The sequence below is a fragment of the Vipera berus genome (genome assembly GCF_964194415.1).
Source record: "Vipera berus genome assembly, chromosome: 3".
Classification (NCBI taxonomy): domain Eukaryota; kingdom Metazoa; phylum Chordata; class Lepidosauria; order Squamata; family Viperidae; genus Vipera; species Vipera berus.
The window spans coordinates 75392765-75643453 of record NC_138204.1 but is presented as its reverse complement, the minus strand read 5'-3'; the positions used below and the strand labels follow the sequence as shown (position 1 = coordinate 75643453).

The following is a 250689-nucleotide window of genomic DNA, read 5'->3' as shown; positions in this document are numbered from 1 at the left end:
GGCACAACCTAAAATATGTAGGCTAAATCCAAATAGCCTCTTGTATTAGCCTTGAAGTGGCACACTTTTTTCCCCTTTTTACATGGAACCATTGGAAGCAAACATTTTTTTAAAAGTCCAGAATGAAAATAATAGGAATATATAAGTTCCGTATATGTATGTTTGTGTGTGCATGCAAGTACGTATGTCAGCCTTCAAGGTAGTCCAAAGAGAAAACCAAAAACATGAGTACTAATGCTGAAGTTACGGTAACAGAATCACGCAAATCTGAAATCACTACTTCCCTCCCTTACTTTTGCTTTTCAGAAAACTAGGGAGGGTTCCTTCTAAAATGTTTTATTCCCGCCCTCCCAATCTTTGGATTCAGATTTCTCTTATCAGACCATTGTCTAGGCTGCAGCTCTTACTTTTCCTTTGTCTCCCAAGGTTATTCTCATAGCTAATAATAATACTGTATGTACCAGGCATAGGCAACTATAATCCATATGTTACTTTCAACAGTTTCTGGCAGAGTGAGTGATGGATGCTGGAGTTTTGCCATAACAGCATCTGAAAGGTCCCAAAGTTCCCAAAATTATTATTTTTGGAATTACTTTTGAGTAGATGCACAGAGCATATGCTTTAAAGCTAATTCTGCGAACAATCATTTCAAATTTCAAACCAACCAAGGAAAGTATAACTATTTATTTATCCGCATACTTGAAAGCAACATTATTCATAATACTAAATAGAAGTGCTGTCTGTATATGGCTCATGTTCTATTTTGGCTACATTAGTTCCAAGTAAAATAAAATAATAATAAAAATACAGAAAGCTTTTATTGCCACTTATGGTTTTCTAGCTCCCTAATTGCTCTATTTTAAAATAAATACTTTCTGTGTTTGTTTAATGGAAGATGAGAAAGAACAAACGTAATTGTTAGCTCGAAAGCTTTCAATAAAATGCAAGGAACCAGGAAAGAGGATCAGGATATACATATGGGACAAAATAATAAGATTCTGGTAATGTTTTTTAAATTAGATTAAAAAAATAAAGTCAAAGGAAGTCTCTTAGAATAAAATAGCTTTTAGAAAGCTTTGAAGGTCCCAAAATTCTATCTAGCAAATGTTATGCTATTTACAGTCTTTCAATACATAAAATTCACCAAAGTAATTTAGCTATATGAAAGCAGAATTGCCTTTTAGTAACCATATATTTAAAATACATTTCTTCCTAAGAAAGAAAACACTATCCAAAAGCATACAACTTTATTCAAGTTAGAGGGTTCAGAAAGTAAAAGCCAAAGCCTAGATTATTTTCAGAAAAATAATACATTTTCGTTCATATACTTTAGGACTGCTAGCTGAATTGATTTTGTTTTTAATTTCACCTTGAATTTAATCTTATATACTTAGGTATTATAATTAATAGATACCTTGCCACAAGTCACTGAAAGCTATACAGATGGAAAGGCTGGGTGAATCTTTAACACAATTTAATTTACCTAAAATTAAAATGTTTTAATTAATATGGATAATAGATTTGCATCCCCCCATTTTATTACCATACCTTATTACTTTACTTGCTGCAAAGTTTGGATGGGCATACAAAAATTGTGTGTTCCCTTGAGCAAACAGCACATCAACTAATCTTGCAGAAAGTTATTGTGCATTTCCTATGTCCAAAGATTATACTTTGGGAAATAAGGCCCATGCTCTCTTCTTTGTGCCATAAGAAGTTCCCAAAATGTTGCTATAAAGTTTATTTGCCTTGGTTACAAATCAAGTCAGAAGGTCACAAAAGATCTCATGTGACCCTGGGATATTGCAACCGTCATAAATATGAACCAATTGTTAAGCATTCAAACACAAATCACATGACTATGGGAATGCTGCAATGATCATAAGTGTGAAAAATGATCATGTCATTTTTTTCAGTGCTGTTGTAACTTTGAACAGTCACTAAACAAGCTGTCATATGTTGAGGGCTACCTGTACTATCCATCCTTCTCTTAAGATATAGTTTCAATTCATATATTAAGTACAAAAAAATTGGAGTTCTTGGGTATGGTTGGGAGGTAACTGACTTTTCGAGCCTGCCCTATCTATGTTCCTTGATAAAATACATGGGAAAATCCCATTGGAGGAAAATTCCACTTAGGGTTAGGGTTAGGTCACCATAAACTCATAGAGCAAAATGGACATTGCCAACAAATTTGGAGTGCTTGGTTATGGTTAGGTGGGCACTGACTTTTCTAGGCTGCCCTATCTATTTTTCTGGGTAAAATACATGGGAAAATCCTATTGGAGGAAAATTCCACTTAGGGTTAGGGTTAGGTCACCATGAACTCATAGAGCAAAATGGAGATTGCCAAAAACCTCGGAGTGCTTGGGTATGGTTAGGAGGGCACTTACTTTTCTAGCCTGCCCTATCTATGTTTCCTGGTAAAATACGTGGGAAAAGTGGAGGAATAGTCCACTTAAGGCAGTGATAGCGAACCTTTTAGAGACTGAATGCCCAAACTGCAACCCAAAACCCAGTTATGTATCCTCGGGTTCTGGGTGGTCGTGGCCCATTGGGTGGGTGTGGCCAATTAGGTTGGCATGGTCCATTGGTGGGCATGGCTGCAGTGGTAATGGCAGACTGGGTGGGACTAAAAAGTTCAATCAATCAATTCCAACTTTGTGAGATCTTTTTTTTTCACGAGAAGTTTAAATTGATTGAAACTTTTTTTTTGCACATGGTGGCAGATGCCTAAAGCAAACAGGTTTTATAAAAACGAGCCTAGGACTGGGGTGACCTGTGGCATACGTTTCATAGTTTTGGCACCATGGCTCTATACATTTCTCCCTTGTATCGGTACCTAAAAGCAAATCTACATACTGTACAACTGAATACTCCTTGACCCATCATGGTTTATACAGGTCCTTGTCCAAGCATTGGCCAAAGATTATGGGACTATTTTAAATAATCTAGTCCATGTATATTTTACAGGAATGTCTAATGAGGGTTCTTGCTATTCAAGGGCAAAGATTGGTTGGCTCTATTCTGTCAATGGATAAAAAAAAGCATCCTTTAATATTATATTGCTTAATATTAGCGACTTGTCCCCCTGGGGCTAAAGCCGCCATGATTGGTGTAACGAATACTGCCTTCCCTAGCTGTCCTGCTGCCCAAACCCCTGGTTTCATAGCATTTTCTATTTCGGGTGGGATTGGGGAGACTTCTTCTTTTACTACTAAGGCAGTTGCTCTCCATATTTCCTCTTGGGGTATCTTCATCTTTATGTTTCCCCCTTTGCATGTTATGGTTGCTTGTAATTTACTAAGGATGTCCCGTCCCAAGAGTGGGACTGGAGATTCCAGGAAATACAGAAGTTGGTGAGTTAACACAGTGCGCCCTACTTTACATTCTATAGCAGACATGTCAAACACAAGGCCCGGGGGCCGGATTCGGCCCGCGAAGTGGTTTCATGTGGCCCGCGAAGCCATCCTGGAAACAGTGAGGGAACGGCCCCCACTGCCTTGGCCCTGGCCCAGAGACCCTCAGATCTGTCCCACTCCTGCCCAGGCCCCCATAGGCACCCTTGACGCGAATGATGTAGAGCTGGCCATGCCCACCCAGTAGGCCATACACACTCTAGCCACACCCACCCAGTAGGCCACACCCACCCAGGCCACACCCACCCGGTCCCTTGAGGGCAACTGCAATGCTGATGCGGCCCTCAATGAAATTGAGTTTGACACCCCTGTATATAGGTTGTAAAAAAAATGGGGCTGGAATAGTTTTTCCTGAAGCTCCAACAAGAGATATCTCATCAGCAGTCTGAGGAGCTATAGGTCTGTAAGGACAGATTTGCTTGCTCCTGTATCTATTAACATCCTATGTTTAGACCCCCTAATTTGGACTTCCACCAGGGGTTGGGGGGCAATAACTCCTTGCCCCTGGCCTCTTCATTCTCTTTCTTCTGCTCGCATCGCTGTAGCCATCGGGCATTCTTCCAATGTCCTTCCTTTCTGCATATAGCACATTGGTTGGGTCCCAAGGGGACCCTCCCTCTTCCACACCCTCTGCTGCTTGGGACTCCCTGAACTCCCCCTCCTCACCGTGCCCTTCTGGATTGTAGTCCCCTTCCTCCCCCCTTTTCCTGCCTAAGTATATATGCTAGGAAGATAGCGTTTCAGTGAGCCTTCTGGATTTCTTTCTTATTCTCTTCTTGCCCTCTGTTAGTAAAAACTTTATAAGCCGTCTCAGCCAATTCTGAAACACCTTTCCATGGACCTCCTCCTTCTTTCTGTAACTTTCTCCTAATATCTTCTGCTGACTGCCCTATAAAAATCATGTTGATCATTTTCTGATTGTCTGGACCTTCAGGATCTAAATTAGTGTATTGCCTGAAAGCCTGGTACATTCTTTCAAGAAAATCCCCAGGACTTTCTTCCTTTTATCTCTCTTTCTCTCCCTCTTTCACGAGCATTTTTCCATGAATTTCTCTCCCACATCCTCCATGGGACCTTTCTCATTTCTTTGTCTCATTGCCTTGTAAACACTTGCTATTGCCCACTCACAATAAAAAATAAAGGTAAAAATAAAAATCTGCAACTCACTGTTCCTTTCACAACCCGGAAAGGTTGTCAACACACACACACACACACACACACACACACACACACACACACACAAACACACACACACTTACACATCAGCATATTCACATATTTATTCTCCCTTCAAACTGTGAGCATAAACAATTTCACATACAGATATTTCATTTCATGCTTTCTCTAGGCAAACCAATCATTATTATTATAATTTAGACAGACACACATACACACTATCTCCACACTCTAACAAAAATGGACTATTAATAAGTTTCACAAATAAACTCAAATATGGTATCTGTCTGTCTCTTTTGTTTCTCCAAAATTGCCTTTAATTGCTCAATAAGCTCCATATTATGAGGTCCCTGAGGCGACCAAAAGTCACCTGGATTGCCCAAGGGAATTTGAGGCCAGACAGACATACAATAATGAGAAAAGGCTGTCTTTAATCCCTATATCTATTCCCCTAATATCTCAAAATTAGCCAAAATACAACCCACCGGCATGTCTTTGGGCAGCTTCCCTTTTGGCAACTCTATCGCCCCTCGACTGGATGCCTTTTTGCTGCCAGTTTCCCATTTCAAAGCTGGATCTCAGGCGGATGCCCCCCATTCCCTGGGATGTCTCCTGTCCAATCCTTACCTGTCTTCCTAAGTCCTGTCCCTTTCTTTTCTTCTGCTGGTGGTTGTTCCTGCTCCTCGGTTTCTTTGGGGCTTCAGCCTTTGAGTTCAATTAAGAAGTCACCAAGGATTTCACTAGGGCCAGATGGCTCATTGCATTCACTCAATCCACTCTATGCATCGGTGAGACATGTGGATCTCTGCATGCCCCTTGCTTTTCAAAACACCCACTCATAGTCCAAAGACTCATGGATCCTGAGTGTGGCTGACAATGCAGAAACACACAGTCTTGGTCACCGATCGGGAAAGTTTATTGCAGAGCAATCACACACCTTTCAGCCACTGATCTTACCCATCTGGGGGCCCTCCTCCAGTGATCGTTGGTGTCTTCCAATTGAATCCAGGTGTGGAATCCCAGCACGAGCCCCCAGATTGTTGCCCCCAATTTGGGTCTGAGCCTGGTGCTGAGTCCAATGACGAACACCAGACGTGAGGTGCAGGTTTTGTTGTCTTTTATTGAAGCGCTCCAAGAAAAGGGATCCTGGCCAAAATGCCAAGGAACCAAGAACCACAGAATTAATAAAGTTTTATACATTTTATCTGAAGTAGAAGGCAGGATAAGGTGGGATATATAAGAAATATCATCTAATAAACATTTCATTAATAATCTAACTATTATTGGTCTCTAGCAGTCCCTATTCCTAAGCCTTGGCTAATGAATGCTTCAGGAGTTATCTAATACACATACTATTTGCTCCAGGCCATCTCAATTCCTAGCTTCTAGCTGAGCTTGCAAGATGGCTAAGTCTTTTGTTACTTTTATCAGCTTTTTGACCACACAGAATTGTTACAAACTTTACACGCCCATATTCCCTGTAAATAAACATTCTTTGTTCTTCCCAAACTCCCCAATTACAGGCTTCCTGCTCTCCTTGCAAGTGTATGCCATAATCTTGCTTTGTTTTGACAGCCGTCACTTGCAATCTGGATCTGTAAGCCTGTCTAAAAATAAAGCAGAAATCCATATTCTAAATGCCAGTTTTAAATTTATTAACTAGCTTCATTTAATGAAAACAATAGAAAAATAAGAAAACAATAGAGAACTTGGGCATAACCCGTTTACTAACAGATTTCAATAATGACAACCATGATTACATCATGATTGTCCATATAGTACATTATCTACATTGGGGGAAGGAACGCATAAGTTGCAAGTATAGCAACATTAAGATTCAACTGCTGAGTAAGTAGAATATTAATGACTTAATATTCAATTACTTCGTTGCTAAATACCATGATGTAAAAATGGGAAAGTTCCGCTCTTCTTTTATTGAGATTTTAAAACGGGAAAGTTGTGCTTTTCTTTTATTGAGAGTTTAAAGACTTTAGACTTGCCTCCAGAAGTTGTGAATGCTCCAATACTGCAAGTTTTTAAGAATAGACTGGACAATAATTTGTCCGAAACGCTGTAGGGTTTCCTGCCTGAGCAGGGGGGGGGGTTGGACTAAAAGACCTCCAAAGTCCCTTCTAACTCTGTTATTCTGCTCCATCCTGGCAGTAAAACTGCAGCGAATCTCCCTACAAAGATTTTTTTAACTGATTGCGTGCTTTCTACAAGCACTTCAATCAATGGCCTTCGTCATCACGAGGCTTGGGATCTTTTTTTCCCCAGTTAAGATTTACGTTCAGAACCAGGAGATCGGCGCCGACGCCTTAGAAAAGCCCGCATCCCTACGTACTGGAGCAGGGGTCTTCAAACTTGGCCCTTTTATGACTTGTGGACTTCAACTCCCAGAATTCCTCAGCCAGCTTTGCTGGCTGAGGAATTCTGGGAGTTGAAGTCCACAAGTCATAAAAGGGCCAAGTTTGAAGACCCCTGTAGAGCATCTCAACGCCGGCAACAGAGAGTCGCAAACTTTAGGAAAAAAGGAAAAAGAGGCGGAGTTACAAAGCCTCGGTGGCCAATGGTCGACCGCTCTTCCTCCTTCCTGGGTCCTGCGGAGAGGCAAGATGGCTGCCTCCAGACCGAGCCGGTGTCTTTTTCTTGCAGCAACAGCGCTGCTTCTTTTTTTCAGCCGCTGCAGTTCGGCGGTGGGTCGCGGAGTGCAGGTACGCTGCGAAAGGCAGGGGGACGGCTAGCTGGCTGCCCGCCTTTATTTCTCCCGCGTGTCCCTTGCTTTTTTCCCCCCAATACCGTGAGTGGATTTGGAAATCCAGGACTTGAATTTCTGTTTCCGTGAGCCGGTTTCGGTTGTATTTTGCAAATGCGTATGGGGGGGGGGCTCAAGGGCCACCGCCTAAAAATAAAACGGGCTGGAGACTTTTAAAATTTAGTTGTCTATTGCTTTGCAATTTAATGCGGTGTTGGAAAAAATAATAATCTGTCCGGAGTGCTCGGCTGCGGCGCTGGACTCTGCCTTCTCTCCCCCACCATCTCCAGCAGTCATTGCAATCCTGGAGGGCGAGAGAGGAGGAGTGGGCAGGTGTGGCTTCTCATGGGGTCGCTCAGGTTGGATGCTCCACCGCCCCCTGATGGCCTTTGGCGGGGACCGTCCTTGCTCCTCTTCACCCAGGAAATTTCAAGGCACCCGGGATGATCTCAGCCACACCAGAAGCAGTTAGATCAGGGGTAGGCAACCTCGGCTCTTTGATGACTCATGGACTTCAACTCCCAGAATTCCTCAGTCAGCTATGCTGACTCAGGAATTCTGGGAGTTGAAGTCCATGAGTCATCAAAGAGCCGAGGTTGCCTACCCCTGAGTTAGATGGTTAGCTTCCTTAAATATCGAATTATAATATGTATCCCATTGCAATTCTATAGCTCCCTATTGTTGTTATGCGCTCCTGGCTACTTTCCTTTGTGACCAGAGGCAAGCTCGCCTGACCAATAACCAGCCAAGGCACAGTGAAGGCCTTTTGTTTTGTTTATTGCAACAAGCGGGGAGAGAAGCTATCAAAACTTGGTTCTCTCCAAAGTTTCAACCCAAAATATTTCCATTTTTATAGATCCCTGGCCCCGGCTGCACATCCCTCCTCTTTCCCCGTTGGATGAGGTACTATAAGGTTACACACTCTTTCCAACTGCCTCCTACATATTTCCTGCTACATACTAAATCGTACATCCCATGTACATTAAAATTAAGAGATAATTTATGCAAGGTGTGTCAGTTAATATTAATCAACTAATTGCACATGCGCAGTTGCTTGAGTTCTAGCCCCCTTTTTGTGACTTTTTAGAAAAAATAGGTCCTTTCCTGTTTTGCTAGTTATCTTCTCTTACAGATGTATTGATAGCTTCTCTTCTTCCTTTCCCAATCTTAAGCCCTAGCTAATTTTTGCCTACGTGTTTCACTTACATCCTTTCTTTGTGCTCTCCTTTCCTGGTTCTCCATTCATCTAGTAAATTTCCACTGGAGCATATTCAGTTTTAAATTTCTCTTTCAATATTAAAATTTGGAGACCTTTCATTTACTTCTATCATTATGGTCATTTTATTATAGTTTTATCTTAATTATACATCATCTCCCTATATTGTATCGCCAACATATGTACATGCGTATATGTATACATATGCACCTACACATACATATATACATACATATAGATATATATGCATATAGTCCTCAATTTACGACCACAATTGAGCCCAGAATTTCTCTTGCTAAGTGAAACATTAGTTAAGTGAATTTTGCCCCAATTTATGCCCTTTCTTGCCACAGCTGTTTAAGTGAATCACTGTAGCTGTTGGCAACACAGTTGTTAAGTGAATCTGATTTTGCCATTGACTTTGCTTGTCAGAAGGTCGCAAACGGTGATCACATAACCCTGGGACACTTCAAATGTCATAAATATGAGTCAGTTGCAAGCGTCCAATATTTGATCACATGATTATGGAGATGCTGCAGTGGTCATAAGTGAAAGATGGTCATAAGTTACTTTTTCAGTGCTGTTGTAACTTTGAACGTTCATTAAGTAAACTGTTGTGAGTCAAGGACTACCCGTATATACATATTTTATGATGCTTTATTTAAACTAAATTTGTATATCATTTATTGATTGCATGATCTCTGTAGATACCATTTGTTAAACAAAATAAATTTACCCAGTTGATGCCTTTTGTGGAGCTTAGCCAGCGGTCCATCTTGTGGGCTGAGGGAAGTGCATGAAAAATGGCAGCTTGCTGGAGCATAACCCCTATACCCTGTGTTCTTTTCATGAGGAAAGAAAATGAAATGTTCAGAGAGAAAAAGTTTTGTTGTTGTTAGCTGCGAAGTCGTGTCCGACCCATCGCGACCCTATGGACAACATTCCTCCAGGCCTTCCTGTCCTCTACCATCTTCTGGAGTCCATTTAAGCTCACGCCTACTGCTTCAGTGACTCCATCCAGCCACCTCATTCTCTGTCGTCCCCTTCTTCTATTGCCCTCGATCTTTCCCAGCATTAGGCTCTTCTCCAGTGAGTCCTTCCTTCTCATTAGGTGGCCAAAGTATTTGAGTTTTAGCTTCAGGATCTGGCCTTCTAAAGAGCAGTCAGGATTGATCTCCTCTAGGACTGACCGGTTTGATCGCCTTGCAGTCCAAGGGACTCGCAGGAGTCTTCTCCAGCACCATAGTTCAAAGGCCTCAATTCTTTGGCGCTCAGCCTTTCTTATGGTCCAGCTTTCACAGCCATACATTGCAACTGGGAAGACCATAGCCTTGACTATACGCACTTTTGTTGACAGGGTGATGTCTCTGCTTTTTAGTGTGCTGTCTAGATTTGCCATGGCTTTCCTCCCTAGGAGCAAGCGTCTTTTAATTTCTTGGCTACAGTCCCCATCTGCAGTGATCTTGGAGCCCAGGAAAATAAAATCTGTCACTACCTCCATTTCTTCCCCATCTATTTGCCAGGAATTGAGAGGGCCAGATGCCATGATCTTGGTTTTCTTAAAAAGTTTAAAAAACAGTAATTGGGCTTTGTAAAGGAACCATGTATTTACTTTTTTATTTATTCATTTATTTGCATCCAGCCTGAGAGAGAGTGACTGGCCCAAAGTCACTCAGCTGGCTTTTTTTTAATTATCAAACTAAAAGTGTATTATATGTTTTCATGTTCATCAACACATCACTATTTTGACTTACAATAATTCATTTAGGGGCTATTCAAAATTACAACAGTCACTGAAAAAAGTGACTCATGATTGTTCTTCACACTTATGACTGTTGCAGCATCCCCATGGTCATGTGCTCAAAACTCAGATGCTTGACAACTGACTGATTTATGATGGTTGTAGTGTCCTGGCATCATGTGATCACCTTTTGCGACTTTCTGACAACTAAAGTCAATAGGGGGGACAGATTGACTTAACAATCATGTTTCTAACTCAACAACTGCAGTGATTCACTTAGCAACTGTGGCAAGAAAGATCGTAAAATGGGGCAATACTCACTTAGTAACTGTCTTGCTTAACAACAGAAATTTTGGGCTCAATTGTGGTCATAAGTCGAAGACTATCAGTATACTGGTTTTTGCATTCCAGGGAACTGAATTATCTAGGGCTTTTCTACTTTGTAGAAGTATATATCAGTTATAATCAGTTTTCACTCATATACATTATTGGCAATAATACAGGAAAAAGGCCTCAGTGTGAATGGAGAGAAAGAGATAAACCCCCTCCCTACATGTCTTCTCAAGAATATCCTAGGAGGCAGGAGCTCCATCATTTATATTCCATTTTTCATTCAAATGCTCAAGGTGGCACAAACAGTGCTGTCCTCCTGTTTGGCTTTGTTTTTTTTAATAACAAGAAACCTTGAGGTGGGTTGCATTGAGAGAGACCTGACTGTCTCCAGTGAGCTTCCAAAGCTGAAACTACTATGTAGTAGAAGCTCCATCTCACATTACTGATCCAACATCTTTTAATCACTTCTCACTGACTCTTTGAGCCTTCTCACTCCAGGAATCTGTCTACAATTCCAGAGGTAATGCTGCAAAACACTCTTTGAAATGTTTTCTCTGTGGGAGTAGCTGAATAGGAATCAGATTATGCAGCACTTTCTATTCTAATGCAGAAAGATACTTTGGAATAGTGGGGGTATAAATGTATGCAATGAACCAAATGTGTTTTCTCTGGGAATCATAGGGGTACCCATGCAATCCTGAGGAAAGCTTAAGCTGCTTTAAGAAGTTGCAAACAAGAACTGTTTTTAAACTCCAAATCACTACTTTGCTTTCAGACCCAAAGTGCTGCAAAGCTTTAATCAGTAGGAGATTTGGTGGTGATGGTGGCAGTTCTTGGGCCCCCCAAAATGGCCCATGTAACACCACTATTCCATGAGTTGCATTAGCTGCTGGTTTGCTTCCGGGTGCAGTTCAAGATGTTGATAATTACCTTTAAATCCCTTCATGGTATGTGTCCAGGCCTCTTGCATGACTGTCTCATCCCACTGGGATTGGCCTTCTCCACCCATGTTGACAAAGGAGGCACGCTGCAGTCCCATCAGCCCAATTATTCCAGCTGGCAGGATCCAGGAAGACGGCCTTCTCTGCCATTCCTCTTCCCTGTGGAACATCTTGCCCCGCCTCTGGTGTGAGGTTCGCCCCGACCCTCCTGATCTTTTGCAAGAGCCTAAAGACCTGGCTCTGCCAGTTAGCTTAGAGCAGGCGTGTCAAACTCAACTTCATTGAGGGCCGCATCAGCATTGCGGTTGCCCTCACGGGGCCGGGTGGGTATGGCCAGGGTGGGCGTGGCCTACTGGGCGGGCATGGCCAGCTCTACATCGTTCGCATCAAGGGTATCTATGGGGGCCTGGGCAGGAATGGGACAGATCTGAGGGTCTCTGGCAGGAGGAGGGTCTCTGGGCCAGGGCCAAGGCAGTGGGGGCCGTTCCCTCACTGTTTCCAGGATGGCTTCGCGGGCCACATGAAACCACTTCACGGGCTGCATCCGGCCCCCGGGCCTTGTGTTTGACATGTCTGGCTTAGAGCTTCAATGGGGGAGTATCACGGTGGAGATGGTTGATCGATTAACAACAGATCCCACTTCTCCCCCCATCCTGTTCTCTTTTAATTGGGCCATAAAGTTCTGGATTTTATACTAACCTATGCTCTTAGTTTATATAGTTTTTACTTTTATGATTTTTATGAGGTAAGATGAGGCAGCCTATACATTTTATAAATAAATAAAATAAATCCTTTGGAGTAGAAATTAATTAGGCAACTATTTCAAGCAAAACCCTGGGGTTAGGGCAGGGGTATTTATTTATTTATTTATTTAATTAAATTTTTATACCGCCCTTCTCCCGAAGGACTCAGGGCGGTGAACAGGGCATATCTTAAAACTACAAAAGTACAAAAGTTAAAAAAGAATTAAATTATTGCCCACAATAAAAACAATAAAAAATATATATAAATATTAAAACCCTAAGTAATTCCCCATCAGGCCAGGCCAGCTTGTTCAAATAAATGGGTCTTGGTCTATTTCAGGGGTAGGCAACCTTGGCTCTTTTATGACTCGTGGACTTCAACTCCCAGAATTCCTGAGTCAGCAATGCTGACTGGGTTAGTAGGGGAATGCAGTTCCAGTTTCAGTTTTGTATATGTCTTGTGCATGATTTCCATTTTTTTTCATAGATTTCGCCACCCACCCTGCCCCCCTACCCCCCAATTTCATTTTGCTCCTGGAGAGTTGTGCCAACTCTCAGAACTTTTGTTTCCCATTTTTTGTGTGTACGTGACAATGTAAGAAGAACGTTGATTTTGGATTTTTAAAGGCAACCAACTTGTTCTGGATCTGATTCAAAAGTCATACAATCATGCATTTTGTTTCCAATAGGAGCTGGCTGTATTTCTCTAGAAAACCAACTGGGGGGGGGGACTTGGGATAATAGAGCGCTGATGTATTTGTTGGTCTTTTCAGTTGGAAGAGGGAGGTTTTGCTTGGCTTTCATGGTAGCAGCCTTTAGCAGATTTATTTATTTATATTTGTTAAGGCTGTTTAATTGATTTATGTATTCTTTCAATAATGATTTTAAAAAGAATGACTAAGCCTGCACTTGATTTGCTTTATGTCACATCAATCAGTTTGTTTCAACAATTCCATTAACAAGGACGGGAAGGGATTAAATACATAGATTACAGAACAAACTAGATAATTACACAAAATAGTATTCATTAGACCAGTAGTTCCAATTTATTTGTCACACTGCTGTGATAATCCATTGCCCAAGCTCTGGAGATTGAGAAAACAAAACCTGGCATTTTTTTCAGGTCAACTAAATTTATGTTTTCCACAAGAGTTGTATTTAGACATTTAAATTGGATGTCACAAAAAAAACAGACCATAAAGCAAATTATGACTACACGGCCAGAGTTAGGAATTATGTGGTATTTTCCCCAAATGACCTAGAATTGACATTGAACATCTGTTAAACAGAGAATTTTTAAGACTGCAATTAAATACAAGCTTTAAATAATCTAAACTAGCTTTTTCCCCACTACATAGCAGGGAACAGTCTTATTATTTTTAGTGGTGCTCAATCAGATTGAACAAAGACTAATGTTTCAACCCAATCTTTAAACATTTATGTGGCTGAAAAAACCCTCAAGAATGAAAATTCAAACCCATAATGCTATGATAAATACTATAAAATTTGAAAACAGAATGGATTTGTTGTTGATTTAGTTCTTACTTGTTCTAAAAGGAAAAGATTGACTAATCTTGAATCAAACAGGGACAAAAAATTGAACTAATAATTCAATAAACTAATTGTGATAGTAAATCTATTTGAGATATTATGAGTTCCTGGACATAAAATTGTTAATCTGGATTTTGGTATCTTAAGTGTAAATATTTTTTTACTATCCAGATTCTGTCACCATGGGGAAAATATGCATTAAGTGTTTTATTTAACCATTGGCCAACTTTCAATTTCAGTGATTGATAATGGCTAGTTTAAGTAAATATTTCACATTTAGCTAATAATTTTTTTAAAAAAATACTTAGCTAAGACTAACACATAATTGAAGGCTAATCAGATAAAGAAATAAGGATCAAGTTATTAGCATAAAGGGAAATAATGTATTTCTCTCACATAATTGAGCTCAAAATAATCTCACAAAAATGTTGTGTTGTTGACAAAGAGGTTAAAAAAGTAAAGCCTGCTTTTGTTTTATTCTTTTTTCCATTTTTAATCGAAGTTTCCAGATAATGGAAAGAATTCCTTGTTGTTCTTTGATATGATCCATGAAAGGCTTTTTATACATGCAAACTAGCAGACTAAAGATTTCTTTAAAACAAAGCAAACTTATAAATGACTTAGATGAGGGAATAGAAGGGGAACTCATCAAATTTGCAGATGACACTAAGGTGGCAGGAATAGCCAATGCCCTAGACCAGGGGTAGGCAACCTTGGCTCTTTTATGACTCGTGGACTTCAATTCCCAGAATTCCTGAGCCAGCCAGGAGTTGAAGTCCACGAGTCATAAAAGAGCCAAGGTTGCCTACCCCTGGTCTTACAGTTAGACAAGAAAAACCAAATGTACACATATAAATTGGGTGAAACCTGGCTTAATAGCAGTAACTGTGAGAGGGATCTTGACGTTTTAGTAGACAGTCAATTAAATATGATTTAGTAGTGTGCAGCCAGCAGTCATAAAAAAAGCCAATGCAATCCTAAATTGCATTAACAGAGGGATTCAACAAAAATCATGTGAGGTACTGATAACACTCTATAAAGCCTTAGTAAGACCAGACCTAGCATACTGCATCCAGTTTTAATCACCCAGCTACAAAAAAGATGCTGAGACTCCAGAAAGAGTGCAGAGAAGAGCAACAAAGATGATTAGGGGACTGGAGGCTAAAACGTATGAAGAAGGGTTGTAGGAATTGGGCATGGCTAGTCTAGTGAAGAGAAGGACCAGGGGTGACATGATAGTAATGTTTGAGGGGCTGTCACAGAGAGGAGGGGGTCAGTCTATTTTCTATCTAAAGCACGTGAAGGCCAGACAAGGAACAACGGATGGAAACTGATCAAGGAGAGATTCAACCTAGAAATAAGGAGAAATCTGACAGTGAGAACCGTCAACCTAATGGAACAGTTTTCCTTCAGATATTGTGAGTGTTTGATCACTGGAAGCTTTCAAGAAGAGACTGGACTGCCATCTATCAGAAATGGTATAGGCTATAGAGTCTCCTGCTTGAGCTGAGGGTTGGACTAGAAGACCTCCAACTCTGCTATTCTGTTATGTGGAGAAAACGTTCTAAAAAGGGAACCATATTTTAGAGTAAACATGCACAGGATTGCTCTGTATAATTTCATAAATATGTCAACTGGTGTTTTGTTTATGCTAATTAACTTTTCCAGTAAAGTAAAAAATAACTTGATTTGATATAAACATTATATTTAAAATATTTGTGGAATTTATATTTGTGTGTGATTGTGTGTGTGTGTGTGAGAGGGAGATCCTATTTTATTTATTTGTATAGCTTATATATTTTCTCTTCAGGATCAAGCAGAACAATTTTTTAGAAGTGGACATACAAATAACTGGGCTGTTTTGGTAAGATAACCCATTCTAATTGAACCTAACCTAACCTAAACAAATCTATTGGAATATATCAGATGGTACCATTGAAAAGAAAAGATTGCTTGCCTCCACAATGATAAAATTGCTTTTCATGCAAAGATAGTGGATTGGATCTGATTCTATCCCATATTCTATATCCATTAGAAAAAGAATAAAAGGTAAATAATTCTGTTTACATACCTGTAAAGCATTAGTCATCACCAATGTTCTTTTTTAAAAAATAAAACTTTTTCAGAAGTTTTTCAGAAAAGGTTAGCCTTCATGCTCACCTTGATCTTGATTTATTAATTTACTAATGCTGTAGTAGGAAGTATATGCATGTGTGGGAGAAGAAATAATATAGAGCAGGGCTTTTCAACCTTTTCACCCATTGTACCACTTTTAGGATATGGCAACATCAGAGTACCACCAGTCGACTAGCAAAGTGTCAAAAACGTGATGACCACCCCCCCACAAAAAGGAAAAAAGTGGTGAAGTACAGGTAGTCCTCGACTTATAACAGTTCACTTGGTGACTGTTCGAAGTTACAGTGGCACTGAAAAAAGTGCCCCCCAAGCCACAGCCGAGCAAGACACCTGCCTGCCTGCCCGGTGGCGCTCTTCCTCCTGTCTGAGGTTTTCATTGTTGTGAGCATTTCTGTGGAGGATTGGCAGTGGGGGTGGGGTGGGGTGTGTGTGTGTGGTTTTTATTCCCCCCCATCTCTGCTGGGTGGTTGCAGCAGGCTTTGGTCACTTCACATGACCCTGGGACACTGTGACCATCATAAATATGAATCAGTTGCCAAACATCTGAATGTAAATCACAAGACCCTAGAGATGCTGCAACATTCCAGCTGATCGGCACTTCTGGGCTCAGCAGAAGTGCCGGAATCTACCAAGCTCCAGCTGGAGCCTGGCACTAATCTTGGCGCTTCCACTGAGCCCTGACAGCCCTGAAGAAGCACTGATTCTGGCGCTTCCGCTGAGCCCTGACAGCCCTGCAGCTCCAGCCGTCTCTTGCTCAGGCTTGTGCAGTGCTGCCACCGGTTCAGCTCATTCCCCTCCCCCGCTTCCACTTTTCTAGGATGGTCGCGTACCACCTGCCAGGTGCCAATGTACCACAGGTGGTACCTGTACCACTGGTTGAAAAGCCCTGATATAGAGTAGGGAGGTATTTGAAATTATACTGCAGGCATTAGTCTTCAATTGAGAGAGAACAGTTCTTTAGTTTGAATGATGAATTTGTCTTTAGTGAAATTTCCAAATAAGCTGTAGCTCAGTGGCCCATTTATTCCTGCACGGTTATGTTGTTGCATTATAGTTGCAGAATTTATTCTTATCTACCCCTCCCTCTCTCTCTGTGTATATGTTAACCATGCAGGCTTGCATATGTATTTGTCTGTTAATCTGTTTAGGTGTGCACATCTCGATTCTGGTTTAACTATCGCCATGTGGCCAATACTCTCTCAGTTTACAGAAGTGTCAAGAGACTTGGAATTCCTGATAGGTAAGAAGAGCCTTTTAAAATGGTATCAAGTACAAATAGGGTAATTAATCTGCTAATGTGATCCTATACTTGTCTAATCTTCCATTATTTTTTTATATCTATGTATTTTCATTAGCAGAGAAATATGTTCATAGACATAGGCATATATTTAACTATGGCTTTGAATGAAAGAGGGAGTACATATTTTTTAAAAATGGAAATACACAATTTCTAACACAAAATATATGCAGAAGACTTATTATCTGATTAATACTCTAAACTGGAAAATTCATCACAATATGTCATTGCTTTTCATAGCTTGAAAATAGGTGACTTTGTTTATGATGAAGAATTACGAATTCAAATCACTCAAAAATGTAAATGTGACCATGTGGCATTGACATTTTTGCAAACTGAGAAGATGGGATGTAAATACAGTGACCACAGTTTCTTGGAAGAAACGTAAAGGACAAACCTGGAAAAGAAACAAAACTGAAATAGTACATTACAGTGTTAAGTATGGTACATAAAGGATAAAAACCTGTTTATAATTTTGCTGTACAGTATATAACATGGTTGGTTTACAAAGGAAAATTCAAGAGCAAAGCCAAGAAAGCAATTAATGTAAAGGACAGCTTTCTGAAATAAAGGATTATGTATTATAATAAAGGATGTATGTTCACTCTAGATATAAATGACCATGGGGATTCTCAGTCAGTCCATCTGCATATGAAAGACGAAGATCATTCTTTTGTAGACAGTAAAGTCCACATTCTAGACAGGACCGCTGGTTTGAAAGAGGGGTAAAAGAGACCATCTACATTAAAATTGAATAGCCCTCTCTCAACAAAGGGGGAGGGATATGACACCATCTATTTCCTGTTTACAACACAGTCCTTTCAGCAGTTCCAAAAAGGCTCCATGCCCATTTGTACTACTCAAACCTCCAAATGGCCCCAACGACTCCCAGAAAACATGCCAATGACCAGATGACTCCAAGGAACATAAATCCTTCCATTCCTCACCATTCAGTCAGAACTGAAGAAGCTTGTTGGATGAGAAGCGAAACATCTTCAAGGAAAAACAAAGAAAGTCCAGTTGCTTCTTGAAAAAAACACCCTATTCAAATAAATAAATGCTCAGTGTAGCCCAGAAGATCTTCCAGGTTTGATAGCATGCCTCAAAATTTGTCTGAGAACAGCAGATTTTTCCCCCCCAGGGGCATAAATATGAGATGGATTCCCAAGTTTAATTAAATTGCCAAACTTACTGTAAGTGACAATACTCAGTATTGCTTCTTAATTAGGAATGCCAGACACTGAACCCTGTACTTTCTGCATCAGTTACATCTGCCAGATGGCTGTGGTTTGCTCCCTACATTAGCATCTATGTTAATGATAAAACAGCGAGGAAAAAAACCGATGAGTGCAATGAGAGGGGGAAAAAAACAACCAACAGATTAATTTCAAAGGTGACCCAACCACCTATTCTTGTTTTGAAGGATTATTGAGTTTCGTAAATTGCATAGAATTGAATACATGTGCAAATACAGTAAAGTTAGCCTTATTAACTTTTAAAAGCTATTTCTTCATTGTGTGTGAATTTGGGCTTAGTCACAGAATGCCTTACATAATAGAAAAGAGGATTAAAGCTATTAAACAGCCTTTCAAAGTTAGCAGACCAAGTATGTTTCTTGAGGCTTTGAGTTGCTACTGCACTCAAATTGTTCATTCAAATTCATTTATTTTCTTTCCAATTAGTCATATAGTCTTAATGCTGGCAGATGATATGGCCTGCAATCCAAGAAATCCGGCTCCAGCTACTGTGTTTAGTCACAAAAACATGGAACTGAATGTCTACGGAGATGATGTGGAAGTGGATTACAGAAATTATGAGGTTCATTCTTAAATACACTCCGTATTAAAATGTAGAAAGGTGATGTGGAAGGGGATAATATTTAAGTCAATTGATTTGATGAGAGCCTGCAACTTCTTGGGCCTCAGAGATGTTCTTCAGCAGAATTAGAAACCCAGAACACATTCAAAATGATGTATGAGTTTTAGGACTTTGCATGCTCTGGTATCAAAGTCTTTAGCCTACCAAATTCTAGTCAATTCATTGTTTAATCAGTGGGATATATCAATACCTGAAAATTGATATATTTTTTCTCATGGTTAATAATTGAACACAGTAATGTCCCCACCTAAACCTGTTATAGCAGGTATGGAAGACCCATGGATCCAAACCACAAAACTCAGGATTTTAGTAATGTGAGAAAAGACTAAAGATGTGAAACCAATTATTCTTGTCAGCTTGGAGCTGGAAAGTATAATTGTGGTCACATGATATCCCACTCAGCAACCATTTTGCTTAAAGACAAACCTGCCAGACCCAATTCCTACTAAATGAGGACTACCATACCTATACAGGAGTTGACATATTCAGCATTGTTAGTTATTGTCACTAGCAAGATTTTCTGAGTACTTTTGGAACCTTAGAAAATTATTTTCAGAGCTGGTAGGTATGAGGTTTGAGATTTCATAGGACAACTTTTTTTTGCTGGGCAGATGGATGATTTATGATCAAATATTTTTAATCACTGGAATGTAGTTTCCCATAAGTCATGCAGAATTTTAAGTTTTAAGATATGTCTATGAGCATTTTTCCATGGCAACATGTAGTTGTTCTTGATGGTAAGAAAATGTTGAAATTGTTCCCAGTTATAAAATAATAAGACAGGTGTTCAAAGCACCGATATATATATATATTATGAAGGCTGAAATATGACATTTAACCTGAGTTAATAATACATAATGATCTATAATATGCAGTAGTATTATTTTATTGGACAGTTGATTTGAAAATAATGCCTGTAAGATTAAATGCAAACTCTAAACCGATGCTGTTTCATTGTTTAGGTTACCGTGGAAAATTTTTTGAGAGTGTTAACAGGACGAATCCCAGCAAGTGCACCTCGTTCCAAACGTTTGCTTTCCGATGACAGAAGCAATATTCTCATATATATGACAGGTAATTGTATTTTCTTTGGCATTTCCTATAATAATAATAATAAACACTCAAACGCTTCATAATCATCTGAAATGGCCATTTGCATCAATTTGGAAAAGGCTGATATAATTACCTTGCTGATTAATATGTCACCCAGTGGCCAGGTCCACACACTGTCCTAATTCCAGATCTCTAGTTTAGCAATGTTAGGGTTAGGGTTGTCACATCATACTAGTTAAAAGTACAACTAATCATTTTATGGTTACTATGATATGTAATTCCTCCAACTCTAAGCAGCTTACAAAATATTACAATATCCAACAGAAATATAGAATTATAAAAGGAGAAAGTCTGAAATTTTTTTTATCAAAAGACAAGTATATCCCTCAAAGGATCCATCATCACTCTGACCCAAGGAGATTGGCAGGTTTTGATGGCTTTCAATCAATCAGAATAGAACTGGAAGGGACCTTGGAGGTCTTCTAGTCCAGCCCCTTGCAAAAGCATTTCAGACAAGTGGCTGTCCAGTCTCTTCCTAAAAACCTTGAAGCAAGCTGAAGGCAAGCTGTTCCACTGAAGGCAAGCTGTTCCACTGGTTAATTGTCCTCACTGTTGGGAAGTTTCTCCTTAATTCCAGGTTGCTTCTCTCCTTGATTAGTTTCCAACCATTGTTTCTTGTCTTGCCTTCTGGTGCTTTGGAAAATAAATTGACCGCCTCTTCCTTGTGGCAGCCTCTCAAATACTGGAATACTGCTATCATGCCCCCCCTTCTTTTCTCTAGACTGGCCATTTCCAAATCCTGCAGCAGTTCTTTATATGTTTTTGTCTCCAGACCTTTAATCATCTTAGTAGTTGTTCTTTGCACTTTTTCGAAGTCTCAACATCTTTTTTGTAATGTGGTGGCCAGGGCTTTTTTCCTCATAGAATGCTCAGAACGGCGTTCCGGCACCTTTTTTTTTTTTTTTGCAAAAAAAAATGTTCCCTCTATTGGCTTTAGGAGTAAGCAATCTTGACTCTTTTTTATGACTCGTGGACTTCAACTCCTGCAGCATGTGGCTCCGAGCCGCAGGGGCGGGGGTGCAAAGGACGGGCGGTGACGCCGTAGCAAGACACTGGCATCGCTCCCAGTGACAGCACCTCTGAGTTCCGGCACTAGGACTCCAAGGTCCCTCTCACAATTACTGTTTTTGAGTCTAATCTGTACTTGTACCTTTGGTTTTTTTCTGCCCAGGTGTAAAACCTTGCTTTTCTCCACATTAAATATCATTTTGTTAGATAGGGCCCATTGTTGAAGCCTGTCAAGATCTTTTTGGATTCTGAGCTTGTCTTCTAGGGTGTTGGCTATTCCTGCCAGTTTAGTGTCATCTGAAAATTTGATGAGATTCCCTTCTGCTCCCTCATCTAAGTCATTTATGAAGATATTGAAGAGTACTGGGCCTAAGACAGAACCTTGTGGCACACCACTGCTTACTTCCCTCCATGTAGATGTAGTACCATTAAGGACAACTTGTTGAATATGGTTTGTCAGCCAATTACAAATCCATCAGGTGGTAATGCTGTCTATCCCACATTTTTGTACCTTACCAAGAAGTAGGTTGTGGTCTACTTTGTCGAATGCCTTGCTGAAGTCTTACAGTCATGGCCGAAATTGTTGGCCCCCCAGAAATTTTTCCAGAAAATCAAGTATTTCTCACAGAAAAGTATTGCAGGAACACATGTTTTTCTATACACAGGTTTATTCCCTTTGTGTGTATTGGAACAGAACAAAAAAGGGAGGAAAAAAAGCAAATTGGACATAATGTCAAACAAAACTCTAAAAATGGGCTGGACAAAATTATTGGCATCCTTTCAAAATTGTGGACAAATAAGATTGTTTCAACCATGTGATGCTCCTTTAAACTCACCTGGGGCAAGTAAAAGGTGTGGGCAATATAAAAATCACACCTGAAAGCAGATAAAAAGAGAAGTTCACTTAGTCTTTGCATTGTTTGTCTGTGTGTGCCACACGAAGCATGGACAACAGAAAGAGGAGAAGAGAACTGTCTGAGGATTTTGAGAACCAAAATTGTGGACAAATATCAACAATCTCAAGGTTACAAGTCCATCTCCAGAGATCTAGATTTGCCTTTGTCCACAGTGCACAACATTATCAAGAAGTTTGCAACCCATGGCACTGTAGCTAATTTCCCTGGTCATGGACGGAAGAGAAAAATTGATGAAAGGTTGCAACGCAGGATAGTCCGGATGGTGGATAAGCAGCCCCAAACAAGTTCCAAAGGAATGCAAGCTGTCCTGCAGGCTCAGGGAGCATCAATGTCAGCGCAAACTATCCGTTGACATTTAAATGAAATGAAACACTATGGTAGGAGACCCAGGAGGACCCCACTGCTGACACAGAGACATAAAAAAGCAAGATTACAGTTTGCCAAAATGTACTTGAGTAAGCCAAAATCCTTCTGGGAAAACGTCTTGTGGACAGATGAGACCAAGATAGAGCTTTTTGGTAAAGCACATCATTCTACTGTTTACCGAAAACAAAATGAGGCCTACAAAGAAAAGAACACAGTACCTACAGTGAAATGTGGTGGAGGTTCAATGATGTTTTGGGGTTGTTTTGCTGCCTCTGGCACTGGGTGCCTTGAATGTGTGCAAGGCATCATGAAATCTGAGGATTACCAAAGGATTTTGGGTCGCACTGTAGAGCCCAGTGTCATAAAGCTGGGTTTGCGTCCGAGATCTTGGGTCTTCCAGCAGGACAATGACCCCAAACATATGTCAAAAAGCACCCAGAAATGGATGGCAAGAAAGCGCTGGAGAGTTCTGAAGTGGCCAGCAATGAGTCCAGATCTGAATCCCATTGAACACCTGTGGAGAGATCTTAAAATTGCTGTTGGGAAAAGGTGCCCTTCCAATAAGAGAGACCTGGAGCAGTTTGCAAAGGAAGAGTGGTCCAAAATTCCTGGTGAGAGGTGTAAGAAGCTTATTGATGGTTATAGGAAGCGACTGATTTCAGTTATTTTTTCCAAAGGGTGTGCAACCAAATATTAAGTTAAGGGTGCCAATAATTTTGTCCAGCCCATTTTTAGAGTTTTGTTTGACATTATGTCCAATTTGCTTTTTTTCCTCCCTTTTTTGTTGTGTTCCAATACACACAAAGGGAATAAACCTGTGTATAGCAAAACGTGTTCCTGCAATACTTTCCTGTGAGAAATACTTGATTTTCTGGAAAAATTTCTGGGGTGCCAACAATTTCGGCCATGACTGTAAGTGTAGTATGTCCACAGTATTTCGCTGGTCTACTTATTTAGTCACTTTGTCAAACAATTAAATAAGATTGGTTTGACATAATCTGTTTTTAACAAACCCATGCTGGCTACCAGTTATAACTTTATTTGTTTCTAGATCTGATTATTTTTTTCCATTATCTTCCCAGGTATTGATGTCAGGCTGATTGGTCTGTAGTTTCCTGAGTCTGTTTCCCCCCCTCACACACACACACACACACACACACTTTTTTTTAAATAGGGGCTGGTGAGAACTGTAGAAATCTCAGAGAGACTTGTGTTTATCTCACACTTGTCTTCTATAGAAAAGCCTAATACATGCCCTGTCCTTTACATTAGTAATCATTATAGGCCAAGATTAATGAATAATCAGAAGCATAGCCTTCGTAACTGTTTCCATGATTCTTTGTTCCTACATTAAAATACTTATATTGCAATCTGTCATCGATCTGTATATAGGTAAAACTAGGATTTTAAAATACAGTCAGTGCAAGAATTGGTCTTCAATGGCATACTACATAGCTACACAGGCAAAAAAATAAGGCTGATTCATTACAGTTGCTGTCTTGAAATTTCCACATCAGTTCCCCCCCCCCCTGCCTTCCTTGTTTAAAAACTTATTCCTATTCAGTCCTGGGATCTGCACTGTGAGATGGGCCAAAGAAACACAGATCCTTGGATTTTGTACACTTTGCAAGTCAGTGGTTTATTCAGTAAATCATAATTTTTAAAAAATGTAGCCCAGCACATGTTTGAATACGGTTCATGTTTAAACACTCTGTTCAAGTGGTATAGGAATTGTTCTAACTTAGCTTGGAAGTATATATTATTATTATTATTATTGCTCTGGAAATCGAGATCTAAAAGAGAATCCAAGATGTGTGGCTGCATATATATTAGTAGTTGCAGTTACTCAGGGGAGGCTTGGAGGGATGTGGGTAATACAGACTTCTTAAATGTTAAAGCTGAATTGATTGGGCTGCTCAGCTTGCTAAGGCTGAGTTCTAATAGACAAAGCAATTGCTTACCTTTTGCTCGCCTTGCTTCTTTCATCTGCCTTTTAATATAAACTCCCTTGGTGTGTGAGAGCATATTTATACATTGTAATAGTTTGATGCCAACTGTTTTGTTTGAAGATGTTCAGAAAATATTTTTGAAAAGATCCTGACTTTACATTTTTTAAAATATTTTTTTTTCTTGCCCAGGTCATGGTGGGAATGGTTTCTTGAAATTTCAAGATTCTGAAGAAATTACAAATGTGGAACTTGCTGATGCCTTTGAACAAATGTGGCAGAAAAGGAGGTAATTTCTAACCCTTCCTTTCTAGTCTGCCTGCCTTTTTCTGCCTCTTCTGATTTACCTAGAACGTGTTTAAAATTTTCATTTCATTTAGTACATTTATTTGCAACCATACGTTTTAGCAAAATTTCATATACTGTTTCAGTAAGACTTAACTAGTCAGTTATTCCCCCCCTTACAATTAACAGCACTTCCAACATCTGCACTAACATTGTTCACATTTTTACCTTTTATAATATTATGGACTATGTACCTCTAGCAGATTGTACAACTAAGTATTAAGGCCTTCTGTACAAAGGAAGTCATGAAGCCACTGGGCCTTTGCAATGTCCTCTGTCAAAAAATGTCTGTCAAAGCTGATGCTTCTTTTGATTGGTTGGTTTGAAAATACAAGCTGATCTATTGGGTCATTTGCATCACCAATCTTTAAAATACCACCTGGCATTCAGGGTATAAGGGTTAGCTCATAGACATTAAGGTTATCCAAATATATTGAAAGAGGTACTTTGCTATGCAACTCAACTTACAAGTATGAGAAACTTTTACAAACCTGTCCAGTGGAGGAAGAATATGTTCATATTGGGGTTACATGAACCCAGCTCTAGCAAGATAAAAACGGAGTGTTTTTCTTTTCAAATTGTCCCAGATTCCCCCATCAGGAAAAACTGTTGACTGGAAGTGGACAGTCCTAAATGTTGACATAGATCTGGACTTGAAGATCTAGCAAAATATGTATACAGATCTGTATAAATCAAAAAGTATATGTAATATTGCATAACAGTTAATCAAAGGAAGTAGTAATCAAAAACCTTTGTTCTGAATGAGCAGATAGATCCATTGCAAAAGGAAGACTACACAAGACTTCAGGAAGTTTATATTGACATGGAGCTGCCTTAGTGAAAGATTTCAGGATTTTACTTTTGAATAAACACACATTGGATTGTGCATTTAATCACCAATACTTTTTTTCTATGCAATGGTGATAAAACTGGATAGTTTATAAAGGTATGTTATTGTCTGTTAATGGCAAAAACCCTGGAGGCAAAGTCTCCCAGAAGACTTTATTTTAAAGTAGCATTTTGTTTATGGGGCTGGTTGAAGTCACCACAGCTGATGGGCAATATGGAAGATATGGCTTATCTCCTATATTCTAGAAAGGGCTTTACTTTGTATCTGGACATTTTGTTATGCTTGATTATTGTAGAAGGCTTAGGGCCAGCTGGTATAAACAGACATAAAGGATGCTTTTTCCCCCTTCCAGGTACAATGAATTGCTGTTTATCATTGATACATGCCAAGGGGCATCCATGTACGAACGGTTTTATTCTCCCAATATAATGGCTTTGGCTAGCAGCCAAGTTGGAGAAGATTCACTTTCTGTAAGTGTATCATTCCATATGTTAATATAGATACGGTTACCAAATGAAAATCTCTTCCTAGTTTGGTGGGTCTCTATAAGATTTAATAGGAATATTGCTTCTGCTGGAAAGTATTGCATTTATAATGGAATGAGAATTTGTTTTAAATAAGTAGCAATACAAATTAATAATAGTGCTATAAAGAAAAGCTAGGTTTTTTTTAAAAAAATAAAAATGAAATTATGATCCCCACATTAGGTTGCTCATGATCTTCCAGGAGGTCATAACCTTCACAGTACTATTTTGAAAACCTTGGTATATTTTATTGCATATTTTGGAGGGTTAAAAACAGTTCTATAGAACTGTGACCCTTTCAAAGAAGGGTGAATTTTGAAAAGTAAGAGAAGCAGGTAACGAATTGCTGTTTCCTTTGGTCAGGATAGGTTTGGCAGATTGAAATATAGAGCTAGTGCTACAGAACCAAATTTTTTTCCAGCAATTTTATGTATTTTGCTTGGCCTTATTTATTTGCTCCTATCTCTGCCACATAAGTAGCTATTCATAGTTTGGGAGGTTAATCAGCTGTTGATAGAACATGTAGATGTTAGGTTGTGTTGTTCAGGTTTTATTGCTAAACATTTATATATGATAAATGCGGTATTTATAACAATATTCTCTTTTTGAAGCATCAACCAGATCTTGGCATCGGTGTCCATTTGATGGATAGATACACATTTTACGTCTTGGAATTTTTAGAAGAAATTAATCCAGCTAGCCAGACCAATATGAATGACTTGGTAAATACTTATTTAACTTGCTATTCATGAAACCACTACTGGAAAGCTGTGTGATTTGCATAATTTTACACAACCCTTTTCACATCCTTTCCTATTTTTCCCATTGTCATTGTATTGCCTCTAGTTGGGAAGAAACCTTTTTTTTATGTTTTAAACACCAAAAATGAGATTTAATTAAATCTAGGGCTTAAATCTACCTTACCTTATTAAAAAGAATCGCCTTATAGCATGGGATCTTATTAGCAAAGCTGTGTTTTTCATTATAACCATTCAGCGTTGATGTTTGAATTGTTTCTAGACCGTTGCATACAATGCTGTCTTTCAGCTCAATTATATTTAAAAAGTTATATTATGCAAGATTCAGAACATTGCTTGCTTCCCGACTCGAGCTGAATAACGTATTAGCCATAACTGAAGTTAAACGTAAGACTTAATCACAGAGTGTTAAAAGAAGCATAAGCGATTGGTGGAGCATAAATCTCAGTGAGCAAACGATGCGACTGCCATCTCTAATTAAAGAATCAAGGTTGTAATTGCTAGGAGGATTTTTGGTTGTGGCACTGGTAAGGTCCTGTGTAATAGAGCAAATAATCAGATGGTATGAGATAGCTCCATGGATTTGACTAGTAAAAGGGAGCCAATAGATCTGCCAGTAGAAGGGATCTGGGCATTTCATGGCCTCTGGGCAGTTCCAATCTGGCTTGCAGCAGTGGGGATGGTAGTGTTTGGGATGGGGCTTGGGTGTGTGACATAAGCAGGGTGTCAACAGCAGAGAGCAGGGCGGGGCATCTGTGGCAAGGGGCGTCAGCGGCCTTCTACAGCAATCCCAGTATCTCATTTCCTTTTTATAGAAATAAAGATGTGAATGGGCCATACGATCAAACAATAAATCTATCTCATGGGTCCTCTTGGGAAAATTAATTGCCCATCCCAGCAGTAGAAGCAAATCTCCTGATTGTGTGTGGTAAATAACTAGCAACATTCAGTATCCAATCCTAAGTATGTTTCCCCCCCCCTCAGAAGTAAGTCTCTTTGAACTGAGAAGGATTCCTTCTCTGCTAGGCATGCTTAGGATGTTTTTTTCATTTATTCAGAATGTTAACAGGGTCCTACAATTTAGGACCATACCTCTTCTGGAAGCCTTCTTGAAATTGGAATTGTGCAGGGGAGTGGTGTGGTTTGAATATGTTCAGAAGATGCTATATGGCAAATCAGTCTGCATATGTTGAAAATTTTCCACTGAATGCCTAAGGAGAAGACAGACTCCTGGCCATTCTTCCATAAATGATCTTTTATAACAGTTTTTCTAATGAAATTCTGCACAGATGTATAGCCAGGTGATATGAAGCAGCAATATTGAATATATCTATATATCTATATATTAATAGATAAGGATTAGCTTGTCTCTCAAAATCTTTCATATTATGTTAAGTAAAAGGTAGTGGTGCACATGCTGTCCACTCATATCCCGTTTTGCAGATTTAAACGATATCCTGTTTAAATTCAATGTTGCTTAACATGCTGTGCCAAAAGACATGAGTTGTGAATCTAAATCTCAGAAGTCTTTTTTCACATGAGAGAGCAGCTGTGTAAAATCATTTACAAGTATTTAGGTTTACGGACACAGCTGTACGTTACCTTATCACTAGAAAAGATGTCATCAGTTTTGTAGTAAGCAGCTCACATTGCCAAGCTGGATAGTGACAAAGAACTGAATAAGCAACCAGTGTTCAGTTGAGAAAGAAGTTTCATTATTAAATCTGACAAAATTTATTTTTAAAAGATACATAGGGTATAATTTTGAGAATGAGGGATATATAGGTAATCATTGATTTACAAGCATAATGGAGTTATCTTCGTAAGTCATGGTGGTTAAGTGTAACCATGCCTGATTTTATGACTCTTTTTGTGGCAGTCATTAGGGAATCTGGCAATCATTAAGCGAATCCATTTTCCCCAAAGCACATTTTTTTGCCAGAAACTGGGACACTGGTTTCTGGCAAAAAACGCCAAAAATCATGGTTATGTGACAGTAGGATGCTGCAAACAGCTATAAATATGGGCCTGTTGCCAAGCGCCCAAATGACTATGGGGGGGGGCAGCCATTAGAACCTCAAAATGGGTCATACGTAACTCTGAGGAGGTTCGTTGCAACTTTGAATGGTCACTAAGTGACCAGTCATATATCTAGGACTACCTGTATTATAATGATAAACTGTCATACCATTTTGAACAGGTTTGTCTGGTACACTTTGTGTTTTCTGGAATCCATTAACTTACTAGAAACTACGTACTTAACAGATAAATAAAATGCCATCTTGAATATTGTGAAAAATGGGCCAGTGAGTTAGAAATTGCATTGCAGAAATTGCTGATCTTATACCGTAGCAGATTTACATGATCTTCAGTATTAACATTTTTAAATTTTACTTTATTTTTGATATCTAGGAAAATGTAGAATTATAACCCTGTCCACATTTCCAGATATGTGGCCTCATTAAATATTGTTGGATTCACTTCTGAATAGCACATGTAGGAGAAATAAATGGTTTTAGGATGATCTATAGAGTTTGGCTATTGGGATTTCGAGTAAGGTGGGTGGTTTCTAAATTAGATAGTGTGTGTGTGTGTGTATACACACACATACATATATCTATGTATATCTGTATATGTATATATGTGTGTGTATGTGTATATATGTGTGTGTACGGGTATGTGTGTGTATATATATATATATATATATATATATATATATATAGATAGAGAGAGAGAGAGAGAGAGAGAGAGAGAGAGAGAGAGAGGCAGACAGACAGATAGATAGATAGATAGATGATAGATAATAAAATTATGTCCTGTCCTTGAACATTCCATTCTGTGCTTGATTGGGGGCAAACAGTCATTTTTAGAAATATCTGTGTTAATTTCCAACTAGGATTTGATTGGTTTAGAGGTAAATTGATTTTAATATGACACCAAATTATGGATTTCTAGAAAATTATTCAAGTAACTGAGTAGTTTGAAGATGAAATATTATGTAACCCTGTAGCAAGGTACCAGTGATAGAAATATGGTTTGTCAGTTCTGTTGCATTAAACCTTTCACTCTAAAAATGAATAAAACTATTTAAATTCCAATATTATTCCTATTGGGGAATTGAAAAACCATGTCACAAGGTGTATATTGGTATTGGATGATCACACTTAGTTGGGAAAGAATGCAGCAAAGGTTTTTATGAAGATTTGAAACAAAATATCTTCTTTATAGTTTCAGGTATGCCCTAAAAGTTTATGTGTGTCAACACCGGGACACCGAACAGATCTGTTTCAGAGAAATCCTGACAATGTCTTGATAACTGATTTTTTTGGGAGTGTACGAAAAGTGGAAATTACAACTGAAACAGTTTCTCTTGATCCTAATTGGACACCTGCAGAGACAAGGTATTTTGGTTTATTTTTTTGAAGCTCAGATATTTATAAACGAATAAATAATTACAAATATACATCAAGATACAAATAGGATTGATCCATACAGATAAATGCCAGAATGTGTGTACAAACTGGAATGACCTTACTGCAAAAAGATTCTAGGTGATGTTCAGGATGACACTGTGTGAGGGTTTCTTTTTGTGTGTATACTTTGAGCTTTGTACTTTGTTTCTTGGGAACTACAGGAATAGAGGAAGCAATGGAAGCATGCATGATTTGATAGTATATTGATTTAAAAATCCCCAAGAAAGTAAGATCAAGTATTTGAGAAGCCTCAGGACTCATGTTTGATAATAATTTACTCATGAATATTGGAAATCTAAAATTTATCTCCTCCATCTCTAAAGATAAAGAAGAGGATGCTAGATGCTTATCTATCTGGAATAAGGCATTCATAAAAAAATAGTATTTGAAACACTAATACTCAGAAAGCTACATTACAATCAGAATATATGAAGAGAGAATATAAAATACAGAATACAGGTAGTCCTTGACTTGCAAGCATAATTGGGGCCAAAATTTCCATTGCTATGCAATGCAATTGTTAAATGAGTCGCAACTGATTTTACAAGTTTTTTTTGCCACGGTTGTGAAATGAATCTGGTTTCTCCCATTGACTTTGGCAGAAACTAGCTGGGAAGGTCACATGACTTTGGGATGTTGCAACTGTCATAAATACATCCCAAATACCAAGTTTCTCACATGATTGTGAAGATGCTATGACAGTTGTATCTTTGAGGATCAGTTGTAAGTCACTTTTTTCAGTGCTGTGGTAACTTTGAACAGCCATTAAATGAATGGTTGTAAATCAAGGATTACCTGTATGCAGGTAATGCCTTTTTTGTGTGTGCTTCGCTTTATTGTGCTTTGTGGATTTGTGTTTTTTTTAACAAATTGAAGATTTGTGGCAATCCTGTGTCAAACACACCTGTTTTGGTGCCAATTTTCCAACACCATTTGCTCACTTTCTGTTTGTGTCGCATTTTGATAATTCTTGCAATTTTTCAGCCTTTTTCATTATTAATCAGATGATGATTTAACATTTTTATCAATTATTTTTTTAATTAAGGTACGTACATTTTTTAGAGATAAAGCTATTGCAACATAACTTTTATATGCATAGGGAAACCAAAAAATTTGTGTGACTTGCTTAATTGCAATATTCATTTATTGTGATAGACTGGAATCAACCTCACAATATGTCTGAGGTATGACTGTATCTGGACGCCAGAGTATCCAATACCTACTGAGTGTAGGTATGGAGAACTGGAAAAGTCATTGTGGCAATCCTATATAATATGTGTATTTTTTTTTACAGTTAGAAACAGTAAATAATTTGAGTTCCAGTTCATAAGCAGAGTTTGTGAATTCAGAATCAGAACCAGTACCTTTAGTGGAATACAATGAACAGATGCAAAGAGTGATGATGACAATATGCTTTTATATATAACCAGTTTCAATTCTTGGAGACTTGGATTCATCTTATATAAATTGGGAAAACCTGCAAGTTCACAGCAGAATTTGTAAGCAGAGCAATCTAGCACAATTGAAATATTCCTTCCGTATCTTTGATTGGTGGGATTGGGAGAGAAATAAAAGGTAGAGAAAGGATTTGTCTGAAGTATGTAACGTTTATGGAATGTGCATTTTCAGGCAACAAGCTGAATTTATATGCGGTCTTATGTTGCCATCTGTTGGGAGCTCTTGGGATAAAAAAACACTTTTGTCTCATTTTATCTATGAGTTGCCATAGACTTCCAAAAAATGTGTTGCACATATGTTGGATCAATAAGGTTTCATACTTCATTTCTGAAGTAATTTATCTTTTTCAAAGTAATAATTGCATCTTTTTCTAGATCAGGCCTTTAATATTTACGGTATAATGTATTACGTTAATCTTGTTTATAGAACAAAGATATTTATTCTATTTAATTCCATCATGCTTTCAAGCTTTTTTGTTTTCCTGAAGTGACTCTGTATTAGGAGAATAATCAGTGTAAGCATGTATTTGAATGGGAATTTCCATCCAGATCTCCTTGGTTTGAGTGTGACTCAAGGTAATGGCCACTATAACGTTGCCTCTCCTTATTTTATATGTGTGTGAGAGAGATAAAGGAGGAGAAAAGAACACGTTTACCCAGAGAAGTATAAATAAAAAGACAGCACAATGAGACAGAAATAAAATATGAAACATGTGATGTGATGTTTGCTTGCAAAGCCCTATTTTGCATAAATTGTATGAATATGCTTAGGGTAAAACTAGGCTGTGTCTATGCTTTGGGGTCATAATTGACTGAGATTGTTTTTATTGTTACTGGACAATGTGGCATGTGTATGACTAAGGCTCATAACCTAGTCTACCATCTTCTCTGTCTTACTAAGAAGTCCAATATGAAAAACCCATTTGACCAAAGCTATGATGGGCAGCAGAGATCAATATCCATGTGCCCATCAGGTAAAGAACCTGGCTTATTGAAAATTGAGAATGTAAGAGGAGAATTTGGTAAATGACATACATGAAATGAAAGAACAAAAAATGGACATGTTGTGTACCTTGAAAGCCAAGAGAAAGGATATAATAGTTCTAATCTTGATCATGAATATATATAAACTAGTTGTAGATTTAATTATGGATGAAAAGGCTAAAATGAACATTAGAACATATCAAAAGATATTTTGCATGATTTTAAGAATATAATTTTATTAATCATTAATGCTTTGGATTGCCTTATTATAAAATAATTTACATATCTCACTGGTGTATGTAGTCATTTATTTAAATAGCCCAAGAACTTCTTCTTTTTTATAGATATTTTATTGGTTTTTAACTATAACAATCTCCAACGCCTGGTGTACAGCATGTTGTCTTGGTTTATATTTTAACAAGAAAAAAGGACAGTAATAATTAACAGTCAATGATGATTAAATTTGATAATTCCATAATCAATATATTAATTAATAATACATTTATTTGTTCTTCCCTTCTCCCATTTGTATTTTCCTTCTTCAACCTTAGCCAAAATATAATTCTTAATATTTTCAATATATAAATGATTAGGTATAGGCAATTTTTATTTTTATACAAATAATAATAACCTCTAACATTTTTTTCAGCTTATATTATTCTCATAACCATCATCTCATTAGTTCAGCATACATCCTATTTTTATAATTTTTGTTCGCTTAGATTCTCTTATATTCAATCCAATTCTTATCAATCATAATTTCTTCATATTAGTCATCTCACTGTCTAAATTTTCCCATTTAGGTACATCATTCCAAAATTTTATGTCATGCATTATAAAAATACTATATTTTTATCTGTCTTATAGTATCTAGATATAACATCCTTTTTAATCAGTTTATATTTTACTTATATATTAATAAAAGTTACATCAACCTACTATTTTAACATTTAATATATTATAAAACATACTATATTACTTAAATCTCATTATCCTTCTTGTTATAAGGCCCCTTTATGTTCGAACGTCTCAGTTCTTTTAGCTATGTTTATTCACGTAATAGTCCATCTGGTGGGGCGAGTCAAATCTCTTGTATCTGTCTCTGATCTTCTTTTGCCAAGTAATTTTCCAAGTTGATGTAATCCGCTTACCCAACAGTTCCTGTATTTTTACAAATAATGTTGGGAATACAAAAGATGAAGTAAGTAAGATAATTTTTTCTGTTCCTCAAACTTTAATAGTTCTCCTAATAATTCCATTTTTCTTGTTGTATCAGAACCCTGTAGATTTTTTCCTGTTTGTGTCAAATTGTAATTCTTTTCCTTTGTTATTTCATCAATTTGATCATACTCTTCTAGTTTGTAATCTGCTGTCTGATTTGTTTGTTCCTTTGTTGTTATTTCCTGGGTATTTTTTAATTGTAGATTAAAATATTGAATGTAGCATCCTGTCATTTTTTGATACGTATGTGATATCCATGTTGTCTCCCCCTTCAGATACAGTAATCTTTCATCAGTGTTTTAATTCAAAAGTCAATTTATCAGTCAGTCAAAATAAATCCTGCAAATTCTCCTCTAAAAGATTAGCCAAAAAGCCAAAACTTTTTCCCCATAAATAGTTCTTAGGTTTAAGCAACAGTCCAGGTGTTGGTGTTTTTTTCCCCTTTCAAACACTTTTTAATCTTATAGCTGGTTCTTCCTTTGTTCCTAGCTGTCTTCAAAGTTATTTACAATTCAAAGGAACAATTTTTTTCTTTGTTTCTGGGTATTCTGCCAATTTCTGAGTCCTTATTGCTAGTGTTCTATTCTTTGATTCTCCACTAGGTGTCAGCAGTTATTTCTTTTTTCAGTTTTTCTTTCCATGAAAAAGTTATTTTTGTTATATATTTTTATAATTCCATCAGAAATTTTTTTAGGGTATAATCTTGACAGTTTTTTAGTTCCTAGATTTGTCCAGACTGAAATATTTTAAATCAAATTTTAGTATATATCTTTCAACCTTTTCTGTTAATTCGCCGCTTCCATCTGTAAGGGAATGGGGATATAATCCCCTCCCTTCAATTCTGGAGGTTTTCTTGCTTTGGGGATCTTTTCAAAGACTTAAATAGTTGATAGAAGAAAGAAGATCAGTACTCTCACCAATTCCAAGCACGCTGTTCACCGATGTTTAAGTTCATGCTCTGGGACTTCGTCTGCAAGCAGCTTGGGCTAGACCCTGATCTCACACTAGCCTTTCTCCTGTCGGGTTCGGAGAGCTTTCCCCCGGATTAAACAAAGCGATTGCTGTCGCTTCGTGATCTATGGGGTGCCCTTCCTTCACAGTCACCTCTCCAGGGAAACTTCGGACCCATCTAGGGTTCCCCAAGCAGGAAGAAACTAGCCCTGGGGAGCGGAGGTCCGCTCTCGTGCAGCCATGCGCTGCAGATGCAAAAACCGGAAGCCCCCAAGAACTTCTTTATAATCATTCAGATAATCCTAGAAGATGTTTAAATTCAAACTCTCAGAATAGAAAGCCTTCTGCTCGTTTCAATATAACTACTGCATACAGTTTTCAGGAGTTTGCTTCTTTTCAGACATGATTTATTGTGAAGTTTATTGAAAATGAATGCTATTACTTTTGTGAAATCCGATACAAGCAGTATGTTCGAATTTGTTCCCAATTCACAACTGATTATTTTTTCCACTTCCAATCTGAAGGTATACTTTCTTTGTTCAGAAGCTCTTGAGAGATTGTCACAGTGAAGGACTCCAATTTCTAATACTAAAATAGAGAAAAAAGATTGCATTTTTATATTCTAATTAGTTCTTGCAAAGTTTAGAATGAATCAAATTGCATACTTAGTATATTTTTATACAAATATACACCAGATTGGACTGTCATTAAGCATTGTGTATTGATTTTGATCAATGATAGACAGAAATCCTGTGTAAAATACAAACACGCAAACTGAATATTCTTGCGATTGCCACATTTTAAAGTTTAGAATTAATTTTTGCCACATTTCATTTCATATCCAAAATTAATTCTTTTCTCTGAATCTGTTGAAAAATATATATGGGTTTGTGTGGTTCTGTATATAACCACACTTCATTTAGCAACTAATTTATTTAGCAAACACAGTGCTAATAAAATAATCTTTTGACCAATGCACGCAGTTACAATCAAATTTCATCACCTCTGTCAACAATGCACATTGGGTTGTTAATAATGCAGGCAATGCTGCACAAGAGAAATTTATCCGAAAGAGATGACAGCAACTAATGATCTTTTCAGTGACTCTTTCTCTCCCTTTCTCTGTCATGTGTTCATTTAGCAACCATTTTGCTTAATGACCTAGTTCTTTGAAATGTGAACGAAATCATTAAATGAGTAGGTATACATAGATGTACTGTATGTGTGTATTTTTCCTCCTATTTGGTGGAGTGACTAGTAGTACCTAGTATTTTCACCAATATTTTGCGTTGGAAAGCTTGTCAATATCACTAAACAGAGAGAGACTTCATAGTTTTTCCTGATTTTTCAGAATAGTTTTCTCTTGAAAATCAAACCTCATCAAAATATTATTTAAATAAACTTCAACGGACAAAGCAATTGGGAGTGTATTTTTTAAAATGTATGTTTTTCTCACGTTGCATTTTGCTGTGGAGATTGAATCACATATGAGATGTTTGAGGGTATATTAGTGTAATTCTAGTGATGTGTTTTTTCCCCAGTTTCATTGAGTTTAATAGGGCTTCATGTGGGGTGCTGTTGGGGGAGTCCAGGAAATCTGTCTTAGGCACAATTCGGGGATTGTTTACAACAAACATAAACAACTCACGAAGATGCCACAATTCTATCTTGGGACTTTAGCAGCCTTTTAATTTTACCTTTTTTACTTTTGATGCTTATCCATAAGTTGCCTAATCTCCGGAGAAGCATTACATTACTTGCATCATGCCACACAATATTATATTGGAGGAAAGGAGGTATTCTTCATTAACATGGACTGTTTGGTATCAATATTTTATCATCTGAGTGTATTCATGTGGAAGAATCACTTGCGGATGTGTGCATGTCCTTGGTGGCGTGCAGTATATTAAACAGATTTAGAAGGATGATGAATGGGATAATAAGCTAACAAAATTCTCATGAGGGAATGTTAGCATAATATTCTGGGTGAGTATTTGTAAATATATACAGGTAGTCCTCGACTTACAACAGCTCATTTAGTGATCATTCGAGGCTACAAAATGTGACTTATGACCATTTTTCACATGACCATTGCAGCATCCCCATGGTCAAAATTCAGACACACATTTATGACGGTTGTAGTGTTCCAGGATCTTTTGCAACCTTCTGACCAGCAAAATCAATGAAGCCAGATTCACTTAAGAACTATGTTACTAACTTAATAACTACAATGATTCACGTAACAACTGTGGCAAGAAAGGTTATAAAATGGGGCAAAACTCACTTAACAATGTCTCGCTTAGTAACAGAAATTTCAGGGTCAATTCTAGTTGTAAGTCAAAGACAACCTGTAATTTGCTCACTTTGAGCATTGTGGAAATCAAATTCTTATTGTGATGTCTCTGTTTGTGCAGTCCTTAGTGCTCTCTGAGCTTGATTGGTTTTTTTTGGTTGTTTTTTTTTTGCAGATGTTTCATTATCCAACTAGGTAACATCATCAGTGCTAGTAAGGAATGCAGTTGGCTGTCAGTTTATATGTCAGTGTTCTTGGTGGTTCCTTGATTAGGTTGTTTATTTACTGTTAGCTTGGGTGTCTAGTATTAATCTTGGTGTTAATCTCTTCTTATCTGGGTATTGATTGCTGGTCGGAGGTATTTTAGTTTTTTTATTGTCTCTATTGAATGTCTGTGTTCTGAGATCTTGTTATCTTACTTGGTTTTTACTGTGATCTGACCAAATGTTTCCAAATTACGGTAATCAGGAGTTATGTGCTCCTTTAACATTCATAATATATATTGTGACTCAGAGTTAGTGTTAAGTCCGGCAACAGCAAAGAGCCTTGGTGGAGCAGTGGGCTAATGCCTCCTTAAGTAACACCAGCTGCCTGCAATTAGTGCAGGTTCGCATCCCACCAGGCTCAAGGTTGACTCAGCCTTCCATCCTTCCAAGGTAGGTAAAATGAGGACCCAGATTGTTGGGGGCAATAAGCTGACTTTGTAATAATGCCGCTTGGGGTGTGTGTGAAAGCCCTAATAAGCAGGCATATACATAGAATGAAGGCTACTGCTAAGCTTGTAAGCCGCCCTGAGTCTTCGGAGAAGGGCGGGATATAAATGGAATTAAAATAAATAAAAATAAAAAAACCAGCGTGGGTAGGTCCCTGTAGGCTTTCAGAAGTACGTAGTTTGCCATTACTCCTTCCTAGAGCGGAGAGAAAGTGACTGGCCCAAGGTCACCCATCTGATTTTATACCTAAGGTGGGACTAGAAATCACCGTCTCCCAGTTTCTAACATGATTTTTTTTTTACTAAACTAAAACCAAAAGGGAAAAAAACCCAGAGATCAGACTAAATATACCATAAAAATTGGAACAGCAGCATAAAACGTTTTTTAGCTACATCCTGGAAATGTTTCAGAAGTAATTGCAAAACTAATGTCTTACTGGCCAAGGCAAATGAGATACACTCTGAATAGTTTCTCTGCTTGCTTCACTGTACAAAGGTAGGTCAAATTCTTCTCCCTGGAGCAAGTAGTTAGCAAAACATTCTGTTCTATCCTTAAGTTCTTCCTACTGGGATGGAGGGAAAGGAAACAATATTCTTTTGTTGTGGTGCTTTGCTTCTGATTGCTATTCTTCAAAGGAGACCCTTTACCAGTGTCAACTCTGCTTCATAATCAGGAAGAACGATAGAGAGAAGTACGACCTATTGGCTGTTGCTTGTCATATCATTTCCTTTTCTTCCCTTTGCTCCTTATACCTCCTTCATGTCCCACGATACCTAGCCTGCAATTCCAGGTGTATTGAGCTTTCTTTTACTCTAGCATAGCAACAAATGCTGTGTTCAGTTGTTATACGCAACCCAGAGTCGTGTTTTGTGAGATGGGTGACTGTACAAATTTGACAAAGAAATAAATAAGTCAGAAGAATACTCCCTCAGAACATTCACGATTTAAGGACCTCCACAAAAGCAAGCATATATTGAACAACCTTCTGGATTTATACCAGTGTGCCCAGGAAATGTGCCCAGGAAATGTATAACCCAAAACAACTTATCTGGGGGGGGGAGTGGGGGAGAAGAATTTTCTGGGCTTCTGGAGATGCTGGATTTAGTCAGCGTGATTCACAGTATCTGTTACAAGGCCATTGCTGCGATTCTTGGCAAAGTTTTAAGCACAGGTCACTTGACTGCTGCTTGACTAAGTCATAGCTTCCATTTTCTTGGAGCAGTTTTTCAACAATATTTTTTAAAAAGAATTTTGATTAAAAATTTCTTTAAAAAAATAGTCTGCAGCAGACTTGGAATAACAGGAAGAGGCAGTCCATAGTTATGCCATTAGAGCAGCGTTTCCTAACTGTGAGGTGCACTTACATTGGATAGAGGCAGACAGAGTCCAGGGGAGGTGAGAAAATTTTGTATTTTTTAAAATTTCTTAAAGAATAAAATCTCATTGTATTGTTTTCATCGTTTGTGTTCACTTTGGTGTTTGGATTTTTAGGAGGAGTAGGCTACAGTTACATTAAAGGAAGGCGAGTTGGCAAAAAGTTTAGGTACCCCTGCGTTAGGGGGAAGAATGCTATACAGGTGGTCCTCGACTTACAACCATTCATTTAGTGATTGTTCAAAGGTAAAACGGCACTGGAAAAAGTGGCTTATGACTGGTTTTCATGCTTATGATCTTTGCAGCATTCCCATTGGTCACAATTCGGGGGACTTGGCAACTGTGCATGTATTTATGACAGTTGTACTGTCTCGGGGTCATGTGATCATCATTTGTAACTTGGTTGGCTTCTGACAAGCAAACTCAAATGGGGGAAGCCAGACTCGCTTAACGACCACACAGTTCTTTTAATCATTGCAGAGATTCACTTAACTGTGACAAAAAAAGGTAAAAATGGGGTATGACTCACATAACCCCTGTCTTGCTTAGCAACAGAAATTTGAGGCTGTATTATGGTCGTAAGTCGAGGATTACCTGTTGCTAAATACAGAAGTGCAAGAGACTTAAGTCAGACAATCCTGAGTTGACAAGAAGGGGGAGGAGTCAATAAGCAGAACTATGGCTGAAGGCCTACGAAGGTTTCAAGCAGTTATCCAAATAGCTGAAGTGACTTGAAGGAGCCACGTAGGTCAGGCCAGTTAGCACATTGTTTCATATTTGAATTAGCCTAGAAAAACATCTCTACTAGAAACTCCTGATTTCTGCACAAACATAGCCGGAATATTGAATTGCAGTTGCTGGGTTTCTTGTGGGATTGCTCTGTATTCAAGCATCTGTTCCCAGCAATATGGTATTTCTTGTTTCCTTGCTATGATTGACTTGGATGCAATAGTGCTAGCTGGCTTCAGCCCTTTAATATCTGAAGGGTTTAATATTATTTTTACATTATTCAATAAATATTCTATTAATGCATCAACTGTAATTTTTGATTTGGCACACACACACACACACATTCATACGCATACCATAGCAACAAAAAGCTCTTTTGGAGTCCTCTATAATTTTTAAAAGTGGGAAGCAATCTTGAGAACAAAAAGGTTAAATAACGCAGGGATAAGCCAGTTTCAAATTGAGGCTACAGGCAAGAAAATACAGTTTTGTGACCGTATATCCCAGATTGCTACTATTAATTTAGGGAAAGCATATTCCTTACAACTACTTGTTTTAGGTCTAAATCAGATGCCTTTATTTTACCAGAAGATGGCAGCTATGCCAAGCAGAATATTTCAGTTGATTTTTATTTTAAGCTAGAGGATTCTGGCAAGCTTGAAGGTACTGTGGAATTAGATTGAAGTATTAAAAACAGAAATTAAGGCATTTTATTATAGAAATGTAAAAAAAAATGATTGCATTATCCAGTCACACTGTTTTATGCCAATAGAACAATGGCTTGGTGAAAAATTGGAGAAGTGAAAATTGAAGATTGTTTTTACAAGAAAATATAAAAAAGTCATTATTTGATGAAGTTATTCCAATTCAATTGATCAACGTTAACTATGGCAATAAAATTGCAGTACAGCAGTATGGTGTTATGTTAGAGATACAGGATAGAATTGGTTGCTTTTTCTATTAACCTTCAGATCTCTCATTTCACTTTTTAAAATTACAGGCAGCATAGCACTGAGTCCCACTTGGGTTCACAGATCAGACTAACAGTGTGATATCTAAATTACCAAAGTTAGAATCTTTCTGTATTTTGACAAAAAAGATTTACCTCTGCAATGGCTAGGAAGTACAGAGTACTTATGATGTACATAAATAGTACAAAAATCTTTATTTGGCTCTTGAGCAGCAGCATGGGATTCTTCTTTTATGGCGAGGAATGTTTTTTGTAGCACATAAGCTGATCAATGGTATTTTGCATATTTATTTAAGAGATTTATAGGTCACCCCAATCAGTTACAATTCTGGGTGTTTGACAACCCCCCCCCCAATATATATATATATATATATATATATATATATATATATATATATATATATATATATATATATATATATATATATATATATATATATATATATATATATATACACACACATATACACATATACATATACATATATATACACATATATACACATATATATATATATATATATATATATATATATATATATATATATATATATATATATATAAAGGTAAAGGTAAAGGTTCCCCCGCACATGCGTGCTAGTCGTTTCCGACTCTAGGGGCCGGTGCTCATCTCCGTTTCAAAGCCGAAGAGCCAGCGCTTGTCCGAGGACGTCTCCGTGGTCATGTGGCCGGCACGACTAGACGCCAAAGGCGCACGGAACGCTGTTACCTTCCCACCGTAGTGGTCCCTATTTTTCTACTCGCATTTTTACGTGCTTTCGAACTGCTAGGTTGGCAGAAGCTGGGACAAGTAACAGGTGCTCACTCTGCTACGTGGCACTCGGGATTCGACCCGCCAAACTGCCGACCTTCTGATCGACAGGCTCAGCGTCCTAACCCACAGAGCCACCGCGTCCCATATATATATATATATATATATATATATATATATATATATATATATATATATATATATACATACACACACACACACACATATACATGTATATACGTATATACATATATACATATACATATATATATATATATATATATATATATATATATATATATATATATATATATATATATATATATATATATATATATATATATATATATATATATATAAACCAAAACATTATACAATACTGAAATCCTTGGTGTTCTCTGAGCTTGGCTATTTGCTTGCAGCCATTTTGTTACCCAACTAGGTAACATGCACTGATATTTTTAGTCAGGTAATGAAACATCTGGAACCAAACAACCAAGTTCAGAGAGTACCGAGGACTTCACAATACATTTTTTTTAAAAATTGCCAGTTTGTTTAGAAGTGGTAAGGCAAACAAGTATAACTTTTCCTAATCAGAATGCCTCCTCAAATAACTGCTCATTCTGTTGCAGATTTCCTTTCCCCAGAACTCTGACTTTTAAAGAGGAGATTTTAAAAAGGAGGCCTTTAAAGAGGAAAATGAGACTCTCTAGGGCAGACATGTCAAACACAAGGCCCGGGGGCCGGATCCGGCCCGCGAAGTGGTTTCATGTGGCCCGTGAAGCTATCCTGGAAACAGTGAGGGAACGGCCCCCACTGCCTTGGCCCTGGCCCAGAGACCCTCCTTCTGCCAGAGACCCTCAGATCTGTCCCACTCCTGCCCAGGCCCCCATAGGCACCCTTGATGCGAACAATGTAGAGCTGGCCATGCCCACCCAGTAGGCCATATGCACTCTAGCCACACCCACCCAGTAGGCCATGCCCACCCTGGCCATACCTACCCGGCCCCCTGAGGGCAACCGCAATGCTGATGCGGCCCTCAATGAAATTGAGTTTGACACCCCTGCTCTAGGGGATATAAGATAAGGATACAAGGTAGCAAAAAGAATACCTAATTATTTTATTATGTTTTATTTTATTTTGAGAATAGTGTGTATATCACCATTGCAAATCAATAAGGTGCAGTGTGCTTTATTCAGCAATCATTGAAAGATGTATTTGGAGAACTGTGCTCAGACATGTCAGGAATAATTGATATAGTTTTTGTACTGGACAGCAATCATCTTATTTTAATCTGAAAAATAGAGGAGACAGGGGAAAAGCTAGATGATTACATAAGATTGCACTTAAGATTTAATAAACCCCATTCACCAGAGAACTACTCAATTAATTATTTTAGGATATAGAATCTCATTAGCCTGACTGATGAAGTAGTATTAATATAAACTCAATATGCGTACTTTGGGGGGAGCCATAAATGGAATCTCTTTCTAGTTATTTTTCCCATGAAGAATTCTTCTTTGGCATACAAGAAAATAGATAATTGCATTGGAAATTTATATAATAAAGGCAGAATCAAAATAATTTGGTTTTTTTCTCATATTATGTTTTCTTAGCATTTTTTTCCTTTTTAAATTTAAAAAGCTAAGTGACTTCTTTGGCTAACTTGCCGTTTGGCATTCTTTCTGTAATGTACCAGTTTATTCAATTAAGCTGATAATTGAGATTTCTACAATGCAATTTGATGCATATATTTAAGATATAATTCTATGGTTAAGTTTCTGTGTCTGTTTCCAAAGCAGTCAAGAAAAGAAATTATAAAATAGTCTGGTTTCTACCTAATACTGAGCTGGATTTTGTAGGAGCTTCTGCATAGCTGGGCAGACCCATAAACTTCTATTTATTTGCTGCTGATAGGAGGCAAATGGTTCCTTAGTTTAATCTGTGCTTTCTTCTGAAATTTGGTTTGTTAGTTATAATGTTATATTCATGAGGACATTGTCACACACAACATGGGTTACATGCAATATCATGAGGACTTTATAGCAGTCTTTGGATTACAATCATTTCTTCAGCAACCATTCAAAGGTATGATGGAACTGGACAATGGAGATTTATAGTGGATCCTTGGAATTTTGACCTTTGAAATATTTCTGTAGTCGTGTGATTGTGATCTGGGCACTTGGTACCTGATTCACAACATTGCAGCAAACTGCAGTCACATGCTCATGATTTCTAATATTCCCTGCAGTCTTCCCACAAGCAGACAGTGGAGAAGCTGGCAGGAAATCAGAAATGATCAAATGAGCTCCTCAATTAATGAACCGTGTGGGTCCTATTTAACGATGGCAACCGGGGCTCCTGCCATTGAGCTTTATGACCACTTCACTTAGTGATGGAATTCCAGATCCCAATTTCCATTATAACCTGAGGACTACCTCTACACGATCACATCACTTATGTAATCACATCATCATGGATGTTGTGCCTCCGGCATATAGTTTGTGTAATTTTATTGCTATTCTTTAACGTGTATTGAACTCCATCTGGTGGCCAAGCACAAATCTTTCACTGTTTGGAAATTGATTTGATAGTGTTTGACCGTACAGAGCACCCATAGTCCCATCATCCATCACTCTGGAAAAAAGGTGCATCCTGAGAAGTCAGACTCCATTTTGTAACTTCTGAGATAACAGAAACATGTAGAAGAATCCAGCTTAGTCTATGACATATGTTCTTCTGAAGACAAAATCTATATCCCATACATAGCATCGCTGTTTCACCTTATCCTATTCTTTAATAAAGTATCAAGATTTACATTTACAGTCTGGCTTATTAAAGGATAGGAGGGTTTAGCTTCATGTTGAACTACAGACAGGGTAAAGTGTAATGTGGACAGAACAATGAATACAGTATATTGGCATTTTCACATTATCATGGAGATTCGAAAATAACAATATTTTACAGATGTAACTGATCAATAACCTTTCCAGGTATTGGCATTATTGTATAATTTCATATGCAGTGTCACAGGAATAAAAGAAGTAACATTGAAAAGAAATAATCTGATTAGAAAAACAAAACCTTCCAAAATATGTTAAATTTACTTTTCAAAGAACATTATCTAGTGTGAAGTAAATGTGTGTAGATATTAATGTCCCTGTAGGTCTGTGTTCTTGATCCTTTTGTATGATGTTTTAATTGTTAAATGGAAATGCACTCAATGGAATGCAAATGCCCTTGGATATGCAGACAACCGAATTTGAAGTTGAAGTTCTCTGTATCAAGTTAAAAAATTGAAGCTCCTCAGTGTTGTGTTAGATTTTCTTGGGAGGTACAGTTGTTCCCAAGTTTTAATCATTAATTAAAACAGTGGTTAAGACTATTTTCTTTCACTTCTTTCTTGCATTAAATTTGTCTTCCAAAATTAAGAATTTAGCAACACATTTAAAGCTGAGACATTTATTTTAAACATATATTATGCATTTGAGGGAGGGAGTTCTCTTCCAAATGTTTTTCTGTCAATGTTTATTAATCCTTTACATTTGCACAGCATTCTTGTTAGTTTTGACATTTCCAACCTGTAATTCAGTTTAATCTGCAGTGATAAAGCCTTAAGGACCCAGCTATATACTTCTAATCTAGGCGTTTACAAAATCCTGTTAGTTAAGAAAAAAGTGCTCACATTCATAGACCAATATTTGGTTAGGCATATGAACTACCATGTTATTCAGACTGTTTCACTATTTGCCATTGTAATTTTGAAATAGGAACCTCTTCCCACATTTTCTGTCTTTTTTCATTTTAGCAAATTCCAAAGTATTTTACTTCATGTTTAAATCCTGGCTCAGGTCTTTCCTATATTTCCTGGCATGCTCTCTTAAATGGAAAACCTTCGGATGTTTTGAAATGTGGATAACAGACTTCTCTGCAAAATCAAACTCTTTTTAATTTCGAGCCCATCACCTACAAATTATATTCAATGTTTACATATGAAATATGAAGAGTGTGCATTATTGTGTCACATGGAGTGTATCCCTGATAGCATTTGATGTATACTGAGCTGGCCATGTCATTCTATAAGTAAATAGGCAAATATATCTTTAATTTCTTCCTTCTCCGTTTGAGCAAAGACTTTTCTTTCATTACGTACTTAAGCTGCTCATTTCCTTCCAGAAATCTAAGAAAGCAGACAAGGTTCCTTGTAAATGAGGTTTTTTTGGGGGGTGGGGGGCTCAGATAACACTGGAGAGCAAATTAAGGCCCTGGGGTACCAGTTGCCCATTACCTGTTCTACAGCCATAGAACAGGTAATGTTCTACGGCTTGTAGCTGGAGCTGTTGGTGCATGCCTTAATTTAAAAAAAAAAAGGCTACTGAAGGTTGATCTCTTAATTCTATCATTTTCTGGCTTTTTGGCAATCAGTATGTGTTACACTCTTCCTTTCTGCCTGAAGAAAATGGAACTAAGCACGTACATATAAATCCCAGGAAGCTGCAGGGTGCAAGCAATCTTAATATTTTTTCTCTTTGGCATTAAAACATACGCAAGTCCTCTCAAGTCTCTGCCTTTCTCCATTTTGTGAGAAAGCTTTATGCTATTTTTTTTAATCCCTTAAGGATTACCTGCCAGATGGTCAAAATTCCACCAAAGATTTCTGTTTCATTCTGATTTGTTGAAAGGAGGCAGAGAATCAGTTTGCAGTGAAACATGACCCCGTATACTGTAATCATTCATACAGTGATGATTAAAGTATTAATATTTAAAATGGTTAAATACATTGGTAGTTTCTTGGGGCCTGGCAGTTATTTTCACGTGTAACAACTGCACTGTTCCTTTCTGTTTCTTTTCTTTTTAAAGAAGGTAGCAGTTCATAGGCTTTTTTGCGGAAAGAGCATTATAGGAATAGTGACTACTACTACTGCTTCTTTCTTAAAAGTAATTAAAAGTTGCTATTTGCAAAAAAGCAAATGATAGCTAGCTGGATAATGATAGTTAGATAATTAGTTTGGGGCTAAGAATATTTCCTGATTTTTTAATTTTTTTTGACAGTAATAATATCTACTTTAATATAAGGTTTCTCTGCTTTTGGAATTACAAGTCAGTATCATCATTTAACTTCAAATTGGACTCTGTATTTTAAAAGGTATATCTTAGTGGGACATGATTCCTCCTCCCTGCCTGAGGTATGTTTGGCCCACACCTTGTGGGTTTTCCGAAAGGTCCTGAAGACGTGATTTTGGCCGCAGGGCTGGGGACCAGAAGTGGTGGATTTGATTGTATTGCTGCTGCCATGGGAGGGAAATGGGAGGTGGGATTTTGGATGTGGATTTTGGAAGTGGATGATGGATTTTTATGTTGTGATTTTTAATGTTGCAAGCCATTCGGAGTCACCTGTGTGTGAATTGGACAGCCATATCATCATCACCATCATCATCTTCACAGAGTTGGAAGGGACCTTGGAGGTCATCTAGTCCAACCTCCTGCTCAAGCAGGAGATCTATACCATTTCTGACAAGTGGCTGTTCAGTCTCTTCTTGAAAGCCTCCAGTGATGAAGCATTCACAACATCTGAAAGCAAACTGTTCCCTTCTTTCTTTCTGCCTGAAGAAAACGGAACTATGCATGTACATATAAATCCTAGGAAGCTGCTAAGTGCAAGCAAATTTAATAATTTTTCTCTTTGTCATTAAAACATATGCAAGTCCTCTCGGTCTCTGCCTTTCTCCATTGTGTGAGAAAGCTTTATGCTTTTTTTTAATCCCTTAAGGGTTACCTGCCAACTACAGGACAAATATAATAAAAATAAATTCAAACTGCATGAATGCCAAGGACTAAGATACAAATTTCCCCATCATGTAAAATCTTAGTACCACCTTTGTTATAGTATACAGGTCTGTGATTAAATTAACAGAGAAATGTACAGATTTCATTCACAAAATTGCTAAATTACCAATATTATGCTATCAACAGAACAATCTTCCTGAAAATGGCTTCTGATTTATATCTGCTGCTGTATATGTTTTCTATTCATTTTGGCTACATAAAATATGATTTTATAAAGGGATTATTTTTCTAGCCTCAGATATTCCAGTAGAATACTCAAAGAGAACCCCAGATACAAGGATGCTTATATGTTTATTTGACCTGTAGTTGGAAGAAATATTTACGGTGGTTTTCACATAGTAGCTTCAAGGATAACATGGAAAGAACCAAATGTAAAAGTTGACTTTAGTTTGGTTATATAATTATTAGAAAAATCCGACCAATTAAATGTTCCATATTCTGCTGCACTCAGACATGTCTTTTAAATGTCAGAAGAAAATTTATAGTTCTCAGCACTGATACCAATTATAACTGTCTCAGCTTCCTCAAAGTCTGTTTTGCTGAATATCTTTATGGTAAATTTTTAAGAAGTACCACATACTATCTAATCCAAACCTAATCAGATCAAATAATAGTATGCTGCCAAGTGGCCATGGATGTTTGTTTTGTGATGTGGGCTATTAAGTGAAACACCCAAAATCAAATATTTAAGAATAAAAAAATGTTTTCCCAATGATAATTGTGACTTGGGTAGAACGTGATCACAAAAACCTGAAGAGAAGGATTGTTATTCAGTCCAGTTTAATCTTCAAATTCTATAGCCTGAGGAGCTCATAAAGTTATTTATAAGGGATATGGTGACTATATTGTAAGCAAGGACTTTTAAGCGTACCTGGACAAACTGAACTGAATTTCATTATAATTTTTTGCTAAAAAGAGGATTATTCCATCTTTAAAAAAGGTAAAGGTTCCTCCGCACATGCGTGTTGTGATTCAGGGTCAGCCTGTGGGTTCGGCAGTTGGGTCGGATGACTCGGATGACTCAGATGAGGGGGAGGAGGGGGGTGTTGAAGAAGAACTTGCTGATGATGGCTTGGAGGCTCCGCAGAGCCCCCAGCCAGGCCCCTCTTACTTGGTGGAGACCCAGCTGCGTGAGCTCGACAGTGTGGATGAAGATGACCCACAGCTGGCCCTGTTCAAGGACGCCCGACGCAGGAGGCAGTCAAGTAGGAGCAAGCAGAGAAAGGCTGTGGGACTTCTCGGAAGGAGGCAAAGAGAGGCCACGCCCTGAACTCTTATAAAGGGAGTGTTTGGGGGAGGGCTGGTTTGCTGAAAGCAACCGCTCCGTTAGAGGATCAAAGCTCCGGTATCTTGTTTCATGTTTTGTTGTTTGTTTGTGTAATAAATTTGGCAGCCGTATTCCAGCCTCTGCCGTTTGTACAGGGGTTGCCTTTCTGCAAGGCCGGTAGCAGGCTGGTACAGAACAATGCGTGCTAGTCGTTTCCAACTCTAGGGGCCGGTGCTCATCTCCATTTCAAAGCCGAAGAGCCAGCGTTTGTCCGAGGACGTCTCCGTGGTCATGTGGCCGGCATGACTAGACGCCAAAGGCGCACGGAACGCTGTTACCTTCCCACCGGAGTGGTCCCTATTTTTCTACTTGCATTTTTACGTACTTTCAAACTGCTAGGTTGGCAGAAGCTGGGACGAGTAACAGGCGCTCACTCTGCTACACAGCACTCGGGATTCGACCCGCCAAACTGCCGACCTTCTGATCGACAAGCTCAGCGTCCTAACCCACTGAGCCACCGCGTCCATCTTTGGGGACTAATAATTAATAACACCTTTAAAGAACCTAGGTAAATTTGGCCAGCAGTTCTCTGAATATCTGACTTGGCTGCATTAATAATCAAATAAATTTCAACCCAGATATTTCTAGACTGGAAAACTGCATAACCATACATACATTAAATTTCAAAAACTATGAATGAGTAATCACAGTTGTTCACGCTTCAGCCAAACTCTATGATGCACAGGGATTTTAACATACTTAAATGTGCACAAAGAACAAGATGCTTATTCTCTAATTACAGTCCCATGCTGACGTTTTGCTAAGTATCTCTGTGTGACCTAAGTTTAGAAAATTTTAAAGTTCCTATATCATCGTCCTTTTTTCATTCAACAGTATTTACTTATCTTACACAATATCATGTGTAAGATAATAGCAGATATGAAGTATATATTGGGTTTCATTTACACCTAAAATATATAGCTTCAGGTAGTCCTTGATTTATGACTGCAATTAAGTACAAAATTTCTGGTGTTAAGGGAGTTTTGCCCATTTTGCAAACTTGGTTGCCACCGTTGTTAGGTGTATCACTGCAGTTGTTAAATTAGTAACATTGTTAAATGAATCTGGTTCCCCCATTGCTTTTGCTTGTCAGAAAAGGTGATCACGTGACCCCGGGACACAACAACCATCATAAATAAGAGCCAGTTGCCAAGCATCTGGATTTTGCTCATGTGACCATGAGGATACTGCAATAGTCATAAGTATGTAAAATGATAATAAGTCACTTTTTTAAAGTGCTGTTGTAACTTCAGTCACTAAATGAATGGTTATAAGTTGAGGGCTACCTGTACAGCATTATTGTATAGATAGTGGGTCTAGCACAGGGGTCTGCAACCTTGACAACTTTAAGATTTGTGGACTTCAGCTCCCAGAATTCCTGTCAGCATAGCTAGCACATGGTCTAGCTGCACATACTCGGTTTAAAAAAAATGTACATCTTGGTTAGGTTAAAAGGCTTGATTTTGTAAAACGGTATGAAGTTCTCAATAAATCTTACCATTTTTGAGTAGCAAGTTGAAGAAGGCTACCAAATTAATGTATTTCGATCCAAGATGTTTTTCTTGCTGAAGGTTGACTGTAGTTCCATTGTTCTCCTTGGAATAGCAGATTCCACAAGACCTTTTCTCAAGCTTTTTTTAAAAATCTTTTTGGCAGCTAGTATAGGTAGTCTTCATAGTCTTACGACTATTCATTTAATGACCATTCAAAGTTACAACAGCACTGAAAAAAGTGATGCATGACTGGTCCTCACACTTGCAGCATCCTTGTGGTCAGGTGATCATACTTCAGGTGCTTGCAATCAGCATGTATTATGATGGGCGTGGCATCCTGAGGTCACATGACTTTCCCAGGGGACTGCTAATAAGAAATCAATGGGGAAAGCCAGATTTGCTTAACTACCATGTATTTCATTTAACAATGGCTGTGGTAAAAGGCACATGCCATGCCATGTCATTTATTGATTTCCATGTGAAAGAGTTTGTGACATAATATTGCTAGCTTTCCATTTGTGAACCTTATGACCTCCCCCCCCTTACCATAATTGCCAACACTGCAATAGCAAGCTTCTCCTCTCAGATAAACACAAACATTGCGTTTTGTACCTTGTGGGAAGCCACACAGTAGATTCTTGTAGACATTGTCAGGTGTTTAGTAAAGAAATTTACTGCAATTGGACATCCCATTTGCAAGCATGTTACTGAGATTAAGCTCTTAGAACATCTGGTTTTGAAACTACTGTAGTATCTTTCATTTTTATCATTCCCTAAGGTTCCTACAAAAGTTGCTAGAGATTGCCTCACTTATCTATGGTAGTGTATTTTGAGTTTGTTGGTTTAGCATATTTATAAGCAGGATGTTCATTGCAAAGCTAGTCCAATGCATTAGCACTGTAAAAATTGTCTGATAAATAGCCAAAGATTTTTAAAGAGGAAGGAAGGAAGGAAGGAAGGAAGGAAGGAAGGAAGGAAGGAAGGAAGGAAGGAAGGAAGGAAGGAAGGAAGGAAGGAAGGGTTTTCTTATCTGTGATCTTTTCAGTGCCAGACCCTGTAACTACAGATGTTCTGTTCTCATCGTCTATGAGACCTCAGTGACTAGGCCTACTGATCCAAACCGACTGCTCTCTTTCAAAGTCCTTCTCTTATTTTAGACTTGATTTGCAAGTTAAAAATTGTAAGTTTTTTGATGAGACCTTATTCTCAGGACTGTCGTCCATCCTCTGAAGTGGTGGAGCTGAGGCCTCCCCCATTCTCTGTGTCAAGATTTGATGACATCAGAACTCAAAATTGCTTTCCCATTTTGATTCTGAAGGGGTTGGTGCATAACCTTGTGTGTAATTCACAGTCTTTTTCACCATTTAGTTTTTGGTTAAATAACAATGATTTTTACTTTCTAAGTAGCCCTAATGTGGTATTTGTACTTTACTGTATATTCTGCTGTATAACAGAAAAATGACACAGTGGAATATGTTGGTATTTGCTTTGGTTTACTAATTACAACATTTAAGTGTTCTGGATATTGACCATTAGCTTACATGTGTTTCTTTTGATTAAGGAAATGGCTAGCTGCATCTTACAGTCAAACACATGCAAGAGGTATATACAGACCGTATGATTTCTGTCTAGCTGACAATGAGGGAAAATAGAAATTTGTGGTTTTATTTCCATTCGGAAAGGGAATTATAACTGCATGATCCTACTTTAAGTGCCGCATGCTGCAGAGGACTATGTGTTGAGTGTTGTGTTTTCTAAGTTATTCCTTTATAAAAACAAGTGAGAACTAAAATGCACTTTGAACACTCAAAATTTCAAGAGGAATGAGCATCCTTTCAGTGTGTTCATTGTGATTTAACCAACTTGAACTGAAAAGTTGGTGCAATAGTGAACCGCAGATATAAACCTCATTGAGTTCAGTGGTGCTTGTTTTCAAGTAAGCATGCACTGAATGTATTGAAATCTACTTCTATGAGGTTTACTGGAGGTCCAATTCAAAGTGAATTTTATTTATGTTGGTTTTCACTTGTAGTTGCCTCACAGTGAGTTCTCTGTGCTGTTTACTGGTTGGTAAAGGTCTTCCAGACAGAGGAACTTGTGTGAAAAAATGTAATAATAATAATAATAATAATAATAATAATAATAATAATAATAATAATAATAATAATAATAATAATAATAATAATAATAATTTTATTTATATACCGCCCTTCTCCCGAGGGACTCAGGGCGGTGAACAGGGCAAATATAAAAAATACAAAAATACAAAAGTTAAAAGAAAATTAAACATATGCCCGACTAAAAACAGTAAATACAAATATTAAAAATGACCGTAAAACCCAACCCATCCCCCATCAGGCCAGGCCGGCTTGTTCAAATAAGAATGTCTTCAGATCGCGGCGGAAGGAGCGAAGGTCGGGCGCCATCCGGAGCTCAACCGGCAGCCGATTCCATAGCTCCGGGGCGCCCACAGAGAACGCCCTCCCCCTGGGGGCCACCAATCGACATTCTCTGATCGGAGGCACCCTGAGGAGGCCCTCTCTGTGGGAGCGCACTGGACGGAGGGAAGTTGATGCCGGCAGCAGGTGCTGCCGTAGGTAATCCGGACCCATGCCATGTAGGGCTTTATAGGTCATTACCAGCACCTTGAATCTCACCCGGAGGGCAACTGGCAGCCAATGCAGCTCGCGGAGCAGAGGTGTAACATGGGAGTATTGGGAGACTCCCAACACAACTCTCGCGGCTGCATTCTGTACCAGTTGGAGCCTCCGAGTGGTCCTCAAGGGCAGCCCCATATAGAGAGCGTTGCAGTAGTCCAGACGAGAGGTCATGAGCGCGTGGGTGACCGTACATAAAGCATCCCGGTCTAGATAGGGCCGCAACTGGCGCACCAGGCGCACCTGGGCGAAGGCCCCCCTAGTCACAGCTACTATATGGTCTTCTAAAGTGAGCCGTGAATCTAGAAGGACTCCCAAGTTGCGAGCCCTATCTACGGGGGGTAATAGTTCACCCCCCATGGAAAGAGATGGAATGTTCTGAATATCCCGGTATGCCGGTATGCACAGCCACTCAGTCTTGTCGGGGTTTTGTTGAAGTCTGTTCCTCCCCATCCAGACCCGAACTGCCTCCAGGCAACGGGACATCACGTCGAGGGCATCACTGGGGTGGTTTGGGGTCGAAATGAAAAGCTGGGTATCATCAGCGTATCAATAGCAAATGATTAGGCCACCGTGTCCAATTATGCATCTCAGGTTCAAAGCTAAACTACTGATATGTTTTCATTAAACAATCACTTTGATTGTATCATTCTCAAATGTGCACACTCTGTAATTTTTTTAATATTGTTTTGTGTCAATAAGTTCATCTGACAGTATGAGTTTATGTCAACGGAGAAAATTTATATATGAATTGCATGAGGATAGAAGGAAGGAAAAGCCTACAAAACAGGATTGTGGAATGACGCACATTAATTTAATAACTATAATTACGTACAAACATCTCAAGCAAGCATAAAAATACAAGGTATATCTGACCATATTTTGCTTCTCTCTTGCGTATAGAATTATCATTGCAGCTTTATTTCGGGAAGTCTTTGAAGTCTAACTAACACTTATTCTGTCTGAATTGGAGACCATTTTCTCTGTGTGTATCTAGCAATTTATGGATTATCTTTAGTTTCTCTGAGTAGTGCAGTAATAACATCTATATAATGCAGGGTTTATCTTAACCTAGGAGTAGTATAGTAGTCAAGGCTTTACAGCTACCAGCTGAACCTTTTCTATTGGTTATTTATGAATCTATCCTCTCACTAGGACAGAATAGCAATGAAGACCACTGCCTGGAGGTCTAAATTTTATCTGGGGAATTGGAGCAGAACAGTCACCCACTGAGACATCTCAGTTATAGAAAATATCACCTGTTTTATTCCTTTGCTGTCAAAAAGACACCCAGTTTTCAAAAAGGTGGTATGCCAGGCTGTCAGATGTACCATTTCAAATCTGCAGGCTGTGTGGGTGCATGATGGAAAGTGTCTTTGTGAAAAACATGTAGATAAAGCAAGCCTCTGTTAGTATAGTGGGCGTCTTGCATGATTCATCATATGTTGCTGCTTGTCAAGGAACGGAACACAAAACTTAAAGCTGAGAGAAGAAAATCCTACTTTTAGCAGGAAACTGTCTTGAAGTAAAGCCAAAACCCATGCAAATTTCCCTTTGAAGGTCCATTACTGGCAACAGAAAATCCTTCTAATTTAGGGCTAGGATGCTAGAGTTAGCAAAGAGTTTGCTGGTTGACAGTCTTCAGGCTGTAGCCTTCTAAATGAAATGGCTCATGTCAAAGAATATGAATGTTCGTATGGCCATTAGAATTGCAAAGAAGAATTCTGGCCTAAAATTAAGTTAGAAGATACAGGGTAATCTAATGCCGGTTTCCAGCTTCCTAAACTAGTTTACCCTGAATTACCCAAATCAGAATTTATTTTTAGGCATAAAGTTGCTAAATTGTAGAGGAGGAGATTTTGACAAATGTTGTCTGTTATGATAGACTGTTGGTTTATTCAGACATTAAAAATGGACATGCAGACTCACAAGATCAGAGAAGTCTTTTGAACTCAATAGAGATAAGTCATTGTCTAGATTTGTCACAGTTGTTGGCGTAAAACAACTGTGTATAGTTTTGCTTTGGAATTAAGATTGCCGGAAGAAATATCAACAACCTAAGATACGCAGATGATACCACTCTAATGGCAGAAAGTGAAGAAGAACTAAAGAGCCTCTTGTTGCGGGTGAAGAAGGAGAGTGCAAAACTTGGGTTGAAACTTAACATTAAGAAAACCAAGATCATGGCATCTGGCCCTCTCAATTCCTGGCAAATAGATGGGGAAGAAATGGAGGTAGTGACAGATTTTATTTTCCTGGGCTCCAAGATCACTGCAGATGGGGACTGTAGCCAAGAAATTAAAAGACGCTTGCTCCTGGGGAGGAAAGCCATGGCAAATCTAGACAGCACACTAAAAAGCAGAGACATCACCCTGTCAACAAAAGTGCGTATAGTCAAGGCTATGGTCTTCCCAGTTGCAATGTATGGCAGTGAAAGTTGGACCATAAGAAAGGCTGAGCGCCAAAGAATTGAGGCCTTTGAACTATGGTGCTGGAGAAGACTCCTGCGAGTCCCTTGGACTGCAAGGCGATCAAACCGGTCAGTCCTAGAGGAGATCAACCCTGACTGCTCTTTAGAAGGCCAGATCCTGAAGCTAAAACTCAAATACTTTGGCCACCTAATGAGAAGGAAGGACTCATTGGAGAACAGCCTAATGCTGGGAAAGATTGAAGGCAATAGAAGAAGGGGACGACAGAGAATGAGGTGGCTGGATGGAGTCACTGAAGCAGTAGGCGTGAGCTTAAATGGACTCCAGAAGATGGTAGAGGACAGGAAGGCCTGGAGGAATGTTGTCCATAGGGTCGCGATGGGTCGGACACGACTTCGCAGCTAACAACAACAAATAGTTTTGCTCCTCTTTCCTGCAGTTGGTCTAGTTCTTAAATAGAATTTATTGTTGATTGCTGTTTGAAATGTTTGCTTTGTATCCCTATAAAACAATGTTTGTTCAAGCCTCAGTAGCTGCAGAAAAGCTGCTTCCATTCTTAGCTGCATGTATGGGATAATCTAAATTATGTATAAAGTAATTATTCATGCAGTGTTGAAGATAAAAAGTTATTGCTCTTTTTGTTACACATATTATGAGAAATGGGGATTTTAAAATTGTGTTGTTCAAAATGATTATGCTTACTCTTGTCTTGAATCTTGTATAGACATGTTTTACTACATGGCTTAATAAATTCAGGGATACCTTAACCATTTTGATTAGTACTGGGGAAATCACAGTACTGAATTTGTTATTTTGGGTCTATAATTTTTTTAATGTAATGATAATCTTTAGCATTTATGTAACATTTTGGTGTATTCCAAACATTTTACCAGTATCCTTTTGTTTCACATGCAGTGATGTTTTTTCAAGATGAAAAGGAGAAGCTTTGGTTATCTTTTATTTTGAAAAAAGCTTCATTTAATCAGTTTCTTTCAAAAGATTAATTAACTTAAAACAGGAAATATCAACAAATCTCACAAGCTGTTATGTTATGAATAAATCTGTGGGTTTATTTTTAAAGAGCCCATGGAGCAGATGATGGGTGATGTTTGATGATGACAGAGATAGCAAGTGAGTAGCTTATATTTGGCATGCAAAGAAAAATCAAGCACTATGACAGATTACATTTTTGTATTTGGCTGGTATGATTCATCAGCTGTCACATCATTTGCATGTTGGTTATTATGATGGGCTTTTTGATCCAGAGAGAAAAAAAAACTTGATTCAGCTTGGATGACTTTGCATTGGTCTGGATCTATCAGATTTTTTCATATTGGTAAAAAGATCTTCATGAATACTTAATAATTGACTTCCAGATTCCTTAGGAATTTGTTGTCTTTTGTTATACATTCTTATTTTCACGTGCCTTCCACAGGCTACTTCGTGTTCTTCTTGGTGATATGGAACTACTTTTGCATGTGTAAATAACATGATCATATGGTTGCGTTTTATTGCATGTGCTTTGGAATAGCATTGGGGGGAGAAGTTGCCAGTTTAGTTGAAAAGGGATCAGTCCCAACTTTGCAATAACATTGCGGTTGGAGGTAGCTCTTATGCTATTGAAAACATAGAGTTGGCAACTGTTTCCATTTAGGTCCATTTCTCATTTTTTAATTGTGTTTGTTTTGATTCACCTTTGCATTTTTTGTGAATCTGGAAAAAAGACTCTGTGAAAATATTATGTACTTTAAGACAACTTTCTTCTAACACAAGTATTTGATACTCAGTTTTCTGTCAAAAACAGGAAATCAGGAGCCAAGGTGGTTCCAATGAACACCGGCTTATTGCTCGCCTACAGTCTCTACAAGGAATCTGAACTACTAATGGTCAAGGCAAATTGGCATTTAAAGCATTTAAATGCCTTTAGTTAATTTATTCTGTATTGAACAGATTGTAAATCAACATTAATCACTTGTGTTCGCTTTTTCCTTTATCTTTTTTGCCTTGGATATTCATTCAATGCAGTATATCCTGCGATCTTGTTTGAACAAACTCAGGTTTGGTTTTTTGTTTTTTAAAAAAGACTGTGATGGGATATTTACAGGGGTAAGTTAAAGATTAAACATTTTCTGTTGATGTTTATTGAGGTTGAATCCTAATCCTTTCTTCGTTGTTCCTCATCTTTTTGGCAACTTCATAATTCACAAAATTGCATAGTTCATTCCATCTGTAAAAATTACTATTTAGTAATATAGATCCCATATTTGCAACTGAGCAAAGTCATTCTGTGTATTAAATGGTGATGACTTTCTCATATGAGTGTGATGAACATAATTCCTTCTGGGTAAACACTGTCTGAATCATACAGTAACTTTGCTGAACTGAACTCAGCCTACGTCTACGTGGCTTACCATTTACTTACTCACCGCTTTCATATTTTATCATTTGCCCAAATCTTATGAGATCAAACTTTATCCTTTTGGGAGATAGGGTGGCACGCCCAATACCTGAGAAGGCTACCAAGCCTATACCTCTTTCTACACAAAAAATGCAGAGCATTCTATGTGCATAGTCATTAAACAGATACTATAGTCATTAAGTGAATTCATTTCATCCAATGGCTTTTTTTGCTGGAAACCAGAAATGCTGGAAAGTGGCAAAAAAACTTTGAAAATTGCAGTCATGTGGTTGTAGGATGCAGCAAATGCTTGTAAGCAGTTGCCAATCACTCGAAATGCAGCCGTGTGAATGCAGGGTATGTGTGCAGTTATTGTAACTTTGAAATTGGGTCAGAAGTATTGTTTGGGAGTCACTAACAATAGTCATAAGCCAAGAACTACCTGTATTAGCATAGCAGATATTAGATGTTGTACACATGCTAGCCATGCCCTCCATTTGATAAGTGCTGGTATACTGTAGATCTGGGCTGAGTATATATATGTGTGCTGGTCAAGTTTTACATCCAGATAGCCAAGGTGTATGTTAATGTCTAAAACAAAGGTTGATAGATTATAAATTGCACTAATCTCATAGGTCCTGATGAACACATCCTTTGGAATTCAGCAGCAAATTAGCTAATGGTAGCACAATTTTTGACTGTAACCACAAGCATAATTAGTCCTTGATGGACTTAACACTTCAATTTTACCCTTTAAAAAATATATTCCTCTTCCATTAATTTAACATAGTTTCAAACAGTCCTTCTCCTTCAGAGATATTCATGTGACACAATCACACTTGTTTGATCTGGGGTTGCTGAAAGTCTTAGGAGGAAAAATGAGTGATTAACCCCAAGACAGGACAAAGTTGTGTGTCCTTGTGCAGAGCAATTCTTTTTCTATATTATTAGATGGATATTAATATGCTCATTACATCTTGAGTATCAAGAGTTTACATCAGAGGTGAACAGCATTCCTTACTCTTGGCTTACTGGCTAACTCTTATTGGAGAAGCTGTATATGGCCATCCCTGAGTTGCATCCTGGTTGAATGGGACATGTTTCTTTTCCAAACAGTGCTGCAATTCATTTGAAGGTACAATAACCTTTGAATAGGATTATATGATAAAATTAAGCAATGAGAATTTTCTTTCTTTCTTTCTTTGGCTAAATAGTGTTGCTAATTCTTAGTAAATAGCAATTCATACTTCTGCTTTCATTAGAATGAATACATGAGTTCTTGATAGATAACCATACTTTCATCAGCAAACAATTGCTCTGGACTAGCTGTGATTTTGCAAAAATAATAGTTATTGAAGTTGATGGCACCTGGATGAACTTGGAAAGAGGAGAAAATCTACTGTTACCATAGCAACTACTAGTGCTTAAGGAGGGGGAAGAACAATTTAAAAGAGGGAAAATATGACTACATAGCACATATGAGCACTAATTTATGTATTTAACAGAACGAAATGAACCTGTATTACCAACATGTTTTTTAATTACGGTATATTCTTTTTCTCAAGCAATTTTTAGGACATAGACTATGATATAAAAGAATAAAGACTATATTGCAAATTACTACATGGTTTTGAAATAAACATCAAATAAGAGTGAAGGAATAATGAAATCTATTTGAAACAAAACAGAGCTGAACTGAACTCCATGAGTTCTAATGTAATGTTGTAATTTATGACATCAAAATAAGTCTTTCTTTAAATAACTTCCCAAACTGCACAGAATTAAAAAATGATATCTAGCAACCAAATCAGAGATATTAACCAGGGTGCAGAAAAGGGGTTTAAACTAAATAAATATCTTGTCTGTGTAAACCAGATGAGTACTTTAATAGAAATGAGGAAGAATCATTTAATCTTCTACATCTTTGACTGATGTAGAAATGATCGATTTAGTTTCCTTGGACTTTAGAAAGCAATTCGCTTACAGGTAGTCCTCAGCTTATGACCATATTTGAGCCTGGAATTAGCATCATAAGTTGTATTAAGTTGTGTCAGTCATTAAGCAGGTCACCACATAACTGTATCCAACTTAATAACCTTTTTTGCTGTGGTGGTTAAATGAATCATTGTGGTCATTAAGTGAACATGGTGGTAGTGAATTGAATCCATTGTCTACAATGGATGTAGAAACCATAAGTAAACACCTGTTTCCAACAAAAACAGTTATAAACCATGATCACATTACTGCTGGATGCTGCAAACAGGCATAAATACGAGCTAATTGCCAAGTGCCTAAAATATGATCACGTGATCACAAGGGGGGCCAGCATCAGAACAGGGGGGCAGGCATCCAAATAATAGGTAGCCCTTGGAAAGTCCATTGCAACTTTGAACAGTCACTAAGCAATCAGTTGTAAGTTGAGGACTGCCTGTAATTTTCCAAGGCAACTGAATGAAAGATAGACTGTCTCCTTTTCAGTATTTCCTTAATCCAACTTTCCTTTTAATTCTTGTTTTTATTAACTCTTGTAGAACAACAGTGGTAATGATGAAGGAATTACTTTTTTTTAATGACCCTGTAATCCTTTTCATTGGGGTGAAGTTGGGACGACTGAAGGGAGATGAGCGTTTACTGGTTGAATGCCCTTCCTGATGCCTACACAGAGCTCACAGCAGATATTTTTCTCTTTGCGCCCAGAGAGAAATATCTGCTGCTACCTAGGATTGAACTCACAGACTCCTGATTGTGAGGAAAGAGCTCCTCTTCTAAGCCAGCACACTGCTCAAAGGAGAGCATTACTTTTCTTCTAGATACTTGTACAGGTATACCTTGGGACATTTGATTTAGATATTGCATTAAAACTTAATACAATTTGCTTGTTTTGGTTCATTTAAAATTAGGCATTGTGGTTTGCAAATCCATCTTCACCTTTCAAAACTCAGTGACACTGTATATGAAAGTAGTGAACTGTGGTTTATTTAGAAAATCATGGTTAAATGGGACATTTAATGATGTGTGAAATCAAAGTGTCTTCCTGAGGCCTGAAGGGATATGAGGTATAAAGCAGAGAACCAGTTTAGTAGTGGTTAAGGTACCAGACTAAAAATTCAGGAGTCCTGTTTTAGGCATGAAAGATTGATGGGTGACTTTGGGCTAGTCCCTTTTTTTACATCCCATGAAGTCAGGCCTGAGAACCAAGCTGGCCAGTCACAACCAATCTGTTTTTATAAAAGCAACAAGAAGAATAATTAGTAATCCTCTTAATAAATACAATATTTTTCCTTTAGATGTTTAGAACCAGTCTTCCATCATTTACACCGATCTTTGTAGTGGAGCTGGAATCAGTTCTCTTCATTCATCTCATTTCCCTGGTTATTTTATATTGCTAAGCATTTCTGAATGACCTCTATTTAATAGCTGGTTAAATAAATACTACACTTGGTTTAGGGAAGTGGTTAAGGCCTCAGGCTAGAAATTGGCAAACCCTGAGTTCTAGTACTGCCTTGGGCCCAAAGCCAGCTAGGTGACCTTTCTTTCAGCCCTAGGAAGGAGGCAATGGTAAACCATCTCTGAAAAATCTAGCCAAGAAAATTGCAGAGATTTGCCTGGGCGGTCTTTGAGAATTGGACACAGTGGAGTGGAGGAAAAGAAAACCATATTTGGTGGGAGGGAGTACAAGAGTATATTTTTTTACTTAAAACTTTGAGAAGGTGAATCAGATTTTGGTACTGAGAAAGAATTGCCTTATTCCTCTAGAAAAGCATCCTCTAAATCAGGGGTCTGCAACCTTGACAACTTTAAGACTTGTGGACTTCAGCTCCCAGAATTCCTCAGCCAGCTCAACACAGCCAACTAAGTTTTTCACTGGGACCTCAACTAGGTTTTTGAAAAATCCTTTTTTCCCCTACGTCCCATGTCCACACTGTCCCTATGTTTGTTCAGTTTATCCATCCTTCCGAGGTAGGTAAAATGAGGACCCAGATTGTTGGGGGCAATAAGCTGACTTTGTAATAATGCCGCTTAGGGTGTGTGTGAAAGCCCTAATAAGCAGGCATATACATAGAATGAAGGCTACTGCTAAGCTTGTAAGCCGCCCTGAGTCTTCGGAGAAGGGCGGGATATAAATGGAATTAAAATAAAAATAAAATAAATATTATGGAAGTTCAGCTATTTTAGTGGCCTGTGATAGCATGAAGGCAGACAGCTAAAGGAAAGTCTGGCTAATGAGTCTGCTTGGAAGCTGCCTCTGTTTGTCTAGAGCAGGGCTCTTCAAACTTGGCCCTTTTATGACTTGTGGACTTCAACTCCCAGAATTCCTCAGCCAGCGTGCCTGGCTGAGGAATTCTGGGAGTTGAAGTCCACAAGTCATAAAAGGGCCAAGTTTGAAGAGCCCTGGTCTAGAGCAGGTGTGTCAAACTGCTGGCCTGTGGGCCGGACGTGTCACCAGGAAACCGCGCCACCCCATTGCCGGCAAGGGAGAAAAAGCTCCGATACGTCACGCAACGTCACGTGACATTGTGAGTTTGACATGTCTGGTCTAGAGTGTCACTTCTAAACAGACCAGATTTGCCTTTCAGACCAGGGGTTTTCACCAATTTTTCATCAAATCAGACTAAGCCACAGAGAAATCTTTGTGTAGTTTTTAAGTGACAGTACTAATCCTTTGTGTATTCATGCATACTATTCATGTGCTGATTCTTCTGAGCTCTTAAGAAACTTCATTTTGGCATTTTTGCCTGCAGGTCTGTGCAAGCATTCCTTTGGAACATGAGCATACATCAGCTGAAATAGAGATACAGTCACATTTTCAAATCCCAGCCTACCAATCGTGTATACCAAGCTTCACATATTCATTTAAGTAAAAAAGCTATTAAAATAGCTGTTTCTCTGAGGACATTAGGCATCTTGGGATTTTTCCCCAGGTACAGGGTATTTCTCCCACCCGTGTAGAGGATATTTCTGTAAGTGGATTCTGTGACCTGATGGATTCGTGTGAATATGTGACAAAATTCTGTTCTTGCTCTGGCAGCATCTCCTTTCCCAGAGGGTTCAGAATGCATGCAAAAGATCTATACAACTATCTCGGAAGACATACTCATCTCTTTCAACTTATTTATTTTCAGTGTGGTACTGAATTATGTGGGATTACATCCCATCTAGTGTAGAACTGCGATGAACTGTTTCTTCTTGTAAGTCAACATGCGTGGAATAAAACATTAAGGTGAATCTGTTTGATTTCAGTTTGTGCTTGAAAATTGTAGCTTCTGTTCCTTTCCCCGTGCTATAACAGTAAAAAACATAATCAATTTTGACAAGAGTCAGTTGAAGAATAGGAACGTAGAATGAATGCTGTAAATTTTTTATTGAGCCATGGTATTTATTTTCATAGATTTGCTGTCCCTCTGTATTTTTTATGACCATTGATAGAACTGTATCTCTTTTGTACTTGTAAGATGACCGTTGTTAGTTGAATCCCTTAGCTGAGATTAGGGTTGTAATTTTTTTTAAAAGGTTTATGGAAATCAGCAGACTGTTCATATACATATATAGAAATACTCTCAAAAAGTAATTTTTCTGCATAGGGAATGCGTTAGAACCTGGACTTCCCATTTTAGAGAATTTCCAGGGGAAAAAATGGTAAATTGAAAATGGCTCTGGAAAAAGTGAATCTGATGACCATGATGGAATGAACAATTGACCCTTTGGACAAGGATAGGACTCCTTTAGTGCCTTAGACAGTAACTCCTTATGAGGAGACCACAAGGCAGTATCCCTGGGAATTTACAACTCTGGGAGATAAGGGCATAGACATTTTGCTCAAGCCATAATTAGTGTCTTTAAAAGGACACTGCCTTTGCATATGTCATTTGTTAATCACTTTCAGAAATTGCTTGTTAACTGCTTTTCATCTATTAGAAATATTTGATTTTACAGCACCTGATGAGTTTCCTTCAATTATTAGCAATAAAAGTTTAAATATAAGTTTAAGGACTTCAAAAAAAACTTTAGGGAGGGAGTAAACAGCAAGGGGATTAAAAGGTTGATTTTAGAACGTTACAAATGGACTAAGGGTCCACATACATTTTAAATAAGATTTTGAAATTAATTATAAGAATCCTTCCCAGCGGAAAATGCTTTGGTTTTTGAATTCTTCTTTAAAAAACATATTAAGATAAAAATTTAAATATTGGATACTATAAAGAACTAAAGATTACAATTAAAGGAATAGAACGCTTAAGTTCGACTTACAAATGCAGAATTAAGCGAATTATTTTAACGCTCAACATATTGAAGGATATTTTTAAACAATGGATTCAGGAGTTAATTTTAGGAATGTTTGCCTCTAGGTACACTGTGTTTAAACGATGTCATGGAAGAGAAGTTTTACTTGACAAGATTGAGATTGATTTGAAAGTAGATTTAAAAATTAGAGACTACAAGAATGATGTGAAAAGGAATGTTTCATTGGACATAGGAAAGAAACTGGATAATGTCTTAATAAATAAAAGGGATGTACAAATTTTTAACTGCTATGCAGAATAATGGAAGCCGCTTAAGATTTTTTTCTATTTTTCCCCAACTTTTTCTTGCACATTTCTTTTTTTTCTTTCCTTTCTTTTTCCCCTTTCTATATGATTTTAATTTAACAAAAATTATATATAGGAAAAAGAGATGATGCAAACTTGACAGCACATAATTGATCACAAGAAAACAAAATATTTAGACAGTTTTCTCATTGTGTTTGCTCATTTTGGATTCTTTCCCTGAACATATGTGTGGTTTATCTTCAATTGTTCCATTTTTTGTTTAATCTGTGAGTTACACTGTAAGTATTAATGTCATTTCATATTTTTACACAAAAAGGAGCAGCAAAGAAATGTTAGTATATTGACATTTACAAAACCACATAAATCTGTAATATGTATGTGCAACAAACAAAGGAATAACATACTAAATAAAGTGCAATCTGGATTGTGTGTGTATTTTGTGCCTGAAATGGAATTCCAGTCTTTCTTAAAACATTTTTTTTTGCCGTTCATATGCTATCTTATAATTCAGCCTTACCAACATATTACTTAGTGGGTTGTAACTGTTTAAGAGAGCATAACTTAAATGAAATAAATGGGTAAATGTTAGGTTTAATATTAATTGTACAAGAGGCAGAAGCAGCTAATGTTAACGGCTTATGTCAATGCATATATTTTCAAAACCATTTTTAAAATTAAATGTACTTTACCGCTAGAAATTTATCCAAACAATAGAAGAGGCTGAGCTATAGAATTTTCTTTTTTTAAAAAAACCCTCAAGCTGTTTTCTGAAGGAGAAATAGAGAAAATGATTTCCTTTTTCTCTCAAAGAAATGCCCTTTTCTTTGAAAAGTCTTCTACCTAAAAAGTGTGAAGTATGAATGTATATAATTTTGTAATGCAAAGTATGTGGCCTTGTTCTAAGGGCAGTTAGTTGTGATCTGCTGTGTTTGATTATTTGGAAATTGCATACCATAACTTTATGGGTAGTCATTTTGCAAATTGCTAAATCCCATTTTTGGTTTTTAACAAGTAATTTCTCTGCCTTTGCAGTCAAGAAGTTATTCTGGGAAGGAAGCATTTAAATATAAAGGTCACACATACATTTTGCAAACCTTTTATTCATCTACTGAATTGTACATTACTGTAATAGTTATTGTTTTAATTCTCCCTTTATTTCTTGACTTACGGTATCACTTAATACTCGTTGGCTACATATACTGGGAATGTTACCATGCAGTCAGTTTGGACAGTCCAGAAGAGCATTCCTAATTTTTTTTATTAGCATTCTTTACTAATCTCTTTATTTAGAAATGGGTATAATTACATGACGATGGTCATAGCAAACACTCTTTTCCAACAACCCAAGAGACAGCTCTACACACGGACATCACCAGACGGTCAACACAGAAATCAGATTGATTTCTGCAGCCAAAGATGGAGATGCTCTATATAGTCAGTAAAAACAAGACCAGGAGATGACTGTGGCTCAGACCATGACCTCCTCGTTGCAAAATTTAGGCTTAAACTGAAGAAAGTAGGGAAAAGCACTAGGCCACTCAGGTATGAACTAAATCATATCCCTGACGAATATACAGTTGAGGTGACAAATAGATTTAAGGAATTAGATCTGATAGACAGAGTGCCTGAAGAACTATGGATAGAAGTTTGCAACATTGTACAAGAAGTAGCAACTAAAACCATCCCAAAGAAAAAGAAATGCAAGAAAGTAAAATGTCTGTCTGAGGAAGCTTTGCAAATAGCTGAGGACAGGAGGGAAGCGAAAGGCAAGGGAGAAAAAGAAAGATACAGAATGCAGAATTCCAGAGAATAGCTAGAAGAGATAAGAATGCCTTCTTAAATGAACAGTGCAAAGAAATAGAAGAAAACAATAGAATAGGGAGGACCAGAGATCTGTTCAAGAAAATTGGAGAGATGAAGGGAATGTTTCATGCAAAAATGGACATGATAAAGGACCAAAATGGCAGGGACCTAACAGAGGCAGAAGAGATTAAGAAGAGGTGGCAAAATTACACAGAAGAACTATACAAGAACGAGCTTAACGTCCCTGATAACCACAATGAGGTGGTCACTGACCTCGAGCCAGACATCCTAGAATGTGAAGTGAAGTGGGCCTTAAGAAAGGTGAGCAACAACAAAGCTAGTGGAGATGACAGTATTCCAGCTGAGCTATTCAAAATCTTAAAAGACGATGCAGTAAAAGTGCTACACTCAATATGCCAGCAAATTTGGAAAACTCAACAGTGGCCACAGGATTTGGAAAAGATCAGTTTACATTCCAATTCCAAAGAAAGGCAGTGCCAAAGAATGTTCAAACTATCGCACCATTGCACTCATTTCTCATGCTAGTAAAGTTATGCTTAAAATCCTACAAGCTAGACTCCAGCAGTATGTGGATCGAGAACTACCAGAAGTACAGGGAGGATTTCGAAGAGGCAGAGGAACTAGAGATCAAATTGCCAACATACGCTGGATCATGGAGAAAGCTAGGGAGTTCCAGAAAAAATCTACTTCTGCTTCATTGACTATGCTAAAGCCTTTGATTGTGTGGATCATAACAAACTGTGGCAAGTTAGATGGGAGTACCAGACCATCTTATTTGTCTCTTGAGAAACCTATATGCGGGCCAAGAAGCAACAGTGAGAACTGGACACGGAACCACTGATTGGTTCAAAATTGGGAAAGGAGTCCGGCAAGGCTGTATACTGTCGCCTTGCCTATTTAACTTATATGCAGAGCACATCATGAGAAAGGCAGGGCTAGATGAATCAAAAGTTGGAATTAAGATTGCCGGGAGAAATATCAACAACCTAAGATATGCAGATAATACCACTCTAATTGAAGAGGAACTAAAGAGCCTCTTGTTGCGAGTGAAGGAGAATGCAAAAGTTGGGTTGAAACTAAACATTAAGAAAACCAAGATCATGGCATCTGGCCCTCTCAATTCCTGGCAAATAGATGGGGAAGAAATGGAGGTAGTGACAGATTTTATTTTCCTGGGCTCCAAAATCACTGCAGATGGGGACTGTAGCCAAGAAATTAAAAGACGCTTGCTCCTTGGGAGGAAAGCCATGGCAAATCTAGACAGCACACTAAAAAGCAGAGACATCACCCTGCCAACAAAAGTGCGTATAGTCAAGGCTATGGTCTTCCCAGTTGCAATGTATGGCTGTGAAAGTTGGACCATAAGAAAGGCTGAGCGCCAAAAAATTGAAGCCTTTGAACTCTGGTACTGGAGGAGACTCCTGCGAGTCCCTTGGACTGCAAGGTGATCAAACCGGTCAGTCCTAGAGGAGATCAACCCTGACTGCTCTTTAGAAGGCCAGATCCTGAAGTTGAAACTCAAATACTTTGGCCACCTAATGAGAAGGAAGGACTCACTGGAGAAGAGCCTAATGCTGGGAAAGGTTGTGGGCAATAGAAGAATGGGATGACAGAGAATGAGGTGGCTGGATGGAGTCACTGAAGCAGTAGGCGTGAGCCTAAATGGACTCCAGAAGATGGTAGAGGACAGGAAGGCCTGGAGGAACGTTGTCCATGGGGTTGCGATGGGTCGGATATGACTTCGCAACTAACAACAACAACAGTATTTACATGGAATTAAAAGTACTGTTTTTCAAGCATATGAGGTGATATGATGTTTTCTATAGATTAACTTCTTTGACATTGTCAGGGTGAACTTGATTTGGACTGTTGTAGAATATTCTAACATCCATTTTGCCACCAGAAAGTGTTCTTAAGGCGATTACGGTTTACTGCATTACATATTTTAGAAAATTGATGCCAGGACCTTTCAGGTCAGGTTAAGGCTGAGCAGGTTTTCTCTTAACCAGTTTGCTAATTTCACAATAAGTTTTAAACTTCAATTAAAGGAAAGTCTTAAGTGACCATAATTATAGAGACAAATGTAAAGCTCAATTGCAATAAATACTGAGAGAGTCTGAAAAAAACTGTGTCCAGAAGAAAGGAAGTCCAGTGATAGAACAAGCGTTTGGCACTTAATTGGTTCCATTGTCCCATGAAAAATGAGGATCTGTCTTGGTTAGTTGCCAGTGATTCCAGGTAGGTATAGAAAAAGCCCTTTCTGAAATGCTCCCAAAATAAGAATTTTGGGCTAGATCTGATTCAGCATAAGGTAGTTTTCAACATTGCTAAGGATTGGATGAAAGATCCTCTTGCGTTAAGGTAAAGGTTCCCCCGCACATGCGTGCTAGTCGTTTCCGACTCTAGGGGCCGGTGCTCATCTCCGTTTCAAAGCCGAAGAACCAGCGCTTGTCCGAGGACGTCTCCGTGGTCATGCGGCCGGCATGACTAGACGCCAAAGGCACACAGAACGTTGTTACCTTCCCACCGTACTGGTCTCTTTTTTTTACTTGCATTTTTACGTGCTTTCGAACTGCTAGGTTGGCAGAAGCTGGGACAAGTAACAGGCGCTCACTCTTTTACGCAGCACTCGGGATTCAACCCGCCAAACTGCCGACCATCTGATCGACAAGCTCAGCGTCCTAACCGACTGAGCCACCGCGTCCCTCTTGCATTAGTGTTGTCCAAAATATGTCCTTATAGCATCATCTGTAATGTGTCAGGTTTTTTAAAATGCCAGTTCTGGATTTGGATTTTTTTTTAATGCTGCTCTTGAGAACCAAAAAAAATATGAGTGAGAATCTATTGATTTGTTGGCGATAGGAACATGATATATTGCTATAGGGATTGCTTTTGCTTCAATAAAGCGTGTTTTGAGAACTTGAGGGAATTGTTTACAAAACCACATGGAGCCAAATACTTGTTCTCCAGGTACAATGAGCATTTAGATACCAGTCAAAAGCAAAATTGCATTAGGTCCAATTGCTTAGAATTGCCATGGAATATATAATGTGTACGTATACTGAGAATGTTCAAAACAGCACTATTCTGTTAGTATAATACTACGTTTCACATAATGCATAGCATTCACTTAATGGAACTGGTTATGAATGCAAAAGAGGCAATATTTTCCTTTTTGTTATGCCTGCACATTAGCTTGCTCTTTTAAGAAGTATGTCTCTAAAATACATTTGCAAGATTTATTTTCTCACAGCTATCAAATTTCATCTGATTTCTTTCCTTCTTTTCAATTGGCTCTTCCTCAGGACCTAGTTTTTCAACATCCCCTGGGACAGGATGATGGGTGTGTTGTGTATATGTTTGTGGTAAAGTCCCTTGTCGCCAGAGAAGCAGGGGACTGACTCATGAATAGCGACAACAAACGCAGGAGTCCCAAAATACAGAAAACCTGCTGCAATTTATTCCTCCCAGATAGTTAAGCATTTGGGATCAAGGGTTGCAAACAAAACAGCCTCTTGGGGTGCCAGAGGTTCAAACCAAGCACATAAAAAGGAAAAATTCTCAATATCATACCAACGGAAGAAAATGGGACAGATGGTGTCTTCTTGTGAAGACTCTGGCTCCTTTTTCTTTCATAAGGAAATCTGGTAGATGAACCAGCTCTGTTTAGTGCATGACCAATGGGTCTGGGCCCAACTGGGCAGCATACATGGGCGAGAGAGTCTGTATAGGCTTTGGGAAGAAAATTTCCAGCACTTCCTCTTCATCATCATCCTCTAGTATCTGTCATCTTTCTCTGCCTTCTCCGACTTCCACACCCGCCATTTTGGTAGTGCAGCCTTTAAGCTCACCGCCCTGAGTCTACAAGCCCCAGGAACTATGGCTTACTTACAAGGAGGCTGGTGTTTTTCCCTTCCCCTTTCTATTGTTGCTTCTCTGTCATAAATATTTTTTAAATAGTTATTGGCTATATTTATGCCTGTTTTAAATATATGTACTCCCCATTAAACCATCCTTTGAAATTACAAATGGTGGACACAAACAGCCCTCATAGTTCCAGTTGTCCCAGCAATCCCATGATCATGTGATCATCTTGCACTTGGCCATTGGTTGACATTTCATTGGTTGTCATCTGCCAGCTTCTTGCAAGCAAAGTCAGTGTGGAAGGTTGTAAGTTGCTTGAGTAAATTTCTCTCACTTGCACACCTCCCCAGATTCCAGTGCCTGTGTTGTTTCTTCACTGGCTACCTACACTCCCATCTCCAAGCCTTGTGCTCCCACCACATCTTTCTGGCTACTCATGCACTCTTCCCTACCCAGCAGCAGTTACCAGATCTCCTTGGCTACTTGTGCACCTCCTGATTCATTCTTTCTCATCCAGTGGCAGCCATCCCAACCCATGTGTGCTTGTGCCATGCCTCCTTGACTCCCTCTCCCACTTGGCAGCAGCCACTTACTTTCCTGTTGATATGCTTGCAAGCCATCTGGAACTTGCAATTTCCTGCCAGCTTCCCCACTGACTTTGGTTGTTGGAAGCTGGCAGGAACTTGTGAGGAATTGTACAAGATGTAGATGCACTACATCTAAAGCATGCTAGGCTATGGAAAAACATATTAATATTTAAACTAGTTCCAGAAATTAAATAGTTGTGCAAATATGTGTTTGTGCTTTTGAATTCTTGGGGCTAGACACCGTTGGAAAAATCCCAAATAACTCTTCTAAAGTTATAGTGCAGTGATGGCGAACCTTTTAGAGACCGAGTGCGCAAACTGCAACCCAAAACCCACTTATTTATCGCCGGGTGCCAGGTGGGCATGGCCCACTGGGTGGGCGTGGCTGTGGTGGTCATGGCAGATTGGGTGGGTGTAGCCAAGGTGGGTGGGTGTAGCCAAGTTCTTAAAGAGATGGGAGTACCAGACCATCTTATTTGTCTCTTGAGAAACCTATATGCGGGTCAAGAAGCAACAGTGAGAACTGGACACGGAACCACTGATTGGTTCAAAATTGGGAAAGGAGCCCGGCAAGGCTGTATACTGTCACCCTGCCTATTTAACTTATATGCAGAGCACATCATGAGAAAGGCAGGGCTAGATGAATCAAAAGTTGGAATTAAGATTGCCGGAAGAAATATCAACAACCTAAGATACGCAGATGATACCACTCTAATGGCAGAAAGTGAAGAAGAACTAAAGAGCCTCTTGTTGCGGGTGAAGAAGGAGAGTGCAAAACTTGGGTTGAAACTTAACATTAAGAAAACCAAGATCATGGCATCTGGCCCTCTCAATTCCTGGCAAATAGATGGGGAAGAAATGGAGGTAGTGACAGATTTTATTTTCCTGGGCTCCAAGATCACTGCAGATGGGGACTGTAGCCAAGAAATTAAAAGACGCTTGCTCCTGGGGAGGAAAGCCATGGCAAATCTAGACAGCACACTAAAAAGCAGAGACATCACCCTGTCAACAAAAGTGCGTATAGTCAAGGCTATGGTCTTCCCAGTTGCAATGTATGGCAGTGAAAGTTGGACCATAAGAAAGGCTGAGCGCCAAAGAATTGAGGCCTTTGAACTATGGTGCTGGAGAAGACTCCTGCGAGTCCCTTGGACTGCAAGGCGATCAAACCGGTCAGTCCTAGAGGAGATAAACCCTGACTGCTCTTTAGAAGGCCAGATCCTGAAGCTAAAACTCAAATACTTTGGCCACCTAATGAGAAGGAAGGACTCACTAGAGAAGAGCCTAATGCTGGGAAAGATCGAGGGCAATAGAAGAAGGGGACGACAGAGAATGAGGTGGCTGGATGGAGTCACTGAAGCTGTAGGCGTGAGCTTAAATGGACTCCAGAAGATGGTAGAGGACAGGAAGGCCTGGAGGAACATTGTCCATAGGGTCGCGATGGGTCGGACACGACTTCGCAGCTAACAACAACAACAACAAAGCCAAGGTGGGTATGGTCACCTCAATGTTGCTTGTGGGGAGGGATGCCTGTGGGGGCTGGGCAGGGTTGGGGGAGATCCAGGAGGTCTCTGGCAGGTGGGGCAGTAGACAGGAGGCTCATTATGCAGGGTGAAGCAAGGCAGGGCAGGGGTACCATTGCCATGGGGCAAGGCAAAGGCTGGGGCGGCTGCTGCCTGACACCATCGGCCCCTACACCCAGGCCAGCGAGCGCATGGGGGCTGACAGTGTCTGTCAGCAGCCACAGCCTGCTAGCCCCTCAACCTGGGGTTCCGCAGCCCGCCAGCAGTTCAAAGAAGCAACCTCTGAGCTGGATGGCCAGCCAACAGCTGAGGAGGCGGTGCAGTGGGTCGTGCCTGGGAAAAGGAGAGCATGCAATGCCAGGAGGGACGGGACGAGGGGAAGAGAAACCAGCCGTGCTAGGATGCATCTGGCCACGTGGGACCTTGGCGAATTAGCAGGCGGTTGGTTGAAGAGGGACAGTTGCCATCTCCGGGGCATGGTGCACGTGCCCACAGAGAGGGCTCTGAGTGCCACCTCTGGCACGTGTCCCATAGGTTCGCCACCACTGGTATAGTGCCTGATGCCTGAAAGTGAAATATGATTATATTGTGGCCCATGTAAACTCTTTCTCATATTCAAAAGTATGAAGGTATTTCTTGGTCTTCTAAAGATGTTTGTGATTTTTTAAAACTCTTGTTTTTATTTACATAGTGAGCAGCTGCCACCAGGGACTAACATTAGGGAATTTGTTTTCACATTCCTTCTATGTTCTCTTCTATCTCTAAATGGGAGGTACAACCTTTCTTAGTGTGCCCTGAGACTTTAAAATCAGAAGTTTTCATCTATTTATAATTTCATCTGCCTTTTGCTGGTGTTTTTGAACATATTGTTATAAAATCAAAAACTTGAAATGTACACATTTACACAGGCCTCAGTGCAAATGCAAATGCAAATGTTTTGGACTATGGTCCAGTTAGACTATTCTGTCTTTTTTCTTTGTATAACTTTTTGTTCTTCTTTCTATTTCTTTCATTTCCTAATCAAATTTCTACAGTTATCATTCTTTCTGATCATTTAATTCTAAGTTGAAAGGCCCAAGTAATCTTCTTGTTTTTTAATAGATATTCTGATCTGATAACTACCATGCAGTTTGATCGTACAGCTTGGCAAACATCTATCTGAAGCTATTCCTTGCCTGAAACTCATGTTTAGACTAAGACTTTGTTGAGATTTAACTATGCTTGATTGCAAAGTCACAGTGCAGATGTAATATTTCAAAGACGTGCTTTCTTTCTTGCAGCACTGCAGTTTTATAGCTATATCTGATTATTTATGAACCAGTACATTTTTCTACTAAATAGAAAAGAGTGAGGAAGGAGGTTTGCAAAAGGGAGAAGGGTTGCTAACATTATGATTAAGTTGTGTTGCTTTCTGTTCTCCAGATCAAATGAACTTTGGAAATATGATATTGTGTGTGGGTTTTTTTTAAAAAAAAATGGTAGCGGAAGAGTATTTCTTCCACTTCATCCCGAGCACCTGATTTTGTTGAGATTCATTAAGAAAATCACGTTTTTCTGTTCTCAAGCGAGAGGATATTTCTGGGTTTTTAAATTAACATATAAACAGTAGCAGAGATATATAACATACATATATAAATTACTACAAATGAAAAAAAGGAAGCAAGTAGTACCATCTACATTTTTCTTCTAGATTGCAAGTACCCACATAGGATGAGAATATGGAAATCTTTTTAAAGGGAATATAATCGGAATAAAAATTTTGGGGCTTGGGTGTCAACCAAATATGGAAATGTATTTGTATGTTTTGTATTTTCTAATTTCTATTGTTAGCAAATCAAGTGACACTAGGGCTACTATGTCAAAGGGAGATAGTTTGTTTTCATGTTAAATTTGACATAAGAATATCTCCCTTAAGTGATTGGTTTAGAACACTGTAAGTTCCTTAGAAAATAGGACACTTATGGGACAATTTTACATTAAATTACTCCATAATTAATAGGAGAATGAATGAATGAATAGTGTGACCAAAGATTGCAGAAAACTGTTTATAGTGCTAGTGTATAAAATCATGCTAATTATAATCTTACCTTGTAGACGACTTAACTGGTAAGGAAACAAGTTAATTGTGTGATATATTGCAGGTTTTCATTGAAATAAATCTCACTGCTTTTCTATTTTTTCTTGAGATCTCTTTCACTACCAAACTAAATTTAACATTATAAATAGGCAGAGATCCATTAAGTATGTTAAGTTTATTTATTGCTATGTGATTTAATTATTTAGTTTAAATCAAGATTATTGATCAGTTGAAAAACCTTTAATTGAATAATAGGCTTTATGTGTAGGATGTGCTGAATGTGCTGGACTGTGGCTATTATATTTCTAAAAAGTGCTTAGCATTTTGTCCCTAAGAGACCAATCAAAAGAAAATGCATTTTCTGTATTATATTGTAGGATTTAAGATTGTTCTATCTTTTCAATTTAACATTTAGTCACAAACTATATTGAGTAGTGTCTACTGCAAATACACACAAGTAAACACATTGTGTGAAATCTGGAGGCAAAGTGTATAAGTAGGGTATACATTGACCTGAAAAAAATGTGTCACCAGAATAATTGAAATGATAAGCTGCAAAGTAAAAAGCTTCAGAAAAAATAATAATCTCGCAGCATCAAACAGTGATAAAAAGATGCTGCAAATACTTCATTAAATCTCTGCATTGTTTTGCAGAGCAAATATGATTAATTTTATAAAAATAATACACAGATTATTTACTGAGATACGAGCGACTGTAGGTTTTGAATTATTAAAAATCAGCTACAATCTCCCGAGTGAGGCATGCTGCATTCTAAGGAATTGTGGTTCTCTCATCTCAGATAGCTCTCAAATTTCCTAAACCTTTTGTAAATCTTGGGGTTCTTAGAGAGCACTTGCTATATTAAAATGCACCTCTAGAGGGTTTTCAAACAGCAGCATAAACACTTGGTTGTGCAATTTTTTTCCAAGATAAGCAGACCTTTCCTTCTTATAGCATTTTCAACAAGAGATGCTCATCTGATTGAAAACGCTTATCAGCTGTAAAGTAGAACTACATTTGACTCTCACTAAAGTAAAGTTGCATAAGGTTGTGTTTTAAGCCAGCATGCTGTCTAAAATAATTTTTTAAAAAAACCTTTAAATTGAGAGTACATTAGATCACTTGTTTTCCACAGCAATTATCCTTGAAGTAAATTGAGCAGTTTACTTTCAGTAATGTTGGACAAAGTTATAAATAGAACTTCATTAGTTACTACTAATGGATGTGCAAAGTGCTATTTTCATGCTGTTTGAAGACTTTAAATTGACATCTTCATTTTTGATAGGGCTCTTCGTATAATATGGCACTCTCAAAACAGTAGCTTTAATTTTAATAAATATTTTTTCCTCATCTTGTTAATAAAGACCGTATTAACAGCAGGAGCAGGGAGAAAGTAAATAACAGTGCACATAGAGAATGGAATTGATTATATTCCAAATGCAAGCAAATTGAAAAAAAGAGAAATTTTTCCACTATTCTTCAGTAGATGGCAATTTGACATGTTGTAAGCAACTGTAGCCAACTGCAATTTTCAGAATGAGATATGATTCCCCCCCCCTTTTTTTTTTGGTTTGTTGACAGAACCTTCTAAACTCACCAGGAATGTTACTTGAGAGAGCTTAGAGTTGTTGTTTTTTCCCCCCATCTTGTAATTGCAGTCTGTAAAAAAACCGAATTTAAAAGAGGTGAAGGATAATTTTTTTTCTGTCTTATTACACCAGGAGAATAGCTGCCAGTCTTCTTTGCTGGGGATGCTTATTCCTTTTTTGAGGACAGATCAGTAGGTCTTATCTGGCTGTTGTGACCAGTTTATATCAGATTTTGCAGTTTAGGTTGCTATTTGCCATAGTCTTGATTCTCCAAAGATGTAGGGGCTGTAAGAGTCTGATGTAGTGAGTCTGTATGAGAAGAGCAGGTAGAGCTGGGGTGGAGATAAACATGTTATCAATTTAGAGTCATTGCGTTCCCACAAGCTTTCCACGTCCACTCCCTCCTGAATTCCGTAGCCCTTTATCTGGCACCAATCTAGTGTTGAGCTTTAATTCACCAGACTCTTGTATATAGGCTTGAATAAATCATCTATGCTGCAGCCTTACAAATGGTACTGATTCTTTGCATCTGGCAGTCACTGTGCAATGTCTGATCATGTTATTTGGGACTTCTTTTGACTTAGACTTTGATGCAGATACAGTAATAAGAGTGTTCTTTAGAATTACCTCTGTTACCTTGGGCTGGACCTACCGGTAGGCCTGAAGGAAACTTAACCACATGGAACCAGAAGACTACAGTATCATGGCCTCACTTCGGGAGAGGATGATGTTGATAGCTATGAAAGAAGTATTCAGTATCATTGAGTTTAGTATCCTTCAAGACTGTCTGCAAGAGCTGGAGATTAGAGGAAATATTTTACTGTAGTCTTGGAATATTTTACAGTAGAGCCTTCCTGGAGCAAGATTCTGAGGGAGGAGAGGCTGATCTGGAGACCATTCCTTGTGGGTTTCCTTTGAATCTGATTCTCTATCCCCACTTTTTTAACTTTACATGAAGCCATTGCAATTCATGGGACAGAAATGGCATTGGTTACTCTGTTAATGACCTTTACCAGGACTTAAATGGGAGGCGTGCACCCTCTTGGTTCTATTCAATACCATCAGCTATGGTATCCTGCTCAAGACTCAACAGTAGTATCTATGGGTGGGAAGAGAGAAAACTGTTTTACAGTGATTCTCTTACTAGATGAATGGATAGTTTCAGTCAGTAGTGATGATAACCTCCCCTTTGGACTAATCCATTGCACTGAGGCTACTTTTAGAGAGGACCCGCAAGTTTGTAATTGGTGCAGGACACAGTGATGGTGTGCTGGCGGTGCAACTCTGCTATTGCAGGATGAACATTGATTTTAAGACCAGGATGAAGCAAATTGCTTCTGTCCATCCGTCTACCCCTCCATCCATTTTTATAGCCCTGTAGATAATTGCAATAAATTCACTTTTCAGGTTATCAAAACAAGTGTATCGGTGGCTCTCTGATTCAGAGTCAGACTGTACTAATCCACGTTGCCTGAGGCAATTATAGTTTTAGTTCGGTGTATCAGGAGGTAGGAAAGTTGGTGAAGTCTCTTTTGGCTCAGGTGGAATTATTTCAGTGGGGGAGACAGTGCATGCCATTTCCCACTGGGAAAATAACTTAGCAGTTACCTAGCAACCTCATTGGGGAAAAAAAGACCAGCAAGGTCTAGCTCTAATACTATATAGTTAAAACATATCAAAAGGCTTTAATTTTAGGCTACATGCTGGACCTTAAGTCTTCCATTCTCTCTCTCCATTGTAGGAAAAAAAAATCCTGGGTTCTCAGCTGATTTACATAAACACTATACTGTTGTTTCCTAATAAAGATGAAGAATGCAGATCTTGACCTAGTAGGCAGGGTAATCACAGTTGGCATTCAATGAGAATGCAGATTGGCCTATAATAATTTAAGATATTGTGCAGAAATCTTACAGTGGTTAGTAATATTACTCAGGCTATTTCCAACTCTTACATTCTGATTGGCTTTTACATTTAAAGTTCATAACTGACCATTAAAAGAAAATTGCGGTATCTCTTTTTTTGCAGAAAGCACTCACACTGAGCAGGAGGAAAGAAGCTTTGAAATAATGCTTCACGTTTGAAATGGTTCAGTGACTTCTTTTCGTTGCCTTTTTTTTCACTTGGGATATTTTTTTTATTACACAGGAGGTTGAAATTTTTACAAATGTAGAATTCTTTTCATCTCAATGGAAGAAAAGAATTGCAATATTAATTTTCTTAATTCATATAGGATTTTAAAGCTATTTATATCTTACCATACTGCTTAATGTAGCTGACAGCATAATAAAAATGTAGAACTGTGTACATAGTATGTTTGTTTCAAATAAAATACAACATCAATAGAAGTTTTTTTCTCTCTTCCTGCAGTGTACATAAGTGGGCTTTTTGTGGAAAGCCACAAAAAGTGGCTTAACTCTCTAAGTAATTTCAACTGGGCAAATAATTCAACAACGGGCTTTGTAACACACTGGAAGGCATAAAAAGCAACTGTCTTCATGCTGCAGAAACTGCTTTTTCAGCTGTTTCTGCATGTGTCCTTTCACATAGCCATTTGACATGAGTGTATGCACACAGCCATTTGGTTTCATGTTTATTATAATATCCCAGTGTCTAGGAAACGATGCAGCTGCTTTAATGATTCAAGGAGAAGTGCTTTTTATGAAATACAATTTGCAAAGAATCTCTTGTAAAGAATTACACAGCTTTGCTAATAATTCATTTTAACGACAAATATTTTATTTGGAGAAAAGTAACCGCAAGCATTCATCAGAAATATGATCTGCGCTTTTTGGGACCTTCATCTATCTCTCCCTCCTTTCTACTGTTCTACTTCTCTTCTTTTAAAAAACACCCTTGAAAATATTGTTTTGTTAATCTTTCTGAGCAAGTAGCAGCTATTGATTTTCAATGGAAAACTGGTGATGCCACCCATCTATCTAGAGATGATAAAATTTCTCTCTGCTGTTCCAAGAATTTTCTGAAGTGGGAAGGATTTAGACTGATATATGTATGTGTATATGTGTGTGTGTGCGCGCGCACAAACACACACACACACACACACACACAGAAGCATAGAAAGAGAAAGGGGACTTAGAAACATGGCTTGAGTATGTTTTTCAATGGCTGATTATTTGAGTTTGATTTGGGATAGGTATGTTATTTAATGATAGTTTCTGTTGTCTGATTTTGTTCTTTACGTTATTCTAATATCTGATTTGATTTTTTTAGGACTGTTATGGATGAAATAGCAACGGAACCTTTAAAATATGCAGAACAGCTTCCAGTAGCACAAATAATTCACCAGGTATCACTTTGTTTATTGATATTTGTATAAGACTTCAATCTTTTAAATGAAATGCTTGTATTCATAAATTGTATGGAAGCAGAGATCTCCATTTAGGAAGTGCCGTTATTTAGAATACTGAAAAAAAAAATCCCTGCTAAATATCCTTACTAAAATTTCCCTTCTGAAGTATCAAGCTAATTGATTGTAAACATTTAATTAATAAATATTTATGCTACAAAGTAGAAGTAGCGACAGTTTACGGCTGTGAAAGAATACAGATCTGACTTCAATAAAGGTAAAGAAGACAGTGAAACATTAAGGGAGGAAAAACGGTAACTCAACTACTAAGAAAGCAGAAAGCATGAGAAACTAAAAATAACTCCACTTTGATTTTGTTTGAAATAAAGGGGACAGAGAGAAAGTTTGACAGATTTCAAGATTCTGTTGTTATACCCTAGAAAAATGAAGAACATTCATGGAATCTGTACTGCTTCTGTTTCTTGACCTTGCCTATCTCAAAAGCAGTGGCATACCTCATCAGGCATGAGAAGCACAACACATGCTTTTAATAGGCGCATACTCCTGATTTCTCTCTTTAGTAGTGCTGTATTCTCTGCTTCTTTAGATTAACAACAGAGTCATATGAAGGATGGTCTTAGCAACATCTTTATTTGAGTCAAACACCAGCATGAAAAACAGAAATGATCAAACAATAGCATCATTAAGAAAACATTTTTATATAATAATTTTATGAAGTGTTTTACAAAATGTACAAATAAAAATTAACAATCAGAAAGAAAGAGAGAGAGAGAGAGAGAGAGAGAGAGAGAGAGAGAGAGAGAGAGAGAGAGAGAGAGAGAGAGAGAGAGAGAGAGAGAGAAAGAGAGAGAGAGAGAGAGAGAGAGAGAAATGGAGGTCCAGAAAAATATAAAGAAAAAAGAAAGGGAAATAAAAATATATACAAAAAATGACTTCCCACTTCAAATATATTCAACTCTTAGTTTAACACTATAAAATAGTGTTCATTTTCCCCCAAATGAAAAAAAAGATTGTCTAATCCATATGTCATCATTTTTCCCCCAATTCCTACAAAAAGGACTTCCAATTGTAGATAAATTTCTTGAGTGACTTTTCTCTCACAAGAGTTGTTAACCATTGTTAAGAAAACCTCAATGTTGATGACTTTCTATGCATGGGTATATAGTATTATAGCATACTATTATTAATATTGAGTTTAAAAGATCTAAAACCTCAGCTAAGAATAACTTGAAAACTGCCCATGAAGACAGAATTAGCCACACTTGTTTCATGCTTATTTGGCCTGCCTGTTTTGCTAATATACAATTTGTTTCTTCAGTTTTAATTTTAAGTTAAGGAGAAAGATTTCCATCTTATACTATAAGCCAAATCTCAGCAAATACTATTGAAAAATGGATGTACCTATGCTTAAAATATTTATTGCCCTGTGTCAGAATGGAACTCTGAGCAACAAACATTATTTAGAGCCTATATAGCACAATAGAACAGTGATCAGGAATGTCGGGGCAGGGGAGGGGGAGGCTAAAAAGCCTAGATGGCAAGGACAATGTGTGATTAAAACCCTTCCTTTATTAAACATGTTTAGTGCAACACATCAATTGTGTGGTCATCAGCTTAATATTTTTTACTATCTTCTGCAGCTGTTCCTAGCATTGACCCCACTGTAGATAGGGTTGGATATTGGTTTTAACTTTGTTTTTATTGTTGTTTAATTATGTAAACTCTCATCACTTGGGTTGGCCAGAAGTTCACAAAAGTAAGTTAATTAATATTAATTATTATTTTATATTTTTGTAATGCTTTTCTTTGAAATAGTTGCATTCCAGGTTTTGAGTCCAAAGCTCTGCCTCTGGATTGCCTTCCTTAAATATTCTTATACCATGTGATCAGATTATGGTTCTGTTTAAGCAATCATTGTAATTTGTATATTTCATCATTCTACCTCATAACTTGTATATGCTATATTTTATAGCCATACTCTGATACATCTGATCACAAGGTATAAGAATATTTAAGGAAGGCAATCCAGAGGCAGAGCTTTGGACTCAAAACCTGGAATGCAACTATTTCAAAGAAAAGCATTACAAAAATATAAAATAATAATATTAATTAACTTACTTTTGTGAACTTCTGGCCAACCCAAGTGATGAGAGTTTACATAATTAAACAACAATAAAAACAAAGTTAAAACCAATATCCAACCCTATCTACAGTGGGGTCAATGCTAGGAACAGCTGCAGAAGATAGTAAAAAATATTAAGCTGATGACCACACAATTGATGTGTTGCACTAAACATGTTTAATAAAGGAAGGGTTTTAATCACACATTGTCCTTGCCATCTAGGCTTTTTAGCCTCCCCCTCCCCTGCCCCGACATTCCTGATCACTGTTTAGGCAATGTGTGTATCTGTCTTGGCCACATCTAATAAAAAATGGAATATCTTTAAAATAGCACTTCCTGGCTCCTTTCAGCACAATTGTTGCCAGACATTTTTGTGTAACTTTCCTATTCCAACTTTAACCATATTTAATTGATGACAAGCTAGCCAGATGCTGTCAACTAAATGATCCATTACCTACAACTGCTGTGGCTTTCAACAAGGGCAGATAAGAGGACAAATGGAAGGTTGCTAAGTGGCAAAATTGCGGGCAATATCCCCTGGATATTAATTATTCTTAAGTCTTTTCAGTCAGAGTTGCTAGAATTTTCTTGCTGGAGGCAATGGTAGCTTTACCTGAAAAGAAACACAAGGTTTATTTTAAACCTTTGAAGTATACGGGTCTTCTTTGCAAGATTTCAAACCCAAAAGAAATTTAAAACTTTAGGCTCAATTGGGCTCCTCTGGGAAGAATATCTGATGTGTTTTGAACATGGAAGATTAGAAATCAGGACCAGTTTATATGCCAGGATTTCCCTTGGTGCTGTCAGAGCCTCAAATGACCCTGCAACCTGCAGATGTCACACTGCAAATTCTCTTTCCATGCCTGACTCTAAGCATAAATGAATTAAACAGCAGAGTAGGCAGTAAGTCAATATGTTCTTAACAGTGAGACTGAGCAATGAAACAGTTGACAATTGTTTGGAATAGGTAAATAGAAACTGCACCAAATGGTTTACCTACAGGAATAGCTATGATAGGAAACAGAATTAACCTTTAAGATGGTTGTCCAGATGAAATGTCACAGTAATATTTTTGCAGCACATGAAAGTAATATAACACCGGTGGGTTCATTTTGGCAGCCTTGTGCCATTTTGCAGAGGATTGCATTGCTGAATGAAATGAGAAATGGGTTTTTTCATGCATTTCAGATATTTCAAACAGCAAACATTCATACTATGTAATTCTTTGGCAAAACATCCTACCAGAGCAATTACTTGACTCTTCTGGCCCTTTCTAAGTGTTGCATTGTGGCCTTTTTGAGTGACCCACTTTCACATCACATTTTGGACATCAACTCAGAATAAGAAACAGGTTTTCACTTGAGGTCATACAATGTAATTTAGTCACAACATTTTAACATTCGTTTTGTGGCACAAATTTAAATAAAATGTAAATATAAAATCCATTTTCATTAAAAGGTTTAATATGTACTTAGATGCCTGGATTATCTTCTACGGGGTAAGATTTGTACAGATATTTAATGAATTGGCAGCCAGATATATGTTGAAACCATTATTAATGTCATTATATTAAGAGTAGTTCTCACATAGATAAGTTATTGTTTTGAAATGTAGTATATATAAATAAGGGAGCAGAACACAAACTAAAGTTATAGCAAAAAAATTTTAAGGAAAAATAAGCCCCTTAATGTTAGCATTTCTGTGATATTTCAACTATCAAACTACTGTACAGTTGCAAGAAAAAGTATGTGAACCCTTTGGGATTACGTGGAGTTTTGCATGAATTGGCCATAAAATGCGCTCTAAACATCATGTAAGTCACAACAATAGAATGAAACATCACCAAGTGTATTGCTCTAACTTTGCTAGTTTTAGAAAAAGAGCTAATAATTTAGTTTTCATTTTGAACATAATTTGCACAATTTTAAATTTCAAACTTTTTCAGTTAAAACTGACACAGAAGCAAATTAAAGGAATTTCCAAATTTTGCATACTTTTTAATGGACTTACTGTATTGCTTTCAAATTTGGTGATAACTACAAATGTGCTTTGTTTAGGAAAAGATGTTCTGATTAAGTGGTTCACAGATGGTTTTTCTGCTCCATTATTGCAATATGAATTTCTGGCAAACTTCAATGGAGCATGCTCAGCTTAACCTGGAAGCTAGAATAATGGTAGTCTTTGTAGAGGCTGCCCTCTAGTGGATTCTAGAGATAGTGCCTCTTGATTAAATTTGGGATTGCATCCTTCAAAGAAATGGTGGAATCAAATGGCCTTTATGGGTGTAATAAGACATTAGAAGTCTTGGTCTATGTTCTTCCATACTGTCAGGTGGTAAAAGAATGTGTAGAGATTGGAGTCCAATTAAAATTTGCCTTTGGACACAGGAAACTGATTGTCAAATGCCGAGTAAATCAGAAGATTCAGGCAGTTCAAATGAGTATAAAGATTCATTGCAAGCTTAAGCTCTCTATAAGAATCTGAACTACTAATATTCAACAGAAATGGACAGTAGATAAGGGTAGAAGGAATTCAAAATGGGCTGGACTTAGATCTCTTGTGAGTGCGAAGGGACTCATGATTAATGACGCATTTGACCCCTCCCTTGGGCTTAGTCTGATCATCTCTTATACTCAGGAGCCCATGAAAGCGGGTATGTTGGACAACAAGGAAGGTAACTGTGCAATTGCCCTTAAACCTGGTATTTTCCATATATGCCTAATGACAATCTGACAATCACTAATTGTTTAAAATAATAGGAATGGAAAAGAGTTAATTGATTAAATTGAATAAAACAGAGAAATACAGAGAACTAGAAGTATCTTCTGTACTGATCTTCTGTACAGATCTTTACATAATTGGGAAGATGCAGATATAATTGATCAGTAGTAGATATAATTGAATATGCAGCACAAAGACGTATTATTTGTACTGGGGCACTTGTGGATGGGTATTTGTTTTTTGATGAAATTTAACCCTTTCTAAGCTGTTTTTCTTCCAGAGACATGTGGTATCTTAGAAAGATTACGCCCAGGTCTTTCAGGTTCTGTTTTGACTTGCATATCCAAATCCCATATCTCCTGTCGACTTTAATAGCATTTTTTTCATATTTGAAATTATTTTCTTATTGGTATTTTTTCCCCTGCAGCTTATAAATCATATATTTGATGCTAAAAATTATTTGGTTGATTTTTCACTGCAGTTTTAGGTGTCATATTCTTTGCTGTGCTAACTATTGTTGCCTATATAGTGTGCTTTAGGTTGTGATAGTATTCTTGGTGTTCTCTTTTGCTTAGTGGTAAAATATGAAAATTGTGGTAGTGGTAGAATAGAAAAGAATGGAATGGAATAAAATAGAAGCTGGAAGGGACCTTGGAATCCAGCCCTCTGCTCAAGCAAGAGAACCTATACCATTTCAGACAAGTGACTGTCAAGTCTCTTCTTAAAAATCTCCAGTGATGGAGCACCCACAATTTCTGAAGGCAAGCTGTTCCACTGGTTAATTGTCCTCACTGTTAGGAACTTTCTCCTTAATTCCAGGTTGCTTCTCTCTTTGGTCAGTTTCCAGCCATTGTTTCTTGTCCTGTCCTCTGGTGCTTTGGAGAATAGTTTGATGCCCTCTTCTTTGTGGCAGCCCCTCAAATATTGGAAGATTTTTATGTCTCCCCTATTTCTTCTTTTCTTTAGACTAGCTAAACCCAAGTCCTGCAGCTGTTCTTCATATGTTTTAGTCTCCAGGCCTTTGATCATTTTAGTTGCTCTTCTCTGAACTCTTTCCAAGGTCTCAACATCTTTTTTGTAGTATGGTGACCAAAATTGGTTGCAGTATTCCAGGTGTGGTCTTACTAGGGTTTTATAAAGCGGTGCTAATACTTCCCATGATCTTGGTTCTATGCCTCTGTTTATACAACCCAGGATTATATTAGCTTTTTTGGCTGCTGCTGCACACTGCTGGCTCATGGTCAAGTGATCATCCACTAGGACTCCAAATCCCTCCCACAGTTGCTTTTTTTAAGCCAGGTCTCACCTAATCTGTACTTATACCTTTGGTTTTCCCTGCCTAAATGTAAAACTTTGCTTTTCTCCACATTAAAATTAATTTTGTTGGATAGGACCCATTGTTCAAGTTTGTCAAGATCTTTTTGAATCCCGAGCTTGTCTTCTGGGGTGTTGGCTATTTCTGCCAGTTTAGTGTCATCTGTAAATTTGATTCCCTCATTTAAGTCATTTATGAAGATATTAAAGTAGTACCCCATTGCTTACTTCTCTCCATGTGGATGTAGTACTATTGAGGACTACTTGCTGAGTACGGTTTGTCAGCCAGCTACAGATCCATCTGGTGGCGATGTTGTCTATTCCACCTTTTTCTAGCTTACTAAGCAGCAGGTTGTGGATCTACTTTGTCAAATGCCTTACTGAAATCTAAGTATAATATGTCCACAGCTGGTCTACTAATTTAGTCACTTTATCAAAAAATGAAATAAGATTGGTTTGGCATGATCTGTTTTTAACAAACCTTTCCTGGCTATTAGTTATAACTTTGTTTGCTTCTAGCTGTTCACAGATCTGTTTTTTGATTATCTTTACCAGAATCTTCCCAGGTATTGATGTTAGACTGATCGGTCTGTAGTTTTTTTGGTCTGTTTTTTCCTTAATAATCATCATCATTATTAACACTGTTGTTTTTCTTTGTATTATTGCTTTGGTTAATAAAAATTATAGATGTTATGGTGTAGGGATTAGGATTATCAATGCACCCCAAGTTTCTCTTCTCATGGGAAAAACGTATCAAGAATGAAGACAAAGACTTAGATATTACACATATAATATTGCAGACAAAGTAGTATATACTTCTTTCTACTTCTCTGGCATTAGCACATCTATGTTTAGACTACCATAATCATTTAAATAAATATATTTATTTTGACTACCAAAATTTTCTATGCTATTTATTCAGCATAGAATGAAGTCGTTTTACTACAAAACAAGCTGATTATTAATGCATGGTACGTGAGTTGTTTAAAAGTAAGGCGACATTTAATCTAATTCAGAAATATTTTAATGAGCTTCTTCTTGCAATGTTCAAATAACAAGCCTCTTCACCAGACTTGGATAAGCTATTTGAACATAAGGATTGAAGACTGACAGAATTCTGCTTGACAAATGTTGTTATATTTATTTTGAACATTGCCCAAGTACATTGAGCAACTTTCATTTTTTTTTCTTCTAAACTTAATTTCCAAGATCCATGTCAGATTTTAATATAACTGACATGAATATATAGCAAAGCATATTTATTTCCACAGTTTATATTCCATGCCCTTTATTTTTGTAGTTGCTATTCTATCTCTTTGGTATTGATTGGCTTTTGTAGAAAATAGGATAACCTTTTCTATATCAATTGAGATCTGTCCCTGCCTATCTGATATGTATTCTGTTCTTTTTTCAATCAAAATAACATGGTTCTAGATTCCTTAACAGAAAAGCTAGCTTTATGAAAATGAACTCAAGCAATGAACACTTTACTTCTTCCTATAAACCTAGAAATCTGCCATTCCAGGTTGGACTTCCCCTTCAAATATGCCATAATTTCCGTATTTATAGTGCAATTTTTGGTTTAAAGAAAGAAACATATCAAAATTATAGTATGGGGTCCAACGCTTTAGAAGAAGAAAAGCATAAGTTAAGTTTTCTGACTTAATAGAAACATATATCCAGTGCTTTTTCCTAAAACAAAAAGGTGCCAGAACTCTCATCTTGGCAGGCGCAGGAGGCGGGGGGGCAGTGCTGCTGCAGTCATGGGTGCGAGGGGTGTTGGCGGTGGGCTGTCCCCCGGGGCTGGAGCCAGCACGGCTGGTGCTGTGGGAGCAGTGGGGCCCGCTCTATATGACGGGGCTGCGTGGGGTGGGCGGCGGAGGCAGTGTGGGCCAGGCGATGCAGGGTGGTCACTTAGACGCGCAGGGCGAGGCAATGGTGGCGCAGGTCCAGCACCAGGTGGGCCACCAGCTTGGCTGACACAGGTGAGCACAAGGAAGGAGTGCACATGGACTCCGCAGAACCCACCTCCCACTCCTTGTCCTCTCTTACTTACCTAGTTGAGATGGTGTAGTTAGGCAACAGGGAGGGATACAAAGTTCCTGCCAACTCGCCTTTGCTGCAGACAACTTGCTGGTGCAACGTTTGCCGGCCAGGTCTTTTGGCAAGCTCAGCAGCAATTCCTATTGGCTTTCGAAAGCCAATAGGCTTTTGAAAGCCAATAGAGGGAGTAGCATAGCTTATACAAAAGCAAAAAAGGGTGCCGGAACGCCATTCTGAGCGTTCTATGAGAAAAAAAGCTCTGCGTTTATGTTTTAATCTTATGATTTTAAAAATATTGTAAGTTGCCCCAAATCTCGCCATGTGGATTGTATACAAATATTATATAATCGGTAAATAAAGATGGAACATATGTTAAATATACATCAAATGATAATATGCTTCCCTACAAAGTCAATTCTTGCTCAATGACAGACCAAGGAGTTAACTCGGAAAGGCAAGAGTAAAATCTAGAAGAGGTCTGTGCAACTTGTAGAAGGGAAAGGCTCACACTGATAAATTAAAAATCTTTGTGGTCTGCAAAGGAATGCTGGTGGGCTAATCAATGATTTGGTGACTAGAGGAGCATCTACAGTGCTGGAGCTCACGGTCATGGTAAGCCATGGAGGGATTAGGCAACATGACTTTCAGGGCAGTGGTGGTGATTTTATTACTTTTTTTTAAAGTCTGCTCTGTCCAAGGGTGCTTGGTAGGCTGCATGTACAGGCCTGGTCTAGAATTTATTTTGGAGCATTCAACTATCTAGAGCAGGCATGTCAAACTCATTTGGTTTGAGGCAACTTCTTATAAAAGAATTGCCATTAATTTGTTTTAATAAAATAATTTAAATCAATTTTTCACTTGATTTCAAATTAAATGAATTATATTGGTCGACAATGAGATTTTTTTAGTACGATTGCCAAATGCAATAAACTGGTTTTAGGTATATGTATGCACTAATTATTTCACCACCAATACATTTTAACAACATATTCTATTTGTAAATGAATGCAAATGCAAATTATACAATTATTTGTGCAAAAATAAAACAAAATAACAGATTTAAGAGCTGTTATCATTAGTTATACTTAGATAAAAAATAATTCCATCATCCAAAACTTTGTTACACTGTATTTAATGAACAGATGCTTTGGGATTAAAAAAAAGACTGACTACATTTGATTGTGTATCACCATGGCATTAAAACAAAATTTGAACAGTGTATGAAAAATAAAGGTTCCCTAAACGTCTGCTGGCTATATCTATACATTTTCCTTGATAGCACTCTGTTTCCTTCTTTTTAGCCTTTTTTTCAACTCCCCAGCTTAAAAAAGGCAAGGCACCAGGAGCTGAAAGTTACAGAGACTGTTTAAGCAGGTTGCTAAGCAACTTGTTCACACTCGGCCCTTCTTACCCTCCCACTTTTAAATTAGCCTGTATGGATCTCATTTCCTTCGATTTGAGCCATCTGAAGGCCCATCGCTGCGATGCATTCTGCTGCTCTGCAACCTGGCTGCCTGAGGAGAATTTGGCTCTTCAGAACAGTTTCCTGTTCTGCTTTTTTTTGTGTGTGCAAAAAAAGGTGCCGGAACGCCGTTCTGAGCGTTCTATGGGGGAAAAAGCCCTGGATATATCACATATAATTGAAGATTGTAATTAGTTGCGTGTGCACGTTTAGCAAGTGATGTATTTGTGCTGGCATTTCTAGGCCTCTTTCCAACCACATCCAGAAAAATTTGTAACAAACATTGGAATTCTTAAGGCCATGTTTGGTATTTCCCAGCAATCTGTTACTGGAAGGAAAAAGCAATCCCTGCTGCGTTACTGATCCCAGAGAAGCATTTGCATGTATGTAGGTATCCTTAGGGTGCCATAGTTATGGATGAGAAATATTGTTTGCAAAGTTCGCATTTCTGGATGTAATACAGATATTTTGGACTAAAGTCTAAAATGAATCTGGCTTGCTTATGAAATATTCTTATTTCATTCTTAAGAATTGTTTAATTTAAAGTGGTTTAGTTGTAATAGATGGTTAGATTCAAAATAGTTTTCAAGAGTATGTACAAAAGATACTATTTTTTTCTAGCATCAACTAAATTAAACATATTACATTGAGAAAAATGTTTCTCATTTCTTTCCTGTTACCTTTATTAATTTCATTGCAGAGATGTTAACATAGGAAATAGTTTATTTTGTTATCTAATTTTACCTTCCAAAAGACAGAAGCAGATGAAAAATGTGAGGTTCTTTCCTGTTGGCTTTTTTGAATTAGCAGTTTTAGATTCTAAAAGTTTAGTTCCTAGGGTAGGCAACCTTGGCTCTTTTATGACTCAAGGACTTCAACTCCCAGAATTCCTGAGCCAGCATGGCTCAGCTTGGAAACCTCTCCCTTTCCCCTCAGCATGGCTGGCTCAGGATTTCTGGGAGTTGAAGTCCACGAGTCATAAAAAAGGGCCAAGATTGCCTAGCCCTGCAGTAGGCTTTCAGAGGGACCTTTTTTTTTTTTTTTTTTTGCAAAAAAAGGTGCCGGAACGACGTTCTGAGCATTCTATCAGGAAAAAAGCCCTGCCTATATCCAGAGGTGACCTTTTTTATCCTTGATTCAAAACAATATATTTCTGAAAGGCAATTTCTGGGATGCATACTAGCATTGAAAGTCAAAATGTATCCCAAAAGAAGGCAGTGACAAACCTGGTTGCCAAGGAAACTACAAACATTGCCAACATAGCCACCAAAAGTTGAGTTTGATTTGAGGGACTAATTACAACAATGTTTCTCAACCTCAGTAACTTTAAAATAGGTGGATTTCAATTCCCAGAGTTGAAGTCCACGTATCTTAAAAATTGCTGAGGTTGAGAAACATTGGATTACAATACACGTAGTCCTCAAATTACAATCATTCATTTACTGAATATTCGAAGTTACAACGGCACTGGAAGAAAAAAGACTTATGACATTTTTTTCACTCTTATGACTGTTGCAGCATCCCCATGGTCACATAATGAAAATTCAGGCGCTTGGCAACTGGCTCACCTTTATGATGGTTGTTGTGTTCCAGGGTCACGTGATCACCTTTTGTGATCTTTTGACAAGCAATGTCAATAAGCAAGCCAGATTCATTGTACAGCCATGTTACTAACTTAACAACTGCAGTGATTTACTTAATTGTGGCAAGAAAGGTTGTAAAATGGGACAAAACTCACTTAACAACTGTCTTAGCAATGGAAATTTTGGGCTCAATTTTGGTCATAAGTTGAGGACCACCTGTATATTTTCTGCCATTCAAAGGGAGTTCATTATCTGTGCTGAAAAGCAGCCCCATTAGTATCCACACTGTAGACGTTATATTTGACTTTTTATATATTTATATTTATATTTATTTGATTTATATCAAATATTTATATGGCTGTTTCAATGGACTGTAGAGGTTACTATTATTATTTTCATATATCTTTCTTGCTAAAATACAGAAAAGGCTATTTCTTTGCGGAATACCTGACTGGTAAGAATGAAGCATATGAATGGGAAATGATGCCCATCAGCTTTGCCTGAATGCATTAGTGCTTGCCATTTTAACCTTGTCAGCATTTGCTGGTGTTATCTACTGAGAGGCTATGTCAGCAGTGCAATCCAATGCATGAATTTATTGAGAGAAGGAAAGGGAGAGAGAGGGAGGGAGGGAGGGAGAGAGAGATGTTTTTCAAGAAGTTACCTCTTGCAGTTTTTAAATGGAAATCTACATTAAAAATAATCCAGCCTCTCTGAAGTCAGAATCAGCCTACAGATGGGTCAAAAATACATTCAGTTACACCCTGACTGATCTATTTCCCTTTGATTTGTTAAAAATAAAAAGGAAATTAGCACACAATAGATTTTTTATTAGTCTTTTATAAAAATGGTTAAAGGGATTTAAAATGTTAATCAGCTGTGGAAAGTATATGATAAATGAACAATAGCAGTACAGGTTTTTTGTAGAAGGAAGCACTAACATGCTTTGATTAGCAGGTGAAATTGATTTAGAAAGACTGATAAAATGCAAAGAATCCAAAAGTTGATCACCTGGGTGATTATATTGGAAAGGCAATTACGATAAATGAAAATTACTGTCGTAGTAATTCCACCTAGTTACTAATATCTGCCCATACAATAAATCTAAGTGCCACAAAACAGAGCAAGTTTTCTATTCTGCAATTCTCCGCCAAAAAAAATTGCAAATAGAAATAAAACCATTACAATATATTGTCCCCAAGTGTAATCCACAAAGGAAATCTAAGAACATGGATCTCTAAATCCACAAAAAGGTAGATGAATCAATAAGGTTACCATCTTAGGTCTTCTTCCTTTTCTAGCACCTTGACAGAACTTGTATTATAGCTTCCAGGTTCAGGTTTTGAGACATTTTATGTCCAATGGAACAAAAATCCATGTATAAATCCTGGGATGGACATTGCAAGTTAAGAGTTGACAACAACTAACTAAATGGACTGTGTTTATGCATTGTGCATATTGTTTTTAAAAATAATGTGTTAAACAAACTATATTGATCTGCTTGGCATAATTATTAGCTGCAAACTATGCTTTGCAGGCAATAAGGTTTGGATTCATGCATTATGCTAAGTATGGCCTAAACCATAATGTCATTTATCACAGGTTTTAAACCCTGTAATCTTATGGCACATTCCTACGATAAAACCTCTCCAACAGAATATACAAGGCTCTTTTAGGGGTAAACCAAATCTGTAGTAAGATTAAAATTAGCTTATTGACTTTCTACTTGTTAAAGCACCTTGCCAAAAATGAGTTATACTTTTTAAGTGAGTTATACTTTATTATCTTCGACATGTCTGCAGTTACCTTTTTTCAAAGGCAGTTATGTTACTGTTCATTTCTGGATGGTTAAGAAGCATTGAGTGTTGCCCGTGAAATGGATTGTACATAATTGGAGATATGCTTTGTACTGAGAATGTTGCTATTTTGCCTTAACGTGGAAATATTCCAACATTTTGAAGTATTTTTCTAAATCATTGGGCCTCTTGATATGAAGGACCATAGAATGTAAGTGAAGATGAAGCAACACTGGAAGAATAATGTGTAAGGTGTTGTCTCATAAATATATGTCCGCTCTGTAACAGATCCCTGAATACTGGATCTTTATAATTGTCATACTCTGGACAAATCACCATGGGTAAAAGTAGGAAGAACTGTTTAGCAAGATAGGGAAGGCAAAAGAGAACAAGATAATTCAGAGGGGTGCTGAAAATATAGACATTGATAGCTCTAGCGTTCAGTTGATTCTTCTTCTTGTTAAAATAATAAATTGCACAAGGCACAAATTTATTGGTAGTTTATTAAATCAATCACATTTTATCATCACAGCTTATAAACCACACTGACTCTCTCCCTACATGTGTACTAAGCTTTTCCAAACAAGTCACCTTAGCACAGGGGTAGGCAACCTTGGCTCTTTTATGACTCGTGGACTTCAACTCCCAGAATTCCTGAGCCAGCATAGCTGGCTCAGGAATTCTGGGAGTTGAAGTCCACGAGTCATAAAAGAGCCAAGGTTGCCTACCCCTGCCTTAGCACAAAGTGTGAGCCCTTTAGAAATCTGAGGGGAAAAAGTGTGGGCTGATAAGAAAGGCTTTATCCTTTGGTTTGATTTTAGTACCCTCACCTGATGCAGAGCTTGAGATGCAATGGGGTTTGGGATTTGAATGCAGGTAACAAATAGGTGTTCATCTTCTTCATTTGAATTGTCTAAATATTTCACTTTACCACCTCTGTTTTTCAAATGAGGTCCCCGATCTATTTTTGTCCCTGATGTTCTTATCGCTTCTGTTTACGAAGAGGAGAGGCTGTTTCCAGAGGTCCCTCTTCATGCATAAGAGTTGGAATCCTCTCCCTTGAGGTCTTTCCTGAGATCTAAATAATATCCAGAGGCAGGGATAGTACAATTTTCCCACTTTCCAGGTGGAGTCTTTTCTTTGAAGAGTTATCCCTAAAGTCTTCCATCTGTTTATAAAACTAGTTAATTCACTCACAGGGGTTTTTCATTGCTTGAGGCCGAATCATAACCTAATTGGCTAGAGTCCATTTTATTGCAGGACTAAGTTATAGCCTAGACTGTTCTTTGTGGCTAAAATGCCCTTTATACTTCTGTGGTACCTTCTGCATTTGTATTAGTCTGGCTCTTTCTTTCCTGCCCTCGAGATGTAATTACCTTTTTTCTTTTTTGGCTGTTTCCCGAGCAGTTTCCTGTATACACGACACTTGCATTCTGCTTTGACTTTCTGATATCAAGACACACAGTGCTGGTTAAGGGCATCCCTTTGATATGATCCATTACTTTTTGATAGCCATTATTGTCCTGTCTTCGATGGAGTTCCTTTGAAGGTCCTCTTCCATCTTTCAAAACAAAAAAAAGGGCATCCCACCATAGATGACCTGTTTTACCTTTTTTTTTTCATTGATTGCATTTTGCATGATGATAACACGTGTATCAGAAAGAAAAAGTGTAACTAAAATGTTTGCTTGCTTATCCAGCAAATGCTTACTAATGGGTCTTCAGAAAAAGCAAACATATATGGCTGATGCATTTTGAGAGGTGTCCCTTTGTAAAATCATACATGAGAAGTATTTTATCTTTTCCCTATAATATTTGGAGCCTGGTGGCAGTTAGGAGCCCAACAGCAACAAAACAAACTGTCTAAAGCAGGGGTCTTCAAACTTGGCCCTTTTATGACTCGTGGACTTCAACTCCCAGAATTCCTCAGCCAGTGTGCCTGGCTGAGGAATTCTGGGAGTTGAAGTCCATGAGTCATAAAACGGCCGAGTTTGAAGACCCCTGGTCTAAAGCAATAAGTATCACTATTCAGATGTTTGCCTTTTCCAGACACTTTTGCAGAGTGGAAAGGATCTACAGCACAGTATTCTTTGCAGTATCAGCCAAAGGCACTTTACCATTTTGTAGTTTGTGTGTTTTGAAGCATTAAATCAGGAAAATGCAAAATATATTCCTTGTCAATTTGGGGGTGTGGAGTGAGGTGTGAGGCATGTATCCCAGAGATTACATCTATATCCCACAGATACAGAAAGACTAAACTTTCTGAAATCTGAACCAATTTAACTCCTCAACAGATTTTTAATGAAGGAGGCTGGTTAATGTGAAGGGATTGGGTTTGATTTGCAATGAAGTATTATCGCAGAAAACTGAAAAGCAAAACCTATTTTCCACCTCTAGAGAGTCGTTGGAATACACCAACTCTTGTCACACCAACTTCAGGGGTTTCTCCCCAAATTGCATTTCAATATGTCAATGAAAACTCAATCATCCAAGCAAAAGGAAGATTATTTGATGATTACTTGTAAAAGCATTCCTTTTATTAGGATTTATATTCTACATTGGGACTAGAAAACTTTTTAACTCCAGTCCCTCGAATGGGCATGATTAATTGGATGCCACAAGGATGGTCATTTTGTTTGTTTATTATTTATAACATTCATAGCCTTCCTGTGAAGCCAAATTCTTTTGAAATTTCAACTGCTGCTTATCTCCTTTGTAAGATTCCAACTTTTTCAGCGATACAAACCCTTTGCAGGAGATAGCATCACAGTATCCCATTAAATGAGTGTTTTGTTGAATTTTGTTCTAGGACATAGAAGAAAAAGCCTAAATGCTTTGCTTATGGCTTTAATCAGTACTTGAATTACATTGGAATAGTTTTGGAGTGTTCAGAGTATGAAATTGGGGTATACGTGGTGTGACTGTACTGTACCTTGATTTAATCCCACTTTCTAAGATTTAGAAGAGCCAGAAATGTTGAAAGCACTTCTCATCCATCATTCCCAGGTCACAGCCTTCCAAGTAAATTTCTTCTGGTCCTGCTATCTTTGTTGAGGCTGAAGAAACACATGTATGCATTGAAGATGATAGCTATCTCTCTGAGATAGCATGTTGGAGATGCATTGAGCAGTGTCAGTCATTGGTTGTTATTCTCTGTCTGAAAGGGTAACTGAAACTCTGCTAATGAAAATGGAAAGCTTGCCTTTCTAATCTTCAGCATATACTGTAATGATTTAGCCATATAAACTCTGCCCTTTAGAGTGCATTTTTGTAAATCCCTTTAAGCAGTTTTGATTCTTAATTCAAGATCTTACCCTAGGAAAGGACACACTTTTTTTGTTTGATCATTTTATTCTGTGAGAATAAATCTAAGTGCAATACCAGAATGTATGCATGCAGTCAAGATATCTATTTATGCCAGTGGTTCTTTCAAATTGCTGAGACAACTAAAGACACGTAATCTGGGTATTTTTTTTTGCTTTGACTGCATTTATTTGAAAAATAAAATAAAGACTGTACAAGTAATTGTATGATTTTGCCTTTATTGGCAATGAAATGATGTTCCTTAATTTAAAGGGAGATAGTGTAATGGTCTCTCTCTCTCTCTCTCTCTCTCTCTCTCTCTCTCTCTCTCTCTCTCTCTCTCTCTCTCTCTCTCTCTCTCTCTCTCTCTGTGTGTGTGTGTGTGTGTGTGTTTATCTTAATTTATCTTTTTAGTATATATTATAGGTGTGAATATATAAACTGTATTAATATAGATAAATAATAGAAATAATGACTAAGCATGGTTTTCTACCCAGAAATGGGTAACGATCTTGTTTTCTAATGCTAAATAACAGGTCTGCACAATATCATACCTGGGTCATTCTCCAAACCCTTTGATGCAGCTTTTACAGATCTCCTTCAACACTGTCACCAAATGATAATTTTTAAGGGATGAAAGGAAAAAGAGATATCAATCACATGGAACACAATCACATTCTCTGTTTAATTCACTGAATTAAATTTCGGTTACTCAAGGCCCCATCTGGGTTTAAGAGTGCAGCCTTGGTGAAGAGAAGCCGATGGCCAAAAAGAGGGTTCCAGATTGTGTCATTCTCTATATTCAAAATTAGGGTTGGAATTTCTATAGATTTAGGTTAACGTTCCAATTAGATATATGCTCTCCTTTCACCCAGCTCTTTATCAGTCAAGACTATCTCCATCTGCTTTTCTGCTTCCTGAAGAACAGTTATGGAGTCCAGGACCTTTCCTTGGTCAGTGTTGAGGGAAATCTTGATTCACTTCTAGAAAAAAGGTTAAACTTCCCCCTTGAGGCTGTCTTTAATAAAAAGAAAAGAGCAAACTAGTCCATTTAACATCTAGTTTTTCCCTTATGTATATCTCCTTAGATTCTTTATTGACCTCCATTGGCTTGCACTGTATAAATTCTTTATATTCCTTTCAGTGAGTTTATGGGCTTATTTTGAATTTACAGTTAATGAAATCAACTGTAAGCTGGCAGTTGCCGTTATTATGATTGGTTGCACAGTCAGCCAGGTGTTTAGACTGGATTTGGCATTTTTATCCTACTTCCCAAGGACCTGGGATATTGTTGCTTGATAGTGTTAAAGGTATCATCACAGACTATAAGCTGTTCCAAATAAAGCTGCCGATTGACAGGTGGTGATTTTGTCAGTGTAAAAGGTGCTCAAGCAGTGCTCCAGATATTTGGGGATTGAACTCAAGGCACCCATTTCTGTTGATGCTATCTTTGCTTTCTTTTTTCACAGTTTTTCTATTTTTATTTGCAGATCTTTGTACTTGGTGATTTTTCTTCATTATTGTTTTTGTTATTATTTTGACTTTTCTGATAATTGTGTAGCTGTTCTAAATAAATATTCTTCTCTATTATATAATTTATGTAGTGTTAACCAGCACCCCATACTCTACGGGAAGGCATCTCTTCATTTGGTCTGCCCAAAGTGCCCAATGGATCTTCTTGGTTTCCAAAGTGGATCATCTTGGGGTATTTCCAGATGTCTAGTGGGCAGTTCTGTTGAGCTATTCTTTGTAGTAATAGATGAGTAGTACTTCTTGAAATAAGATGTGGGATGTGGGAGATCAGATATGGGAGTCAGGATTTGCTAAGGGTCCCACCACCAAGGGAGCGCCATCTTGAACCTAGTGACCCCCCCTTCTTTGGGATGCTTGCCCCCAGATATGAGGTCTATTTTCTCTGAAGACTGTTGAAAGAGTGCCAAAAAGAGCAACAAAAATGATTAGGGGACTGGAGGCGCTAAAACATATGAAGAACAGTTGCAGGAATTGGGTATGGCTAGTCTAGTGAAAAGAAGGACTAGAAGTAGCATGATAGCAACGTTCCAATGTTTGAGGGGCTGCCACCAAGGAGAGGGGTTAGGGTTAGGGTTAGGGTTAACTTAATTCCTTTTTTAAAGTGTTTTTTAAATGGTTGAGCTGGTATATTACCCAACAGAGTTATGTCAGCATTGTGAAACTTTGCATATTTAAATTCTTTCTTTTGGGTTGCTTTAGGAGTTAATCTTACCAGATAAATTGCAAAAATAATTTAGCACTACTGGTTAGTTGTGGGAATGTGTATTAAAAATCCTGGAAAGTTTCTGTTGAATAAATGTAAGTAAACTTTCTTACAATTAATCCTAAAATAGGTCTACAGTGCATTAATTATTAATCTGTTTATGTGTTTAATTATTTCAACAAATTTAATTTTAATGTAAGACTAGTTTGTCATCATTTTAACACAGAAAAAACTCCCAGTCTGATGAAAAAAGCATAAGTAGAATATGTATAATTAGAATTAAAACTTGTGCTCTGTGTAGTGTAGTATAGACAAATGTACAAGATTGCAGCTTAAGTCACCAATATATTAGTCTCACATTTATTTAGAGATAATTCACAAGAACACTTTGTAATTCTGCACAATGGGGAATCTGGTTATAACACATTTAAAGCATGGTGTAACATTGAATTATTTAGAATTATTTTGCCAACTCCTTTTTGAAGATATTTTGGAGTAATGTGGCTTGGAAATACTACTAAGAAAAATAAATGTAAACCTTAACTGCATTGAAAATGTCTAACAGGGATGTATTAACAGATGATGTATCATAATTCAGTTCAAAAAACATATTAGGCTAATGTTAGATTTTCAAATTTTAGAATTTGCACTTGGAATAAAAGACTTTTAAAGTATTCTGAATTTGTGCAAAATGCTTATCCTTTACTACTGAATAATGTCATCTACTCGATACATTTAGGGTTATAAATCTTATATTATGTTACAGGGTTAATTTTCTGGGCAGATTTGGGCACTGGAGTCAAAAATAAAACAATGGGCACTGCTTTAAAATGATAATCCATAGCATAGCCTCAAGTTACATTGTTAAAGTTCATCTAAACTTTGGAGATCAGCTTTTTAAGGACCTACAGTAATTCTACTTGTCAGAGATATAAGCTGGTGATATATAATTTGTCTATTTGAGCGTTTTGGTCAGTTTCAGGGTGTGATAACACTTGCCGGTAAGCGCTTGTCATCTTCGTTTGTTCTCTGCTATAACAGAATTTTCCTATTAAGCCTTTCACTTCCTACCATCCCCATTTATTCTTTGCTCCTCAGAGACTCATTATGCTATATTTGTCATTTATTATCCCAAGTTCTTGCTTGACTTAACTCGTAGTCTCTGCATTTGTTAAAATGCTTCTCATTTGCTTGGGCTTATTCTTTTTTCCCCTTCCATTTTTGGCAGGGTGGGGTAGTAATCAAAGCCATCAATATTACATAGGTCTCTCTGGTGACTTATTTCTTGCCAGTATAAGGAGAATATGCAAATGTCTTCCTAAATTGTGTAGACGTAGAGTCAAAATATGTGCATATAAGCATTAATGACCTCAATAGTTCTGCCAGTATTCCAGTGTAGCTTAGCATTGCAGAGATATATGTCTACTGTAGCTGAGAGCAGAGGAATCTATTTCAAAATATTGGCTTAACAGTAAGAATTTGGTAAGTCAGCAGCTTACAGTTTTCAGTACCAAAGTGTTAAAACCAAGCTATAGGTCTGATTTTCCTCATAAGCATGACCTAAAAGATTAACGTTGTTGTTGTTAGTTGCGAACTCGTGTCCGACCCATCGCGACCCCATGGACAATGTTCCTCCAGGCCTTCCTGTCCTCTACCATCTTCTGGAGGCCATTTAAGGTCATGCCTACTGCTTCAGTGACTCCATCCAGCCACCTCATTCTCTGTCATTCCATTCTTCTCTTGCCCTCAACCTTTCCCAGCATTAGGCTCTTTTCCAGTGAGTCCTTCCTTCTCATTAGGTGGCTAAAGTATTTGAATTTCAACTTCATGATCTGGCCTTCTAAAGAGCAGTCAGGGTTGATCTCCTCTAGGACTGACTGGTTTGATCGCCTTGCAGTCCAAGGGACTCGCAGGAGTCTTCCCCAGCACCATAGTTCAAAGGCCTCAATTCTTTGGTGCTCAGCCATTCTTATGGTCCAACTTTCACGGCTATACATTGCAACTGGGAAGACCATAGCCTTGACTATACAGACTTTTGTAGGCAGGGTGATGTCCCTGCTTTTTAGTGTGCTGTCTAGGCCCCAGTAATAATGCTGACAATGCCTGTTCTATTGGCTTACAGTACATGGTGGTACATATATGGCAGTTATTCTCTCTCTCATGCACACATCTGCATATACCACCCACTCTTTGATAAACTCAATTTTTGGATTATGCTGGTACTTTTTCCAATCTTCAACGAATGATGGCTTCCTTAGAAAATAATTTTAGTGTGTTTTCTCTTCCATAAACAAAAGAAATGAAAAGCCCACAGTTTTCTCTCTGCAGAATTTCACTTTAGATAGCCTTTTCCCCAGGGTTCATTTTCTTAAGATGTGACTTCTATTTTGCTATACAAAGGTTATATTCAATGCACATGAATAGTCATAAACACAATAGAACCCCAAAGAGTGCTTTAAAAAAACCTCTTCTGTTGTCAGTAGAAGACAGAAAGAAAGATAACTTATTCTCTTGCAACATGGGTTTCCACTTGAGGTAATATTAATGAGATGCCTCTTGAGCTTTGCCATCAGCCGTGGCTTAAAATGTAATGTGCAGTTCAGAAGAACTGCACTTGGTCCCAATTCACAAGCTTTCTTCCAAACAAGAATGATTTTTTTTCTTAATATGAGAACGTCACTCATAATAATTGTTTCAGGGCTTCTATTAATTATTTTAAAGTCTCCCATAGCAAACTTAATTGCTAGTGTTTATCCCCTGCAGTCCAACACTAAAATGTTAGTGTGAATTCAGGAGGAGATTTCAGGCTAAGGAGGTGTGCTAATTAAATAGCTGACATTTTTCATATCATAGTGAGAAAATTTACTTAATGACTGAATAATACAAAACCAATTCATCCTATTATTAATCACCTCTATTTATTGATATCCACGTGAGGTAGACAAAAATTAAACGCAAATTTGAAAAAAAAATCTGATCTGAAGGTTATGTATACATTATTTACCTCTTGCATTTTTGTTGACTGTGCAGCCATCATGAATAACTAGAATATACCTTTACTTTTCTGTAAGGTAGAAGCATCTCAAACATTATCTAAAGGTCTTTGCTTAACCTAAACAGCATAGACCTGAGGAGAGAAAAGAATTCAAGATTGAGCCACTGAGTCTACCAGGATCTGAATGTGCACAGGAAATAATGAATATCTTTGAATATCTTTGAAGATTTATACATATTGGTTGCTTTTTTGCAAGTTTTGGGGTAGAAAACATTAGGTAAGGCCTACTCTTTGGTGGTGTGGTTTGGGTCAATGTATAAATTATAATGCATAATAAGTGATGAATATTTTATATATATTTTACAAGGAAAACACAGTAAGGCAACAATGCATATTTGATCTGTTTCAAGTGAACGGTTTTTACATGTCCACTACAGTGAGAACATATAAGTTGAAGTAGGAATTATCTTGAAATGGGGTGAATGTATAAATTTGCCATTGGGGTGCGAAAAGAGTAAATAACATGGGAAGTTAGGAAATGGAGAAATAAAAATCAAACAGGACCTAATTTGTTGTGAGCTAAATCATGAAAGACAAGGAGGTGAAATACTTGAGGATTTACAGTGCTTTTAATTTGGCTTTAACAGGATTTATTTCTCCTAAGAATACAGAAGCAGGAGAAGCAGAATTTTCAGAATACAGTGGAACCCTCTGTGTTGTTTTCTCATGGCCAGTAGCTTCTGACTAATCGCTGTGAAAGGATGAGAGAGGCCTGGGAATAACATAATTTTGGCTGAGAAAATGTGGCTGAGTAGATCGTGCTTTCTTTTCTGCTTCTGTATTTGTTAGTGGAAGTAGGGATACCCAATTCAAGCAATTGTCAGCTGCCATTTTATGCTTATGCTTTGCTACAATAGGGTGACAGACTGCCATGAACTGGAGGGAGGGAGTAGGGAGAAAGCAAGGGGAAAACGAAAGTAGATTCTGCATCTCTTCGAGATGCTGCTTCAAGGTCACCTGGCATACCAGCTGCATATCTTCCTGCACATGGTCTGACCGTTACAAAAATATCGTGCCTGAACTTGACTGGTTGCACAGGGTAGGCGATGAGAAGTAGCTAAGGGAGGGAAAAGTTTAACATGGGGCCTTTGGCATGCAGTTCTCAGTTCTGGCTATGCATTCCTGAAATACTTTTGACTTCTAATAAAATCATACCTTTCCCAACAAATGGAGCCAAGGATCATTTCTATTTAAAGGTTTAAGTGGCAGCAGATCTGAGAGCAATTTTTAAACTTTTTTATTTTCTTCTATATTTTGGAAAAAAAATCAGCTTCTTTGTTTGGGAGTAGTATATTCTTGGCATAGCAGAAAGGAATTATTCATAGGAAGTTCTTGCCTAATTTCTTAGAGGCAGTTCTTACTCAATGTGGGTAACTGGTTATTTACCAGATTGTCAAAATGTTGTGGTATAGCTACCTCTTCTATCCTTCCTTAAGAACAATAGCCTGCTATCTGATTTGAACATGAGATGTAAAATTGTGAATAATACTATAGGTCTGACTCATTGGATAAAAAAGAAGTAGCTCCACCAGAGGTACTTTACAGTCCTACATATGGCATCTTAAATCATGCTCATGAAAATTTAAATCTGTCTTGAATGCCAGCTGTTGGAATTAAATTCATTATTTCATTTTGCTTGGCAAATGATTTGCCTTTGTTTGAGGCATACCACATTTAGTATCATCCTATAGACAGGGCTTTTTTTCTCATAGAACGCTCAGAACGGAGTTCCGGCACCTTTTTTTGGATGGAACCTTGTAGGGTAGGCAAGGCGGGTTGTATGATGTGTGAGTTCTGGCACCTTTTTCTTCTACAAAATAAGCGCTGCCTATAGATGATGAAATATTGTCATGACAAATAGGTTGCAAATACTGAAATGCTGGCAAATAGGTTTAGAAAGCATGGGAAAATTCTCCCGATGAGAAGTTTAATGTAAGTCAAGATTCTCTTTCAAGTCACGTTCCAACAGAATTTGAAATGTTATTCACAAGTGTGGAATGTGACGAATGATTCCTTGAAGATGGATGCTTTTGTACTGTTTAATACAGAAATTGCAGCAAGAGAAAAATCTTTTAAGAAATCTTGAGTTTTACTAACTTTCTTTTCTTGAACAGTTTCATTTCTTTTAAAGACAAGCCAAACAGTATAACTGATAGTTACAAACCTATATTGACTGAGAATGCTGCTGCTAATACTTGTAATGTGTTGTTTTGTATGTATGTTTGATTTATACTTTTTTTTTAATCCCATTTATATCCCGCCCTTCTCCGAAGACTCAGGGCGGCTTACAATCTAAGAAGCACAAATCAATGTGTTTAGCAATAGCCTTCATTCTATGTATATGCCTGCTTATTAGGGCTTTCCCCCCCAAGCGGCATTTTTACAAAGTCAGCTTATTGCCCCCAACAATCTGGGTCCTCATTTTACCTACCTCGGAAGGATGGAAGGCTGAGTCAACCTTGAGCCTGGTGGGACTCGAACCTGCACTAATTGCAGGCAACTGGTGTTACTTAAGGAGGCATTAGCCCACTGCTCCACCAAGGCGCGTGATCAATGTAATGGCTGGGATGGCTTCTCAAATAGCTTTTGCCACTCTAGGTGCTGCACTTTTGAGAGCAGGCAACAGAATTTCCTTTTTAATGTGTGCTAGTGTGCCCACAGTAAAAAAAAAATGACAATAAAGGTTACCTTATCTTAAGTGAAATAAAAATAACCCTCCTACCAATGCATATATTAATCACATTTGATCCAACATGTAATCTCAAACAGATGTTATGTTGGTGATTTCTTACTTATCCTTTTATTGTATAACATGATGCTATGCCCATGTAACAGCCAGGTCTATCCGGACAGAACTGATGAGTAAAAAAGAAGGAAGATATCAAAACAATGGTCATCAGTGCCATTTCATCTAACACTGTTCTCTTAAATTATTTAGAAAGCGGATATTTCATAGAATTATTTCATTTTCCAGAATGAAACCAAAACAAGAAAAGAAATAGACTCAGTAGTGGTTGGTGGTGTTAAATAGGTAGACCAATGTAGCCTTGTTCATTGTACAAAGGTTCCCAAGTTTATGGCACATTAACTTTTGAGGGCGGAGGGTTGTTAGGTTTGTTATGTTAAGCAAGGGAATTATACTTGCTTAAGTAGAAGGTTAATTCATACTCCATCAAGTAAATAATTCTTAGGCATTCCTTCTGGTGCTCTTGAGATGCAGTCTTATTTTCAGGCATGAAAAGAGGTGAGCGCAAGTGATTTTTCATGTTTTATTGGCAAAATAAGTTGCAACTCTGAGGGCACACATGTTTTTAGAAAATAGGATCAAGAAATACAGGGCTGAAAATATCCTCGCAATAAGTATCTCAATTTTCTTCTGCAAAAGATGGCTCTGTCTTCTCTCTTATTTTTTTTAATACAAATTTTATTAATTAAAATATTTAAAAACTTTGGACATGGTGTAATCGGTCTAACATACCTTCTTGTCTTACATCATTTTTTGTATGTTATATACATATCATTTATAAACAATTATACAATATTCGATCTTATCATCCACCTTATTCTAATATTATTTAAGTTCAACATCTTGTATATCTCTATTAAGTCCTTCCTTTCTGTTCCCACCATAGGTTAAACTTGTTCCAAATTTTATAATACTCTGACTGATCTTTATTTTTTATTTCCAAAGTTAACTTGTCTTATTCTTGAGGTATGGGAAAATGTCTTTCAAATTACTAGTGATTGTGTCACATACATAGTCAAGGATGGGACAGTTTATATCATAACTTCTGCAGCATATCTTGTTGAAACTCAGATCTGATAGAGCTTGATGGGGGTGTCCTTGTGCTGTGGACTCCAAAGTTGGGGCACGCCATAGGGATGGATGAATCTTGCAACCGCCATTGATTATCCTTTTGTTTCTGAACAAACCTTTCCTTGTCTTGTTCTCAGCATTAGAAACCCACCCCCCCTGGGAGATTTGCTTGGTCCTTTTTTTTTTTTAAGCTGTTTGATTATCGGTAAAATGGCATCTCTTTCATCAAACTTCCAACTCTTAATTATCTTATATTGCACTGAATGTCCATTTTGAACTTTTTATATTCTGGTTGTTGTTTTTTCAATTGAGTATTTTTGAGTGTAGAAAGATGGGATAAATAAATAAAGTATACATTTGTCCCTGTGTGTCTCCCATTCTTCTTTATGAAATTGTTGTTTGTGGTTTCCCTCATGTATTCTGTGTGGGAACACAGTATGGCAGCCACTTTGAACAAGATCCCAGGACCTACATCAGGTGTTTTTTTTTAATGTCTCCATAAACTTGAAAACACTGGGCTAAACAATCTTCTGGTGAGGACTGTTATCTGAGTTGCGTTTGAAAGACTGATTTATTGAAGAAGGAGTTTGGCCTCAGGAAATCTCAGCTAATACTTGCTACTACAGTTGTTTGTTGAAATATTATTACATAGACAGAAGTAAAGGAAGAAAATGAAGGAAGATTGTTTGCGCAGGTTTCTTTGTGAGTTTTTGCTCATAAACAGTTTAATAGGAAAGAAATTTTGATTCAAATTAATGAATCAAACACTTTACATATTAAAGATGAATTCTCTACTTCTGAAAAGGAATCCTGCCCCCCCAGGTGAGATCCTCACCTGTCTTTTTGGCCTTCCAAAATGGCCTGAAGTCCTGGCTCTGCCAACTGACCTACCTCATTCTGGAGATGGTTAACCCATTAACATAAGACCCTACCACCCCTCCATGTGCATCTTGCTCCCTTCCCTCCATCTTTGTTCATTTTAATCTAATTTAATATTACTATGTATTGATCTGATGTTTTAATATTTTAATTGGCATATATATTAAATAAATAAATAAATGTCCAAACTTCATTAAACTAGCATTCTATTACTTTCCCATAGAGTACACAATCCAAACTGTGATTGTAACATGCTTATAATTTGGACAAAATTACATGGCATGGGTCCGGAGTACCTCGGGGACCACCTGCTGCCGGCGTCGACTCCCCTCCGCCCTGTGCGTTCCCACAGAGAGGGCCTCCTCAGGGTGCCTCCAGTCAGAGAATGCCGGCTGGTGGCCCCCAGGGGGAGGGCCTTCTCTGTGGGCGCCCCGGCTCTGTGGAATCAACTGCCGGTTGAGCTCCGGATGGCACCGGATCTCCGCTCCTTCCGGCGCGGGTTAAAGACCCATTTATTTGAACAAGCTGGCCTGGCCTGATGGGGAGTTATTTAGGGTTTTAATATTTATACATATTTCTATTGTTTTTATTTTGGGCAATAATTTAATTCTTTTTTAACTTTTGTATTTTTGTAGTTTTATGATATGCCCTGTTCACCGCCCTGAGTCCTTCGGGAGAAGGGCGGTATAAAAATTTAATAAAAAAAATGTTTGTGGAAATCATTTTGCTTTCCTTTCCTTTCCCACAAACTAAAGCAAAAGCATTTCCCAACATATGTCAACAAACATCAACAACTTTTCTTTCCAGTTATTTATGTTTATCCCCTGTGCTGTTCCTAAACTCTAAAAAACCAAAATTCTTCATAAGATATCAAATTCCATATTCAGGAATATTAAGACCCCTAAATATAATATTTCTTCCCAAATTTCTGTAAATATGCCTATTAATTTGAAACCAGCACAAAACTGTTTACAGAACAAGACCAAATCATGTGAGTTAAAGAACTGTCACATTTCTTACATTGCCAACATATTCTAATGTCTATCCTGAAATATATTTTCTGTTGAATGAATGTCATTGTTAAATTATAGAAAGTATAGTTTGTTTGTTTTTAATATTTGGACTCATTGCTTTTCCAAAATAGAACGTTTCAGTTCTTCCTTCCAGATCAAATAAATAGCAATTACTAACTTTCCTTTAGCTTTCTAGTATCTTAAATTAAAATTAAATTGTTGATTTCCACTGAAGTGCAGCATCACTTAATGAAAATAAAATTCCAAATAGCTCACTAACTGCTAAAGCACAAGGTTATACTGGATGTGTGTGTGTATGTGTGTGTGTGTATTTTAAAAAACCAAGTAGAAGACAAACTATATTAAGTCCTTGTTTAGCAAAAGGATTCTAATAAAATAAAATATCTTTCTTTCTATTTTAAGATTTGACTATAACTTAATTTACTGTGTTCTTCATCCCATTATGACTGATGGGTGGCAGATTTTCTTTCTAAATCATTTATGTTGCAGTTGACAATTTAATTGAGAAGCTGAGACATCTCAAGTGTTCACCAGAAAAACATTATTTTTTAATGTATCCAACTCAGGAATGCTCAGTCAATATTTCACATTAATTTAATGGTTATAGTATTTAATAAGCTTTTTAAGCAGAATTATCCAAATGGTTCAGGTATCTTGAAGTTTTAGATAATTCTTCATGTATAAAAGGTTTCCTTTGGATTACATTGATTTGGAGTTACGTAAGAGATAAGCAATATTGCTATCATACTACTTTACTGCTGTAAAGATTTTAGTTATTTGTTTGTCATATCTACAGGCCATAAATATTGTACAGCCTAGTTGAAGCACCATCCTCACATATATTGGCAAAGAAATTTTGTCAGTTCTAATTAAAATAATTTTAGCATATTGCAATTATTCCATTAATGAAAGACCTTGAGATATTTAATTTGTAATTCTAGAGTGTAGCAGTACAATTCAAGTCCTGTGTAGGATTGCAATCTAAATAAGTCCTGGTGTGCCTAATTAACACATCGCTTGTGCTGTTGTATGTAGAAAGAGTCAGAAAGAGAAAAGATACTTCTTTTTAGTGTGTGTGTGTGTGTGTGTGTGTGTGTGTGTGTGTGTGTGTGTGTGTGTGTGTGTACATATGCATATTAAATTACAGCACACACTATTTCCAGGGTGTGGATTCTGTAAAAGTGCCAAATGTAGGCAGTTACTAAAAAAAAGAAAATTTGCAGGATTGATTTCAGCTGCCCGTGGAAGGCTGCCATGGCATAGCATTTTTCTTTTTGTGGCTTTTCCCCTTCTCCTATCATCATTTTCGTTTGAGGAAGGATCATCTTAAATTTAGTGGATCTCTCTCAGCTGCTGACTTCTGGGGTGGCATTTAGCATTTCAATAAGGGTCACTCATTGAACAGGGTTCACACAAATCCATTTAGTATCTCCAGGGCTTGTGGAATCATGAAGCTTGATATACAGAACCCATTTTAGAATTTATTTTAGGGGTATAGAACTGTTGGATCGTTCTGAAATAAAATCTAAAGTCCCTTGAATTCAAGGCATAGCTTTCTGTTTCTGATGTTTGACTGCCCAAGGTTGCTTTAATCTTGCCTTATACATAGGAATTATAATGTATATGCCTAATTGCTGCTATTTCTGTATGCCCCCCCTTTTTAGACAATATTAGCAATAACTGGGCTGTGTGGTGTATGAAAAAGAATTTGCTGGAAGTCTTGGATGTTTCCCATTTGAGATCCCCGCAGACCAATCCAGTCCAGTCTATTGTATCCTTTCCTTAATTACAATGCACAGAACTCAGCTCTGTTAACTGTTTTGAAATTCCACGGGATAATGATTCCATTCCAACTATAAAGCATATAACAAAAAACTATTCACAGATGGAAGCTAGCTGTTGCTTAGCTACCTAGCTTTTTAATTCAGAATCTCTTCCAATGTAATAATAGCTATTCCTTCAGCTTATGAGTGTTTGCTCACAACACATTGCTACCTTTTGTCCAATTTTTGTTCACTTATTATTGATAATTCTGTTGGAAAAAAGAATGCCTATACAAAAGGGTTAACAAAATGGCAATCTGAAATCCATTATAAAAGGTATGCAAAACTGCAGCAAAGCAGTTGCTAATGAAAATAGTAGACAAAATTTAAAACAAAACTAGAATAAAAACCAAACATGAACCTAGCCTAGCAGGTACTCCAGGGATTGCTGAGTTCATTGTATCTTGTATGCCTTAAGGCTTGACATATTTCATTATGAAACAAGAAGTTTGTTCATACTGTATGATGGAAATTGAAAATATTCTTGGTTTGCCAAGAACTTGTAGAAACTTGTAGAAACTCGGAGAGACAATCTTGAAGGAAATAGGCAAGAATCATTATTTAAGCAAACAGGCCTGAAAAATTCCTGAAGTCCTGGGCAACAAGAGTATATACAAGGCTCAATTCCACCCTGATTCAGTTTGGTCTAGTGGTTAAGGCACCAAGCTAGAAAGCAGGAGACTGTGAGTTCTAGTCCCGCTTAGCCATGAAAGCCAGCTGGGTGACCTGGGACTAGTCATTCTTTCCCAGTCCAACTCAGTTCAACAATCTCACAGGATTGTTGCTGTGGGGAGGAAGAAGGTGTTTTGGATATGCTCATCACCTTGAGTTATTTGTAAAAATAATAACATAATAAAATAAATATTCATTGGGATATAAGAGGGAGGGATTATAAAGCATAATCGGACTGGCAAAATTCTGTTACTCCATCAGTAAAGGATAATTCTAGTGGTGTCTGCTTCTTAATTTGATCTATTCTGAAGAACTGACATCAGCCCCAGCCAATAAGAAGACTGTAGTTCCAATTAAGAAAAGTATTTTAATAACATACATATTAACACTAACAAAATAATTTCTGGAAAATATAGATTCTGACGGTAAGTACAGCATTTCTCCCATCCAAGTTGCCTTAAACTTTCTTGGGCAAAGTTGGATGGGTATCATGTGATATAGCCAGAAACAATTATTGGAATTGCAGCCACGTTTCAGCAATTAGATTTAAGAGTCGTTCAGAGTCATATGTGCACACCACACAGATGGCTAAATATTGCACAAAGATGTGCTTAAGTAGCAAAACTTCAGTGATGTGTTGGCTTGTTCTAACAAATATCCACTAACAGTGTTGTTCAGTGCTGAAGATTTGAAAGCAAAAAGATGCTTCACAGCATGTGCAGAACTTATTAAAGCATGGTTTGTCTTCCCTCAAGGTCATGTTGCAGCTGCATTTTTGATAGATGTTCACTAACATAAAGAAAACCCAGTTGCAGCTGTCTAAATATATTCTAGAACAGGTAATAGAGATAACTGACCATGTGGAGAAAGGCTTGTAAACCAACCGTGATTTACCCTAACTGTAAAGTTGACCACTGGCTTGTTATTAGTGAGAGGCAAGAATGTAAAATTTATTTCTTAAGTATCATATGAAGAAATTTAGTAGTGTAATCTGAATAAAAACCAGTGACAAATACACCAGTTGGGAACATTAAGATTAGAGCGAAGAAGGATAAATGGAAGTATACTCCAGGAGAGAGTTGCAAAAGATTCAGTGACACAAAGCTCCAAAGTTATTTAAACCATAAGTATGAACTCTTCATACTTAAGATGTAAACCAGAAGGCCAGTAGTTTCTACAGTAAATTGGAATGAGCTGATAGGAACACATGCAAAAGTTGATCAATGCAAAATTAATGAACAATGAATCAAGATAATCAGTGTACAAGATATTCAGTTTCAAGTAAATTGATGTTCTTGAGTCAAACTCAAACTGTTTTGAGGACTGCAGAGACATTTTTTTAAACAACAACAACAACAGTACAGATATTGCTGCCATTGTTTCCTTCCAGAAACTTTTTCAACTACTCTGTGGCTCTGAGATTTCTTGGTAGGTGCTCACTGAAGCACTAGCCAGACCTGATCTTGCTTTGCTTTGCTTCACAGGCATGTCAAGGTTGGCTAGGTGCTGACAGTTACTGAGACAGGGATATTAGCTGAACTTCATACTGAGAAGTAAAATCTATCTGCATGTGTTAAAGCAGAGTTCCCCAACATTTCCAGCTTTGTGGACTGGACGGGGAGGAGAGGTGATGGTTTATGTGAGTGGCAGGCAAGTGCGCATACACCACTCGCACAAATGGAGTGCGTATGCATGTGCTTCCCTGCTGCTCATGCAAATGTGGATATCGTGTATGCGCACTCACCCGCCATTTCCGTGGCCCAATTCCGAACGGCCCATGGGCTGGGGATTTGGGATCGCTCTATATTTTAAAGTATATAATTGTTCTTGTAGTTTGCTGTATGTCTTTGGTAGATTCAGATAGCCAGTTTGGTTGTCATCAAGGTAGAAATGGAAAACCGGGCGTTCTAGTTCTGCCTTAAGTATAAAGCCAGTTGAGTGGCCTTGGGCCAGACATTTTCTCTCAGCTCTAAGAAGGAGGCAGTGGCAAACCACTTCTGAAAAGCTTTGCCAAGAAAACATCCAGTTGTCAGGAGTCAACACTGATTTGAACATATTGTACATGCACATGTGTGCACGCACACACAAATGTGTGCGCATACACACACACGCACACAATTTCTGAGACTCAAATTCATTTTAATGAATTTTGAATAATTTTTAAATAGCTTGCAGTCCTCCCGAAAGCTACAGTAATTAGACAGATCAAAAGTATTTTAAAATGGAAGGGAGGGAGGGAGGAAGGAAGGAAGGAAAAATTCCATGGTATTAACTGTTCAGTAGGAAAATCAAATCAACTTTAACTGCCAATCAAACCCCAAAATGAAGTCTAGATCAGAGGTCTCCAGCCTTATTGGTTTGGCCGCCCAGAAAGGGAGGCAGGCATCGCTACGTGCGCATGCAAAAATGGGCCACACATGAGCGCAAGCGCAAATGGCCACACGTGAGTGCATGCACACATGCAAACGGGGCTGTGCAAGTGCTGCAAATGGGGCAGCGCTAGAGCTGGTGGGATGCTCTTGGGTGGGGTGGTGCTAACGCCGGCAGGAAGCTCAGGGCAGTGCTAGCGAAAGTGTGGGGGGCAGTGCATGTGCGTGTGCACTGGCCATCCCTTCACGCGACCCAGTGGCCAAGCGGCCACGGCCCAGTAGTGGGCCGCTGCCTACAGGTTGGGAACCCCTGGTTTTGATTATTCCTATTGGGCAGTCATATATCTTGTTTGGTATCACATTACCTAACAGCCTTCATTTAAAACTATAAGTAGTCATGCAATATAATAATGACAAGAACAACTTATTTTATTTATTTTATTTATTTAATTAGTTTTCTATACTGCCCTATTCCCGAAGGACTCAGGGCGGTTTACAGGGCAATACTTAAAAGACAATATAAATTAAGATAAAAATAGAATTAAAAAGAATTAAATTAATAATAGCCCAACAATAAAACAATGTTAAAACTTAAAACTAAATGTTGAAATGTTAAAACTTATTAAACTCATATGTTTCCCAACTGTCAACAGCTCTGGAATTTTCCTGCAGCCTTTCTGAGAGAATAGAAAAGAAGCACTGATGATTTCAGAGGTGTCAAACCAGAAAAATGCAGTAGTCATATGCTTTTGTTGAAGGATGCAGATTTTGCTTCACCATCAAGGATTTTTGGGATGACTACATTGAACTCATTTAAAAAAAAAAAGAACTAAAGTCAAATAAGGGCCACGACAGTATAAAAGTAGCAGAGAAGGTTCAACAACCACTGCTGAGTGAGGTGAAAACAAATCCTTTCTGCATTGAGGGACCTTCAGATCATTTTTGAAACAACATTCTGAAGCACCTCAAAGCTTTTGAAAGAGTCATTTTGCAAATGAGGCAATTTGGCTTGGGAAGCTACTTCAAAAGATGTCCCTGGCTGTCTCTAAATGTGTGTGCAAAGCACAGCCGCTTTGCTTCCATGGTGATGCCAGGGAAAGTGTTGCCTGGGCACGCCGAGGCCAGTAATTGGGGACAGATTTGCAAAAGAGCTGCTTTCATTCTTCAAAAAGGGTGTTTTGTTCATCAAAACCCTTTGCAAAACCCTACGGTATACTCTTAGCCACAGCTGAGATTTGGCCTGGACACAATTTCTATTCTGTACATTTCTCAGCCGTATTGTCAAGATGTTATGCATTTGTTAGAAAGCAATGCATTCTCCCCTCCTAAACTATTTTTATTAATTGTTGTCTTAGCCATTGGCTTTTATTAACAGTATATCTCATGAAGCTGTACTGGTCAGCTTCAAATGGATGGCTTGCATATTCAATTCCAGCGTTAAGAAAAGTTGCTTTTTAACTGGTTCCCTCCTGGAATTGCTGCAGCCAAGAAAAAAGTGAGACTTTTGGCATTTTATACGACAAAATGTAAAGCCTTTCTATCAAGGCCAACTTATAAATATTTAGATCTATAAGGAAATTAAATTATGTGCCCTATAGTAAAAACAGGCAAGAAAAGGTTTTAGTGTCACTGGCTGCAAATTGAAGTCATTTGTCTAGGAGGGTCAGGTGTCACCGTCTGGCGAGGATTGAACTGTGATCCAAGTGAAGAAGATTGATAGAACAAAGGGAATGATGAAATATGCATTTTGTTAGTAATTGGGAAAATTTAACCAGAAATGTTCCTTTGTGTGAAATAGTGTGAAACAGAAGCTGTTGGCAGTCGTGTATGTTTTAAGTCTGATTTCTTGATATAGAAATGAGTGCTTGTGAATATCAATGAACAGTGATCGGTATTGCTTTCAGTTCAGAGTTAATGAAAATTGCTTGATCATTTTGCTTTTTTTCTTGTGAATGTAAATTTCATTGGGCCACTTTCCTGTAACTTTCTGCAAGTACCATGAGTTGGGAGGTGCTTCATTATTATGGTTATTTTGGACTGAAGTTACCTTGTATATAGGTAGTCCTCGTTTAGTGGCTGTCTCATTTAGCAACAGTTCACAGTTATGACAGTAATGAAAAAGTAACATTGCAGATCTGCAAAGCTGCTTTTACCTCACCTTTACAGTAAGGTTATAATCTGGTTTTTAAAAAAATTGTTATATTTGTCTTTTCAATGCCTGGTTTTATTTTCTTGGACAGCTATAATAAATCAGTCTAATAAATAAACTAATTGCATATTACTGTCTGTAGAATTCTGCATATAGAATTGCACAATTCTATACAAACCAAGTAGACCAGTGTTACTTATTCTGCACTTTTCCCATTGTTATAAAATGGTTCATTTCCTAAATCTAGAAAGGGAACATTTGAAGAAGTATCATGTTACAGTTGTTAAAAGAAAAGGAGAAACCCTAAAGAGATATAAGAAACAAATTATGTTTTCAAATTGTGATAGCATTTTAGTGGAATGGCTAATTTTTTGGTAGAAAGTTAGAGGTCCCAAACCTCCTTTCTCAGAAACGTCTGGGTCAACAATCCGACTAGCGAACCCAACAAAAAAGTTCCTCAAAGCCATTGAGTCCCAAAAGATAAAACTTTATTGGATACACCATCTTATGCATGTTGGCCAGGCATTCCACTATAGAGTAAGCTACCTAGTAATTGCTATTGTTGCTATTTATTTACCTGATGGAGCCTCATTGAGCATCACACCTCATGCCTGGTTGTGAGAAAGTGATGGCTTTCACCAACTGTACTTAATCTTTGCTGATTGTTGGAATGTGAGAAAAAAATTTTTTTATACAACCTCCTAGCCCAGGGGTAGGCAACCTCGGCTCTTTTATGACTCATGGACATCAACTCCCAGAATTCCTGAGTCAGCTATGCTGTGCTGACTCAGGAATTCTGGGAGTTGAAGTCCATGAGTCATAAAAGAGCCGAGGTTGCCTACCCCTGTCCTAGCCATATACTGTAGAGCAGAGGTCCCCAACCTTTTGGGCACCAGGGACCGTTTCTGTAGAGAGAGGTTTTTCTGCGGACCGGAGGATGCATGGTTTTGTGTGGTGCCTGCAACCTACAGATGGGCTTTGCTTGTTTGTGTGGACCGGTTGCTGGCATGCCACGGCCCGGTACCGATCCATGGACTGGGGGTTGGGGACCCCTGCTTTAGAGACATTTGACTAGAGGCTTCAGCCTTTCGTCTTTTCTTCACTCATGGGTAAATCAAACTTGCCAGAACTCATCAAAATCAAAGTGTATTTAGAAAAAAGATATACTATTTAAAACGCTCTTTGCAACTTTCCCTGCCCAAATTGAGAAGACTTCATAATAATGAAGGGAAGCAATTACAGATTGTTTAGATTGTGAGGGAAAACAGCACCGTGATTAAAAGAAAATGCCACAGATAATGTAGTGCTCCAAGTAGACCACAAGATGCCACTGATCTACTGCAAGTCTTCCATCAGAAGATATGTTGGAGGATTCCAAATTAATACAGCAACTCCAGTAATTTTTCCCATAGGAAGCTTCATGCACAGATGAAAGCTGATACCAAATAATAAAAATAATAATGTATTTAGATCTACACAGGGAAGGAATTGTAGAACAGTTCTTAACTAAAACCTATTCCCTTATTCCTGTAGAGAGGAGATAATCCTGGAAACAGGATAGTTCCTTTGTTTCTTTTCCTTCTTATAAATACTACTTTAATCAGAGACTTCGGGGGCGGGGGGGGGGGTAACTAGAAAGCTCCTCTGCTTCCTCTCTTCTTCCCACTTTCTGCCCTGTTTCTGCCCAAGTTCTCACAGCTGCAAAAAGAAGAGTTTTTTCCCCTAAAAGAGGAAGGGAAAACTGACTATTTCATGTCAAAGGACCTCCCCTTCAGCATGAAGTGGATTGTCTTGAGCCTGTCTGCTGTGTGACTGACAATTGGAAGCATGGAAAATGCAAGCAATCCATCAACACAGCTGTGTTGACCCAGAAGGAAGGCGGCACTGAATTTAAGATGACTTTCATCCCCAGGAAGATGAGACAAATTCAGTTCCCTAAGCCCTTCTATTTTAAGGATCAATTATTTGTGGGTTGGGAGGGTGGGGAGAAATCCCAGTTAACTTTTTAGTTAAATACAGAGTTTGGTAGTTACTTGAAACAACTCAAAAGGACTATAGTTTAGCCTACTTGCCTTTAAAATTCCGAACACATGAAACGTGATGACTTTGCAATATTCTGACCTCAAAAAAGTAAGGGGGGATTTAATTGTAAACTTTTGTTTATATGTTTTGTATTTGGCAACCATTTTTTGAAATATTTATTTCCTCTTTACAGAAACCAAAACAAAAGGACTGGCATCCTCCTGGAGGCTTCATTTTGGGACTTTGGGCTCTGATTATCATGGTCTTCTTTAAAAGCTATGGAATCAAGCACATGAAGCACATCTTTTAGAACTTCAATTAACCAAGTTTGAACTGTGAATGTTTGCATACCAGAAAATATTTGAATGGATAATAACATGAACTTGTCTGCTTGAAATATTTTGTCATGTTTTGCTCCATCTCTTAAAATGAACTTTAATTGAAAAAAAACCTTAATTTTTCATCTTTAAAACAACATAATTTCATAAAAGGTCTGAAGTTATTCTACTTGGAATTTTCTACCTGCAAGGATCCACTGGTGGAAAAACAGATCTGTACTGTGTACCAACAAGGCTACTCTGAAAGAATACAAGCATGGTTTCACTTAAGAAGCACGTTTCCTTCAAGATCACTGCAACTGTACAATACAAGGAAGCAACTTGTATTCTACCATGAAGGCAGGTTCTACGTGAAAGCAGACTCTTAAGTATATTATTGTAAGTGGCAGTGCTACTATCTTAGAAAACTTGTTTCTTGTCCTTCCTTCTGTCATATCTGAAATGACAGCTTATCATTTTCATTATGTAGAGCAGCTAATGAGTAGCCTTTATTCCATAATAGACAGACAAGAATCTCGTTACAGAAAAGAATGGTTGGATCAAACAGTGGAGGGGATTAGATGAATGCAGAGGAAACTATATTTTAAAATCAGTGAACATCTTCTGAGCTGTACTGAAAAATAGTTGTGTCTATTATTATTTATAAAAAGTAATTCCTGTGTCATTGAAACAAAGGTTTAGACAATATGCAGAACCTTATTTAAGACGTCTTCGTATTGATATATACTTAAGTCTCTTTGCAGATTTTTGCTCTATGTATTGAATATCTGTTCAACAGAAACAAAAATACTCCTAAGGGAATATTGATTAGCAATGTTTAAATTCAGCCTCTTAGATCAAACCTTTGCCTACAGCTATTATACTTCTTGGATTGTGTGACTCTTTCAAATTTACAACCAATAGCAAATTCATCAGTTCTCCAGCAAATGTGCACTTAGATTTTCCACATCCACAGTCCCCCAGCCTGGTGAATCCAGATTACATTCAAAAGCCATGAGCATAAAACATGTTTAAAATAGCTTTAGATAGAGCTATATATTTGTGTACATACAATTCTTGAGGTAATATGTTCATGGAAAGGTATAGGTAAATATTTTTGAGTGAATTATACTAAATCAATTAAATCAAACCTGCACATATGTGTACTTTTTCACTTAGTATATCCCAGGGGTAGGCAACCTCGGCTCTTTTATGACTCATGGACTTCCAACTCCCAGAATTCCTGAGTCAGCTGACTCAGGAATCCTGGGAGTTGAAGTCCATGAGTCATAAAAGAGCCGAGGTTGCCTACACCTGGGATATACAAAAGCTGGGTAACACATACCAGAAAACATCATTTTTCAACCTTGGCAGCTTTAAGATATGTGGACTTCTAGAAATCCCCCACTAGCAAGGGGAATGCTGGGAGTTGAAGTCCACACGTCTTCAAACAGCCAAGGTTGAAAAACATTGCCATAGAAGTAAGATGCATTGCTACAAGTTCTGCATTATGGCGAGTATAATTCTCCATTGAGGGTATTCTGTTTCATAAACACAAAACATTGACCAGTATGAGGAATGAAATCTTTTTGTGCGTTTCAGAGTTCACTTCATACGTAATTAGTTGGGTTTATATAATATTGTTGAATGAATTAGAGGCAAAGAGAAGCTGTGGATTATTTATATAGAAGTAAGGCCAATATTGCTATATTTGAATTTGATTGAAAGATATTACTCTTGTCACAAGAGACCACTTTTTATAAGAATACCTATCTAGCAAAACAGCAAAGATTAATCTGTTGAAATTTTGTTTATTGATTGTTGACTTTCAGTACTTCAGAACAATACAACCTTAAAATTTATAGTTTATATGATAATCCCATTTTTCCCTCCAGGAAGATCATTAAGAATAATCTCTTTCCAAAAATGTGTATGTGAATGTAAATATTAAAAAAACCCCTATTTGTATCTATATATGGAATTTGTAAACTCTTGAATATAACATTCTTCAACCAGATGCATGACAGATGCCTACCTTATTTTCTAAATTTTATTCCCCAAATTTTGGTATTTAAAAATCTAATAATAGCTTTAATGGATGGACATTGTGAAAATGGTAAATTCAATAGAATGCTGCTGGAATTAAGCAGTGGGGTCCCTACTTCGTAGGCTTCTTGTTCAACCTAACATCTATCCAGCTCAGTAAAGCCAGTAGTATTTTTTTTGGGGGGGGGGCAAGTCTGTGGGAACACAGGAGCATGAGTTACAGGCTAGAGAATTAGCTTAGAGCACGGGTCGGCAACCCGCGGCTCCGGAGCCGCATGCGGCACTTTGAGCTGTCTCCTGTGGCTCCCAGCCGCCCGGTGCGCGCGCACCTCTTCGAACGGGCAGTGGTGCGCGCGCACCTCTCCAAATGGAGAGTGGCACCGCCCTTTGGAGAGGTGCGCGCGCACCTCCGCGCGAACGGGCAGCGGCGCCGCTCTTTGGGAAAGCTGCCGCGGCACGTTTACAGGCTGCCGAAAGCGGCAGCTCTGCAAATGGGCTGCGGCAGCTTTCCCAACAAGTGGCGCCGCTACCCATTCCGAGAGGTGCGCGCGCACCTCCCCAAACCTTGTAGCTCTGCAAACGGCCCATCGCTGTCACGCAACCGGGAACCAGTTCCATCACACATTAAAAAAAATGGCAACCACGCGCATCCGCGCATGCGCAAGAAAAAATGTTTTGCGCATGCGCAAAATGTTTTTTGCGCATGCGTGTGCATGGACGCACGCACGCGGCTCCCACTTTTTTTTATGTGTGATGGAACCGGTTCCCAGTGGCTCTTTTCCTTTTTCAGGTTGCCGACCCCTGGCTTAGAGAAAGAAGACTGTTAGATAAAGGCAATTTATGAAACGGGGAAAGCTGCAAAGCTGATTAACAGGGGTGAGGAAAACAATTAGACTGAAATCCTGCAATTCACATTCTGTAACTTTGAAAGTAAAATTCTTTCTGCACAAAGAATGGAAGGCAATTGGACTGTAACAGTCCCTGCATTTGCTGATGCTTCCAGGAGAAATCTTTGGAACACTTTAGAGACACAATGCAATACCGTTGCAAGGCAGAATATCATGGACTACATTAACAGAATCCTGTTGTTTATTCTTAGGAAATGTATATTGACTGTATTAATCATGCTATGTTGAACAAAACTAAAAAGGAAGCATATTCTAGAAACTCCTTTTTTCCAATCTCATTTATGAGAAGGTTAGTTCTTTGTAACTAATTTCACATAGTCTTAGTTGAGTTTCTGGAAAGGATATCGTTTCCTATCTGATTGTTAACTGGGTTCAAATAAAAACATAAGACAAATGTAACTCAGCAAGTTTAAATATTATCGCCATCTTTTTTTACTTGTAGCATTAAGAGTTGCTCTCATAATTCCTTCACGATTGTAACAGGAGTTTTTAAGTTTGCAAGCTGTTTATAAACCTTGGAATCTAGATTCCCCTCCATTCCAACATAACCCTTGTCATATCTGATAATTTTTCTAAAACACAGCTTCTAACTTCCTTTCTCCCCCCCCCCCAATATATCATGAAAGGTGAAGATGTATACCCGAAGAACATTCATTTATGCAGAAATGAATTAAAATTGCAGCAGTTGTTTAATCTGAAATTTGGTGTGCAGTTACTTCTCATTTTCCATGATAATTTCAGCGGGATTATCTTAGTGTTTTTTTTAAGATTACACTTGCGCCATCAGTGGTAGTATCTAATCACCATGTCTTTTGTCAGCCTCTTTCCAATTGCTTCCAATTTTTGTCTCCAGTTGGGTGCATTTAAGCTTCATTATTAGCAGTTCCAGCAAGTTTTGCTTTACTTCTAGCTTTACTTCACTGAGTGATTTGTTGTTCCTGCACTCCAAGATACTATCAACAAATTTCTCCAGCAGAATTCTAAAGCACCCATTTTTCTTTGTTCAGCCTTTCTGATGGTCCAGCTTTCTCTGTGGCATATTTTTAACTGAGGAAAACCAGAGATTTGATGATGCATATCTTTGTTTTCTGTATTATTTGCCTACTCTTTGGCATTTTGTCCAAATTTACCACGGTCCTTTTCCAAGCAGCAGACATCTCTTTGTTTCATGACTAGAGTGAATTCTGAATTTTGAAAAATAAAAACTGTTACTACTTTAGCTTCACCCACTTGCATTGGGCTGTCATTGCCTCTTGACATAATGTATTTTGTTGTTTTCAAATGAACAACAGAAGCATTTTTTTTTCACTTGCAACAAGTTTGTATTACGTCTAGCATTATCACCAGCATATCTGACTGTATGGTTTACATAAAACTTAAATAAATAAGATGACAGTATACAGCTTTTGTCCTATTCCATTTCTAAATTATAACTATTTCATTGTGCCATATACCCCTGAAGGGTTATCCATATAATCTGGGCAGCAGTTTTAGGCATATTTACTATCCTCTTAATTTAATTCACATGGAAGAGATGCAAAGGTAAGTGCTTTTAAATACTAGGATTCAATTTTATCTATGTTGTGTGTATTGCATTATTGTTCAGATCATAATTTTCCTAGTTTTGCTTAAAGCTCTTAAGCAAAACTGAACACATGATTTCAGAGAGCCAATGATCAGCATTTTTATTATTTATTTTTGTACAAGCCCAAACACTTATTATGTTTATCATTATTCTGTTGTTTTGCATGTACACTGAGAGCTTCTGCACCGGAGACAAATTCCTTGTGTGTCTAATCATGGCATACTTTATTGGCCAAAAAAGTATTCTCTTCTCTTCTCTTCTTATTTCTATTCCATTCCATTCCTATTTCATTCCATTCTATTCTCCATATTCCAATCTGTTCTTTCTACTTGTTTTGCTTTACTCTGAATAAAAAGAATTGGCATTGTAGGAATGCATGCTTAGCACCACTGGTGCCTCCTATCCTCCCAATACAAATCTCTTATTTTTCTTGCAAGGATAAAAAACATAATAATCCTGCTTCCAATGTAAGTTGCCTTTTTTCCCTTTGAGCCATCAATATATGCTGTCCTAACATGCCATTTTTCAATTGCGTTAAGTCTGTTGCCTGATAAAGCAAGCTGTACTGAAAATCCTTATCACAGGATTCCCACATTAGTATTTGGGCCTTATACAAAAAAATAAATATGCCCTGACTCAGAAAGGGATCATATAAGACTAAAAGAGACTCCAAAGAGATGCAAATAAATAGAAGAAGTATGATTCATCTCCCTATTTTTGCAGCAGGATTGCATACAAGAATTTCCCTTTCAAGAGTCTAATTCTTCCGATCCTTTTGATCTGAAGGCTGAATATGAGATATTCTCCCATTTGCAACTCTCCACAACTCCGCGGCTCAGTGTGGTTATTACTTTTCAAAGAGGAGCTTTCTGGTGCAGTCACAGACAACAGCCATTATTTTAATATTGCTGAAAAATTGAACAGAACAGTGAATAACAATTGGAAATTATCAGGGACCATGTAACAGTCATGTTTTCTAGATACAGGTGAAACTCGAAAAATTAGAATATCGTGCAAAAGTTCATTTATTTCAGTAATGCAACTTAGAAGGGGAAACTAATATATGAGATAGACTCATTGCATGCAAAGCAAGATAGTTCAAGCCGTGATTTGTCATAATTGTGATGATTATGGCGTACAGCTCATGAAAACCCCAAATCCACAATCTCAGTAAATTAGAATATTGTGAAAAGGTGCAATATTCTAGGCTCAAAGTGTCCCAGTCTAATCAGCTAATTAAGCCATAACACCTGCAAAGGGTTCCTGAGCCTTTAAATGGTCTCAGTCTGGTTCAGTAGGAATCACAATCATGGGGAAGACTGCTGACCTGACAGTTGTGCAGAAAACCATCATTGACACCCTCCATAAGGAGGGAAAGCCTCAAAAGGTAATTGCAAAAGAGGTTGGATGTTCCCAAAGTGCTGTATCAAAGCACATTAATAGAAAGTTATGTGGAAGGGAAAAGTGTGGAAGAAAAAGGTGCACAAGCAGCAGGGATGACCGCAGCCTGGAGAGGATTGTCAGGAAAAGGCCATTCAAAAGTGTTGGGGACTTTCACAAGGAGTGGACTGAGGCTGGAGTCAGTGCATCAAGAGCCACCACACACAGACGGATCCTGGACATGGGCTTCAAATGTCGTATTTCTCTTGTCAAGCCGCTCCTGAACAACAAACAATGTCAGAAGCGTCTTACCTGGGCTAAAGAAAAACAGACCTGGTCTTTTGCTCAGTGGTCCAAAGTCGTCTTTTTTGATGAGAGCAACTTTTGCATCTCATTTGGAAACCAAGAACCCAAAGTCTGGAGGAAGAATGGAGAGGCACACACTGCAAGATGCTTGAAGTCCAGTGTGAAGTTTCCACAGTCTGTGTTGATTTGGGGAGCCATGTCATCTGCTGGTGTTGGTCCACTGTGCTTCATTAAGTCCAGGGTTAACGCAGCTGTCTACCAGGAGATTTTGGAGCACTTCATGCTTCCTTCCACAGATGAGCTTTATGGGGATGCTGACTTCATTTTCCAGCAGGACTTGGCACCTGCCCACACTGCCAAAAGCACCAAAACCTGGTTCAATGACTGTGGGATTACTGTGCTTGATTGGCCAGCAAACTCGCCTGACCTGAACTCCATAGAGAATCTATGGGGCATTGCCAAGAGAAAGATGAGAGACATGAGACCGAACAATGCAGAAGAGCTGTATTGAAGTATCCTGGTCTTCCATAACACCTCAGCAGTGCCACAGGCTGATAGCTTCCATGCCACGCTGCATTGAGGCAGTAATTGCTGCAAAAGGGGCCCAAACCAAGTACTGAGTACATATGCATGCTTATACTTTTCAGAGGTCTGATATTGTTCTATGTACACTCCTTGTTTTACTGATTGCATGTAATATTCTAATTTTCTGAGATTGTGGATTTGGGGTTTTCATGAGCTGTACGCCATAATCATCACAATTATGACAAATCACGGCTTAAACTATCTTGCTTTGCTGTAGGTCATACGCCAGGCCTTTTAAACTTTCAACAATACAATACTTTGTATCACTGCAGTCTGGATTTAATTAATTGTACATCAGATTTCATGAAATGTGTAAATTAAAGGGTGCAAGAAACCCTTTCAATGTGCAACCTATTTTCCCTTTAATGTATGACAATCTGGTGTTACCTATTCTTTGAGATATGCTATTGGTGCTTGGAAAGAACATGAGGTTGTGAGTAAAATTGTGCAGTTTCTTAATCAATTCATAATATTTTATTCAATAGTAAAGAACAGATGTACTCGTGAGAAATACTTCCACCATAATAAAAAGAAGGAAATGACTGAGTTGTTTTTCCTCACAACTCAATAATGTTTCGCTTGGGAATTTATTGTTTTTTCTATAGCTTGAAAACACAAGCACCACAACACATTTTTTATATAAATTCTCAAACTGATAAAACTCACACCCCTCCAAATCCCTCTTCCTGTATATTTGCCCCCCATGCATAACACCTTAAAATGAATCCAGCGTTTGATGACAACTCTTATCAAAACATGGAATAATTTTACTATGTGAAGTAATAGTGTACGGAAGTGTGCAAGTGGCCAATTAATTGTTGACAGCTTGAAGAAGTTACTTGACTTCAATGATCTGTCATGTGCAAGGTCAAATAACACTGAGTGAAATGCATTTTATTCACAAGCTAGGAAACAAATGAAGGAACATAACGAGTAAGGATCCATTTACGGAACCATTTAGGGCTATCCAAAATCATTTGCTAGATCTGTATCTAGCATCTTAAAGAAACCAGCATATTTTAACATTGTCAGGACTCATTGCACTTCAGAACAGAAGGTCCGTTTCCTACTCCATAAAACGTAACAGGATGTTCATATATGGTCACAACCTTCTTTCCAATTGGCCTGCGCTCGCTCCACATCCCTAAACCAATATATACAAATGACCGGGTTTTGCCATTTTCATCTGTCAGCCTTGGCTGGCTCCACTGCAATCCAATCCTCGCATTCTATGTCAGCCTCAAATAATTGCATTTAATCATGCCTCTTTATCTACATCTACTTGGAGATAACGTCCAGTGAAATGAATAGATTTCTATGTAAATACTCTTCATCCATCTAATCCAAAGATTTCTTAATATAGTTAGGAAGGATTTAAGTAGCTCGGAAGGTGTATGGGAGACCACATTGTAAAATGCCTGTGAGATTAAGATTTGCTCAAATTATTTTTGGATCAAATGGAATTAGGGCTGCCGGGTTATTTTTTTAGCCATACCAAAAGACAAAAAATAGTCAGCTAAGGAAAGTCTCCTTATAACTGACTCTTAATTGTACACCTAATGTCACATACTATAGCTGTAACCGTTACTCTCAGCTGGAGCTCCCCATCAAGATGTGCTTGCTCTCAAAATGGGTTGATGCTGGAACACTGCCTAGGAATACAAAATTAAAAAAAAAACCCACAGAACGTCCAGATCAAATGTTAATTACATGCCAAATAGAATTCTCCTATAGTTCAAAGAAAAAATATATAAACAAGAAGCTGGGCATTAAACCAGCAGCAATATAAATCCTCAGTTTTTGAGCGATTATGAAAGATAAATAACCGTATCATTGTGAAATAGAAAAATACTGGATTGCGTTAAAAACTTCCACTAACTGTTAAATGTCACTATGAAAACCCGGTGGCAATGTGCCTTAAAAACATAATGAATCACACATCTCCTGATTTATGCTCATTAATATCAAAGGTGTTGTCTTCTTTCCTTTTTAACAAATCACATTTACGTATGCAATAGATAGAAGTGAAAATATCTGCTTAATCAAATACTGAATACCAAGCACCTTTTTGGGGGGCGGGTGGTATTCTTTCATAACCACTTCCTGAATATTGTAGCAGGGTTTCTTTTTTAAAAATCCACAAAACCTGTTAACCTTTCTTCTTTCAGCTTGGCTTGCTGCAATATGATGTTCAATCCTCAGAAACCTGATACAGTCAGTGATTATGATTGCAGCCTTGTGCATTCATTCCTCAGAATACTAGTTTAATCTTTGCATGATTGACGGGGAGTGCTTCTGGTTTCCAGTCTGGCTGAAAAAAGTGAATATTGAAAGTCCGGGCCCAATTCTCAAAGACTCGTTTCTCTGTGATAAAGCGATGATGACTTCCCTTCCTTCCCCGCTCATGTGAAATGTACATTGTACATTCATCGGGTCCCATTGGTTCATAATAATGATAAGGTACTGAAGGATGATTAGAATCCCTGTAGAAAAAAAGAGCAAATAGTTGGATATGACTGAAAAATAAGACTGTCTTCAATAAGTCAAATAATAAGTCATTCAAAAAGTCCCTTTTCCCCATCCACCTCATCACCCACAAGGCCAATACTGTAAACATTTAAATATTTTATCTGAACTAATTAAACTATAACCACTCCAGAACCAAATGGCTGACTACACTGAAGTGTGCTATGTATATAAACTGCATATATACGAGGAGGGAAAACTTGAGCTACATTCAGGGAGATGAGCAGTGTGGGAGGTGGCGATCCAGCCGACACAACAACCAGGACAGAAGCATGTTTAGAACCATCAATGTGGTTCTAATGTTGTGTGGTTTTGTTTTAAACTGCTGCTAGGATCCTAGGTGATTTGCAAGGACAATAATTTTATTTAACAACCACAAGAGATTGCAAGGTTGGTAAACTTATAACCCCGGCCACATAGATTATTCTCCAGGATATGAATTATATACTGTATATAGAAACTTCATCCTCAACACTATTTTTAGTAAGGAATTTTTTTTAATTAATTGTAACATCTCAGATGGGATCTACATGTAAATTCCCCCAAACTGAAAATCCTTAGTGCCCTCCATGATCACTATTCTTATTTCTTCTCTCTAAATCTGCACCTTTGATACAGTGGTCCCTTTTACTAAAATGAGTCCAATTTAATAAAAGGCAAAGCAAAAATCAATCTGGCAGTTATAAAAAGCTGATGAAGGATCTTAGTTTAAGAGTAATTGTGCCTGTATCTCATAGCATACGGCAGTCACACAGAAACTAAAGCATACAAACTTAAATGCACAATCCTTTTAATTCTGCAGATATCATTTAAGCATCTCTGACAGGAAGGGATGCAGTTTCCCTGGAGCACTTCCTCTAGATTTTATAATGTCTGAGAAACACCTTAATGTTATAAGCTTCATATAACTAGTTGTAATGCTATCACATACCTATAAATATGAAGGAGACGTTCTCAATTTTTAGATAAGGGGTATCCAACCTTGGCAACTTTAAGACCTGTGGACTTCAATCCCCCAACTGGGGAATTGAAGTCCACAGGTCTTAAAGTTGCCAAGGTTGGATACCCCTGCCTTAGATGGATGACTTACAGTGGTAGTGGCTTCTGGCATAATTAACAAACCAAACCTACATGCCGTGACATCTTCTAAATATTACAAGAAGAAATGTCACAGCTACATGCTTTTTTTGCTCACACATTAATGCTGATAATATCTGTTATAAAGCACAATGTGATAATTCATCATGGTTTCCCTTTCCCCATTAATAACAGTTTTTCCATGGTGGAAAACAATGCAAGTGGCATCAAGATCACATTATGAATTTTCCACTGAAGTAGACATGCAAAGGAAGAAAAGATAGTACTGTGTGAACCGATAAGCCTTGTAATGTCTGAGTGTGGTGACTGGTAGAAAGAAACAGACATTTCTCCTTCATACCTAGATTATCCATTCTTTGAGTAAAAAAATGTACAGCTATTCCCCTTCAAGGTACCCAAATGCTAAACAGAAACAATATTCAGCTAGGAAAATGCTGTAATCAATACAGCTCTTATTAACCCAAAGCAACCCACCCTTGTTCAAGTTCAAGAGGATGAGAACATCTACACTGGTATCTTGTGTCTTTGGGGCCAGATGTTAATTCCAATCCTAAGCATCATCAAAGAGAATTGGGATACGTTTATAAGTTTTATCCTTCTGGTTAGAATAGGTAAAAGAGTCCCTGTGGGATTTGACTCTGCTCATTGTTGCTGATTGTAGATGGCAGTGCTCATCTTTGTTTCAAGGCCAATGAGCCAAGTTCTGTCCGAACACATTCCCATGGTCATGTGGCCAGCATGATGTCATGGAGCACAGTTGCCTTCCCACCGAAGTGGTACCTATTTATCTACTTGCATTTGCATGCTTTCAAACTGCTAGGTTGGCAAGAGTTGAGGCAGGAATGCACCCCGTCATGTGGCGCTCGGGTCTCAAACCTGGGCTGCCAGCTTTCCAGTCAACAAGCCCAGCATCTTAACCACTGAACCACCATGCTGCCCTCTGGTTTGAATAACCCAGACTAAAATTGTATGCTTAAATCCCCACTCAGCCATTATATTTTTATGCTAGCAGAATGAACTTTTTGAGAATGCTGAAAGGTTTCATCATCCTTGTTTATTATTAATACTAAAGCTACTGCTAGTCTATAAAGGCGTTTATTTTATTACTTTATGAAATATCATAGACATTAATTAGTACTTTTGTCAGAATTAACATGCTTCTCAATATAATAGTAGGAATGCATTTACAGATGTAACTACTGTACGTAAAAACATTAGTTTTCTGAAATGGCACTGTGCAATCGTCTGTATTCCATATATACTACAATATTTGTTTTGGGTAAAATGAAAAGTTATTCAAATGCTCTATCATGCTTCTACTTAATGGCAAATCAGCCCACTGAGAAGAACTTTAAGCTCAACGTTTAATGCTGTTAGTATAAGCATAAACAGTCTATAGGCATTTTCAACAAAGAAGCAGGCAAAGAGATGGAATGATAACATAAATCCATTCCTCTCATATTATATCTTGACAATCAGGGGACATTAGGATAGGATTTGGATATTACTACATACTGCTACACTGCAGTGCAGCCCAACTGTTTTCTTGTCTGAGCTGTCAGAAATGGCATTAATTTTAACTTTTGTGTCAAATTCATTTAAAAAGAATCTCATAGTATAATAGCTACTGCAGGTTTTGCTAGTCAGAATAGAAATTAATCTCTGGGAAGAGGAATCCAAAACAGCTCTATTGTTCCACTAATGTGTGTTAAAATACACAGACTGGATTCTCTCCAAGTCATGGTTCCTCTTAAAATGTTCTACTTTCAAAAACCAGATAACACTGCAAGATTCCTGATGTATGGACTTCATCTATTAAAAATTGGTAATCTTTCAAAGACATGGTTGATCTGTGGAAAGAAGAAATGACCAAAGCAGTTGTCATGCTTGTCCCTAGGAGCTGAAAATTTTTCAGACAACCATCTGAAGCACACCTCCAAATCAACCATGAACCTTGAAAAAGAAAGATGAAGGTTTTTCAAACGGATTGAATAAATGTGAAGAGATCTCAAACATGCAGTGCAAACAAGAAGACCCAATAATATTTCTGTGCCAAAAGAACTGGGGGGGGGAAAGCAAGAATAGACAGATTCTTAAGAAAGGTTGTGAGCTGTTATTTATCATGAAGGATGCACATTAAATTATGATGGCAAACGGGGCTAGAATTTCCATAGCTAAGTGATGTGGCCTTAAGCCATACCCACATATACACAGATCATAGATAATAAATGCAACAAGCCATTAATGGCATGTGTTTGTACGTATGGTCATACAATATTGATTTTCAAGTTTTTCAAATGGTTTTTCTCCAGAAATTAATTTCATGTATTCTATAGCATTATGTTTATCTAATAAATATTGAAAAGACTAAGGGAAACTAACAAGATGAGTAACTCCTCACAGTACAAATATATTAAATATAATTAAATGCTGTTTGTTGTTTTTAAAACTCAATCACAGCACATGCTAATTAGGAGTTCCAGGAACATCCTACATCTGTGTTTTGTGTAGTATAAAGACATTTATGTGTAAATAGATAATCCATAAGACTGAATTTTGCAACCTAATAAAAAATGCAGATGAATCAGTTACCTGCAGAAATCTGGTGGCACCATTCCATAGACGTCTATTTTGTCACACAGCTCTAATGCAATACTCATTGTAAACCATCCAGTGCTTAACCAAGTGTTGGATATCTTCCTGAAAACAGAAACAATTAAGTTCCCTAGGTGACAAATAACACTTGAGATAACTTCAAGTTAGGATTTTTTTTAAAAATTACCTATTAAAATTCATAGAAAAGTTGTACACATGGGCAGTCAACATTCAAAGTACTCCTATACCATGTAATAGGTTTAACTATATCCATCTGGTTGTGAACAAATGTATTTAGTAATTGCATTTCTCATTCTAACATTGCAGATATTAGTGGTATTATGTAGCTGGGGAGTTACCTGAGTAAGATTTGAGTGTAAACTGTGGGTTTGCATTAGTCCTACTAATTAAATGGGGAAGAAAGAAAACTCTATCTGGTTAACTTAAGAATTAGCAGGCGAATACACATTTTATGTCACCGCAAAATAAGTCTGTATTTTTGAATTGTCATGTCGGGAAACCTTCAGAATTTTTTAAATGGTTGTTTTTCATTTCAACTTGGCTCCTGGTGGTTTACATACAATCAGTGGCGTAGCATGGGCGGTGCAGGGGGGGCTGGCCGCACCGGGCGCAACATCTGGGGGGGGCGTGCTCCGATCCGAGCCGCCGGGTCGCCGCCCACTGTGGAGGGGGTGTGTGTGCAAATTACTTGCCTTGCCCCGGGTGCTGACAACCCACGCTACGCCACTGCATACAATGTAAACATCCAGGCAGTTTATTTGGCACAAGTGCTGCCTTTCAGATAGCTTTTCCCACAGGCTCTGGGGCCAGAATATTGATGGAGCTTGTATGGGGTGGTTGGTGGATAAATGTGACTTTCATTGAGGCATTATCTATTGTTTTAAATATTCTTTATTTTACTATACTGTATTTTTATTCTGTTTACCACCCAGAGTTCTTTTTGACAAATGAATTATACTTGTTTTAATAAATGAATAATAATATGTCATCTCATATATGATTGAGTGTCCAGGATCCACTGATAATTAATTCTGTTTTTGTGGTTGTTGTTCTTTGCAGATAATTTTTTCGTAGCAGAAATCCAGTCCTCTGTAGCTCCTGTTTTCCTGAAGCTGGTATGGAATTCCCCAGGCATCAGTTTTAAAGCAAACAAGCCAAGTAAAACAGTGCTGTCATCACACATTACAGTTAAAAACGCCTAAATATACACCCGAAGGCTTACCCAGAAAACAGAATGCTTATAAAGTACTTATGTTTTTCACATTATGTAAGTACTTCCCTGGATCTCTTAAGTAATCAGAACTTTGTATTTCAGCTTATTACTGAGTGATATACTTTGTATTTTAATATCTCAACCTAACCTCTGGGTTATCCCCCTAGTTATCCTCCTTTTATATATTTGGGATAAGATTGTTTCTACACAGACATTAGCATGTCTGCGGCTGTCAGAAATATTTGGTAAACAGAGAATACACATAGCCGTGGAATGCCCTGTCTGTTTGTCTAACATCTAAGACAAAACTGGTAAGAACTGGACTACTGGTTTCATACAGCTTCGGCAGCTTGCTGGTCAATATGACACATTCTGTGGATAGCTGACAGAAGAAAGCAATCATTAAGCATCTATTTTAATAAAGGAGGGTAGACTGGGAAGGGGACTGATGGCTTTATATCTGCTAATTAGAAGATCGAGTATAAAAAGATTTTGTTCACACTTCTTGCTCTGAAAGCCTTGATTCATGGCCCCTTTGAGACGATCATTCCATAAGCCTGGTTAATAACTGGTCTTAAGGAACTGTCCTCCTTTTCTATAATGAGGTAATGTCTGGTTTAATACAAACCACGATCTTTGCACCAAAATCTGAGTGGAAGGAGGAAGAAGAGACAGAAAGACATTTGGTACTGAGCAATTTGTTTCCAAGATTAATAAAACATGGCATAATCAAGAGGACTGGCTAATGAAGATTTTAGCCACATGACCACGGAGACGTCCTCGGACAAGCACTGGCTCTTCGGCTTTGAAACGGAGATGAGCACCGTCCCCTAGAGTCGGAAATGACTAGCACGCATGTGCGGGGGAACCTTTACCTTTACCTTTACTGAAGATTTTAGCCACTGAGAGGCTTTGAGGATTTTTTTAAAAAAAATCTATGGATTTTAAAAACGTGAGAAGGCTTTAAATGAAAGAGTTTTCCAAAGAATGTAACATGATATGATGCAAAATACTTCTAGTGAGGATAATAGTACACTGAAATGAAAAAAAGTATTTGTACTGAATTTATTCTTCTCTGAGTTCTTAATGTATACATAAATATGTGTGTGATACTTATTCTCTCATCATCTTTTCACTGTGCAAAAAAACATTTAATGAGTACATAAGTAATAAAAATAAATCCATTCTTTGTTGTTGGGAAGAAATTCATTTCTAATGTTGTTTGCAGCCATACAGAGGACCACTTATTAAACAAAGTGATCCAGAGATCTGTTTGTGAGCTATAAATGGGCTCGTAAAGGGAGTTAAGTGTCATCATAACTTCCCTTTTTTCAGTTGGAAGTATAAGATGAGTACTTCAGAGGTATCTAATATATGAAAAGGAAAGCTTTATTGCTAAAATGTTCCAAGAATGCAATAAGCAGATTTTATAATTCACCAAATGACAGCATTGACTCAATAAAGAAAAACCTACAAATTGTACTTTTTAAAAAACAGTGAATTATTTTATTGAGGTATATTATCTAAAATAAGATTTAAATTCACCATCTACCTTCACATTGTGCTATTCTAGAATTCTAATTATCAACTGAATTCACTACATATTTATTTAGGTATTTAAAGCTAAGGCAGAAATATGTTATTTGACTGCATCATTGTCTATATTGCAAAAATAATTATTTGACACACAAAAATATTATAGGTTAATAAGTAGGAAAAAATACTGTAAAGTCTATAAAATCAGGTGTCTTCTGGCACCTTTTCCAAATATAGCTAGTCCTCAACTTACAACTGTTCATTTAGTGACCATTCAAAGTTACAACAGCACCGAAAAAAGTGACTTATGACCATTTTTCACACTTACGACTTTGGTAGCAGCCCCATGATCATGTGATCAAAATTCAGATGCTTGGCAACTGATTCATATTTATGACCGTTCATGTGATCACCTTTCGCAACCTTCTGATAAGCAAAATCAATGAGGAAGCCAAATTCACTTAAAAACCTTGTTACTAATTTATCAACTGCAATGATTTGCTTAACAAGTGTGGCAAGAAAGGTCGTAAAAATACTGTAGTTGTATGTCGAGGACTACCTGTAATGCATTTTATTAAAAGGCTATCTGCAGCTTACTCCATCAGATGCATAGAGTCACTAGAGCGATGCAGGATTTAAAACGGGGAGAAAGTGAGGAAGACAGTTTGGTTATGCTGCTGCAGGCTACATGAGAGACAGATGGCAAGTACTTGATCAATTATCAACTGTAATGTGTTTTATTGAGACCTTCCAAGATTGTCTGGAACCTTTTGACGTATATTGACGTGTGTTGATAACTTATCATTTAATGGTGGAAATAAAGTCCAATCTGTATACAAGTGTGGGCCTTCTGCCCAGTGTCTTTAGTTTTTAAGAAAGATCACAGAAAGAGAACTTAACTTTACAAGGTATCACCTAAGCTCATAGATCATACACATTATTAATAAGTTACAACCCCCCCAGTTCTGCTGTGCTGTTTTAGAGTGTTATGGGGCTGGTCCTGAGAAAGATGAGTGAAGAGTGTCAAGAGTGTATGCCAACAATGTATATTCCCAGCAGGGTCACCAAAGATGTGAAGGTCATCCCAGTTGCCCAGCTAAAGCAGGCAGGCATCCACACCGGGCAACAGCAACACAGGAAAATACTGGATGGAGAGGATCACTGTAATGATAATGCCAAAGACATCATCTCATACTCACTTGAGCATTTTGCCAAGAACGTCAGAAAAATAGAAAAATATAAAATGACAAATGATTGGCCCCCTCAGTTTGGATGGCAGTCAAAAGCTTCTGAAGATGAACTAGGGAGCTTTCAGAATAGTAATTGTGTATATGATTTGGCTAAATTAAAACCTTTAGGATATCCAGTTGCTGCCATCATACAGGAAAGGAAAACTCAAAAGACAGAATTATGATAGGAACATGAAATGTAAGAAGCACTAATATGGAAACGCACATCATAATGAAAGATGAATTGTCTACATGTTGACATCTTTGGCATCAGGGAATTAAGATGGACTAGAATTGGTCTGGAATTGGACATTTTTGGTGAAAAGATCACAGTCATATTCAAGACAGGAAAAAAAAGAAGGAATAACATTACCTTCATAATTAGGAATGGTATATCAAGAATAGTATTTGCTTAAGTGCATCAATGATGGGATATCTGTTAGATATTGTGGACAATGTATAATTATGACAACCATCCAAATTTTGCTCAAACACCCATGCAGAAGATAAGTTTGACAAGTTTTATAATGAACTTCAATTTGAACAAGATGTGGTTTGGAGACTGGAATGCCAACGCTGGAAATATTAGGAAGGAATTAAGTATGAGAGTTGTTTACTAGTTTTTGCTAGTCAAAGGACTGACATGCTAACACAATTAGTGTAAAAACTGACTCGTTGATGGAAGATTAAGACTATTAGAAGTAAAAGGAAGTAATATAATGTTGGTTTATTTGATCAAGATTTAAATAAGGTATGTTGTTATTTCTGATAATTGTTACTGGACTTTCTGATGACACCAGAATTGAAGTGATGATGCTTTATGGATTTGCCTATAGATAATAGATGGGATATGGGGTGAAAGATCATTGTTTGTAAACTAAGAGAGGGTGAACAGTTACAAAAATTATTTAGACTTGTGATGAAGGTTGGAAGTTACTTTTTTAATCTATTTTTTGCTTTTTAACTACTATATTCTTACCTTTCTATTTTCTTTTTTGTTTGCACCTTTTACTCTTTCTTTTTACCTTTCTTTTAGTTTAATTACTTTATTATTTTAATTGAAAGTCTTTAATTAAAATAGTTATATTTTTAAAAAGGAACCAGTCAAATTACATATCAATACCAACAAAAGGAGACTTAGCAGCCTTTAATATAATGTGTTAGTTGGGAAAAGTGCTACCAGATTTCTCTCTCTCTCTCTTTTTTTTTGCCACCATAGACCAACATGGTTCTCCTCCTGCACTCTGCAAAGTGATTCAAACTGAGAGGATATGGTTCAAATAATTATTCTACCAATTACAGGAGTACTTTCATTATCTATTCTTGTACAATTGTTTTTCATACCTGTCTTTCCCAGTTTCCTGTTTGAAGAGGTCATCAAAATGAAGCATTTTCTGTCGAGATATCATATATACTTTTAACTGAGGTAGTATTTGATTCATCAGTTGTAGATTATTATAAATTAATCCTTTTCCATCTCTTCTCATGTATGTACTTGGACCCCAGAAGATAAATACTGTCCCATGACTCATATTTAACAGTTCATTGCGATTTCGCAAAATTCTCTGGATACTGGAATGAGCTATAACTCGCAAGGTTGTCTTGTTTCCAACATCTTTTCCAAATCCCCGAGTAGGTGCATCATTCATTCGTATTACACACTCTGTCTGATCGATCTTCTTCCCTTGATGGCTTCGCAAAAGGTGTCCAGAGCTTGTGACTAGAGCACAGCTTCTGCAATGCATTTTCAAAGGCTGTAGAGAAATAAATGTCTCAGTATACATCCAAATATATATCTAAATATGTATTCAAATTCTCCAGAATTGGGGAGAAAATACTCCCAGGATACCTGGTAAAAAAAGAACCAACTAAATCCAAGTGACGGGCTTCCAATGTCATTAGGAAAGGTTAATTCACCTCACCTATCTCTTCATCACAGTATCTCAGAAATCTATCAAGCCTGGCAAATTATTGCCAATTTGCAGATACATATTTTTCTTTAGCTTGGGAAATATAAGAGAGCAGTTCCTGCTTTTCATGACTAAGGGATTTGAACTCAAGACACCACCGCCCCCAGTTCCTAGCCTGGTGCCTACAAATTGGCTACAATAAATTGGCTACAATACAGGTCAAAAGTTTTTAAAACGGTGAAACATGGCAATCTGATCCAGATTCCCTACGTATAAAGTCACTTAACTATTGTGATTAGACAGTGAATTTCAGCAAGGTTGTTTATTTTTGCTTTTAAATAAAACTTGGTATCTGCAAAAATAATCTGTGGAGTGCTGTTATTTTCTTTCTCAATGAATTTATTCTATTCTATTTCACTTTCTTTTCCCTGGAGAACCAGCTCAAAAAAAATAGCAAGGAGAGAGGAAGGGGGGGAAATTACATAATTTCAGGAGATTTTCAGGACAGTTGAAGATCTGTTTCTCAGCCACACTCACATTCCCTGCACAGAAAAGAAGGAGAGAGGCAGGCAGTGGAAACTGCTTGGAATAAAGTTGTTAGATAAGCTATCACAGGGGAATGAAAGAGAAGTGCTGGTGAGGAGACAAGAAAGGAGACAAACTGGGTGGCTGGATGATGAAGCTTAGAGGCATGAGACAGTGAGAATAGATTTACTGGATTTCATAATATAAAAGTATGACTGCATATGTTTTAAAAATGTATATTTTGAATGGGTGTCTGTAAAATTAGAAAATGGTTAGGGATGATGATGATCCAGAAGAAGGGAAACATTAGGAAACTGCATAAACCCATAAGGCAGATTTTGTTGGCTTCATTTGGCAATGTAACAGAATAACAGAGTTGAAAGGGACCTTGGAGGTCTTCTAGTCCAGAGGTCCCCAATCTTTTGGGCACCAGGGACCAGTTCCATGGAGAAAGGTTTTTCCACAGAGAGGGTGCGTGGTTTTGTGTGCTATCTGCATCTCGTGGACGGGGCTTTGTTTGTGTGGCCCAGTTGCTGGCATGCCATGGCCTGGTACAGGTCCACAGACCGGGGGTTGGGGACCCCTGTTCTAGTCCAACCCCCTGCTCAGGCAGGAAACCCTATACCATTTCAGACAAGCGATTGTCCAATCTTTTTTTAAAAACTTCCAGTGTTGGAGGACTCACAACTTCTGGTGGCAGGTTGTTCCACTGAACTGTCAAGAAATTTCTCCCTAATTCTAGGTTGATTCTCTCCTTGATTAGTATCAGCATCCCCATGATCATGTGATAAAAATTCAGATGCTTGGCAACTGATTCATATTTATGACGGTTGCAGTGTCCTAGAGCCATGTGCCCTTTTGCGACCTTCTGACAAGCAAAGTCAATGGGGAAGCTAGATTCCCTTAACATCCATGTTATAACTTTACAATTGCAGTGATTCACAATTGTGACAAGAAAGGTCGTAAAATGGAGCAAAATTCACTTAACAAATGTCTCGCTTAGCAACATAAATTTTGGGCTGAATTGTGGTCATGAGTCAAAGACTACCTGTATTTATAGAACATTTCAGAAAAAAATGCTTAGATATGATTTGGAAATTGGTTTGCTTTTCTTTGCTTTGAAATGGGTGTTTTGTTGAAATAAAAGATATTTTGAATAATTTGCCTTTCTAAAAAGTGTTGCCTTGTTGTGATAATACATTCTGTGACCATTTACAGCTAATACTAGTAGCTTTGTGACACTACTTTTACTTGTTTGTTTGTATACTTAAGTCTTCAAGCAAAACAATTCCCTGAATGATCTTCTACTAATATTAAGACAATAGTTGTTACCAGATTTACAAACTTTTCCAACATTAAAAGCTCAAGAGCCCCAAAACACTGGAGACTCATAGTTTAGAAGCATGAAGGGTTGAATGAAAAGGAAGCATTGCATTAAAAAAAGATCAATGACAAAAGCATCTTCATTTTTCAGCAAGTCTTTAAAGGAACCAATGTGTTGCCCTCACTGGTTTAGCTTCCTTTGCTCTCAGCGGAGCTGTCATGTAGACCTAGATTAACCGGAATCAATTCTGATATTACCTTTTTTAAAAACTCCAAGATCCAACAGACCAAAAGTTTGTGTTTGTACAAAAGAAACATGCTAAGAATTTTAAAACAGTACTTCTCAGTACGTGCTCAGCATTTATAGTATCAGAATTGAACTGAGTAGTTTTTATGCTTATAACTGCATTTAGGATGGTAGGTGGATGATATATGAAGATAAATGTGTGTGTGTGTGTGTGTGTGTGTGCGTGTGAGAGACACAGACAGACAGACAGACAGAGACAGATAAGACAGAACATGATAGATAGATAGATAGATAGATAGATAGATAGATAGATAGATAGATAGATGATAGATAATTAGATAGATGATTAGAGATGATTAGATGGATAGACAGAAAGACAGATAGATGATATAGAATAGATAGATGATAGACAATATAAATATAGATAGATGATATAGATAGATAAAGAGATAAATTCAAATGTTTATACATATATAAACATTTATACATGTTTATGGATGGAATATAAACACATGGAATACTGCATCCAGTTTTGGTCACCACAATGTAAAAAAGATGTTGAGACTCTGGAAAGAGTACAGAGAAGAGCAACAAAAATGATTAGAGGTCTGGAGGCTAAAACATATAAGGAACGGGTGCTGGAATTGGGTATGTTTAGTTTAATGAAGAGAAGGAGGAGGGGCGACATGATAGCAGCGTTCCAATATCTCAGGGGCTTCCACAAAGAAGAGGGAGTCAAGTTATTCTCCAAAGCGCCCGAAGGCAGGACAAGAAGCAACAGATGGAAACTAATCAAGGAGAGAAACAACCTAGAACTAAGGAGAAACTTCCTGACAGAACAATTAACCAGTGGAACAACCTGCCTCCAGAAGCTGTGAATGCTCCAACACTGGAAGTTTTTAAGAAGAGACTGGACAGCCATTTGTCTGAAATGGTATAGGGCAGGGGTGTCAAACTCAATTTCATTGAGGGCCACATCAGCATTGCGGTTGCCCTTGGGGGGCCGGGTGGGTGTGGCCAGAGTGGGCACGGCCTACTGGGTGGGCATGGCTGGAGTGGGTGTGGCCTACTGGGTGGGCATGGCCAGCTCTACATCGTTCGTGTCAAGGGTGCCTGTGGGGGCCTGGGCAGGAGTGGGACAGATCTGAGGGTCTCTGGCAGAAGGAGATAGGACCGGGGCAAGTGCCAAGGCATGATCCACTGGAGGAGCCTCACTGTTCCTCTCAGGCCATGGTGGTGTGGGGGCTGGATGGTGGCATGGAGGTCAAATGCCCAGCCCAGCCCTCAAGCACCCGCAGCACTAAGCCCAGCCCCACTTTCCCAAGAGGGGTGCCCAGCTGCACTTACCTCCTCCTCAAGGCTGTTGCTGCTGTGCTTGCTCTCCTTAGCCAGGTTGCTCATGATGGGTACGAGGGCAAAGTCAAGAGGGAAGCCCACTCCGTCTCCATGTGAGGAGACCTGGCTTTGTATCCAAAGCTTCCTTAGCAATAGGATGGGAGACACCCCAAGATAGGCCAACAGGAGGGGGCAAGGGGATGGTGAAAGGGCAGCAGGGAAGGTCTAAGGCAGGACTTCCCTCAGACCCTCCCTCTCCTTCCTTCCTTCCTTCCTTCCTTCCTTCCTTCATTCATTCATTCCTTCCTTCCTAGAGTGGTGGGAAAATATTTGAGATGAGGGAGGGAGAAAAACAGGCAAGAAACGCAGCTGGGGAAGTGGCATCCTTCCTGAGGAATGAAGAAATGCACCATCACCTGGAAGTCGCCAGCACATGGCCCTCGCCTAATTCACATATCCGGCTTGGTGGGCTCTTGGGGAGGGGATGCCATGAACAGCATGAGAGTCGATGTTACCTGCGCAATGCTGCCCAGCCCCCAGCCTGCCCAATTTTGGCAGGCAGCGGGGTGCTCTCCACACAGTCCCAAGAGGTTGAGCCGGGTGGCATGAATTTGAAGAGAAGCGCAACGCTGCCCAGGCCCTAGCCTACCCGAAGTAGGCAGGGCCATGTGCTGGCCACTTCTAGGTGATGGTGCATTTCTTCATTCCTCACAAAGGGTGATACCTGCCCAGGGGGCAGTGCTGATGTGGCAGGGGCTGGTCCCTCGCTGTTTCCAGATGGCCTTGTGGAGCTAAGAATGAATGTATTTCAGCATAGATGGCCACCACAAAATTGTACATTGGCCCCTGGCTGGCCTGGGCCGGGGCCAAGGCAGCGGGGGCCATTCCCTCACTGTTTCCAGGATGGGTTTGCGGGCCACATGAAACCACTTTGCGGGCTGGATCCGGCCCCCGGGCCTTGTGTTTGACATGTCTGGTATAGGGTTTCCTGCCTGAGCAGGGGGTTGGACTAGATGACCTCCAAGGTCCCTTCCAACTTTACTATTCTGATTATGAATATAAAGACATGGAATATTTTCTTTCAATATTACATGAATTCCCAGAATGTTAACTCTGTTTAATATATCTCCCATCCCAATAGTTACAGCAGTACAGACATAAGAAATGTCAAAAACATAAAAACATTTGAATTACTAAGTCCATGTGCCTTACAGCAGATGATATCAATAAAATTGTAAGAGCTTTGTCAACCATGATGTTAGATTTTATAGCAGAGAACGGAATATCAAATAAGCATTTAATCTTGAAGGAGGAATGGTTCTTGTGCCCCACACAAAAGAATGCCACTGTGCTTCTGCTATGTTCTGGACTTAACTTCACTTTGTTTTAGTAACCTGGATCATGGAAACTGGAAGCACTGCTAAGAATTAGGGAACATACATTAAGTTTGAAAGTGACTTATGTAATCCAACCTTCTACCTAGACCAGGGTTTATTGCTACAGCCGCTCAAACATATGATCATCCAAGAGAGTCCACCGCTTCCTGGTATAACCTACACCATTGTTGAGCTCTCACTGCCAGAAACTGTTTTTTATGTTTTCTGCGTTCAACAAATATCTATTTTCTTGTAGCTGAAACCAATTATTTCTTGTTCCATCATTTAGAACACCAAAGAATTCTGCCCTGTCTTCTACGTGACAGCTTTTCAGATATTTAAGACAAATCTGATTTTCTCCAACTACAATATCCAATTCCTCCAAGCATTTCTTATATGTTTTTTTCTTCCCAAGGCCAGGCTCCTTATTATTTGGTTGTTCTCATTTGGATGTATGACATACAATCTTGACAGTGGCCTAAAATGCAGTGTCCAGATCTGAATGCGATATTCGGAATGTGGTCTGAGCAACACAGAATAGAGAAGAACAATCACTTTAGGCGTTTAAGTGAAATGAAGTTATGGAACACTTTTTAAAATAATGGACAAAAGGAGTAACTTTGAAGAAGAGTAGGAAGAGATGTCACCAAGACAATGGGGTGATTCCAGGGCAGAAGTGTAATTTGGAAAAACATCTCAGACATGAATGTTCTAGTTCCCATGAACATAAAGAGAAGGAGGGAGAAGCACATTCAGACTTGTAAGATTCTGTTACCTTATAATAAAAGGAGTATTAGTTTGCATGTCTTAGTTTTCTAAGTTTGGCCTATTTTGGAGGGCTGACAATAACCATTCATATGCAAAACCAAATTTTAGAGCATTTTCTGTGTGATTTAGTTTTCTGTATTATTTAAATTTTGTGGAAAGTATTATTTGATGTAAAGAATTATTTAAAACATATCATTAGTAATATCTTTGATTAAAATATTAATCAAAATTATATATACACACAAACAAACACAACCTACGTGCTAACACAAGGTAAAACCAATCCTTACTTAAAAGAATCTAAGTACTTGCTGTAATGTGGCTCAGGTAGTTACATATTAACATCTTTACTAAAAAATAAGGTTGGTCAATGGAAGTAATACTATTATTTTTACAAGTCAAATTAACTCAAGCCATGGTAGAGGGTAATTAGATAGCATCTTCTGATTTCACAAAATGGAGAATGACTTTTAGTAAAATTCTAAAATTCTTTTGAGGTCCAAGAAATTATGAAAAACATTTGCAGCTTAGCTTACAAACTAAATAAGCATGTCCCTTTGTGGTACTCTGATGAAAACATTTTAGAGAACCATTGTTAGGTCAATGAAGAACATTACCTACACCCAGTGCTTTTTTTGTAAAAGAAAAAGGTGCCGGAACTCACACATGTCATACAACCCGCCTTGCCTACCCTACAAGGTTCCATCCAAAAAAGGTGCCGGAACTCCGTTCTGAGCGTTCTATGAGAAAAAAAGCCCTGCCTACACCCCACTATGTATATTTCTAGAAACTTACACAGTGAAGACCAATCAGTTATTTTTAATAGCAGGATGTAAGTCAAGATTTGCATCTTTGCAACTGCAATTCCTTATGCCATGGTTATTTTTGTTTGGGAACGCTTACTATATAAAGCCTTACTTCTTGCACATTCAGCATTAAAAGTTTAGTCTTATTAAAATACTGAGTATTTTCAGTGTATGACAGGCAGCTCTTAATACTATATGAAATTAACTACCATGATTTCTTGTGGCAAAAAATTATCTACGTGTCATTAGTCACACAGTTAGCGTGTCTCCATATATTAATCTCATAGGCCTCTTAGGGATTGAACTGAAGAAAAGCTGGAGTCAGCATAATGACATACCATTTAACTTCCCAGAAGGGACATATATGTATGAAACTATTTTTTAAGAGTTAAGTGTACCAAGATATAAATTAGTAATGATGCCTGGTCTTGCCTTATGAAGCAGAAAGTAAGAGATGCACTGGCCTCTTTTGATACAGCATTTACTTGTTTTCCTAACACTAGGAATTTAGGCATTTTTATGATAACACTTTTGAAAGGTCAAACACACCTTCCCATATGTGATCTTAAATTATAATATAATGAAAATTCCACTATAGGAGCATTTAATTATTACTAGGGCAATTCGACATAAAAGTAAAATTGCCCCAGCTGGGCAGAACAATCTAACATCTTGAATAGCCTCATAGATCCAGTTCTTTCATCGTTTCCAAATAAACCTTCCTAAACTAGCAAGAAAATTATCCTTATGTATTGAAATGTTCATACCGTTGTGAACTAGGATTCGTAAAACAATACTCTGTGTGTGTGTGTGTGTGTGTGTGTGTGTGTGTGTGTGTGTGGATAGGTTCTTCAAAACACTTGCCAATTGCCTGGACCAGTCCCTGCAGTTTTCTTGGCATGGATTTTCAGAAGTGGTTTGCCATTGCCTCCTTCCTAGGGCTGTGAGAGAGTGATTGGCTTAAGATCTCCCTGCTGGCTTTGTACCTAAGGCAGAACTCGAACTCAACAGAAACACCCAGTTTTTAGCCAGATGTCTTAACTAGCTCTTAATTAGCTCTTAAGCAATATTTACTTGTTTTTTTAAAAATATATTTCTTATGTCATTTTGATGGCTTTTCAGTGACAAAGGTAAAATAGGTTGGAAAGGCAAAATGAAATATATTTTTGTTTTTTAAAAAAATTAGCAGGCACCAATCTGTTCCTTTAATGTGAGTTGAAACAAGCACATAAAACAGTTTTGACCAAAATAATATTGCCCACTCAGTTCTTTGTTCAACAATAGTATACCTATTTTCAGTCTAACTACTTTGCCGCCCTTATCGCGTCCGCAGATAATCGCCCGGCCGCCCTGTTTAGGGTGACTCGCTCCCTCCTTAACCAGGAGGTGAGAGAGGATCCCTTGCAGGGACGAGCCGAGCAGTTTAGTCATCATCTGGCGGACAAAATCGCTCGGATCCGGACCGGTCTGGACTCTGACTGGGCAGAGTCTGACGTGGAGGAATCAGGCGGTCTTGAGCATGTTATCTGGACTGAGTTCGACCCTGTTTCCCCTGATGATGTGGACAGGATCATGGGGAGACTGAGCACCACCACCTGTTTGTTGGATCCGTGCCCCTCCTGGCTAGCTTATGCGGCTCGGGAGGGAACACGAGGCTGGTTCCATGCAGTAATAACTGCTTCTTTGAAGGAGGGTGTCTTCCCTGCCGCCTTGAAGGAGGCGGTGGTGAGGCCCCTTCTCAAGAAGCCTGCTTTGGACCCGGCTGTTTTAAACAACTATCGTCCAGTCTCCAACCTTCGCTTTCTGGCGAAGGTTGTTGAGAGTGTGGTGGCGCATCAGCTCCCTCTGTTCCTGGAGGAAACTGATTATCTGGACCCGTACCAATCGGGCTTCAGGCCCGGACACAGCACGGAGACGGCATTGGTCGCGCTGGTGAATGATCTCTGGAGGGCTAGGGACAGGGGTTGCTCCTCTGTCCTGGTCCTATTAGATCTCTCAGCGGCTTTCGATACCATCGACCATGGTATCCTGCTGCGGCGTCTCAGGGGGTTGGGAGTGGGAGGCACCGTTCTACGGTGGTTCTCCTCCTACCTCCAGGGCCGCTCGCAGTCGGTGTTGACAGGAGGGCAGAGATCCGCCCCGAGGTCTCTCATTTGTGGAGTTCCTCAGGGGTCGGTCCTCTCGCCTCTCCTGTTCAACATCTATATGAAGCCGCTGGGCGAGATCATTCGTGGTTTCGGGGTGGGGTATCACCAGTACGCTGATGATACCCAACTTTTTCTTTCCACCCCGAACCAACCCAGCGATGCCCTCTCCGTGATGTCCCGGTGCCTGGAGGCGGTTCAGGTCTGGATGGGGAGAAACAGGCTTCGTCTCAATCCCGCCAAGACTGAGTGGCTGTGCATATCGGCATCTCGGGTTAACCAACTTATTCCACCTCTAACGATGGGGGGTGAGGTGTTACCCCCCGTTGATAGGGCTCGCAACTTGGGCGTCCTCCTGGACTCACGGCTCAATTTTGAAGACCACATAGGAGCCGTGACCAGGGGGGCTTTTGCACAGGTTCGCCTGGTGCGCCAGTTGCGTCCCTATCTGGACCGAGACGCCCTACGCACAGTTACTCATGCGCTTGTTACCTCCCGTCTGGACTACTGTAACGCTCTCTACATGGGGCTGCCCTTGAAGACCACTCGGAGGCTTCAACTGGTGCAGAATGCGGCCGCGCGAGTTGTAATGGGGGTCTCCCGATACTCCCATGTAACACCTCTACTCCGCGAGCTGCATTGGCTTCCGGTTGCCCTCCGGGTGAAATTCAAGGTGCTGGTTATTACCTATAAAGCCCTACATGGCCTGGGTCCGGGCTATTTGAGGGAACACCTGCTGCCGGCATCAAACGCCCTTCGCCCAGTGCGCTCCCACAGGGAGGGTCTGCTCAGGGTGCCGCCGGTGAGAGATTGCCGGCGGGTGACACCCAGGGATAGGGCCTTCTCAGTGGGAGCGCCTGCCCTCTGGAACCAGCTGCCGGTGGAGCTGAGGACTGCCCCCGACCTCCGATCATTCCGCCGGGGCCTGAAGACCTGGCTCTTTGAGCTCTCGGGCCCAGGCTGAGGAGAAATTTTAATTGGGGTTTTAAGTATACAGGGTCAATTTAATATTTTTTAATTTGGTTTTTTAACTTTTGTATGGTGGATTTTTTAATTTCCTGTAAACCGCCCTTAGTCCTCAGGGAATAGGGCGGTATATAAATGTAACTAAATAAATAAATAAATAAATATTAGAAGGGACTTTAAAGAGCTTTCTTTCAAACTACAAACACCATATAATATAGCACCTGGGCTGATGACTGGAGTGAATACCAGAGAACACATGCTAATTCTGAAATATTTGTTAGTTTTTGCCCCAGTTCAACAAGATGTAACTTTTATTTTTAAAGTCCCAAAACTGATCACGTCCATCCAATTTCTGGACAGCATTAAAAGCGTGCCATGCTTGAGAAGGATTACAAGCTCACACTAAATACTTATCTCCCGCAATCCATTGTCAGTTCTACCTCTCCTCTTCCTTCACCTTGAACCTCAAACACTATGCCAATTAGGGAGACTGGAACTGTCATTCTTGACTTCCAAGGTCACCGACATAAGTGGTATGATTCTGTTAAAAATAAGGTCTACTGTTCAACCACCCTGCTTTCCGTGAACATATTTGTAAGCTTTCCAGCCTCCATGGAATTAATGGAATGCATTTTTATATAATCCAACTATTATTAATATGTGGTGGCAACTATCCCAGAAACAGATTATTATTCGGTAACTAAGGTTCTTCCTGGTACTATAATTAAGTCATGTATTGGTTAAAAAAAAAGTCTGAAATCACTATGAAACAATTCTAGCATGTATGTTTCTTTGAAAGTAAGATATATATATAGGCAGATTTCACTGTTGTATTCTCTTTAGCCATTTTCTCCTGCCATTCCTGTGGAATGAGCAGACTGTCTGTCTCCTTTCATTTCTTTGGGGCCCCTACTTCAATCTGTTCCCTCTTTATGTAATAGTTACACCCAATATCAAATAAGTCTTTCTTTGCATATATGAGAACTAACTCTCAAAACAGACTTTTACCCAATGTGTGAATCGAAAACTGGTCAATGAAATGACCCATTCTTCAGATACAAAATTAAAACCGCAGGAATGCTTACAACTTCAGAACGTTCAAGACATATATTTTCCTATGTCTTTAACTGGACTGGTAAGCAATTCCATTAAATACTTTAAGAATGAAATAAAGTCACTAACTTTGCCCCTCCTTCCTGAAAAGCAAGCAAAGTATTTCCTTTTCTGAGTAGACTGTTCCTGTCCTTTATATCCTTTTTGGGGGGAAGGACTGCTGCTGATCTTCTGTGAAGAGAGAGTCTGAGGCAAGTTTCTTTGTAGCTGTGCCATCCTACATAATTCTCTTTAACTATGAAGCTGGAATGGATTCTCCATGAAGGCATTCCAGATCAGATAAAGGCCATCTCTTTTTATTGAGACTTCTGTTGACAAAAAAACAATATTGCTTTGTCTCCGAGTTACAATTTTGTGTTGTTGAGCAATAGGTTTCCATACAAAAATGATCAGAGAAAAGATGTAAGCAGACCAGAGGAGGCAAAAGACATTCCAAAAAAGCCAAAATTTTCATTTAATTCCTAGCTAAAGGCAACATAAGGTATTTTGTGCCAGCAGATTCCAGACTGTTGCTCCAGTACAGGGACTAAAATGGGAAAGGACTTGAGGTTAAATAATAATCAGTTTGGCAAATTTCTATTTTTCCCTCCAAATTAAGCCATCAATGGTTTTGTTATGCCAGGATTACAATATAATTGAAAATGTTCTTAGTGAGCTCTGTCTCAATGAAAATTTAGATCTTTGCAAGTGCTTATCATGGCACTAGGACCATATTATACCCTACTCCCCCCCCAAAAAAATGGAATCCTAAATTCCCTCCTAGACCTCTTCTTGTAGAAAAACAGACCCTTGAAGTCTATATCCTTTTTATGTCCTTTGCAGCTGCAGACAGAACAATTAACAAGGGAATTAGTTAGCTAAATGGGCCTTCCTTTTCTTGTCTGCAATACTGTAGAATATAATTTGCATAAAGATGACATTTTTAAAGTTCATGCAGACCTATCGTGTTCTTTTTCTCCAACAGCCTTAAGCACCCAGCATGAATAAAGTAACATCTGCATGGACATCTTTTCAACATAGGTTCTCCTTGCAAAGAAGTTATCTCCCACAGGTCACCTAGCAGGTGGAAGTCATCTTGCTGAGCAAGAAATGGAGCTTGAAATAGAAGAATTGTGCCAGCTATAACACGGCTTCATTTGCTAGTTTTCTCCCACTGTTTAAAGGTTTTAGCTCCACTATGAATAAAAGATATCAAACCTGTTACATACACACATGATGAAACAGTATGCTTTTTCAGCGCCTCAAAAGCACCAAATATATCACTTCCAGACCTATTTTCATCATGATATACATTTCTTATGTGGCAGCAAAGATCACATGATAAAATATTCATATTAATTAATTTAGCTTTAATTAAATATCAAGTTAAATTAAAACAATTTTCATTTTTGTCTTGATTTCGCCCCGCTCGTGGTCTTGGCCCTGCTTGTGACCTGCAGCCCTGTGGCTACCACGCAAAGACCTAGACTGTTTGCTAACCTGGAAAAAAAAATCAACAATCATGTTTTAAATTGTATTTTATCTTAATACTGTACCCAAATAATGTTCCCTGAAATATCAGGCTGGAAATGTGGGCAAACTCTGAGGCTCCATTCTCTTCCAGTCCTATGCTATGGCAGGTCTTCTAAGTGGCTATAGCTATACAATTGTACCATCGATTGGTATCTAGAGATGATCTCAAGTATTCAGGACATAATGAAGGAAGGTTGTAGGAAGCCAGGGATTTCAGGCAAGATCTGATAGTTAGGTACATGTATAGCAATAGTTTGTTTTCAAAGCCCCCATGCACTATATGGCATAAGTATCCATTTATTTGTGGGATGAGAAAAAGAAGCAAGGAATTTAAATCACAAAGGATGCACGACATATTTGGACCTTTATTGGTAATAGGCAATTAACTTGCCTCATTCTTGCATGGCATATTCTTTTCTGGCCAAGCCACGTCTAGGACACTTTCAGTGGGTCTAACTAGGAGCCAACCTAAACTGAATGATCAAGTGATCTACGATTTGATGTCAAATCCTGGATAGGGCAACAACTATGAATACTATGGACCTATTAGACTTTATAATATCTGAAAAAGTGCTTACTAACTTACAATTCAATGGAAATTAGATATTTCCTAGGTAGCTTGCCATGCAGCTTATTTCTGTCTACTTGTCAATGGAAGCAAGTAAAACATACAGTCTAAAGTTGTTTATACAGTTAAAAAGGCAAATCAAATGGAGTATTTTGTTAGTTCAGCACCTTTTGAAAGCTTTCATGGGGGAAGCTTATACTGTCAAAGTATAATTTGGGGACATATCGATGTGAATAATAGGCACGCTTTTTTCTTCTGTTGGTGAATTTTGAGTCTACCACAGGGAAATATTCTTGTTTTAATTCTTACCGATAGAAGAGAATATATATATAGCTCAGGGTTGAACTGTGGAGTCCTTGGTGCTGTCTGAACTTAATTATTATCTAAAGGCTTTGTCTGCCATCCATAGGTTAACAGATTAGCAAGCTACCGGTATTTCTTTTTTAACACTATTAAACCTTACCTATAAAAGAGGGAGAAATTTAATAGGCTTTTTTTAAAAGGTAAAATATGTAACTAGATGTAAAAATTAAACTCAACTTTCTTTTTGGTCCTTTCTTTGAATATTAATTAACATGATTCTACCACTGGACACTGATTTAATTATCTAATAATAAATACATCAGGCAGCTTTTTGTTCACTATGAGAGTAATCAAAGTCCAGCATTCTGATACAGGATTGATTATTCACTTTCCACAAATGCCTTCAGGCTTTAGTAACAGGCTCATTATTACATCTGAAAATATATCCTTTAATCTCAAGCAGTTTAAACTGTCTCACCACAAATATTTACTGATTATACAACATGACTCTTATCTCAAGGTGATAAAAAAACACCATGCTCCATAAAGCTTTCCATGTAACAAGTTCTTTTCTAAAAAGCATTGTTGAGCAATGAAAAGGCATTGCTTAGGGAAAGTGTTTTCCGCCACATTAACTCCTTTTCAAGGGTTTGCCTGCTATTAAAGCTTTCTGTAGAATAATTAAAATATAGCTCATCTTTGGAAATGCATTTACAAGCCCAGGAAAAGAAACTGTTTTCATATGGTGAGAATAATGTAATTGGGTACAAGAGAAGAAATAACTGTTGATCTTATATGCTGAAGAACAAAGAAGAAATCATGGCTTTGGTCAACAGACAATGTTAGTCGAACACTTTTGGAGTTGGATGAAATTTCACTGCATTATTTGCATTTGAAAATATATTCACAAGTTTAGTGTGGTTCATATATCCCATGTATTATATTATATGAGCAATATGCGGTATTGCTGCATTTGGGAGCATTTATTTACTTATTAATTAATGCTTAATATCTTCGCCCCTTTAAAAATGATACCATTCAAGAAGTTTAGCATAATGACTAAAAGCAACTAGTAAATCAACGATCGCTAAATTGATTACTACTGTTTTATTTTTAAATGTGGCATCCATTTAATACAACAGAATAAAAATAAAATACTGTAGTAAATAAGAAATATAATAACAAAAAGTGTGTGTGTGTGTGATTTTTTTATATATACTAAATACATTCAAGTTTTATATAATTGTTTTAAAAAGGATGACTATATTTCATGGTAAGGGACGCGGTGGCTCAGTGGGTTAGGACGCTGAGCTTGTCGATCAGAAGGTCGGCAGTTTGGCGGGTCGAATCCCGAGTGCCGCGTAACAGAGTGAGCGCCTGTTACTCGTCCCAGCTTCTGCCCACCTAGCAGTTCGAAAGCACGTAAAAATGCAAGTAGAAAAATAGGGACCGCTACGGTGGGAAGGTAACAGCGTTCCGTGCGCCTTTGGCGTCTAGTCATGCCGGCCACATGACCACGGAGACGTCCTCGGACAAGCGCTGGCTCTTCGGCTTTGAAACGGAGATGAGCACCGGCCCCTAGAGTCGGAAACGACTAGCACGCATATGCGGGGGAACCTTTACCTTTACCTTTATATTTCATGGTAACTGTTCATATATTATCTGTGTCTATAAGCAATTCATTCCTAAGTCATAAGTAACATGTAGTCTTCAATTCACTGAATAATTGGGGCTATAAATTTGCCTTTTCAATATTGAAAGTCTAGTTTCTTAGCAAAACTAGAGGCTCAAAAATCCATTTCTGTAGTCTAGTTGTCAATTTTCATGTAGTAGAAAGGTAGTTCAAAAGAAGATGGTCATCCAGAAACATTAAACTTTGACTAAAATTGTACTGATATATTTCTTCCAGGACATAATTTAAACATTGTAAAACATTTTATTAAAATATATTATTTTATTACTCATCTTGCTTCTCCAGGAACATGATGCCTTACTCATTCCTTTACTGTATAAATGCTATGGGTCTAATAATACGGTACTTTTTAAAAAATAAGCCACAATCACAACATCCAATGAATATTGAAGTTAAAGTTATTACCACTGTTTAAACAAAATGAGCATTTTTAATACCCTGTTCCACCCAGACTTTAAAAACTGCATGATGAATTTTATAAAGGCTAATCATGGACTGGTTTATTTTATAAGATTTGGGAAGTTCTTGTAATAATTTAAGCATTTATGAGGCTGAAAGTATTGCTGCTGTTTACCTGCAGAAATCAGGGAATACCACAAGCTGGAGAACAGCATATTTCAGCACAGAACATAAAAGAAAAGAAAAAATAAAATTACAAGAATCGTACCAGGTTTGATTTACTTCTGTTACTATCCCATAGTCAAATGGTCTCCTATATTGCAGTCAACATGCAATTAATCAAATCCGTGTGTGTGTGTGTATGTATGTATGTGCATATATATATATATATATATATATATATATATATATATATATATGTATGTATGTATGTATGTATGTATGTATGTATGTATGTATACATACATACCGTATTTTTTGGACCATAAGACGCACCTGACCATAAGACGCACCCAGTTTTTAGAACAAGAAAACAAGAAAAAAAATATTCTGAACCAAATAGTACCGGCATACTAGGAAGGAAGGAGGGGAGAGAGAGAGAGAAGGAAGGAAGGAAGGAGGGAGGGAGGGAGGAAGGAAGAAAGAGAGAGATAGAGAGAAAGAAGGAAAGAAAGAGAAAGAGAGAGAGAGAGAAAAGAAAGAAAGAAAGAAAGAAAGAAAGAAAGAAAGAAAGGAGGGAGGAGGGAGGGAGCAAGGAAGAGAGAGAGAAGGAAGGAAGGAAGGAAGAAAGGAGGGAGGGAGGGAGAAAGAAAGAAAGAAAGAAAGAAAGAAAGAAAGAAAGAAAGAAAGAAAGGAAGAAAGAAAGAAAGAAAGAAAGAAAGAAAGAAAGAAAGAAAGAAAGAAAGAAAGAAAGAAAGGAAGGAAGGTACTGGTAGTTTCTTTTCCCTGAACAGGTTTTCTAAGATGCCGAAGCAATTTCAAACAATTAGCAGTACTATCTTGCAAATGGGAAATCACTTCCAATAAACTTCTCAGAGAAACCTGCAGGGACAACTCCTCACGGCTTTGCTGGGGCAAGTCGCCTATGAGGTTTAGTTTAGCAAAAACTATTTCTTTAGCAGCGAGGTAAAAGAAAATGTGCGCGCGGAGGGAGGGGGAGGCAGTCAGAAGGCATGGCAGGCACGTCCGTATTTCCTCCCCTGCCGACCAATCACAGGGGCGGGGCGGAGAATTCCACGTCTTCATTCAATCACGTCTCTCCAATGGAGCTGATGGACTGCGTTGACTGAATGGGAGACAAGTGTTTTCGCTTACCTTTGGACCATAAGACGCACCTCGTTTTTCCACCCACTTTTGGGAGGGGAAAAGTGCGTCTTATGGTCCGAAAAATACGGTACATATATACATACATACATACATACATACATATATATATATATATATGTAAATTTTTTAGATTGCTAACAAAGAATTAAAGGGAGACTGATATGCATTTCAAACTTATTTGTTTTCATCAGTCAGCCATACCCTTCTGAGATTCGAACCTGGGCTGATTGCACATTAGGCAGTTGTTTTTACCTCTAGGCCACAAGCTCTATCTCACTTTGTTAGCTGAGAAGCAAGGGAGATATGTGTTAAATGCTTGTTAAATTTACACAAATATGAGCTGTCACTGTTGTGACTACTGCCTGTCGATGGCTTTGTTAACTATTTAAATTACCTTGCTAGGTCCCAAACATGGGACAAATCTTTATTTCCTGTTTCAGCCTAACCGAAGGCCATCGACAGGCAGTAGTCACAACATACATACATACATATACATACACACACACACACACACACACACACACACACACACACACACACACACACACACACACACACACATATATATATATATATATATATATATATATATATATATATATATATATATATATATATATATATATATATATATATATATATATATATATATATATATATATATATATAACACTAGCTTTACTAATAATATGGCCAAATTCTAGGTTGCAGTGCTTAAAATGTGACATCAAATACTGTATCCCTAATTAACTATATAACACACATAAACTGTATAATATATATCACTAATTGTAATACAGGTAGTGCTTAACTTACAACAGTGACTGTTTTAAGTGACTGTCCAAAATTATAATGTCACTGAAAAAAGTGACTTAGGACTATTTTTCAGACTTACAGCCCGTTGCAGGATCCCCATGGTCATGTGATCAAATCTCAGACACTTGGCAACTGACTCACCTTTATGATGGTTGCAGTGTCCTGGGGTTATGTCATCAGCTTTTGCAACCTTCTGACAAGCAAAGTCAATGGGGAAGTCAGATTCACTTAAGAAGTGTTACTAACTTAACAACTGCAGTGATTTACTTAGCAACTGTGGCAAGAAAGGTCATAAAATGGGTGTCACAAACAGTAGCGTCGGTATCCACTCCTGTGGCGGCGGCAGCTCCACCAGGATGAGATGATGTGGGAGGGAGGCGGCAACTGGCCCCTGCCTCTGCTGGTGAGCCTTGAACCATGGAGGACCTACAGCAGCGGCGGCGCCCACTTCTGCGGTGAGAAGGGCCAGGAGGGAGGCGGCAAGCCAGCACGGAGCTTTCCCCCCCTCCCTTGTGTGTCGGGCCCACGGGGCTCGACAATGGGGCAGAACTAACTTAACAAATGTCTCACTTAGCAACATCAATGTTGTGCTCAATTATGGTTGTAATGAAGTATGCAAAGTATGTCCTCTAAGGCCATTTCCCCCCCCCCCAATGCCAGGAATCCTTCATTTTGGAAACGTTTGTAAGTATATAATGGAGCAGAAAGAATGGAGATGAAATCTGCTGAATGCTGAGCAGCCTGATTGTCAATTGTGCTTTAAAATTCCATTTAAATTAGGCCACATCAAAATCAAGTAAAGATTTATTTTTTCCATCTGTACACAACAGGAAGCTTCCCCTCCCCTCTTTTTTAAGCAGAAAGTAGGAAAAGAAGCAAAAGCTATTTTTCTGGTCTCTGCCTCGCTGATTTGAATATCTGCAGGCAAACAATCTAAAAAGAGTAGAACAAAATATGACTGATAAAAGACTTTCAGGGGTATGAAATCCTTTTATAAGGAAGACTTTCTTTCATCAACTTCGCCCCTTCCTAAAACCATCCCTTGATGATATGATAGGAGGCAACATTTTATTTATTTAATCAATTTATATAGCAGCCCCTCTTTAGATTAGCAATGTGGATTTAAAAAGTCATATATAATATACAATAATTTTTGAACTGTTAGTAGATGTGATGCTCAGATTTAGAGTAGTTTTTCCATCCTATAAATGTATCCCAGAAGGAAGATTAGCATCAATCACATGATTATTGAAGAGGCAGATAGCTTCAGGTTATCACTGAATCCTATCAACCAATGTAATGGTCTAAGAAGAAAAAGCAATCAGAGAAAAGAAGGAAAACGCAATGAGAGAGGAAAAGAGGGAAAATAAGGGAGGAATGTGCTATGCAGATGAAGATGTGCAGGCTCCCAAGAAAGAAATGTGTTTTGCCTTTAAAAGTGTCCATGTAGTTTTTTATGCAATATCAAACCTGGACGAAATTTCATTTTTTAGCTCAAATAAATAGCACTGAATTTCAATAAAGCTACCAGCAGTTACCTCCGGTAAATATGCTCCATCTTCCATCTAAAAGGTACCCCATCCTTAAAAAGTGAAAACAGCGCAGTGGAGCAATAGACAGCACAGGTTTCTAACATATTTGGTGGTGTAGTAGAGCAAAAATGTGTCTAGTCAAGTATGCAGTAATGACTACTAGCACCAATTTCTCAGTAGCTGGCCTTCAGATATACAGCCTTCAACCTAACTGCAAATATATAGCTATTCTAATCTGAAGCCACTCGTTGCTTTTTCTTTCAAAAACCTGTCTATTTCTTTCTTAAGGGCACCTTATGCAGGAACACTTCAATCCAGCAGTAACACTGAAATATTCTCACATAGAAGCCTGCAAACATGTTTCAACTGCCATTTAAGAAGGCAGCTTAAGAGGTAGTCCTCAACCTTCAACCATTCAAACTTATGATGGACCCACCCAAAAAAGGTACTTACAATTCAAGTTTTGACGGCTGCTCGGCAACTGGCCTGCATTTACAGCTGTTTTTTGTACATGATCATGATTTATAATGTTTTTCCCCCCAAAAATGGGTTTACTTCCCCATAGCAAACAGTGGGTTTGTTCAACATCCATAGTGTTCTCTTAACAACTGCAGATTTGCTTAATGACTATTGCCAAAAAATTGTCATCAAATTGGGTGGGTCACATGATGACCCAGTTTACAAACAACACAACTTGATACCATAAGGAAGGCATGTCAAACTGCCGGCCCACGGGCTGGATGCATCATACTGAAAACGCACCCACCCCATTGCCAGCAATGGGGAAAAAGTCACAATACGTCACGCGACGTCGCGAGTTTGACATGCCTGGCATAAGGTGCAGGCTTCATCATGACCGTAAGACGAGGACTATCTGAATTCCCCCTGGCAGACATGATACAATTCAGAAATCAACTTTCAGCAGCTTTGATCAGATTTTCTGTCAAGAAGCAATGCTACTTTGGAAGAAAGAATCCATGTCTTTGGATACAAGCCCAAAGGTATTTTGTACGGAAACATATAACATTGCTTTAAATTTTGATTTATCATGTTTATTTGACTTAGTTTGATAATTAAATGTGAAAAAGGGTTTTCCAATCATGAATTGAAAGTTGCTTAACTAAAACATTCAAAATGCTTTGATTAAGAACAATGTTCAAGCAACCGCCCTGAGTCCTTCGGGAAAGGGCGGTATATAAATATAATAAAATAAATAAATAAATAATTCAAAAGCCTAATTGGAAATTGCCCTATAGGGAACTGTAAATACTTTGTGTCACATAGATTGGGGTCCCCCAAACCCTGGTCCATGGACAAGTACCAGGCCGCAGCATGCCAGCAACTGGTCCGCACAAACAAGCAAAGCCCCATCCGTGGGATGCAAGTAGCACACAAAACCACGCACCCTCCGGTCTGCGGAAAAACCTCTCTCTATGGAACTGGTCCCTGGTGCCCAAAAGGTTGGAGACCTCTGACATAGATGGCAACACATAGCCAGTCTTGCCTAATTTAGAGAGCTAAGCAGAGCATCTCATGTTAGAACTTCAAAGGACACCATTCGCAAGTTCATGGATACACATACTGCCAAGAAAACTGCCTGGATATTTACAGCGTATGTAAACCACCAGGAGCCAAATTTAAACGAAAAACAAACATTCAAAAAATTCTGAATGTTTCCCAACATGACAGTTCAAAAAATACAGACTTATTTTGCATGGTTTAAAATGGAATAAAAACATAGGGCAATGGAAATTGGCAGTAGTAAAATTAATACTGACAAAGTGCTCTGCATCATGTATCTGTGGAATCCACTCATCTCTTTTCAGTAAATTTTACAGTAATTGCTTTCAGATTCAGTAATAGTCCTAACATTATTTTAACAGTTCAGAATCAGAGAGAAAAAAACCTTGCTTTAAATTGCTTGGCTACTCTATTTCAAGAATGATTAGCTATTTGAGATATTTAGTTTAACATGCCTCTCCAGTTTGCCAGTTGTGTTCCTGACTGATACAATTCTGAAACTGCCCAACTAATATATATTATTACACATGTATTATTATTATTGATTTAGAAAACATAAAAACTTCCCAATATATTTATGTCAATCAAGACAACATATGTTCAATTAAATTCAAGGTTAACTAGGAAAAAATGTAAATATGTAAACATCATTAGAAGATTAAAAACATTACATAATTTTCTATCCAATCATGTAAACACTTCCTTAACCAAAAAAGTAAGAAACAAGAAAAGTCAGTGGAAAAGAAAATCTTGGAGAGGAAGTAAAAAAAATCCTCAAGAGGTAAAATATTGACATCCTGAAAGTGACTGTGATAAGTCCTTTCTATTGTTCCAGCCAATTGTGCCTCATCTAAGGCCGCAGGGAAGTCCATAAGAAATATAAGGAGACAGCAGAATTATCTAAGACAGGGTGTCAAACTGGTGGCCCGCAGGCCAGATACGTCACGTGCCATACCCACCCCGGCTCTGCAAAGGCAAAAAACATCGCGATACATCACGATATGTCACGTGACGCGATTGAGTTTGACACCTGTGATCTAAGAGAAGTATCTTCAATCCTAGTTTTATTATATTCACTTCCAAGATACTACATTAAATGCAATATGGACAGAACAATATACGGTCTTTGTTACCTTTGTATCTTACTTAACATATCTGAGAGGCTACTATAATTCTGTCATATATATTCAAGTAACTGCTAGCAAATGATAAAACAATACCCACTGCATGAGCTTATCTAATACATTTCAAGAACTCCAAGTGGGAGTTCTATTAGATGGGAAAATAAATTAAGCTCAATGAATACTACGTTTAAAATTCACACTAACACATGGGGACAGTCTGACAAGGTTAAACAATTATGGAACTACAGAGAAACATCAATTATGAAGTTAAAATTGGATTCACCCTATACTTATAATTCAGAGTCTTGAAAGGACATGTTCTTACTAATTAGCATGGATTATACAATATAATAAATAAGGTTCTACTGAAATGCAACTTGAAAATATATCAACATAATTTCTGCCACCATTTTGGCTGATTACTTAGAGGAATAGAAATGTTACAAATGTACAAATTTATTATATGTAGACCTTTCAATGACTGACCTCAGAGATCCTTGACCAATTAAACTTAGGAAATTTTTGTACTCTGCACAGTGGTCAATGTACAATACTAGAACTGTCATAAAGTGAGAATTATTATGACTTGCTATCAAATAATATGCAAAATGAGAAAGTAAAATTTAGCTTTTATAGCATGATGGTGACATATGTATTTAAGGGCGGTATAAAAATTTAATAAACTTAAACTTAAACTTAACTTAATGTGATAGCAACTACTTATAACCATTATTTTTATACTTGTGTATTCTAAAACTATCATTTTTGTTTAGTTTTCTACACAAAAAAATAATAATGGTTTATTACTAACATTCAGATATAGCCAGTGCTTTTTTTGTAAAAGAAAAAGGTGAGGACTTCCGGTGGCTGCGCGGCGCCGGAGACAGCCTTCCCGGGCTGCCCGCGGCTCAGCTGAGTAATTTTCACCCGAAACAGCGCCGATCAGCTGTTCGGGTGAATTTGAAGCCCCCTCCTCGGGAGAAGAGGAGGGAGTGAGGCCCCAGGTAGGGGTCGAGTTCTCCGGGGCCGCCTGAGCTCGTAGCTTGGGCGGCTGAAGGATTGAACTCCCCCGTAGCCTGGGTCGCTCCCAGCTGGTCAGCGTCTCTGCTCCGGATTTCTTGGAGCAGAGCCAGGCGTTTGCGACCACCCCTGCCTGAAGGAAGGACTATGGAATAAAAGGAGCAGGCAGAGCGGTACAAGAGGAAAAGGTGAAGAGGATTATTATATTTTACTCTCGAGCTTGATGGACTTTTTAAACTTAAAGTGAAAGTGCGTCACAAGTGAAAGTAAAAGATGGCGGCTAAACCTCCCCCAAAAACTCTTCGGAGTGGTGGAACTTCTCCGGTGCAACAATCATCATTGCAGGCGTTGCGTCCTCCTGATGTATTGACACCGAAGGATTTACAAGATGCTCTTGAAAAACATGCCCAGGTAATTTTGGAATCAATGGGTGATAAATTTGCACAGATGGAGGAGAAATTGGAGAAATTGGAGGAGAGAATGGAAGAGAGGATGGAACAGAAGTTCAGTGTGATGAAGGTAGACATTTTGTCTTCAGTGCATAAAGTGGCTGAATGTGTGGAAGATCTGGATGAAAAAGTGGAAGATTTGACTCAAAAGAATGCCATATTAGAAGCAAAAGTATTGGAGAATGAAGATTTAAGAGACAAAATGGACAGAGAATTGAGTCTTGCTCAATATTACCAGATGCAGTTTGCTGTTAGAATCAGAGGCTTAAAAGAGAATATTAAGGAAGATCTAAAGCAGCTGATTTCTGAAGCTCTGGAAGTGGTATTGAATCAGCCAGCATCTGAAATAAAGGGAGGCATGGATAAAGTGTTTCGTGTTAATTCATGGATTGCTAGACAGAGAAAGCTGCCTAGAGATGTGGTGGTTTATTTTGCAAAGAGGGAAATTAGAGATGAAGTTATACAAGCTGCCTATGATTCTAAAGTTGTGATTGCTGATCAAGAAGTTTTGGTTCTAAAAGAAATTCCTCCAAAGATTTTAAGGAGAAGGAAGGATTTTACATTTCTTGTGCAAGAGCTCAAGCAACGAGATATAAGGTTCAGATGGGAGATCCCAGTTGGGTTGATGGTGATGCATGAAGGTAAAAGGTACCGTCTGGTTACTGTGATGCAGGCGCGTGATTTTTACAATAACGTTTTAAAAGCAACCCCATTATCACTTCTGGAAGCTGCAAAGAGATCTGGAGAAGGAGAACATCAAGAGGCTGAAGATGGACAGACAGAGGAGAACGGTGCTGGAGGAGATCAAGCTACAACTTCTTTGGATGATCCTAGAGACCAGAGGGTGACGCGTGCTGCTTTAAAACGATCAAAAAAAATAAAAGAACAAGATCAGCAGAAGTCTATGGAACTTCCACAACGTACTTACAGCCAAGCAGTGGGAGGAGCACGGCCTAAAAAAGATAGTCCTATCAAAGCAGTGCTCCAAGAGCTTTGGGATGATATGCATGACAACTAAATTTTTAACTTGGAACGTTAATGGACTAAATTCACCACAGAAGAGGAAGAAAGTTTTTCAATATTTAAAACAATTCAAGATAGATGTTATATGTTTGCAAGAAACGCATATTAGGGTTGTGGATCAAAAGTATTTACCGAACTCAAGGTTGGGTACGCAATTTGTTGCTTCTGCAATGAATAAGAAAAATGGAGTGGTTGTTTATGTTAAAAGTGCTTTAACAGCAGACTTAATTGAAGCAGATAAGCATGGAAGATACGTTATGATAGAGCTGCTGCTAGAAGGTAAAAAGACGCTTTTAGTTGGATTATATGCTCCTAATCAACAACAAGCTGACTTTTTTAGTTTACTTCATACAAAGCTTACCCAGTTGGATTATAAATCTTTTATTTTTATGGGGGACTGGAATGGTGTTTTGGATGTACAGATGGACAAGGCTGGAGCTTTTAAGCGCGTCCCAAGTCATGCTAGACTGCCTAAATCCTTTTTTGAAATGAAGGATGACTTGGAACTGCGAGATATTTGGCGCGAGAGACATTTGCAGGAAAAGGATTATACCTTTTTTTCTGACAGACATCAATCTTTTTCTAGGATCGATTTTATTTTGCTGACTAATGATTTTTTTTAAGGACTAAGAAGGTGAAGATTTGTGCAAGAACTATTTCTGATCACAGCCCAGTTTGGCTAGAGATTGATAAGGAGAATAGAGATAGACGCTCGTGGCGCGTAAATGAGAATTTGTTTAGAAATCAGAGAAATGTGGAAGAATGCAAACAGCGGATGAAGGATTTTTTTGAAATGAATATGAATAAGGGTACCTCTATGGACATGGTTTGGGATGCTAGTAAGGCCTATATGAGAGGGGTGTTGATATATATGAATAATAAACATAGACGTGCTGTGGAAGCTAGGAGGAAAGAACTGGAGAATGAAATAAAGGAAAAAGAAAAGGCTTTGATTTTGAATTCAGAGGATGTGAAGACTAAGTAGGTTATTAAACTGTTAAGAGGACAATTTGATAAATTAATGGCTGACCAAGTGGCAACCAATTTGCGGTTTGCCAGGCATAATACCTTTTGCAACGCCAACAAACCAGGTAGATGGTTAGCTTATAGATTGAGGAAAAAGCAAAGGGCTTCTAATATAGACAAAATTGAGCATAAAGGAAGGGTTGTGTTTCAACAGGACTTTATCAAGGATGCTTTTGTGGATTTTTATTCTAAATTATATGCTAAGGAGAAGATTAATGAAAAAGACATTGATATATATTTGGAGAATGCTAGCATCCCGGTTCTTACGCAAGTACAAAAAGAGGGGATTAATCAATTAATTACAGAAGAAGAAATTTTTACAGCAATTAAGGAATTGAAGATGGATAAAGCACCAGGTACGGATGGTTTGTCTGCGGCTTATTATAAAAATTTACAATTAGAGATGATGAAACCGTTAAAGGAACTGTTCCAGACAATCCAGAGGGGGGGAAAGGTGCCACCGTCTTGGAGAACAGCTTTTATTTCCTTGATTCCGAAGGAAGACCAAGATGCTACTCAAGTTAAAAATTATAGACCGATATCGCTTTTAAATACAGATTACAAGATATTTGCTAAGGTGTTGGCTAATAGACTGATGAGGGTTCTGCAACAGGTGATTCATGGGGACCAAACGGGGTTTATTAGTGGTAGGCAAATGAAAAATAATGTGAGGCATATAGTTGATGTGTTAGAGTTTCTGGAAAGGAACAACCAGATCCCTGCGGTGCTAATTTTTCTAGATGCTGAAAAAGCTTTTGATCAATTGAATTGGCAATTTTTGATGAAAGTTTTAGACAAAATGGATTTTGGGGAAAATTTTTTACAACCGATTAGGGCACTATATCAAAAACAAACTGCCCGAATTATAGTTAATAATAGTTTGACAGAAGTATGTAATATTGAGAAGGGCACAAGGCAAGGGTGTCCGTTATCGCCCTTGTTATTTGTGTTAACATTAGAGATATTATTGGTTAAAATACGGAATTCGGAAAAAATTAAGGGTATACAAATTAGAGATCAGGATTATAGATTGAGAGCATTCGCAGATGATCTGGTTGTTACAGTGACCCAGCCAGAGAACTCTGTTGTGGACCTGATGGAGATAATAACACAATACGGGAAGGTTTCTGGATTTAAAGTTAATATACAGAAAACCAAAATTCTGGCCAAAAATATGACAGTTTCGCAAAAGGCTCTCTTAGAAGGATTAACTGGATTTGAGATTGTTAAAAGGGTTAAATATTTGGGGGTGCTTTTGTCGCCCTCTAATACAAAGTTATATAAAAATAATTATGAAAAACTATGGGGGAATATTCAAAAAGAATTGGAGAGTTGGGAAAAATTGCAATTGTCCTTGTTGGGACGGATCGCAGCAGTGAAAATGAACGTCCTGCCTAAATTTCTATTTTTATTTCAAATGATACCGATTCTTAAGAAAGATTCTAATTTGGAGGAATGGCAGCGAGGTATCAATAAATTTGTTTGGGCAGGGAAAAGGCCACGAGTTAAACTTAAGATTATGCAGGATACTCGTGAGAGAGGTGGTCTTAAAATGCCTAATCTTAAACTATACTATGAAGCTGCTGCATTAGTAGGAATAAGTGATTGGATTAATTTGACACAAGAGAGATTATTAAATCTTGAGGGCCACGATTTGTTGTTTGGCTGGCATGCATATTTGTTGTATGACAAGAAGGTAGACAATGTGTTTAGAGTGCATATTCTAAGACAGGCATTGTTGAGAGTTTGGAAGAAGTATAGACATAAGCAAGATTGTAAAATACCACTGTGGGCAATTCCAAAACACGCAATAGAAAATATACATGCTGGTTTCAAACATGATGTGACTACGTACAAGGAGATTCTGAGCTTGGAAAGAAATGTCTGGAGTTTGAAATCATATAGCCTCTTGCGAGAAGAGAAGGTTGTTCAAAATTGGTTTCAATATACTCAGCTACGGGCCAGGTGGAAAGAAGATCAGAAAATTGGTTTTACAATGACTGATGAAAATTTGATAAAGCAAATTAGAAATCAGGGTCCAGCACATATCAAACGGATATATCTTGCATTGATAGAAATTGACTCAGAAACAGAGCTTGTTAAAGATTGTATGATTAAATGGGCCCAAAATATCCAAGAAGTTGTTACAATGGATACGTGGGAAAGGATTTGGGTGAGGAACGTAAAATTTACACAAGCTCAAAATCTAAGAGAGAATTTTTATAAAATGTTTTATAGATGGCATTTAGATCCCAAAAAGCTTGCAAGTATGTATCCGAATTATCAGCCTAAATGTTGGAGGTGCGGTGACGAAGACGCAACATATTTTCACATATGGTGGACTTGTAAAAAGGTTAAGGCTTTTTGGATAAAAGTCTGGTGGAACATGCAGAAGATTTTTAAACAGAGGATAAAGTTTTGTCCGCAACTTTTTTTGTTGGGAATAATTACAGATGCAACAGTTGTGGACACTAAGTTGATGTTGAATTTAATTACGGCAGCAAGACTCTTAATAGGTCAGTATTGGAAGAAGGAGGAATTGCCGACTATAGAAGAATGGACTTTAAAGGTTTCTGACCTGGCAGAGATGGCAAAGATATCGGCCTATTTGAAAGATCATTCGCAAGAACGCTATATTATGGAGTGGAGAAAATGGATTGAGTATATCCAGAACAAATATGGGACTAAAAAGTTTCATGTAGCATTTGAATAAGTCTTTCCTTCTTTTCTCTTTTTTTTTCTCTTTTTTTATATATTTTATATTAATAGTGTTTGTAGTTATCCTATATGAGCTAGAGAGTGATAGATTTTAGAGTTTATGGTTGTTAGCATATGGTTGTTTATGATTCTTTTTTTTTTGTTTTTTATACCTTGTATTTAGCTCTGGGAAGTCGGGGGGAGGGGGGAGGGGTAAGGAGGGAGGGATAGGGGAGGGGTAGGGGGGTTTGTTAAAGATAAAATGTATAATAAAACTTTTCAATAAAAAAAAAAAAGAAAAAGGTGCCGGAACTCACACGTCATACAACCCGCCTTGCCTACCCTACAAGGCTCCATCTAAAAAAGGTGCCGGAACTCCGTTCTGAGCGTTCTATGAGGAAAAAAGCCCTGGATATAGCTCTATAAATGATCATTTGGCCTTACATAAGTCAGTCTTAGGCTTCTCAATTCCTTTTCCTCTATTCAACATTCAACCCTTTCCTCTCAACAGCTTTACTGGAAATGTGTATTATTTTAAACTATTTGCAGTTTATGTGTAACCCCAAACCCAATATGCATACTCAACAATGCCCACTCAATGAAGTTTACTATAAACTGTGATTTATGAAATCGGTTTGCTTCAATAAATTGTATTTATTCATTAAAACATCAGAATGTGTATGAATTCAAAATGCTAAACCATAATTTTGTATTATGCTCAAAGTAAGCCCTGATCTGTTCTGATAGATGAAAATGCAAACGATCTGCGAGCTCCAGCAATGAAACTTTAAATCTAAACTTTTAAATATGAAGATTAAACTAATGACAACAGTACAGCAACTGAAATTAGCCTTAGAACTGAAGAAGCTTCTTGGATGAGAAGCGAAATGTTTTCAAGATAAAACCAAGAAAGTCCAGTTGCCTTTTGTAAAAAGCATCTTTGGGGCAACCATAACCTGGATGACTGAGATAACTGAAACTGAAGATACTAAGGATAGCTTTTCTCTTTTACAATCCACTAAGGAACCAGCAGTCAAGAAATACAGGTGAAACTCGAAAAATTAGAATATCGTGCAAAAGTTCATTTATTTCAGTAAAGCAACTTAAAAGGGGAAACTAATATATGAGATAGGCTCATTACATGCAAAGCAAGATAGTTCAAGGTGTGACTTGTCATAATTGTGATGATTATGGTGTACAGCTCATGAAAACCCCAAATCCACAATCTCAGTAAATTAGAATATTGTGAAAAGGTGCAATATTCTAGGCTCAAAGTGTCCCACTCTAATCAGCTAATTAAGCCATAACACCTGCAAAGGGTTCCTGAGCCTTTAAATGGTCTCTCAGTCTGGTTCAGTAGGAATCACAATCATGGGGAAGACTGCTGACCTGACAGTTGTGCAGAAAACCATCATTCACACCCTCCATAAGGAGGGAAAGCCTCATGTGGAAGGGAAAAGTGTGGAAGAAAAAGGTGCACAAGCAGCAGGGATGACCGCAGCCTGGAGAGGATTGTCAAGAAAAGGCCATTCAAAAGTGTTGGGGACTTTCACAAGGAGTGGACTGAGGCTGGAGTCAGTGCATCAAGAGCCACCACACACAGACGGATCCTGGACATGGGCTTCAAATGTCGTATTCCTCTTGTCAAGCCGCTCCTGAACAACAAACAACGTCAGAAGCGTCTTACCTGGCTAAAGAAAAACAGACCTGGTCTGTTGCTCAGTGGTCCAAAGTCCTCTTTTCTGATGAGAGCAACTTTTGCATCTCATTTGGAAACCAAGGACCCAGAGTCTGGAGGAAGAATGGAGAGGCACACACTGCAAGATGCTTGAAATCCAGTGTGAAGTTTCCACAGTGTGTTGATTTGGGAAGCCATGTCATCTGCTGGTCTTGGTCCACTGTGCTTCATTAAGTCCAGGGTCAACACAGCCGTCTACCAGGAGATTTTGGAGCACTTCATGCACCAAGAGCCTTGGTGGAGCAGTGGGCTAATGCCTCCTTAAGTAACACCAGCTGCCTGCAATTAGTGCAGGTTCGCATCCCACCAGGCTCAAGGTTGACTCAGCCTTCCATCCTTCCGAGGTAGGTAAAATGAGGACCCAGATTGTTGGCGGCAATAAGCTGACTTTGTAATAATGCCGCTTGGGGGGTGGGAAGCCCTAATAAGCAGGCATATACATAGAATGAAGGCTATTGCTAAGCACATTGATTTGTGCTTTAAATTGTAAGCCGCCCTGAGTCTTTGGAGAAGGGTGGGATATAAATGGGATTAAAATTAAAATTAAATTAATTCCTTCCGCAGACGAGCTTTATGGAAATGCTGACTTCATTTTCCAGCAGGACTTGGCACCTGCCCACACTGTCAAAAGCACCAAAACCTGGTTCAATGACCGTGGGATTACTGTGCTTGATTGGCCAGCAAACTCGCCTGACCTGAACCCCATAGAGAATCTATGGGGCATTGCCAAGAGAAAGATGAGAGACATGAGACCGAACAATGCAGAAGAGCTGTAGGCCGCTATTGAAGCATCCTGGTCTTCCATAACACCTCAGCAGTGCCACAGGCTGATAGTTTCCATGCCATGCCGCATTGAGGCAGTAATTGCTGCAAAAGGGGCCCAAACCAAGTACTGAGTACATATGCATGCTTATACTTTTCAGAGGTCCGATATTGTTCTATGTACACTCCTTGTTTTACTGATTGCATGTAATATTCTAATTTTCTGAGATTGTGGATTTGGGGTTTTCATGAGCTGTACGCCATAATCATCACAATTATGACAAATCATGGCTTGAACTATCTTGCTTTGCATGTAATGAGTCTATCTCATATATTAGTTTTCCCTTTTAAGTTGCATTACTGAAATAAATGAACTTTTGCACGATATTCTAATTTTTCGAGTTTCACCTGTATGCCACTACCTAGTATTTGGTAGGTTAGCTATGAAGGCTTCGAAAAACTATTCAGGTACTCTGAGGTGCATATATGTACAAAGATCTGAATTGCACGGGCAGTGGTTTGTATATGATACTCTGTGTAAGCAAAAGTTGGACTTTGAAAAAGCAATATGGAAGAGTAATTATGTTTTTGAACTTTGGTGTTGGAGAAGACTCCTGGGAATACATGGGTAATACAAACAAATGGGTCATAGAGCAAATCAATCAAAGTTTTCATCTGAGGCACAGATAATGCAGCTCAAATTATCACATTTTCAACACATTTACACAGTCCTTGTTTTGTTTCTTGATTATATTGGAGTAGAATTTTGGGGAACTGGATAAATTCATAGTCTTATCTTCCATCAGTGTCTTCTAGTCATGATCGTTTTTAACTCCATCACGTAACAGAACAAAATAGGATTCAGTAACAGTGGCAGAGACACATGAGCCAAAAGACATTACTGTTTTGATGAGTCTCACAGTGATTTGGATTAGATTGGATATAAGCTTTTCACCATGAGGAAAAAAGAAATTATAGTCCAGATAGAAAACTCGACTATGTTGGAAAATAGGTTAAGATATCAACTGAATAACTGAAGTTTACTATAATCAACTAAATTTTACCAGTAAGAGAATAGAATTCTTTATTGGCCAAGTGTGGTTGGACACACAAGGAATTTGTCTAATAAAGTTTGAAATAGTTTCCAGAAATGAATCTGCTTATGTTCCCATGAATAAATTCAGCAAGATCATGTTTGTATGTATTATGCCTTAAAGTATCACATACCTCACCTCATCTAAAAAAAAAAAAAAGGAAAATCACATAGAGTTTAATGAGAATGATTACTAGGTACTCAGCAATAACAATTATATAGGAACAATAGGAAAGCAAATATTTAAAATATATTTACTACTGGATGTAGAACTTTTAAAATACTTCGTGCTGAAATGGAGCACATAGACTACTTTATATCTATTTTATTTATTTAATTTTTTTTGTATCCAGCCTTTTATTATTTTTACCAATAACACAAGACATTAAACATCTCCAATATACCTTCCTCCTGCTATTTTCCCCACAACAACAACCCTGAGAAGTAGGTTGGGCTAAGAAAGAGTGATTGGCCCAAACCCGCCCAGCAGCTTTCCTGGCTACAGCAAAACTTGAACTCACAGTGTCCGGCTTTCTTCTAGGCTGGTGCCTTAACCATTAGATCAAATAGGCTATGTGCACAACTAATGTATAGTATAGAATGCGGCTCTTTGAGCTGTCTCCTGCGGCTCCCAGCCGCCCGGTGCGCGCGCACCTCTTCGAACGGGCAGTGGTGCGCGCGCACCTCTCCAAATGGAGAGTGGCACCGCCCGTTTGGAGAGGTGCGCGCGCACCTCCCCGAATGGGCGGAGGTGCGCGCGCACCTCCCCAAACCTTTGGAGAGGTGCGCGCGTACCTCCGCGCGAACGGGCCGCGGCGTCGCTCTTTGAGGACGCTGCCGCGGCCCGTCTGCAAAGCTGCCGAAAGCGGCAGCTTTGCAGATGGGCCACGGCAGCTTCCTCAAAGTTCGACGCCGCGGCCCGTTCCGAGAGGTGCGCGCGGACCTCCCCGAATGGGCGGAGCTGCGCACGCACCTCCCCAAACCTTTGGAGAGGTGCGCGCGTACCTCCGCACGAATGGGCCGCGGCGTCGCTCTTTGAGGACGCTGCCGCGGCCCGTCTGCAAAGCTGCCAAAAGCGGCAGCTTTGCAGATGGGCCACGGCAGCTTCCTGAAAGAGCGATGCCGCGGCCCGTTCCGAGAGGTGCGTGCGCACCTCCCTGAATGGGCGGAGCTGCGCGCGCACCTCCCCAAACCTTTGGAGAGGTGCGCGCGTACCTCCGCACGAACAGGCCGCGGCGTCGCTCTTTGAGGACGCTACCGCGGCCTGTCTGCAAAGCTGCCGAAAGCGGCAGCTTTGCAGATGGGCCACGGCAGCTTCCTCAAAGTTCGACGCCGCGGCCCGTTCCGAGAGGTGCGCGCGGACCTCCCCGAATGGGCGGAGCTGCGCGCGCACCTCCCCAAACCTTTGGAGAGGTGCGCGCGTACCTCCGCACGAACGGGCCGCGGCGTCGCTCTTTGAGGAAGCTGCCGCGGCCCGTCTGCAAAGCTGCCGAAAGTGGCAGCTTTGCAGACGGGCCGTCGCCGTCGGGCAACCGGGAACCGGTTCCATCTCACTTTTAAAAAAAATGGCAACCGCGTGTGTCCGCGCATGCGCGTGCATGGACACACGCGCGCGGCTCCCAGTTTTTTTAATTTGTGATGGAACCGGTTCCCGGTGGCTCTTTTCCTTTTTTAGGTTGCCGACCCCTGGTATAGAAATATGTGTATAAATATATACTGTATATGTAATACAGTTTATTCTCAAATAGTTTCTATGCATTGACTCCTCAAACTATAGTGCTTTCTTCCCTAATGGTTTGGATACTGACAGTTTCTTAAATGCTAAAGAAATGAAAATTGCTAAAACCAAATCCACGTTTTTCACAAGATATCCATGGTTCAAGAAAACATATCTAAATGTATTTTCTTGAGCAGCAATTCTCATTCAACAGAAATCACTAACAGCTGTATTTTAGACATTTGAATGTAAAGTTAATAAAGGAAACCAGAAATTTCTTGTCTTCCAGTACACTTTGAATCCCCGAAATAAACATTGTCACTTTCATATTGTCAATCAGTTAATAATTCTTACATTCTGCCTTCGCAATAATTTGTACTCTTTTCAGTCTTTTATATTACATCTTGAAATATTTATGGCTCTTTTTAATATAAAACCCTAGTAAGACTACACCTGGAATAGTGCAGCCAATTTTGGTTGCCTTATCACAAAAAAGATGCTGAGAGTTTGGGAAAAAAATCAGAGAAGAGCAACTAAGATGACCAAAGACCTGGAGACTAAAACATACGAAGAACGGCTACGGGACTTAGATTTGACTAGTGTAAAGAAAAGAAGAAATAGGGGAGACATGTAGCAGTGTTCCAGTATCTGAGGGGCTGCCACAAGACAAAGAGGGCAGATGAAAGGACGAGAAACAATGGTTGGAAACTGAATAATGAGAGAAGCAACCTGGAATTTAGGAGAAACTTCCTGACAGTGAGGACAATCAACCAGTGGAACAGCTTAGCCCCAGAAATCGTGGGTGCTCTATCACTGGAGATTTTTTAAGAAGAGACTGGACATTCACCTGTCTGTGATGGTATAGGTTCTCCTGCTTTTCTATTCTTAAAATTATGTTTGTTGGTTTTAAATCTCTATGCACCACCCAGAGTTTTTGTCATTAGTTTGATAGTAATATAAATGATTTAAATAAATGAATGAATAAATAGTTCTTCACAATTTGTTTAGTTTGAATGATAGCATTTGATGACTGCAGTTGATCTGAATGAAATTTACTTTCATATGCTGAAAACAGCTTAGTTGCATTCTTTTCTGGTAAAAAAAACACCTTTGTGCTATAATGCTGCTGCTAAAAGAAAGTAAAAAAAAATCCTACAGGAACATTTGACATTTATTAAAAATATATACAAATATTTTAGGACTTAGATTCACATCACCATGAAGAATCTTTGTTGCTATTTGAATATCAGATTAACCATAAACTTAGTTCTTAAAACAGCTTATCAATTTATCTTTTATGCCAATTTTATCTATTCTGAAAGGAAGAACCAATTTAGGTATATGCAATAGTCAAGCTTGTGAATGCTTTACAATTAACTCAAGGTGTCTCCAAAAACAAAGAAATAATAATAATAATAATAATAATAATAATAATAATAATAATAATAATAATAATAACAACAACAACAACAACAACAACAACAACAACAAATAATTTAAATATGGCGTGGATTGATTACAAGAAAGCATTTGACTCATTACCCTACAGTTGGATTAATGCGTGTTTGGAAAACTTTGGAATCAGCAAAAAACATCTGTACATTTTTGAAAGCAAATATGCAAAAATGGAAAACAGTTCTAACAGCAAATGGGGAGAACATTGTTGAAATCAACATCAGACGAGGAATCTTCCAAGGGGACTCACTTTCACCACTACTGTTCAACATCGCATTAATTCCATTGACAATAATATTACAAAACACAAAACTGGGATACCACATATTAAGCCAGCATGGCAAGATAAACCATCTACTCTACATGGATGACTTAAAACTCTATGAGAAAAGCCACACTGAACTTGAATCAATACTCAACACAGTTCAACTGTTTAGCAGAGACATCAGAATGGACTTTGGACTTGGAAAATGTGCTATATTATCCACGCAGCAAGGAAAAATGGGAAAAATAGAAGGAATAGAACTGGGAAACGGAAGCATTATGAAAGCACTAGCAAAGGATGACGGTTACAAATACCTAGGCATATTGGAAGCAGATAACATCTTGAATGTAAAAGTCAAAGAGTCAACACAAAATACATCAGGAGAGTCCGCAAAATACTAAAATTAAAGCTGAATGCTGGAAATATAATTAAAGCCATTAATACATGAGCAGTCCCAGTGATACGTTACCCAGCTGGAATTATCAAATGGACTTTGGCTGAATTGGAACACCTAGACCAGAAAACACGTAAACTTTTGAACATGCACCACATTCTACAGCCACAAAGTGACATCGACAGGTTGTACCTGCCAAGAAGAATAGGGGGCAGAGGGCTACTGCAAATCCACCAAACTACAGAAGAAGAAAAACGAAGTTTGAATGACTATGTGAATCAAAGTACAGAAAAATTGCTGCAGGCTGTGAAAACAGAGAGCATTATAAAAATAACAGAAACAAAGGCAGAATATAAGGAAAAATGGCTAGATGACAGATTAAATAGATGGAAAACCAAAGCTTTGCACGGGCAGCATTTGAAAAACATTGAAGGAAAATGTGACAACAACTTGACATGGGCATGGCTTAAGATGGGAACCATCAAGAAACGGAAGGCTTAAAACTGGCTGCTCAAGAACAAGCACTACATGAAAGCAAAGATACAAAAATCTACTGACAATCCAAATTGCCGACTTTGCAATGACAAAGTTGACACTGTTTCACATTTAATATGTGAGGGCAGCAAAATTGCGCAAACTCGATTACAAAGCTAGACATGACTGAGTTGCTAAACTAATCCACTGGGCATTGTGTAAAAAATACGACTTGCCTGTGTCCAAAAAGTTATGGGAACATAGGGTGGAAAAAGTTGTTGAGAATGAGAGGGTGAAGATCTTGTGGGACCTCTGAATACAGAGAGATCGCCATTTGGAACACAACACGCCAGATATCGCAGTCGTAGAGAACCGAAGCATACAGTTGATTGATATTGGTGTTCCAGGAGATGCCAGAGTCAAAGAAAAAGAACTGGAAAAAATTATGAAATACTGTGACCTGGCCATCAAAACTGTGTGATTATGGATGATAAATGTAACAGTGATACCCATTGTTATCGGGGCACTGGGAACTATGTCCAAAAACTTTGCAAAATACATCAAGAAATTGCAGCTTCCTGCAATAACTCCAGCAAAGCTACAAAAAACTGCACTACTTGGAACATCTTACATTTTAAGGAGATACCTGGTTGATACCTAGGATGCTGGCAGCAACCCGTGTCAACCATTAGTGCCAGTCAATCATGTATAATAATAATAATAATAATAATAATAATAATAATAATAATAATAATAATAATAATAATAATAATAATAGGAAGGTACCTTGGAGGTCATCTAGTCCAACCTCCTGCTTAGGCAGGAAACCCTATACCATTTCGGACAAATGGCTGTCCAGTCTCTTCTTAAAAACTTCCAGTGTTGGAGCATACTGTTCATACTGATCTACCTGTTCTTAGACATTTCATTGATTAGATGCATATCCTGTCATGACAAAGTCCTAATTATTATTTTTATTTTCCGCAAACAAACATAGTTGCATGTTGTGCATTTCTTCCTTCTTTCCAGCCTGATCTAAAACAAACCCAAAAGGATTTATTTTAAACACATAATCCAAACATGTTTCTTCTTCTATTCTCAGAGGCTCTTAACAAATTAATTCCATTTTTCAAATATGACATATGAGGACTATTTAAGCTTGTACAGTGTCAATTTAGCTACAATTCCTGATAAAGAAAAAAAAACTTTGGGAAAAAGGTTAAAAACCTGTTTTTTTGTTAAGCCTGTCTCCAACCTCCAAAAGATAGATCAAAATCAATGGATATTTTACATTTTTCATATGTATAAATTACTCAATGATCTATTTCAAGGGTTGTAATTTTTAGGAAAATTATTTACATAGGGATATAAAGGCTTCATAGAAAATTACAACAATGCATACATTAAAAACATTTTGATAATAAACACTGTAAATGTTACAGTGTAAAGGTTTTTAGTGCTTTACATATGGATGACTCAATATGCAACATTCCTGCAAACAATAAAAACACTTATAAGGCTACTATATATTTGTAGTGTTGTAAAAAAAAATTATAAGAACATTCACTGTTACTTCCATAGGGAACTATCCTAACTACACCAGTGAGGAAAGCACTTTAAACTTGAAATTGCCTTTAATATCCATTTCACAAATGAACAATAATGTCAGATATAAAACCTTTTGTTTTTAGATCGTACTCTTCAAATAACACTGGCCAGCAGTATTTTAAACATCTAGTTCTTCTAATTTGCTCATGCCTTTACAGGCATAAAATTTGCCCAGTGAGGCTGAATCAACTTGGCATGAGTTGAATTCTATCTATTTTTTAAAGTTATAATCTTTAATAGTTTTTTTTAGAATTACACTATAGCTAACTTAAAATTAAATTTCACTAATAAAATGGCGGACGTGCGGGCGGACGTGTGAGGTTGAGCTCTGCAGGTCCGAGAAGATAGGCGCCTTAGGAGCCCCTCAGGGCTTTTTCCTTTATGCCCTGGGTTGGGGGAAGGGTGGCAGCAATGAACTTTGCAATTGTCTAGGTTTTTTTTTACCAGCGTTTCGCAGGGCTGCCGGTTTTGTTATCTGCTCAGCTGCTCAGCTGCTCAGCTGGTCGTCGGGAGTTTCCAGCTATGTCGGACGGTCTTGGCTTCTTCGGCAGCGTTTGGAGTTCCCGGCGGCTGGCGGCGGCGGTGCTGCGGCGGCGACGGAGCTGTTTGCGAGCTGCGTGGCCCGCCTTTTCTATCGTTTTCCTTTTAACTGGTCTGCCTCTGCCTTCTGCCTGCTTTTTGCTTGCATCAACGACGCTCTGGGATATCCTAATGGCGGCGGCGGCGGCGGCGGCGACGACGGCGTTGTTCCCGGGCCGTTTGCGGGCCACTTTACCATCGACTATTGTGTTCTGGCCTGCTTTCACCGAACCGTTTGCCCCGCTGCCCCCTGGGCCTTTTTGGCCCGTTTTTCATCGGCGGAGGCGGTGGCTTTCCCCGGATTGTTCCCGGCCTTGGTGGCGTTCCGGTGGCTACGGTGGCTACGGGGATGGCGGCGGCGGTGTCCATAGCGGCCCAGCGGCAGCGGCTTCGATGATTCAGCGATGGCGTTATGGCCGGTTTGCCGGCCCCCCGGTTGGTTCTGCATATCCCAGATGGGTTGGCACCCCCACTGCTTCTGGTGGCCCTGAAGGTTCCTGGACTAGCCGGTGGATTCCGGTGGAGCCCAGTGGAGCCTTGTGGACTTGGGCCATTTTGAAGGACTTTGGAAGACCGGCGGGGAATTTAATGGACCTGGGGGAGCCAATCTTTGTTGACCACAGTCTGGAAGGCCCCAATAATTATGGAACTGAGGGCCTATGGACTGGTGGTCAGTTACAACCTCTAGGAATGACGGGACAACGGGGGACTTGGCTTTTACCAGAATTGACTATGATGGCCTGTTTTTGTTTTTACAATCGATTGCGCATTGCCCCTTATACCCCAAAGGACAGAGAACTCTGGGTATTAGCCATTGTGAGAGGATGGCCGAATTTACATCTGCTGCCCCTAGAGGTGAGAGCTCTATGGGGCAGGCCATACCCAGTGCGGTTGCTCCAGACTTCCATCCCCCCCGAGAACTGGCTCTGTGGCCGTAGTGAGAGGACGGTGGCAGGCCTGCCCGGGGGGTTTATCCAGCTGAGTGGCAGCGGCTGGACGGAGGCCTGGGACTCCCTCTCTGAATAGATAGATCCTCCTTATGGACTATTATCTATGGACTGCCTGCGATCCGGACTGCTATTTATGCCTTCCTTTAAATATTCTTCCACGGACTTGTGCGCCCTCAGGGGTGCTCCCCTCTCCTGGGTGCGACCCGCCTTGCCAGCCGATTATAACCTCGAGGAAGGGCCCATTTATTGGGACCCTGAGAGTTGGCTGGGCACGGGTAGGGGCCTTCGACGTAGACCTAATAAGAGGCCCCTGATTATTTTTCTGTCGAAATTTTTTAGGGGGTTAGGGAGGCGGGAGGGTTCTTTTGGTTGTTTGGATAAGGGGGGCTATCCAACTACCGCTGTTCTGGCTAGGGCCGATGGAGATCGCAGGGGGGAGGAGCGGGGGTCGGTCACCTCCGGGGCTCCAGGGCTGGTCGTGGGGCTACCTATTCCCACGACATCAGGGAATGGCAGCAGATGTAGGAGCAGAGGGCCGTATCGATCTCAGGGAAGGCCTCTCCGCTGTTTACAAGCGGTGAGGCACTCCGACCCTCTGCCTCTACCCCAAGGTCCCGGGAGTGAGGGTGTGCAGCCCCCTGAGCTCCGGCTGGTGTATTTGAATGCCAGGTCCGTCTCTAATAAGGCTCCTCTCGTTCGTGATCTGGTCGAGGGGAGCAGGCGGACCTGGCTTGCATCACGGAGACTTGGTTGGGCCCAGAGGGCGGGATTCCTCTGGTTGACCTTTGCCCACCAGATTTCCGGGTGCTGCACCGGCCTCGGGCTCAGGGTAGGGGTGGGGGTGTGGCTGTTGTTATGAGGGAGACCTTGTGTCCGCGGGAGGCCACTGTTCCTCAGATAGTCGGGTGTGAGTCTCTCTTTTTGAGATGCGGCCCTGGTGCGCAGTTGGGCTTGCTGCTGGTGTACCTTTCGCCTAGTCACGCAGCAGCAGCCCTGCCTGAGCTGCTCGATGTCCTCTCTGGGTTGGTGGTTGAGTTCCCGAAACTTATAGTTTTGGGGGACTTCAATCTACCATCGCTGGGAGGATCATCTGAGTTGGCTCGGGAGTTCATGGCTTCCATGACGGCCATGGACCTGACGCAAGTAATTTCGGGACCGACTCATGAGGGAGGCCACACCCTTGACCTAGTTTTTTTATCTGGACGGTGGTTAGATGATCTTGGTGGGGGCTCCCCAATTATTATGCCCCTGTCATGGACCGATCATCATCTCCTGCGGCTGGTCTTCCGTTTTGCCACCCCCCGCCGTGGGTGCTTGGAACCAATTAAATGGTACCGCCCCAGACGCTTAATGGATCCCCAGAGGTTCCAGGCAGCGCTGGGGTCCCCACCTGCCTCCCTTGCTCACAGCTCGGCAGATGCCTTAGTGGAAGCCTGGGAAAGGATGGCCACTGAGGCTCTTGACCGAGTTGTAACCTTGCGGCCCCTGACCCGGTGCAGATCCCGTCGAGCTCCATGGTTCTCTGCGGAGCTTCGGGAGATGAAGCGTCGGAGACGGGGCCTAGAGAGCGGTTGGAGGTCCAGCCGATCCGAATCCGACCGATTGCGACTAAGAGCCTACATTAGGTCTTATCTCGCTGCGATAAGGGAGGCGAGGTCTAACCACTTCGCCACCCTTATCGCGTCCGCAGATAATCGCCCGGCCGCCCTGTTTAGGGTGACTCGCTCCCTCCTAAATCAGGAGGTGAGGGAGGATCCCTTGCAGGGTCGTGCCGAGGAGTTTAACCAACATCTGTCGGACAAAATCGCTCGGATTCGGACCGGTCTGGACTCTGACTGGGCAGAGTCTGACGATCAGGACACTGGCGGTCTTGTCGATATCATCTGGGAGGAGTTTGATTCTGTGACTCCGGAGGAAGTGGACAGGATCATGGGGAGGCTGAGCACCACCACGTGTTTATTGGACCCGTGCCCTTCCTGGCTGGTCTATGCAGCCCGGGAGAGGACACGCAGCTGGTTCCAGGCAGTTATATCGGCTTCTCTGAGTGAGGGTTGCTTCCCCGCCGTCTTGAAAGAGGCGGTGGTGAGGCCTCTCCTCAAGAAGCCTGCCTTGGACCCAGCTGTATTAAACAACTTTCGTCCTGTCTCCAACCTTCGCTTTCTTGCGAAGGTTGTTGAGAGTGTGGTGGCGCATCAGCTCCCTCTGGTCCTGGATGAAGCGGATTATCTAGACCCGTACCAATCGGGTTTCAGGCCCGGGCACAGCACGGAGACGGCATTGGTCGCGCTGGTGAATGATCTCTGGAGGGCTCGGGACAGGGGATATTCCTCTGTTCTAGTCCTATTAGACCTCTCGGCGGCTTTCGATACCATCGACCATGGTATCTTGCTGCGGCGTCTCAGGGGATTGGGAGTGGGAGGCACAGTTTTACAGTGGTTCTCCTCCTATCTCCGGGGACGTTCGCAGTCGGTGTTGGCAGGAGGGCAGAGGTCGACCGCGAGGTCTCTCATTTGTGGAGTTCCTCAGGGGTCGGTCCTCTCGCCTCTCCTGTTCAACATCTACATGAAACCGCTGGGTGAGATCATTCGTGGCTTTGGAGTTGGGTATCATCAGTACGCTGATGATACCCAACTTTTCCTTTCGACCCCAAACCACCCCAGTGATGCCCTCAACGTGATGTCCCGGTGCCTGGAGGCGGTTCGGGTCTGGATGGGGAGGAACAGACTCCAGCTCAACCCCGACAAGACTGAGTGGCTCTGCATACCTTCATCCCGGGTTTATTCGGATGTTCCACCTTTGGCTATGGGGGGTGAACTATTACCCCCCGTAGATAGGGCTCGCAACTTGGGAGTCCTCCTAGATTCACGGCTCACCCTGGAAGACCATATAGGAGCTGTGACTAGGGGGGCCTTCGCCCAGGTTCGCCTGGTGCGCCAGTTGCGGCCCTATCTTAGCCGGGATGATTTGTGCACGGTCACTCATGCGCTCGTGTCCTCTCGTCTAGACTACTGCAACGCTCTCTACATGGGGCTGCCCTTGAGGACCACCCGGAAGCTCCAACTGGTACAGAATGCAGCCGCGAGAGTTGTGTTGGGAGTCTCCCGATACTCCCACGTTACACCGTTGCTCCGTGAGCTGCATTGGTTGCCAGTTGTCTTCCGGGTGAGATTCAAGGTACTGGTAACAGTGTTTAAAGCCCTTCATGGCATGGGGCCGGAGTACCTTAGGGAACATCTGCTGCCGGCATCAAGCTCCCTGCGCCCTGTGCGTTCCCACAGAGAGGGCCTCCTCAGGGTGCCACCGATCAGAGAATGTCGATTGGTGGTCCCCAGGGGGAGATCCTTCTCTGTGGGCGCTCCGGAGCTGTGGAATCAGCTACCGGTAGAGCTCCGGATGGCGCCCGATCTTCGCTCCTTTCGTCGCGATCTCAAGACGTTTCTGTTTGTTCAAGCCGGCCTAGCCTGATGGGGATTGGTGGGGTTTTTAGTCTTGTGTTTTAATTTTAACTTGGTGTTTTAGAACTTGATTCCAACTGTTTTAATATGGGCAATTATTTAATCTTGTTTTAACGTTTGTATTTAGTATTTTATTCTGCCCTGTGAACCGCCCTGAGTCCTCAGGGAGAAGGGCGGTATATAAATATTATTAAATTAGAAATTAAATTAAATTAAATTAGACCAAGGGCCACGAGAAACAGAATCCATAAATACTATCAATACCATTCATACATAATATACAAGAAATGTAAGTCAGTGCTCAGTTCATACTGTTAGCTGCTAGTCATTATTTAATTGTAAAACTGTATTTTATACAGTATATTTAAAGGGTTGCCTCAAATACATGAAGGAAGATGGATTATTTCCCATTTGAAATTATTGTATCTACATACAGCTATGGAAGGTAGAAATCGTACCATCATCCTAAATTATAAGGCTATTCAATTATAAGGCTATTCAAGATTGCTTTAAAACGTGCTGATCAGTGCTACATTCAAATTTATGTACACTTCATGGTCGCTTTCCAATTTATTTTCAGGAGAGAAAAATAACACATCCGTAACCAAATGGGCTTCATGTTTTTTTAAAAAGATATCTACACGTAATTATATTACTACAGAACATTTTACATAAAACATGTGCTCCCACTCTGATTTGGCCCAAAGGCACAGTAGTTATAATTAGCTATAAACAGTATTGATTAAAAGATTACAACTTTAATGTCTTCGTGGCTTTCTCAAAATTAGTATACTAAAGTTAAAAAAATAATCATTTTTTCAACATTGTTGATAAATTACCTTGAACTAGTTTAACTAGTGTGAGTATTTTTAAAAATCAGCAAAGTCTGTTTGACAATGAAAACAAAATATAAAAACAAATGTGGATAAGCACAAAAAGAATCAATAATGCTACGGATTTATCTAGTTGTTATTCCTCTCTCATAAACTTACAGGAGTTTAACTTTTCAGTTGATAATATACTTGATATTCTGTCAAACGTTGGACATACTGATCGTGGGAAAATTAAAATTTGAATACACAGATATAGTCCTTCACATGGAGTTTTCAGATTTTTCTTTCTATTCCCAGCTGTCCTAAATATATAAATATCCTGAAAATATACACATTCACACTGCTATTACTGCTGCTATTTAAGAAAATTGCTCTGAGACTTGGCTGTCTACAAGGGGATTGGGGTTGTCCAAAACATCAAGAGTGGAAATCACAAATGTGCCATCAAGTTGCTTTTGTACATGCATCAATATTGCCCACACCTACATACTTCAATTGCACAGTTGCAATTCACCATCTTGACATTTCTGACCCCAACCCACCCTATAGATACTGATGTTTTAAACCAGGGATCTTCAATCTTGGCTCTTTTATGACTTGTGGACTTCAACTCCCAGAATTCCTCAGCCAGGCACACTGGCTGATGAATTCTGGGAGTTGAAGTCCACAAGTCATAAAAGGGCCAAGTGTGAAGACCCCTGTTTTAAACAAATAAAAAAAATTATGGCAAACATTTTTTCTGTGAATTCTTTCAACACAAATCTGGGCCCTAAAGCACATTGCTAAACAGCAAAATAAAAACAGCTAAACGCAAGAAAAATACTTTTCTTTTTGAACTTACAAAATCAACTATGGTAAATAAAATACTGAGATTAAATACTAATGTAAAGAGTCATTCCAGAAACAAAAAGTAGCACAAATAAATTTTCAGGATTGTTATCAAAAAATTTTGCTGCCCATTTCGCAGTTTCATGTGACTCTGAGTTGTTTACAGTATACTCCTTTTAGAGACAGAAGTCAACAAGTAGCTGGTTATGAAGTACAGGTAGTCCTCAATTTATGACTGCAATTGAGCTAGAATTATGGTCATAAGTTGTTGTGGTCATTAAGCAAGATGCTCAAGTAATTGCTTAATAATCACAATTCTGGCTCTCCTCACTACTGTCATTGGGTGGAGCATGAGATTATGCATGAGATTATGGCCACTTCTAGATTGCTACAAGGAATGCTGCATGAAACATCAGCTGAGTGGTCTTTTGGAAAGATGATCTTCAGAAATCACCTTTCCAAAAGAGAATCAGCCCATGTGCCACATGGTCTTCCTATACCAGGGGTGGGGAACCTTGGCTCTTTTATGACTTGTGGACTTCAACTCCCAGAATTCCCGAGCCAGGCTCAGGAATTCTGGGAGTTGAAGTCCACAAGTCATAAAAGAGCCAAGGTTCCCCACCGGTTCTATACAAAAGCCATCTAGTTTTAATGCCATCCTGGAAGTGGGCATTGTTTTGTAAGCTTCCAAAAAAAATCACCTTTCCAAAAAGATTACTGAAGATCATCTTTCTGAAAGAGAATCAGCTGATGTAGAGTATGGGATGATGGGGTGGGCAGAAGGCGCAAGGGTGTGGGACCCAGCAAGGTGGGGAAGCAGGCCAAGATTGTGGGAGTGTTGCAGCACCTATAAGTATAAGTCATACGCCTCTTTGCTCAGCACTGCCATAATTTTCAATGGTTGCTAAATGAATGGTCGTAAATCAAGGACCACTGTAACAACTATATTTATCATATGAATTTAAATGACAAATTGTACAACAGAAAGGCCTTGTTTATCAAATCTGTTTCTTTTATATTTATTTATCACTCAAGTGACCAGCACCTACTATGAAATACTTCTGTGGTAATTAAAAATATTCATTAATGACATGTTGTATTTCAGGTGTATTCCTTTAGCAAGATAATTTTTAAATCTATAATATATTTATAATTTTGAATAATGTCATGCAATTACTAAAATAAATCAAATAAGCATGTGCAGATTTGTTCATTATTAAACAATAGCAATTTTAAGTAGAAATTTAAGCCAATTAAATTTTGTCACCTTTTAATATAATGATGTAGAGCAGACATGTCAAACTCGCTACATCACATGACGTCACGCAACGTATCAGGACAGTTTTGCCATTGCCGGCAATGGGGTGGGCGTGGCTTCTGGATGATGTGTCCAGCCTGCAGCCCGGCAGTTTGACACCCTTAATGTAGACACTTAACTATTAATACATACATTCAAAAATCTTTTCCCTTCTTATGCTAAACCTTCAATTTCCTGTTTTAATCACTTGAACTATGAAATTAGTCCCTGAAAGAAAGCACTGAAATTCAGAAGAGGCAACATGAAAGTTCTATTTAGCTCATTTTTCAGTTCTAATCTGATACTAATATTAACAGTAAATATTATCGGGATTTTATATTTTCATATGACAGGGACTTCAAAAGGAACCAAAAATGAAACTTGCAAAATAGGAAATCTGCATTCTAGGTTAAATGACCAAGAGTTTATTTTAATTCAATTAAGATAGTACAGTATAACAAAATTAAACTATCACAGATCAAAAGAACCAATCTTGAAAAATTTGTATTGGAGTCTGTTAGAATTTAATTTAATTTAATTTAATAATTTGATTTCTATACCGCCCTTCTCCCGAAGGACTCAGGGCGGTGAACAGGGCAATGCACAATAAAAATCAAGTACAAAAATTAAAAAACCATTAAACATCATGCCCATAAAATCAATACATATTAAGTTAAAAACTAATTATAAAAACCCAACCCCATCCCGTCAGACCAGGCCAGCTTGTTCGAAAAAGAATGTTTTAAGATCGCGCCGGAAGGAGCGAAGGTCGGGGGCCGTCCGGAGCTCAACCGGTAAGCGGTTCCAGAGGTCGGGCGCGCCCACAGAGAACGCTCTCCCCCTGGGGGTCACCAATCGGCATTCTTTGATCGGCGGCACCCTGAGGAGGCCCTCTCTGTGGGAGCGCACTGGACGGAGGGAAGTTGACGCCGGTCGCAGGTGTTGCCGTAGGTAATCCGGACCCATGCCATGAAGGGCTTTGTAAGTCATAACTAACACCTTGAACCTCACCCGGAGAGCAACCGGTAGCCAATGCAGCTCGCGGAGCAAAGGTGTAACATGGGAGTATCGGGAAACTCCCAAGACGACTCGCGCGGCTGCATTCTGCACCAGCTGGAGTCTCCGGGTGGACCTCAAGGGCAGCCCCATGTAGAGAGCATTACAGTAGTCTAGACGAGAGGTCACGAGCGCATGAGTGACTGTGCACAAGGCATCCCGGTCTAGATAGGGCCGCAACTGGCGCACCAGGCGAACCTGGGCAAAGGCCCCCCTAGTCACAGCTCCAATATGCTCTTCCAAAGAGAGCTGTGAGTCTAGAAGGACCCCCAAGTTGCGGGCCCTATCTACGGGGGGTAATAGCTCACCCCCCATGGCCAATGATGGAATAATCGGAATTTCCCGGGATGCCGGCACGAACAGCCACTCAGTCTTGTCAGGGTTGAGTCGAAGCCTGTTCCTCCCCATCCAGACCCGGACCGCCTCCAGGCAACGGGACATCACGTCGAGGGCATCACTGGGGTGGTTTGGGGTCGAAATAAAAAGCTGGGTATCATCAGCATATTGGTGATACCCAACTCCAAAACCACGAATGATCTCACCCAGCGGCTTCATATAGATGTTGAACAGGAGAGGCGAGAGAACCGATCCCTGAGGAACTCCACAAATGAGAGGTCTCAGGGTCGATCTCTGCCCCCCTGCTAACACCGACTGCGAACGTCCCAGGAGGTAAGAGGAGAACCACTGGAGAACTGTGCCTCCCACTCCTAACCCCCTGAGACGTCGCAGCAGGATACCATGGTCGATGGTATCAAAAGCCGCTGAGAGGTCTAAAAGGACTAGGACAGAGGAACAACCCCTGTCCCGAGCCCGCCAGAGATCATTCACCAGCGCGACCAATGCCGTCTCCGTGCTGTACCCGGGCCTGAAACCCGATTGGTACGGGTCTAGGTAGTCAGCTTCCTCCAAGAACAAAGGGAGCTGATGCGCCACCACGCTCTCAACAACCTTCGCCAAAAAGCGAAGGTTGGAGACCGGACGATAGTTGTTTAAAATTGCTGGGTCCAAGGCAGGCTTCTTGAGGAGGGGTCTCACCACCGCCTCCTTCAAGGCGGCGGGAAAACTACCCTGACTCAACGAAGCAGTAATCACTGCCTGGAGCCAGCCTCGTGTCCCGTCCCGGGCTGCATAAGTCAGCCAGGAGGGGCACGGGTCCAACAAACACGTGGTGGAGCTCAGCTTCCCCATGATCTTGTCCACTTCTTCAGGGGTCACAGGATCGAACTCTTCCCAGATTAAATCGACAAGACCGCCCGTATCCTCTTCGTCAGACTCTGCCCAGTCGGAGTCCAAACCGGTCCGGATCCGAGCGATTTTGTCCGACAGAAATCGACTAAACTCCTCGGCTCGACCCTGCAAGGGTTCCTCCCTCACCTCCTGATTAAGGAGAGAGCGAGTTACCCTAAACAGGGCGGCCGGGCGATTATCTGCGGACGCAATGAGGGTGGCAAAGTGGTTAGACCTAGCCACCCTCAATGCTGCGAGATAAGTTCTCGTAAACGACCTTAGTCGTAACCGGTCGGATTCGGATCGGCTGGACCTCCAACAGCTCTCTAGGCCCCGTCTCCGACGCTTCATCTCGCGGAGCTCCATGGAGAACCATGGGGCCCGTTGGGATCTGCGTCGGGTCAAGGGCCGCATGGGTACAACTTGGTCGAGTGCCTCTGTGGCTGCCCTTTCCCAGGCTTCCACCAGGGCATCGACCGAGCTGTGAGCAAAGGAGGCAGGTGGGGGTCCAAGCGCCGTTTGGAACCGCTCAGGGTCCATAAGGCGCCTAGGGCGGAACCATCTTGTTGGCTCAGCAACCCCACGACAGGGAGTGGCAAAACGGAAGACCATCCGCAGGAGATGATGATCGGTCCATGACAGGGGTGAATTAATTGGAGAACCCCCCCCAAGATCATCTAACCACCGTCCGGATAGAAAAACCAGATCGAGCGTGTGACCCCCCCCCCCGTGAGTTGGGCCCAGAATAACCTGCTTCAGGTCCATGGCCGTCATGGAAGCCATGAACTCCCGAGCTAACTCAGATGATCCCCCAGGGATGGTAGGTTTCTCTTTTCTTTCCCTCACACTTTTTGTAATAAGATGTTGAATAAAACCCGCAGCATTCCATCTTAAGAATTAGAACCAGTCTTGACCTTTATTTTATTATAGCTAGAGATAATTACTTGATATTAACGTAAAGCATCAAATACAATCTTGAATTTCAATGAAAGTTACTGAATAGATTTTTAGCTCAGGTTCCCCCTTAAAGCAAAGAAAAAACTAACTACTGAATAATATACACAGTTGTGTAAGCTAATAAAGGGTCCTAGCTTCCATTACTTTTCAGAAAGAACTCAATTACTTCAGGGTCACAGCCCTATTGTACTACCTGAGATGTTTTGCATAGATTGTATCGGGTTGCAAAGATAATTATTTTTTAGGCTGGAAAATTTGATATTTTATTTGGTATAGAAGCAGTAGGATATAAACTTTTTTATAGGCCAAATATTTTAGAGTTCAGATGTACTTCAATATAGTAGACTTTGTACACATTTCATTAAGAGTTATTTGACAATCATTCCAAGTGCAATAAGACCAGTCCTGCACCTGTACAGTGATGTATCTGTATCTATATATGAATCCATGATTTATATGGATTGTAGAACTACTTATACTTTGAATCCCATATACAATAATCCAAGGATCCTCAACCTTGGCAACTTTAAAAGACTTGCGGACTTCAACTGCCAGAATTCCTCAGCCAGCTTTGAAGTCCACAAGTCTTAAAGTTGCCAAGGCTGGAGACCCCTGCAATAATCCATATTGTGTGGATTATCCAAACTCAAGCTTGCTGTTACAGTATATTCACAGTAGGATTGTTAAAATTGTCAATCAGAGAGAGTGCATATATCCTCAAAACTGTTCAGGTAGTCCTGTTAAAACTGTCTACCTAAACTGTTCAGGTAGACATGTTAAACTCGCGATGTCATGTGACATCGCACAGCGTATTGGAACTTGTTCTCCATTGCCGGCAATGGGGTGGGCGCAGTTTCCTTGTGACACATCCAGCCCGTGGGCCAGCAGTTTAACACCCCTGTTATAGACCATTCATTTAACTACAGTTCAGATTAACAACGGCCTCTGAAAAAGTCAGTTATGACCTAAATTTAAACTTACAACTGTTACCCTGCCTCCATGATCATATGACTACAATTTGGCAACCAGTTTTCATTATGACCAGTTGCAGCATCCTGCAGTCATATGATAGCAATTTGCAAAAGACATCATTGGTGACACTGGATTCACACTTACGACCACAGTGACTTATGACCATAGTAAAAATTGGCATGAAATTGTATCCGGTCATGATTCAACATATGACCCCATTGATTTATGATGGAAATTCCAGTCCCAATTCTGATCATAAGTCAAGGACTATCTATATAACAAATTAGGAAGCATCTTACGCTCCTCACATGACATGTCACCCAGGGAAGATAAGGACCTCATCAATTAAGGAATTTTGACTGATGGGATCTAGGAAGAGACCCTTCTTTGCCGTTGTCCCCACCCTTTGGAATATTATTCCCCTAGAGGTGAGGCAGGCCCCTGCTCTCTGGGTCTTTTGGAAGGGTGTAAAGAACGGGCTTTGCCAACTTACATGGTACTTGCAGAATGGCATGAAACCTTGGGGTGGTTAGGTGCCTTGAAGGTGCTCCCCCTACTTTTCAATTTTAAATTATTTCAATTTTGTTTTGTTTTTTACTAGGGTCTCATTTTACTGACATGTTATATTTTTATATGATTTTCATGTTTTCAGCTATAAATCATTCAGTATCATTCTGTGAATGAGATGGATGGTACCTAAATTTGATAAACAAACAAACTCCATGTGGTCCTTAGCATGCTACTTTGCTATGCCCAGATATTTCCCCAATCACTGCCATGCAGTAACAACAAAATGAATACCATGAGATTAACTATCTTTCGACTGTGCGTGAAATGCTATTTTTGCCCTGGCAGTCTAATTCTGCTCCCAAAGCATACTATGAGACACAATTAGCTTTCCTGTTGCTAGAACAAAAATTGGTGGATGGGCCCTGTGGATGATAATCTGACTTCTCAAGAGTTAACAATTTGTAGATTTTAACTATATAATCTTTGGTATGTCGTGTCTGGATTTTAAATTTTCTAATGTTTTTATGTATATCCTTGTTTTGAGAGATGATGAGTCCTGCAGTTGCAGCAGGATATAAATTTGGTAAATAAATAAACTAAGAAGTAGATAGTACACCATATTCATAGCTATGTACATTAACAGAAGACAATTAGTGATAGATTAATGACAGAATCTGTTCCTTATAAATATCTCACAAATCTAATACTTCTCTATAATTACATTATATATGTAGTGGTTGTATATTTAGGGGTTAAGGCACCAGGCTAGAAACCAGCAGACTGTGAGTTCCAGTCCCATTTTAGGCATGAATACCAGCTGGGTGACTTTGGGCCAGTCATACTCTCTCAGCCCAGCCTACCTCACAAGTTTTTGTTGTTGTGAGAGAAATAGAAGGAGGAAGAAAATTAGGTATTTTGCTGCCATGAGTTATTTATAATAATAATACTGTAAAGGGTGGATTTTTAAAAATCTGAATAAAAAAACAAAAATCTATACACTAACCCAGGGGTCTTCAAACTTGGCCCTTTTATGACTTGTGGACTTCAACTCCCAGAATTCCTCAGACAGGCATGCTGGCTGAGGAATTCTGGGCACTGGAAGCCCACAAGTCATAAAAGGGCCAAGTTTGAAGACCCCTGCACTAACCCTAACTCTAACCCTAACTCTAACCCTACATGCAATACCAAGCACAACAGTACTCATCATATCTGTGCTCATTGGATTGCATAGGAATTCTGCTTTCAATGATTTTTGGCACTGGAAATCACACAAGGTTATCACCACCTCATATAACCTTTAGGTGATGCCAACCATATAAATATTTGATTATAACATACTAAAAACACAATAGTTAACCTTGCGGTTCCAATGAGTTTGCCCCAAGTCTCTCTCTTCAGTTTCTATTTCAGTTCACATTTCAGAAAGGCTAGCAGCTTGAAGGTGAGCAGCAACCAGAGGCATATTTTGTTTGCCTTCTGTAGGAAAAAAAATGTTAGTTTTACTTAAGAAACAAAAATCTGATGTGCTTAAGGATAAATATGAGCAAGGATAAAGCAGATCTGCTTGAAAGAGAAATCCCTTTCTTTTATGCAATAAAAGTAAAGTGAGTGTGTTATACAGAGTAAATAGGCTTTTCCTTTCATGAATACTAATTGTTAATTCCTGTGCTGCTCATACTTAAACAGAATGTGTAGACAAAAGTAAAAGCAACCACTGTAGACGTACTGAAAAACCCGTTTCTCCATTGTTTTGAGAACGTATTCACTAAGAGGGAACATAGCCAGTGAACAAATGCTTATTTGAATATTAAGATGCCTAAGTGTTTTATTCTAGAATAATAAATGCAATCTAATTGCCAGACCATCTTCTCCCTTTAATATAACCATGGAGCATAAAAAAAAGTGTTTTGTGTTATTGGAAGGAGTTTCATGCAGGAATTGGGGTTTGACTTTGAGAATCCTGCTGATTGAACAAATGACAAAAACTGATAGCAGAGAGCCATGCTGAGCGGCAATACTGAGGGCTGAAGCAGAAGACTTCAGCAAATCACAGCTTCCAGCACAAATCTGACCAGAAAAAAACCTGACATTTCTGGATATTTTTATACAAATACTGGTTCATGCTCATCAGCTTAAATAACAAGGGATGATTTAGTAAGTCAGAGTGGATGCCATATACCTGAACTGCGTTATGGAAAACTAGCTTATAGTAAGGTAAAGGTAAAGTTTCCCCCGCATGTGCGTGCTAGTCGTTTCCGACTCTAGGGGCCGGTGCTCATCTCCGTTTCAAAGCCGAAGAGCCAGCGCTTGTCCGAGGACATCTCTGTGGTCATGTGGCCGGCATGACTAGACGCCAAAGGCACACGGAACGCTGTTACCTTCCCACCGTAGTGGTCCCTATTTTTCTACTTGCATTTTTACGTGGTTTTGAACTGCTAGGTTGGCAGAAGCTGGGACAAGTAACAGGCGCTCACTCTGTTACGCGGCACTCGGGATTCGACCCGCCAAACTGCCGACCTTCTGATCGACAAGCTCAGCATCCTAACCCACTGAGCCACCGCTTATAGTAATGCCTGGCTAATGTGCCACAAGGGCACATCTCCTGAAATTCCTCAGGTAAATAACTGGATTACAAAATGGGTACAATATTAGAAGTACAAACCAGAAAAATATTTAAAGGAAGTCATGTAGATTAAAAGGCCATTCTAACATCAAGACCTGCATTCCATGGATCAAGTTCCTTCACTGCTGACTAAATGATGCTCTGGTAATGTTCACTTTGCTTTTCTATCTTGCTGGATCATTTTTTCCCCTCTCTCCTAAGTTACCACCTTATCTAAGTAGATTGGTATCTTTGGTTACAATTACTTTGTCTGGGTATTCTAAACTCTGCCACACTTATTGTGAGTGATACAAAATGGAGATCTGAGCTAGAGAAGTAAAACGCTTTAGGAGAGACAGGAGTGTCTCCCTAAAGTGACAGGAAAGGAAACTGGATCAACTAATGAGATCCTGGCATGAAATAGTCATGTAGGACCACTGAAATCAGGTCTGATTGTCTCTATGCAATACCCTCTTTGAGAAATACCGTTTAATATCTCTCACTACTTTCAGTTACCTGTAATAGCTACATAGCTTGCCACATAACCCAATAGAAAATAAAATCAAATATTATGCATAATTTTGAATATTTTGCATTTATCATACTGGCAAACACACCTATGTATTCTTCAAATATCATCTGTTTCATTGGCACAGAATTCACTCAAGAAACAAGGTTTACAATTGCTGAAAATGCAAAACCATTAACGTTTCTATTCTGGTTTGCATTAAATGTTGGTATATTGCCATTTTTTTATGAATTCCACTGATGGTGAAATAGATTCTAACATAGTTCCCAGACAAATTTACAAATAATTTAAAGGTTTTTTTTAAGTTTCTAACAGTTAGAATTATTTTACTTCAAAATAATTTAATGTAGATTAGAGTTAACTCTAATATAGCATACTATACAGGTGGTCCTTGACTTATAACCATAATTGGGACTGGAACTTCCATTGCTAAGTGAAGCAGTCATTAAAGGAGTTGTGCCCAATTTTAAGAACTTTTTTGCAGGGTCATAAAGTGTATCACAGTGGCCATTAAGTGAATCCCATAGTTGTTATGATTGTTGTTAAATGAATCGTGCGGTCATTAAACAAATCTGGCTTTCCCCACTGACTTTCTTTGTGAGAAGTCCAGCTGGAAAGGTCACTAATGACCATAACGTGGCCCCAGGATGCTGCAACCATCGTCAATAGATGTTGGTTCTCAAATACTCAGATTATGACCATGTGACTATGTCTTCATTGTAGTGGAAGCATATAGTCAATTAATAAAGTATTTTAATTAAAAAAGTAAATGAATGTACTGATTAACAGTAAATAGTAATTTGAAAAGAGACCAACCAAGCTTTTTTCTTTCAGTATACAAATAGTCCTTAACTTATCTTGTCTCCATTACAATAGTCAGAAGTGCAAGGACTTGTCATAAATCTTTTTTTTTAGCACTGTTCTAACTTTGAATGGTTGCTAAACGAATGGTGATAAGTTAAGGACTATTTGTATACTGAAAGAAAAAAAGTTGGTTGGTCTCTTTTCAAATTACTATTTTGTGTTGAATCAGTACATTTATTTACTCTTTTAATTAAAATACTTTATTAATTGACTACACGCTTCAAGTAAATGCAAGCATCAAGTATCAGATACAAGGAGGAACGTGTATGCATGTTTCTATGCTGCTTTTGTTAGCTAAGAAGCAACACTTTCCCCCTTGTCTTACAGGCTAAGTTCAGTGCTCTGCAAATATTCTTTTTTCATTAGTAATCACAGTATTAATTTCCCAAGCAAGAAATGTCAATGACATTGTACTCAGGGAAGTGAATTGCAAAACTAAATTTTAACTCGCTTTAAAATTCTACATCTCGCCGTCATTTAATTAATGCACACGATACTTCTCATCAATTCTGACAGAATTACTTCCTTCCTCAAGCTTACCATAGCATTTCAAAGCAAATTAGTTATTATTAAGAACAAAACAGCAACTGCACTTGGCTTCCTTCAGTATGACATTTTACTATGCAAAATGAAAATAACTACAAATGGGGGTTTGGATTTTGGCTTTCTTTTTAATTTGAGCCTTAGAAGCACTGGCTTCAGGAACATCTTTTTGTATTTTAACAAACAGAATGAGAACTAATAAAATGTTGAAATTATTTAACTCTCAATAGCAGTGAAAAATCTGTACTTCCTTTAACCACTGAGAAGTGATGCAATGCAACCTATGCTCACCACAGAAAGAGAAGAATGGCTGAACTGCATTACAAACAACTCGCTATTCAACATTGTAGTCCCTAGCTGGCCAGGTAAATAAGAATACATGAAAGTTTAACAAAACTCTATGCTCCAGGTTAGTCACATGCTTTGGAGACTGGAGGCTTTACTTGTAATCACAGCCCATTCTTCACATTGGCAACTATTCAATGCAACTGATGGTACTGCTTGAACAGAGTCCAAAACTGTCTAGTCAATTCATTCACTGAAGCCAGTAACAGCTGATACGGAGAAAGGTACCCTGCTGGGAAACACATACAATCATGGGTCAGTGTTCTCAACATCTTGTAATATTGTGTTCTTAACTTGTTGGAGGCATACTCAAAGGAAACGTGCTTTTGTTAAAAAGAAGCATTCAGCCAACACCCAGTGTTCCATCTTGTTTCTGAAGAATATGTTAGGCTTGACTTGCTTTTGATTTATTGCAAAGTTCTCCAGGAGGCATCACAATTTAATCAACATTTTGTTAAAATTATATTATTGTTATTGCCAGTGCTTTTTTTGTAAAAGAAAAAGGTGCCGGAACTCACACACGTCATATAACCCGCCTTGCCTACCCTACAAGGTTCCATCCAAAAAAGGTGCCGGAACTCCGTTCTGAGCGTTCTATGAGAAAAAAAGCCCTGGTTATTGCTATTACAGTTTAATCGTTTCTTTATGTGTTCATTTGTTTATTTATTTTTCCACAAAAGTTTCTTTTCTATAATTTTATTGTGTTTCCCCCCCCCCCTAAATAATCACTCATAAGATTGTGCTGTTCTTAGCAAAAAAAAAAGTCAGCAGAGGTATATTTATCACAAGGTGATATCTGGCTACTCAAGGTATCAAAGGTACATGTGTACGTGGGTCTTTGAGAGAGAGAGAAAGAGAGGGAGAGAGAGACTTTAAGAATATTGTATCAATATTCTCAAGTATCCAATGATTATTACTAAAAAGAGCTGTCATAAAAACAAAAATAGTACTATTTTTATAAAGGACACAATTATGACTGTACTGAAAAAGTAACTTTACATCCAGTCCTTGTGTTTACAACCACCCCCCATGATCATGTAATCAACATTTGTGCACTTTAGAACCTATAGCTATTTATGATTATCAGAGTGTCCTATTGTTACGTTGTTATCACTTGTCAATGGAAATTGTAAGTTGTCATCACATCATGCCTCAATTAATGGCCCATGGTCACTTGCTTAATGATCAAATGGGAAGTGGTCATCATAAGCCTCTCGTGGTCATGTACTGCTTCACTTAGCAGCTGGGTTGATTAGATACTAAGTTGCTGGTCCCAAATGAGGTCACTAAGCAAGGACCTTCTGTACAATATTCAACTGTGAGCCACATAAAATTGATAAACGTTTCAAGGGATTTACTCATATCCCATTCCTAAAACCATATCAATATGCCACACTTGCTCTTTCAATTTTGTGCTTTAACTTCTTTCATATAATAATAAGGTTGGATTAAATCAGAAAGTCATTAATACTTAAAACAGTCATAACTAACTTGTTCCATGATTTCCAATGATTTTACTTTAACATGACAAATTGTTAAACTATAACACCACATTCATCACATGAACTTTCTCTCATTTTTTTACTTGAAATAAACATGTACAATTCTCAACTGGACGAATACGAACACATTTAAAAAGTTTACTTCCTTCTACAAATTCACCTGCCAACATCAAAGAAAAAGATTTCCACTGGCATTCATTGGCATCAAAGGTATTTTCAAAAGGACATGTCTGGAATGCACATTTAAATCAAAATGCTCCAGTTTTGGTGGTATACAACTCTAAAGCAGATATTCAGCTATATTTTATATTATAAATAATGTTGAAGCCAGCCAAAAGAAGAGGTGAAGTATGGTGAAATACGTAATTAATGTGCAATTCTAAGCATACCTTAAAAGCATTTTTATATAAACATTAATTGTCAGAAAACAATACATAATTTTGCAACTTTTTTACAGCAATGCACAAGGCTAGGCTGCAAAAGTGTGGATCTTTCATATGCACAAAACAAATAATATAAGGAATGTACTGAAGGAGAATTCAGTATTAACTCTATATAACTTCCTTCCCAAACATGAAGTCCTTCAGTGAATTTGAATGCTCTCAAAGAATATAAATAATCTTTATATTCTGATTCACTTCTTTCTAATTCCAGCTGCCTACACCCACAGTTTAACAATTAATTTACTGCCTGGTAGATTTGGATAATGGGTGATCTCCCTCTGAAATAGATTTTTTATCAAGAGTTTATAGAGTCTAGAAATATAGGCCCATCAATTAAGGGCATTTTTAGATATAAGGGGAAAAGACACAGTCTTACTATTTAGTCCTCCAGCTTCTAAATATTCCTAAAGACATTACCATAATTTTCCCCCTGTATAAAAAGTTGTGGGTAAGACATGTATTGTCCTCTTGAAATTGTAATTTGCACACAAAACCAACACACCTGCAAAGAATTGTCAGAAATGCAAACAAAGCAGTGATCTATGAAAATGTGGAAATATATGGAAAGTGCATCTCTTTTACTCACTACAAGCCAATAGGATTCTAACAACATTTTATCAGAATAAAGGGAAGAAGACTAATCAGGACTACATCCTGATGGCTCTTATGCAAGAAGGCATTTTTTGTAAGGTAGTTATTAACAACAGGAAGATAACAGAGGTCACAACACCACCAGTCAAGTAGCAAAAATTTCTTACGTATGATTGTCTAGTTGCAATAATAAAGCATTTCTGGAAATACTTAAGTCACAGTCTCATCTTCAGGAGCCTCTGGGTAAATATAACCCACATTTCTAATAGTAGCTTGTGCCTAGGTTAAGTGATAGTTCTTGGTTTGGAATTGTTCATTCAGCAACAAATCAAAGTTATGATGGCACTAAACAAATTGTACTTACAACCAGTCATTGGAGTGCTGGCCATCACAGCATCCCTGTGGTCACATGTGATCTAGGCACTTGGTTCCAATTACAATGTCACAATGAGCCATGGTCATTTTCAACATTCCTTGCTTGTTTCCGACAAGCAACGTCAGTAGGAAAGCTGGCAGGAAGTCAGAACTCATGTTCATGTAATGTCCTCACTTTACAAGTTGCACGGTCCTTAAACATGGCAACTAAAACTGACAGAATTTTTGTCACTAAGCATGATATCACACTTTATGACCGTATCACTTAGCAATGGAAACTCTGGTTCCAATTGCCATTGTAAACTGAGGACTATCTGTACAGAGAAAACGCCCAAACTGGAGGATACCAGATTGTAATGTAAGGTATTAAAATAGTCTAAATTAATACAACTATTAATTCAAAGGAAGATGTATAACAGACATGTCAAACTCGCGACGGCACGTGACACATCGGAACTTTTTCCCATTGCCAGCAATGGGATGGGCGCGGTTTCTCCCGTGACGCTCCAGCCCATGGGCCGGCAGTTTGACACCCTTGATGTATAAGGTTCATGCTATGAAAAAAGAATAAGTCCCAAAAGGCATCAATGAAGCATTTACTAATTAGACCTGGTCTATGTTCTTTAGATCAGAGTTTTTCAAACAGTGTTCCACAGAACCCTAGGATTTCATCATAATTTGATAGAATTCCATGACTAAATAATTCACTAGCATATAGCTACCATATTTTTCTATCACTAGACTAGAGCTTTTCTTCTTGATCAGGGATTTTTTTTAAAAAAAATAGCAAGTTCCATGGGTTAAAAAGTTTGAAAGAACCACAAAATTGCAACTAAATAGATACATGAGAAGAGCTATATTCATTTCTCACTGAATTCGATACAGTATGCCATGCTATATAATGTAATGTATACTAAGCAGCTACTGAACACATAACAGCACAATATGAATACCAATGCGTATTTTTTCAGTATAATTGTTCTCATTATCACATTGAATATATGTATGTGTGTTTGCGTTTTCCATATTATCACATTGGATTAATGTATATGTGCTTGTGTTTACCATATGTTCATTTTATAACACATCTTATCAAGATTAAGCAGAAGTGACAGGGTGATAATTATAATAATCAGGGACTTTAGCAAGTCTTCCTCTCACACAATTTTCAGTATTTTTTTAGTAAAAATAATGCAAGTTGTGATGATTGGGAGAGCAGCAAAAATAAAAAAGGATGAACTGAACTCAGAATTTTCTTTACCAAGACCAGCACACAACAAAAGTAAGATGTATGAATGTACTTGCTCAACTACACCTAAATTGGTATGGCTATGCCAGAGGATTAAAGCAGAGTTTTCCTCAATTTCTGGACATTATCACTAATTTTGGGTTACCTATTTTTTATTATGACACAACAAAATACAATAAAAGAAGTAACAATATCCCAATAACCCCAACACACTTTTAAAAATGAACAAATAGGACAACAGATCCACAACCCTTTGCAATATTGCAGGACTTTTAAGTTTTTTCTATTTTCCTAGTCTGCATTTTATTATTATTATTATTACTTTTCATTGCTTTAATATGATTTCAATCCTCTTTGTATGCACTTCAGGTTACTTGGCAATTAGGCAGCTTTAGAAATTGAATAAAGAAAGATAAAAATAACAAAACACAAATCAATATGTTCCCAGTAATACTTTTGTCCAGATTCAGGATCATGTTAGGATAAGTATATTGCTCTGTGAGGGATGAGGAACTGCAAAATTGGAGAGGAAAAATGAATTAACTGTTAGGATTATAATTTAATAGAAAGGGGTAGGTGCAAGAATAACTCATTCATAGTAATTGACTATGAGCTAATTAAGTTACAAGGGGGAGAAAAGGTATGAGCTGACAACTGTTGTTGACTGAATTACTCTGGTTATACTTGGCTGGGGAAGAAGGAAGATTAACTGAGCAATAAATAAAGCAGTAAAAATAATTAATAGTATAAGTAATCATAATCCTGTAACTGGAAGGCATCTAGAAAAAAATTCCTTTAGGCTCCATAACCACATAAAAACAATGCACACTGTAAATCCATTAAATATATTGTTTGAACAATCCTTGTCCTTTCGATCTCCTTTTTCTCCATTTCACAACACCAGTCTGCTTACAATTCTTAGAGTACAGGCAGTTCTCAACTTAAGACCACAATTGACCCCAAAATTTATGTTGTTAGATGAGTTTTGCCCATTCTACAACCTTTCTTGCCACAATTGTTAAGTGAATCACTGCAGTTAAGTTACGTAGTAACATGGTTCTTAAATGAATCTGGCTTCCACATTGACTTTGCTTGTCAGAAGGCACAAAAGGAGATCGCATGACCCGGGGATACTGAAGCCTTCATAAATACATGCCAGTTGCCAAGAGTCTGGATTTTGATCACATGACCCTGGGGATGGTGCAATGGTCATGTGAAAAAAAAAAGTCATGTCACTTTTTTCATTGATGTAACTTCAAATGGTCATTAAATTAGCTGTTTAAACTGAGAACTACCTGTTGTTTTGGTCTGTTTTTACAGTATCAACAACATTCATTTATTCACTAATTCATTTATATCTCACTTTGCATTCAGGAGATCAAGGTAGCGTACATAGCATTCCTTTGTTATTTCTCACAACTCTGTGATATCTTGTATGTCAGGTGAAAAAATGATTAGCTCAAGCGTCTAGTGAGTTTCTATGGCTGAGGGCACACTAGGTTTCCCAAACTGTGTGTTCCAGCAACAGTAGACAACTAGTCTATATAGTATCCAACAGATGTCAAGTAGCAATGCATTTCTTTGAAAAAATTAAGATATTGTACAATGCCTTTGTAAATTTGCTGGGGAACCAGGGACATCAAGGTGTAGAATGTGACAACTGCAGTATTATAACATACATGTCTATTTTAAGGGATATCCACTGATCATTTAAAACTATTAAATTTTTATTAACTATAAATGATCCAGATCCTGTGGGCTTCAAATTTCGTGAGGTTTTAATATTATCAACTGAAATCTTGAGAACAACCACATCGTGTGAAATGTGTCAATCTCCCAAGTGTTCAGTCAGTTAAAAAACCCACATTTTTTAAAATTATGATCTCTGCATCAGAAATCAACTGCAACACTTTCATCAGACTGAATATAGAAAATTTTAATAATTGATTAGGTCAAAAGACTAATTTATATAAACTATTTTATATTCTAAGTCAGGCATGTCAAACTGCTGGCCCGCGGGCCGGATGCATCATACTGAAACCGCGCCCAACCCATTGCTGGCAATGGGGAAAAGTCACAATATGTCGTGCGACGTCATGTGATGTCGCAAGTTTGACATGTCTGTTCTTAGTAAAGCTAATAATCATTATTCAAAGACCACTTTATTGAAGTGTATATATGTGATGTGTGAAGTTATAAGTAGAAAGCTTTTTTCATTCTCTCTGTTCATTCACCTTATTGGCTATACCAAAGCATGTTGTAATCTAACAACGTCTACTAAACTAGAGAATTATATGATTACAAACTCTTATCTTGCTTATATTGCTGAGAAATTGAGACTCATTCATGTTGCCCATTATTCTGCTCAAACATTGCTCAATAGGAAGCAATTATTTACATTCAATGATTTCAATCAATATTTTTCACTTGCTGCTTTAATTCAGTTTAACTAATCATTTTTTAAACTCGAGTAAAATAGTGCAATCTTTCATGCAATAAATTATATCTAGATGGATCCATACCAGCTCAAGGTTGACTCAGCCTTCCATCCTTCCAAGGTCAGTAAAATGAGGAACCAAATTGCTGGGGGCAATATGCTGTCTCTATAAACCGCTTAGAGGGGGCTATAAACCACTATGAAGTGGTATATAAGTTTAAGTGCTACTGCTATGAGCCATGGTGGTGCAGTGGTTAGAATGCAGTACTGCAGGCTATTTCTGCTGACTGCCGGGTGCCAGCAGTTTAGCAGTTTGAGTCTCATCGGTTCAAGGTTGACTCAGTCTTCCATCCTTCTGAGGGTCGGTAAAATGAGCACCCAGATTGTTGTGGGCAATAGGCTGACTCTGTAAACCGCTCAGAAAGGACTGTAAAGCACTGTGAAGCAGTATATAAGTCTAAGTGCTATTGCTATAGTGGGTAAATCTGAACAACAAGTATGTACTGTGGACTACCAATTGCCCCTACCCACATTCTTATAACCAGGTTTCAAAGCTTCAGTTTAAATAGGCATCAAAGTCATAGTAATCCCAACAATATTCATCATCTGGCTAAAAGGATGCATTTAATTTGGTGAATCACCTAGGGGAAAAGGTTATGTTACAAGAAATAGTAGAAGATGTTTATGTTCAGATAAATATATCCTTCCCAATAGTTCTTCAGTGAAAGGCAGAATATGAATCTACTATATAAATAAGCTGTCAATTTATAGACAACTATTGAAGAAACTCACCAAGAGACTAGAAGGATGACTGAAATGGATGGGAAAAGTGAAGGCTATGCAATGATTATATGTCACATTTGAAACCTATACTATAAAATATGCAGTGAGACTGCATATTTTATATTAAAGGTTTCAATGTGACATATAATGGAAGTGAGATTGTATCTATTCATTGTTAAGATGCACACATCACTGCAGTTTATTACTAGAGAAATCTAAAAATGTATTGCTGTTACAAATAGAAAGACACACAAATAATTAAGTTAAGCCCAGGCTGTAAAATATACTCTGAATGTGTTTTCTGCTATGTCCAAACACTAAGGCTGAACTACATCAATTAGATATACTGTAAGTCCAATTGACTTCAGAGGGATTTCTTTCCAGGTAGACACATGTAATAAGCAGCTCACTGACTGATAAATAAAACAGCATAACTAAACCAAGCCCTTTATATTTAATATTCAACGTGAACAAAATTTGAACACTGAAAACATCCCTCAATTATTTCATCTGGATAACAGTGGATCATGACTAGGGTTCAAAAGTTCTTGTCAACTACAATAATGTAAAGACCTCCTATTTTAGAAACAGCAACTCTTTATCACAAGCTTTACTTCAGTAAAGCTTTGTCTTACATTAAATACTGGCCGGCAGACACAAGTTCCTACTGAGAATTTAAAAGAATTTTTGAGCAAATTGCTTAAGTCAGGGAAATAAGAATTCAATAGGAACTGTTAGATTTCCCATAAGACAAAGGTGATGATAGTATTCCATTTCCTACATTTTTCAACAGTTCCCTTAGGAATTTATTTGGGTTTATTCTTAAGACTTGAAGAACAAAGTTAAATGTGCCTATGATATTAACAGTGATGTGGAGAGGTAATGAAAAATGAAAAGGCAAGAGTTAGCCCCTTGTATGGCCAATGTCTATAGAGAAGGCTTTATAGTGAAGCCATGTGCACCCAATTCCATTAAGCCTATTGGAGTTGGGCAGCTTATAAACTCAACAATAATTAATACAGTAGATGGAAAACTATGCTAACTGTACAATGAACCATAAGAATAAAGTGGGATAAGTATAAAACTTTTGTTTTCATCCACATTATTATTATTATTATTATTATTATTATTATTATTATTATTATTATTATTATTATTATTATTATTATCTTTACCTTCATCTAACAGTGGCTTATAACTGGAATTTTTTTTAAAAAAGAAACTGTTGCAAGAAGATCACACAAACTGATTATGAACAACAATATAGCAGTCACCAAAATAATTTATCAAAATGTCTGTAAACATTATGCCAGTATTGAAAAATTGGTGGGAACATAAAGTCAAAATATTGTGGGTCTTCTAAATACAAACAGATAAAATCCTGACCCATAATCCATCAAAATTAATGGTGGCTTAAAAGAAGAAAGTGTGGATAATTGATGTGGCAATACCAGGAGACAGCAGAATAGAAAACAAAGATCACAAAAATCAAAACAGAAAATCATGAAGTATCAGGATTCTTAGAAAAGCTGGACATTGACAAAATTTCCATCTGACCATTGCTATAGGCCACACTGTTTGGATCTGCACATATGCTGTCAATACACTGTGTCATCCTTGGGAAGAACTCAATATGTATGAAGGTAAAGAATTGGCGGGTCTGACTTCACATTGTTGTGAACAGATAATATTATCTTCCTATCCCAGCTTTGAGAAGGACTAAATAGGTGATTAAAAATGCCAAATCCAGTCTGAACATCTGGCTGACTATAAGACAAACCATAATAATTGGCCAACTGTTTCCCTCTTTTACCATATGGATATCAGCAGCAGCTGATAGGGAAAGACAGGACAGGTCAGAGGTTGGAGGGGGATGGTGAGATATGCTGATATATTTCATGTCATACAGAACAGTAGAGGGCAACGTGCACTGGAGTTGCCCTAGTCACCTCATAATTTCATTCCAGATTGGTCTAGAAAAAGTCAAATCTTTTGGGTTTAGACCTACCAAAGCATGATTTAATCCCAACAAGTTCAGCAGAACATCAGGATACAATGATTTCTTTCAAGCTAAAAAAAAAATTCAAATTAATTTTTTTCCCCATTTCACACTTAGTATTTTCTTAAAAACAACATCTCAACTCTAACTGAAGTCCAGACATTCTGTTATGTTTTGTGTCTGACAAGACTTCTGTGCTTAATAAGTACATGACATGGAGTTATTTCCCTAACCAATCTATCCAGAAACAGAGAAGGCTCTCTGATTCAGTTCATTAAAGCAGCAGCATCTTTTGAGTCATTGCTTTTAATACATAAACCATGAAGTGAATGGCAAAGATCAGGGGTCTTCAAACTTGGCCCTTTTATGACTTGTGGACTTCCTGGCTGAGGAATTCTGGGAGTTGAAGTCCACAAGTCATAAAAGGGCCAAGTTTGAAGACCCCTGGCAAAGATGAAAAATTAGCCATTGGCAAATAAGAAATAAGAAAACTGCTCCTATACAATCTGACCGAACACTTGAACTGGGGTTGGGAGGAATTAATTATTTTAAGAAATCTACATTCAGCAAATACCGGTAATCTACATTGCTGCTCTTAGGATTCCTAAGTAACATTGAATGTACTGTAAAAATACTTATGCTATTCTCAGAATCCCTAGGGCTAGTTAGATAAAAACATGAGCTTCAAGAAATAATCCTGTTTTACAGGACATACTGTATTAAGTATTTTGTTTACAAGTTTGGAGTAGTGTAAAGCATGATCTGTGTAATATTTAGGAACACAAATTATATCTATACTACAATATTATGCATTCTTCTGTATTTGTAAATGTTTATGATGTTTATATACCAATAATGTCAACACTGCTTTTTCTTTCTTTGTATTTACCACACATCTAGCCAATCTGTCAGTTCTTACCCCCGGCTTCCAGTTTTGGCTTCTTGATTAGTAAGTTCTATTAACACAAAGACTGCAGCAATCCACAAAGATAATTAAAAAGAAAGGTCACTGGCTTATGAGGAAAAGCACTGACCTTTTAGTAAATCTCTGAGGTTCAACTCGGCACTTGTTTAAAATATTTAAATGCTGGAATTCTAAAATCCCTCAGTAGCAGACCATAATCCTGACTCTAGTCACTTTGTACTACAGCTAGGTACTATTGCTATAATGAAAGGCCAAGCCTGATGGAAAGTAACCATTCAACCTAAAAAGTGAATAAAGCAAAGGCAAGACACTTAATATTGCAGGTTTATTCTAAAAAACTTTCTATGGATTAATCTAGACTACAGCTCCAGATATCACCAGACTTTGATTCCCAGAATCCCAATTTAGCATAACCAATGATTAAAGAATTTTGGAAATTATATTTTAGCAAACTCTGGTGACTCATAAGGTAAATGGTTACTCATCAGGTGGTTACTCATGAGATAAATGACTTGAATTAATTAATTCCCCAATACATGAGGACATTTATGTCCTTGTCACCTTAGAGCTGGACTACTATCATTTATTCTACATGGGGCTGGCCTTGAAGGCCATCTTGAAATTTCAACTGCTATAAAACACAGTGGCTTGTTTGCTTATTGAGAAAATTAGGGCCATATTATTCTGTTACTGTAGATTTCTTATTACAGATTTCTTGGGGACATTCCAAGGAGCAGATTATAACATACAAGGTATGGGCTCTGGCCATCTTTGAGATGACCCATTCCTGAAAGAATGTATATATATATTTTTTTATTTAGATTTATATACCGCCCTTTCCCGAAGGACTCAGGGCGGTTTACAGGGCATTTAAAAAACAGTCAATACAAACGTTAAAACCAATTAAAAGAGATTACCGGTAAATAGAACCCTGAGAAAATTAAAACCCAGTTAAAATTAAAATTAAAAATATTCTCAGCCTGGGCCAGAGAGCTCAAAGAGCCAGGTCTTCAGGTCCCGGCGGAATGAACGGAAGTTGGGGGCAGTCCTATATAAGAGAGTGCATGCCGGAAGTCCCACATATCAGGACATTTGGCAGGAGGGGGTTAAGAAGAGAGCATTCTTTGTTGAAGCTCCTCCTCAAGAATAGTTTAAATCTAGAGCAGACCTGCACATTTTACAGCCCCGCACCACATCTGGCCCTGTCCGGCCTGCATGAGGTCAATCAGAAATTAAAAATCAAATGTAAATAAGTGCATGCCATGCACGCAATACAATTGTGTTGCTTTTATTTCTGAAGGCAACTGTTTTTTCTTCCATGTGTGCATGCTTGCCTATGTACTTTCACAACCCTATTGGTTCGGCCTCCACACAACAATCCCAATTTCTCATGTGACCCCTTTGGAAAATTAATTGCCTACCCCTGATCTATAGGAAAGATTGATCACATCACTGTAAGATACAGGGAGCTTGTTAAGATCAGTTTTTTATATGGACCCTTTGAGGACTGAAGAAAATATGTGAACTCTATGCGAATGTTTATCTGGGAACTGAAGGAGGACTAGAGGAATTGTGTTGTAATAAAAGTGAATATTCAAAGACATTCATACTGCAGGTCTGCAGTCATTTGTATTCCCTTGGTCATTCCTGTTTTCAAAATTTCTTTTGCTCTAATGAGCCAACTCTATTTCCAATTCAAAGGTAATTATTGGGCAGTGAAAATCGTAACTTATTTACCAACTTGATCCTTAAATATGCAGTATGCCTAAATTTAAAAGGCAAACTTTTCATATCACTACATCATACCTACAGTAGTTAAATCTAGAAAACAAAAGTTTAACCTCAACTCTGTATTTAACACTTTCAAACAAAGTATTCCTATAATTCTGAAATAAGGAGCTTGCAAATATTTTAACATACAGTAGTCTTTGATCTACAACCAGTCCTTAGCAGCTATTCAAAGTTATGACGGAACCCCAAAAAGCTACTTACAACCCAGTCTCCCAAAGTTATGGCTACAACAGTGCTTCCACAGTTGTTTGCCCTTATGACTGACCATAGGGATGCTGCAGTTTTATCTCCCCCAATCCCTCCACTAGGTCCCCAAAAATCTTGGGCCTCTTCTCCACACCAACAGGCCCCACATCCTCCTCCTCTCTTACCTGTTAAAGATCTCCAGAGCTCAGATTAGGGAAGGAGGTCAGGCCACTCCATTCCTGGACCACATGGCACAATTCTGGAAGTAGCTGCCATTTTCTGAGCAGCTGCATTAAATTATGGTTGCTTGGGGAAAAAAGTGGCCACTTCCAGGATGTTACCAAGTGGCCCAGCAAGAGAGTGGCTTGTTTTGTTCCCTAACCCAAGCTCCAGAGATCTTCAAATGGGAACATGGGGTGAGGAGGTGTATGTGAGGCCCGGTGCAGTCTAGCTTGTAGGATTTTAAGCATAACTTTACTAGCATGAGAAATGAATGCAATGGTGCGATAGTTTGAACATTCTTTGGCACTGCCTTTCTTTGGAATTGGAATGTAAACTGATCTTTTCCAATCCTGTGGCCACTGTTGACTTTTCCAAATTTGCTGGCAAATTGAATGTAGCACTTTTACTGCATCGTCTTTTAAGATTTTGAATAGCTCAGCTGGAATACTGTCACCTCCACTAGCTTTGTTGTTGCTCAGCTTTTCTAAGGCCCACTTCACTTCACATTCTAGGATGTCTGGCTCGAGGTCAGTGACCACCTCATTGTGATTATCAGGGACGTTAAGCTCATTCTTGTATAGTTCTTTTGTGTAATTTTGCCACCTCTTCTTAATCTCTTCTGCCTCTGTTAGGTCCCTGCCATTTTGGTCCTTTATCATGTCCATTTTTGCATGAAACATTCCCTTCATCTCTCCAATTTTCTTGAAAAGATCTCTGGTCCTCCCTATTCTATTGTTTTCTTCTATTTCTTTGCATTGTTCATTTAAGAAGGCATTCTTATCTCTTCTAGCTATTCTCTGGAATTCTGCATTCAATTCGGCGTATCTTTCTTTTTCTCCCTTGCCTTTCGCTTCCCTCCTGTCCTCAGCTATTTGCAAAGCTTCCTCAGAAAGCCATTTTGCTTTCTTGCATTTCTTTTTCTTTGGGATGGTTTTGGTTGCTACCTCTTGTACAATGTTGCGAACGTCTGTCCATAGTTCTTCAGGCACTCTGTCTATCAGATCTAATTCCTTAAATCTATTTGTCACCTTTACTGTATATTCAACAGGGATATGATTTAATTCATACCTGAGTGGCCTAGTGCTTTTCTCTACTTTCTTCAGTTTGAGCCTAAACTTTGCAATGAGAAGCTCATGGTCTTGTTTTTACTGACTGTATAGAGCTGCTCCATCTATGGCTGCAGAGCATAGTCAATCTGATTTCTATGTTGACCGTCTGGTGATGTCCATGTGTAGAGCCGTCTCTTGGGTTGTTGGAAAAGAGAGTTTGCTATTACCATCGTATTCTCTTGACAAAATTATATCAGCCTGTGCCCTGCTTCATTTTGTACTCCAAGGCCAAACTTGCCTGTTATTCCGGTTATCTTTTGGCTTCCTACTTTAGCATTCCAATTCCCCATGATGATAAGGACATCATTTTTTTGTGTTAGTTCTATAAGGTGCTGTAGGGCTTCACAGAACCGGTCAATTTCATCCTCTTCAGCACCGGTGGTTGGGGCATAGACTTGGACTACTGTGATATTGAATGGTTTGCCTTGGATTCGAACTGAGATCATTCTGTCATTTTGAGGATTGTATCCCAGTATTGCTTTTCCTACTTTTTTATTGACTATGAAGGCTACTCCATTTCTTCTGAGGGATTCTTGCCCACAGTAGTATACGTGATGGTCATCTGAATTAAATTCACCCATTCTTGTCCATTTTAGTTCGCTGATACCTAAGATGTCGATGTTCAGTCTTGTCATCTCTTGTTTGACCACATCCAGCTTTCCTTGATTCATGGATCTTAAATTCCAGGTTCCTATGGAGAAAAAATCTTTATAGCATCGGACTTTCCTTTCACCACCAGACACATCCACAGCTGAGCGTCCTTTCGGCTTTGGCCCAGTCGCTTCATTCTTTCTGGCGCTACTAGTACTAGCCCTCTGCTCTTCCCCAGTAGCATATTGGACGCCTTCCGACCTGAGGGGCTCATCTTCCAGCGTCATATTGTTTTGCCTTTTGGTACTGTCCATAGGGTTTTCATGGCAAAGATACTGGAGTGGGTTGCCATTTCCTTCTCCAGTGGATCACGCTTTGTCAGAACTCTGCTATGACCTTTCCGTCTTGGGTGGCCCTGCACGGCATAGCTCATAGCTTCATTGAATTACGCAAGCCCCTTCGCCACGACAAGGCAGTAATCCATGAAGGGGGTAAATACAATATAGGAAACCTATTGTAGCCATTCTCCTGGTTGGTTGGTTGTCCCTTTTGATTATTAAAACTTCAACTGGTTTCATTTGTACATTCAGTATTTCATCTTTGTCTAGATCATAGTGGTTGCCTGTCATTTTTAAATCCACATTCAAATCTATTTTAGTCTTAAGTGGTAGAACTTGTTCCTCTTCTGTAACATCATTCATACAGAATCTATCTATGATGGCAGATATTCTTGAAGTTAACTTCCAAATCCATTGTTCACATATATCCTTCAGTACATTCAATGTTTAAGGTATTTTGCTCTACTTTGTGTTAACAAGTCAAATAGGTAGTCTTCTCCTTTAATTGTAATCTTTACTTCATTTTAGGTCCCGCTAGTGCCCAATCATCAAAGTCTCATAAACACGAGCTGTTTTCCACAGGAAGGATTCATTCAATTAATTTGAAAATCCCATTTCAAGTCAATCTGAATCCTTAATCTGTTTAGAAAAAACAACACTCTAATCACCTTTTGCTACGTTTTCTCAAATATTGCTAAGTCCTAAGTCTGCTGGGTTGAATGTTATTTTCCCTTAGAGAAAGCTACAAGGATTAATGTGCTAAGTAACGTTATTATAATTGTTTTGTCTACTTCGACCTTCCTATAACCAAAGGGCAAAATTTATTCAAATTTAATATAAGGCAAAGGACAGATGTTACAAAATATTTATTTATGTATACTAAAGCTGTAGTAAATCTAACGTATTAATAGCACATTTGTACAGGGGGTCACATGGCTAGAGCAAGCAAAGCAAATCTGAAAGCTTTGAGCCAATATTGCCCCAATTTTTCACACCATTTCTTACTAAATAATTTATTTAATAAGTGTTTGTTTATACTTTTTTCATTAGAGGTTCCAAAAAGCAATCAAAAGTTTAAAAAATTCCCACATTATTATTTCAACACAGAAACACAGTACTGTATATATTTAGTTATTAATATTTTGAAATTGGTTATCTAAAATATTTTAAAAACCCTGACTACCTCTCCTAATTTTTTCTTATGATTTGATACAATATGATGTGTTTTTTAATTAGAAGTTCTCATAACTCCACAATCTCAACAAGTGAAACCTATGCATCTGATCCTTCAATAGAAAATATATACTCAGGTTTGAATGGTTGGACTTTAGTTGTTCACTGAGCTTGGCTTTTTTCCTGCTGATTACTATATTTGTAAGGACCCACCTCAATCAGTCCTCCCAAGAAAGCAGAACTCTTTAAATGGCATCATTTCAAAAGGAACTTTTATTGGGAGATGTTGACAGCAGGAATAGAAGGCAGGATCTGAGGGTTTCCCGTGCGAAACCAAGTAGTCAAAGTGGTCTTAGTAATTCCACCCCAACTACTCATCATGGCCAATCCGCAGGTGTGAAAATGCCGTGGGAACAGAATAAGGCGCCACTTCCAAGGCTGTTAGGTGTCTGCGCTGGTTCTTCCATGGCTAGAGATAAGGCAGATGACCGGAGGTACATTCCATTCTTACCTCGTTAGAGAATCATCAAAGGGGATCGAAAAAGAGACAAAGGAAAAGAAATAAATATCAGCACCCCAAGCTTCCCCCTCTCACCCAGGAGAATGGCAGAACCTGAAAAGAATAAGGAAAGAGTAAGAGCCCCCTATTCCCCTAGAAGGACAGGGTTCTGACAATATTGCTAATACTACCAATGTATGGGAGAATGAAGTTTGCTAGTTGCCCTGTCAGTTTTGGTTAGGGTGTTCAGATAGGTAGATACATAAGGCGCAGCTTTTGAAGCAACTCTTTATGAAAAGACTCTGTAAAAAAATCCCTAAGATAGACTTAGGTAGAATAGTACTAGCACTTAGATTTATATACTGCTTCATAGTCCTCTCTAAGAAGTTCATAGAGTCAGCATATTGCCTCCAACAACCTGGGTCCTCACTTTACTGACCTTAGAAGGATGGAAGGCTGAGTCACCCTTGAGCCGGTCAGGATCGAACTCCTGGCTGTAGGCAGTTAGCCATCATTTGTACATGAATTAAACAATGTAGGCTAACACGAACAGCATGTTAAGAGCAAAATGATAACAAAACGGGTAGTCCTTGACTTACAACACTTCATTTAGTGTCCATTTGAAGTTACAACAGCACTGTAAAAAGTGACTTAGGACCATTTTTCACACTTATGACCACTGCACCATTCCCGTGATTTACATTTGGATGCTTGACAATTGATTCGTATATTATGATGGTTGTAGTGTCCTGACCTTCTGACCACCTTTTGTGACCTTCTGGTCATTTAACAACCATGTGACTAGTTTAACAATTGCAGTGATTCACTTAACAAATGTGGCAAGAAAAATCATAAAGTGGGACAAAATGTCTCACTTAGCAACAGAAATTTTGGGCTCAGTTGTAGTTGACGACTACCTGTATTTTAAAAAACTGTAAATTCTATAAATGCCATCATAATGGTCAATATGCCTCATTTATATAGTCTCATACATGACCCCAGGACACTGCAACCACCATAAATATAAACCAGTTGTCAAGCAATCCAATTTTGATCACGTGATCATGGGGATGACGCAACACTCATAAATGTGAAAAACAGCCATAAGTCATTTTTTCCAGTGCCATTGTAACTTGAAACAGTCACTCAACGAATGGCTGTAAGTCAAGGACTACCTGTAACTTAATTTTTTCCCCTCTGTACATTTCCAGTAATTAGGATGTTCCAAGACATATAGGTAGATATGAGTCAGCCATACCATGACTTATGAATTTATCTAGAATAACGTTTTATCTCAGATGTATGATGTACCTGGCTGATTGCCTGCAACTTCCTGATTAGTCTGTGTATATAGCATTACTGAACTAATGGCATCAATTTATTTTATTTTATTGTTTATTAGACCTGTGTGCCACCCATCTCACCTAGTGACTCTGAGTGGTTTACAAACATTAAAAGCCAGTAAACATTGAAACAATAAGTAATCATCATAATAATTTACAATTAAACAGTGGGGCGGAATGGAGCAAGATGCACACAAGTTATTGCTGTTTTGAGGCTAGCCACTAGAGAATAATATGAAATTCCTTCCACATAGTAGCAAGATGAAATATGGGAACTGGTTCTACATTATGTAGAGTCTCTGGGATCTTGCTCTCATATCAGACTAATGTGAACTACTACTTCATCTTGTTGCTGTCAAATGATGTATTCTGGCATCTTGCCTTGATCATATTCCCTGCCTTGGACTCTGAATTGTATGTACAGGCTTCTTCAATAGACTGCTACCAGTGACTCCACTTGTAGTGGAGAGATGTGATCACACACTTAATTAATTGTATCACTTTACCACATACTCATCCATCTTTAAAAATGGCATTTAAGTTTAAAGTTACCTTCAAAGCAACCCTCTTGCTAAGAAAAGTATCCGTTTTGCATTCAAATAACCCAAATAAGAAATCTGTCATGTTTACAGATATGATTCTAGATAGGAAATGATTGCCAGCAAGAAATTTTAAATGCGGAGCACACCAATTATATTTTTATGTTGATCATGCCAATAATGAATAAAGATGATAGTGTTGGGGCCAAGTCAGGATAGACAACTGCTTTGCTATAAAATGAGAATTGACATTCGGCTAAAGGTACAATCTTCTAACATGGTTCCATTTCTTTTTAATACCGGCAGAATGTTATTACTTAATACAGAGTGAAAGTTTAAACAAGAAGAACCTACCGGTAAATGAAATGAACCCGGCAATGGCATTTTTCCAGCTCAAAGAAATAATGGAATTAATGCTACTGAGGACAAGAAAAAGCCTGTGGTCACATGGTTAAAATTTTAAATGAAAACAGAAGGGTCTGAGTGATTTATTAGGACCTGTACAACTGGAAATGCAGTGAAGCAATTGTATGCTTAGTTGCTCCCTGTATTCGGTCAGCAGTTATGTTGTTAAAGAAGATTGCAGCATATGAAGAATTTGGCAGAGGGCTCATGATTAAGTAATTCCATGGTCATTTAGAACATAATAGTAAGTAATCAATATTCTAACAGCCAGTGCTAAGCATCTAGAGGCTCTGCAATTAACTAGTAGGGTATGATAACATCTTGTTTGCTATTCCATGAGAGGACTTCTGCTTCTGCAATTATTTTTTTCTTTCTTCTTTTCCCTAATATACACATGAGAGCTACAGTCTCTCTACAACAGATTTTCACGGTGCACGGGAAGCCACAGAGGGAGGGGAAAATGACTTTGCAGATAGACACTGATGGGCAAAGCTTTTCAGCATTATACACAACTCAAATACTCAGTTTAACTTCAAGTTCTGATAAATTTACTCAATGCTTTTTTTTATTCAAGTCTGATGGAGGATTTATCAAAGCTGCCACCATTAAGCATATATGTTACAATTATTATATTGTAATAGTTCATAAAATGTAATGGCTGCATTTTTCTTCAATGCTAATGTCAGTGGCCTTCATTCAGAACAATCCACATAACAGAACATCACGTTACAATGGGAAATGAATATTTCTAGCTACCAATTAGACAGTAATATTCCTTCTAAGTGGTATTTTTTTTATTGGTTTGACATATAAGAAAATGAATTTTTTTGTTATGCATAAACCAATTACTCAGCAGGATTAGGAAAGATGTCTAGATTTCAAGCTATGTAATTGCTCTAAAATATAAGATTTGCCTGTAAAATTTAATCAAAATTATTTCATTAAGGAACCCTCAAATTTCCATCTGTAAAATATGATACTGTATAATATTTATTTAAAATGACAAAAGTGGCAATCCTAAGTATATGGATTATTCAAAGTTCTATGAAGTTATGTTCAAGTAAACCTATCAAAGATTGCATCATTGATTTATTTGGTCCTAGTTAATACTTGGAAGTGGATCACTCTAGAAAACTGAAAAACATTATAGATGGCGAGGGACATCCATATTATGTCAGGAAGATAGCATGACTCTGTAAAAGACACTAATCTGTAACTAAGTATAAAATAATTGATTCTAGGGTACAATTATCCCTTAATATTTTCCTACTTTTAAAAATAATTAATTTTAAATTCTAAATTAAATGAGGTTAGCCCAAACAATTCAATTCAGTATCTAGTGACCCCAAAAGAAAGCCTGTTTGCAGCTTCTACCAACAACAAATTTGTGGCCGAATTATTAAAAAGCCAGTTTGGTATAGTTGTTAAGGCACAGGCTAGAAAACTAGGAAACTGTGAATTCTAGTCCTGCCTTGGGCAGGGAAGTCAGCTGGATGATTTGGGGCCAGTCATTCTCTCTCAGCCCAACCCACCTCATTGTTGGGAAAATACAGTATACCGTATATACTTGAGTATAAGCCGAATTTTTCAGCCCACTTTTTGGGCTGAAAAATTCCACTTCGGCTTATACTCCAGTCAACAAAAAAACTTACCGAGGACTTGTGCGCGGCCGAGGCTTTGGTGCTTCCGGGATCGCCCGCACCTCTCCCAAGCCACCGCCGTCCGAGACCTGCCGAAGTTTGGGGAGGTTTGGGGAGGTGCGCGCGCACCTCCCCAAACTCCGCGCCTTGCCTGCCTGCTTCTTTCCGCAGCGGAAAGAAGCAGGCAGGCAGGGCGCGGAGGAACGGAGACTTGCCGACGTTTGGGGAGGTTTGGGCGCCTCCCCAAACCTCGGCAGGTCTCCGTTCCTCCGCGCAGACCTGCCGACGTTTGGGGAGGTTTGGGCGCCTCCCCAAACCTCCCCAAACCTCGGCAGGTCTCCGTTCCTCCTGCCGACCTTTGGGGAGGTTTGGGCGCCTCCCCAAACCTCCCCAAACCTCGGCAGGTCTCCGTTCCTCCTGCCGACCTTTGGGGAGGTTTGGGCGCCTCCCCAAACCTCGGCAGGTCTCCGTTCCTCCGCGCAGACCTGCCGACGTTTGGGGAGGTTTGGGCGCCTCCCCAAACCTCCCCAAACCTCGGCAGGTCTCCGTTCCTGTTTGGGGAGGTTTGGGCGCCTCCCCAAACCTCCCCAAACCTCGGCAGGTCTCCGTTCTTCCTGCCGACCTTTGGGGAGGTTTGGGCGCCTCCCCAAACCTCCCCAAACCTCGGCAGGTCTCCGTTCCTGTTTGGGGAGGTTTGGGCGCCTCCCCAAACCTCGGCAGGTCTCCGTTCCTCCGCGCAGACCTGCCGACGTTTGGGGAGGTTTGGGCGCCTCCCCAAACCTCGGCAGGTCTCCGTTCCTGTTTGGGGAGGTTTGGGCGCCTCCCCAAACCTCGGCAGGTCTCCGTTCCTCCGCGCAGACCTGCCGACCTTTGGGGAGGTTTGGGCGCCTCCCCAAACGTCCCCAAACCTCGGCAGGTCTCCGTTCCTGTTTGGGGAGGTTTGGGCGCCTCCCCAAACCTCCCCAAACCTCGGCAGGTCTCCGTTCCTCCGCGCAGACCTGCCGACGTTTGGGGAGGTTTGGGCGCCTCCCCAAACCTCCCCAAACCTCGGCAGGTCTCCGTTCCTGTTTGGGGAGGTTTGGGCGCCTCCCCAAACCTCCCCAAACCTCGGCAGGTCTCCGTTCCTCCGCGCAGACCTGCCGACCTTTGGGGAGGTTTGGGCGCCTCCCCAAACGTCCCCAAACCTCGGCAGGTCTCCGTTCCAGTTTGGGGAGGTTTGGGCGCCTCCCCAAACCTCCCCAAACCTCGGCAGGTCTCCGTTCCTCCGCGCAGACCTGCCGACCTTTGGGGAGGTTTGGGCGCCTCCCCAAACGTCCCCAAACCTCGGCAGGTCTCCGTTCCTGTTTGGGGAGGTTTGGGCGCCTCCCCAAACCTCCCCAAACCTCGGCAGGTCTCCGTTCCTCCGCGCAGACCTGCCGACGTTTGGGGAGGTTTGGGCGCCTCCCCAAACCTCCCCAAACCTCGGCAGGTCTCCGTTCCTGTTTGGGGAGGTTTGGGCGCCTCCCCAAACCTCCCCAAACCTCGGCAGGTCTCCGTTCCTGTTTGGGGAGGTTTGGGCGCCTCCCCAAACCTCCCCAAACCTCGGCAGGTCTCCGTTCCTCCGCGCAGACCTGCCGACCTTTGGGGAGGTTTGGGCGCCTCCCCAAACCTCCCCAAACGTCGGCAGGTCTCCGTTCTTCCTGCCGACCTTTGGGGAGGTTTGGGCGCCTCCCCAAACCTCCCCAAACGTCGGCAGGTCTGCGCGGAGGAACGGAGACCTGCCGAGGTTTGGGGAGGTTTGGGGAGGCGCCCAAACCTCCCCAAACAGGAACGGAGACCTGCCGAGGTTTGGGGAGGTTTGGGGAGGCGCCCAAACCTCCCCAAAGGTCGGCAGGTCTGCGCGGAGGAACGGAGACCTGCCGAGGTTTGGGGAGGCGCCCAAACCTCCCCAAACAGGAACGGAGACCTGCTGAGGTTTGGGGAGGTTTGGGGAGGCGCCCAAACCTCCCCAAAGGTCGGCAGGAAGAACGGAGACCTGCCGAGGTTTGGGGAGGTTTGGGGAGGCGCCCAAACCTCCCCAAAGGTCGGCAGGAGGAACGGAGACCTGCCGAGGTTTGGGGAGGCGCCCAAACCTCCCCAAAGGTCGGCAGGAAGAACGGAGACCTGCCGAGGTTTGGGGAGGTTTGGGGAGGCGCCCAAACCTCCCCAAAGGTCGGCAGGAGGAACGGAGACCTGCCGAGGTTTGGGGAGGCGCCCAAACCTCCCCAAAGGTCGGCAGGAGGAACGGAGACCTGCCGAGGTTTGGGGAGGTTTGGGGAGGCGCCCAAACCTCCCCAAAGGTCGGCAGGTCTGCGTGGAGGAACGGAGACCTGCAGAGGTTTGGGGAGGTTTGGGGAGGCGCCCAAACCTCCCCAAAGGTCGGCAGGAGGAACGGAGACCTGCCGAGGTTTGGGGAGGTTTGGGGAGGCGCCCAAACCTCCCCAAAGGTCGGCAGGAGGAACGGAGACCTGCCGAGGTTTGGGGAGGCGCCCAAACCTCCCCAAAGGTCGCCAGGTCTGCGCGGAGGAACGGAGACCTGCCGAGGTTTGGGGAGGTTTGGGGAGGTGCCCAAACCTCCCCAAAGGTCGGCAGGAGGAACGGAGACCTGCCGAGGTTTGGGGAGGTTTGGGGAGGCGTCCAAACCTCCCCAAAGGTCGGCAGGAGGAACGGAGACCTGCCGAGGTTTGGGGAGGCGCCCAAACCTCCCCAAAGGTCGGCAGGAGGAACGGAGACCTGCCGAGGTTTGGGGAGGCGCCCAAACCTCCCCAAAGGTCGGCAGGAGGAACGGAGACCTGCCGAGGTTTGGGGAGGTTTGGGGAGGCGCCCAAACCTCCCCAAAGGTCGGCAGGAGGAACGGAGACCTGCCGAGGTTTGGGGAGGCGCCCAAACCTCCCCAAAGGTCGGCAGGTCTGCGCGGAGGAACGGAGACCTGCAGAGGTTTGGGGAGGCGCCCAAACCTCCCCAAAGGTCGGCAGGAGGAACGGAGACCTGCCGAGGTTTGGGGAGGTTTGGGGAGGCGCCCAAACCTCCCCAAAGGTCGGCAGGAGGAACGGAGACCTGCCGAGGTTTGGGGAGGTTTGGGGAGGCGCCCAAACCTCCCCAAAGGTCGGCAGGAGGAACGGAGACCTGCCGACGAGCCGCGGCCACACAGGGTATTCCTGTGTATTCAGGCTTGCAAAATGGCGGATCGAGCCTCTGCTGGCGGCAGAGGCTTGCAGAACGGCGGATCGGCTTATACTCGAGTCAATAACTTTTTCCAGTTTTTGGGGGTGAAATTGGGGGTCTCGGCTTATACTCGAGTCGGCTTATACTCAAGTATATACGGTATATAAAAATATATACAAAGAAGCATCAGGGATGTCAAACTCAATTTCATTGAGGGCTGCATCAGCAGTGTGGTTGCCCTCAGGGGGCTGGGTGGGCGTGGCCTACTGGGTGGGCGTGGCTAGAGTGCATATGGCCTACTGGGTGGGCATGGCCAGCTCTACATCGTTCTCATCAAGGGTGCCTATGGGGGCCTGGGCAGGAGTGGGACAGATCTGAGGGTCTCTGGCAGAAGGAGATGGGACCAGGGCCAGGGCCAAGGCAGTGGGGGCCGTTCCCTCACTGTTTCCAGGATGGCTTTGCGGGCCGCATGAAACAACTTCGCGGGCCGCATCCGGCCCCCTGGCCTTGTGTTTGACATGTCTGCCTTTGATGAAGTCTTAACTACTGAGAAGGAAAGAAGCAACAATACTCCCATCAGTTGCAGATTTCAGCCTCATGAAGCATTGTTCTTAGTTTTCACATACCAATTCATATTTTGTGGCTCAAAGAGATACACAGAAAATTTAGAAGCAGGCCGCTTCTTTGATTAAAATACCATGAGTAACAACTGATTCCTTCTCTTGAACAGTTTTTATTCCAGTTGGAAACTATAAAATCTGTATTTATTTTTTTTAAAAAATATATATGCAGTTTGCCACATGCCTATGGATATTCTTAAGTCATCCAGGTCATGGTTGTCCAAAAAAAGCTTTTTCCAAAGGACTTTCTTGTTTTTTTATGAAAACGTTTCACTTCTCATCCAAGAAGGTTCTTCAGGAAAAGCACTTTTGGGACGTTTAAGTTTGTCTTGTCCCAAATCCTTTTTCCTTTTATGCTACATCTCTTATATCCATCTGAAGGCAAGGAATGTCTTACTACTTACTTCTTTAAAATGCTCTGAAAGGATTTTTTTTTCCTATTTAAGAAAACACTAACAAAAACTATTTGTTTCTCATAAACAAATGTTAATGGACCAATAGTAATCAGATTGGGAAAAGTTTGAGAAAATGATCTACAGCCATACAAATATATCTCAATTGGTTTCTCTGGAAAAAAAGGTCCCCCCAGTTAGATCTGTTATCCAGCAAATATTGGATTATATACTCAATATTATCACATCTCTGCTATATTTGAAAATTTTTCACCCTCCAGAGTAAAACTGAATTGATATAAGGCTTGAACTGAGTAGGTGATATATTCTATCACTGGCTAAGTAATGGACTTATCTTGTATCAGAAAAGAGATGAAGCAGCAACTCTCAATAGATTTTCTCTTTTATAACTGTTACAAAACGGTCTCCCTAGAACGGAATAAAGACTATATTCTTTGTTCTCAAATACCAGTAATATCTCTCATTGATTTACACAAAATAATGATGTACCCAACAGTGTTGTTCAATACCACAGAAGACTATGGAAGTACGAACTATTTGCAAACATTTCATCACACATTTAATTGCAATACTGTTTCTACGCATAACATTGCCTTCTAATTAAATATTATATACTGGTTATCTTATTCAGTGAATGCATTTAAGAATAATCTATCCAAGTCCTCAGAACTTTGCTTAGTATGCTCTCTACTGAAAATGCTTATCTTAACTTATATATGAAGAATTTCTTTCCCCAAAACAATTTCTATGGAAAGCGATTTTACTGCCAGATGGCAATTAATTTAGAATAAAAAGAGTTTTTTCTTTAAGGAATAATACTAATATTTCCTTTTTAAATGAATTCTATATAACAGACATGCAAATCATCAGCATCGCTTTGTTTTTTCAGTACAAACTGCCTCATTTTTATTAAAATTACTCACACTGAGGTTTCATTGTGGAAAAAGCAACTCTGCCTTCATTGGATCAAACTTAGAGATGGATGCAACTGTTGACATTTGAAATATGATCAGGGTTAACTCACAGTAATTATGGTACTTTGACAAAGATGCTATAAATGTAAATAATAAAACAGCTTAAATTGGGATGGAACACTGCAATTTTCACCATATCCTCCATTTGTAAGGCTTATTAGACATAGCCTCCAGAACCATTATTTTTAGACTAGTTCTTTTATCTGGAATTACTGTTCTTTCCTCTCGCTTTGAATGAAACATTTAAATTCTTTTGTGATTGGTGTCATTTAATTCCAATATTTTCTGAGAATTTCTCCCACGTTATTTGATTTATTGACAAAATCTACAGGATGAGTTCTAACATAAATACTTTTAGGCACTCTTTGATTAAATGAACTTTTTTGTAGTTTCTACAAATCATATTGTTCCTATTGATTTGGGCTGAGATTGAGGGTGGAATTAGTGACAGCAAATGTTTTATTTACTCACCAAACTCTCTAAACAACCAAAATGAAGTTAAGACAATTTTTTTTCTGAAATAGAGAATAGTCCGAGTTACAGATTTTCTTGCTTTCCTTCTATTAAAGTATTGGGTTGTTGTTGTTTTTAAAAAAATACTATTTTGTCATTTTAAAAAAGAAAAGATAGAATGACAGGAAATAAATAATTAAAGCTTCATTCTGCCACAGGAGGAGAAACAAAACTAATCAAAAGATAACTCAACCTCAGAATATTGTATCAAGAAGTAATAACACTAGTTAAAGTTACAAACAGAACTATTTAAATTAGCATTACTATTCCATGGGCAACATTTACTGATCATTAAAAATTACATAAAAATCCTTAGGTTGGCCATAGGTATAATATAATATTGTAGGCAATAATAATAATAAAAAGATGCCCTTACGTCTAGTTGACCCCTGGAGACTATTACTTAGCTTTAATTCTTAGGCACGCGTGGTTCTTTCAACTGTAGCCAACTTTAAGCAGAAAACATTCCACCTCTGTAGCAAAGATTAAAACAATACATTAATAGTCTGCAAATGAATGCGCTAAGAAAACACTAATCCATTAAAAAAAAAGCACTGCTTGCAGAAAGGTGTTGATGCTACACTCCACAAACACACTTCCTGGAATAAGCAGTTCTTACTGATTGGTAATTCCATAATGGTTGGTCTTACTATGAACTCAGGAGGAATGACAGAAGGGAGAAGCATGGAGAAATTTATGAAGTTTTTCTGGCAATGGCATACAAATGGTTAAATTCCTCTTTCTGAACTCTTTAGCACGGCAAATAATCTGGTTATGCAGTCTTCTAGAATGATTCAGAAGAGGTGGTATAGAAAGAAGACAGCATGAACCTGGTACTTTTAAAAAAAAGCAGCTGTATCGTGCAGGGTTCCTGCTGAGCCTTAGAACTAGGATACAGCTACTTTCAAGAGACATGAAATGAATGTATATAGGTTTTATTATTCTTCATTTTAAAATTTTAAAATTATTTTAAGGCAGAGAGGATATAAATTGTTTAAAAAGAGCCTTTTTAGCATCTCTTGCTGCACTAATAGAACATGAAGTAAAATGAAGTAAAATAAATAAAAATTGTATCTTAAAAGTTTTCTGAACTAGACTAGGTTTCCAGTTTTGGGGGTTTTTTCCACTCTTGACTGTTTTAGGAATAATACACAGAGAATTATTCCACATACTCACTCACCCTGGCTTCTTAATCAGCACAATAAACAATTTATTTTTTAAACAGACATGTAATTGTAAATTATTTTTTTCTTTAATGTCTTGAACGCTGCTGACCTTGTCAAATCTACCAAAGAATAATAATAATAAAAAATCCGTATCACAGATGTTCCAAGTAGCAGAAACTTTCTATTTTGGTTCATAAATGACGTTTTAAAAGTAAGATGTCCCCTTTAAAAATTGCCTTCTTTTTTATAGAACTACTCCAGCAAAGCAGAATGATCAAAGCAATTTATGTGTTTGATAATTTTAGGATCTGCCTGAGTGGCTGCTTGACCTTTGAGAGCAGGGCAAATATTTCCAAGGAAATAGAACATGCTGTAAACTATTTGTCAATTAACTCAAAACCAGTCTAGCATGGCTACCAAATTAAACATTCATCTGCAACAACCTGTGGGAGAGATGTGGCGCTTGGTCTTCAGAGTCTCTCAAGCCTGCTGTTGAAACCAACCTTATTCTTTATAGATTGCAATTATCCAGAATACAGAGGAACCGTTCCAAAGACAGCTCGGCTGCTACGCTAAAAACATCCCACAGCCCTACTTCTCTTTAGCTTGTCAACATGTCAGAAAAAAGACCACCGTGCATTTGAAACCTCCACTCTCGATTGCCAGGCTACAAAAGAACAGAGTGCCTATACCAGGGGTCTTCAAACTTGGCCCTTTTATGACTTGTGGACTTCAACTCCCAGAATTCCTCAGCCAGCAAAGCTGGCTGAGGAATTCTGGGAGTTGAAGTCCACAAGTCATAAAAGGGCCAAGTTTGAAGACCCCTGCTATATACCATCTTTCCTTTCTCACCTTTTGGTCTCCTTTGCAATCTTCCTCCTCCTCCTCCCCCCCCTCCACAAAAAAAACCCTTCGACCTCGCTCTTTAAAGCGGGAGGCAAAGAGGAGCTCAATCTCAAACGTCAATCACCCGCCTGGCGCCTCCCTCCGCTGCAGACCGCTTCTTTGCTCTCACCTTGTGATCCAGGACGCTGATGTAGCCTTCCAAAGGACGGTCGGCGAGGCCGGGAAAGGGCGGCGGGGAGGCAGTGCCCAAGCGCCGCTGCCTCTCCGGCTTCCGAAAGGGGATGGTCGTCGCCGTCACCTGCTGCTGCTGCCGCTGCCGCTGCTGCTGGACTTGCTCTTTCAAAGCCCTTCTGGCGCCGGTACCGTCATTGCCAGCGCTGCTACTGCCGCCGCCGCCGCTCCCGATGCCGCCGTACATAAGCAACACGCTCGTGCACATGGTGGTGAGCGCTAAAGACACAGCCAGCCCATGGCGCTGTAAGGAGGGAGGGAGGGGCAAGCAGAGGCTGAGAAGCCGCCGGACGCAGCTCGGGTCAGGGCTGAGCCTGGCGAGAGGGCGGCAGCGAGGAAAAAGCGCCGGACCTCCTCACAAGCAGCAATAAGCGGGATGGCGGCGGCAAAGGTAACGCCGCTCGGCCGCCGCTAGCTCCGCAGCCTCCCTCCCCGCGGCTTTCCTTCCCGCGTCGCGCGACTCGCAGCGGCGCGCGCCTGCCTGCCTGCGATTTCCCGCCGGTTTTGCCCTCTCCCCGCAATTAGGCAATGCCGCAAACGCCCGGACGGACTCTTGGCTGGCTTGACTGACTTGTCGGCGAGGCTCCCCGTTCTCTCTCTCTCTCTCTTTCTCTCTTTTCCCCATCAGGCTGCCGAAGGAGCTCGCGTACCCTGACGCACGCCCCTTGGTGAAGCGGGCTCGCAGGCTGTGGAAGTTTGGACTTCCTTCTGGAAGGGCTGGAGGGGTTGGTTTTGTTTTGTTTTGTGTTGTTTTTGGAATTGTGTTTTTCTGATCTATTCGGAATAAAGGGGAGCTTGAGGAGGAAGCGGGGAAGAAGGTTGCCCCAACGTCTTCGTTTGCAAATTCTCGCCTGAGGGGCGGAAAGAGCCCGCGCGCCTAGGCTCAGCCTTTTTTTGCAAGTTCCAAAAGCAAAACGTGGAAAGCGCACTTGGAGGTTGCAACGCGTTGCCCGCTCTCCTCCTAGTTCCGCCGCTTCTTTAGCCCTTTCTCTTATCCACACCCCTCTCGGGCTCGCCTACCTTTTTCCTTTGGCATCCCCGCCGACCTCTCAGTTTGGCTTGCGCTTTGAATCTAGAGATTTGCAACCCCCGCTCGCTCTCTCCAAAATTAAGGCGTGAATGAATATATGCAACTATATATATATATATATAGAGAGAGAGAGAGCCTTAAAAATGCTGGGTGGGAGATTGCTGCTCCAAAGTACCAAAATCTTATCCTCGCCACTCTTAGGATTTACTGAGGGCGACCCACATCCCTGCATTTCAAGCTGGATTCCTCTTTCCCCGCCAACCCCCGATCCCGACGCTGCCAACCGCTTTCCAAAGAAAGGCAAGCAACGGAAAGTTACTCGCCCCTTCTTGCGGGTTTTCCCAAATGCCCATCGCCAGTACACCGAGCCCCGGCTGAAATTACAAATCCAGCCTCCCCGAGAGTCTATCCGAGAAAAAAAACACAACCCCACGCCGAATCTCATGGTCTCGGTTTCAAGTCCTCGCGGCGATCTGGGGATCCACTGACTTACCATCAACGTCTTCATTTTTGTACCCCCGTCCTTTATGCCGCGACCTCAGGCTCGAGCATCTGAACTCACTTTTTCTCCCACGGCTTCCATGGCAAAGGAACCGGCGACATAGTTTCGGGCGGGAACAGCGAGCGAAAATCCAGAGAGAGCCACGGCGAGGATCAACCCAACCTTGAGCCGGCGAGAGAAGCGCGGCTCTTGCAGAGATTAGAGGCAGAATTAAAACCGGACCCTTTTAGAGTCTCCCAGTGATCTGCACAAGAACCGCCAGACGAGGCTTTCTGGGTCCTAAAGCACGCCTTTTCCTATGCCCTTTCCCACTGAATTTCAGCGTGTGTAGAAACTTAACAGTTTTCCTTGGGGTTATTCCTACCCGTACCTAGCAATCTGAAAAACAAAAAACAAAAAACACCCTCATTTTATCAAAGCAGGAATCTGGCGCTATAAAGGCAAAATGTCCTTCATCCAAGCGGTCCCAGATAGCAAAACCTATAAGGTTTCTGTGTTCCACAATCTTATTTATTTTTTATTTTATTTATTTTTATTTTTATTCCATTTATATCCCGCCCTTCTCCGAAGACTCAGGGTGGCTTACAAACTTAGCAGTAGCCTTCATTCTATGTATATGCCTGCTTATTGGGGCTTTTTCACACCCCCCCCAAGCGGCATTATTACAAAGTCAGCTTAATTGCCCCCAACAATCAGTAGGCAATCTTGTAATCATCAGCAGCGACATGCTTTCAAAACACAGAAGTAGTATTTTTAAAATCCTGTTTTAAACAAAATGTTCTAGTTATAATATTTCCCTCTTTCCTGTAAAAGTTTCTTGGCACAAGTAACCATTGCCCCCATTTCTTAAGATTTATATTTGAACTATAATAACTTGCTTACTGGGAGTAAACCACATTAAAACACTAATAGTTGTCTTGGTTGTTATTTACGAGGTTGCTCTAACATTGTCTTTATAAACACTAAAATAAACATATGAAATATTGCCATTGTCTTTTCCTACAACATGCGTGTTTATATCTTATTTATTGCTTTATGTTTAAGAAGGTAAGACTCATCTACTGTATATTCTACCATCCAGATGAATATCTAATTAATAGCATATTATATATTTATTCATATCAGTCCTTTAACAGTTTAATTTACTGTTTTCAAGTTTTCAATAGGAGCTTTCTGTGTAACAAAAATATTTTGACTTATTTCATGGGATGCCTTTCTTGCATAAAACCATAGCTCATGAATTCATAAACTAAAAGACCTTGAGTATATGGGAATTGGTAGATTCTTCTTATTCCCATAGCTGATGTCTATGTAATGTACTTTTTGTTGTTCTTTCTCCTTGCTTGGTTGAAGTAGACCTTGCTGGACCAGCCTAACCATCAGCAGCATTATTGTCCTGTAGTGATCTTAGATTGTAAAAGCAACGTGGAACCAGAGTTAATGTGACCCCGCTTTCTTTTTCATCAGCCAAACCAACCAGCCCAAAGAAGATCCCAGGTGCCCCAAGTAAACTACTTGGGAACTCTTGCAGACTGCCCCACCAAGATCAGCAAGCAAGGGAAGAGCAAAAATACATAGTGCAGAAGGCCCAAATTGATCCTTAAAAATAGACTTTATACATAATAGAAGCCAGGCAACAATTTTATGCATCTGTAAAATAACAGAAATTAAGACTAAAATGATGGATATCATGGAACACTATATGTGTGTGTGTGTGTGTATGTGTGCGTGCGCACGTGTATGTGTATATATGTGTATGTATATCTTTATTTCCTGTTTTCAGCCTATCTTGAAGGCTATCAAACAGGCAGTAGTCACACCGGACAATTCATATATTTGTGTAAAATTTACTAACAAAGTAAATTTTACACAAATTCCCTTTAATTCACACACACACACACACACACACACACACACACACACACACACACACACATATATATATATATATATATATATATATATATATATATATATGAATGAATGTATATGTATACATGTGTGTGTATGTATGTATGTAAATGCAGGGCTTTTTTTCTCATAGAACGCTCAGAACGGCATTCCGGCACCTTTTTTTGCAAAAAAAACCCACCTCCCTCTATTGGCTTTAGGAGTAGGCAATCTTGGCTCTTTTTTATGACTCTGGACATCAACTTCCAGAAATCCTGAGCCAGCCAAGCTAAGGGGAAAGAGAGAGGTTTCCAAGCTGAGCCATTGCTGGCTCAGGAATTCTGGGAATTGAAGTCCACGGGCCACAGCGTGGCAACTGCGGGGAGGGGAATCCCCACGGTGTGTGGCTTTGAGCCGCAGGGGCGGGGGTCCAAAGGATATATATACTGTATATATATATATATATATATATATATGCACATGTGTATATATATATATATGTGCGTGTGTGTGTATACATATATGGATGTGAGGGCAATCTGGCTGCGACATCTGTCACCCCATTGATCACCAGGGTTGATTCGGCTGATCTGGCTGGCTAGGCGGGTGTCCCCTTCCTCCCTCACTGCTCCATGTGCGTCCCTCCCGAAGCTGCGTGCTCGGTGGAAGAGGACGACCATCCCAGATAAAGGAGTGTACCAATCTTCGGTCAAGGGTGTATACACACAAACACTCACACACACACACACACACACATATATATATATACATATACATATACATATACATATACATATACATATACATATATATACACACATATGGGGACACGGTGGCTCAGTGGGTTAGGATGCTGAGCTTGTTGATCAGAAGGTCGGCAGTTTGGCGGGTCAAATCTCGAGTGCCGCGTAACAGAGTGAGCGCCTGTTACTCGTCCCAGCTTCTGCCAACCTAGCAGTTCGAAAGCACGTAAAAATGAAGTAGAAAAATAGGGACCACTATGGTGGGAAGGTAACAGCATTCCATGTGCCTTTGGCGTCTAGTCATGCCAGCCACATGATCACGGAAACGTCCTCGGACAAGCGCTGGTCAGTCCTAGAGGAGATCAACCCTGACTGCTCTTTAGATGGCCAGATCCTGAAGCTAAAACTCAAATACTTTGGCCACCTAATGAGAAGGAAGGACTCACTGGAGAAGAGCCTAATGCTGGGAAAGATTGAGGGCAATAGAAGAAGGGGACGACAGAGAATGAGGTGGCTGGATGGAGTCACTGAAGCAGTAGGCGTGAGCTTAAATGGACTCCAGAAGATGTTAAAGGACAGGAAGGCCTGGAGGAATGTTGTCCATGGGGTTGCGATGGGTCAGACACGACTTCACAGCTAACAACAATATATATATATATATATGTAGCAGAACATATAAGTAGTATGAGCCACCAGTAATGCTATATTTTCTTGTTGCAGTAAAGATATATTTTAATGTATCTTTTTTATAAAAAGTTATTAGAATTTATTTTATTATATACTTTTCTTGCTGTATAGATACTATATTTAACTATTGGTGGTTCAGGAAGTTTTTTTATGACACGATTAAAATGACAAAATGATATTTAAATAAGCAGCTTCTGAATTATATGCATTTAAATAAGAAACTTCTTAATTATATTCAAAGTTCTCTGAATAATTACAGAATAATATAGCAGTTTCTCTAATCTCTGTCTAATGTTAAAAATTATTTCAAGAAAGAAACTCTACAAACTGCTTTATCCAAAGGTACAACTGGTTTCTCTCTCAAGACTGAAATTCCCAATAAAATTCACTTTTATTATCTCACTAAAATGAAATAGATGCCACCTCTATTAAGTGACAGGAGCTGGCACTTAATAGAAGACCCACTGAGTAGAGTGGAAACTCCTCCTAGCAAGTATATCTCTCATCCCCACTAAAAAAAAATCCACCAAAGTCTTTAGCAACCTAATAATTAAAGTGCACACTTTCATTATAATGCACTTGTGATATATGCAGTATATCACAGTAAGTACATTGTAGACTACAAAAGCTTTGGGTTCTCTTTGATAAAGTGGTGCATATTTCACAAAGTCATACCTTTAATAAACTCATTAGTCTTTAAGGTCCTACCTGATTCTTCTTTAACTATTATTTACAGTAATAGTTCAGTGATTAGATAATCAGCATATTTTATCTTAAAAGATTGATTACATGAAATAAAGAATTTTTTTGGTTTAAAACAATATTATACAAGATAGGAGATCAGTCTAAAAAATATGAAGTCTTGTGGGTCATTATCTTTCCGTGTCACTGGACACTTAGTGAATGAGTTTAATGAATCATTGACAGCAAATTAGTGGTGTTTTTTTTAAATATTTCTTCAATAAACTATAGATAGATAGGTCATGTTTTAAGAGTACTTTTCCTTCCACTAACAGCAGCAAGCCTTTTGCTTGAAACTGGCAAAGTTCTCTGTGTTATTTCATGCCAAACAAAAACATCATATTTATGATTAAGGCTCATAGCTGTATGTTGGACATCTGTTACACAGTATGTCTAACCGAGTCATCAAGCTTATGAGTTGGGATGATAGCTAGCTAGAGTTAGTTACAGAGTGTCTTGATTAAGTGGCGAGGTTAAATTTTGTAATTGAATGTTGAGTTTGCTTTGAATCATATCCAGTTGTTTGATTCTCAGATAATTACTTTGTCATGATAGTCACAGACACAGCATTTGGCAGCTAAGCTACTGTGGTTGCAAAGAAGTTATCAATGCACACTCTGCCATACTTTTTATGTGTAGACATGATATATCAAGGGAAATCTTTAAGACAATTAGAAAAAAAGCCAAGCTACCTATTTCTAAGTTGAGAATGGTTTGTCTTAGTTTCGTGCCTATTAATGTTTTGAATGTTTATGTACATCCAGAAAAGGCACAGAAAACATTTTTCAGAAATAGTTATTCAGTCTGAGTTTATAAACATTTTTAACTGACTTGAAAGAAGGTTAATAAAATACTTTTAAAAGTTCCTTGAACTTGCTGGATTCAATATAAAGCAAGTGATGACTTTTTAAAAAAAAATAAAGACAGATACTGAAATTATTAGTATTCTAAATAGTGGCTAGTCTTCCATCAGGGCTGGGCATTTTTGTTGGTGATGTTGTTTAATCTCATCAAAAATAAACTTTTGGATTAACTATAGTGCTGGGTTAATGGGCAGAGCCAAAGTCATTCATTTTTTCTTTCGACACTCTTGTTGTGATGACACCCACATTTTTCTTTTGTAAGCAACTAAGATGGACAGCTCCTGTGACAAGTCTGAAGGGATTCCTTTATCCAGTTTTTTAAATTATACTTTCCCTATCCTAAAATGATATTGTTTGGTTTTGTGTGTGTGTTTATTTTTCTCTATGCTAAAATGAAAATACAAGTCCAACCGTGGGAGTTATTATGTACAAGATACATCCCCATTGTATAATTGACTAGAAAGCCAAAACGAGTTTGTGAGAAAGTTCATTTGTCCAGTCCAGTAAACATGTTGCAGAACAGTTGTCTGTTACTCAGGCAGTAACTGACCTAATCCACTTAGTTTTAGCCCTGTGCTACATAGTTATTTTGCATATTTTTGCCAGTGGATCATCAGTGTTGTCATGTTGACAGGTTAGGATTCACCTGCATTCTGAAGTGCTACAATCCAAATTTCTGATTTTATCTCTCAGCCTCAATAGAAACATGGTAGCATCGAAGTAAGATTGATTTTCTAAATAGGAAGGCAGATGTGAACAGGTGTGTTGCATAGAGCAAGTGACACTATTATGACACTTTCATTTAAGGCTAATTGAAATTCTGGAGAGAAGCACTGGTGTTAGTGCTACATCGCATTTATGTTTTAGTACTCCAGGCAATACACTAATAATGCTTTAATGCCATGGAGATTTTCTGTTTTGCCCTAGCTGTTAGCTCTCAAAGGTGGAGCTACGATAGATAATTAGGCTCCACACTTAATAGACTTAGCAGAGAAGAGGGCTCCTTTGGAAAACTATGTTATTATTGTTGTAGAAAGTGGGTGTTGTAGAAAATGAGGATGGGAAAAAAGTTAGGAAGAGTCAAAACTGAAACAGCACGTTCAGTACAAACACAAATATGACAATGTTTCTTTGTGGCTATGTCATTGCCTTATGTAGACTGTCCAAGATTTTATTATAAGGGAGACTTATGGTCCAATCAGTTACAAAATAATATTTGGTGAGAGTCTGCTTTATTCCTTATTTCTGTGTATTTGTCCACATAAATATCGGAAAACACATTAGCTCTTAGAATTATTATTTCAGGGAATATAGCATCCTTCCAGATTTAGAGATTGTTTGCAAATAAATTTCATAACCCAGTTTTATTTAAAGAGAGACACGAATCTCTTCCAGTCATTTCTTATACATTTCAATTACTGCAAGAGATATTTTGGATTAGTATTAGAACTTCTGCGATGGCTTAGAAGAGCTAACATTATGGGGGGGGGGGGGGAAAGAAACATTTTTTTTGGTCATGCTTGCATGTGAGAATATATGTGTGTATAGTGTACATCAACACTTAAACATCAGTGTAGAACACTTCTTATTCCTGACTGCTGAAATTAATATAATTTTCTGCAATGCTCCCATTGTTAATTGGGTCTTTGACTTCTGCACATGCAAATAGTTCCCTGTATTAATTCCAGAATCAGCTTTTTATCATCTGTCTTCTTCATTGATAATGCCTTCAAGCCATTGGCATGCAGAGTCTACAGCTGTTCAACTGTATCCTTCTGTCAAACTCAAAACTTATAATCTTGAATGTTCAACTCTGTTTCTATGATGATGCACAGTACTTTAATTTTAATATTGAAAGACAAATAATGATCATTTGCTTGACCTGTCTTTATAAGATAATATCCTGTATAAGAAGATGCTATATTTGCAGAATGACGGAAGCCATGTTTTTGGACTGCTTGGAAGACCTCATTCTTCAAAACATGTGTGCCATTCCTTTTCCAAATAGTGCATCTGTTTTCACATAATTCAGGGAAGGAGGATTGCGAGAATAGGGTGATTCTCCATGATTCACATTCCTATCATTGGCAGTAGCAACTACTAAGGTATAACAGGATAACAGTAAATGTTATTCCTATCAGTGACCTCCTAAGACAGGGGTGTCAAACTGCTGACCTGCAGGCCAGATGGATCATAGCAAAACTGCGCCCACCCCATTGCCGGCAATAGCAAAAAAGTCATGATACATTGCAACACGTCACGTGACATTGCAAGTTTGACACCCCTGTTCTAAGCCAAGTCAGTTATTGAGCTTTCATTGCTATACATCCAGTTTTCATCAGAAGCAGGCAATTACTTATTGGCTGCTTCTACTTCAGAACTGAAAGTTGGAGATAAGGCCAGTGATCTATATACCAACTTTCCTATCAAAAAAGCTTCGGGATCTCGTTATAAGATTTAGAAAGTGGGCTAGCACATAAATTAAACTGATTAAACATTTATATATGTTATATTTATAATATAGTTATATTAAATTTTTATATTATTTATATTAAATTTTTATATTATTTCCATCTCATTGTAAATATTGAATAGCACATTTGCAGTGGTCACCATCCTCTCATTCCTCAGCTGATTCCCATGTTTAAAATAAATAAATATGGGCAAATAAACTAAATTCCCCAACAAAGCCTTATACCTAGACCAGGGGTAGGCAACCTCGGCTCTTTTATGACTCATGGACTTTAACTCCCAGAATTCCTGAGTCAGCTGACTCAGGAATTCTGGGAGTTGAAGTCCATGAGTCATAAAAGAGCCGAGGTTGCCTACCCATGACCTAGACCATCATACTTGTACTCTACCACATCATATGCGCCAAAGAGAGGGTAGGACAATAGAGAGAGAGGTAGTAGTAGGTAGTGTGAAGTTGTTGCTAATATTAAGGCTACCATATTTGGCTTACAATAATCTTTAGACCAGTGTCTTGAAGGGTGGTCCAAAGACCCCTGAAAGCCCCTCAAAATCTCTCAAGCATCTGCAAAATCAAAGTTATTTGCTAGATACTGAAGGTATTTTGTAATTGGAAGAGTATTACAAAACACCATTATAAGCCACTTTAATTAATATGAATGCAACAACACTTCGGATTTACAATTATTCGGAACAAATTTCATATTTTAGAGTTTAAACTAAAAAAAAATTCTAAAAACCCTACAGTAAAAAAAAATGGGCAGAAAAAGCATTAAAAGTATATTGTGCTCCCTAAAACTAATACTTCTGTATTGTGACTTTATGTCACATCTACACATTGTAAATTTTGTGGATGAATGAATTTTTTCCATTTTTTTTAATTATGCAATGTTAAAAGATTACTGAAATCAGTTTTGTATTGCAAACATTACCAGTGCTCAGTAAGCAGGATGGTAATGAGTTCATCTTATAGATCTCTTTTTTTAAAATTGCTCACTGATTCATGAAATGCTCTTCAAAATTTGAAATGTGCATTGAGAATTGGTAAAGAAAAATAGGAAAGATGCAATATGCTGGATCAATCAATACGATTACCCTGTTATGAAATGAAATTGTTTTTGAACTTCTGGCAGAAGCAAACAGCTAAAGAATGAAAGATTGCAGAGAAAGAATGAGTGCAAATGAAAATGCATGGGGGAAAATCAAGATAGCATCTGCTGAGTCAGATATTTTAATGCATTTTGTTTCTGGACTTTCTCCTTTTCTGAATTAAAAGACTGGCTATTTGACAGCATATGCTACCAAGCAGCATGGGAAAAACACATCAGCTTAAGACTGTGCAACCTTGTTTCTTTTAAAATACAGATGCTTTTAACAATCTCGCACACTTTAAAAATCTGACATAAAAAAATTGAAATTTTTCAACCTAAAGATACAAGCATATCTGAACCAGACATAGCATTTCTATTTTTACTTTAATTTTTTAAATTCTATTTTTAATTTAAACCGTCAGACATTAGATTTACACCTCCCAAGAATTTTAAATGTATTTACTGACTACAAAAGTTGTCTATCTAAAGAATTGTTTACTGGAAAAGTACATATGCTAAAAAAAATTGTTAAAAAAAACCCGAAATGGAAATGCTGCAACCATTGCAAATGATTGGGCAGCTGTTTCAAAAATATTAGAGGGTAGATGTAATACATAAAGAGCAGAACTCTAAACCAGATTTTGCTCTAAAGCAGATTTATAGTCCACATTTGTTTTTTGTTTTTTTTCCTGTCTAGCTAAGAAATATTGTGGAACGATGTTGCTCTTGGAGAAAACATTAACATAAAGAGGAAAGGCTCATCTAACTAATATGCAAAGGAGAAAGCATTAATAAAGCATGAAAAAGGACTAAAAGATAACAATATATTATGATTCAGTTTCTAGCGCCTTGTGTATTAGTAGATAGCCCACAGGGAGTTCTCCTGCTGTTACTTACACAAACACAAACATCATTTATGAAGACAGCTGAAACTACAGTAGGGGACAATGTAGTTCTGATGCTGTGAAATCCAAGCAAGAGCCTATGAGAGATTCTTCAAATACCCTTGAAATCTGCTTAGCCAAATACTTTCGGTGTATGTTTGTATGTTTTGAAGGAATGGCGGAGGGAAGGTTTAAGAGAATCCCTGGGATATTTTATTGTCCTGACTTTGTCCTGAGTTTTGTCCTGAGTTTTTTTTTTTTTTTTTCCCTGCCCAAGATGGCGACGGCCGCAACTTAGGCTTCGGGCGCTCTTTGAGGGCTTCAAAGGATTTAGCTCGGGGAAGCCCACGGTATGTCGAGGCGATTCTGGGGGTGGGGGGTCGGAAAACAGCTGCTGGGCGCTGTTTTTCTGCGGCGCTGATCCCCCCCCTTCGAGCTAGCGGCTTTTGACATCTGCCGCCTGTCAACCTGCCGGCCCATGATGGCGCCGAACGCTGCTACGCTGTGAAACCCGAGATGTCAGCCCTGCTTTTTCATCTGCTGCTGGCCGAGGCGACTTCGTGCTGCTGTTGGCTGTGGCTACTCCGGGACTCGGGGGTTTTTAAAACAGCTGCTAAGCGCTGCTCTCTGTAGCGCTGAGCCCCCCCCCTCCGAAACAGCGTCTTGTGGATTCTAGCGAGCGGTGCCGAGAACTGTCTGTCGACTTGCTGAGCCTCATCATGGCGCTGAGCGCTGCCACGTCGTGAAGCTCGGGACGTCTGCTTTGTTTCCATCTGCTCGCGGGCTGAGGCAGCTTTGGGGATTGGGGATTGTTGGAACAGCTGCTGGGCGCTGCTTTTCGTGATGCCGAGCCCCCCCCCAACCAGCGATTTGAACGAGCAGCGCTGAGAATTTCCTGCCGACCTGCTGAGCTCCGTTATGGCGCCGAGCACTATTACAGCACCGGGAAGCCCGGGACGCCTTGTCTGTCTTCCTTCCTCTGCTTGCTCGTCGTGGATACCCTCTGTTGTTGGAGGGGCAGCGGCGATGATCCCACCGGACGGAGATTCTTCTACTACCATTGGCTGGCTGGCACCGTTTTCTGCGGTGCGGAGCCGCCTCTCCTCCCGGATGGTGGTTGCAGACTGTGGGCCTGGTCATCGGCCTCGGCGGACATGCTAGCGAACTTTTTTATTCAATATAGCTGCTGGGACTACCTCTTTCCTCCGTTGGAGATGGTTTGGACTGCCAGACGTACCTGATGGTTATGACTGGCTCCGTACTTGATGGGAATTAAGATCTCCCTATTGATAGTCCAATGTGGACGGGACCGAACCGTGGTGGGAGGACGGTTTTGGACTGGTCAGCGTCCACCTCACTGGTGTGAGAGACCAGTTGGGGTGGGCCTGGCTCAGGATCCCCTTTTTCTCTCTCTGCTCCAGTCAGATGCCTCAGCCGGAGTGAGAGGACGGCTGAGGTTGTCTTTTGGATTTCCATCTCAGGTGAGAGCTGAGATGGCTTTGCAGATTGAGAGATACGCCCACTGGACTTTTTCTTTCTCCATCTATGTACCATCAACGAGCGATCCTCTGGATATATTTGTAACATCGGCCCTGAGAGACTATTCGAGCGCAATATGATCTACCGTTATTCCGAAGCGGATTTGTATGCCCTTAGGGCGGTTCCTGCCTCATGGGCGCGACCTGTCGCCTGTTTCCATACTCCCCTTAATGACGGGTCCAAGCTTTGGGACTCCGAGAGGTGGTTGGGCTTGGACTGGGGCCTCGAGTTAAGACGCGCTAAGAGGCCCCTGATAAGATTCTTAGCCGGTTATTTTAAGAGGTTAGGGAGGGGGAGGAAGGGGAGGGTGGGGAAGGAATCTGTAACCGGCACTCAGTCTGGACCTGTTAGAGGTCCCGACGGGACGGGGTCGGGGGAGGTGGCTGCTGGCGCTGGGAATGTGGGGGTGGGGCATCGAATCCCCACGGCGATAGGGTATGGCAGCAGGTGTTTGCGCGGAGGGCCATATCAACATCTGGGATCGCGCCCCCGCTATCTCCGAGCGGTGGCGCGCTCCGACCCTCCGGTTAGCACCCTCTTACCCGGGGATGAGGGTGATCAGGCCCCTGAGCTCAGGTTGGTCTATTTTAACGCTAGATCCGTAGTTAACAAAGCTCCCCTCATCCGTGATCTGATCGAGGAGGAATGTGCGGATCTAGCGTGCATCACGGAGACTTGGTTGGGTTCGGAGGGAGGGGTGCCTCTCACCGAGTTATGCCCGCCAGGTTTCCGGGTGCTGCACCAGCCACGGGCTCAGGGCAGGGGTGGTGGGGTGGCAGTGGTTATTCGGGAGACTTTGTGTCCCCGGGAGGCCACCATTGTCCAGATGGCCGGGAGTGAATCCCTCCTCTTGAGATGTGGTCCTCGGGTTCAGTTGGGCTTGTTGCTCACATACCTGGCGCCCAGCTGTGTGGCAACAGCCCTGCCTGAGCTGCTCGACACCCTCTCAGGGTTGGCGGTGGAGTTCCCCAGGCTTATAGTCCTGGGTGACTTCAACCTGCCATCACTGGGGGGGTCGTCGGAGTTAGCTCGGGAGTTCATGGCTTCCATGACAGCCATGGGCCTGACCCAGGTTATTGAGGGCCCTACTCACGAGGGGGATCATACTCTCGACCTGGTGTTCCTGTCTGGACAGTGGTTGGATGATCTGGGAGGGGGTTCTCCGTCCATCACCCCTCTGTCATGGTCAGATCATCACCTCCTGAGGCTGGTTTTCCGTCATGCCATCCCCCGCCGCTGGGCGGCGGAACCGACCAGGTGGTTCCGCCCCAGGCGCCTAATGGACCCGGATCGGTTCCAGAGGGCGCTTGGGCCGATACCTATCACCCTTACCCACAGCCCAGTCGATGCTCTGGTGGAGGCCTGGGAAACGGCTGCCACCAGGGCACTCGACTGTGTTGTACCCATGCGACCTCTGACTCGGCGCAGATCCCGTTGGGCTCCATGGTTCTCTGTGGAGCTCCGGGAGATGAAGCGTCGGAGACGAGGTCTAGAGAGCGGTTGGAGATCCAGCCGATCCGAATCCGACCGATTGCAGTTAAGAACCTTCATAAGGTCTTATCTTGCGGCGATAAGGACGGCGAAGTCTAACTACTTTGCCGCCCTTATCGCGTCCGCAGATAATCGCCCGGCCGCCCTGTTTAGGGTGACTCGCTCCCTCCTTAACCAGGAGGTGAGGGAGGATCCCTTGCAGGGACGAGCCGAGGAGTTTAGTCATCATCTGACGGACAAAATCGCTCGGATCCGGACCGGCTTGGACTCTGACTGGGCAGAGTCTGATGTGGAGGAATCAGGCGGTCTTGAGCACGTTATCTGGACTGAGTTCGACCCTGTTTCCCCTGATGATGTGGACAGGATCATGGGGAGACTGAGCTCCACCACCTGTTTGTTGGATCCGTGCCCCTCCTGGCTAGCTTATGCGGCTCGGGAGGGAACACGAGGCTGGTTCCATGCAGTGATAACTGCTTCTTTGAAGGAGGGTGTCTTCCCTGCCGCCTTGAAGGAGGCGGTGGTGAGACCCCTCCTCAAGAAGCCTGCTTTGGACCCGGCTGTTTTAAACAACTATCGTCCAGTCTCCAACCTTCGCTTCCTGGCGAAGGTTGTTGAGAGTGTGGTGGCGCATCAGCTCCCTCTGTTCCTGGAGGAAACTGATTATCTGGACCCGTACCAATCGGGCTTCAGGCCCGGACACAGCACGGAGACGGCATTGGTCGCGCTGGTGAATGATCTCTGGAGGGCTAGGGACAGGGGTTGCTCCTCTGTCCTGGTCCTATTAGATCTCTCAGCGGCTTTCGATACCATCGACCATGGTATCCTGCTGCGGCGTCTCAGGGGGTTGGGAGTGGGAGGCACCGTTCTACGGTGGTTCTCCTCCTACCTCCAGGGCCGCTCGCAGTCGGTGTTGACAGGAGGGCAGAGATCCGCCCCGAGGTCTCTCATTTGTGGAGTCCCTCAGGGGTCGGTTCTCTCGCCCCTCCTGTTCAACATCTACATGAAGCCGCTGGGGGAGATCATTCGTGGTTTTGGGGTGGGGTATCACCAGTACGCTGATGATACCCAACTTTTTCTTTCCACCCCGAACCAACCCAGTGATGCCCTCTCCGTGATGTCCCGATGCCTGGAGGCGGTCCAGGTCTGGATGGGGAGAAACAGGCTTCGTCTCAATCCCGCCAAGACTGAGTGGCTGTGCATATCGGCGTCTCGGGTTAACCAAGTTATTCCACCTCTTATGATGGGGGGTGAGGTGTTACCCCCCGTTGATAGGGCTCGCAACTTGGGCGTCCTCCTGGATTCACGGCTCAATTTTGAAGATCACATAGGAGCCGTGACCAGGGGGGCTTTTGCTCAGGTTCGCCTGGTGCGCCAGTTGCGTCCCTATCTGGACCGAGACGCCCTACGCACAGTCACTCATGCGCTTGTGACCTCCCGTTTGGACTACTGTAACGCTCTCTACATGGGGCTGCCCTTGAAGACCACTCGGAGGCTTCAACTGGTGCAGAATGCGGCCGCGCGAGTTGTAATGGGGGTTTCCCGATACTCCCATGTAACACCTCTACTCCGCGAGCTGCATTGGCTTCCGGTTGCCCTCCGGGTGAAATTCAAGGTGCTGGTTATCACCTATAAAGCCCTACATGGCCTGGGTCCGGGTTATTTGAGGGAACACCTGCTGCCGGCATCAAACGCCCTTCGCCCAGTGCGCTCCCACAGGGAGGGTCTGCTCAGGGTTCCGCCGGTGAGAGATTGCCGGCGGGTGACACCCAGGGATAGGGCCTTCTCAGTGGGAGCGCCTGCCCTCTGGAACCAGCTGCCAGTAGAGCTGAGGACTGCTCCCGACCTCCGATCATTCCGCCGGGGCCTGAAGACCTGGCTCTTTGAGCTCTCGGGCCCAGGCTGAGGGGAAAATTTTAACTGGGGTTTTAATGTACAGGGTGAATTTAATGCTTTTTAAATTGGTTTTAACTTTTGTATGTTTTGATTTTAATTCCCTGTAAACCGCCCTGAGTCCTCAGGGAAAGGGCGGTATACAAATGTAAATATTAAATTAAATTAAATATGACTAATTATTTTTGTTATTGTGTTTTTAATTGGTTTTAAGTTATTTTATGATTAGGTGCAGCCCAGGGCCAATTGTTTGAGATGGGTGGCCATACAAATTGAAATCAGCAAACCAGTAGTATAATTTCTTACCATCAGGTATTTTGATGGGCGAAGTTTAGGTGATTCTCAACTTACAACCATTTGTTTAGTGACCATTCGAGGTTACAACCACACTGGAAAAAAACCACCATTTTTCACACAACTGTTGTAGCATCCCCTTGGTCACATGATCAAAATTCAGACACTTGGCAACTGGCATGTATTTATGATGGTTGCAGTGTTTCGAGGCCATGTGATCACAATCATATACTGCGGTTTGCTCATTATTTAGTAGGGGTTCGTTGTGTAGTATAAATTCCTGCTGATGTTCTTTGTTGAGTTGCAGTCCATTTAATAATTCCTGATTGCCACCATTTTGATTAATTGCACCACTTGTTGGTTTAGGCAAGTTATTCTCTTCAACTGTTTTTCTGAATTTCTCAAGTCTTTCTTGGAAATACAAAAAAGCTTGTTCATGATGTCTCTTGTTGATCATGATAGTAGGATCATTGATAGTTCTTTTGATTTGGAGTAATTTTTTGCAGACATTGTATTTTTGAACTGGTTCCACAGTTGTGGGTTGTTGATTTCAGTGTTTGTTAGCAAGATGTCAAACATATTTCTCATTGAGGATTCTTGTTCTTTTGGCATCTTCCATAGTTTGTTGCCACTGATCATCAGTTTTCAACAATTCTCTCGTGTCTCTGCAGATGTCTTTGAATGACGGAAGGACATGTCCATTGAATCCTTAAAGATTCAAAAGGTACTGGTCTCTTTATTTGATAAAGAAGCAATCTCAAGTAATAAAAGTCACCACTTCATGGAGAACAACTTAACCCAGAATGTTGACTTCAAAAATTCCTTAGAATTCTTCCATTCTTTCCCCACTATTCCTTCTTTCCCATCTCTTGCCTGATCAGTCTCCTTCATAGTCTACTTGATATCATATTGACAGATGAGCACTTTTCTATATTGAGATGACAACTGATCACACACTTTCAAACTTGTATATTTGCTCATATTAAGAAAAGGGTGGGCACCAGCCAAGTCCAATCAAATTTCCAGTATTCTGTAGAAGAGTGTCAGCATGGAAGAAGAACAATACTTTGGCAATAAGAATTCATTCCCTTAGAACTCATAGAAGCAATCATGCTATTGTCCCTATTAACTAATTGCTTCAAATCTGAATCTTCTTTGCATGTTCTCATTAGCAATGTTCTTCCGTTAATTTAAATGTGGGCATTGCATTCATACATGGAAAGAAATAATATGTGGATTCAATCTTTCCAGAAACAGTTTCAATTATGTGAAAACATGGGATTCAAATGTGATGCTATCTTTTATAACAGCTATATATTCTTTAATAGATGTAGCCAAATGTACAGTAAATATACATATGTATATACATATATCTCCATGTACATATCTTCACACATTAACCATCACACTATTTCAGGATATATAGAATGTTAAGCAAGAGGCAGAAGATAAATTCCCATTATTTTCTTGGCCTTCCCTTCAAACTATTCCATACATTTGTCTTATAGCTTGATTCTTGTTCATTGTGTCTACATGAACAAAACACTTCAGTATATTTCTTTTGCATTTTTATATTGTGTTAACATTTATTCATCACCCACTCATTGCTAACCCTTTCTTGTTTAACATGCATAATCCTTAATTGATCAATTTCCACTGCATACAGGTTACTTTTATCTTTTTTTCCGATATAACCCAACTTCCACTTTCATATAACAAAGGGCACAGAAGTGCAGTCTTACATATAACAATTTTTGTTTTTTTGAATAATTCCTTGCAAAGACTTCATTCCTAACAATATACCACATGCTACCCACTACCTTTTCTGTCTGCACTTGTGAAAGAAAAGCATTACTCCACCCATTTTCTTCTCTTCAGTTTTATTTGCCTTAGACTAAGGCTTATACTGTGCTATAGCTGCAATCCTTTTGAAAACAAGGACTAAAACAATAAAAACTTTGTGAGGCCTACTACATCAAGGAATACCCTCTCCAGGATTAATAATCACTTAACTGTAGGGAGACTTTTATCTAGCTCCTCATTGCTTTAAAAGAACAATGCACTCATAAATGACCTTTCTAAACCTCAAAATTAAAGCTCCTCTAATCCTAAGGAAAATGCAGTTCCAAAGAAGAGGATCCTTAATAGAGAGGCTCTGTGTGATCTTCAGGACCGCAAAGGTAAGGATTTTCCACTGCTACACCTTGACGATAACACTTCTTCAAAATAAGGAATCAAAGAAAGCCTTCTCAATCTTACGGGGTGCACTGATACTATCAGGAATAAGTATCTTCTTTAAGGAAACTACATATCTTATTTTGCCCATATTTAATGACTGGGGGAAAAAACTTTTCAGTTCAAATCCATCCAAATATCTTACCATTTTTCTAGTATTGTTGATATAACCATGTTAATACAAACTTGTGATAAAATACTATTTTAAATTCATATTTTTGTTTGGTGTGTTTCCCTATGTAGACGGGATTTAGAATAGCTATCCATCTATAACCAAAGGGATTTCAATTTATTTTTAAATCTCTTCACATTTTAAAGTGTGATGCAGTTACGCAACTACACTTTTAAGCTCTGTGAGCCTTGTACAGTGTTTAAGGGCTATCCATTCCAATACTGCAATGTCTCAGCATTTGGAAATCCATATTTCCAAAATATGGAATATTAGAAATATTAGAACAGAATATGGAGAGAAGAAATATAGGTGGTTTCTGATCTGTCCTTTAGAGTAGACAGAATTGTGAAGTATTTCACCAGGTTTAATTCATGGCCAGACAACAAGAGATAAACAATTTCTATATTCAATATTTGCCTGATTCTTGCAAACAAGTGTGAAAAAATAATTCAGAAAAGACTTATTATCTTTAAAAAAAACTTTTGAGAGTCACAATTGTGTCAACTACAAGAGACTTTTTCTATATTGTCACCACTTTTTTCTGCTTTGATAACAGGTTTAAAGATATTTTAGTTACATGCATTGGAAATTTGTTTTTGCTATATTTTAATATTTTGGGATGTTATTTATTACTCAGATTTTCTTTAGCAATAATTTGTTATATTTAAGATTCATTTTCTTCCATTTATGATGTATTTCAAATTTATATCTGGGATCCAGTTGTTCTTCCAATAGAAACATGCTTGGAATTTTTGATATCATATTGATGCTGATGCATGAAGAGGAGCTCTGGGGAAGTACATGTGGAGGCCCTGGCCAGAATACAAATGGAGGCCCTGGGTGGGATGAAAAAGGAGGCCCTGGCAGAGGAAACTTTTGCTGGCATGCAAAAGAAGACTGCATTGGGCATGAACAGATGCCCTGAGTAAGGCACAAATGGAGGCCCTGGCTGGCATACAAGTGGAGGTCTTTGGCAGGTGCAAACAAAGAAGCCCCAGCCAGCATAATGAGGAGGCCCCCACAGCACTAATGTGAATGAAGGTGCAAAAAAAAGTATATTGGTTGTGCCCAGCACCAAGCCAGACAATGGTAGTTGGTGGCAGCAGGTTAACGGGCAACCACAAGGCAGCGTTAATGAAATAAGCTTAAGTTTTGATCACGTGACCATGGGATGACCAAAGCTTTTGAGGACTATGGTAAATGCCTTCATACAGCAACACTGAAACCTTAAAGGTTGCTGAACAAATGGACATTAAACAAGACCTATATATATCATTTTGGCATATATAATAAGATTTATTTTAGTATAATTATCTTTGAAATAGAAAGCATTTGATGTTCGTGGGCTCATTGGAGTAATTATTTCCAGAAATTCAATTTCCCTAAAAAGAAATTTAACTGACTTGTTCTTATAATAATTTTCTTCAGATTCTTGTCTTCTTTTGTTTTTTATTTTTTATTTTGAAACCCATTGACTACACTTGCTTGCTATTCATTCATTCATTCATTCATTCATTCATTCATTCATTCATTCATTCATTCATAATGGAATGTTAAAGGGCTGGAAAATACAACTAAATGAAGGAAAGTTCTATCACAATTGAAATTAATGAAATCCTATGCCTTTTTTTCAAGAAACACACATTCTTCCAAATGAGAAAAGGCTTTTGGCAAGAAAATGGAATGATCAGAGTTCTATAAATAGACATTCAAACTCTGCTAAAAGAGTGGCAATTTTAGTGAAAGCATCTAATTTATTGTTTAGTAATTAAATAAAATCTTTGGATGGCATAGATACCATTTGTGGTTCAACAAAAAGATGAACCAAATACTTTACATAATTGTTTTGCTATTATTTTTGAATTACAAGTAGTTCAGGAAATAGTTTCTGGAAACATCAATTTAGTTTTGATCTATTATTGAAAGGCAGTAAGATTTCCAAAAGGAAAATAACTCCCCAAAGTTACCTTGCTCTTTATATATATATATATATATAATTTAATTTAGTGTAGGCATAGAAATCGATCCCAACAGGCAAAAATGCTCTTTTTAATCTATCATCATAAGGTATTTATTAAACAGAAGATTATTTTCTAAGATAATATTCTTGGACAATTTAGTGGGAAAAGGTAACATTAGTCCAGTTTTAATTTCTGGTTTGCTTTCAAAATGTGTTGGAGAAGACTTGAGAATCCCTTGGACTGCAAAGAGATTAATCCTAAAGGAAGTCAACCCTGACTGTTCTTTGGAAGGACAATACTGAATTTGAAGCTCGAATGAGAAAATGAGAAAATAAGACTCAATGGAGAAGAACCTGATGTTGGGAAAGATTCAAGGCAAAATAAGAAGGGAATAGCAGAGGATGTTAGACAGTATCATTGACACAATGAACATGAATTTGGGCAAACTCCAGAAGACTGTGAAGGATGGGGGGAGGGGAGGCTATGAACAGTTAGAAAGAACTTAGCAACTGAGCAACCACAATTTCTGATTATGTCCCTGTAATAACATCATTAAATTAAAAAAAACAGACTGCTGAGAGAAGATGAAAGAAACAACAAAAGAAATAAATTAGTATGCTTTTTCAGATTAACAGATGTTCCAGTGGGGATGGTTTGGAATACATTTAAAACATTTATCCATTGCATGATAATAGCTTATTTTCAAGTCAGAAAACGATGGATCGCCATGTAAGATACTTGAATCAAAAGTAAGACAAACGTTGAAAGAATATGCCTTAAAACATGATACTAACTCTATTAAAATGGAATTCAACCAACTGAATGCCTTGGACAAAGAATATTTGTTAAACAAATGAAGAAATGAACTTCATTTAAGCTAGTGAAGCAAATGTATTGGAAACCTGGGAAATGATTGACCTCTCAGCTGAAATATATGTGACAAAGTAAAATACCCCTAAATAAAAGATTCCTCAGGAAAATTGCCAATGGCAATGAAATTAATCGTTTTTCTGAACTTTTTGAGAAATTTTATTCTACAGTTATAGGTAGAACAAGTGAGCAGATAGATATTTTTCATGTTTAATAATTTCAGATGTACACTTTGGAGCTGGGTGCACCCTTTATTGAAATTGGTGATTCCATTAATCTGCAGAAATTTAGAAAAGCTGCTGGATCAGATGAAATAATTATAAAATAGTACAAAACTGTGGAGGAGAAAATAGATTCCACAATCCTTGAGATTTTTTTCTTTTCTTTTAATGACCCTGTAATTTAGGGGTCTTCAAACTTGGCTTTTTTATGACTTGTGGAGTTCAACTCCCAGAATTCCTCAGCCAGGCACATTGGCTGAGGAATTCTGGGAGTTGAAGTCCACAAGTCATAAAAGGGCCAAGTTTGAAAAACCCTGCTGTAATCCCTTGCATCGTGGTGGGCTCCAGGCAACTGAACAGAGCTCAAGCATTTATTGGCCAGGTGCCCTTCCTGACACCTATGCAGAGTTTGCAAGCAGACATTTACTCATTGCACTCAGAGAAATATCTGCCGCTTCTTAGAATTGAACTCACAGCCTCCCGATTGTGAGGCAAGAGCTCCACTTCTAGACCAGGGCATTTCAACCGGTGGTAGCATACCACTTGTGGTACGCGAGCACATGGCTGGTGGTACGCGGCATTGCCTTCCTCTCCCTGCCACCCCCCCCATGCTCTTTACCAGCTCACTTGCTGCCAGAAAACATGCTGCTTGCCGGCAGCCTGCAGGCGAAGAGCACAGGCGCAGAGTAAGGCCCTGCCCTCCCCTTGGACTCATTGTTAGCAACCTTCCCCCAGAAGCAAGCCTGAGCCTGAAGGGGACAGAGCCTGAAGGGGCAGATAGGTTGTCCATTTTCTTTTCCTCCTCCCTCTCCTCTTCCCGATGTTCTTTATGGAGGGGAAAGCAAAGCAGCAATGAGTCCCCAGGACTCATCCCGCAGCAGCAGGTGGGAATCAAGGCCCACTTTTTTTCTGATCCACGCCAAGCTGGGTGAAGCCATCAGAATGTGGAGGGAAAAACGCGCTGACCTGACTCGCTCCCCCCCACTGTTACCGACTGTACAGCTGGCCCCGACCTCTGCCGACTGGAGCCTGTTGGCGGAGGTCGGGGCCAGGGGTACAGAGTCGTCAGCTGATCAGAAACGCAGATTCCCTCTGCTGCGCATCCCAATTCTATCCTTGCAGCAAGGCAAGCATTTGGGACGAGGAACTCGAGATTCAGCATTTCTGAGCACGTGCTAATCTTGCATTCCTGATAGTCCCTGTGTTTTTGTTTCAGTTTGCTTTCTGTGTGTTGCTCAGCGCTGCTCAGAAACGCGGATTGCCTCTGCTGCACGTCCCAATTGCTTTCCTTGCAGCAAGGCAAGCAGTTGGGACGAAGACTTGAGATCCGGTGTTTTTCCACGCGCGCTAATGAGCGCGCACGGTGAAACACCAATTCCCTCTGCTGCACCGTCCCAATTGCTTTCCTTGCAGCAAGTATTGGCCTCACTTAGCAACCTCAAGCTCCCAGAGAAAGGAGGGAAGGGGAGGAGGGAGGGAGAGATGGGAGGGAAGGAAGGGACAAAGAAGGAGGTAAGAAAGGAAGGAAAGAAGGAAGGGACAATGGGAGAGAGGGAGGGAAGGAGGGCACCCACCCCAGTCCCATCCCCATCCACCAGAGACCCATGGATTCCCCCCACACAGGCACCCTGTAACCTGAGTGATGAGCTGTTCCCCCCCCCCCCGCAGCCATTGGCTTCGCTTGTCAAAAAGTTGCAAAAGGTGATCACATGACTCTGGGACACTGACCGTCATAAGTATGATTCAGTTGCCAAGCATCCGAATGTAAATCACATGACCCTGGGAATGCTGCAACAGTCATAAGTGTGAAAAATGGTCATAAGTCACTTTTTTCAGTGCCATCGTAACTTCGAACAGTCACTAAGTGAAATGTTGTAAGTTGAGGACTACTTGTACTTTATCATTTTTTTTCCTTTTTTGGGGGGGTCACATTTTTGACACCTTGCTGGGCGACTGGTGGTACTCAGAGAGTGCCTTATCCTAAAAGTGGTGAAAAGGTTGAAAAGCCCTGCTCTAGACTACTGCACCACTCATACCCCTGGAGATATTTCAAACATTTTATGAAAATAAGGTCTTAACCAGTTTCATATGGTATTATTTGGAAGGCCAGTAAGGATCTTATACAGTGTACACGTTATCTGATCACTTTATCAAATGTTGATAGTAAGGTTTTAACCGTTGATACTAAGATTTTAACTTCTACATTGGCAAGATGTAATATCTTCCCAAGATAATTCCCACACTAATATAAAGTTAAATGTTTAGGTGTTTGCTCCATTATCCTGATTTTTTTTAGTTTGGTGCAGAATTTTTCCCCCTCAATTCTTGGGGTAGTTTAATATAGTGTTTCACTTTTTTCCCCCCTTCACCTTATTTTTACAAATGCAATAGGTTAGGTATCTATTCTAAACTACATAGTTTTACTATTAAAAATGTAATGTAGTTATATTATTTTACTGCTACATCTAACAGGTTTTTTTTTATTAAATTTGTATACCGCCCTTCTCCCGAAGGACTCAGAGCGGTGAACAGGGCAATACATATCAAAAACAAGATACAAAAATTAAAAACGATTAAACAAAATGCCCACGAATAAGTTAAAACACATTAAAAGTAGGTTAAAACACATTAATAAAACCCAACCCCATCCCATCAGGCCAGGCCAGCTTGTTCGAAAAGGTAGGTTTTGAGATCGCGCCGGAAGGAGCGGAGGTCAGGCGCCATCCAGAGCGTGACCGGAAGATGGTTCCATAAATCCGGTGCGCCCACAGAGAACGCCCTCCCCCTGGGGGCCACCAGTCGGCATTCTTTGACCGGTGGCACCCTGAGGAGGCCCTCTCTGTGGGAGCGTACTGGCGGAGGGAAGTTGACGCCGGCCGCAGGTGCTCCTCAAGGTATTCCGGACCCATGCCATGTAGGGCTTTGTAGGTCATTACCAACACCTTGAATCTCACCCGGAAGACAACTAGAAGCCAATGCAGCTCGCGGAGCAGAGGTGTAACATGGGAGTGTCGGGAAACTCCCAACACAACTCTCGCGGCTGCATTCTGTACCAGCTGGAGCCTCCGAGTGGTCTTCAAGGGTAGCCCCATGTAGAGAGCGTTACAGTAGTCCAGACGAGAGGTCACGAGCGCGTGAGTGACCGTATGTAAGGCATCCCGGTCTAGATAGGGCCGTAACTGGCGCACCAGGCGAACCTGGGCGAAGGCCCCCCTAGCCACAGCTACTATATGGTCTTCTAGAGAAAGCTGTGAATCTAGGAGGACTCCCAAGTTGCGAGCCCTATCTACGGGGGGTAATAACTCACCCCCCATAGAGAGAGATGGAATATCTGAATATCCCGAGATGCCGTCTACTAAACTTTTTAAAAGTACATATTAAGTGTAATGTTTTGAAGTTTAATCATTTTTAAAAAGACATAAACTTTTGGACTGTGATCTGATATATAAGCAGTGGTGGGATTCAGCCAGTTTGCACCACTTTTGCAGAACCAGTAGCTAATTTTTTGTTGCGCCGACTGAAAATGGACTTCAGGAAGTGGCATCCACACAAAGAACCGGTTGTTCACTTATTTGAATCCCATCACTGTATACAAGGATATGTCAGTGATCATCTGAATATGTTAAAATAATGTTGAAGAGACCAAACATTTGTCAAGACTAAAAAACTGTTGACACATAGCTGGATACAAACCCATCGTTTGTGTTGTAACAAATACCAATTTAATTTATTCATGTATATTCAAATTAAAGTTATCACTAATAATTGTATTTTATGAGTAGATGTCCTGTCTGATTCAGGATCTAAAATTTCATGGAAATTTCTCCCCACCACCACGATGAGATAATAAAATATATCATATAAATAATGAAAGCGCTCATGAAATATAGCAGAGGAATCCAAATTAGGTCCATAAACATTAATCATAGCAAAATAACCTGTTAAACCAAAAAAAAGATGTTTATGAATAAAGATCCTTTGTGTCTGCTCAAAGCATTTATCAATAAACCTGTCCAATCTAGTCTTTAACCAAAATAAATTTATTAAATGAGCCTCCTGGAAAAGCTAAGCAAAACATCGGCTTTTAACAATTAAAGATGGGTTAAAACTACATATTCTGCTCTTGGAATAAAAAATGTAATATTTCCAGCATGGCGCACTAGTATTTCATAATAACCTTATAAAGTCTGCATGCCTGTACTATTTTTAAAAAAGAATAAAAATACAGTACACAGTAAAGAAAAAAGAAAAAAATATACCTCTTTCAATTGACATAATCTTGTGATACCTTCCATTGTATTAATACAGAACCACTTTAAACATAACCAAATTAAACCAGCTTAAGAGAACTGAGAAAGAGAGAAGGAGACAAAGCACCTACTTGTCCAGACCAAAGATGAAATGTGTAACCAAAACTTTAAAAGTGAAAAACTTTAGAGTAACCAACTGAAGTTTCAATCTTTGAAATAAATTATGATGAAAATGTTACTTGGTTGCTGGAATATTAAGCAGCTGAAATAAGAGAAGCATTGATTTGAAGTTCCATTAAGGAAGTTTCAGCCAAGGACAGGATCTGAATATTTTTAATTTTCCTCCTGGAAAGTGATGTGATTTGGAGCAGGAAGACCTGAAGTATTGCAGTTACAAGGTTTAGCTAAAGCCTAGATTTTATTCAAATATTTCCAGTTTTGAAGGACTTATTTTGCAAAATTAGGGAAGTGGAATTAGTTGTTCATTTTAGGACTCCATTCTCACTGTGATCTCACTGATTCTGGTCTAAGTCTGTGCAAAGCCTTGTCTTTGTGTAATAGATGCAGAAACCAAACTATAATTAAATTAGTCCCAACCTCTGATCTTTTCAGTACGGGTATTTTATTAACACGCCCAGTTTCAATTAAAAAGTCAGCATGCAGTGTAAGTAGACATGTAAAAACATTTCCATAAACCTTGCCCAAAGAGCTTGAATAGCAGTATCTTCAGCGCCAATTGTACACAGATTCTTCCCACATCATTGAGATTTGAGAAAGCTAATGCAATTATTCAGGGCACTGTGACTAGTGAGCACCATCATTTCATGGGCTTGTGATTGATCCTGCAGACTAGAAACTTTCGCTTGGATCTTGTTAAGAATATTATTGGCCTCTACTGTCAATGTCTGGTGACAAGAGATAAATTCTTTTCAAAGGCTTCAAAGCCTAATTGGCAACGGTATTTTTTTTTTTAAAAAAAATCCATTCGCTATCTACTTTTTGAGGGTCAGGGAAGATGGAAAAGCCCCCTTTTTTCAGTATTTACTCCTGCACCTTTTTGATGTTCTGCACATAGAGAACTTCCCAGGAAAGGACTTGATTTCCTCCCTTTTGCCTTACCTGGCCAAGTCTGCTCCTGCTTCCCTTGCCCATCCTTTTGTTCCTACACTTTGCTTAGCAATTGCAATATTTTTTTTTTTATTTTATTTTAATTCCATTTATATCCCGCCCTTCTCCGAAGACTCAGGGCGGCTTACAAGCTTAGCAGTAGCCTTCATTCTATGTATATGCCTGCTTATTAGGGCTTTCACACACACCCCAAGCGGCATTATTACAAAGTCAGCTTATTGCCCCCAACAATCTGGGTCCTCATTTTACCTACCTCGGAAGGATGGAAGGCTGAGTCAACCTTGAGCCTGGTGGGATGCGAACCTGCACTAATTGCAGGCAGCTGGTGTTACTTAAGGAGGCATTAGCTCACTGCTTACAGTATATACAGACTTACAGTATATACTGCTTCACAGTAGTTGACAGCCCTCTCTAAGGGGTTTACAGAGTCAGCATATGGCCCCCAACAATCTGGGTCCTCATTTTACCGACCTCAGAAGGATGTAAGGCTGAGTCAACCTTGAGCCGGTGAGACTCAAATTGCCAAACTGCTGGCAGCCAGCAGTTAGCAGAAGTAACCTGCAGTACTGCATTCTAACCACTGTGCCACCGCGCCACCACAGCTTACATCCCTACACGAAAATGTTAATTCCATGTATGGGAATCATTTACTTGAGAACTGCAGTTTCTTTTGACCTTAAGAAATTCATACCTGCATCTAAAGTTAGCTTCCCAGATTGCTCCTAATTTTAATCAAAACATATCAACAGATAGCATTGCAAAATCAAGAAGAAGAAAAAAAACACTGCCACCAAAACTATTAGCAAAAATTTAAATCAGGTTAATGTTACATTTTCTGCTTAAATGGAAATCCTTAGCATGTTGATACAGTTCCTTCCAAAGTGCCAATTCATAAGTTTCTTCCTCAAAGTAGCTGCTACGTGAATCAGCACGGTGTGAAACTGCAAAGAGGTCAGATGGGCTTGAACCCATTCACCTTTTGCAAGACCTTCCATTAGCTACTGTAAGAGATAAAATCCTCTGCAGAGGAAGTTCAGTGTAGTGGACTATCAATGCCACAGAATTAGCACTCAGAGTGATTTTGCATAATGATGTAAATAATGATGCAATTATGCAAATTATGTAAATCACCACAAAGATGGGCTTCCTGTAAACCGCCCTGAGTCCTACGGGAATAGGGCGGTATAGAAGTCAAAATAATAAATAAATAAAATAGGACTTCTCCTTCTACCTAGTTTGTTGTTAAAACAGGGTTTCACTGTATATCTCAGGTACAAACAGTGGGGTATGTGTCATCAAGGTAAATTATAGTTTTTAAGAAAGAGTTCCATAATGTTTTCCACATTGTAGGCACTGCTCAGCTTATGAGTTCAATTGAGTCTAGATATTCAACTGTAAATCATTATGGTCATAAGTTGAGGAACCAATATGACCAAACCTGGATACATATATTTTTGACACTTTTCATGATGGTAATAAGTAGACACATTTCTGAATAAGTATTTTTAGACAGACACTGGCAAAAAATGTTGTGTATCATCACCTTATCATCAGTTGACTGCAGAAGAGAAGTGCACAACAATTACAGCTGGAGTGCAGCCTATAAAGCATTTATCCAGGGCCATTTTAACTTGAACAGTCATAAAATGACTGCTCATAAGTTGAGAACTATCTTTATTTAAATACATTCTCTCTATATAGTAGGGTTAAAATGTTAGAAACTTACATTTGAAATCTTACAGTAGTGAACTGCTTTCAAGTACACTTATCAGTTGTGAATTTACATGTAGTGTGCCAGGTGGTATCTCGAAGTAGATCTCTTATAAACAACTACAAAAAAGCGCAAACAAAAAACAATGAGAATCTGAAGCTGGGATTTTGTTGGCCTGGAGCTCTGCGTGCCCTATAATTCTGGAGAGCAATGTGTCTTCTAATTTGTGTTCCTGCTCTAATTTGTGTACAGGAACACCCTCGAAATGGAGAAGTCCACATCAATCACAGTCTAATAGGCAAAAGCCCTACTTGCACAGCATGGGAATGTCTCCTTGGCTAGAACTGCATCTACTATTCCTACCTGAGGATCTGCCTTCCCAATGGTTGGATCCTGCCTATCAAGCATCTTGCTGATTCCAGTACCTTCCCTGAACAAGATTATTTGGTGGAATTGAGAACATTATTAAGAAGCTGATCAACTAGGGGTGTTTCTAGTATGACAAGGCAAGGAACTCACTCGTCAAGTTCTGGAAAGTGGAGAATTAACTTGCATTGAGAACAAACTATATTATCACAGTACAGGAGTATTTAAAAGCAAGAAATATAGTAAAGCCATCTTTTGAAGAACAACCAAATAGTGACCTTATTTAAATAAATATAAATGACTACACCAAAAGTCTACAACATGATGCATGTTGAGTTTAATTCAACATTTCCATATAGTGCTGACCTGGGAACTGTATGTATTTCAAGATGACAGAATTTCTGGACAATATCACGTGGGAAAAATGTGTAACAATGCGTAGATCTGAATTTCTTAAAATGTCAAGAAAATCTCATATATACAACATATATAAAGTCTTAGCAATAAAAAACATATTTATGAGAAGGATTACATGGCATGTCACTTGGAAGACTATCCAAAAAGGAGAAAAAAGACAAAATTAATCTTAAACGCAAGCATTCAAACTCAGAAGAAATAATGATTTTCAGTGACAAAAGTTTTGTTGGCTATTAAAATGAAACAGCTTGACGCTTTCCATTCAGAATATTAATGAACATATGGAAAAGTTTGTGCATGTACAAGAAAGCTGGAGAATTAAAATTATGCTTTTGAATTTTTTCAAAATTGTCAGCAACATTATAAGGAATGATAGCATGGATGAAACAGCATCAACAGCTGTTGATGAAAGCACAGACATACCCATCAACAAATACCTGGTAAATTAGATGCATGCATTCTACAGATAATAAAACTTCATTTGATGGAATATTACAATTGTAAGCATGTGATTTTATTGCAACAAAGAATTTTATTTTTAAAAAAATGGGTTTAACCTAAAGAAAAAAGTGATGATCATGTGATACTAGGAAAACTCAGTGTTGTGAAAACACAGCTGAAATGTGATATTCTGTACAGAGTGCAGCATCATTACATTGTACATTGTGAAGATTTGAGAATTTCTGATGAATAAAAAGAGGCTGCTGATCAGAGATACTGGAGCTTTAATAAAACTTATGTAATAGTTCTTGAGGTCTTCCGGAAAAACAAAAGAATAAAAAGGCAAATGTCAATAATTAAGGAATGTTTCTGAATGTGGATTACTAACTTTCAGATCTTTTGGTAAAGTGGACTGACTGTCTAGACATGTTTCCCTTCAAGCAATTATTCACAACTACAATAATCTTTTGGAATTCTTTGAGCAAGATAAAGATAATCCAATTTCTAAATAACTGCCACAAAAAAATGAAAAAAGTCTGCAATAATGGAATACACCATGATGTTACAACTTTTGATTAATATTTGCCAGTTCTGGCTTTATCTAATCTGCCTTGGAAAAATGCCTTTCCACCTCTTGGATCAGAAGGCAGTATCTGGGAGATTCATTTTCATAATATTATAAAGTTAAGGCTTTTTTTCACATATGAGCTCTCAAGAAAATCATTAAGTGGGTACTAATTCTATAATTACTTTCACAAGCATGCTGTGTGTCCAAGGAACACACAAATTTCTACAGAATGAAGCCCAGTAGTTGTCTGCTTTTACTATACCATAACACAGTGCGATTTCAGTTTTGGAATTGAACAGATTGGCTTCTCATTTTCAAAACAGAAAAAAAATATTCTTGTTAAAAAGAGTGTCACAGTTAATCAGGACAGTGACTTTAAGCTTACAAGAGGGGGGAAAAGCAAAAGCAAATTGGTCTGAAAATATGTGAATCCTGTAATATTTGCACATCAGAATGAACACTTTCAGGATCTGATAAAGTTGATGGATTTCAAAATATAATCTCTAGTATCCAGAGCAGATTATGAGTATCGTATCAACCTACCAAACACTCTAAAAACCTAATTATGAAATCATTTGCAGCTACATTATTTGGACATGCTGATGAGTGTTAAGAGGATTAAATATGAGCTTAATGAAAGATTAATAGATCCGGATAGTTTTTCTATATGCACAAATGCCCAACATTTCAAGGAAAAATTATAAATTATATTTTTCTCTAAGAAATCTTTGAGCCACTGGAGTCAGGACGACCACAAAGGCTAGATAGACTGACAAGTAGTGCAGGGGTCTTCAAACTTGGCCCTTTTATGACTTGTGGACTTCAACTCCTAGAATTCCTCGGGACCCCTGCTCCAGTGTTGCTTATTGTAGTTTTGTTTGCATTAATTAACATGTAATCACATTGTCTTCATTGCAAATTCAGAAAAAAATCTATATATTTTTTATATTACATCCTTTCGGGTACATTCATCTCATGATGCACGCATATAGTAGTTTTAAAAAGTTGCACAAAAGAAATGTATTACACACCCAGCTTGTCAGAGATTAGAAGGAGTTGTAGCTTGAAAGATTGATTAGCCAGTTTGTGGTAAGAGGGCATTATTATGATGGGGATACATAAAACAATTCAAGGAGAGTAATTTGGATAATATACTATGCAGAAGTGAGATGTATAAAGCTTTGCAACTTGAAATAAATTTTTATAAAATGTGGCAATGTATCACACTGTGGCACACAGTTTTCTCATACTCCTAATTTTATTCATATCATAGTAGCAGTAATAATAATAATATGTTGTGATAGTATCAGAAATCTGTGAATAAATTGCCATCTCTCTTCCACTCTAATAACATCACACAATTCATAAGTCTGTTGCTTAACACTAAACGGTGCATTAACTTTCCAAAAAGAAATTTTCTCTTAAAAGCTAGGATATGCTGGATCATGTCTATGTAGGCCTGGAATCTGCAGATTATTTCTTGACCTAGAGATGATGCCCAAGATGCATTGTGCATTTATTGTAGCAATATTGAAAGTATATAAGAATGTGGGCCATGCACACCTATTTTGCTTCAAAATGTAGGTTTTAATAAATTGGAAATGTTATTGGCCAATTGAGCCAAAGCGCAAGTATTAAAATAATTCATCCTGAACAACTTGAGCTTTTATTTCATGTTTAGTGCAGAAGGTTCGCCTGTATGAATTTGCTGTGCTTATTTAATGTCTTCTTTAAGATGAAAAATGATGCCAGCCCTGTGTTAATGGCATCTTTTGACGCTGAGAAAGCATTTCTCCAAACTGAAGGGCAGTCACTCATTTTGCTACAATGAAAATTTTAAAATTTGCAGTCAACATACTGCACCAGGGATAGTTCTCTGAGTAAAGATGCATGCTGACAGTCTAGGCCTGTTTTTCCCCCCTCTCCTGTTTATTTGCAGAAGGAGTGGGCCAAAAATGTCCAGATATAAAAATCTCATAACTAGTGCAAATAAAACATCTCAGTGAAAGTATGTGGAGCTGCCACAGTCCCCTCATTAAAGATAAAGACTTATTGTTAAGAGTATTTCTTTCACCAGGACATGTAGTGTCATATTCAGATGACAATGTCAATTTAAGGCAACTGTCTAGGGCAGGGGTGGGGAACCTTGGCTCTTTTATGACTTGTGGACTTCAACTCCCAGATTTCCTGAGCCAGACAAGTCATAAAAAAGCCAAGGTTCCCACCCCCTCTTCTAGGGATAAGAGCAGAAGAGGTTAGAACCAGGAAGGCCTTACTGTAAATTTATGACCACAATAAAGGCCAACATTTCCATTTGCTAGGCAAGACAGCTGGAGTGAATCTTGCCCCATTTTATGACTCACGTGAGAAGTGCTTGGTTGACTAACTGTCAGG

At 39.3% G+C, this 250689-nt stretch overlaps 2 protein-coding genes across 4 annotated transcripts; one reads left to right on the top strand and one right to left on the bottom strand.

Annotated features, from left to right (window-relative positions):
• The first annotated feature begins 7201 nt into the window (after nt 1-7201).
• PIGK (phosphatidylinositol glycan anchor biosynthesis class K) lies at nt 7202-118569 on the top strand. 3 transcript variants are annotated; one of them, XR_014026165.1, is made up of 12 exons: nt 7202-7309; nt 15686-15739; nt 17160-17251; nt 18991-19126; nt 20149-20260; nt 24729-24825; nt 26084-26201; nt 26867-26977; nt 30242-30414; nt 75477-75554; nt 79340-79415; nt 116029-116058. XR_014026165.1 is itself a non-coding variant. In XM_081325758.1 (11 exons), exons 1-11 carry the CDS (start codon nt 7211-7213, stop codon nt 116143-116145), a joined length of 1185 nt encoding a protein of 394 aa, XP_081181884.1. In that variant the 5' UTR covers nt 7202-7210; the 3' UTR covers nt 116146-118569. The 3 variants fall into 3 exon arrangements, 2 of the variants coding, with proteins under 2 accessions (XP_081181884.1, XP_081181885.1); XM_081325758.1 differs by lacking the exon at nt 75477-75554 and having other exon boundaries at nt 116029-118569; XM_081325759.1 differs by lacking the exons at nt 75477-75554; nt 79340-79415; nt 116029-116058 and adding an exon at nt 62844-63046.
• Nucleotides 118570-125107: 6538 nt separating this feature from the next.
• ST6GALNAC5 (ST6 N-acetylgalactosaminide alpha-2,6-sialyltransferase 5) lies at nt 125108-219379 on the bottom strand (the record flags this gene model as incomplete). The annotated part of the gene is made up of 6 exons (XM_081325495.1): nt 125108-125445; nt 129179-129286; nt 134525-134934; nt 171594-171635; nt 217780-218085; nt 219365-219379. The coding sequence occupies 6 exons, from the start codon at nt 219377-219379 to the stop codon at nt 125214-125216; spliced, it is 1113 nt and encodes a 370-aa protein (XP_081181621.1). The 3' UTR covers nt 125108-125213.
• Between the last annotated feature and the right edge of the window lie 31310 nt (nt 219380-250689).

Coding starts and splice junctions, on each gene's coding strand:
- PIGK (XM_081325758.1), top strand. CDS start 7,211: ATGGCTGCCTCCAGACCGAGCCGGTGTCTTTTTCTTGCAGCAACAGCG. Junction 24,826..26,083: donor CAAATGTGGCAGAAAAGGAG/GTAATTTCTAAC, acceptor TCCCCCTTCCAG/GTACAATGAATTGCTGTTTA. Junction 26,978..30,241: donor AGACCAATATGAATGACTTG/GTAAATACTTAT, acceptor TCTTCTTTATAG/TTTCAGGTATGCCCTAAAAG.